The sequence below is a fragment of the Astatotilapia calliptera genome, chromosome 10 (genome assembly GCF_900246225.1).
Source record: "Astatotilapia calliptera chromosome 10, fAstCal1.2, whole genome shotgun sequence".
Taxonomy (NCBI): Eukaryota; Metazoa; Chordata; class Actinopteri; order Cichliformes; family Cichlidae; genus Astatotilapia; species Astatotilapia calliptera.
The window spans coordinates 18,989,252-19,268,210 of NC_039311.1; the positions used below are offsets into that span (position 1 = coordinate 18,989,252).

The following is a 278,959-nucleotide window of genomic DNA, read 5'->3' on the forward strand; positions in this document are numbered from 1 at the left end:
CTAGGAGACAAGTGTCGACTGACAAACTGACAGAACCATGTTTGGGTTTTAATGAGTGATTTTTGTAAACCTAATTTCTCGCTATAGCTTATTTATATTTTGTTTTCTTTTTAATACATTATATATATATGTATATACATATATGTGTGTATATTTGTGCGTATATTACTCATGTCAAAATTTAATTTTATTTAAACTGCCAGCTTCACTAGAAAGTAATGGTTCATGGTTCAGCAGTCTTGGTCTCTTATGTGTCCTTCACCTTGTTTTACCAGGTTAAAATGTGCATATATGAAGGTGTAGAGTCCCAGTTTTCCAGAATCAGATGAAGGACTAATTTCTGAAAACTGGACTATGAGTCTTCACAGTTTTCCTCCTCAGACTTGTCTGGACCCTGAATGCTCTCTCTGCTTTAATTTTTCAAGCCCAGAAAAGCCAACTATGTAGGTGTTTGTGTGTATGATAGAGCACATTTGTAAAAAAAATGCTACTAGCTACAATACCATTTCCTATGTTTTTCTTACCTAATAAGGTAGCTAATACGATAATGCCTTTACAGCGGACATGCGGAAGCGACTCTTCATGTGTAAGATTATATCCCTATGACACCTATAGCAGGGCTCAAAGACTTATCCTTATAATAATCCCTCTGAAGACTGGGCTATACTGCCACCCAGTGCTGTAATTTGAAATAAAAGCTTACTTCAGTTTAAATTCCACTATTTATAATTTAACTTATAATCAAATTATAAAGAACACAATTACAGCAGTGCAGCAGGAGAAGTTAACTGTTGACTAATAAAAACGTAAAATACCCTTATACCTGCTAAATTATAGTGTATTAACTATTAACTGTTTGAATATTTCTCCCATCCATCCATTCGCTTCCGTTTATCCTTTTCAGGGTTGTGGAGGGCGCTGGAGCCTATCCCAGCTGTCATAGAGCGAGAGGCGGGGTACACCCTGGACAGGTTGCAGGGCTAACACACAGAGACAGAAGGCCATTCGCACTCACACTCACTCCCGCATTCACGCCTATGGGCAATTTAGATTGACCAATTAACCTATCCCCACTGTGAGAGAAAGCTGGAGAGTACCCAGAGAGAACTCACGTAAACACGAGTAGAACATGCAAACTCCACACAGAGAGACTCCAGCTTGATGGTGGAATTGAACTCAGGACCTTCTTGCTGTGCGACAACAATGCTAACGACCGTGTTGCCCAAATATGCCCCAAATATGAATATGAAATATGGGGCTGGAGTCGGGTTACTGTTTTATAATTTATTTTTACACCCGGGTTAGTTTTGCTTCCATTTTGGGCATCTGTGAGGATATGGAGTGAGTCATCTACTACTCAAAAGGTTGTTGGATCGATTCTTGACTCCTCCATGCCAAAGAATCCTTAGGGAAGATACTAGACCTACAAGTTGCTTCTGATGCATCTACTGGAATGTCACAAAGTACCTATGCATACATAATATGAATGCACCATACACTGTATGAATGTGTGTGTGATTGGGTGAATGAGACGTAGTACTAGGAAGTGTTTTGAATGTTCAACTGAGAAGAAGGGTGCTATTTGAACACCAACCCATTTGCCAATTTTTTGCTGTTTCTACATCCAATAACTTAATCACTTTCACTAGAGTGATTAATGCCAGGTCATCATTGGAATAGATTGAGCTATTCACCTCAATTTTAAGATCCTTGTGTTTTCTGTGTTTGCATTTGACCTTTCTATTTTATCAGCATTTCTTTTGCCTACTTACAGTGGGGCAAAAAAGTATTTAGTCAGCCACCGATTGTGCAAGTTCCCACACTTAAAATGATGACAGAGGTCAGTAATTTGCACCAGAGGTACACTTCAACTGTGAGAGACAGAATGTGAAAAAAAAAATCCATGAATCCACATGGTAGGATTTGTAAAGAATTTATTCGTAAATCAGGGTGGAAAATAAGTATTTGGTCAATAACAAAAATACAACTCAATACTTTGTAACATAATCTTTGTTGGCAATAACAGAGGTCAAACGTTTACTATAGGTCTTTACCAGGTTTGCACACACAGTAGCTGGTATTTTGGCCCATTCCTCCATGCAGATCTTCTCGAGAGCAGTGATGTTTTGGGGCTGTCGCCGAGCAACACGGACTTTCAACTCCCGCCACAGATTTTCTATGGGGTTGAGGTCTGGAGACTGGCTAGGCCACTCCAGGACTTTCAAATGCTTCTTACGGAGCCACTCCTTTGTTGCCTGGGCGGTGTGTTTTGGATCATTGTCATGTTGGAAGACCCAGCCACCTTTCATCTTCAAAGTTCTCACTGATGGAAGGAGGTTTTGGCTCAAAATCTCACGATACATGGCCCCATTCATTCTGTCCTTAACACAGATCAGTCGTCCTGTCCCCTTGGCAGAAAAACAGCCCCATAGCATGATGTTTCCACCCCCATGCTTCACAGTAGGTATGGTGTTCTTGGGATGCAACTCAGTATTCTTCTTCTTCCAAACACGACGAGTTGAGTTTATACCAATCTGTTCTACTTTGGTTTCATCTGACCACATGACATTCTCCCAATCCTCTGCTGTATCATCAATGTGCTCTCTGGCAAACTTCAGACGGGCCTGGACATGCACTGGCTTCAGCAGCGGAACACGTCTGGCACTGCGGGATTTGATTCCCTGCCGTTGTAGTGTGTTACTGATGGTGACCTTTGTTACTTTGGTCCCAGCTCTCTGCAGGTCATTCACCAGGTCCCCCTGTGTGGTTCTGGGATCTTTGCTCACCGTTCTCATGATCATTTTGACCCCACGGGATGAGATCTTGCGTGGAGCCCCAGATCGAGGGAGATTATCAGTGGTCTTGTATGTCTTCCATTTTCTGATGATTGCTCCCACAGTTGATTTTTTCACACCAAGCTGCTTGCCTATTGTAGATTCACTCTTCCCAGTCTGGTGCAGGTCTACAATACTTTTCCTGGTGTCCTTCGAAAGCTCTTTGGTCTTGGCCATGGCGGAGTTTGGAGTCTGACTGTTTGAGGCTGTGGACAGGTGTCTTTTATACAGATGATGGGTTCAAACAGGTGCCATTCATACAGGTAACGAGTGGGGGACAGAAAAGCTTCTTACAGAAGACGTTACAGGTCTGTGAGAGCCAGAGATTTTCCTTGTTTGAGGTGACCAAATACTTATTTTCCACCCTAATTTACAAATAAATTCTTTACAAATCCTACCATGTGAATTCATGGATTTTTTTTTCACATTCTGTCTCTCACAGTTGATGTGTACCTCTGGTGCAAATTACTGACCTCTGTCATCATTTTAAGTGGGGGAACTTGCACAATCGGTGGCTGACTAAATACTTTTTTGCCCCACTGTATGTATGACCTAAGCCTGGAATAAAGATTTGGATGATGCACTTTCCCCCTACCTTTGTGTCCTTAAAGAATCTTCTAAGGAAACATGTAATGAATATAAAATAAATTATTACAGCTTAGTGGGAGACTTAACTAGGGCAGAGAACTCGCTAATGTTATTAGAGGCAGCCTAAGAAGTCAACTATAGAACAAAAAACATGACCACATAATTTTCGGCCATTAACAGGCACATTGCATGGATTTAATAAAGTGCGAATGATTACAAAATGTCCCTAAGCCTTTCAGAGTGACTCTCCAAACCTGCAGTACAGCTTGTGCAGTGAGAAAGCAGACAGCCACTTTATCGGCACGATGTCAGTGTTCATGAACCCAGAGGCAAGGCTACTAATTATAGGAAAAAAGCTGTGATCAACAGTGTTTAAATCAAAAGGCATCCATATGAAGCCATTAATCTTCTTTGCTTTTTTTGCCCTGTTTCTTCACACTTTCAGACTATAAGCTGCACCATCAATTTAACAAATTCACCTAATAACGTCTACGTGTAGGTTGGATCACGCACTCCTGCACAACTTAACTCTAACCTCCCAAAATCTACACACAATCACAAGGTTACATCGCTCTCATCTGGATCTTTTTCTAGTATAACTGCATCAGACGTTAGCTGAGACCTGTTGGAAGACAACGCCACCTCCCTGTCTTCATCACAGAGCAGTTTCTCCCTCCCCTGCTCCCATGTCCACCCTCCTGGGCACCCTGCTGTCATCAATATCCTCCCATTCGTCCTCCAGCCCTTCTCCATCCTGTGATCTGACTGGCTGGTGCATGCGGAGGAGGCGGTACCTAAGTGGCACCAGGAAGAGGGCGGGGTCAGGCATGGGGTGTGGCTGCTGTGGTGATGTCACTCTCTCCTGTGGGACGCAAGCCCTGACCCTCTCCTCTCTTACGCTGATGCGCATCCTCTGCCTTGCCTCTGATTGGCTGGGAGAGACAGGAGGAGGTGGAGACAGTAGCCAGTCTGAGCTCTCCCCTTCACCATCTTCATCATCTTCATCCTCCTCTTCTTCCTCTTCCTCCTCCTCCTGCTCCTTTCCTCTGGCCTCCTCCTCTCCCTCAGGAGCAGACCCACTGCTCTGCTGCTGCTGGAACAGTTTTAACCGCGCAGTGTGCAGCTCGTGACAGAGGGTCGTGGTCGTGACATTTTGCCGCTGAAGCTCACGACTCAGCAGTGTGATCTTGTGGCTTCGACGTTTCAGCTCCTCTAAGAAACGTCGCTCTTCTTCTCTGAGGCTCCTCCCGAGTGCCGATGCCCGTGCCCGGCTGGCCCGCAGTTCCCCCCGTGCAGCGACCATCATGCAGTGCTGGTCCTGTAGAAGTCGCTCTGCAGCATCACAACGTGCCGCCAGCTCTGCCTCCTCCTCTGTGAAGCATATATGAAAACACAAACACACAGAAATGCAGGTTCAGTGGATACTAAAGCTATGAGATACACTACAAATTATGAGGGGTTCACTGTTTACCTTCTAGTGCCAGACTTTGGTCTGTTTTTCTGTGATTAATATCTGTTGATTCATCTACTTAACCATTCATTCTTATCTTATTCTGCATGAATTTCACTTTTCACTGTGCTTTCTGTCTACTTTTGCTTATCAGTCAGTGAAACCTGGCCCAATAATTTTAAAAAAAAATCTATTATTTAGATCACATTTTGCATCAGAGCTTACGGTACAGGGTACAATCACAAAGTTCCAAAACCTTCAGTTTGGCAGATCTCCACCTGCATGCATTATTGTGCATTAGGGACCATTTCCAGCACTGTGTAGTAACTGTAACTCTTAGTTTCTCTTTGCCAACATAAAAAGGATTTGTTTGACAGCACTCAGCACCTCAGTTGAGTCCAAGGACTCGATTAAGATCGATCTAAGAAGGTGAATTACAGGTTTACACATGTCAGGAATGCCTCTTGGAGCCAGTTCTAAACATCTGCACATTCCAACATCAGTTCAACCAACTGTAAGTACAGCTTTTTCAGAGAACCCACACTGTCACCCTCAGATTAGTGGAAACTGGTTAGGTTGTTCAAGATTGGTAAATGGCCTGCATTTGTATAGCGCTTTTCTAGTCCCTAAGGACCCCAAAGCGCTTCACACTACATTCAGTCCATCCATCCATCCATCCATCCATCCATCCATCCATCCATCCATCCATCCATTTTCATCCGCTTTGTCCGGGGCCGGGTCGCGGGGGCAGCAGCCTAAGCAAAGAGGCCCAGACCTCCCTCTCCCCAGCCACCTCCTCCAGCTTATCCGGGGGAATACCAAGGCGTTCCCAGGCCAGCCGAGAGATATAATCTCTCCAGCGTGTCCTGGGTCTGCCCCGGGGCCTCCTCCCAGTGGGACATGCCTGGAACACCTCACCCAGGAGGCGCCCAGGGGGCATCCTTGTCAGATGCCCGAACCACCTCAGCTGGCTCCTTTCGATGTGGAGCAGCAGCTGCTCTACTCTGAGCCCCTCCCGGATGGCCGAACTTCTCACCCTATCTCTAAGGGAGAGGCCAGCCACCCTTCGGAGGAAGCTCATTTCTGCCGCTTGTATCCGCGATCTCGTTCTTTCGGTCACTACCCACAGCTCGTGGCCATAGGTGAGGGTAGGGACGTAGATCGACCGGTAAATTGAGAGCTTCGCTTTTACACTCAGCTCCCTCTTCACCACAACGGCAGCGTCCGCATTACTGCAGCTGCAGCCCCAATCCGTCTGTCGATCTCCAGCTCCCTTCTCCCATCACTCGCGAACAAGACCCCGAGATACTTGAACTCCTCCACTTGGGGCAGGAACTCATCCCCGACCCGGAGTGGGCACTCCACCCTTTTCCGGCTGAGAACCATGGCCTCAGATTTGAAGGTGCTGATCCTCATTCCCGCTGCTTCACACTCGGCTGCGAACCGTTCCAGTGCGAGCTGGAGGCCCTCACCCGATGAAGCCAACAGAACCACATCATCTGCAAAAATCAGAGATGAGATTCTGAGGCCACTACATTCAGTCATTCACCCATTCACACACATTCACACACTGGCGATGGCAAGCTACATTGTAGCCACAGCTGCCCTGGGGCGCACTGACAGAGGCGAGGCTGCCGGACACTGGCGCCACCGGGCCCTCTGACCACCACCAGTAGGCAAACATGGGGTTAGTATCTTGCCCAAGGATATTTGGCATGTAGTCAGGAGGCAGCCTGGGATCGAACCACCACCGAAGAATAATCAGGAACCAGCAAGGCTCAAGCCTCCCATGAACTGGAAACTGCTGGAATACCAGCATCACTGTCCACAGTGAAGTGAGTTTTATATCACCAAGGACTGGGAGGATTTCAACCAAGAAAGAAGCACACCTTCAAGGTCGAGGCCCACAGAGACGAGCCAAACGCCTTCTGGGGAAAATGTGATGGTCAGACGAGACAAAGATTGAGCTGTTTCGCCACAATGAATAGAGGTGTGTTCGCAGGAGTAAAAGTGAGGCTTTCAAACCTAAGAACAGTGTAGCAAATGTGAAGCATGGTGGTGGTAGCATCATGCTCTGGGGCTGTTTGCTGTGATACATTAGAATGGAATAATGAGTGATTGAGTGTTCCCACAGGATGATGATTACAAACTAGAGATGGACTGATCCGATATTACATATCGGTATCGGTCCGATACTGACCTAAATTACTGGATCGGATATCGGAGAAAAATAAAAAATGTAATCCGATCCATTAAATATCACGAAAGCACCTCACAAAACTTGCAACACACCGTAACTCACCTCAGAACGTTAGCACGTCGGAGCAGTATGCATCACGTGATAGAGCGGCTGTGGCATGCCGACCTGTCAGTGGTCTGGATAGCATTTGGAGCTTCGCTAGCAACCTGGCATTTCATCTCCGAGCAAGTGTGTAAGTCCATCTCTGAATGTTTGTAAAGCATTCCTGCGTTAAGCTTAACAAGCGATATATGGAGCGACTGCCTCTTCTTGCTGCTACTTCAATCATGAAACTGCTTAACGATCAGCTGATCGGCTTTTCTGTCAGGAGTCCGTGTCTCTAGTTTGCTTTTGGCCCACTTTGCACCAGAAAGAGGAAACCAGCGGATAAACAACAGCAGCACGTTTAAGCTTGATCAGCTGTTGTTAGAATTTATTTAATATTACTTTCTACTCGAGGATCTTTTTCTACGTAGCTGACGCTGGTAACTGTGCAGGGGCGGATCTAGCAAAGTTTAGCCAGGGGGGCCGATAGGGCATTAACAGGGAAAAGGGGGCACAAAGACATACTTTTCTTTCTTATTCTCATTTAAAATGTCTAGCTTTTAATAAATAATTATCTTACACCCAAAGTTTTAATTTGATGTAAAATGAATAGAAGTCAATTACTGTATATAGTAACTATTAAGTCTAATATATATACCCTAGTAAGCTATAGTACTTTTTCCTTTGGGAAGGTACCATCTGTGCAGTCTGCAATTTTGTTGAAGAAAGATGTTGAATCTATTTAATATTTCTTGAAAAATAATTGATTTCTGTGCATTTTTTTTCACACTGCATCAAATTAAGGTTGATTACGTCGATTAAGCATCATGAGGTGGAGCGTGAGGGGTGGTTCCCTATTTTTTATTTATTTATTTTTGTTGTTGCTGGGAGTTGGAACCCTATTAGTTAGGTTGCTTAATATTTATGCTAAGTACTCTTTAAAATACCAGAATAGGGAGGATGGTGTAGGTTTAAGTTTATTAGATTGATCAGTATTGCTGAACTATGAAATTTTTTTTTTGCATACAGGTATAACAGAATAGCTTTAGTGTAGTTGTTGTTTTAAACTTGAGTATGAACTTATACAAAATGCAGCAAGATATTTAAAAAACAGTTTTGTTTATTAAAAAACACTATATCGGATTCATATCGGTATCGGCAGATATCCAAATTTATGATATCGGTATCGGTATCGGACATAAAAAAGTGGTATCGTGCCATCTCTATTACAAACACATCAAATCTGAATTTGGATATCTGGAAAAGCAAGCTAACATTAAGCTTCTGAAGTCCCAGCCTCAACACTATTGAAAATTTGTGGGTCTGTGCCAGGAAACCAATTCTGCCAAGAAGCGTGGTCAAACATGCAGCCAGAATTATGAGGCTGAATGTCTTGACTATGATTTGAAAACCAAACTGGGGTTGTTAGTGGGAATGTCTACATTGTCAAAGGCGACACATCAGGTCAGAATCATGACTGGGGAACACCATGCATTATTAAAAACATGCTACATCAGCAGAACTACCACTTATCGCCCACCCCACTCACCAAGTTTGAAAACTTTCTACTTTGTCTCCCTCTCCCAAATGAAATTAAAGATTAAGGGTAGCTGTTTTGACCACATCAAGAATCAAATCAAGAGAGACATGAGTCTAATTTGTCAGTATTATACTACAGTACTATATAGTGGCAGACACACTGGAAGCAGAGTGCTACCTAAGAGGTATATCTACAAAGTAAGGGCTAAATTTCAGTGAGCTAGGATCTTTAATTATTTTTTAGAAGAGTCGCAAAACTTTATAATCTCACGTCATTTTGATAACTTTATTTGATATATTTTAAATATGCAACTCAAAATGCTAACAACAAACCAATATCATCATGTACTGCTACAAATAAGTCAACACTGGGATCTACAGACATAACTTTTTATTTCCCTAGGCTCATTTTTAACTATGACAGCAGCTAATCCAGCTGATAACTGAAAAACAAGATTTAAAATCACGGTATTTAAAATCTATTATCGACTTGTAGCTCTGCTTTGTGACAATTTACAATAAATATAGATTTTATAAATATTAGCAAGCTTGCCCTGTCAGTGTAACCCTGTTAATTCTCAGTTGTCCTCTGCCCATCTTTTCTTTTTTAGATCTCTACAGCTATGATATAAAGTTTCAGCGTCTCTCATATATCATTTTTCCCTTGCTCAGCAAGGGTTTGTAATTTCTCACCTGCTGTGTTTCTGTCGGGAAACCTGGAGTCCAGCTCACAGCTCAGCTCTGCAGGCAAGAAAGGAAGTAGTACAACAGGCTGGCAGACAGACAAATATAAGACAAGTAAGTACATAATGAGATGGCAAGAGCAGTTCACCTGTACACTGACCATGACAGCGCCTCTTCAGGTGTGTGATCTCCAGCTGCAGGCCAGTCAGCATGGCCAGGTGCTCCTGCTTCAGGAAGGTGATGCCTCTCTCCACACTGGCCACCTGCTGCTCGAGCCTCCCGGCATCCATGGCCGAACCCCTGCAGAACCTGTGCACAGATGTTGATGGCTGGTTTGTCTTTGGATTGGCTGCAAGATTTATTACCACAGCTGTTTATATTAGTGTCGCAGTTTCAATGCTGGCATTGAGTAATACTTGCAAGCGAACACTTAAAATAAGATTATATCACTCAATGATATCCATTAGTAATTATGCATTTTTCTTCATGCAATATAGCATAACTGGTGTTATATTACAATGCTTTTCTACATCATTTAAGGGTTTTTAATGCATTTCTATGCATCTGCTTCTTGGGTGATTTGACAGTAGCCTGCTCTTATTTAATATTATCAGTTTTATGAGCTTTCTCATTTCTGCACGTTTACTCAGTCTCTCATTTATCTCCATCACTGGCTGTGGCCTACCGTGATACTGAAGCGATATCCTCTCCAAAGCGTCTGTCATGGATCTCCGTATAGATTTGGCTCTTTATTTCCCGTCCTTGATGGAGCAGAAACGCAGAAAACAAAAGGCCCGTGCAAAGCGATCAGTCTGCAAAAGCGCTCGCTCGTTTTCTTCTCCGGGACGACACGAATGAATGAATCCTACTGCAGGCTGAGTCGAAACAACCTCCTCGTAACCTTCTGGTTATTGGCTATGTGCAGCGCGGTGATGTATTCACAACAAAAGCACCACGGAGTGTGAGGTTGTCGGTGCCACGGAGCAGCACCAGGAGGAGGAGGAGCTTCCTGAAATGTAACCCGCTCTAAATGCCTCAAAATTCACCAATAAGCCCACAACAGTTCATCTTTACTCCAACGTGAACAGAGTCAGAAGTGTATTTTGCTTATATGACAGCAACCCGTGCTTCATACAAGGATAGAAAAAACTGTTTCACAAAAAATTCCAATCAGCAGCATTTTCTGTATTAGATTATTTCTTCTATGTTCTGTTTTTATTGTCTTACATATCCAGTAAAATTTATTTATTTTACTCATTTAATCAATTTACCTTATTTAATTTACAATTTATGGTAAAAAGAAAGTATGCCCTTTTTATTCTTTGTTAGAAATAAATATGGTTCTTAGTATTTACCTTAAAATTAGATACATTAGGTAAATACACCATCATATGAACAGCAAAAAAGGTGCTGATTAACTGATCATCGGCAGGTGGGAGGACGTCTGTAAAAGCAGATGTCAACATTCCTCCAAAAATGATGTGAGAGACGGATGAAGTCATACAGGAAAAGATTACTTCAAGTTATTGCTGGTATGGAGCTTCTACAAGAGACTGAATGGGCTGGTGTACTTTTGTTTTTTGTAAGACCTTATTTTCAATGACAAGGAAATTAAAATTAAAATTTGTAATATGTTTTGTGAAGTGTTGGTAAAGAAAGAAACTAAAGAACCTAAAAAGTCCCTATTTTCTGATCTGTTCCTTTGATGTGGACAACATCCCGAACAGAATGAAAATAATTATATCTCTTTTAAAAGCTTGGACCAAAAAAAGATGGAAAATATATATTCTGTTTAAAATTACTGTAAAGTTTCTCATTCGTGCAGATTCAGAATACTTTCCTTTTGTGTAACTCTGAATCTTTCAAAAATGATCTAAAATACAAAACAAAAAACAGCATTTGCTTTGGCAGGTGATGTTTTGTCTGACAAAGAGAAGTAACCAGTAATTGTTGCTTTAGCTAAGTCAATGTTTGCCTCTGAAATTAAAAGGAGGTAGCAGTTATATGAATATTACATATACAAAAACTGAAATAAAATTTAAGTCCACAATCAGTCACACATTTAAAGAAGTTGTCCAAAGAAAGCATTTATTATGTGCGTTGTCATTTTCACAGACCAAGATGAACCACAATGATCTTCTTCTTTTGGCTGCTCAGTCTCTCCTCTTAACCAAGCTTCAACAACTCTTTCTTATATCTCAATGGTATACCTCATCATGTTTATCCAGCTTTAGGTCCTACGGTTCTGCATATAATCTTTGTAAAAACCACAAAGGTGTTAATTTTAATATCTTTTCTGACAAATAAAAACAAAAAAGCCTTGAACCAGTTCAGCTGTTTTGTTTAAAATGACTAAAATATGATTGATCAACACTTCTAATAAACATATAGTATATTTATAAATGAAAGTATGAACTTATTTTCTATTTAACATTAACAGTTTTTATTCTGTTATAATCATCTTAATCCCACACAATACAAATATCATCAGCTAAAAGTCTGATTAATGATAATACTTAGAACACGTTATTTTCCAGTAAGCCAAAAGCCTCTGTTAAGTTTAGGTAACTTTTTTTCTGTAGAGTTTTGCAACATAATGGTTATAGAAGACACTCTTGATATCTGTGCAGAATAACCTGGCCATAAATACATTTTTTGGGGCAGGTGCAGCAGGGGAATTGTTGTCATCTGTTTCCTGTGAAATGGTTGACAAGGCTCGAACTCTTCTGGCTGCATTTCTCGTCCATGCTGGGGAGGGAAACCGGCTTACTGTGCAGGGAGACCTCGTAGTAGGGACAGACTTTCAGGTGAGCAGATATAGGAGGGATGTCAGCCATATGCCACGAATCCACTGAGGAGAAGAGATGACTGAACTCCCACACCTGAAGAGAAACCAAAACAGAGTCAGGAGAAGACCAAAGGAGGAATAATTGCCATAGTATGTGATGAACTAGCTGGCTTTGTTTCTATATCTCACAAGCTTGGCTCTCCACTTGGTTCTCCCGTGTGAGTAGGTTTTCTTCTCCCAGCGGAAGGTGACCATCCCTCTCTCCTTCAGCAGAGTGGAGCACACCTGCCTCATGAGGCGGGACACCAGAGCCAGCTGGAAGAGGGACAGGCTGTCCAGGAAACTGGCCATGTGGCACAGCACCTCGTAGGGAAGAGAGCCCAAAGAGCCCCCTCTTCCTTCTGAGCTCGTGGGTGAATTGTCACCTACTAATCCTTCGAATGTTGGACGCAAGTTAAAACTCCTCAGCTCCTTACTGTACGGGAGGGAAAAAGGAGAGTGGGTGGAGTTAAAACTAAAATAAAGGAGGAGCATATGCAATAAAATCTTCCCTTTGGTGCACTCACTGTACTCAATGTTTAAGACATTAAGAGACTATTTTCATTAACAAATGAATACTTGTGGATTCATATGAGTTGTGCTCACTTGTATGTGACGGTAGCTTTATGTGTGGAAGGATGAAACCTCCTCTGACTATAGGTGCACCCCAGATACGCGAGTGGACACCGCTGCTCGAACCAACCGCTCAGACATGTGTGGATGTCACAGTGCACATTCCTGGAAAAAGAACATGGCAGTTTATACATTCATAGCACACAACCAGGGCCATTCATACACATTTTTTTTGTTTTTTGCAGGTTGTGTCTAAAAATAAAAAGACAAAAATGCGCTCATCCACAGTTGCTTCCAGTGAGAGCTTAACACTTATTACTTTAATGCTGAGGGCAGATTTTGCACAGACACCTGACATGTGTGGCGAACTCTCGTCGGTGGAAGGTGTGACCGCAGAGGAAGGTGAAGACACAGCTGGCTCTGTTGTGTCTGCTGTTCACACTCTCCGCTTGCAGCTGCAGGTGAAGCTTCAGCGGTCTGTCCACCATCACCTCAGCCAGGGTGGTCTTCCCTTTGAAAGGAGCTGAGCGAAACGAATATGTCTGCGTTCCCACGTCAATGTAGAGCCCGTCGTATGCTTTCGACTCGCTGATCTGCAGGGAGGGAAACCAGTCAGTTGCAATACCCGATCAACTATAAACCATATAAAGGTTTTCAGACTTTCCACTTTTTTTCCTGAACTGCTTGTGTGCTTGAGCATGTTATACCTTGTGACCCATGACCTCTTCCTCTGCATAGCCCAGCAGCGTGGCTGCTGCTTCATCAGTGAGCCACTCATCTTCGTTGACTCCGAGGTCCGATGTGTCCACACCGCGAGGTTCACTTTGAACCCGTGCGGCCGTGTCGTATAGATGAACACGTCGCCTGTAGTGATAGCTGTCAGGTACCTGTGAGGAAGACAAACATCAAGCGAGTACAGTGAACAGAGAACCTTTTGTGCTTTCTGATCCTGGTGGATATTTTAAAGCCAGAATGGTCAACAGCAGAGGCTGAATAACTGTTTTCTTTCTGTTTAAAAGGCTACTAAAAGTTCAAATGTCAGCTTTAATCTCATTGGTAGGATTGCACATATAGACACAGATCACTGCTTCAGCTGTGAGAGTCTCACTAGTTTGAAGTGGGTGGAACTCATTTCTACTGAACACCAATTATGAGCACTTGAATCAAATGCAGTATGCCACTTTAGTTTGGTGATGAAAAGTTCAGTTATTTTACTCACACTACAACTCATGGCTGTATCTCTGCTTACTATATATTATGTGACAATGCCTCTACAGTCCGTTTTATCTAAAAGTTAAAGCTTCCAGCAGGTTAAAGGACCATAATGGTGCATTTATAAGCTGCTCAGCGTATATACAGTGAGACAAAACGTGTGACGCCTCAGTACGAAGAAGAGGGAAACTTTGGGAAACTAAAAGATGGAACACACAGAGACATGTCAAATATCCAATATTCATTTTGTGCTTCTGTAAGTTAAAATAAAGCACTTTAGAAGTATGAAGTTTGTGCTATAACTGAACAACATCTGTAACATCTGTTTCTTCTGTACACCAGGATCTTTCACTGCTGTACAGAGAAAACCCTGTCATGCTGCTCAACCCTGGAGGGCTGGCACAGGATACAATACATCACAGAGGGCAGGTAATGCTATTAAGTCATTTTACAGGACACTGACATGATATTTTTTTTCTTACTTATGTGTTGTCCCATTAGCTTCCACCCCAGCAGTAGTGGGGATAATGTGATTTTGTCCATAAAAGTAATTTAAAGCAAAAAACGTAAAAAGTATCCCTCAAACGATTATCGAAGTTAATACTAGCATAAATATGATTATTGTAAGTATAATAAACCAGGAGATCGAAACTTTTTTTTTAAGCAAATTAAGTCATATCACTGGTCTACATGTATTTATAAAGCAGTTTGTCTTCACACCGAACGCGATAGAGGCGGCCAGAGCGTCAGGTTTACATGTAAAGTCAATGGAAAAGCGCGATGACAGCGTACCGCGTCTGGCGCGTTTGACTCGCGAAAAAAAAACACCAAGCGTGTCAGTTTTTGTGTTGCATTTTGTGCATACGCGCATATCGCGTCAACCGCTCGAGATGGAAAAATCTGAACTCCAGCGTCAAATCGTGCCGCGACAACCAATCAGGAGCCTGGTGACGTGGCTCTGACCTGGGTCAAAGGGGCAGATCCAGCCAAAGCCCTTCATTCTTCATTCAGTATGGAGGAAAAGCTCATCAGAGCCGTGGCTAATTATCCAGAGCTATATGATGCTAGCTACTACTTCTACCGAGACAGGAATAAAAAGGACCGAGCTTGGAGGCACATAAGTGAGGAGATCGGGCAACCTGGTAAGTTCATTCATTCTTCTTTTTAATTTTCAGACTGACCCGATGAAGCCGCGCAAAAGCTAGCAAGCCCGCGTACTGTCCCGCTATTTTCCCACTGATGTACAAATACCTTTCCGCTAACAAGATAATGTGTTTATTCAGAGGACATCTGCAGGAGAAAGTGGAATAGCCTCAGGGACACGTATAATAAGGAGAAGAGGAGTGGGTCTGCAGCAGGATCGGGGAGGAGATGGAAGTTCTTCGCGGTCATGGGGTTTCTGGACCCCTTCCTCACCCCGCGGGAGACAAGTGGGAATTTGGTGCGGACCGTGGAGAACTTCCCCCCCGAGGACCAGGGACAGCCCGGAGAGGCAGCAGGGGAGTGTCAGTCAGAAGGTATGTTTACAATGAGTTAATGTAGGCAGTTAATTTATGGGTGTTGTCATATAGGAATATATTTTGTTTATTAATAAACAGTATACAGTGGTCCCGCTGTTCATCCGTCACTGCCTCGCCTTTTCGCTGATTTTTTTTTTATTGCATCGTACAGCATTGCATCTGCAGCCTGATTGACAAATCTCCTCCGTGTCGTGTCTCCTGCGCTTGCCAAACGTATCATGTTTGGTTTCTATAACCATCACGTCCAATAGAAAAAACAGCACAAAAACACTCATAACTATGACCCTCATTCGGAAATACACACCTGCACCGCGAGGGAAAAAGGCGCACAAAAGTGGCGCCTTGGAAAAAGCGCGGCATAATACTTTTACGTTTTAAAATCGACAAAGGTTTGCACTTTGAGAATCAACTTGTGAGAACTGCGACTACTGTTCATGTGCTGCAATAAATGAGAGACCACTCTATATAATTTCTCTGACTATTGTCTTCAACCTGTTAACATTTAATATTGTCTTGATAGAGTCAACTGATTCTACAGCAGAGTCATCCCCTGTTGCTTCTCCTGGCTCCCCAGTCCCTGGTCCCTCCACTCCTGCTGCTGCACCCACAGGCATGTACTAAATATCTATAACCAATCTGTTTATATCCTGTTTTTTTTTTTTTGTTTGTTTGTTTTTTTTTTCTTCAATTTTGAAAATGAAAACCTAGTAGCAGCCTTCTCATTACTTTGTCTTTTTGTGCTGTGTTTTACAGGCCCACAGAGGAGGACAGCTCGAAGGCGGTTGAGGGACAGGTCCCAGGACGGTCCATCGGCGGTGGAGCTGGCCATCCTGGAGTCCCTAAAGAGGCCACGCCCGTCTCCAACAGAACATTTTCTCCTCAGCCTTGTTCCTGCTCTGGAGAGCATGCCGCCTCAGACACGAGAATTCGTGAAATTTCAAATATATAAATTAGTTTTTGAAAACAGCACAGCTGTGTTAAATTTGGAAACATTGGACCCTAATGATCAGTAGTTTTCTGATGAGGCAGCAGCTCTCCAGGGCAGAAACAATGTTGTTATTTTTCTCCTCCTTCTCCCTGAGGCTCTTCCACTCCAAGCTGGGTCCTTTTTATTCCTGTCTCTGTAAATAGTTAAATTTTATATTTATGTTTAATGTTTTTGTTAGTGAATCTATATATTTTTTCCAATAAACATTTGTAATGACTTATGTCTGTGTTCTACTACACAGCAAATGTTGACACACAACTTGACACAAGTAGAATTTATTTCATATTATACTAATGAAAAAATATACCAATACAGTGTGATGCAAAAGTTTGGGCAACCTTGTTAAAAGTAATTATTTTCCTGTACAAATTGTTGGTTGTCACAATAAAAATTGTTAGTTAAATATATCATATAGGAGACACACACAGTGATATTTGAGAAGTGAAATGAAGTTCACTGGGTTTACAGAAAGTGTGCAATAACTGTTTAAACTAAATCAAGCAGGTGCATAAATTGCCAACACAAAAAAAGAGAAATGAAATAAATATTTAGTATATATCAATGTGTGTGTCTCCTATATGATATATGCAAGTGACATTTTTTACTGTAACAGCAATTCATACAGGAAGGTTGCTCAAACTTTTGTACCAGACTGTATATAGGAACATAGTGAAGACAAGTTACTTAAGAGAGTAAAAAGAGGTTAGTTTATTTTGGAGTAGAACTCCATTTATTAAGAAAAATTGAAAAAGACAGGAACACTCTTTAGAGGTTTGTGGGTGGCTCTTAAAAGAGCCGTTGTGGGGAAGTCACTCGGACTTCAAACAGGCTACTCCTTTGGTTGCCAAGACACAGCTCCCTACGCTGAGAAGTGGGCCATGAATTTCTCCCTCACCAGGACAGCCTCTGGAGGAGTTGTTTGCTGCTACACGACCCAGGCCTTGCAACGGCTCCACCACAGCAGGTGCCACACCCCTCACAGCAGGTGCCCCACTCTCGTCCAAACAGTGCAGAAAATTGTGGAGAACACACGTTGCTTTCACACACTTCTCCGCAATTTCAGGACGGAGCTCCATTGAGCGCCGATACAACCTCTACTGTGAGGAGAGGACACTGAAGGCACCCTCCACTCTCATCCTGGCCCTGGAGTGGAGGTTCTTCTCTAGAGGGAGGAGGCGTCCAGGGAAAGGCCTCATGAGCTCACGCCACAGCAGGAACGCTTCATCAGCCACAAAGACATGGGGCTGGGCTCCACGGTGTTCTCCACCAGGTAGAGGCTGGTCAGGAGGCAGAGTCCCAGCCCGAAGAGCCTGACCAAAGGTGGAGTTGGCCAGAATACCACCGGGTCCTCCCGTACCCCCCAACATCAATAACGCGGAAGCGATACCTTGCATCCACAACAGCAAGGAGAACCATCCGGAGCTCCACAGCAGAGAGGGAAGTTCCAGCGCTGCTGGGATCCCTCTCTGCTGTGGACCGCCAGTCTCCAGGTGAAGGCACAGCCATGAAATCATCCACTAGACAGTCCCAGATGGCCGTCGCTACCTGGGGGATGATCTGGCTCACCGTGGAGACACCAACTCGAAAACTGAACGCGATGGTCCTGAAGGAGTCCCCGGTGGCAAGGAACCTGGACAAAATTGTTTAAAATTAGTGTTATGTGTACTGCAGTTACAAATACATTATTGAAATTCCAAAACACTTTTGTGATGTCAGATTTAAATTACAAAACATAAAATCTTACATAAAACATTTTGTAATTTTAATGATAATTACATAATGTATATTAGATATAATCTAAAACAGTCTGCGGGGATTATATAGAAATATTCAACTATCCCAGAATTAAACCTGGTCTAAATAAAAAAAAGGAGTGAGTATCACTACAAAGGTTAACTCACAGTGGTCCTCATACCAGTTTGCTATCAGCAAACACCGAGAGCATATATTGATATGACACCACAGCCGTGCTATCATTGTAAACACTGATAACAGCATAAATCGAATTAAATCGGGACTTGATGAGACCTTTCGAGTATCACTAGAAATATTATAAAGAGTCGTCTCTGTACCACAGTTTGCTTTCAGTAAACACCGATGCATTCACTGTTAGCATAGCACATCCATGTTAGCAGTGTATAAACGGATGGTTTAGCATATATTAGCACAGGTATCATTAAAGGACTAAGTATTAAACACTTTTACTAACCTCAAGCAGATGGACAGGCGCTCTGCAGGTAGGATTGAGCGCCTGTAGTTGGTGTCTAGGCGGAGATTCTGGGACCGATGCGGGACAGCAGGTCCTCAAACTGGCGAGTGAAAGACGTGGTATCGCTGGAATCGGCCGTCATCCAGGCGCAGCTCCTGGAGCAAATGGTGAAACTCACCAAACTGCTCACGCCTCTGGAGGACCTGATGGACCCAGGTACGGCGAGGACGTCTTTTACGCCGCTGCACTGCTCTCCACAGTACATAGAGAAGCGAGACTCTCTCTTCAAGCTCTAGCTCGACAGCTGCCATCTTGCAAAGATACCGTCTGGCACAACTTCCTCCCACATTTCCGGTTCACGCGCGTCAAAATATGCAATTTTGAGGCGCGATGGATTTTTCTTGGACACGTGTTGAGGTGCGAATGTGCACGAGTCAAATTAGAGGCGTTTGGGGCGTTTTCGCTCGCGTCTATTGCGTTTGGTGTGAACACACTGTTGATTTTAACAGTAGTTTTATGGGACCTTTTAGCTACAGCTACTTATCGATCAATTAATAGTGAGTCTCAAATCAAACAGACTCTGGACTCAGTTAACAATTATCAGTTTGTTAAACAGTAACTTATGTTGCTGCAGCCCAAGAGAAGGGTTTTATTTATCTCCCCAGTCTATGCTTAGCTTTGAAGCCACACCCACAAATATTATATAAAATCAATTAGCCAAGTTTTGAAAGATTCACTTTGTTAGTGGGGTTTTGGACACATGTAACCACTAACTATATTATATATTATATACCATTAATATTTGAACATGTGACAATTGTTCCAGTCAAAATGAAGACTGGTCTGCAACCATCTGGCAACCACTGGTGAATTACCAGCCAGTTGGCAAAGATTTGTAATTCCTTTGGTCGCTAATGTATTATTATGGTATTAGTTTGAATTGAAGTGATGGAGTTGTCTTCAAACACCGTCCAGCTACTCACTTTAAAAAGTATGACACAAATCAGAAATGGAGACTGTAATTTAAAGTTCTTTTGTTGATTTTGACCTCTTTTCTCAGAAGTTTAAGCGAGTAAGTTGAAATTTAGAAGTTTTAGAAATTTTGAATGCAGTTTTTTGTGGGACAAAGAAGCTTCCATAGCAATAAGAAACCTCAGTAAATACTATATATTTCTTTTTTACTGTAAACCTCAGCTTTGAGTGTTGGATACTTGGTAATAAGTCTGTTTGGGATTTTAACATTGTTGAGTGCAATTTGTCTTTGGTTGGAGCTTTTAGCAGCTGTTATTTGTGCTTCACTCTTAACGTTTTCATTTTCCACTTCCTGCTCTTAGTTAAAACCCAAAATCAGATGTAAAAGGAGCTCTTAAAGTCCAGTTTAGATTTTGGACTGTTTAGAACTGGTCTGAATGGTCATACACGGATGGAAATGACGTCCTAGTGGTGTCTATCCATCTATCCTCAAATGAAAAATGAGAGACGTAGTAGCATTTCTTTTCTTTTTTTTAAGTAAGGCAACAGTGGCACTTAAACATCCTGTTCTGTCCTATTTCTGTTTTACAATAAAAAAATAAATGTAGTTTCATCACCTTGAATGAGCGCAGTGTCTGGACTGGAATAGGCTCCAAGCTGCCGTACACAAAGTCTTTCTCCCTTGGAGTACAGGCCTCGATTTGTCCAAAGGCTAGCAGCATGCGACCATGATGCACCACGTACATGTTGTACTCCTGTGGTGTGAGTTCCTGCCCCAAACGGTCCAGCACTCCCTCCTGCCACGGGGCCATCCCGGTCTTACTGGTGTCCGCTGGGGGACAGTTTTTGGCAGCAGAGCTGTCATTCTCTGCGTCTGTCTGGTCCTGCCTCTCAGTCCCTTTTGGATTTCTGCCACTCTGAGTTTTTCCCTTGTCACCAACGTTTGGGTTTTGTTTGGGGTTATTCAGATTTTCCTGAGCGGCCTCACAGCCGCCTCTGTCCATGCTGAACATCATCTCGAACAGGTCATATTTATCTTTGTTGATGCCTGAACCTTGCACAGCACTGTTTGGTACAGTCTGTTCAGCACCACTATGCTCACAGGAGGTGTTTTTAGGAAGACCTGGAGAGAAAAAATAAATGAAATACACTTTTCAAAGAGAGAAACTGAACTTTACTGAGTTTCAAAAACATTCAAAAACAGTTGAAGATGTTTTAGTTTAATCCAGAAATATTCTGTGCTGATAGAAGTGTTAAGGATTTATTTATCACAAATCTATTTTTAGAGTACCTAAAACATGATTTTAATCTCACAAAAAATTCAATTTATTTTTAATCTCTCATGGGTTTTAGGTTTTCAGTAACTCTTAGGCAGATTTTGTTAGGGAAAGCATCTTTTGAAAAGCACCACTATTACCCACCATCACTGGTATCTTCGATTACGACACCATTGACTACTCCACCAGCTGCTGCTTCCTCTTTCATCTCATCATTTATTTCCTCCTCTTCCTCCTCTGTCAGCTCCGGATAGAGCGGCTTCATTTTTAGGCGGCTGTAAAGGTCTTTTTGATCGATTATGGCCATGGCAAGGTCCAGAGCCTCCTCCTGTCCCTCACTTTCTTTCACCAAGTTGTCCTGCAGGGCTTTGTGGCTGTGTGGGTTTGTGTCATCGGTCGGCCAACGGAGCCACTCCATGGTGCAGCACACCACGCTGGCCGGGCACACCTGGAGGTGGGATGCCCGTGAGGAGCGAGGCAGCTGAACAGGGCATCCGTACGCAGCATTGATGCAGGGCACCCTCACATTAGGGCAGAGCAGCAGGTGATCCTCTGCTTTGCACAGGTGGAAGAGGGCGCCACAGTGCAGACGGCAGGGGGTGACCGCACAGCACACAGAGGCCTCCACCCGAGCCCTGCAGCGGCGGCTGTAGCAGGAATCACAGTGGATGTGCTGCTGCATCCTGGAGGCCCGAGAACGCCGACTCTGATTTGGATAAGGAAAAAACCCAGAATGATTCAGTGATGACAAGATGTTTACAATATATGAAAATATGGCTCATTAAAGGTGCAATATGTGAAATTCCCTGGAATAAAGGGATGCTTCAGAACTCTATGTTGGTCTGGCATCATAGGCGTAACCTGTTTGCACTGCTTCTTGCTCTCATTTTAGCTCTCAATTTAGTCTTTAGATACAAACTGATAGCATGTGCTATTAGCATGCAAACTTTGGTGGATATCTCTACAACACAATACACATGATCTGTTGTTTCATAATCTGTTGTTAATTTAATAATATTTGAATCTTTTTTTAAATGAACCTTATTTTGAAGAGTACCACAAAAGGAGTAGGACATCACATGGATTAGGATACTTAGAGAAAGATATATGACAACCAACAAGACAAGACAGAGCAGGTAAAGAGAATAGGTGTGGTGTGAATGTGAGAGTGTGTGTTGAGTGTGAGGGTCCTCATTTCTCTTCAGTCCAAAATAAATGCACTTAGGATGGGTGAAAAAAGGGAATATAACAGTAATAATGATTGTAAAACTACTACAGAGACAGTCAGTCAGAGACTATACTCAGAGGACAGCTCTGGCACAAAAGGTCACTGAGGTCAAGAGTGATGGTTTGTAAGTGGAAATCTTTTCTATGGTGCGCATAATGCAGGAATTACAACTGTTACAAGTCCAGTTTCAGAGCTCTGGTTCACCCCCAGACCTGATCGGAGTCGGGGGACAGCCTCCTTACAGTATAAGTGGTTTGTTGATCATATTAAACTCAGAGGATCAGAGAATTTAACGATGAAAAGAGTGATGGGGGTTATCTCAGTTAGACTATATAGTTACTATATTCAAAAGGGGGTAGCTTGGAAAGGTGGGGAGTTCAAGTTACATGCATGCATGATTATTTCCATTATCTTTAAGATACAACAATGATAATCTCATAATAATACATAGATCTATTAGAGCTAGGCAATGGGGTTGTCTAGTCTTGATAGTACAATAGTAATAACACTGTCCTTAATACCACACATAAGTCATTATAATAATGAGTGGAGGACAGTGGGATATCAGAAAATAGCATTAGCAGTGAATTATCTACATTATTCTGTATCTGAATAGACATATGTATATATGAGATGGAAGCAGGTTTGTCCATTGGTTTAAATAATCTTTAAAACCAATAATCTTACATACTCCACCTTTAAAGCTCTATGAGCTTCAATCTTTAATTCAACAGCAGAAAAAGTCTGACTCACCATATTAACGGGACTTCAGCTGGTTTTCTAACTCTGTAAGAAGAAAATACAAAGCAAATGTATATGATTGACATTTCTGTCAAGCATGATATGACATGATATGACCTTTCTGTGACATCATCCCAACACTGAATAATATAGGCCACATTTAATCCACATGCAATCCATCATCACTGGTCACGTACAGTATATCAGATTGTTAAAGACAAGTAAACAAAGAAAAATGAACAAAACCGAAGCTCATATGTTGCCATAAACCATTAAAAATTTTTACTTAGTTCATCTCGCACTCATTCAAACCCACAAATATGTTTCTGTACATTTGTCTGCATAAAAGGGTGAAAAACTCCAAAGTCACACAACAGAATCCTTTGGAGAGTTCATGCTTCTCAGTCTGGTTGCTGCCAGGATGTGTCAGAGGTGTTCAAACAAAACATATTACTACCCTTTTGCACGACTTGAGAATCTAAATGTTTTCTAAACCTCTTGTCCGATCCCGAGCTGCAGAGGGGAAGTTGTAACTGGAATCTATCAAGAAATCGGTACAGACAGAGAAAGCAGAGCAACCTCTCGATTCAAACCTAGAACGACAGTCTGTGAAGCAACAGTCCTAACCACTGCACGCCATCCTGACCGGACATGGTTTTAAAAACTGAAGGAACATCTGCAAAAAAAATATTGTGAAAGTCAAAACAGTTTCCCACTGTTTTGCTTTCCTGTTCAGTAACAAGTAGACTCTGACAATAATGACCTAAAACAGGCAAAACAAGCAGGCAAATAAGTTCTGGGCAGCATTTCTACACTGATGCAGCAGCTTTTGCACTAAGCGTAAAACAAATGTCACTTGGCTCTAGTGCAGTTTTAAAGACACCCAGAACGAGCTGTGGCCTGTGTGGCTGTAAATCTCGACACGTACAAGTCAGACGAGCACTTAGATCAGCTGAAATATTTCACTTCTCCACTTTTATCACTTGTTCGAGCAGTTTCACTGGAATCCTTTCAAATTAGAGATGAAACCAGGTAATCTCAGAGAATTTCAGCACATTCACAATGGAGTCAAACCTTCTCGACGAATACCTTACCGGTTGGACAGCACGGACGAGTTGTTTTTTCTCTTTGGTTTTATAACGTTGCTTTCTGTCCCCGTGCTCTTTGAACTGGTAGGTTATAATTAGCCAAGCAGCACAAGCAGGTTCACAAGTAGAAATAACTCCGCGCTCAGCTTCTCAACATTGCTGCAGCGGGGAGCCACAGGTGCCAAACTTTATACAAGACTTCCTATCTCCGTATTCACAGCCTGAGTTTATGTGTCCGAGCACAAGTTTGTTAGTACAAGTACATTAGAACAAGTAGCTCAGCCTCTGCTGCAACAACTGCAAAATAAATTCACATTGACAGTGTTTTGACAACACTTAAATATCCACTAGAGGACTCCGTTTGGATATTAAGCAAGAATCTGCCTCGTTTTGCTGCGCGCAGAATGAAAGTAGGCAGATTTCTGATGCAAGTGTCTGAGACGACCAGTAACCCAAACCATGTCTCTGACCACCCGTATAAGATTTCTCAGTCAGTGCTGAGCTCTATTTATAACACACAAACACACATAACAGACACACATGGAAACACTTGGTCTTTAAAAGTACCAGAAGGAGTGCGAGGACTTTCTCTCCTTTCAAACCTCAAACCCTCTTCGAATCTTACGCCACAGGATTCTGCTGATATCCTCTGATTGTCCATTTACATGCACTGGGCTCAGTCTGATTAACAGTTTCCTTTCTGTTCGCAGGGCAGACCTGCAGCTTCAGAGACCTGGCACCAGAGGATCTGAAAAAATGGTATGATTTCATTTTTGCAGTCGTCAGATCCCCCCAAAAATTTCAAAACGCTGTTGGTTGTTTTTCCTTCAGCAGCTTTACATTTGTCACATGAGGTGTGTTATGTTTGTCATCTCTCCATTGAACACATATGTTGTTTGCCGAAATCCTTTTTAAACCTGTCTTGTTATACATCTATTGTTTCTACTTTTAAAAATTGACAAAAGAAGCTGGCTTAGTAAGACCTCCTGAAAAATCAGTCTGGTCTCTCTTAGTTTTTCCAAATCAGAGTGATCGTTCTTGGGCATCCAACATGCAAAAGCATGTCCAGTATGATTGTGCAACAGCACAGATTTTTCTATGATATCACTTCGTAGCTCAAGACGGGATAGTCAGTCAATGTAGCAGCCAACACGATGTGCAGAAAGAAAGTCAGGTTAGAAACAGAACGTGCGACATTGACTCCTTCTTCACCTAATTCTTCTACATATTTCAGCTTTAATGAGTTGTGTTTTAATGTCTTGTGTTGCTTTTTGAGTAAGTCATCATTCTTACACGGCTGGCTCCTCCTGTTTATTTTCTCATTCAAATCAGAGTCACCGTTCTCGGGCCTCCAAGGTGCGCCACCACATCCACTGTGATTCCTGCTACAGCCGCCGCTGCAGGGCTCGGGTAGAGGCCTCTGTGTGCTGTGCGGTCACCCCCTGCCGTCTGCTCTGTGGCGCTCTCTTCCACCTGTGCAAAGAAGAGGATCACCTGCTGCTCTGCCCTAATGTGAGGGTGCCCTGCATCAACGCTGAGTACGGCTGCCCAATCCAATTGCCTCGCTCTTCACGGGCAGCTCACCTCCAGGTGTGCCCGGCCAGCGTGGTGTGCTGCTCCATGGAGTGGAACCGCTGGCCAGCCAATGACGCCCACTCCTTCCCAAACATGGAGCTGCATGAAAACCTGCTCAGAGAAAGAGCGCAGGGAAGGTGTCTGGACCTGGCCTTGGCTCTGAAAGACCAGGACCGCCTCTTTCACTCCATGAAGATGAAGAAACTGTTCCCAGAGCTGATCCAGTGTGTGGAGGAGGAGGAGAGGAAGGAAAGGAGGATGGAGGAGGAGAGAAGGAAGGAAAAGGAGAGGAAGAAAAAGGCCATGTTGGAGAAGGAGGCAGCAGAAAGGGCAGCTGCAAAACAAGCCAGTGAGCTCGCCTGGGCCTCTTTTAACACGTACAATTTGAATGATAATACCCCTGATGACAAAGAAGAAGAAGAAGAAGAAGAAGATGAGGAGGAAGAGGTTCGGGTCGAATATGAGCAGGGGCTTACACAGGAAGAAAGAGAGGCTCTTGCAAGGGCATCAGGAATAGAGGCTGATCATCTTGAAAATTACAGCGCCTGGGAGCGAATGTTCAGCATGGAGATGGGTGGATGCAGGGAAACTGAGGGGACAGCTGTGGCAGGAAGGGGACGGGGACGGGGACTGGCTAAAGGGAGGGGGAAAGGCTTGAGCACCGTTACGGAAGAAGATAAAGCAGATACCTGTGGAGGTGCAACATCATCAAACACCTGCAAACTGCTGACCAGCACTCTGAACAAGAAGAAGTTTACATATGAGCGCCTGGAGCCAATGAAGATCATCATTGTGCGCACTTTCAAAGTCCCGACCAGCTTTTCTGCCAAGCAGAGCCGCATCCGCAACCCAGGTTTTTACAAAAGAGAGAGCAAAGCTGTGGATACCAGTGACCTGGGGGTGGCACTAGAGGCAATGCCAGTGTGGGAGGAAGTTCAGGTGAGGCAAAGAAATTGAACCTCCTTGTAGACTTTTTGTAAAATTGTCCTTTTAGACCTGCAAAGGCTTTAAAAAAGTCACTAAGGTACAGCAGAAACAAGCAGTGAACACAGCACTGATTCATTCAGATTCATTCATGCATTCAGACCTATCAGCAGACAGCTGCTTATTGTTTTAAAGGTGTGTCTTAATGTTTTGCTTGATTGCTTACTTGCTTTTAGCTTTATAGTTTTCAGTCTCTATTGACCCCAGAGGAATATATGTTGCATTCTGTTTCACGAGATAGTTGCTAATGCTGTGCATTTTGTAGTTTTGTTAGAGAGGTGACCCATGAATTCAGAATGGCTGAAAAGCTCTGTAGACAAGTCCAGTAAAGGATTTCCACAGACTCAATACCTCCTTTTGCATTACTCATAATGATTTTAAGACTTTCCATGTGCATTAGTTCTTCCTGCGCTCCCATCCACAGTCCTAAGACGTGTATGTCAAAGTAATTAAACATTATAAATGATTCAGCAACCTCATAGAGCTGAATCATTGTCCTGAATTGTAAGGTCACCTTACAACAAAATGCAACAATAATAATATTAAAAGAGATTTAAAAGCCAGGAATAATATGATTGTAAAACATATAAAGCATGATGGTTATAGCTGACACCCTGATGAAAACAGAGTTTAGCTGATGAAGGTGAATGGTAATAAGTTTGAAGCGAGAAGACAAAGTTACTGAAGTTCTTTCAGGTCATTTACAAAAATGTATGTCTATTTTCATTTTTACTTTCTTCGGTAGGTTTTAGTGCTGGGACACATGCAAAAATTATAAAATAAACCACTTAAGTTGGTTATCTAAGAGGAGAGTGTGGCTTTGCTGCAGGACAATATCAGAAAGAACTGTTGGGTTTTTTTTGTTGTTGTTGTTGTTTTTTAGGGCTTTTAATTTCTTTTTACATTTTATAAGCCGACAGTGTGAGTGAAAAAACTTCTTTCATGTTCTTGAGCAGGAATATATCTTTCTTGTACCTTCTTAGACTGTATTTTAAATCCTGGAGCATCACAAGCCAATGGAACAAAATGTGCAGAGAACAAATATTCATGTTTTCTCAAAGTACGGAGTAAACAAACAAGTGTTACTGTTTACTGATGACGTTTTCTGTCATATTTGTCATATGTTTAATAAATGAGAGTCGTTTTTGCTTTCGTTGTTGTTTAATGCTCACCAGCTACGAAGCTCCCCGATGAAATATTGCTCTGTTGTTTGATTGGCTGCTCAGGCCTCTCTGCTGTGCTCCCTGGAAAAGGAGCTGAGGGGTCACCTCATTGCAGAAAGCGTGTCCACAGACGGTCTGTTAACAGACGAAGGCACGCAGACCTACAGCTTTCTGTCGGCTCCTTTCCGGAGAAACACTTCGCTGGCCGACCTGACGGCTGTCAAACCGCTTGAGCTGCACCTTCAGCTGCAGGTGGAGAGCGTCACCAGCCGACATCACAAGGCCAGCTCTGCCTTCACCTTCCTCTGTGGACACACCTTCCAGCGCAGAGAATATGGCAAACATTACAAGTGAGTTGTTTTTTCTTAAATATTTAGGTTTTGCATCGTTTAAAGAGATTAAGACCTGAACAAGAAATACACAAAGCAGTCACTGACTCAGAATGATGCTCTAAACCCCATCTGATACTGTGAGAGCAAAGTGATCTATTTCTAATAAAAAATGTTCTGTCGTGTGCAGGAACGTCCACAGTGATATCCAGATGTGTGTAAACGGATGGTTCGAGCAGAGATGCCCGCTCGCTTACTTGGGATGCAGCTACAGCCAGAGGAGATTTCAGCCCTCCACACACGAAGCCACCATCAGCTACAAGTGAGAGAAATCACAGAGTTCATCGAAATGTAAACAAATTTAACTGTGAGCTGAAGCGTGTTAGAGGGGTACAGGGTACACATTCTAACTGCACTGTGTCCCAGTTACATTTCTAATTCACTTTCTGAGCTTTATAAACAATAAAAAAAAATCAATTCAGAGTTGTGTAGAAAATAAAAAAGCTCTTTATACAGTCATGTGATAAAGAAAGTTTACACAGGAGTGCATAGACTCCTGTGTAAACTTTAGTGCTGGGCAGAGAGTAACTGCAATAATCTGAAAAACATTTGCGAGCAACAGTGAAGTACATTTACTAATTACGTCCTTTGTACAGATGAGACCACAGTGGAGGTTTGGCAGAAACTAAGCAACATGTGAGCACAAACACCTCAAACTAACTTTAAAGCACGGTGGTGGAGGAGTGATGGTTTGCGCTTATTTTGTAGCCAAATGACCTGAGTGCACTGCAGCCACTGACTTGAACAAACAAAACCATATCAAAGTATTCAAGAGTCAAATGTGAGCCTGGGTCATGCAACAGGGCAATGATCTCAAGTACAGGGAAAGAAAGTACTTTTGCAATGACCCCGTCCAAAAACTGATTCAAATGCTGTGGTGGGAACTTAAGAGAGCCGTGCATAACCGTGCGCCCACAAACCTCCATGACACAACATTGTAAACAAGAGTGGGCAAAGATTCCTGCACAGTGATATCAAAGTCTCATAAAGTCTTGCAGAAAATGATTACTTCACGTTATTGCTGCTAAAGATGCTTCTGAATCTGAGCTGCTGAATCGTGGCGCGTGTAGATTTTTTTTTCCACACTTCTCTTTATGTCAAAGTGAATCGTGTAAATCTGCAACAACTATTTGTAACCACTTGAGGGCAGCAGAAACACACTATCAAACTGACTAGTTAAACATTTTGCACATAGTTATCTGTTCACATATCCTGCAGATGCAGAACACAGCTGTCATGTTTTGGCCTCCTTGAGTAATATTTTCTCCTTTTTGGATGTTTGTAGCTTCTACAAGCACACAAATACACTATCTGTAAGTTTAGCTCTTAATGCTTCACTCTTATATTTCATTGCTTGCAAGGTGTCCCTGATTTTGGTTTTGGGCTGTAAAATTGAAAGCATCAAACTGAACAACGCTTCAGAACTTCAGTTAATCTTTTATTTCATCACAAGTCACACTTTTAACATCACACTGTTGTGAAAATAACAAATATGATGCATAAATTAACCTTAAAGCTACTATAACTTTTATTTTAACAATCTATAACTCAGATCAGAGTCAAAGCATTTTAATCCTCTGCAAATAAAAATCCAATACTCTTTCAAAGACCACAGTTTCGTCTGTACTTTCAGCGATGATCTAGGCTGCTTCAGCCTGATTCCCACCACCTCTGTTTGCCTGGGTGACACTTCCCAGACATCCAGGAGCACGGATGCCTCCACCAGCTTTGCTTGGAGGAAGAGAGGCAGTCGAGCGGGAGGAGCGGACGACTCGCTGACCTCTCTTCCCTACGAAGTGCTGTGCCACGTGGCCAGTTTCCTGGACAGCTTTTCCCTGTCCCAGCTGGCTATGGTGTCCCACCTCATGAGGCAGGTGTGCTCCTCTCAGCTGCAGGAGAGAGGGATGGTCACCCTCCGCTGGGAGAGGAAGACCTACTCTCATGGAGGAGCCAAGTGGAGGGTGAAGCAGAGGGTAAGATTGGAGCCACGCTAACAGGACTCACAGTAGACATAATGCAAGATATTTCATGTTTATCAGAATCAGAAAGACTTTATTTATCCCCAAGGGGCAATTAAGATTAGAAGTAAATATTAGAAATAAAGGCAAGAATACAGCATAAAAGAAGGAAGATATGAGGGACGAGTGCAAGTTTGGCTTTGAGCTGGAGGCACAAGAAACCAGATGATTGTTGATCTTGTTGTCATCATGTAGCAGGGTTGCCTTGATAGTAATCAAGTGATGCTACATTTAGTTTAGAAAACACAACGCTGACGTTTCTTACCAGGCTGTTTAATTGTTGAAGGCCAAAGAAGTAATCACATGCAACATTTCACAGCAAAAAGTCAGTGAATGAATGCAATTTAACATCTTTGTAATCATGAGTCTTTTTTTCTGACTTCATGAATCACATAATTCATGCTGTGACCACTTGGAGCAGATTATATTAGAAATATTGACTTCACCCTAAAGAGCACCCTTATCTAAATATAATTGAAGCAACTTCAGAATAAATAAAAATGACAGATTGAATGGTTTCCCAGTTTGAAAAAGCAGAGGCCTGCAAATCACCTCATTTTTTAGACTACTGTAATAGTGACCATTCTGGACAATCAAAGCACTGAAAGATTTAATGTGAAATAAAATGTGAGATATCCCACTTTTGCAGTCAGGACCTTATATTTAGTTGCATCTCCATCGCTGTTCATCACTGCAGGTCTGGCAGTTCAGTACCTTGTTCTCTCCGGTGGATACGTGGTGCTTTCAGGATGTGCCGCCTATCTCAGAGCATCTAAAGGTGTGTCGTTATTATGAGAGGGAGTCCAGGACGGAGAAGATTTACCTGCCACGCATGCGAGAAGAAATCCAGCCCAACACAAGCTGCAAACCTCCCACTCTGGTTACCATGTTCCAGCAGAAGAGAATCATGATGTAGTTCACTGTAAACTGGTCTGGTTTGGGGTTTTATTGCATGTTAACTTCTTTTCCCCCTCCTTCTATTCCTATATCTCCTGCCACTGCAGTTCACTTTAAAATTACAGGAGAAAAATCACAATAAATATAAAATTAATGCTTACAGAGATAAGTTTTGGGGTCACATGTTGAACTGAATCTTAGAAACTACATATATTTAAAAATGATGTCAGAAGAGCACTGAAGTTCATTTTAATTATAAATAAATAAATCAAGCTACAGATATCTGCTGTTTTTATTCACACGTTTCTTTTTCACAGATGCTTTGCAAATGGTTATAAACTGAAATGAGAGGGATTTCATGACTAAATAGTATCACCAAACACTTTATCTTATGCATCCACATTTTATTTTATTTTATTTTGTGTTACGCCTGTAAACAAAACATATTTGCTTAGAAAATGAATTGCAAGTGCAGCGTTAACCACGTGATGAGGTAGAAAACGGATTCAAGTCACTTGTGCAGGAGTAACACAGCTCTGCTTCCCCCTAGTGGTTCTCAGTGGCATTGCGTATGTTTTTGAGGATATCCGCTTTAAACATTTTATAAAACATCGCCACGTTCACTCAGGCCGGCGGCCCCCATCATCAGGACATAACGAGGAATGTGTTCACTGTGACGGGCCAGCCAGCGGCTCATCCAGCCCAGCGTGCAGGCACGAAACACCAGAAACCTGCAGATGAAACAGAAGAAACAAGCTGACAGATACCAGTCTACACTAAAGTCACCATGCAAGGCCCAGATAGTGAAAGCTTGGGATTCAGTATCTTGCACAGTATCTGAGATATTGATGTGGGAGCAGCTGGGATAAAACTGGCACATCTGTGATTATTGGACAACAGTTTCAGGCAGATAAACACAAAACAGGCCTTTCAGGAAACAGATTAAAGAAGTAAAAGTAGAGCGCAGATGGTTTCCTGGAGGCCTCACAACTTTAAGCTCAACAATTCTGGTTACACAACCAATTATTAGGTTTTGGGGGAATTAGCTTTTTCCTCTCCTTAATAAATGAAACCATCATTAAAAAAAATTAACGAGGCTTTACTCAGGCTAAGTTTGCATAATATTAACATTTATTTGATGTAACATATTCAAAAATGCTTCAAAATGCTTTTAAAAAGGTGCTTTATGATCTTTTCCCACCTCGCATAAAAAGATCATTTCTTCCTGCTAAAAAGAATTCCTGAACCACCTACGTTCCCACGTTGAGCCAGCTGGTGATGCTGTAGGCGAGAGAGGGCTGAGGGGCGGTGAGTTCAGTGCCTGGCTTGTTCCTCCGTCCTGAGAGGATGAGGAGCTGTCTGAGATGAAGGAAAACAGAGTTGATCTCTACCAGCAGAGACACCGCTGCAAAACCCAGATAGAGGCGGGACGTCACAGCCAAACCGAAGCATGAGATCACCTGAGAGAAATGTTAAAACAGCACATGCAAAGAGACAGCAATACAACACTTTATTTACACGTTAATCATGCAAAAATCACAAGTTTTAATCATGGAAAATGTGAATTAGCTAATTTCAGACCACCCAGAAATGAATGTCAGTAAGTGATATATAGAAACCTGCTGGACCATGATTATTAAAGGCTTTATAGCCTTTAATAATTATGAATTTTTATGAATGAATTTTTACACACCATCATTAGTATTTGGAGGATGAATTTCAGGTTGTCAAGCTCCACACGTCCCCTGAGATCAGCTGATCTGTGCCAGCACACACCAGCTGATGGCTCTGCTGATTGATCTCATAATTATCAGTTTTATATTGGCTGTTATTGATGCGTGCTGAGAGGCGACGCTGCTGCCCTCCCACTATTGAAAATAATACCGCAGGAAATAACAGAATGACAACAGAAGAGAGTTTAAAATGTTAATAAATCGCTGTAAATAAAGTTTGGTAAAAGAGTTATGTAACTAAACATTCTGTGAGATTTTTTTTTTTGCATGAATTTAATGAATTAAGTATCTGGATAAATTAAAAACAAGCCAAACTTGATGAAGGAGAATATACTGTTGGGTAACCTCAGGAATGTGGTGACCCACTCTGAGAAAACTGGACGCAAACATATAAAACTTGAACCTTGAACTTTGATCAGAAAGGCTTGTGCAGGATTAACTGTTCGCCACGTAAAAATAAATAACTCGTTGTGTCTTTGGATAAAGTAGAACCTGCATAGAGATACTTAGCAGCACAGTCAGGAGCAAACGCACCATGACACAACATGTGCTGCCTGAAAGCAGGTCTGCTGTATGCGCTGACAGTAAAATCACAGCATAGAGCAGCACGACTGAGGTTTCGCTCACTGACCTCGTCGTTATCACCCGGATATGGGATGAGTGCTATCACCAGACTGACTCAACTTTGTGCTTGTGTTCTTAGATTACACACTCAGGAGATGAAACAGTACTCAGATCCCGTATTTTAAATGGATGACAGAAATTAAGCTTATGTGAAAGTTCAATAAGGAAGATCTGTAATCACTCATCTGCCTGCTTTCCTGGCTCTTCGGCTGCTAGTCTGTTCATTTCATTACTGCCACTTTCCCCTGCTGTCAATCTCAATACTGACATCGTTATATTCTTCATTACTACTTTCTTCTTGCCTGGCTTCTTTGAGGCGATCAGCCTCCACTCTGCGTTGTTTAAATCTGTGATCTCTTTTCAGACTCATCTCTCATCTTCACTTCACTGAACTCAGGTTTCATCTTCACCCCCACCAGCATCTCAACTCCGCAGGGTCTTGTCCAAAAAATCCTATCAAATCCTATCCTGTGAATAGCTGCATCACTCTACCTCCATATTCAAAAATGTAAAAAACAAAACAAAAAGCAGCTCATTATGATCTCTTATGAGGTCATAATTTTCACTTACATTTGTAAGGACAAGAGAGAAGTATCTTAAGTATCTTATTAACTGAGATAGATGGATTATTATTCCCTGTTTTTGTGTAAAATAAACTGATGTGTTCCCGTTACAAAAAGTGTATGTTGGTTCATGTTTTCACACTGTGTTAGCAAAAACACACCCAAGCATTAGACCCACAAAGGTCATTACCAAAGAGTGGTGGAGGAGTAGCTCCCAGGACTGTTTGAAGGGCTGGTTCAAGGCCATGTCTAGGAAGTCGTGGATAAAATACCCTGGAGGAGAGGTAGAAATATGCGTGCAGGCTAATGTATTTAAACAATGCTAAAGTATTAAACTGCTATCAAGTTATTTTTTGAAATTCAATGTATACACATTTGCATGTGTGTGTGTGTGCGTGTGTTTGTGTGGGCATCACCTGTGGATAAAGACTGTGGGAGTGCAGGGAGCAAAAGGAGATCAGGTCCTCCATCATCTGAGGGTGACGGTAAAAGCTGCAGGGCGAGAGAGCCCACAGGAAGAGTGAATATCGCACGAGTAGAAAACAAACGTCCACACTACCCTGACTGCTGCGCGCCTCTACGAACCATAAAACAGCCCCCGCTCCTGTCAGGCAGCTGTGAGCTAACGACGTGCTGACATTCCTCCATTTCCAGGCTTTCCTCTGTGCCGGCTGCGGTGTTGGCAGGACTCTGATGACTGCATTGAGCAGTTTGAAAGAGCCGGCAGAGCCTCCAGTGAGAAGAAGTGTTGATTTCAAATCCATAACAATAGTTGAGCGGAGTTCACCTCACGCATGTCCAGTGCATACCTCAGTGGAAACACGCTTCATGAAAAGAGAGCATGAGACGCTTGTGTCACTGTGAGGTCACTGTTATATATCATATATTGTTTCTAGTCTCTGCCCTCTAACGCACATCACGCACACCAAGTGATAAACTCATAGCTGATAGTAAAGGGCCGTGGACACATAATGGTACGATTGCCTCTCAAGGACAACAACCCTGGCTTTCATAACTCACTTTCGCTTCATCTTTATGACATCTTTTCAGCAGTACTGTTAGGTCTGCTGAACAGTTCAGCAGCTCTACTAGCCCCACACACATATGTACACACACGCCAAGTTTTCCAACAACTGTGATCTCAACAATGTTAAAAAAAGAAACGTTTTGTGAAAGCCGAGTTGATGGCAAACTTGATGTTTGCACCGGATGTTCTTAATGAAATTCCTTGTGGCACATATGGGCGAAAATCTGATAGACGTGCAGCCTCATGTGTGAATGTGACCACAGTGCCTGACTTCAGTGTTTCTGCTTTAGAGTGAATTATAACCACCTGTGGTTGAGTAAGTGTTGCTTTGTCGCCCCTCCATTCAGCGTTCAGCCTCGTCAGCCTTTCTCTGTGCTGCCGTTGTAAAAAAACAAAAGAGCAGGGTCTCCTTTCTCTGCGACAATACGGCGGCTGAACATGAGCCGCCACAGTGCCCAAACTCTCCGCTCACTGCCTCACCGAAGACACTTTCCAGGGTGATTAGAGCCAAATCATCTACTTTTCACTGGACCAACTGGGATGCAGGTTGGGGATGGACTGGTTCCCTTGGAAATGGACTCCCATTGTTCATCTGCTGAGAGGAAAGCAAAGTGACGCAGGACTCAAATTGTTTCCACCTGAGCGTCTGAATAACCTTTAATGTCCCTGGGGTTCGCCTTGGTGTCTGCGAGCTCTTACAGCTGAATCACAGAGATGTCGACCAAGCCGTGTGAGTAGCCTCAGCAGAGTGGTGTCTGAAAGTAAACTGATGATCATTCATTTGATGACTCATTTATTTATTTATAATGTGTTTGGGCAGCCCGCGGAGAGCTCACGGACTCTGATTCAGAGAACCCATCAGAGGAGCTGACAGAGGTGGTTTGTCTGGAGTCAGACCTGCAGGATGGACAGTAAGGAAGGGATGGGGAACCTGCAAACATATGCCTTTGTGTTTTAACCACATAAACAGTTATTGCTATAAATTTTAAACTGGTCTCAGTGTGACATCTAAAACACTTGAATGATTTATAGCAGGGATGTCAAACAAAAGGGACAGGGACCAGAAACGGCCCGGCAAAGAGTCCAATCTATTTCGTTTTTGTTGTTGTTTTTTGTCCTCACAAAAATGGTTAATTTCTGTGAATAAACCCTTTTTTCTATTATTACTGGTCAGTCTGAGAAATTAGACTTTTTTTTTTGTTATTTTCCACATTTATTTCTTACAATTTAAGCTCAAAGAGTCTTGCTCAGAGATTTCTTTCTTTGCTAAAGCAACATTTCTTGGCCTCTCTTTTTCTTAAATTAAGACATCTCATAACCTTCTTTTCTTTGACAGAAAGGGGAATTTTCCTTGGGGCTGAGCTGTATGTACCTCACAGTGTAAAACGCATTTGACCACAAAACCCCCTTTATTTAGATTATTTAGACACTCTGTGGGGTCTAAATGACAGTGGGGGTCCCAGTAGATGAAAGCTCCGGAGTGAATATATGTCTGTGCCATCTGGTCAAAACTGTAGATCAGACAGTGAATACCAGCCTCATAAACACGAGCCAGAGACACTGGGGCTATTGAACCTGTCTAAAACCCAACAATACTACGACAGTTTTAGTGAAAATACTACCAGGAGGCCTTGTCATTGATTGTACCCCGTCAAAAACTCCCCAAGGTTGCAGTTTTATCAAAAAATACAGCCTCTGCGGGAACAGGGGAGGGGTAAGGCATCAACAAAGTGAGTACAGTTTATAAGGAGGATAACACGACCACCTTGTCTCTGGCTGAACTGAAGCTCTGGTTTTCAGACTTTTTCTGGCACACCACACTTCAGAATCAGCAAAAGGTTGATGGCCCACAGACTACAGTTTTCATCGGGCACTTTTTTTTTAAAATAAAAAAGCCCAAAGTATTCAAAAAATATTTATGCCCAAAATGGTAACTTTATGTAATTTGATTACATGTAAATTTTTGTGCATAATTTTGTTGTATAAATTCAATCTAAAACATTACATTTAATCTAATCTGGTCAACTAACTTACTTGATAGGTGTGCATTCAGTTTATACCCATTAATGATGAATTATTTTAATACATAAACCTTTGATTTTATACATTTCAGGTGCATTTTACTTAAAAAAATATTTTTTTCAGTCCAGATAAAGCCATCCCTGCAGACACGACGCTTCCACGGCTGGAGGAAAAGACCAAGTTGAAGTGTTAAACAAGCTTAGATGTACAAACAATGAAATTTATCTTATTCTAAAAAATTAAAAACCTCTCTCTCTGTGTGTGTGTGTGTGTGTGTGTGTGTGTCTGTTATCTCAGGATGATGGAAGTTGAAGTCGGACATCACGGTGTGCTGCTGACGCGCAGTGGGGGTAAATACAGCGCCATTGGGAACCAGTGTACACACTACGGCGCTCCACTTAGCAAAGGTATGAAGACAGGAAGTCTGAAGAGGAATTTCTGTGACATAGATGTATTTCAGTCTTGAGTCAAGTCTGGGTGCTTGTGTGGGCAGAAAAGTGTCATTTAAGGAAATTTATCTTGTCTGTGCACACTGTAAGGTATCAGACTGGTCTGAGCTTCATATGTGTTTCTTATGTTTTAATAATTTGTCTTCATCTTGTATTTTTCTTGTGCGCATCTTTGTGTGTTCAGGTTTTATTTCGGGGAACAGAGTGCGCTGCCCGTGGCACGGCTCCTGTTTCAATGTCCACACAGGCGATCTCGAGGAATACCCCGGCATCGACTGTCTACCTTGCCACAAAGTATGAACCGGAGAGACAGATTGATACAAAGCTTATGAGCACATTTGCTGTTGTTTAAATGTTTTTATTTTCTCTTTTGAAGGTCCATATTCAAAACAGCAAAGTGTATGTGTCCATAAATAAAAAGGTAAGTAGGTTACCTTTTCTGTTTTAGTAATATGAGGCCATTTTAATCTCCTGGTATCGATCTCTTCAGCGAGGAAAGAAGGCCATAACACAACTAATTCTGAAAACCTTTGTCACTGAACACAGCTCCCCGCTGCATTCATGAACACTAGTTAAAACCCAGCTACAGGAAAGAGAGGCTGAAATTATTGCCAGGGAGTAACTGTTGGAGGGAGAACCTGGATTTTTATGGTGGAGGCGATAAACACCAGTTGATGACCTGACTTCAACATAGCAGACTCCTGGTACTTCTGCAACCCAAATCTGTGACCCACTGAAACAGTTAGCACATTACAAAACTTAACAAAAGAGGACCTTTGCAGTTGAAAACACAGATTAATCAAAAATGGGGAGCATATTGCTTTAAAAACTAAAACAGTTGGGCCCCAAACACTTATCATTTTGTTGTTTTTAAAAAAAATAGGATGCTACAGAGTGGAATTTCCCTGCTTTTCTCAAGTGTGACGTGTCAATAAATTCATACTGAGCACATTTTCCCCTTAAAAATCATTAAAATATCAAGTTTTATCTTTTTAGTTCATCACTGACACAAACTCTTATGCTTTATTTTGATTCACATTTTTGTAAACTGGTTTGTAGCTGAAAGTTGCAGTGAACAAATGCACTGAAGGGCTGTCTCATGTGACTGGCTGATTTGATTTGAACCTAAGAAAGCAACCGTGAGTGTATTTTTAGGCAACTGAAATAATTTTCTGTTTGTAAATATCACTGTTGGTACCTACTGATGACCTGAACACGTGTTTGATCCATGATTCAGACTCTCAGGCAGGAGAAAAGGATAAAGCGTATGGGCACTGCAGTCCCAGGAGTTACTCACACTGTTCTGCTGCTGGGAGGAGGTGAGTGTGGACCAATATGTGTGTGTGGTTGTGTGGCTTCAATAGGGCACTTAACTGGCATCTTCCACCATGTCCTCTCAACAAATAAGTAAATGTAACAATTTTGCCTTGGGATTTGAGTAAATGTGTCAGGAAAATGAGCCGCTTCTCTGATCCTGCAAAAAAAGTATATGTATGCTGTACATGGATACGTGCAGGTATTAGACTGCGTTGCCTCTGATTTGCTTCCTTTGCGTGTGTGTGTGTGTTGTTTTGTGTAAGTGTAGGAGCCGCTTCACTCAGTTGTGCTGAGACGCTGCGGCAGGAAAACTTTGGTGGCAGGATCATCATGGTGACCAGAGAAGACCTCCTACCTTACGACAAAACACGTCTGAGCAAGGTTCAGCACAGCGAATAACTCGACACAAACACATGAAAGTCTCTATGAATTTTCTTCACTTCACTGGAGTTTCGCTGATTTCACAGGTGATGAACGTGGAGAGCGACAGCATCCTGATGAGGAGGATGGAGTTTTTCCATCAGTATGACATAGAGGTGTGGCTCAGGAAAGAAGTGAGTACTTCCTGTATGACAACATCCTGCATGTGCTTGCATCTGTGTTTTATCTCATAGACATTGTGACCTTGAGGTAAATCTTCATCCGGACAGCAACACATGTGGGAATGACTTGCTATCTATGTGATTGAGTCATGCTTTGAAACTGGTTGCTGATGTGTTTGCAGGCGCTTTCCGTGGACACAGACAAGAAGACGGTCACATTTGATGATGGTTCAGTCCAGAGCTACGACCAACTCCTCATTTCAACTGGCTGCAGGTACAGACAACCTCACAAATATGTGTACAAACACATACTTGGCTCCAGCACAAACACCTTCTCTGGCCTCAGGCAGGCATCAATTATTCCCCAACTAAAATATTATTGTTAGTGTCCTCTCAGTTTTATTATATATTTTTAAGTCTGCACATTTGATGGAAAAGTTTAAATAAGAAAAATATTATAATTCACTTTTACGATAAAACTAAGGAGACTTTATTAAGCTGAGTCTCAGAGTAACACCACCTTTTCTGAAAAAGCTGGGTTGCTGCATAAAAGGTACCTAAAACAGCATGCAGAGGTCGGCAAATCTCATAAACCCACAGTAGAAGATAGAAAACGCATCAAAAGTTTAAAACGAGAAAATTTACCGCTTTGAGATATAATTAGTCGTTTCAAAAAATCTGTGAAAGGATCATGGAGCATCCACTTTACTTTACAACAGAGTGAGTTGCTTCTGATCCCTGTCCTTTAGAGCAAAGGGTCTGGATGTTCCTGGCATGAACTTGGGGAATATCAAGATGTTGGAGACGCCAGAGGACGCCCGGCAAATCCACGCAGCCTGTACGGGCTCCGATGTTGTCCTCGTGGGAACCTCATTTGTTGGTACTGATTACTATGGTTTAGAGCTGGGCGATAGAACGATAACTATATGTATTGCGAAATAACTTTTTCTCGATAGAAAAGTTAAACTATTGTGATAGGCCTCATCTCTCTTGTCCTCTTAAAAAAAAAAAGAGGAACAGCCAATCCAAATTAACTAGCGCAGAGCCGAACCAATCACAGCCGCAGCGTCACGTCACGTGACTTGTTACGTACAGCACAAGTGCCAAGCCGCACATGTGTATTTGTTTTGGAAAGCAGCCAGCTGCCGTGCCGCCCGGGTAATGGAGGAAATGAGTGTGCTGACTAGAGAAAAATCAACCGAGAGCGTGACCGAAGGTTACCGAAGAGAAAACAGATGATGGTTCCAATGCAGGTGTTCTGGGAATCCATCCTACCTGACAAACCATCCTACCTGTTGTTTCTACGCATGCGCACAACACGAAATTCAGTGGCGTCCTACCTTTGTGAATATAAGCTAGAAGCATAATTTTACAGCTAGAATTCAGTGGCAAATCATCTTACCTTTGTTAATAAGAGCTAGAAACATACTCTGACGGGTATAAATACGTGTCAAACCATGCTACCTTTCTGAATGTGACCTACAAGCATACTTTAATGGGTAAAATGAAGTGGCAAACCATCCTGGCTTTATGAATGTGAGCTACAAGCATACTCTGATAGGCAAAGTTAAGTGGCAAACTGTCATACCTACTTACATTTGTGCTGGAATTACTATGACAGCAGAAATGTGCATAAACTACTTACGGTAGGACGTTTTGCCAAAGTAGGACGTTTTGTCAGAACACCGGAGAGATTGTTGTACGGAAGAGCCATAGAAGTTCCGTAGTGTGACGGTATTTCGGCTATTTCAAGTCTGACAAAAAACAGAGTAGCGCGCACTGTAAATTGTGCCGAAAGCAAGTCTGGAAATACAATAAACCGGTGCATGCTCAATCTCTGACTGGAAGCTCTAATTCGTCATTCGGCTTTTGTCAGACTAAAGTAACTGTTAAAACTGTTTGAAAAGCTCAGCTATACAACAAGGAGAGATTGAGAATTTCCTTTTAGTTCTCAGTTTATTTGATATTGACAAAAGTTAGTCAGTTTTGTCTGCTCTTCTGTAAAACAAACTAAGATTTATTTTTAGAATTAATATTTTGTTTCTAAGTGGAATTGACAATTTAGTCTGTTTCGTTTGTTCTATTTTGAAACTTAAACGCTTTAGCGGCTGCCTTTTGTGTAGTTTGCAATATTTGCCTTTATTTATCTGAAAAAGTCTCATGTTCCTTAAGTACATCTACCCTGTTGAACTTACTATGGGAAATAAATATTTAAATCAAAACAAGCTGCTGATTATTTCACATTTTACTTGTGAGCAACGGCACATTTAAATCTTACAAATATAGTTATTTGGCTTATATCGTGATATATATCGTTATCGCCTGAAATGAAAAAAACATATCGTGATATGAAAAAATCTTATATCGCCCAGCTCTACTATAGTTACTATGTGCACATTTGTATTGCCTGGATTTGTGTAGAAAACAAAGCTAGTGGAATTATATGCTTTAACTGTGAAAACTTCCTTTTTTCCTTTCTTCCCTATTTTTATATAGACCCAAAAGCCTACAAAAGAGAGGAAAATAAAAAATTTAGTTTACAGCATCAACATCTTTTAGCTTTATTTTTCTCTTTTTTTCTTTGTCTTTTTGTTCGCATCATATGTCAAATATTAAGTAAAATATATTATTCACACTGATATTCGCTCCAGCACCTACAATTACATGTTGCTTTCAGGCATGGAGGTGGCATCTTACTTGACAGACAAAGCCTCCAGTATCACAGTGATAGGCAGCAGTGAAATGCCGTACCAAAATACATTAGGTCCTGAAATCGGCAAACTCACCATGACGGTAAGAAAGATGAAGAGATTGAGATGTACGTGTTATTCCCTGACAGTAGTTCATCTCCAGCTTACCTGTTTGTTGTTCACTCTTGTTTCTGTAGATGCTGATTGAGAGAAATGTGAAATTCTACATGAATGATAGCGTGACAGAGATCCGAGGTGTGAATGGCAAGGTAAAGTGAGGAGATAAACTTCATTCCAGTGTCACGATTTGCACTGGCAGAACATGTGGATGGAGAAAGAGGACCCAAATGCAGACACTTGGAACAAAACTATAATATAACAAAAGGCGAGCCGTTTATTTGAGGTTGGGAAAAGGTACAAAACAAAAGGCAGATGCACACTAAGGAAAAACTAGCAGGAACTAAACTGGGGAAAACTAAATGCTAAGCACAAAAGACAAAGGACAAAACCTTGAACATGACAAAAACCTGGAAACATGGAGGCATGACGAGAACTCAACAGATGACCTGACAAGGAATCAATGAAAACACACAAAATGCACACTGGAGGTGATCAGGGGAAGTGGAAACACATGGGTGACAGCTGATTAGAATAAACATATTGATGCCACAGGGGAAGTGAAACTAAACACCAAACCTCTTCAAAATAAAACGAGAAACATAATGAGATGCAGACATGAAACGCATGAAGAGCGACGGAAACTTAAACAGAGGCATGAAGACACAAGGGAAATCTAATAAACAATGAACTATAACAGGGCATCATAGGCAAAAAAGAAATGAACTTAGATAAGCTAATGAACTTAAACATAAACCATAAACATCAAAATATATTAAGACTCAAAAGGCTGGGTCAAATGGCCCAGGATTGTGACGCCTAGTTTTAGATAAGAATATCAGCAGTTTTATCTTCAGTAATGAAAAAAAAAATACTAACACTGAGTTCTTCCTGTCACATTCTGTTTTATTCCTCAAGGTGAAGGAGGTTGTGCTGAAAAGTGGAAAAGTTATCCCAGCTGAAGTTTTGATTGTAGGTATTGGTAAGTGGAAACATATCAGAGTCTTTTATGAGTCTTTTATTAAGCAACACAGAATTCTTGAAAGCTTTTATAATCAGAATCAGAATCAGAATCAGAATACTTTATTAATCCCGAAGGAATATATGTATATATTCACTTAAATTACTGTTGCCAGCATATTGTAAATATGTCTGATGTTAATGTTAAATGACTTGTTGAAATTGTATACAAATAACTGAGTGAAATGACCTGATTAACTGCTCCTATTTTTCCTCCATTAGGCACCATGCCGAACTCAGAGTACCTAAAGGACAGTAAAATACAGATGACCTCAAAAAACTTTGTAAAGGTCGACAAGGTCAGCGGTTCACCCGATTATCTACAGCACATAAGCCTGACTTGTACTTTTTCCCCAAACTTGTGCTTTGGAACATTGATCATCAGTTCTCTGTGTGTATCCCTCCTGCAGTACATGCACACCAATGTCCCCGATGTCTTCTGTGGTGGTGATCTGGCCATGTTCCCACTGGCCATTGCTAAAAACAGGATGATTAACATTGGACACTGGCAGATGGCACAAGCACAGGGTGAAGCAGGAAACATATAGACTTAACTGGAAAGTTTCACAAAGAGACTTTGATGCACAAAATCAATGTTTGACATTTACCATGGGAAGCACAAAAGCTGTTAAAATGTCATCTATGGGAAGCGGGACTAAATTCACGAGAATTCTGGGTCAATTTATATTACTTAAAGCTCCAAAACTGACATCAACACTGTCAACCTTACCTTTGCTCTCTCCTTCAGGCTGGAGTGTTTACTAAGCATTCTGATGAATACAAACAATAACAAATTAAATATCAATTTGCATATATACATTTTAATTTGTATAATTTTTGCTATTGCTTAAAAATTTATGGTGCTATTGATTCATGGTCTCAAAAACTCATGTATAAAATATGATACACTGGGTGTTACAGGGTAAAATCCCATATATGTCATTTACATGTTAAACTTTTTTGTGTGTGTGTTAAGGGAGAATAGTAGCTCTGAACATGCTAAACAAAACAACTGAACTGAACTCAGTCCCTTTCTACTGGACTGTCCTTGTGGGTAAGACCATCCGATACACAGGTGGGTATACACACACACGTAAATATTTACTGGCACACAAAAAATCAGGTGTCTTATTATCATTATTCATGTGAAGTTATTACATCTTTCTTTTCAGTCTTTGCCATCCAAACTGTTTATTTTACTGCCTGAAAACACTGTAGATAAACCCTCTGTGATAGATTTCATATGTTTCTGCATGCCATTGTTGAATGTTTGCTTTGGCTGTGTGCAGGCTATGGGGAGGGATACACTGAGCTCGTGATAAAAGGACAGTTTGAGGACAGGAAGTTCCTCGCATTGTACATTAAGTAAGTTGTTGTTAAAACTGTATTCAACTGTGATTGAAAAAATGTAACCATTAAATAAATACCCAGATGTGTATGTTTGGAATGTTTTTTTCCCTGTAGGGATGAGGAGGTCATAGCAGCAGCTGGCCTGAACTTTGATCCAGCAGTGTCGGCAGTAGCTGAGAGACTTGCAACAGGAAAAGTCATCACAAAAGACGAGGCCCAGTATGTAAAATCGTTCAGTTTGTTTTACACTTTGTTTCTATATTCCCATCTTCTGATTATTTTAGTCAAACTGAATCTGAACAATATGACTCCAGAGAGACAATGTAGAGAGATTTATTTTTGTGAAAAATGAGCCATGTTTCTTACCTAGAGGTTGGTGGAGTCCAAAAAAAGATCTAACAGAGTTTCATTGTTTAAGTTAGACACCACAGGTGGTCAGGAACATGACTTCAAAGCTGTTTTGAGACATGATGTCCAGACATTGTTCGGATAATCAAGCCATTGCCTTGTTTCAAGCTGGCCTTTATTACACGTAGCATTCAAAAGAGATTCAGACAAGTTCTAACTAAACAAATACTTTTGTCTCTGGTGATGCCTGGGATCTGGGTAGAACATGAATGCTTCTCACATGGGCTCAATCAAACTTTTCATAGGCTTTGTAAAAATCTCAGATCACTAAAATTTGAAAACAGTTTTTCATGGCATCATTAGAGACGTCCCTGCATAGGTCAGTGTCTTTTTTGCCCATGATATCATCTTGTTTTGAAACCAAACATGATGAATGAGGTGCATTTCTGACTAAGAAATATGGAACACACTTGTTAGCTAGGAGCATCTTAATTTCAAAATACAGCATATCCTGTTTAACACTCAGAAAAAATGTTTCCTGAGACCCTGCTACTTCTAGCAGCAGTCACATCATCAATAAACAGATGATCTGGCAGCCATACATGCCCATGCCCTAACGCTGTCACCATGTTTCAAGTTAATCTTGGTTTCATCTGTCCAAACATTATATTAGAGCTGCATCTTCTCTTTGCATGTTTTCTGGTAAAGTCTGATCTGACCTGCTTGTTGCAAACGCACTGTGTTTCCATTCTTGAAGGCATCTCTTGATTGTTGACCATAACAATGATACCTCCTGAAGAGTATTCTTGACTTTTAAATGCTGAATGTTGTGAAGTTGCTTTACATAGCCTCCATCATCCTGCACTTACAGTTTTAAGAATGAGCTAGAATGGTCATTCAGCCACTCCTAATTTTTTTTGGTTTTTCAATCTAATGATGACTCACTCGCTCACTTGCTTTGGTATCTCTCTGGACCTCATATTGGGACTTCCAGGAAGACGTTGTTTCTGCTTAATTTCTGAATGAATAGCAAGAGAACAGACCTTCAAGGTCATATAAGCACCTGACAGTCATCTGTCCAATTAACTTTCTGAAAAAAAGGGAGCTTTGTATAAAAAAGGTTTTAAAAATGGATGTATCTATTGCAATACTTTTGTTAAACATCTTGAATTAAAGCTGAAAGTCAGCACATCGCATGGTGATTGATTTAAAATTCACCGTGCTGGTGAATGGAGGCAGAATTACACAAGATAAGTGGAAATCTACATAAAAGCATTTTTTGAAATATTTTTTCTCTCTCTGACAGATCAGACGACCTGAGCTGGCTGCAGCTGTCCTGATATTCAGCTCCTTACACTCGTCTGTCCAATGTTCGTTCCTCCGTATGTCTCTTCTTCAGCACGGCTCACAAAAAGGACCAGGGGGAGTTTGGAAATGTGGATTGAAACTTTTCAGTCGGAAGAGACAAACTTCACTTGCGGAGGGAAGGAGCACCAAACACAGTGAAAGCTGCAGTAACAGCTCAGCATCTAATACGGGCTGTGTGGAAGTGCATACCATGCATTCAGTGCTCATGTGAGGGGGAGTCCAAATGTCAACAACAGATACCTCAAAAAGATGCAGCTTATAGGTCTTCTTTTTTAAATCTAATTTTTTTGTCATTAATTTAACAGATTTTTTATTTTATTTCATGGATTTATGTCTCCAGGAGTGTTTCAGTAACAGTCCAGAGACATCGCTGTTTAAGATGCCTCAGTATGTTCTCTGCTGTTAGTATTTAAAGCTCACTTTTACTTGGATGGGGCAGCTGGAAAAACATAAGTGACCTTAATGCCCACTACATCCGCGTTCGTGGTCCGGTCAGTGAGTTGGGGGGGGGGGATTAGGAAAACAGAGGCAGCAGTGTTCAGCTCTTTGAAACAGAGATGCTGAAACAGGCAATGGTAACAAAATACACCAACAGCAAACAATAGGCCTGCAGCAAACAACGAACAAAAGCACTGCACAACAGAAATGCTGCGTTTCTCTCTCTCCCCCCGCCTCAATCGCTCTGCTGCTATCTTTAATTCACACCTCAGCTTTTACTGTTCGCTCTCAGCAGGATGCCTCAGTTCACCCAGGACCTTTCAGGGCCAGATCCAGTTAGTAGTACCAGTAGTGATATTTTAGGTGGTAGTAGGTGGTAATGGCTTTTTTTTCTCTCTGTACTAATGTTGCCTGTCAAAGATTTAGTTTTTTTTTTCTTTGCAAAGGGCAGGCTAAACAGTTTTTTTATTAGCATTTGAATTGAAACTTGTTGCTTGCCATTTTAATAAAATTGAAGCTCTTATCTTATGTAAGAGAAATAAAAATTGGCTAATTGTGCAAACCTAAATACAATGAAAATCAAGCTCTGGTGATGCAGGGGGAAAATGGCTAATTTTACAGAGAATTATGGATAGAGCAGGTGTATTTCATTGCACAGGAGATGACTGACTCCTGTGATATTCAAGTTACCTCATTTCTGTATGTACAATGCATTTACAGTATAATGCTGTAAATTCACAGGAACCCAGTCACTCTGTAACAACGAGTAATCTATGATATCCTCGGTATAAGAACATTATTAGATTTGTTTTCTTGAGGTGACAAGAAGAAGACACATTGATGAGCATCATCAGCCCTCTTGTTAGTAACAGCGTTGTTATCATTTCAAAGTGATTCTTGATGCCAAGAGTAAGAATAAAAGTGAAGTACTTGTCATTTAAACATTTTTGTCTTGTTTTCAACTTTGAATTAAAAAAAAACTCAGGCATATCAGTTTGGTCTCTGTTGTATTTAGTGACTCATGAGAACATATGATTCACTCAGAGAGGGACTGTTCTGACATCTATTGTCCACCAGTGGTAGTGTTCCTACACAGAGTGGACAGAAACAGGAAGTAATCTGTCCCACTTCATAAATGTACACCTATAATTACACTTAATTCTTTATGCGATTTGAAGGACATTTAAGATGTTGTATGTTACTGCATTTGCTCATCAAACATCTTAGAGACAGTAAAAGATCTATAGCACAAAGAGCCTTAAGCTGCATCCACACATGAAGTGATTTCGAGTTATGTGGTGACCAGAAACCTTTGAAAGCCAATGAAACTTGGTAGCAATTGCAGGTTTTAAGAAACTTTGGCCCACTAGACAACTATAGAACTATAGAAATGTATGTTTTTTGTATGCTAAACGTCTTCACATTGACACAAAGGGGAGTGTCTGGCCCACTTATGGCCAAATTGGTTTGTATGTGATGCAACATGCAAAATCAGTTTGACATCCTTTCATTAGAGGATTGACATATGATAGGGTGGTAAATACATTATAGGGTTACCTAGGCAACCACAACCTGGAACGTCTACTAGTAGCCAAACATCTGTGTCAAAGTGATGCTTTACAGACAAACTGCTTCCTGTGTGGACGGGGAGACATCATACTATAATTAGTTTATGCATATGTATGGATGTATGTTTGCATGTTCCCTATTTCCTCCTGGGGGAGTGGAGCCATCTTGATGAAACTTTGCATAAACATTGCTTAGGGAACTGCGAGTGCCAGCATCTATGCATATACAAACATTTTCCAAAAATCACATATACTGTTAAGAAAAAATTTAATGAACACTTTATATTTAGACTACAGCATCAAGTCAAACTTCTAGAATATTGATCTGTTCAATTAAGTAATTGAAGGGGTTGTTAATATGTTTTAGCTGCTTTGACGAAATTAACAGCAGGTGGGACAACAATGAGACAAGCCCCAAAACAAGAATGATTTTACAGGTGGAAGCCACTAACATTTTTTTCCCTTCTCATCTTTTCTGATTTTTTTTCAGTAGTTTGGCATTCGCATAGCTCATATATGTATGTATATTTGTATGATCTTTATCTGCTGCATGTAGCGTGGTGATTTTCTTGTCTGCATAATTGTGGCTATAAAGTTCAAATGTGATAAACAGACACCCACTGCCATTTATCAGTAAGGGATTTAGTGTTACACAGTTAACAGTTTAGAGGAGCAACAAAGAGAAATAATGAGTTCAGGACTTTGCACATTAAATTGTTGCTCCATCGTGTCACCGACAAGCTTTTTACTGTGTTTACTGTATTGTGCTTAGACTGACAGCAGAGCAGCGCTTTGTTACAGTCACATTGCCACCCCCTCTCTGCTGGACATCTTTCTTTGTGGTTCTCATGCTGTAATGGATCAGCCCCCCTTCACTTCACTGACAGATGTGAGTTGGGTTCATGTTATGTGATCCCGACCGGGTTTTTGCCCTGAAAGATCAACTCAACTTCTTAAGGTGTGCTCAGCAGGAGGCGTTCTTGTCGTGAAAGCTGTGGCATTGTGGTTATGTACTTTGAACCTAAGCATTTCTGTTGGGGCGTTTTAAAGGGTGTTCAGCTGCTCAGTTTCTCTTTGGTCCAGTGTCTTAACAGCACCCTAGGATCTTTACTTTGTGTCTCACACTGCATAAATCTATTTTAAACTGTGAACAAATAAATCCCGAGGCCACTAACAGCATAAGGCTCTCTTTTGCTTCTTTAATTCAGTGTCTGCTCAGCTGCAGTAATGACGCAGCCTCCTGCTGGTCACATTTAGCTGGAACCTTTTTCTCTTTAGGAAAAGTCTGTCTTAAGGCGTCCTGGGTTTCTTTTAACAGAGCCTCTCTGTGTGCAATGTACCGCTGCCGCCTGTTGGCCCTGTACTGCTCCAGTCTCTTTGCCTCAGCCTGGGGATCCTGCAGCACTCCCTCCCACCTCAGGCTGAGAGTCTGAGCTGGGAGAGAGTGCTGCGGGACATTGAGCACTGTCACGTATCCCTGAGCAGTATCTCCGTTTCCATCGCTTTTATGGTTCTCTGTCAGCGTGGCTGGAGAGTCCTTGCGGTGATTTTTCCTCTTTCGTTCTCGTTTCTTCTTAGTGGAGGCTCTGATCTTGGGAACCTGGTCTTGGGACTGACCCGGACTCTGAGGAGGCACAAGGGCCAGCGGCAAGATGTCAGGAGGCAAAGATACAGCCAGAAGTTTCTCTGTAGGGAAGCATTATAAACATGTAGGGAAACTAGCAAACAAAACTGAGGCTTCCTATTACTAATGACTTCCTATGGAGATTAAGGACTTTTGGCTTGGGTTACAGTAGAGAGCTATGATAGGTTAATGAGGAGGCACGGGGTCGATTCTCTAACGACCTATTCAAGTGATTTGAGGGATGAAACATGAGGGTCAGATGTTTTTCCATGCCTTTTCTTTTTTTTTCTCTCTGTAGCATGACCAATAATAAATCAATGCTGTGCTGTGAGAGTTTCAAGAGCTTTTTATTAGGTCACAGTTTATCATTTCAGAATGGTTTCTGTACTAGCTGGTAGCATGGACTCCATCAGAAACATACATTTCATGGTCTGCTTCTAATATCCTTTCAATAACAAAAAATGTGGCACTGTAATTTAATTTCCTCTCCTCTAACGTGCCCTCGAGGCACAAATCTAATTTTCAGTGCTTTTCAGCACGAGGACTTCATTTTTCTAGATTTTGAGGTTGTCTTTGATTCAGAGATAGGCAGGTAGATCCATCACATATTCTTTTCATAAACTTTCAGTGTAGTGATTTTACTAGTTAAGGGAAAACACATAATATTATATATGAATCAGAACTTGAGTTCCACTGATAAAAAAAAAGAGAATAAAATACCTGCATTTTCACAGTTGGAAACAATGCTTTTGTTTCTTTTCTTCTTTGTCTGCATACTGGTGTCTCAGTGCCGATGAGTAGGTCTGCTCACGCCAAACCAACTGATGAACAGGATAAAATTCTTCTTAGATTATTCTTCTTACTCACTGCAGGCAAGAAACCTCGATGGAAACAAGTAGCCTGTCAGCAGCTGCCCTTCAATCTTATTTATTTAAAACAAATACGTTTTCTACAAACGGGGGGAGATGGGCTAAGTACTGCGAGCTGCAGAGCTACCTTTTGTGCCTCACAATCACGCTACACCGCCAAGTTGCCAAGTGACGCCTCTCCATGGCAACAGGACACACCTTCCCAGAGAAGAATGTCTTCGGGTCTCGTCGACACGTCAAACGAAGTAAGCCGAATTCGAGCTGCACTGTTCGTCTTTGCTCTGTGATCCTGACCGTGCTGCCAGCTGCCAGTGAATCAATCACTTTGACAATGAAGACATTTTAGAAACAGAAGGATGAACCTCATAGACTTTATTTGTTTAGCTGTTTTTATCTGACGCATTAAGTTTGCTGTTGATTTGGGAACCACGAGAAAGTTGATGGGAATCACGGGAAATCATGAGAAAGTTGAAATTGAAAACAAGTCTTATTTTTGTCTTCTGGGGAATACAGTGACTTGCATGAAGCGCGAATAGGAAACCAGTGACAGACAGGTATTCTGTATTTGAAATCGGTACGTTACACACATCATGAATAATGTGATTGTTGCCCAGGGTTAAAGCAGTTGACCCCGACGTGATTTGAACACGCAACCTTCTGATCTGGAGTCAGACGCGCTACCGTTGCGCCACGAGGTCTGTACTGTGCAACGAACAGGTTAAAAAAAATAAAACACTGAAAGAGCTACGAGCCTCTGGGCAGTGACATAATCTTTAAAAAATAGTTTCTATTTTCAAAATCAAAAGAAAAAAACTTTGTCATTGTGATTATTTAAGTTTATAAAAAGCTGGAAAGTAAAAAAAAAGTGTTTTAATCATGTTTAAGGGACTGAATGCCATCTGTAAAACTTTCGTCCTTCACACTCCTGCATGGGGATTTCAAAGCACTTCCACTGCATGCTGTGTGGTATTTTCTAGGGAGTTTCCATCCTTTTCCTGTTCCACAGAGTCGTGATCACCACTGGTTCCTTGTACTGCACACACATCTGCCTTTTCCCGTAATTATTAAGTGTTACATGCACTTTAACCTTCCTATTAATTTCCAAGTAGCTAATTTTGGCCCCCGGGCGCTATGCTTGGTCTGCTCTTAAACGCTAAACGCAGCAGTGCTAAAAATAGACTCAGTGCTGGATTTCAAGCGGGTCTGTCCTGGTTCTGCATTTCCCCCACATATCTGTGATCTTCCAACAAGAACTACAGGAGGAAAAGGGACAAACCATCTGCTGAGTCACAGAGGACACGTAGCATTTATGCATGCAGTGGTGACAAAGTTCAGAGTGAGACGCGATAGAAAGGTTTTTAAAGTCCTCTTTTTCCAAACGACACTGTTGGAACTGTCAAAAATAAAAACACTTTTAAAAAAACAGGATTGCATAAATGAGCAAGCAAAACTGATAAATCATGGGCAAAACAACAAAAGAGATCAAGTTTCCACAGCTAAACACATGAAACACGTGAACCACCTTTGACCCAGAATATTACATTTTCCACTTCTAGGTCATGTGACTGTGTTACATTTCATGCGTTTTGACCCATGCCTCTGTCACGTCTTGCGCTGGTGTGCTTACACTCTGGCTGCGGTGGAGGAAGATGTGACTCGCGTGCTTCTCCATCTGGTGCAGACATAATTACACAAACAGATTTTTACATGCAGTAAGTGCACTGGCATCTGCTTGTGAGGCCACTGTCAACAACAGCTCAAGTGCTTTTACAAACATGACAAGTTAGATTTTTTTTGAAGGTGCATTAAATAAATCACAATCCTGTAACAGTAGGTGTTTTACAGATGAGAGTTCATTACTGGTATTCCCCCAGGCACTCTAGACATGTATAGCAGTTTTCAGAGAGCACTTAGATCATTTTATATGCTGAACAGGGTTATTCTGTGTTAAATATATATCTGGGCTGGATTTCTACCTAAAATAATTATTTATGGCATACTCAACACTGGGAGTGGCACAGTAGATTGGCTTTTCTTTGTTTCCAATGCTGATAGCATTTCCCAAAAAATATCTGAGTGGTAGGTCACTATGGTCTTGTAGGAACTCATGAAGAATTTGGGAATTTACAGGGGTCAAAATCATCTTAATACACCTTACTCATATTCTGTGGGAAACGCTGTTCTAAAAATATTCATGAAAAAGGAAGAAGACATTTGAAAGTGGCCTTGTGAGGATTTGCTGCGTGTCCTCAGTGTGTCAGGTGACAGTGAGGAAGCAGCTTTTCAAACTGCACCAACCTTAAAGCTGCAGAGTGACAAGCCCAGGTTCACGGGAGAGAGACAGAAAGAAGCAAGGACTGAGAAGCAGTCACTGCTGCGTGAGCGTCTGTGTGCGTCAGCACTGAGAGGGTAACTAATTCATCTCGACCTGCTGATGTCTCCGGAGGCCTCTTGCAGACTCGTATTAATAGAACAACAGCACAACTTTTGTGCAAATAGTTGTCTGTCAAAAGTGGAATCCTGCTTAATCAGCACTAACACTGAATTGTTCACATTTCGACGGGTCATGATTCCTGTTCTTCCAGAGAGTTAAACTGAGGCAGAAGTGTAGCATAGCTTTTAAATCTTTTTTTTCTCCAATATGAGAATAGTTCCTGCACAACAAGGTTTGTGGATTTATTGGGGTAATCGGGCTTCTGGAAAGAGACGCTGCTTTTAAATGTATTTTTGTTGCATTGAGCAGAACAAGGCATGTGCTCTCCGGTTCCACTATATCCAAGAGAAGACACAAAAACTGGGAATCTCAAACCAACAAAATCTGGGATCAACAGTCCTGCCAGTCAGGGGGGAAGAAAGGTTTTTAGGTAAACTGTAGCTTTAAAACTTTAAACTTATGGTAAGTGCTTATCAAATTATGCTTTTTATAAAAATGTGATAGCATTTCATAACACAGCCCATTAGGAATTAAATGGAATTTCACTGTATTTTGTTCTGAAATTACAGAGCAATGATATTTAACAGTATATTTTACATTACAATAAAAGGGTAGCAATTCAAGTTTTTACAGGAAAGAAAAAAAATAGTTAAACTATAGGTAATTTTAAGTCGTGCACAAGTTCTAGGTAATTTGGTGGAAAACCCAAACAACGTTTCTCCATCTGTAAATTTTGCATTATGACGTATTACCCGCTGCCAAGTATTCATAGGTAATTAGTAATTATATTGTTATTTCTAAAAGGGAATTACACCGTTAGTCACAGACCAGAAAAAAACTGCCTGAAGTTTCAATAACTGTCGTGTCGAGTGCAAAAAGAAATGTGATGATTTTGAGCATCAAATGTGAGGACTTCGTCATTTACTGTCCTAATTGGGTCTTTTTGTTTGTAATTAAACACATTAAACAATTAATTCATCATTGCACTATTTCCAATAACCTATTAGCTGCACTGTCATATGGAATCCGCCCACTCAACAAACAGTAGTAAATGCATAAGTAATGATAATCTAATGGAAAGCGTGTCGTGTAATACAGCATGTGTGACAGCATCTATATAGTACTTATGTGCGTGTTTTCTACTTTAGGCAGGGAAATAAAACCTGACGTTTTAACGTGAGTTACTACAAACAGGTCAATCTGCTGTCTCACGGCATGCACTTGTCTTGCGTGTACACGTCAGATCCGTGCAGGTTTTGACGTCCGTTTCTCGTGCAGGCCCACGTCATCACGCTGCCAGCTGATCGGAGTGGGAAGCCGGGTGTGTGTCTCGCCTGGGTGTGTGTGAGAGTGAAAGAGAGAGAGAGAGAGGCAGAGAGACACAGAAAGAGAGAGAAGGTGGGGGGGGGCAGGAGTTGTGTAAAAGGGGCTGAAGTCCTGCGCTGTCTTCTCCGCTGCTGCTGCTGCTGTGTGCTCCACACACTTAAACGCTGTCAAACGTTTCCGTAGCGCGGACGCAAATTTTTTCCACAGACAGCGACACACCCAGGCGGACTCCGCCGAGCAGTGGGCGAGGCAGCCTGAACTCCGCCGGACCGTTCAAGACGTGCCGGAGCGGGCAGGAGCGACCCGGCTGCTGTTGGTGGTCAAGGTGGGGCGTATTACTCAGTGTGTGTGTTTCTGCTGGCTGAATGCTTGCTCTTGTCAGCCTGGTTTAGCCTTTGGCGGCTTGATGACCCAGTTTACGTGGAAATGGCAAATGGGGATGCGTCCTTCTCATACTTTATTCAAGTGTAATTCACCCCTGCTGCGGGTTTTCCGCGAATCGGCGTCGTCAGATTGAGGAGGGCATGGATTTGATGTTTTAGGAGTTCTGGTTGTGAAGGCCTGTGTGTGTGTGTGTGTGTGTGTGTGTGTGTGTGTGTGTGTGTGTGTGTGTGTGTGTGTGTGTGTGTGTGTGTGTGTGAGAGAGAGAGAGAGAGCGAGAGAGAGAGAGAGAGAGAGAGAGAGCAGGCCCTCTAACACAGGGGAGCTCATAGGATTTATGAGCACCTTAGAAATCTGACATTTCATTTAAAAAAAAAAAAAAAAGAAAAAAAAAAAAAAGAAATCTGACATTTGGCCATCCCACCATAAGAACTTAATTTCCATAGGTGGGCAAGAGCTTTCCATTTATTTTATTTATTTACAGCCAGCAGCTGTAATACTGCATAAATGTGCAAATATTATATTAGTCATCTTTAGTCCTACATTAATACAGAAGAGAGCAAAAAAAGCCTCTACAAGCACACAGACAGCCTTAGTGAAAATGTTCAGAGCTGTTGTTTTTTTTTTTTTTTAAATTAATATTGATGTTTAACACGTCTGCCATGAGTGTAAAACTAAAGCGCATCCATCCAAATCAAAAGCTGGATTTGGAGGCTACAGCAACATGTCTGCGTTAAAACTTCACATTAAAAAGTGTCAGCACTCAAAGCCTTTTTAAAATCTGCTGAGTTCATAGCAGGCCAAGGAAAAAGCCTGCGCTCAAGTAGGGGATAGGTGAAAACCAGGATAACCGAGGCCGAGTCATTTCTCAGAAATGCAGTGACACCCGCCGTCATCTGGCACAGATGGGAAGATTCTTCAAGTGGAAGATGAGTTTATAAACACGACTTTGTAACTCTGGATGTTTATAAGGAGCAGGATAACATTCTTTAAGCTGCTGACGCAACAAAGCGTATGTAGGCCTTGCTGCCCAGGCCCTCCAGTCTCCTCATCTCATATATATATATATATATATATATATATATGTATATGTATAGGGTTTCCCTTCAGCCTGCCTCATTTGTATAAAACATCTTAAAAGCAAAGTGCAAATATGCATGGGATAAATGGTTAGAGGGCAAAGCTTGCTGTAGTGTCTGTTACATCGATGGAGAATGTCTTACATAATTGTGCAGCCAGAGTTCAGTGTGCCGGTAGGAATGCGCAATAGACTGTCACGAGCTGCATTTGTGCCATTGCAACCCAGAGTGTGACATAAGCTGCCCTGTCAGTGAGAATCACATGGCAATGACAAGATGTCCGTTAAAAAGCAACTCATCTGTGTTGTTTCCTTTGCATCCAGGCAAAAAAGAAAAGAAAGAAAGGAAAAAAAGCAACCTCCCCCTGTGCTGTGTTGCTGCCTTCATTTGCAGAAGTGAAGCCATCTTGCTCAACTTGGGCTACACCCTTCATTCCTACTGCGTGCCTTGTAAAGGGAGGATGGGGCAAGAAGGGATGTGTTATGTAGGTTCACTAAAGAAAAAAGAAAGAAAAGATCCAGCGCTTTAAAACAAAATGGCACAGACTGCCTGAGGACAGGCTTACAGGCCTCATGCTGCACATTACCATTTCCAGGCAGTGTCATGAATTCAGAGTGGCATTCAGACACTCCTGTTAGCAAATAAAACAGCCTACACTCCTTATTCGTGGTGATCTCAGGGTTAAAGTCAGATAGCCTTTAAAGTCCGGCAAACGGAGATCAGCAGAGTGTAAGAACGGGCCCTCTGCTCTATGAAGAGCGCTGCCAAAGCCACCGCCCTTTCTCTGTCTTTGTCCCCATTCCCAGTCTGAAATGTTCACTCTGTATTACAGACTACAATCTGGGACAGTAAACACTCTCAAGCAGGGCCACACCCACAGCAAAGGAATGCACCTGAATTGATATATGCAACAGATGCATAACGTTTAATTATCCTCCGTTTTCAGTCACTGAGGTGTAGCAGCATTCAAACCCCCGTCGCTGTCTCTCCAAACGTGGAGATAACTGCAGCAAAGTCACAGTCATGATCGAAGTAATCTTATCTCGACCCTGAGCGTAGAGGTCAAAGAAGTAGGCTCAAAGCATGGTAAGAGGTCTCTGTCTGTCTCACCTAGTCTCAACTTTGCACTGTATGTTTTTGTGTTTTCTCTTCCTCACCTTCAGCAAAATGTCCCACCCACATATCATGTAACTTCTCTTCTCTTCTCTTCTCTTCTCTTCTCTTCTCTTCTCTTCTCTTCTCTTCTCTTTCTGTTTAGCATAATTGTGGGCTAAAGTCTGATAAGAAAACCTCCTAAAGAGTTAAAATGTCAGCAGTTCCTCGGTTTGTACATGGTTCATTTACACCGTCCTGTTTACAACCATCATTTCTATTTCACGTCCTGCCCATTCAACTCCACTGTGTTTTTCCTTTTTCTTATCCCATTTTGCTGTGGCAGAGAATGCACATCGACGGTCCCAGATAAACTCAATCCTTTTTGTATTAGGCTGTTTGTTATCTGTATATAAGCCTGTCTCAAGGCCTTCGACAAAACCCCCCGGTTCTGTCTGCCTCCCTTTCTTGGATGATGCAGCCAGAAATAAAGAGAAGGGGGTGGGGAGGGTCAAACCTGACAGTGAAGCCTCAGCCTGGACAGTCCAGATGTAGATGAGTAGAGAGACAGGCGATGGGTAAGGAACAGAGCGATGGAAAAAAAGGAGTGGAGGAGACTATGCGAGCCCACAGCAGCCAGATGGAATTTCTAACATACGCAGCAGGAATGTCAGGAATGCAGGACAGTCTGATCTGACCAAGGGAGAGGGTGGAGAGGACAGACGAGTCAGGAAAGACAAAAAAAAGAAGTGGAGATATAGGAAAGAGTGGCACAGCAAAAGAGCCGGGAGACTCAACACTGGCTGGCTTTGTTAACATAAAAATACAGAGTCACTTTTCGTGGAGGGAGTGGCACGCAATGGAACAAATAAGCAATTCAGTTTCAATTTTGACGCTGTGGCAGTCATAGTGAACAGTTAACACTGCGAGTACTCCTGAGGGTGGCCCGGGGACTCGTACTGCACGTCCTCTTCACTGACTTCATTCAGAAACTTTTTTCCTAACTGCTAGTGGCTTGTTTCCAGAGATGCCAGTGTCAGTTTGTCAGTCTGTCATTCTGTTGATCCCGCACTTCCGCAAAGCCTGCAGTACAACAGCTGGCATGAAACTTGATGCGTGCATGCTAAGACGATAAAGTAAGGTGGTGAAAATTACTTTGGCTAAACGTCAGCACATTTACATTGTCACTGAGTGCCTTTAAACATAATGGTTTTAGTTTTTACTCTTATGAAAGACCATGGACCCCGCACACATTAAGAGGAGTCAGACTAGAATGAAAGTTGCTCAGTTGCACCTATGGTCCAAACTCACTGACTAGCATAATTTGTGACTGAGTTATTGGCCAATTCCCACACAACTGGATAATCCTACTTCCTGTCTCTTAGATTAGAATGACTATACTGGCCATTCTAAGACCACATAGTACAAAATGGACTTCATTTTTCATTCAATGTGACGTGAAAGTAGTGATTAAGCCCATAAAGTCAAAAAGAAAGCGTTGCAAAGTTCAGAAGTGGACGGCTGTTTTCCCCATAGAGTTCAATTGAACTAGAAGTGTTTTTGAAACCAGAGAAGTCGCCCTCTATCGGCCATTAAAATAATGCAGGTTTGAGACACTATCGTGTTGGCTTCACTTTTGAGACCTGGAAGATTCACCCATCTTTTATGCTTTTATGTCATTAAAATCATCAGTTGAGCTGATGGAGAGCATGTGCACAGGACTCCTGCCAGCCTAGCTCACACGTTTCTTGTGGGTTTCCTAAACACAGAAATGGAATAAAAGAAAATAGATATATGCCTTCTAGTCTTTCCAAATGTTATTAACCCCAATTGATCAAATTCAGATAATATGCTGAAGTTACAGCGCAACCTAGCGCTGGTCCTAAGGCTTTCTGTTAAAGGAATTCCACAAAGTGAGTTGCAGCAACGTGGCAACCAGAGACCACAGAAAATCAGCTAGAAACCTAATTCAAGAGATGCGGGCAAAATTACTGCTCATGACACAAAGTGGTTGGGTTAAACTTTCTCCACTTTAAGCTCCTGAAAGTGAAGGACACCTTTGACTGAAATATGTCAGGCTAATAAATAGAGGGCTACCTAGTGAACTGAAGCCTGTTCAGTACCCCAGTGATGATGACCAGCAACAAATACTAATGAGGGAACTTTTCATCTAGTGCACTGTCTCCACAGTTCTTATGGCGAGTGAGTGAATTTGCCTGCGATTGTCATGATAGCTGCTACATTTTGCAAATGTTTCCAACTGGTTCCACCTCTGACCATGCATGCTAAATTCTCCTAATGCGATGACGTCACTTTAACACTGATAACCATCAAACAATAATGGTACAACGCATGTAACACCGACTCGTGTTTAGCTAAAATCACTGGTAGCATTTAACATTTAGCATTTAGCTAGCATTGGTGCTCAGGATGTATCCTCCTGCTGCTGATTCATTCTCAGTGAATACACTTGCGCACTTGGAGAACGTGGTTGGTTTTGTTTCCTGGAGGCCAACTACAGCACAGCACTAATTAAAAGTCCTCTGTACCCCTAAAGAAAAATCAACTCCCCCCAGCGGCTATTGTATCTGTAAAACTGATGATTGCACAATTTAAGTTGCACAAAACGTCTTTCATGACCTTTTCTGCAGTGGAATTTAGTATCTATAAAACAATTGAAGGGCTTAGGAAAGCCATTAAATGGTCATGAAAAATAAATGCGAAGTCCACAGGTGGGGACAAAATGGAAGCAAACCAGGAAGAAGGAAGGCTTTTCTTTGCAATCGTCGCACTGCGTCACACCAGTCACATTGAATGTTTCATTTTAAATAAACAAATCAGACTGTTTACAAAAAAAGATAAGCTCGGGGTGTGGAGGTCAGCAATAATGTCAAATACTGAATCCTGAGAGATGGGGGCTGGGGTAGGGGGCACAGAGAGCCTAACTCCTGAAAGAGAGCAAAGGTGAAAGTCCTTTCTTTAAGATTCAAATGAACTAAAACCATTTCTGAGTAAATAAAGTAATCAGATGCCGTCTTTTTAAATCAAATATCTGACGCAGAATTGGGAGGGTACTTAAAAAAAAAGATAATACACTTCATTCCTGATACTTTTACCAGTGCACGTCATCGACGAGTCAGAACAGGCAGGCTGCTGACTCACCCACTTCAGAAAAAAATCTGACGTTTGACATGAGCATATCTGTCCTAGTGGCTGGTTTTCTGTGCACACCCAGTAGATTTCATGTCAAAGCTCTGTGCATGCATAGAAATGACCCCTCAACTTGATGTTTGAGTAAAATCCAACTCAGTTTGAGGCAAAATGATTTCTACCCATGACCACGTCTCTGGCATTTTCATAAATCTTGCTGATTGAGACCCGCACAGCCCCACCGTGCACAGTCCACAGGGCCGTGAACCACCTGAGATTATTCTTGCCCTCCTTACAGCAGGAATGTGCAGCATGTGTTACTCATCGTCGACGGGAGAAGTGGAGCATGTCCTCAGTATCTTAAGATCAACACAAAATTGCATTCTTTGAAGGCTAGAAAAACACTGAGCTACTTTACTTCGCATGTGTTTGGCTGCAAGTGGTTAGTTTTCAAACTCTCTGCATGTGTATTTACTTCTTTGCATCAGCTCGAAACGCTTTCCAAGCCCTCGGGTCTGCATTGGAGTGAAATTCAGAAATAAGTTACAAACTGTCAAAATTAAAAAGGAGAAGAAATAAAAATGTGGGGTAAAGACTAGAGCCAGTGTATTTACTCGGTAGTGCTGCATAAAGTGAAGTCAAGGCGGATGCATGTTTTTGGTTATGGCAAACCATTGTTTGGCCATTCACCCAAAACTACAAAGTAGATCTACAAAGTTCAGTAGGATTCAACCATTCCTATAAAGAAAAAAAAAAAAAAGTATATTTAGAGAGTTTCTAACTACTGAAAATACTTCTTTTGTTTCTGGCAATAGCTGTCATCTGGTCAGAAGATGCGTACCCCGAATATCTGAGTCGATTGATTATGACATTTGTTTTCTCAAATGAGTGTCATCTGGGTAACGTGAAAACAGCGAAAAAATCTGGCACACACTATTTGATAGACTGTACATAAAAGATGGCTGTCACACAATTGTTAGTGAAGTCATGTGGGAAACCTTAAGCAGTGGGTTTTGCAGTCACAGTTGTGTTTTAACAGCAAACATGACATTAGAAGCCAAAGTACTGTGGGTTTAATCTCTTTTGGGTAAGGGGACTAAGACTTGAAAAAAGTTATTAAGGCTGTAAATTCATGAGAAAAAGTATTACTATCATCATAGAAAAGGAAGCAAAGAATTATTTTTCCACAGACTTTAACACTGTTGCACTTCTTTTTTCATAGCCAGTGGATCTGCCCCCTCTGGCCATTAGAAAAAATGCAGCTTTACTGGACGCTACATCCATCTTCTATATACAGTCAATCGCCTGGACCATGCTTCTAGCAAGGCTGGAAAATTCTGTTTAGTTACTTTAATTTAGATATGAATCTTATCTTTGTTAGTTAACCTGCTTAAACCACGTAGTCAGCTGTACAGTTACAACATACCACTAGGTTAGATGACAGCTCTAATTTAGATGAGTTATAGTACAGGTGTTCTCTGGAACACACCCAAACTTTTTTAAAACTTCAAAAACAAATATTTCTTTGGACTTCTGCAGGGTCTCTTCTCTCTTGTACGGGCTGTCTGCTCCTATTCAGCGCTTCTCGCTCATCCTTTGTAACCACGGTAACTGACAAAATTTCTTTTTTTTTCTCGTTCAGGAGGCTGCTCTCTGAATGCGAGCATCCTGTAACTAAAAGAATGTCTAAGAATTTCTCGCTGGCACTGTATATCGTGCAGAGGCAGCTGAGCCGCTGATCCGCTTGTCCATCCTGGTGATCTGACGCATGATCTTGTGTGCATCTCCCCGGGCACTTTTTTTCCTTTGCATATCAGCTCACTTCACCCACTTACTCACAGCTGATTGCACACACTGTGATTCGACTGCACCCACTTACTGTACGTGTGTGACTGGCTGTATGCCACCTCATGCCCACGCTACTAAAGCAGGGAGTTTGTAGGGGAAGTTAAACAATCTTTTCTTCTCTTTCTGCAGAAATACATGCACCTAAAGCCAGAGGAAGAAAGAGGAAGGAGTCACCATTTGCGCCTTAAAGCGGATTGTGCATCACTGCAGGCTCTCTCACGCTCGCCGGCTTCATACCAGCTGATGCACAGCAGTTCTTCACTGGCAAGCTTTATGTTTCTGTACACATGCTAAAGCTGCCAGCTGAAGAACTGCTCTGGCCAGCTCTGCTCCCGGAAGGCTCAAGAAGAGGAAGCAGATGACGGGTGATGGGAATTTGGCTGAAGAGGACTTTTATAACCTGTAAGATTGGACCAGAAACATTGTATAGATTATAGGCAGACATGTTATCCTTTTCCCACCAAAAACTGCTTGAATTGTGTTTTTTATGTCTTTTAATAAAGCACAAAATATTTTCTCAGATGTGTTGTTGCAGTCACGCTATAGACAATAAAGTGCATACCAGCACTGCATGTTCTCTCGTCCAAAAATAACAGCACACTCACAGAGAGGCACATGACTACGCAAAAATGTGTCACACCTAATGGCTTTTAAGTATCTGCTGATCCCATCAAAGGATCAGAGTAAATTAAGATGCTCTTTAAATGCTAAATTGTCAAAGCAAATTGGTTTCAGATCTGCAATAACTGCCCGGTCTTTGTTCTCATGTTAAGTCAACACGATGGCATTCAGTCAGGACTGTTTGTACCCAATTGGATTGCTGTTACATATAAACCAGAAAGAGAAGAGAAAAAAACTTCCCTAATGTCTGTTGTTCAGAGCCTAAAGGCATCACCAGCTGCTTTAAGGAATTCCTTCACAGTGTGTTCAAGGGTGAACTCACACGATTGTCAAACTGGGAGAGGCCCTGAAATTGAAAAAACTATGTATAGTAGAGCAAACTACTTATTTTTTTATGTAGAGGATAAAAATGTATAGTTGTTTCAGTTTTTCTTTCAGAGTTAGTAAGTTGATTAAAAACAAAAATCAGTCACATTATGCTGATGTAATTTTTCAGCAGTACTTCAAATATACATATGACTGGAAAGCACATTCAGCACATTTGGCAACTTTTTAAAGCTGAACGAGCTCCTGCGGTTTGTTGGGCTGAGAAATCCTGAGTATTTTGTTCCACGCTGACAAACAGGAATTTGAAAGACGAAAGTAGAAGTTGAGAGTTGTTAGCGCAAACAACTTGATGATCTTAGTGCAGTGTCATAAAATCACCACCAGATGTCAGGATGCTCTGCAAAAACTAACACGGCTGAGAGCGACGGGGAGCCTGATCTCACTGTAGGACAGATGTACACTGATGAGTCACCCATATAGTTTAAACAGTATTAATGAATTGCATCTTATTATGTTAGAAATTGCTAGAAGCAGATGATAGACGGAGAAGAGAGTAACTGTATGAGTCAGGAGTGGCATAGAAGGTATGTGAGGGTAGCATTTTTATTCCTCGTCCTCGTGTCCAAAATCTCGAGACAGAGTCTCACATTTTGATTGGTTCTCCAGGAGATCAGGTTAATCAGGTTTTTACCCAGCGCATGTGAAGGGGAGGCTTTTCGTTGTAGCTAGAAGAAGGTTATTCATAAGGAAAAGTTACAAGATAACGAAAGTGACGAGCTTTGCAGATTTCATCCACCATGACTGAAAATAGCGCACAGAAAATCAGGCGGCTCTATACTCCGAGAAACAGGAATTTTGTGTTTTTTAATTGCTATTTCTTTTAAGTTTTATTAGTTTTTATTTGTTATTTTTCAGATTTGCAAAGGGGGGTGGGGGTGCGCTGTGAAGTGTATGCGTCATAATTGGATAAAAATTGATTACATTGTCAAATGTGGCTCAAAAAAGTCTGCAAATCTATGGGTACGTCCAAACTGAAACCTAAAGCCTGCGGAAACCATGGTGAAATGAAATAAAAACAGGAGTATGTTAAGATTATCGCATGAGACCATGATAACAAATTTGAACTTCCTACTATCCTTATTGTATACTTAGCAAAGGCACTGGAAATATATTTAGCCTGTACATGCTAAATGACAAACCAGTAACACGCACAATATGTTAATCTAAGAAGCTTGGAAAGACTAGCTGTCAAAAAACACAGTATTAGCTACACATTTATTTCTTGGTCACCCTGGAGGTGGTGCAGGACATGTATGAGAACAGCGAGTCAGAGGTGAGGTAAGCAGTAGGAGTGACAGATGGGTTCAGGGTGGGGATAGAATTATATCAGACATCGGCTCTGAGTCTCTTTTTGTTTGCAGCGGTGATGGAAGTCTTTGTGGAAGAAAGGCCTGGAGACGTGGAGGTATGGTCTGGAGAAAGGATGAATAAAAGTTAGTAGAAGCAAGACACATGTGTGTGAATGAGAGGGAGACAGGTGGAAATCAGAGGGTTGGTGTGACAGAAGACGACCCGAGGGATTTATATCATATTTTTTGACACCATTGTTAGGTTATCTGCCATGAGCTGATCCAGTCAAATCTGTTTGCTCATTATACAGATTTATGTTTTTGCACAAGGTATGGAACTTTAAAACAGCATTAAGATATGATGTAAGGAAATCTCAGAAAGGTGTGAAAAAGTAAAGAAGTCATCAAACACTGACATATTTCTTTTTCATATTTCAACAACATTACAACTAGGGATGGGTATCGTTTAGGTTTTATCTGATACTGGTGCCAAATCGGTACTTTTGAAACGGTGCCGGTGCTTAAACGGTGCTCGAACCGGTGCTTAAAGAATGGAGAACACAAAATTTGTCCAAAAACCTCTCATGTTCAGCTGTTTGTTTGTTTTTTTTGTAAAAAGATAACAATGTTAGCCTTTTCTGCAGCTATGGGGCATATATGGTATCACTCTTGGCTGGAAGCAGTGCTTAAACAATGGAAAAAAACACAAACTTTGTCCAAAAACCTCTCATGTTCAGCTGTTTCCCACTTTTTCTTTGGTCATTTTAGCCTTTTTGTCCAGGGTGAAGGGAGTATCTGCCATCAAACAAGAGGACAGTCACATGTAGCTATGATGATGTTTGCTAGTTCACCTTACCTGCATTAATGTAATAACGTGGTTAGCCTACTCAACGTAAATTACACTCGAACAACATTAAGCGACTCACGCAGAGAAGAACGGCTGCTGCTGCATCATCATCCTCATCATTTCTGCTACACTGGCAGGGCTAGGGGCCAGGACTCTATTCTTTGGGTTTTTGGGGGATGTTGCTCCGGGTCCGATAACTGGCAACCCACCCGACGTGCACAGTGTGAGGTCTCGCAGCAAGCTATCAAATACGGCGCATTTCTGGGCTTTTTAAAAAAACGCTATGCATCGCCAGGTGTTTCATCGGATTCGAGGTGTTACAGTATCACAGTATCAGCTTAAAGCACTTGTTGCAGGCTGCTGAGTTTGCATATTTTGCTGTGAAGTACAGCCAGACTTTTGACCTCTTCGCCTTGGACATTTTTAATCTGTAGCTCTGCTCTAACTGAACTTACGTACCTGGCCCCGCCTACTATCCTCGGAAACGTAAAATGATTGGCTAGAAGTGTATCACAGCTCAGGAAAAAAAAGCACCGAAATAAAGCACCGAAATGTGCGCTGCTTTTCGGTCTGGTTACTACCGTTTATGTCAGAACCGGTGCCATCATGGCACCGGACACCGGTACCCATCCCTAATTACAACAGTGGATTATTAATGGAGATGCATCCATGTGCAAATACATGTTATTTTATAGGTGATCAACTTTTGGGTGATTAATCTAAGATAATGAAATTTTGATGACAATTTGTATCATATGAAGAGAAATGACTACATACTATAGTTAACTACACCTTCAAGGAACATTACTCTATTTTTACACTGTTTTCAGAGGGCTCTTTAGAATTTCTTTACAAGGTATATTCTATAAAACATGCAGTATGTCATGATTATTACATGATATTCTTACTGTTTGTACTGTGAAATGAATACAATCTGAATTCAAAAATAGTGTAATCATACATGCACATTCATAATATAATCTGTGTTAGACCCCTTAAATTAAGGTTAAAGTCAACACTTTGTGTTATGTTTGGACCCTACACCAATTTTCATTTATTGCACTGGCATACTTTTTATGACAAGTAACATTTTCAGTTTCAGTAATGAGTACATATACTCAAGTACCCTGATAAAAACACCTGTACATCATCTCCTGTCCAACCAGCCAATCATGTGGCACAGAATCCTGCAGCTATAGGTCAGAAGCTTAGCATGGGGACAGGATTATTAGCACCAATCTGATTTAAGTATTTCTCATTTGCCCATCAAGTCTGGATCAGGGGAATATCCAGACTTGATGGAGCTGACTGAAAAGCCACAATAACTCAGACATCTAATATTTACTACTGTGGTGAGCTGCCCAGAAACCATCTCTGGCTCACAGCATATATGTGTCTAGCAGCAAATGGGCTAACAGCAGGAAAGGTTCACATCAGGTTCCATTTCTGTGAACCAACAACCGAAATCTGAGGGTGCAGTGGGTCGACCGCACAGGTGAAGGCTGGCAAAACATTGCACTTCAGGATAAGCTCAGATTGCCAACAACATGAATCCATGAAGTCAACGTGCCTCATGTCAACAGTCCAGGCTTCTTTCCTGGCACACTCTGTGCCTCCGTAATAATTATGGCTTGAAATAAAAAGCCTATGAGTATTGCTGCAGACCATTTACATCCCTTAATGGAAGCTAAAGGGATACTTTCGGCATGATGCTGCACTGTTGAGTGAAACAAAAGTCATCTGCAGTGGTTTCGTCAACACGACAATGAGTTCAGTGTATTCTCCAATTACCAGCTGTGAGTCCAGTAGAAAACCTTTGGGACGTGATGCAGTGCAACAATAGACTCGAAGGAGCAATGTTCAGATGAAGAATCTGCATATTGTTATCATTTCTGATGAAGCACAATCACAAAAGCACATCTCCAACATCCTGTGGAATCCATGCCACCCAGATCCGAGGCTGTCTGGAGAGCAAATTGACGTCCTACCCATTAATAGCTTAGCATCCATAATAGGCAAGGCAAGGCAAGTTTATTTGTATAGCACAATTCAACAACAAGGTGATTCAAAGTGCTTTACAGAGACATTAGAAACAAGAACAAATAAAAAGCATGATTTAAAATTGATTAAAACAAGCAAATAAACTAACTAACTAATTAACAAACAAACAAACAAACAAACAAAACAGTATATAAAATCAAAACAGATAAAATCAGAACAGTAGATAAAATCAGTAGTTAAATGTAAGTTTTGAAATTTAAGCTTAAAGTGTGGATTTGGTGCTTTATTCAAATGCAGCTGAGAACAGGTGAGTCTTCAACCTGGATTTAAATAAACTGAGTGTTTCAGCTGATCTGAGGCTTTCTGGGAGTTTGTTCCAGATATAAGGAGCATAAAAGCTGAATGCAGCTTCTCCGTGTCTGGTTCTGACTCTGGGAACTGATAAAAGACCGGATCCAGATGACCTGAGGGATCTGGATGGTTCATACTGGGTCAGGAGGTCATTGATGTATTTTGGTCCTAATAAGTGAACTGCTTGTGCTTCTATGGCAATGACACACACACACACACACACACACACACACACACACACACACACACACACACACACACGCATATATTGCACATAGAACATTTCATTATATGCAAACTCAATGTGCTTAACACAGAACATAAAAAATAAAAGTATAAGATAAGACGTGAAAGCACTAGCACTTCGAGTATTGCTAATTTTATTTAAAAACACTTCAACTGATTCTTGACTGATCAGATGTTAAATTTGGGGAGCTCTTTGCAGGGATGCCGTTACAGGCTCTAATATGGCAGAATACAACCAGTGTCTGAGTCAGCAGGTGGTGTATGTGTTTAGAGGCTTGTGGTTCAATGTCCGCCCTGCTCTAGCTCCACTCATCTCTCTCCCCCACACACCCTCCATAGTGTTCGATATGCTGATCCAACTGCTGCCCCCATGCGCACATGGAAAGATGGAAAGCTTTTACGCACCGCGCGCGTTCACTTAAAACGGGTTTAGCTGTTGTTTCTGCATTGTCACACGCATCGCCTGGTGCATAAGTAGGCTTCGGCATTAGGGATGTGCTGTAGAAAAGTAGGGGATGCGGTAATACCTCACTACATAATACAGGGGGGTGGGGGTAAGAGACGAGACTTGCGTCCAGATGCTCACCGCCAACTAAACGTGAGAGAAGCTCAGACATCAATAACATCTCGCTCATCAATAAGAAATTTTGATGGAGTTGGACTGCTTAATTAAATAGGTTGCCTTTACGCTAGCTGAATTTGTAATATTTAATCTGATGACCCCCAATGGACAAGATCTGAAGGAAGAACTCTTCAGCGTCTCCATCCACAGGAAAGCGGCTCGGCCAGACAGAGAATCCGACTTGGAGATATTTCTTATCTTTCAGTGATGGCTATTAACACTGATGCTGCCTTTGGGAAAAGCGCCCTTGGCGAGAGGGAAGTTTCTATACCCACCGGCTTCCAGGACACGGAGAAGCTACTGAGCACAGCAACCACCGAGCCCACCGGGCAGAGCAACATCAAACCATCTGACTCTTTCTCCCTGAACATCAGAGGGAGTGTCCGCTCCCTGGATGCGGACCAGAACGGACACAGATCACCTCTTAAATCGGGCTCCGTTGGGCAACTGGCCCCACCCAGATCCTCGTCCCGGCTTTTCCTGGGACAGCTGCCCTCTCAGGTGCCACCGGGCACCGACCCCCCGAGTTACCTCTGGCTCGCCGTGCTGTCCTGTTTCTGTCCCGGCTGGCCGCTCAATATTTGTGCCTTGTGGTATGCAAATGTGGTGAGTGCCGCGCAGTTATTTAGCTTTTACTTTATCCATAGACATTTTTCTCCGTGCTTTAAATCACACTGTAAATCCAGGTGTTTTGCTACTGTTTTGCAACTGTGTTGCTCTTAAATTATTTATATTTTATCTCCTTCCATTTCCCGTTAGTCGAGGACTGTTCTCCAGACAGGGGATGCTGAGGGAGCGAGAAAGTATGGGCGTCTATCTATGTTACTCAGCGCCCTGGCAATGGTGCTGGGTGTGGCTGTGATCATCTTCGTAGCGGTTACAATAGGTATGCGAGGAAGAAATGGAACAAACACACAGAAATCTCAGTGTAACTCTGTGTATATCAACTTTTTCCTCTGTCTGTTTTGCTCTCAGAGATGCAGCAATGAAAAGTGGGATGAAAGGAGTCTTCTTTTACGTCATCTCAAATTTTCACACGAGGAAGGATGTCAATTTGACGATGAAAAAGCACAAACAAGACGAAGAGACTCTCAAGTACGACTTAATGTTTTGTTTTTGTTTGTTTTGTTTTCTGCTACGGACCTAAAAAAAAAAACAGAAAGAAAAAGAAAGAAGGGCAGGACATTTCCATTTTTCTGGCTACACTCATGCCCAATCACGTCAGAAACTCAGGATCTGAGGAAGAAAGATAAAAACTGCACTATTGTGTCAGGCTGTCAGTAACTATATTCTCATAGTCTAAACTAGTGGTGCACTCCTGCCTTGTGCAGACAGCTGGATAAAACTACAACTTGCAAATAAATTAAAAAAGAAAAAAACACATATGGGTTCACTAAACACAACAACAAATACACAAGATCAGAAAAAAAGGCATCAGTGCACTTCTAGTCCATGATGTCGTCACTGCCTGCCCTGTTTCTCAAAACTAAATATTAACAAAACATTAACTTTTTCTCCCATTTGAGAGTTTTGTGGCTGTAGGAAGACGTATAAGCTGTTTTCGTACATTGTTTACATGAATTTTAGGCACATGTCTATGTATCACAACAATGCCTTTCTGCAGTCATAGTGTGATATCTTGCTTTGCGTGCTGTCATAACTGAAATGACTCCTGTTTGGACTCTACTGAACCTCATTATGTTTACAATATACTGCAAGATATGAACGGGGCGGTTGCCCCCCTTGTATGCACCGATCTTGGCACTCTGATGTTCATGTTTATACATTTATACTGTATGACTGGTTTACTGTGCCATAGTTCTGCATGTCTGAAATAAAGCTGAATGAGCATGACCAAGCTGGAAGTGAGTTTGTCACTTTTATTTAACAAAATAAGTCAATACAATACACAATCCAAATGAAAGGTTATTATGTGAATTTATAAGGAGTTAAAATAACAACAGGATACAAGCAGCAATATACAAATCCCCAGAAAATAAATAAACTCTCCAATCTGAGAAATTACATTTTATTTTCAATATTTTATGTCAATTATATTTTTGTGCCATAGAGAGAATAAAAACCACATGGTATACACTTGGTTAGAGTTACAGTGCGTATATTTTGTCAGTTGATGGCGATTCATTGGAAAGTGTAGAGCAACAAGAGTATGGTGCAGACACCAATAACCACACCCAGAATTATAGAGTCCCGCCTCTTGCGCAAATTGATTTTCTGGATGAGACTGTTGATGGTGGGGAAGCGATCTGAGAGGTGGGGTAGCAGGGTGAAGGAAAATAATTAAGACCCAAGCTGGGTTTCCCTTCCTTGCAGTAAGTAAATAAGAGACAGAGAGTAGCAGGAAAAAACATCAGCAAGGCTCCGAAACAAAAATCCAATCCAGCGGTGTGGTTCAGTGGATCCAAACCATCTTATATTAACCCACAGGCCTGTCAGATGGACTCGAGACTTTAAAATTATGGTCATTTAAGACTTAATAGCAAAAAATGTATATTTTCTAAATATTTTTTCATTCAGTTCAATGGTCAGTGTTCATCTCAGGTCTGTTCATTTTTTTATTTATTAGTGCAATCTAGCTATGCATTTATTATTTTAACTATCTAAGTGCGTATGGCTCAGTCACACAAAGTAAAAATAAGACAGAAACATCCTCGTGACTAGGAAAGGAAAGTGGTTCCCTGGTAGCTATGGTGACCAAGTGTTCACCCAGATGTGGGGGGTGTTCCTTTGTTCACCTCTGGGCAACCTTTTTTGATTGGAAGACAGTTGCATGGGTCGTCTTTCTTCATTCACACCCAGACAGACTAGCAAACATTTAGTCGTGGCCAAAAGTTTTGAGAATGACACAAATATTGGTTTTCAGAAAGTTTGCTGCTTCACCTTTTATGAAGGCAGTTTGCATATACTCCAGAATTTTATGAAGAGTGATCAGATAAACTGCAAAGTCCTTCTTCTTGTTAACATAGGTGAGAATGTTGACAAGCACAAGGCTGGAGATCATTATGTTATGATGATTGAGTTAGAATAGCAGACTGGAATTGTTAAAATGATGGCGATGCTTGAAATCGTTGTTCTTCCTGTTAACCATGGTAACCTGCAAGAAAACATGTGCAGCCAGCATTGTGTGCGATCGTGGCTCAAAGAGTTGGCAATTCGTCTTGTAACCGGAAGGTTGCTGGTTCGAGAACCGGCTCGGACAGTCTCGGTCGTTGTGTGCTTGGGCAAGACACTTCACCTACCGCCTACTGGTGTTGGCCAGAGGGGCCAATGGCACGATATGGGAGCCTCGCTTCTGTCAGTCTGCCCCAGGGCAGCTGTGGCTACAACTGTAGCTGCCTCCACCAGTGTGTGAGAGTGAATGAATAGTGGAATTGTACAGCACTTTGCGGTTCTCGAAAAGCTCTATATAAATGCAATACATTCCTTATTATAATTATTATTGTGTTGCATAAAATGGGCTTCACAGGCAAGGATATTGTTGCTGCTAAGATTGCACTTGATGATCCGATAAACAGTTGACTGTTTATCGGATCATCAAGACAGTGCAATTCATTATTATAATAATTATAATAAGGAATGGATTGCATTTACATTTATGTCTTGATGATCCGATAAACAGTCAACTGTTTATCGGATCATCAAGAATTTCAAGGAAAGAGGTTCAAAGGTCCTCTAACGATGATTCAGAAACAACTGACAAAAAGATCTAAAAACACTGAAGCAGCAAACTTTATGAAAACCAATATTTGTGTCATTCTCAAAACCTTTTTCCATGACTGTACAGTGCTGTGAAAAAGTATTTGCCACCTCCTTGATCTCATAAATAACTTTTCCTTTAAATGACAATGTCATTTCACACTGGCCCTGTATGAAAAACAAAATGAAGGTTTTGAATTGGTCTAATCAAAGTCTGGGCTTAAATGTGATGGCAATGCTTTGGCATGACCTTAAACAGGCCGTTCATGCAATGTAATTCCTCCAGACAATTCCATACTTGTGGTTTTGACCTATTTATCACATTTACACATTTCGCCATATTATCACAGATTGCACGTAACTTCCAAGTTGACTCCATTCGATCGCAAACTCATAGCAGACTGACTCTGTCTTATCGCGCCTAACTTGCTTTGAAGACCGCAGCTGACTGAGAGTGGTTGCACAGGCGTTGCCTGTCTTCACAAGCAGTTTTCTATTTTCCTGTGCAACGAGTAGAACTGGCATTTTTATTTTAACACAGAAAAAAGGAAAGAAAGTCGAGTCTGGAGAAAAAGAAGAGAAGTGATATCAATGATAAAAGGATACTGGCCAAAGTTGTGACCCTGGTTTGAATGGACTTCAACATCCCACGCTGAAATGTGATGTTCTCTTTGGTAGCCATGGCGATACTGCAGGGAGACAAACCATTAGGGACTGGCGGCGGCACAAAAAGAAGCACACACAGTAGCTGTCTTCGCAGAATCACATTAAGCTTGTTTCAGCTAATGAGCTAAAAGTAGGGAGCTACAGTAGTCTGTTTTAATAGACTGAAATGTGCTGCATTTGCTTATGATGGGCACGTGTTGAGTGAGAACAAAGCAAGGGAGGAGGAAAGCAAATGAAGCATTAATAGAACTGACCTTATTGCGTTGTCAATATGACTGTCTGAGCTGTGAACATAGGACAAAAAACAAGAAAAAGGATAAAAGTAAGTCAACCATCTTCAGTAAAGTTAAAGAATAAAACTTCCTAAAATAACCTTATGAGATCATTTCAAATGTTCTCTATATGAAGTTATGGAATTATACAACAAGACTCAGAGGAAGCCTGTGCCATGAACCCACACAGCCCGATCGGTCTGTTATCATAAGAGAAGCACTTCATCTGATTCCTGCGAGGGAGGAGAAAGTGCTGTTAATGGGCGATTTTGGGGAAAGTCCATTAACGTGTATAAAATTTCAGCTCTGAACATATGGATATATAATGTTTGGTTCTGATCTCTGATTTTCTTGAGGCGTAAGGAAAACATACAGAGGGTCAACAGTGCACATACACACAGAGAAGGGCTTGCATTATCTGCTAAGATAAGTGATGGGCAGAAAAAGTCTGGGGCTGAGCGGAGCATATAAAGGCAGCTGCATGCATCCTGTCGGACTTCACTAGAGACCAAAAATCAATACTGTGCTTTATACTTCCTCCATCTATTCGTCCACCGCTCCCACCATCTATCTGCTGCCATCCTCTCCTTTTTCAGACGATCCTTTATTAGCCGACAGAGTCAGAGGCGAGGCAGCTTCATGTTTAGCAGACCCTACTTTTCTTTCTTTGCTTATTTTCCTATTCTTTACTTGTGATATAGCATAACATTATAACTTAAATTTAAATCTGCCTGTGTTCAATGTACATGAATATGAATACAGCTACAATATGCACACAGACATGGTTTCCAATGGTTTTCCATTTCTGCATATCTGACCACTAGTCACACTTATAAAGTTAGAACCACTGAGTCTTTTTTAAAAATTTGGTTTAGTTGGCATCTTTGTTGAAAACAGAGCAGAGGCAATAACGCGGATCGACTCCCCACCATTGGACATTTGCGTATTTAACAAACACAGCCAATAGATTCTTGTGAAAATGAAATGAGAGGAACCATTCAAACCTAAATGTGTCAACAAGCCAACCAGCAAATGAACCAGTTAACCAACCACATCCCTCATTCAGGTCCAGATCTGGGTCCAGCTGAGAAATGCAATTTGTCTAGCATGCCCGAATCCGCTCTAGGACTTCCTCCCGGTGGGACATGACCAAACCACCTCGTTGGCCCATTTGATGCAAGGAAGTAACGGCTCTACTTTGAGGCAACTTTGTCAATAATCACATCGATAGCACTCTGGGCCCCCTTTCTTCCTATTGTAAAACACATGTAAAAAACCTCGGTGTCTACCTTGATGGTTCTTTTAAATTGAATAAGCAGGTGAGGGCAATAGTCCAGTCCTGCTTCTTTCAGTTAAGACAGCTAGCCAAGGTAAAGCCATACCTTCCGGCTAATGTCTTTGAACATGTTATTGACCTTTTCCTTACTTGCAGATTGGACTACTGCAATTCATTGTATTTTAGTCTCAACCAGGCCTCCATTCATCATCTTCAGATGGTCCAAAATGCAGTTGCTCGCCTGCTAACTGGTACCAAACAGGGAGAGCATATAACCCCAGTTTTAGCTTCTCTACACTGGCTTCCTGTCTCCTGCAGGATCCAGTTTAAACTTTGACTTTTTGTTTAGCTTAACTAATATATGTCCTAATATGAGATGTGCATTAATATTGTATAATTTCTAAAACTGCAATCAACACCTCTTTAAATTTAAGTGAAGCTGCAAATTATTGAGTAAGTTATGAGTGCTTGAATAAAATCTAATAAAATAAGAAGAAGAAAAACACCAGCAGTCCAAAACATTTATAAACTGAGCAGCAGCAACGTGTTGTCTGTCGATCAGCTAATAGCTAAATCGAATCCTTTTAGCAGCCCTCAATACTGAGACGATGCCGCACATTTTAACCTCATTTCTTACATTCAGTATTGAACATTTGTTCATATAGTGCATTTACTCCACCGAATCCCAAACAAGAATCTCCTCATCAATCACTGACATGTTCACACCTTTGACAAGTCAAAGTGCAACAGTGGTTTCTCAGATCAGCCTCACAGAGCCTCAGATTTTATGTGCATTCTTCTTTCAAGCTCCATCTATCTAAATAACAGCACGCCCAATATCTCATAAAATTGACAATAAAAACAGTTCCTCAACTTGCAGAGACCGCTGCTGAGACTGTGTTTCACTGTTAAAGGTAAATTTAACTCCTCAATTTTCAATCTGAGAGTCTAAACTGTCTGAAGAGTATTAATAGTTTGTCTTTGCTGATGTCTGCTCCTCCTCCACAGGTGATACAGGAGGAAAATGTTTCTCTGGGTAAAATCAGCAACGCTTGTTTATCCGAAACAAACCAAGGATGCACTGGAGGAAGAAATAACCACACTGCGACAGCAGGTGGGCTATTTTTTCCTCATACGGTTGGGAAGGTGCTTAAAGTGGGTGGTTTATTTCTGAATCATGTTCAGTGATCACGGCAGCGCGCATCTCAGCACATTTCTGGCATTTCAACAAGTCCAGTACTGGCACTGTCAATAATGTTACTGTTGGCTCAGGGAAGTGTATTAGCATTAGCTGAAGTACTCATCAAATACAACGCAGTATTTAAAATGTTCATATAACACTTTATATAAAGGTATAGACTCTTTTCTTTTTAACTTGCTCTGACCTTTCTTAAAAAAACACTGCCTCTGTTAGGAACAAATAAAAAACAAAAAGATAATACAAATAAATACAAATCAGAATAAAGTCAAAACTGCTTTTTGCTTCATTAAAAAAAAAAAAAAAAGGCATAACATGTTCTCATCGTTAAGGCCAAAAAGTGTGATACCCAGTGTCACACGAGCCTAATGACTGGCCTCCTTGTGGCGGCCTTGTGAATAATTTGGTTGCTAGCGGACCGCTGTAGTCACCTGCAGTTTGCACACCCTCTAGCAGATCATTACATGAAGGAACCTTTTAAATACAAGCGCGCTCATGCTCACAGGTGTACACACAGATGCTCACACACACAAACTACACCCTTTTTGGCTCCTACCTCAAAGCACACTGTGCGCTGTAGATCCTACGTGCTGCACAATAATGTTTACTATTTACTGTTATATTCCCATAGATCATCGTGATGTTGTTTATTATGTTGCTCTTTTTTTTCCTGCTTGTTTTCTCTTTTTTCTTTCTCAACAGGTGATCCAGGTGATCGATATATGTATTTTTTGTCTGCTTATTTTGTTGTTTTTTGTTTTTTGCCCTTTATCCCCGTCCCTCTTTCTCGCTGTTTTTCTTTCCCTCTTTCTTTTCCCCAGTCAAATCTGTCCCGTATTTAGCAAGTGAAAATAAAATAAAATAAACAATAAAAGGTGAATCAAATAGACCATTACGGCAAGGCTGGGATGGTCCATTTGGTAAAGTAAATCCGTTGGGCATCTTTCTTCGCCTTTAGACAATAATTCTGATGGCAAAAAAGCCAAACGGGACAGGCAAAAAAAAAAAAAAGTGTTCAAGACTGTTATTTACAACAAAATACCTACGAAATCTTACGATAATTTAATCAGACTCAGATATTACATTAATCCAAACTGCCTGGAGAAACAAGTCTGACCACTTTCAGCCCTTTGAAATATCTGTGCAGTTATTTTACCTTTAATTGTTGCTGAAACAACCAGAAAACGGCATGTGTTCATCATCAAATATCAATATATTGATCTAAACTCACAGCTAGGATCAATATAGCCTTCTAGTTTATTTTTCTAATATATCTAAATGCAAACAATAATTGTTTAAGCTGTTGCACAAAACATAAAATATACAGGATCTATGAAAGTAAGGATTTGTAAATAGATCTCTGATAGGTGGGGCATTCCCTTGCACAAGAAACTGAATAATAAATGTGTGAGCTGTGCAGGCTCTCTGATTTAGTCACATTTACTTTAAAGATTAAATGACAAAACAAACAAACAAATGAAAGCCCTTTTTGGTGTTTCCAATTCATTCTGAACAACTAACTCTGCTGTTTTCTGCCACCACAATGCTGACTCACAAGTTTCGGTTCATTGTTGCAACAAAAAAGTTTCAGAGTGACGTGAGAATTCAGATTTGGGACGTATCGAGGGTTTGTGGTGTGACTTGGAGGTGTCTGACCCCCTAAAAAAGATTTTTAATAACAATTATATAGAGAGGCCAAAATGAGTGGATAAAAGAAATTACTGTTGACCACCTGACTCATCTGAGCACAGATGAATAATCATCAGACTGGACCTTCATTATAATCTCAACAACTCGCATGTTTCTACAGAAATTTTAATCATGAAGTTCAGCCATTTCGTATCCATCATTTACACCAGAGGTGTGGACTCGAGTCACATGACTTGGACTCGAGTCAGACTCGAGTCATTAATTTTATGACTTTAGACTTGACTTGAAAAAATGTTCTAAGACTTGTGACTTGACTTGGACTTTTACACCAATGACTTGGGACTTGAATTGGACTTGAACCGGTTTACTTGAAAAGACTTGATATTTTACCCCAAATATAAAATTTAACATGCATATTATATAGAGATTGAAAATGTGACGTCATTCACGGGTAGAACCGCAAAGGATTCTGGGAACTCGTGGCAATCGGTACTAGCGCACGCAGGCTTTCAATTGAAATCAGTCACACAGCGATAAAAAGAAACACAAAAATGTCAAGAAGCTGTTGTATTATTAACTGCAATAGCCGGTCGCATGACAGCCACGAGAAGCTGACGGGTAAAGAGATCGGTTGTTATCGGATTACGTCGTTGAAGAGAAATTGTTCGAGCCATGTTTCCGAAGTAACAAAGACGCGACGGGTGGCCTGGATCGCAGCCATTCAAAGACCAAATATAACGTCCCAGAACACTCCAGCTCACAGGTTAGTCTGCTCCAAGCATTTACACGAAGGTCAGTCTGCTGTTGTAGTTATTACGTATTTTATCATAACATAATTGGTGATATAGGTTACAAGCAAGTCTGGCGCTGAACAGAAATTGTCGCGCTATGCTCCTTTATTTATTGTGCATAAATAGTGAATTGTCCTGACACAATATTGCGTTTCGCTTCTGTTATTATGGTACATTGACAAAAACATATACTTTTATTCACAGGATAAAACAGGTTTTTTGTATCACTAATTGCCCAGTACGATTACAGCATACAATATTATTGTCACTGCTACATTTCTGTGATGCTACCAGAAATTATTTCCACTGCTAATTAATTACCGTTGAGCTCAAAGGTCCTATTAATAAACGGTTAATGAATGTGTATTTATGACGACAATTTGTGAGACTGGTAAACTTATGATACGTACGATGGTCTTTCGTTCTACACGGTGCATTTCAAGGTCCTGCACCCATCCGTCGGTAAACTGTACCCGGGCTTGTTGCAGTGACCTGAAGTTACTAAACTTCATGAGTGTATGCACTCACTCCAAGAACCGTATAATTATAAATATGCATATAAATATGCTAAGATGAGATAGCTGACTTCATCTAACTAGCAAATGTTGTCCAGGCTACGTTGGTGATACAGTTTTTTTTAATGTGTATGATATTTTTGTCATGCGATTTTAAAGCCGGTCCTACAACCGCATCCAAGAATAACATGCAGCTTATCTCAGAACTGTCGGTGAAAACTATTCTTGGAGCTAGGTTTAATTGAGCTGCATTTTAAAGAGGTGCAATTTCACAATTTGTGTATATTTTCTAAGTTCACTATTTTGTCATGTGTTGAGAAAAACACAGATTTTAAAATTACATGGTCTAATATTTACATTTAGCATATAACTGCAACATTATTTTTTCATTTTGTTTTTTTTAAAGACTCGAAAGGACTTGAAATTCAAAGTTTCAGACTTGTGACTTGACTCGGACTTTTACACCAGTGACTTGAGACTCGACTCTGACTTGCCTGACATTACTTGAGACTTGACTTGAGACTTGAGGATAAAGACTTGAGACTTACTTGAGACTTGCAAAACAATGACTTGGTCCCACCTCTGATTTACACCAGGTGATATGCAACCGCAGCACAGCTCTGTCCTAGAGTCAGACAATAATTACCTTTTTTATTTATTATTTTTTGTATTTCAAAAGGAGGAATTGGATCTCAGTCCAATGGCAACTCAGGGGAAGGAACAAACTGCGGATCCACTGCTTCAGGGAACAGCGGTGATGGGAGCGTGGGAGTTGTGTCTCTCGCTGCTAAAATAACCTAAACCATGTTTTCATTATCTGCAGTAATGCAGTCATTCCCATAAAGCCAATATACGATATAGAGTCTGGTCTATTCCCCCCCCAGTTCCAAAGTGGTCAAACCAAAACTGGAAGCCACTTTGTATTCACTGCCTCAGGAAGCACCGGCAGTGTTATTTTGTTCAGGAGACACTAAAGGTGGACTGTTTCGTGATTTCTGAATTCTTAGTCATTCTCTGTATTTTAAAAGGAGGAATGGGAGCCCAGTCAAATACTGGCAACTAATGTAAAACAGGGGGGTGGAAGCAACGCTGGATGCCCTGCCTGGGGGAATGCTAGCAGTGCGAGCGGTCTGTTTTCTCTGTCATTTTGCTGAAAAGTTATCAGGAGTGGGCAGACTTCAGAGTTTAGAATCTGTGCAGTAAAATTAGTAGGTTGTGTTATTATCTTTTTACTTCTGAAGGGGAAAACACAGCCAGCACTGGCAACACGAGTAACACGGCAGCTGGTGAAGAAGATACTGGAAGGAGAAAAAAACACCTGCAATCTAACGTACGTGAGTACTGTAAAGGCCTTTACACGCAGGATGGGTTTAAAATATTTTTCACACTCACCTGTTCTTAAAGCAGCCGCTCACACTCAACACATATTTTCGCTGGAAAAATTGCGGCATTAATTTTTTCAAACCAAGCACAATTTTTCTGATTTTGTGGATCCGAATAAACAGATCAAACCAATCAGGTCACTGCATTTGGCAACAAGTGCGCTCATGGCTCAAATCGTGCACCTGTACTGAATATACAATGTGGAAATCATTTTTTAAAAGACACAGACGGACAGTGCTCTGTGTCGATGGGCTCTTTCAAATGATTTGTCTACCTTCTCAGATGTGGTCCCAAGTCTAGAAACAAGCATTCAAGCTGGCCCACTGACATTCAAATTTATGAAAGACACGATACAGCTTCAACTCCTAGATCAAACCATAATCTACCTGTTCTCTTTTTCCCCTTTGGATAGCATTTCCACAACATGAAACCTGTTTGTCACCACAGCTCCGAACACGCCAGCACACACTGACACAAGCAAGACGAGCTTCTGAATAATAGCTGCATCGCTTCTTTTTTATAAATAGAACCCAACCGAGCTGAACAGAAAGCTATAACTACAAACAGGAAGTGTCTGAGTTGATGCAGTCATTTTTTATTACATCAGTGGAAATACCGCAGACACATCACAGAGAATTCAACTCTCACATAAAGGGGTTGTAAACAATCTTCTTGTGATAAGTGTGAAACTGGTTTTCTTAAAGATGTGTCTTACTTTCTTAGATGCTCGTGCTCCTTCAGGAAGAGCTCTGTCCTCCTGTTATTCACCCCTGAGCTGCTTTTGTAGGACCTGAGTAAGAAAATTAAAGAAGGGTAAACTCCAGCATCAGATTAGCACCAAAAACGTCATTACAGCTGGAACATGAGTGTGTGCAGATGCTTAGACAATATACTTAACATCAAAATATGTCAACCTCCCTGTGACAAGAGAAGGATATGATTCGTCATCAGTGCTGCAGGTATTTCCCTCCATCCTAAAAACACATGCCGGGATACTGATGTACTTCCTGCATTAAAGCTTCTAAGTGCTTAACCCAAAGCTCCGTCCTCCATCTCTTATTTACACCACCACCATCCCATTTCTATTTGGACTAATAATCTTTTTAATCCATCATCTATTTTCTGTTCTGTTGGCCCACTCCTTTCACTGTTCCTCCACACCTCTAATCTCAGTGGGAATAATTAAAATTCACTCTCATCATTTTTGTAATCAATCAAAGTCAAATCAGGAGAAAGTCTCATTCCCTCTGTCTGACTTTCTTGCTCTTCCTCGCCTCTAGTGAAAAAGCATTTCTCTGCATCAGGCAGGCCAGATGTAACCACTCTCCCTCAGCTCTGGCTCAATGAAAGCCTTGTGGTTTGATTTACTGTAGAAGGCACTTAGGAAAGAGATCCCCGGCGAAAGAGAGAGACATAGACAGATACAGAGAAGAGGAGGGAAGATGGCTAATAAGAGGTGTCTCTTATTAGAGGATGAAATATGATAGCGGGAATGCAGAGTATTAAAGGGTAGGGGAAACCAGACACTGAATAGACATCTCTGCCTCCTGCTGGTCAGGGATAACATCGGACGAGAGGAGGAGGGATGAGAAGAGAGCAGAAAAGTGGGACAAAAATAAGGAAAGCTGAAAATGTTAGATTTGGTGACAACAAAAAGTAGGCATGGAAGGAATTCAGGAGGAAAAGGAAAACTCTGCATACGTAAAGCAGGAGAGTAAGCAAGTGATTTAATAACACATTTTTGTAACATCTTGGGACATATGGGAGATAAAAGAAATGACACCTAAAAAGATAAGAGAACTTCTAATATTAAATATTAGAGTTATCATCAATATCAATGAGAAGCCTAAACTACATTTGCCACCAAATTTATTCACAAAGTAGCACAATAAATAATTTTACACAACACTTGTGCTGCACTTGGAGCTAAAAAGAAGAACCTACAATAATTAATTTCCATTAGCTTAAAAAATTTGACAGTATTCTTTGGCTCCACCTCCTCAAAGTTAAATATTAGCTGTTTTTTTTATTTTATTTTATTGTGAAGCACTTAAAATAAAAGTTGTGCCTTACTGCTGCAACCACTTCAAAAGGCACAACTTTGACTTTGAAGACAGGGTTGGCGAGCAAGTCGAATTTTTCTTACAAACTACAGCCAACCACAGCAGCACCATATATTTCTTTGTTGCCAGTTTCACCAAGTGAGTGCTGACAAACACTTGCCAACCTTTTGGGCAATACACAGTTTTATCTAGCAAGGTTACCAGGGCCTCGCTGACCAGCCTCGAGGCCTGCGTGACTGACGCTTCACTCACGGTTGTATTTTCTAACAACATGAAGTCTTTTATTGATCAGAGAGGGAAGGGAACTCACTCGATGTCTCTGTGAACTGAGCCCAGAAGGTCCTCTCGCTCTCGCAGGCTATAAAAGTTGCTTTTGATTTTGTGAAACTCATGAGTGTAGTCCTGCAAAATAAAACACGATAAACTACAGCCAGTGTGACATGATATCACTAGCAAACAACATGATTGGAAAACATTGGGGCAAAATACAGTACATATTTCATAAATGCATCTTCAAAGTGCGCAGAATGTTCCAATAAATAGCTGAAAGATTTTGTCCTTGACCGAGGGGAAAATACTAATCATATGATCACTCAAAGACATGAAAAAATTGTTTTTAGAATGTGGATTTGCCCAAAGTTCAACCGTAATTAATTATAACATTTAAAGTGTGGAGGGCTAAAAGTGATTATTGTGAAACAGTAATTATAATAATAATGTCCCTGAACTTTGAACTCAGGACCTTCTTGCTGTGAGGCGCCAGCACTAACCACCACACCACTGTGCCGTCCGGCAAAACTGCAAATGAAATTAAAGTTTTAATAATTGCACAGCCTACAACAAAGTGAAGGAAGTCTATGTACCTGTAAAATGTCTCTGTGCCTCTGTAAGGTGTGCATCAATCCTGCGTTGTGTGACGAAACTCCATGGGTGCTAGTGCATTCTGCCATTTTGTCATTGACTGCTGTAAGCTGCAAAAAAGGATTAAATTCTTATCACGTAGCCACAGAAGCACAGACGACCTTTTAAGAGATAATGTGATTTCAAAACAGCCCAGGATTATAATTTGAAATGTTCGACTACTCGAAAAAAATTATTTAACAAATAGGCTTCAGGCCTAACAGTCTGTTTGACTCTAAAAACATAGAATAACACAATTGTCTGCAACTAAAGGCATCCTATACGTGACCATACCGTGTGCCACATTTAACTCACATTGGCTAAGAGCTGGTCCAGCTCAGTCGTCATGGCCACAAGCGAGTTGTCATGAGATGAGCCCAGAGAGTCAGACCTGATTTCAGACGGAAATAGAAAGGATGCTCAGCAAAAATGTAAAAAAGAAAATTTAATTTAAATTCAATAAGTCAACAATTATACGTTCTAAAGCTTCTAAAAGCACAAAGATTTTTTAATATCCAACAAGATTTCTTTTGAGAGAGGGTACATGTTTAAAGTGAAGACGGGAAAGCGCTGCCAACCTGCTGTCTCTCATCCGCTGGTCTGGGCTGCTGCTGTAGCTGGTGCAAAGCTTACTGAAGGAGACTAGCTTGAGGTCAAGCTCATTCTCCAGCTGCCTGGCTTGTTTACGCAAATCTGACGGGGGGAGAAAATAAATGGAAAACAAATAAATTAGACAACCCTCAATATCATGCCAGATCTACAGGAGTCCAGTAAGGATAGAAAGACCCAGGCAGATCATTTTATGTAAACCCAGAGTGTCGGTGAAGGAGAAGCCCATCTCGGTCATGATCCATCATGATTTACAGGTTATTATAAAGTGTGAAGCACAGAAAGACGGTTGAGTGAACAACTGGATACTGTTCACAACACCAAGAGTGAGAATTTGGTGAAACTGGAAGTAGTGTGGAACAACATTATGCCGTGAAAATGTACAAGAGTCTGTAAAAGGACAAACGTTACCTTGGCCTTGAGCACAATTTTGTGGAAGACCCATTAGATGATCACTGCGTTCAAGTTTGGTTAAATTCTGGACAAATTCTTTCAATCTGCCGAAGGATTTTAAAGGGTCACCGACTACACGTGGTTAGTGAAAGCATTAAGCATAAAGCCTCGGAAACTCTGGTGTTTTAAGATACCAGAAGCATGTTAAATTAAACTATTTAGTTCACATTATTGTTGCAGGGTTAGTGTTACACTGTAAAGTGTATTTTAAATAGCACAATTTAATTATCATTTACCAATAACATCCTTTACACTGAATTATTATGGGTTGCTGCTGACAGTGTGCTGACCTTTATCCAATGAAAAGAAACTTTGATTCTCTTTTACTGTTTGAGATGGTATCAGAGATCCAAAGTTTGATCTTGGATTTAAAAGTTTGAGAACCACTGGTTTACAACAAACATCCACAAAAAGCTGATAAACCACAGACTACACAGTACAGGTAGAAACTATTTTTATGATTATAAAAATAGCTGTTTTTCATAATATTATGATCATCAAAACAGAAAATTGGGCTCACTTTTGATTTCAGCCAAATGTAAGGAGATAATAACTGGCAACCATAACATTACGAAAGCCTTCATCCGATTAACGAGGTAACTGATTTGGTGGTCAGCAATGAATGACCATATATGTGTAAACAACTATTAACTTCCTGTTTGTTTACACTTAACGATGCAAGACTTGTTTGGTTGAAATCTTCCTGTTACGTGCCTATAAACAGTAAACGGAGGATGAAACAGAAAGGTTTACAAACTCTGGTAGCACGTAAACTGGCTTAAAGGAGGAAGCTGAAGTCTGACTACTGACTTTTGAACTACGAAGGCTAACACGCTAACAGATTAGCTCGAAACCGGCTAAAAACACCTTCTAACCGCGGATAAAATAAAGTTTCTGAACTGCTGAGTTTGTATGACCTGGATAACAAAAGCCTTACATGGTGGCAGCTGTTTGTTTGTGTGTTTGTTTGGGGTTTTTTATTACACAAAGCACCATTATTTACCTTCCCAGTAGTTATTGCTGCCTGCCATGTTTGTTGTTGACATGTCATCATCAGCCGTCAAGAAGATACAGTTGTCGCACTTGTCTTTCTATCCCACAGCGGCCTCTAGTGGTTTCAAGATGTATGTCGCTTTCAGAGATTACTAATTTTGATATAGAGTAGGCATCAGTAACGGTAAAGCTAATTTTAAAAATGTAGAAAATCCTACATTCAGAATTTTAGATAAATAAAATTCTAAAATCTTCATGTTGAAGTATAAACCACTGGGTATACCGATTTATTGGTAGCAATATGTGCTTAAATTAGACTATTGAAGAGGTAATGTGGGGGTTTGCAGCTGCTGTGGGTGTTTAACTTTAACTCTGTCAAAACTTTTATTTAACCAGCTATAGAATAGATAAAAATGCCTACTTCTGTAGTATTAAACAGGTCATTAAAGACATGTTTATTTGAGCTTTACACACTTTGTTTTTGTATTGGAAATTGCTTCACTCCATTTCATACACATTCACCCAAAATTCAGCCTCTTATATTTAGCCTCATGTAAACTTTGGCAGCTCTATCTTTGGCTCGGGGAGTCACTCTATAAGATGATGCAGCTTTACAGGCTGGTTTAAAGTTAAAGTGTATCAGAAAAAAAACAAAAAGCACAAACAGATGTAACTGAGATATGTGTCAGCATTGTGATTCTCTGTCTTTTTGCTCATTCTCTTTATTCATCGTCTTGAACACAGGCAGTAATTATATCACAGTAACAGCGGCACTGGTGGTCTGGTTGATGTAGAAGACAGTGACGATGATGATGATGATGATGATGATGATGCCAGCAGTGGTGAAAAAGAGCAAAAAAGTCTGTGTTGTTTTTGCATTTCTGCAGCCTCGCCAGATGACACCTCTCTTTCACACTGATTCAGCTTTTTTCTCTCATTTCTGTCATTCCTATTGTCTGTCTTTCTTACATCTTTCTTTTCTTTTATGATGTTTCTTTTAAAAAAAAAGTGCTATGACACAACTGACGCCAGTAAGCACCTGAAGTCCAGTCCCAGATCCTGCTTTGACTAGCTGGAAGATGGAGGTTGCGGGACAGGAGGAGGAGGATAAGGAGGGATGGAAGCACAGGAAGGAGGGAGAGGGAGAAAGAGTGGAGCGATAAGGAGGTTTAAAGAAAGCGCTCTCCTCTTAGTGCTGGATCCTCCTGATGGACTGAATCTGAGGAGTCTGGGCGTGGGAGCCAAATTCACGGTAACACTTGTACTCTCCTCCGCGACAGTCGCACTCCATGATGTACTGGTGGCCACGGTAGCCAGGGTACTGGTAGCACACAAAGCTGCAGGAAAACACGCACACAGACACACGCTTGAATCAGGTAAGCAGTCAATGCTTTCTAGTGGCTGTGTGTTTTTCAGCTGTGTGAAGGTGATCTAAAGTGACCGTGAACTTACGCGCCACTCTGAATCTGCATGGATCCAACTTCGTTGTTAAACCAGCCCATGGCCTGCAGGGAGGGGTAATCATCACACATCTCGAACTGACGTCCCATCATGTTCTCCATCTCAAAGATGATCATGCGGGAGTCCTTGTGGTTCTGTGCAAAAGAGAGAAAAAAGAAGTCTCAGTAGAATTTGAGAATAAGCTAATGTCAGCTAATGGCCGTTATAGTGTGCTGTGTTAACCTACAGCACAGCAGATGGGCCTGAAGGAGATCATTCTCTCAATGCGGTAGGAGTTGCTGCCACTATAAGCCTCAAAGCGGGGGTAGTCTCCCTTCTCCAGGACGAACTGTTGGCCGCAGAAGCTGGAGTGCTCGTAGCCCACCCAGCTGGAAGCCAGAAACAAATGAAAAGAATAATGAGCGCACCTTCTATCTAAACCACCCAAAATCTGAAGGAAAGACACTCTGTTTTAGTTTCTTTAAACAGTTTAAGGGTTTCCAGAAGAGCAAGGAAGCTCATCGGATACGTACGCGCCACACTCCACCTTCAGGGAGCGGATGTTCTCCATCCCACACTCCATGATGTTCTGGCAGCTGGCAGTAAACTCCATACGCCTGCCCTGGAAGTACTCCTGATCGTACACAGTGATCTGCAAAAAGCAAAGAGGGTGAACAGCCTGAACCAGATATTACTGTACATAAACTAAAAACTTGTGCTGCTGCTTGCATCCCTGCAACATGATGTGTAAAGCATATGCTTACCTTCCAAGGGCCCATGGGCATGGGGTTTGTCAAAGCCATGTTGTCCTCTTTTTCAGCAGTACCTGCAGAGTAAAATTACATAAATAGTCGGGAAATGATGTGAGAAGGTCAAAATCACAAAACCTATGGCTCACTGTTTGCTGTGCCATAAATTTAAAGCCCAGGTTTGTCACACCACTTCAAGCCTCCTGCTCACTCTTCTTTGCTGTTTTCACTTGTTGTTTTAAAATAACTTCCTCATATTATAGTTAATGTAATAAAACAAGGTACACTGGCCTCCTTCTGTTCTCGTAAGACCACCTGTTGTTAGTTGGATTGTTGCATTAGAGGCCTAGGCTACATTACATTCATAGACTGGGAAACTGTGCTGTATTGGTAACTACTTTAACAACTTGGACCTACCCAAACTGGTGAGCTGTGTGTCGCAGGGTTCCACTGAACAGTGTGCGGAGGCAGTGTGGACGGGGGGTATATATACACCCACGGGTGTCAGGGGCCGGGGGGGGGGCAGGCATGCCTGGACTCATGTCAGCACTTTGCTTTGGACTCCATTGTTTAGCCACAGAGGGGTTAACACGCAGACACACGGTGATTCATGCAAACACAAAGAGGACCCACGGCTATACTGCGCTACATGCACCTCTGTGGTAAATCTATATGTTAGAGGAAAAAAGAGAGGGTGGCTTTCCACACGGGCATGTGGGTCTATTATGAGATAGGCCCACATAAAAATTCAGCTCAGCGGTGAAATACTTTATGTGGCTGTTTTCTTTGATTTTCAAAGTCATGGTACAAAGGTGGAGGATTAGCAACAGTCTTGTGCAAACCACTGAATCCACTGAAAAGCCAAGTGATGTTTTCTATGATTTCAAATAATATCAGGGCTACTGCCTCACAGCAAGAAGGTCCAAGAAGGCTTGAATCCACCGTCTTTCTGTGATGGTACGTTCACCCCGAGGTTCTCTACGGGTACTCCTGCTTTCCCCCAAAGACATGTGCTGGGGTTAATTTGTGATTACACTATGAAAAGTAAATAATGGTGTCTGGATGTACCCCGGCTCTCACCCTATAGCAGCTGGGATAGGCTCCTGCACCACATGACCCTCAATTGGATAAATGGAAGAAAATGGATGGATCGAGTGATATCTCACAGTTATTACTATTATTAGACTAATCAAACCAGTATAGCCCTGTAATAGACTAGCAACCTGTACAGGGTCTATCCAACCTCTTGCTTAACTAAACCACACTCACACCTAGCTCACACTACTGAAATTCATTATTATTAGGTTGTGCTCAAAACTATCTGAAAAGCTTCCAGTTGATCCAAAGTATTGCAACCAGAGTACTGACAGGAACTAGGAAGAGATAGCATGTTTCTCCCATATTGGTCTTGATGGTCGTCACAGTCGTCCAGGTAAGCAAATCCCTGATATTTGACTCTGTCCAACTGGTGGGAGTGGGTCTCCCACTAAAAATGCTAACTCCAGTTGAACAGAATGAACTTTCCAGGTTCTCCCATATTGGCTTCTGCTCAGCGGCTCCCTGTTAAATCCAGAATCAAATTTAAAATCCTATTTATTTATTACTACAGTATGACTCATAGGTGTGTGACTACATGTCCCCCCCCCCACACACACACACTGTTAACATTATTACAAGTGCAGTGTGTTAATCAGATGTGAGAATTTAGTTGGTCAAGACTCAGATCAGGAATCTAACTGACCTACTTTTGATGATGGACACAAACTGGATCAACGCTATGAATGCTGGATTAGAAACAGGAAGGTGCTGACATTGTTGGAAAGCTTGAAATCCCAGAAAAGCAAAGCTCTCCGCTTAACTGTTTCTATTTTTATTTTTTGCTATGAACGGCAGTAGCTATTTCTATTTTTAAAATATCTCTAAGACTGAATAAATCAACAATAAAGGTTAACCGGGGTCAGTGGCACCAGTTCAAAGGCCTGATTGGCAGGTCTGGTAGTGCTTTGGCATTGACTGGTGAGCTGCAACTGGCAGCTTCACTTTCAAATAGTTTGGTGCAGTTGGGTTTTATAACACAAGGGGAATTTTATACAAATTGATCAAGAGATGAAACAGACAGACTCTTATTTTAATAATTTTATTCTTCCCATTAAGCGAAGCATCTTATTGGTTTTTAGACTCTATTTACATTTATTCAAAGTGCCTGAATTATAAATAGTTTTGTTTACATTATTTGTTCCTCACTGTGTCATTAAAAAAGTGAACAACACAGAGCGAAAACAGAGTGAGCAGCTGCTACTGTCCCCCCCTTCTCTCTTCTCTTGCTGCTCTGAACAATAAACATTTAGAAATGGCTTACTGAGGTCAGCACATTGTCCAGACTCTCTGTCTATGTGTGCGTGTGTGTGTGCGCACACGCCCGTGTGTGTGTGTGTGTGTGTGTGTGTGTGTGTGTGTGTGTGTGTGTGTGTGTGTGCATTCATGTGGATGCCCATGTAATTTCCTGATTAAGCTTATAACAGAGCAAAAGCAAGATACGTGTGCACTTTTTACACATAATACCGCAGTAGGTCCATTTCTGTGAACTTATTTCTGATCAGAGTTGATTTGTTGAGGTCTGAATGTAAGATGGGACAGGGATATATGAACATGTGTGCGTGTGTTTCTGCTGATGATAGCAGCAGCAGCATCGGCGCAGACTTGACAAAGAGACGAGCAAACTCAGCAGGCTGATGTGAAGAGCCTGCCGTGTCCATATAGTCGACTCTGTGTCACGTGCACAGATATCAAAACCTCAGTAGAGCCTTCAGTAGACTCTGAAACCACCTGCTGTCAGCTGTCAAAGACCCACACTTAACAGTCCCACAAAAAGCCTGCATATTGAGTGCTAATTACAAAGAAGGAAGTAAACACCTACAAATTTCCTCTGATATTTCTTGAGTGAAAAGTTTTGCCTAGAACATATTTTTCCAAGCTGGGCTTTTTCCAAGCATGAAATCTGGATATTTTCGATTGGAAGTCATTTTATTCCACTCACCTGAATCTTAAAAAATAAAAACCTGTAACAGAAATTATCTCTGCAGTGAATCCTGACTTCCTCTAGGGTGCAACATTTCCATATAAACTCTGAGTTTAAAGGCCTTTTTAATATTAACTTAAAGAAGGGTCACAATATTAACAACCCATCACACTGCAGGTGCACAAACTGACTCAGGCTCTTCCTGGATCAGGAATCTTTTATACTCTAATCTCTCTGCTGGCATTTTTGCTGCTGTTGTTGTTATTGTGACTGCTCCTAAACTGCCGTTACGGTTGGTTTGGCATCGTTATCGTCACACACAGAGTCACTGCAGAGCTGTGATGGATAGTCATGTGTGACTGAGATCTCCAGTGAGTCATGCAGAGACTTTACATGAATCAGTAGAGAGTGAAAGGAAGACAGAAATAGGATTAAACCCACCCCAGAATGATTTCATTTTTGCCGTTCAAACATCTGAAAACATCTGTTGTTGTTTTTAACAGTAAAGTTCTGAGAAATTACAGCACATTAGAGCCACATTTTATGTTAAAATGTAGTACGCTTAATCAATGTGAGGAGAATTATTTAGGTCTAATTGCAAGACATGCAGAGCTGGAATAAGTAGATGCATCATTTCTTAAATAAAACCATAAAAAGCATGCTATTAAAATATTCTTGCAAAAGTTTTTTACCTACATAAGAGAACTAAAGTAGCAGAATCCCACAGTTGTGTTGAGATGAAAGCAGGCATTTATTATATACTGATATTTTCAGTTGTGAAAGAAATACTAAGTATCATCTTTGAATAGAAAGATCTATAGTTCCTCAGCATGTCATCATATGGGGGGTCAGGGGGTTTCTTTTGCAGCTAATGTTAACTACTTTTACTACTTGTACTTCTACTACAACGTAGCTTGACATCACCAGTGTGTGAATGTGTGTGTGAATGGGTGGATGACTGGACGTGTAAAGCGCTTTGGGGTCCTTAGGGATTAGTAAAAGCGCTATACAAATACAGACCATTTACCATTTACCATTTTACTTTTCATCAAAACGCTTTGTTGTGAAGAGTGAACTATCTTCTTAACTGCTTTGCACAATGGAAACAGATCATGGTCCTTCAAGATGCCCTATCTTTCACACAGTGCAGCAGCTCATTCTGTGTTTTCTTCGTCCAGACTGATGGTTTTTCGTCTGCTGCTTCTTTTCCCTTCAAATTTTTCCAGATGTAATATCACATTCCAGTCCTCCTGTTCTCATAGTGTGTCCAAAGAATCTTGCTTCTCTTGCTTGTCTCTGATGTTCTTACATAGTGATCTTTTGGTGTTTGCTTTTTTAAAGACTTCTTCGTTAATCAATTCAGGTCTATGATATTCACGTCTCTGCTGCATTGATAATCTCAATAGCTTTCTAGTTCATTGTCCATGCTTTGCTTCCATGTGTAGGCATCTTCGACTCTTTCTTGTGTTGAAGGAAATTTGTCAGTTAAATTAAATGTTTGCTAGCTTAGATTCACTTCAGTTTTATTTACAGGGAGTGCAGAATTATTAGGCAAATGAGTATTTTGTCCACATCATCCTCTTCATGCATGTTGTCTTACTCCAAGCTGTATAGGCTCGAAAGCCTACTACCAATTAAGCATATTAGGTGATGTGCATCTCTGTAATGAGAAGGGGTGTGGTCTAATGACATCAACACCCTATATCAGGTGTGCATAATTATTAGGCAACGTCCTTTCCTTTGGCAAAATGGGTCAAAAGAAGGACTTGACAGGCTCAGAAAAGTCAAAAATAGTGAGATATCTTGCAGAGGGATGCAGCAGTCTCAAAATTGCAAAGCTTCTGAAGCGTGATCATCGAACAATCAAGCGTTTCATTCAAAATAGTCAACAGGGTCGCAAGAAGCGTGTGGAAAAACCAAGGCACAAAATAACTGCCCATGAACTGAGAAAAGTCAAGCGTGCAGCTGCCAAGATGCCACTTGCCACCAGTTTGGCCATATTTCAGAGCTGCAACATCACTGGAGTGCCCAAAAGCACAAGGTGTGCAATACTCAGAGACATGGCCAAGGTAAGAAAGGCTGAAAGACGACCACCACTGAACAAGACACACAAGCTGAAACGTCAAGACTGGGCCAAGAAATATCTCAAGACTGATTTTTCTAAGGTTTTATGGACTGATGAAATGAGAGTGAGTCTTGATGGGCCAGATGGATGGGCCCGTGGCTGGATTGGTAAAGGGCAGAGAGCTCCAGTCCGACTCAGACGCCAGCAAGGTGGAGGTGGAGTACTGGTTTGGGCTGGTATCATCAAAGATGAGCTTGTGGGGCCTTTTCGGGTTGAGGATGGAGTCAAGCTCAACTCCCAGTCCTACTGCCAGTTTCTGGAAGACACCTTCTTCAAGCAGTGGTACAGGAAGAAGTCTGCATCCTTCAAGAAAAACATGATTTTCATGCAGGACAATGCTCCATCACACGCGTCCAAGTACTCCACAGCGTGGCTGGCAAGAAAGGGTATAAAAGAAGAAAAACTAATGACATGGCCACCTTGTTCACCTGATCTGAACCTCATTGAGAACCTGTGGTCCATCATCAAATGTGAGATTTACAAGGAGGGAAAACAGTACACCTCTCTGAACAGTGTCTGGGAGGCTGTGGTTGCTGCTGCACGCAATGTTGATGGTGAACAGATCAAAACACTGACAGAATCCATGGATGGCAGGCTTTTGAGTGTCCTTGCAAAGAAAGGTGGCTATATTGGTCGCTGATTTGTTTTTGTTTTGTTTTTGAATGTCAGAGATGTATATTTGTGAATGTGGAGATGTTATATTGGTTTCACTGGTAAAAATAAATAATTGAAATGGGTATATATTTGTTTTTTGTTAAGTTGCCTAATAATTATGGACAGTAATAGTCACCTGCACACGCAGATATCCCCCTAAAACAGCTAAAACTAAAAACAAACTAAAAACTACTTCCAAAAACATTCAGCTTTGATATTAATGAGTTTTTTGGGTTCATTGAGAACATGGTTGTTGTTCAATAATAAAATTATTCCTCAAAAATACAACTTGCCTAATAATTCTGCACTCCCTGTATATAGCACCAAATCACAACAGTATTCACTTTAAGGTGTTCTATATATTAAGGTAAATACTCTACAATTATACAGAGAAAACCCCAACAATAAGATGAGAAAGCAAAAAAAGTAAGCAAGCACTTGGCGACAGTGTGAAGGAAAAACTCCGTTTTACCAGGATGCTATTGCAACCTGATCTTGATTTCATGCAACGATCTTTCATCACTACTCACAGCAGTACCCAAATACTTGAATTTGTTGATGTAGGCTGGGATTCTTTGATTTCTTTCCTTTTTAAAGAAAAGTCAATCAAACTCCATCTTTAAAACTGCATTATTGTACCTACATTTTAATCAGCCCAGTCCTTCCTGGCCACTTAAAATATATTTATAGAACTATATTTGTTGCAGTTTCTGCTGCCTTCTTGTCCTGATCACTCTTTAAAAAAGAGATTTCTAGCAGGATAAAAAAAAATGATATATATGAAACCTACTTCGCCACAAAATGATTGCACCTTCTTCTTTGTAAGGGTAGTGTTGTTTGTGGGTCAAAATGACGCCATATCATTCATGAGAGATAAGTTTCACAGATTATATATTTGGCGGTTACTTCGGCTGTTGGTTTTAATTTATTTGGGAATCAAAAATCTGCATTGAAAAGTTAACAGCTAGCGTGTTTCTGCTGCAAATAATGGTTAAAAAAGTGTGAGAGCATAATATGGAAAGGTTTGTTCTTAATTGGCGTACTTTAATTACAAGCGGCATGAAAGCAAAAAATAAAAACAATAATGCATTGGACTCCAGAAATTGATAAAAAAAAAAAAATTGTTATTTTTGGTGAATATTGAGGCAAATTAGTTACTCTGGCAATTAGCCATTTCCTGCAAAGCAGCAGTCAAACACAGGCCTGCTGTTCGGTTAATATCTCCCCTGCGCCATCAACAAATAATCACCTCACTAGCTGCAAATATCGGAGACGTTTTATATCAATCAGCTGTTTGTCGCGCTGATTGCCGCGCGCAAAACTCGGTTGTAGCGCAGACTGTGCGCAGAAGCACCAGCCGGTCTCTGCGCCACTGAGACGCTCTCTCTCCCCTCCTCCTCCACCTCGTCAACGGCAACAGCCATCTGCCGCCTCTTTTAATTTCAAACCCAGCAGATTTTCCCACAAACGTCCAGCTTCACTTGACAGAACACAAACTGCGTTTGACGCTGTGGAGGACAGCTCGCTCTCCGCACGTATTGCGCTGGAGCAGGAAGACAGCCGGGGCACATTTCGCACACGACACTCCGTCTGCAGAGACAGGCTGTGGGAAAGACGAAGCGGATTTGAATTAAGCACCGGATAACAGGCAGCAACTCTGCATCTTTCGGTGAGGGAGGGAGAGGAGGGAGGCAACTGTTTTGTAGCTATCTTGGAAGCCCTGGGTTAGGAGAGGGGGGAGGAGGAGCGGAGAATGAGCTATTCTTGCACCAGCAGAGGCAACAGCCAGGACCCATCAAGCGCTAAGAAGCCCGCCGGTAGTAATCCAGCCAGAGACGCCGGAGGCACCGACAGCGGCACAGACAGCACCAGTAACGGCAGCCCCAAGCAGACGGCGGCGATGAAAGTGAAGAAAGGCTGCAACTCGACCGACGTGGGGGTCCCGGTGACCACCGAGGAGCAACTGCTCGCCAGCACTGTGATCACTCCGGAGGATGTTCTTGGCTTGCAGAAGATCACAGAGAGTAAGTTCAGTGCTGCTGCTGCTGCTGCTGCTTGTGTTGGTAGGTGAGTGGGAAAAGGGGGACAAAGGTGCTCTTGTATGAGTCATGCATCACGTCATTATCGTGTCCCCTTATTTATGTAATCCATACAGGCCCTATTGAATAAGCGTTATTGATAAAGCGTCACTGGAGTTCCACTCTCCACTGAGCTGCTGGTGTACGTTTTTTGACAATTTGTGCGCAGAGGAGCATTCAGCTCTCTCTGATGGCATCTCAGTCCTGCGACCTGTGGAGGTGCAAGCCCACCACTGTAATGTGGAGGTTAAGCAGTGGAGGTGGGTGAATGATGTGGTGCATGCAGACAGCGTGCAAGTGAAGATGTTGAACCGGGATCAAAAGAAAGACTGGACGACCCACTCTGCATTTTAATCTCTGTTAAATTAAGCAGGGCGTCTTAGCTGGAGACGTTTGGGTGACCCAGGGGTCATCATTCAAAGCAGTCTGTGTGGTTCCTCTGCTTCAGTAAACATGTAAATAAAACAGGAGGCAAAGAAAAAATATCCCATGCCAGTGTACAAGTTGCAAAATGTGAATATGCTATAACAAACAAGCTTAAAAAGAAGTATGAAAACTATATAAATACACTTGTTATAATAAGCTATCCCTATTGCTAGCACTGTAATGAGTGTGTGAAGGGAGTATTTTGCTGTTTAAGCTGAAGCCAGTTTATAAATGCAGGAAACATCATGATCGACTCTCTGTAGTCACATTCGCCTACTGTCTCTTTAGGTACTTTTAAACTCATGTGCTTGTTCCTTTTCATAACCTTCTGATGAGAAATCTGCTTATGACATTAGCCTATTACTTAATGCATCTGTTTTTTTTTAATTATGTCACACCTCTAAACATCCGAGAAGCAGGCAGGAAGCTCTTATGTTCACAAGAACTCCTACATTTATTATTAGTTAGCTAACAGGTGGCAGCGGGACGTTTGACTATTTGAAGGCCAGTGTAATACCTCACTTACACAACATACTTGCATTACATACTGAGTGTGATAACATGCAAATGCTCTGTGGGATGTTTTCACTGCTATTTTGAAACTTGCATGGGGATTTTTAGGCTCACCTCTGCATGTTCAGTTCTTCTCTATTTCTCTGAAAGCTTTCATTTCACATGCACCCGTGAGATGCCACAAGCAATACAGTGAGCGCTTGTCATTCCACTTCTCTCAAAAATATTCCTACAGCGGAGGAACCTCCACCTGTCTTCATTCCCTGCTTTACTTTTCCTTATTTTCTTGTTTCGCATGAGATTAACAGAGGACGATAAAGCTGTAATGATGAATGGGTCTTTGCTTGTCCAATCCAATATAATCACAGCTTACTGAGCTTTGGGAACATCCTTTGGCTCATCTTGCTCACAGCCATCGAAAACTCTAGTAGTTTCTCTAATTGTCCATTATGCAGTCTATTATTAGACACACACTAGGGTAATTTCAGCTTTGTTTTGACTTCATCGAGAACACGTGTGCGCATCTTTGTGTTTTTAATCGGCAAGTCTGTGATCCCATAAGTGAGTGTGTGATGTGTTGCTGCACAGGGACACGTAGGCGAGCACCATAATGATTCTGACTCCCACGCCGGACCCCGTTATGGTCTTGGAAACTCACTTTCCTATCTCGCAGCGTCATAGCTGGAGGCAAGAGGAGGCATGTGTGAATCACCACAGCAACGTGGATACACGCTTGAGTCACTACAGCAACGAGAAGCATCTCCCCTTGGTTACAGCCAGTGGAGCGTGCATCATCTCTGTTCTCCCACACACTTCCTCCTTGCTCTCCTCGCCCCCTCTCCCATGTTAAACAGTGTAGGTGATGGATTGTACGGACTGAATTGGATATGCGTACACTCACGCTTGCTTGGCCTCGTTTTTGGTGGTCAAACCAAGCAGGAGACATCCTGTGCTCTCCTGAGATGTCAGAGCCACCGAGGCCCTTCTGTTGTTTTGTGACTTGTCACTATTTTTTTCTGCTGCTGCAGATTGTTAGTGGCTGAAATTGAGTCCCTCTCTAAGTGGCAAGCCAGATTTAACAACAGTCTTGAGTTAAAGAGGTTTTTGTTGTTCTTGTTGTTATTGAGTGGTTTGAACCTGTTTGGAGCTCTGACATCCCACGAGGGGAAACTTCAGTTTGTAGCTTTTTTTTTTGCAGCGTAAAGATGTCACTAATCGTTTTGCCCTCCATTCATAATCAAAGCAAGCTGCTGAGACTGATTGGGATTTGCATAGACAGAACGGGCTTTCTACCCAGTTGACTGATTTGATCCTGATTTTGTTCTTAACCGAGTCCTAAACTTAATCCGTCGAGTCAGCATGGAGCCTCAGAGCGGTAAGAAAGGCCCCCCTGCTGACATTGTGATTGTGTTTTGTGTCTCATGGGGAAGCAGCTAACTGCTATTTCTGTTGTTTTGTTTAGCTCTGAAAACAATTGAAAAAACACATCATTTTGCAGCAAACATACTGAAAAACTGCCCAGTATTCTCTTTCCCAGCTTCTTATATGAGAGGATTTGCTGCATTTCTTTGTATATCATTGGGAATCAAAATGCTGTATTTCTTAATTATTATTTTTGCAGTGTAAAAAAAAGGGAGAGAGAATATACATTCCTTAAATTGTCAGTTATTAAGTGATGAAACTTCTTATTGGAACTTAATAAGAAGTTAATAAAATGTTGCAGCCACCAACATACATTTCTGGTCTCTGTATTTCAACACTTTAATGTTAACATTTAGCCTCCTTCTTAGTTTTTTAGAGGGAGGCTTTTCATGAGAGGGTGACATGCTAAATTACTGTGCAATGCCAGCAATCAAGATCCAGAAAGTTACTGGGTGTAATGCACAAAAAGACTTATTCAAATTAGAAATAAACTCACTGAAACTGAAGCACATGCATCTTAGATTGGCCACACTTCACACCAGGATATTGTAATGTAAAGATGTTTCTCTTAAAAGTGCAGCAACAGTTTTAACACACTTTATTTCATCTTGTTGGTACATGTTGGTGATACATGTAGATGTATCACCAATATGTAGTTGTTATGAATGGGGACAAATTGCTATAAATGTGAACACGTTATTGCTGTAGGTGGGGCAGTTTAACCTAGGTGTCTATGAGGACTGACTTGCTTTTAAGGCCTCAAGTGGCCATTGGAGAAACTGCAGTTTTTGGCACTTCTGTGACGACACTGCATACAAAAAAACAGTTTATCAAAGTAACCCAGAACCCAAAGTCACAAAGAAAGGCAGCGAGTTGTTATTACACAGAAGCAGCAACTGCATAATGTTACAGTTTATTAAATCTAGTACACACCCATGCCATGTCTGTGGTTGCCAGGCAACACAGATAGTGTCACACATAAAGAAAGTTAAATTAAAATTGTGCTTTTGTAATGTGTTATAGGTGCATTAATGCTACAAGTACAACCACATATTAACAGGCTAATGTTATTATGTGGTTGCTAGGCGATACAGTTATGTCAAATACGTCACGCGCATTGAAAGTTTTGTGTATATAAAGAAGTTGTTACTATTGTGAAATTAAAAAGACACTGGTGTTGAAGGTGCATAAACTTTGGTTGCTAGACAACCACCATATTTGATATAGATAAGAACCCTGAGAGGCCTGAGGTATATCTGCTGTATTTTTCCAACATAATTAAGTGTTTGTTGATACAATTATTGAAACTTCACACTAATTGTTTTGGCTGTTACAAAAGTATTAAACTTTGAGTTTTAAGTTTATGGACTGCTTCAGTTTGGTGAGTGCAAACAATGTAGTGGAAAAACTTCCTAAATAGCTGCAGAAATGTCTTCACTTATTTTAATTTCTTTTTGATTATTAGATGACATGGATGATACTAAACAACATAAACCAGTCATGCCGACTGGAGTGAGTATTTGCTTTGAGTTTAGCAGTGGCAGTGTGACCGTGCAGAGCATTAGTTCAGTGCGGATAAGCTTGTTTTAGCTGATTGGCATCAGCTGTTTCACATTTGGGCAGCTCAATAGCACAGGCATTAAAACACTGACACCATTGTTACTCCGATGATTATACTCCTGTAAACAGCATCCGTTACCTCAGCTCTCCACACCCAACCTCCTCTATATTTATTGATATTTTACAGAGTGGATTTAATGCTCATACACATGTTATTAAAGGGGGTTAGCAAATGCTCAGGTGCTGCTTGGAGTCTTTGTGAACTTCCTCAAAGGCTTTTCTGCCCCCCAGTTTTTTTGATAACAACCACAAGAATATATTTTTAATGACTCTACAGGACTAGAATCATAACTCTAGTAAGAAAACAGTCTATTGTGCTGCTTCTAACGTTCTGTTTCCAGCTTCTCAGATGGGATGATTTTGCTGCTTGACTTTATCATATTATGGTAAATTGAGCATTTGATGATTTTGGTCTGATGGACAAACAAAATAAGAAGCTTGTTCTGATCAAACAGCTAATTAAGAAAGTGATCTGCATAGGAAAGATTGGGTGATTTGGACAGCTTATAGTGCATCATTGTGGTTAATAACTACTCATCTATTTCCTAATAAATCATAAAAAGAATTTAAACGCCTGTGGCTGGATTTCAAGTCTTTGTGCATGTTGGGGCTTATGTACACATGAGTTCTTTTTAAGGGTGGCATAGTGGGGGGGTGGTTAGCAACATATCCTCACAACAAGCAGGTCCTGGGTTTGATTCCAGTGACTGGCTTGGGTGACGTTTGCATGCTCGCTACGTTCTGCTGGGGCTTCAGCTTCCTACCCCAGTCCAAAGGCGTGCATGTTAGGTTATCTGGGGGTTCTAAATTGACCAATAATGCAAATGGTTATCTGTCTCTCTGTGTTAGCCTGCAATAGTTTGGCAACCTGCCCAGGGTGTATCCTGAGTCTTGCCCAGTGACAGCTGGGGATAGGCTCAAGCCCAACTATGACCTTGAACTGAATGAGTAGAAGAAAATGACATGGATTTAATTTTTTTAACTGAAAGATTAAATAATACAATTTTATGAACTTTGTCTCTGCCAAAATTGAATATGACAGGAACTTTTTCACAGAAACCAGAGCGATAGTTCTGGAGCATTGGTCGCTGTCTCATCCTCTGGATGACCTTCAATTCTGCAGCCAGTAACGATCTGACGTTTTCTGCACTCCAAACTCAGTGAAGTGGAATTGCAGCATGTGAACCACTTCCCCACTTGCTGCAGGTTTTCGTTTGAGTGTCTCTCCAACACAAAATAAAGACTGCCAATGTCAAATGACTTGAGTTAGTCAAACTGTAGGATACAGTCCTTCCTAGAGGATGAGTGGATGATGGGTTGAATGTAGTGTTAGGGTTTCTACAGACAACTTGGAGCCATTGAGCCATTGGTCAGCTCTCTGCTGTGATGTTCATTCATACTCATCGATAGCACTAAAGTGGTTTAATAAGTATAACTTCCTGACTATCTTAAGAGGACTGACTGCACTGACATTTGACAGAAGCAGTCACAGAAATATGACCGTGTGAACCGACCTGTGACCTGTGAGGTGTGACCGAGGTATGATTTGATTAAACGTTTTTATAACCCACAAGCTCTGTTAAACAGTCAGAGCATAAACAACCCACCTTAGTCTTTTGGTTTGTACTATTTTAACAGTGCATCGGTGCAGGTGGGATGCAGTTAAATCTTCCGTACTATAAAGTTAAATGAACTTTTTACAGACTTTTAGCAAAATTAATCTCGTTTACATCTACCGTCCCTGGGAAGACCAGATTATGTTTAAATATCTTTAATCACACTGTTATCAAGGTTGTAAGATATGAACAACATGGCTCACTTATGTTTACTACAATGTAGTACAATGTTTTTGTAAATACTACATATATAAAATGCATTTTATTTAGTATAATAAAATGGGAAATAAGTGCCGAGGTTGTACAATTGAATATGACAGCTATGACCACCTTAATTCTTTAACACAGCCTGAACTCTTAGTGGGTTTTTCCTTTTATTTCATTAAGTAGTCTTCAGTAATAGTTCTCCAGGCCTCTTGAAGGACATTCAGAGCTCTTCTTTGCTTCTTCTCTGCTTCAATATTGCTGATATCTGGGCTCTGGGGAGACCAATCCATGACTGATAGTGTTCCACTGTGTGTTTGTCTATCCAGACATGCTTTTACTGCACCAGCAGTGTGTTTCTAGTCATTGTCGTGCTGAAAAATAAAGCTGTTGCCAGTCACGTGTTTTCCAGATGCCTGGTGGATGAAAATTTGATGGTATTTTTTCATTGATTTTGACAAGATCCCCAACACCACTGGCTAAACTGCAGTCCCAAACCATGGCGGAGCCTCCAGTGTGTTTTACAGTCTGGAGACACTCAATGTTGTAGCTCTCTCTTGATATCCTCCATACATACTAATGATGATAAATGTGCACATTATGTAAGGAATAAAAATTTCACATTTGGATTCATACCTCCATCAGACCTGTTTATACTGATTTTAGGTCCAGTTCTTGTGTAATGGCAAACCTCAGCCTTTTCTCCCTGTTTCCCTCCATTAAGAATGGCTTCTTGACAGACATCCTTCAGCTGAGACTATTTTCTGATGAGGGTGAACAGTAGAGGATCAGCTGAGGGGCCAGATGTATCTCTCAGGTCCTGTGTCAATTCTTTACTGGAGGTTTTCTTATTTTTTTAAAGTAAGTAACTTAGAGATACTGCTCATCTGCTCATCACACAGTACTGTAGACATACTTTACACATTTCCAATAACCTCTGTCCCTCAGACTGAGTAATGATGACATGTCACTTTAGCACATCTTCTTCCTCTAGCTTCACATCTTTTATCATCACATTGCAGGTTCTGGTCATTCAACATCTGCAGTCTCTTTAGCCACTCGTCTCTTCCTGCCTTTCTCTTCACTGTCCTTACAGCACACCTGCTTTGTCACCCCAATCTCTCTCTCTCACACACACACAGTTTCAGCCCTGCCCCCTCTCTCTAATGATTAGTTGGATTTGCCTTCATACGAGTAACTAAACCGGATTAGTCCATGTGAGCTGAGTTGGGCTTAAGTGCCTTCCTCATCCCACCTACGTAACCGGCAGATTGCTGCTCACTAGAATACAAAGAGGTTGCTGTCATTTTCTTTGGCATTCACATGTATTATTATGTACTCTAAGTGCAGGATGATGCCCGATATTTTTTATGGCAAAAGCTTTTTAAGAAAAAAATTTCTTTTATAAAATGTAAAACTTTAAAGACAAATAAAATGTAGCTTTTCGAATATTTATATCTAGCATGTCACCCAAAAAAGGAAGAAAGTAAGCAGTTAGTTTTTGACTATTTTGATCTAATAATCATTGCTGTGCAGATGCACTGTGCAGACAACGAATGCATCTCTGTTCATGCAGTATTTAAAGTTCAGGCTGGTTCTGGTTCAGAGTCTTACTTTTAGGTCAGGTCAGCCACAAGTTTAAAGGTTTTTCCTCTTCATGTTTTTTTATGTGGCCTCTGTGGTCTGTCAGTGAAACAAGCAGCAACACATGATGAGAAAGTCTTCCCCCCCTTCAGCTGTTGCACAATTTCTCAACACTCGTTCTCTGAGAGATGATATGACATTTGTCACATGACCAACAATGACACATTAAACAGGCCTGTTTGCATGCTCTTTGAGCTTCTTCTTCTTTTTCGTTTTGTTGATCAATCATTGAAATCATTATCTATTGCCTAAGTTTTTAAATTTGTCAGTTTTTTTGTTGTGACATTTTTTGCTGTCATTTACAGGAAAAGGTATTTCAGTTTAACGGTGCTGTTTAAGTGCTGTTTAATGAGCAAGGGTAAAGAAAAAACATAAACTGGAGCGATCCATCAGCATCTAAAGAGGGACACGCTGAACTAGATACCATTATTAGGTTCAGCTGTTGTGTTTATGAGCCTTTTTATGTGCCACTGATACTGGAAGGTTCCTTAAATTTGTTCTGTCCCAGTGTTAACTGGGTGAACAGCTAAAACAAGCTCAGAACTGTTTATTTTGGTGTAATTGGGCCACATGGCGCAGTATGTGTTGAACTGTGAACCTGACCCAGTCCGACTCGGAGCTGCTGATCTCTGCAGGGAATGTTCAGGAGGACAGATATCTGAAATCACCTTAAGTTAAATTTGGAGCACTTTTCTGGTTTACTGTAGAAGGCATCTTTTTCTGTGTGTGTGTGTGTGTGTGTGTGTGTGTGTGTGTGTGTGTGTGTGTGTGTGTGTGTGTGTGTGTGTGTGTGTGTGTGTGTGTAGCTTTAAAGGCTTTTATTAAGATATTTACCTCCTCTTTTGAAAGAGTAGCAGCGTCACAGACTCGGTTTATTTATTTTGTTTTTATGAAGATGCTGCTTTAAATTATTGCATTTTTCCTTTATCCATCATTAAACCTTTCTGGCACAACCGGGCCCACCTGTGAGGATATTTAATGGAAAACTCTCTGGGGGTGTGAGGTTTCCTCACTCCCTGAGGGCCAACTCTTTCTTGGATCTGTTGCTGCTCTCTGATGCAGTTGTTTCCACCCCCTGCTTGCTTTTTTCTCTCTCTGGTTTTGGTGTCTTTTCATGTTTACCTGTAGGGCAGGTGGCCTGGTAAATGTTAACCTTACCATGCCTTAACACAGGTTGAATTTTGGAGGGAGGGACATTAGAAGTATTTTGGCCAGTAAATTAAGAAAAAGAAAAAGATAAACTGTTTACAGTAATTTGATGTAACTCAAATAGTAGATAACATTTTGACACATGCATATTTTTGACAAATCATTCCAGTAAATTGTTTCAAATCCAGAGTGCCACTTCAGACTCCTCGGACCAAAGACTGAGTTAGCATTTCCTTTATGTTAGCTAACCCTGCAAGTGGGTGAAAATCACAGCTCAGCTCTTCCTCTACAGCCTTTTTTCTTTTTCTTGAGTCTGAGGCTTCAGACTGCTCTAAATGCTCTAATTTGTTCTCTTTAATATTGGAGAGCAAATATCCTTAATATGTGAACATGAAAGCCCCACCCACCTGCTGGTCAAACTTAATATTTGCAAGTATATTTGCAGCAATTTCCTAATGTTGTAAACCTGCTCAACATTTGGCAATAAACCCCATTCTGATTCTGATTCTGATTCTGAAGTGGTATCCAATCAGAGCAAAGTTGGCCTGAAGAGAGAAGAAAATTAGCTTAATGGCTTGGTATGGATTGGGTTGAACTGAAGGGCAGTATATGATCAATGAGCATTGTTCCATACAAAGTTTTTCTACAAGAGTCCAAGAATAAAAAGATAGATCTGAAAATGAAGTTGATAGATCCCCTTTAAACCCACGATTCCTAAAATGTGGGCTGGTGAACAAATGAAAGGAAATACTTCATCATCCAAACAGAGCCTGTTCACTGTGTGTATCTTTTCTAGTATTCATGTGTGCAGCGAAGCTGTAAAATAACATGAGGACATACTTTAATATCAGCACGAGGCATCATTCATGTGCACGAATAAGATGCACCTATAAGAAGTGGGAATAAGGCACTGAACGCTCTGATCAGCAAACTTTTGTTTTGTGAAGGACGTGAAGTGAGAAGCTACTTGAGGATTTTGTTAAAAGCAGCTGACATTTAAGTTTGAGAAGTGGTTTTCAGATGAGTTTCCTGTTCCCAGCAGCAGAGCGAGCACTCAATGGTTAAGGTTTTTGTCATCTTCAGCACGTACCATAATTCAGTGTTGACTGCGGTGACCACTTCACTTCACGCTTTGAATTCACTTAAATTTGATCAGTCGCACAAACGCACATACGCACAAACTCTAAAAGCTTGGGACATGCTCTGTCTGGAGGTGTTCACAGCCCAGAAGAAGAGCTGGCAGTGAAAAACTGAAGTCTGCTGGCAGCTTCGTTTCTTTCTGGGAGCAAGTTAACCTCAGATGGCTCTGTGTGTGTTGGTGTCTGTGTGTGTTTAAGGCAAAGTGAGATCGTACACTTGTGAAAGGACACTGAGCCACAGACAGTCTCACACAACAAATCCATTGTCTTGCTTTCAGCCTCATTGTCCTCATGGGACTTAATTAGGAGGCTCAAAGGTAACTATTAGCAGTAGGTTAGCAAAAGGACAAGGACAACACCAGCTGTGGCACAACAGACTACATTATACATGTGTGCAGCACACACACAGACACACAAATGCAGATCTGCTAATAAAAATCCCACACCTTGCAGGCACAAATATTGCATGTTATTAAATAAAATTATGTGGTTGCTGGGAATGTTTATGCTAGTGTGACTGTTTCATGTCTGTGTGTTGAGGCGGTTTGGATGGTCAGGTGTTGTGTGGTACTAAATGAAGCCGGGTATGCAGAGTTGATGTGTTTAGAAGAGCCGACCTCAGCATTCAGACTGACAGAGTAGCAAAGGCATCACAGTGTCACAGTGAATAACGTCAACTCTGTCAGGCGCGCTCACCGCATGCAGTAAATGCAGTTGACAACATGCTGCGACTTGGGGGTGAGGCTCTTCTTTGGGGGATGCTTCATACATAAACATGAGGAATAACACACGGGGGTGCATTGTGAATAATCCTCCATTTGGGATTAACGTTGAAATAAACAGACTCTCGGGCTCCTGCTCAGTAAAGTTCTCATCCTGACTGCTCCAGGCCAACACGTTAAACCAGGTACATTCACCATGAAGTCACACTGGTGAACTACTACTAAGCTACTAGTAAATATGTAGGTTATTTTTGGTTGATTATTTCCTACTCGATTCTTTTATGTGGGGCAACTTGTTAAACGTCAGTTCGAAATCTATTTTCTTTCACTCTTCATTTTTGTGTTTTTTTACACTACAGCTGGATAGGAAAATGGGAAATAGGTCCAACGATTTATTAAAACGTGCAAAGATACATTGAAAGACATTATATAAGGTAAGATTTTAATGCATTGGCAGCGTGTTTGGTATCACCTGTCACTGTCTCTGCTTCTGTTGTCCTCCACTTGTCCAGTTTCCTCATTTTTATGAGGACACACGGCCTCTGAAACATGCCAAGTTTTCATCTGATAACTACGTTTTATGTCGTCAAATTGTTATCTTTGGCTACAGAAATGGGAGCAAATAAAGGCATCAATTTGGCTGTGAGCTAAATTGCCCGTTTTGCAGACAGAACACTGCTTCATCCTTTGAGTTAGGTGCTTTTTTTATGCTTAAATGATTCATAGGTCGGTGTGAAGTGGCCTATAAAACAACACAAAACTGCATTCTTCTAGAAATGGTCAGGTGCAAGGACTGGACAAAAAATGATTGAGAAAGCAGCCAATGTCTAAAGAAAAACTTTGAAAGACCTTCAGACCTGAAAACAATGTCCAACAACTGTTTGTTTTTTTTGTAGGTTGTTGCTCATTCAGTGGGCGTGTCAGAAGCATTACCGAAGTTATGCTCGGAATTAGCATTATAAGACAATACACACAGTGACTCACCTACCACAGGTGTAACATCTGTGTAACATGAAGCAGCATTCAGTGCGCCATTGTTTCTGTTTAAAGAAATGCTTTTTGGTATGTTTGGTTTAAACATAGCTCTGGTTGTGTGGAAACCAGAGTTTAGGCACAACTCTGGTGTCCGCTGACAGTGAGCCGGCCCTGCTGCTCGGAGGCACCATGTTGGTGGGAAACAGGCGCACTGAGTCTATCTGCTGTTTGTGACTTAGAACTACTGTCCTACAGCCACCTCAAGCAAGGAGTTATTAGTCAAAAATACCACCTGATTTCTGCAGCTTACAGCAGGCTATGTAGCTGTGGTCCTGCTATTCTATTGTCCATGTCTTCCTCCTCTCACCCCAACCGGTCGCAGAAGATGGCCGCCCCTCCCTGAGCCTGGTTTTGCCAGAGGTTTCTTCCTGTTAAAAGGGAGTTTTTCCTTCCCGCTGTCGCCAAAGTGCTCGTTCATAAGGGGTCAGGATTGTTGGGTTTTTCTCTGAATGTATTATTGTAGGGTCTACATTACAATATAAGGCGCCTTGAGGCGACTGTTGTTGTGATTTGATGCTATTTAAATTGAATAGAATTTAATTGAATTCAACTCATACTGCCTAAACTTTGAGTGGAAGCACACTGACCTCAGATGTGTTATTTGGTGTTGGAGATATCCGGCATTTCTAGCTGTCAGTGTGTTATGAAGAACAGCTGGTGGGCTGATTGGTCAGTCAGAGCTGCCTCTTCAGCGATTAATCATCCCCGAGGCAGCAGCAGTGTCCCCAGTGTTTCACTGCAGATTTGAGCAGGCAGATGTGGTTGGCTTATCGTCAGCTGACACAGCAGATGAGTATGTGTGCATGTTTGTGTGTGTGTGTATGTGTGCGTGTGAAAATAGCATGCCCATCAAGAGAAACTGCAGAACATACAGCGACAAGTGCCGATCTGTTAAGATCAAACAAGGCAAACACTGTGACATCTTTTAAACTTGCTGTGTGACTCTGGGTAGGGCTGGGCCATATTATACCGTTCACGGTAATACCGGTATAATGTTAGGCAACGATAGGAAAATGAAATATCGCGATAGAATGGGAGTAAAACGCGCATACGCAGTGCCTTTGTTTTCATATGCACATGGCCGGTTGTTGAGTGAAACAGATGAACCAGAATTGGTTTGTAAAAATGGTGCAACTTCAGTGATGTGGAACTGGTTTGGTGTTTGTCCGTCAGATACACGACAAAGCACATTTTTTTGCAGAACATGCAAGCGGCCGTTGTTATTGTCGTATTTGTCGGACTAAGATGCTCTTAAATCTGGGAGTAATTTGGGTCCTAAACTCCGTATGCTTCAGGTCAAACAACACTGCAGCATCACTGAGAGTTAAAAACTGTCTCAATTCTTTCATCTTTAATAAAACAATCAGCATTGCTGCTTTACCAGGTGTAACTATAAAGTTTAACTTCCAGGCATCCATGAAAACAAAATGTATTACATTTAACGGAGTTAGAAGTTAGCAGGAAGCTAGCGGAAGTTAGCTCGCTAGTTTCACTAGTTACCTAAGCATGATATTGCATGTTCTGACTGAAAGATTTCTGAAAAAAATTCAAACGTACAGCTCTGCTATCACTTCCAACATAAATGAAGACAGGAAACTAAACAGCAGTGACGTTTGTAGGGTTACTGAAGTTGGGCTAGCTGGTATATAATGATGTGCTACGTGATCGCTAGCGACACAGCTATGTTAGCATAACATAAACAGTGAAGCTGGAGGACAAACACTAACACTTTTCCACTTATAAAAGTTAACGTTAAAGTTCCTGATAGTTAGAGACAAATGCAATCGCATGGCAGGATGCTGTAAACGGACCAAACTTCTGTCAGGAGAACAACTGAGATAATCCATCCACAATACGAGGTTAGTCATTAGTATACTGCAACAACATGGGAATAGAGCAGCTGCCAGAGAATTCAACATTAATGAATCAATGGTACAGAAGTGGAGGAAGCAAGAAGAATGAGTTTAATAAAGTTTGATTTATCTGACTGCTTTGTTTCGCTTAATGTGCCTTATAATCCCGTGCACCTTATGGTCCAAAAAATACGTACTGCACACTGCAGTTTAATGTTGCAAATAGAGATGGACCGATCCGATATTATGTATCGGTATCGGTCCGATACTGACCTAAATTACTGGATCGGATATCGGAGAAAAAAAAAAAATGTAATCCGATCCATTAAATATCACGAAAGCACCTCACAAAACTTGCAACACGCTGTAACTCACCTCAGAACGTTAGCACGTCGGAGCAGTGGCTGTGGCATGCGGGACCTGTCGTGGTCTGGATAGCATGTGGAGCTTCGCTAGCAACCTGGCATTTCATCTCCGACAAAGTTATCCCCGAGAGAAGTAAAGCAAGTGTGTAAGTCCATCTCTGAATGTTTGTAAAGCATTCCTGCGTTAAGCTTAACAAGCGACTGCCTCTTGCTCTCCGGCTGCTACTTCAATCGTGAAACTGATCAGCTGATCGGCTTTTCTGTCGCGAGTACGTCTCTCTTGTTTGTTTTTGGTCCACTTTGCACCAGAAAGAGCAAACCAGCGGCTGAACAACAGCAGAACGTTTAAGCTTGATAAGCTGTTGTTAGAATTTATTTAATATTACTTTCTACTCCAGGATCTTTTTCTACGTAGCTGACGGCTGGTAACTGTGCAGGGGCGGATCTTGCAAAGTTTAGCCAGGGGGGCCGATAGGGCATGAACAGGGAAAAGGGGGCACAAAGACATACTTTTCTTTCTTATTCTCATTTAAAATGTCGAGCTTTTAATAAATAATTATCTGACACCCAAAGTTTTAATTTGATGCAAAATGAATAGAAGTCAATTACTGTATATAGTGACTATTAAGTCTAATATATATACCCTAGTAAGCTATAGTACTTTTTCCTTTGGGAAGGTACCATCTGTGCAGTCTGCAATTTTGTTGAAGAAAGATGTTGAATCTATTTAATATTTCTTGAAAAATAATTGATTTCTGTGCATTTTTTTTTCACACTGCATCAAATTAAGGTTGATTACGTCGATTAAGCATCATGAGGTGGCGCGTGAGGGGTGGTTCCCTATTTTTTATTTATTTATTTTTGTTGCTGCTGGGAGTTGGAACCCTATTAGTTAGGTTGCTTAATATTTACGCTAAGTACTCTTTAAAATACCAGAATAGGGAGGATGGTGTAGGTCTAAGTTTATTAGATTGATCAGTATTGCTGAACTATGAAATATTTTTTTTGTATACAGGTATAACAGAATAGCTTTAGTGTAGTTGTTGTTTTAAACTTGAGTATGAACTTGTAGACTTGCAAAATGCAGCAAGATATTTTAAAAAACAGTTTTGTTGATTAAAAAACACTATATCGGATTCATATCGGTATCGGCAGATATCCAAATTTATGATATCGGTATCGGTATCGGACATAAAAAAGTGGTATCGTGCCATCTCTAGTTGCAAAGCACCTCTTTTTAACTTCAGTGGATATTATACATGGTTATGCTCAGGATATGTCAGCCCATTTCTACTGGAAATGCCTTTTGGTTAAACTTTCAGCAAGGAATTTGCATTTGCACTGTTACATTTTTATAAAGCTTTAATGTACATAAAAACCAGCTTCTTGTTTAAGTGAAAATAAATGGAAGGTTGTCTTTTTGCGCTATTAATGTTGTGGAGTTGTATTTTGTCTCGCATCAAATATATCGTCAGTTATATCGTTATCGCAAATTTTCAAATATATATCGTGATAAATATTTTTGGCCATATCGCCCTGCTCTAACTCTGGGTTTCTGTTTTGGCTCCTCGGGCCTTCAATGACCCATCCATTAAAAAAATTCCCCTCATCATACATGCAGCCGATAGGTAGATGTTACAGTTTCGCCTTCCCGTGGTATCAGATCAGCCAGGAAGCAGGAAGTGTCTGCTCTGCTGGGGAAGTCTAATAAGCACTGACACTGCCTGGTAAGGGCAGGAAGGATTAAGGGAATAAAAATAACTCACTTCTCTTTCTTACTGGGTGCTTGTGGGTGTTTGCCTGCAATTGCAATTGTGAGGAAGTGGCTCCTCTAACAGTTTTTCATCAGGATTTGTGCCAACAATGCAAGATAGTTTTTTAAGACATTAGTCAGTTGCTAATAAGTAGAAACCGAGCTCTTGTAAATGATCCCTTTCAGTTGTGTATTCATGGAGAAATGGCTCTAATAAAACACTTGAGATTACACCTGGCTGACTGTGGGAGTCCTAGTTATTATTAAAAGACTAAATGTTTAGTGTTTACAGTTATGCACCAATTCTCCAAAAGGCACATCACAAACAGTGGACGTGACGCCTAACAAACATTTACCAGCCACAGCCTCTTGTGTCAGTCAGCAGTCATGTTGCTTACTGCTTAACCTTAATTGGAAAGTTGAAAATGAGACGGAAGCGGTTTTGTACCAGGCAGCAAACACCCTTTTCTCTGTTCTAAAGTTCTCTGTGGTTTTAGAGACAAACTCAACTTGACCTGTGAAGACCAGCAGACTGCTTTTTTTGCACTTCTACACTGATTTTGTTTTACTGCCTTGGAGGTTTCAGGTTGATTAAAATAACCTTTTACTCCTAAATAAGATGAGGAAACACACAATCTGTCCTCCCCTTCCATTGCTACTTGTGAATTTTTAATACTCTCTGCTTGCTGAGTCTCAAAAGGTATTGATTTTCAATACCCAGACATACTTATTTCCTTAAGATGTATTTAGTAGGGAGTAAACTTCCTGCAAACTCTCATTTTTGTGTCTAATCTATAACTATTTTACCTCCCTTCTCCCCCCCTCTCAGATTATTTGTGTAGCCCAGAGGAGAACATTTACAACATCGACTTCACCAGGTTCAAGATCAGAGATATGGAGACCGGCACAGTGCTGTTCGAAATCACCAAACCCCCGTCTACAGGTCAGTCTTCTGTCAACTATTTATTAAAAAAAAGAGAAATTTCCATCATGAAATGCTGTAAAGCGTATGAGTTTCAAACACTACATAAATATTTAAGAAATTGTTTGGAATACACTATATTGTAGCTACAGCTCTATAATCCCTTTGAATATGACTGTTGTGAGCTAATTAATCAAATAGAAATCGATATTGTTTATTCACCAGCTTCCAATCAGCAGCTCACGGGAGACATTACGTTATAGTTGTTGTTAAATACAATAATATATATAATAAATATTCTTTACATTAGGAGATTTCAAAGTGAGAGCGTTGCAGGAGGGGTTGATAATGTGTTTTGTACTTTCTGTAGTTTGAGTAGTGATTTGGTCTATTTACCTCTAAAAACAGAGTCAACCACAGCCCATCCTTTTAGAGGAACTAAGCTACAAAAGTAGGGCTCAAATTGAAGGAAGACAACAAAAATTATAAGATGCGTTAGGAAAGCAAATCTGTCCTTTTTCTTCACCAAATAAATACATTTTTCCTACTTGGTGCCATCCAGCACAATATAAATCTGCCATTTCTATTAGGCTTCCATCTACGAAGGTTTATCTTGTACTTTAATCTGCTCCATGCAAACTGGTCTTCACTTCAGATAAAGGAAGTGAGAAGAGGGATATTGACCCAAATGCCGGCCGATTCGTCCGTTACCAGTTCACCCCTGCGTTTCTCCGACTGCGGCAAGTTGGAGCCACGTAAGTGAGAATGTGTGTGAATCTTTATTGACAAGGACACAGTTAACAAAGGAAAGAATGAACCTTATCTGTGTATGTTTTTCCTTCCAGTGTTGAGTTCACAGTCGGAGACAGACCGATAGAGAATTTCAGGATGATTGAGAGGCACTATTTCAGAGAGAAGTTGCTCAAGAGTTTTGACTTTGAGTTTGGCTTCTGCATGCCCAGCAGCAAGAACACCTGTGAACACATCTACGAGTTCCCACCTCTGTCTGAAGACATCAGTAAGTCTGTGCACCCACTAGAATATAGGTCTTGTGGAACAAACAGCATGCACACATGCTGTTTACCTTCTTTCTGAACCTCCCTGAGCCTGGGGTTACTGGAGGTTTCTTCCTGTTAAAAGGGAGTTTTTCCATCCCACTGTTGCCAAAGCATTTGCTCAAAGGGAGTCATATGATTGTTGGGGTTTTCTCTAGTTTCTTTCTATTATTCCAGCATCTTTACCTTACAATATAAATCACCTTGAGACAACTATTGTTGTCATTTGGCACTATATAAATTAAACTGAACTTTTAAGGCTTTATATATATATCATAGAAAATCATCTGGTCCTTAGCAGGTCTTAATCAAGTAAGAAGTTCCACGAGGATTAATAGGGCAAGGAGAAGCCAAGTGCTTTTAAAAAAATGCACTTGAATAACTGATGAACTGCAAGTATTAGCACTTCTATAAAAGCAGAGGTTTTGACAGTTTGCAGGTTTGGGGCAATCAGGTGTGTGTTTGCGCAATGCCAAGGAGGAAATCAGCAATAATATCTGAGAAAAAGTTGTTGCTACTCATCAGTCTGGGAAAGAGTTTTAAGGTCATTTCCAAGTCATCATCTGAAGTCCATCATTCAGAAGTGAGAAAGTATATTTACATGCGGAAAACATTCAAGGGACTTGCTAATCTTCCCAGGCGTGGACGTCCCAGCATATTTACCACAAGGTGCAATGCTTAGATAAACTACAGAGAACCCAAGAGCAGCATCTCAGACTCTTTCACGGTAGCACAAGGCTTTTACGAGGCACTGCTGTCTGAACATGGGCAAAAAAATCCATACTCCTCAACCAATTTGAGCCACAGACCCAATTTTGGGTTGGGTTTTTTTTATTTATTTATTTTTTTACAAAACAAGTCCATAAATCTTGTTCAATAAAGGGTTTGTACCAAAGTACTCTTAACTTAAATGTGAGGCCATCTGTCTGGTAGCTGAAGCTTGGCAAAAACTGGGTCATGCAACAGAACAACGATCCAGAGCACAGCAGAAACTTTACAATAGAGTGATGGAAAAAGTCCCAGTCAAAGTCCAGACATCAAAATCATAGAAATGCTGTGGTGGGACTTTAAGAGAGCTGTGAAAAAACAAATGACTTCAAACCTCAATGAACTAAAGAAGAGTGGGACAAAATGCTGTAATCTGCAATACCAGGCATTGGCCAGTGCGCTGGTCTGTCGGCCAGTGCCTGGTATGCCAGATTACCAGTCCAGCCCTGCTCAAAACTACAACTGGCAACCTCATGGTGGCAATAGAGAAGAAGCCACCAAAGCTTCCTGAGAATCAGGAAGTACCTGACAGCTTCGGTGCTCAGGAAGCTTTATCGAGTAGCTACTCAGATATTTAATTGTCAGCTTAAGTTGGGTGGGGAGAAAACATTCAAAAATACTTTAGCCTATCGTGTATTGTAATGACATATAAACTAAGTAAATGACACAGTTTTAATGTAAGCAACATAGTGAATTTACTACAGGGCATATTTGTCAGTCAAACAAGTGAATTAAGTGAACTCAGTGTGTCTTGAATACATATTTACCAGTTATTTATGTATTAAAGTCACATTATGTTTACTTCTTTCAATCATTTTAGAATGACAGCTATGCATCTCATTGGGTTTACACTTTTTTTCTCTTAAAACTACCTACTTTATAAAATTTTTAGCAATTCAGTTGCATAATAGGCCCAATGAAGGTGTTGCTTTTACTTTTTAAAATTATTTTCTGTTCTGATCTGACCAGAGTAGATTAGGAGCCGGTCTTCTAAAAGCTGCAATGTTTTCTGTCTGCTTGCAGTCAGAGAGATGATCCTGCACCCGTATGAGACACAGTCGGACAGCTTCTACTTTGTGGACAATAAGTTGGTGATGCACAACAAGGCAGACTACTCGTACAATGGCGGGACGTAGAGGTGGCACGCTAACAGGAGAGCAAGCGGAGTTATGGACTAAACCCGAGGGACGATCAAAATACACGTGTGGGGTTAACGTCCTGTTGATCCTGCAGTCCCTCTCCCTGTATCTCTTCCTCTCCCTCTTTGTTTTTCCTTCAGAGAGGATGCCGTCAAGAAAAGGCCCACACAGATGTGACACTTATAATCTGTGAGAGTGTGTGTGTGTGTGTGTAAGCACATCTGGGTTTATCAAAGCCTAACAGGAAACACACACACACACTGATGCACAGAGCTCAGTGTGGCGTCGCTGTAACAAAGTGTGTTTGTAACATGATAAACTTGCAAGTAAGCAACTTTTTAGGAATTATCAAATGGTTTTTGCTCTCTAGCCACGTCATGAAGTGAAAAAAGAAAAAAATCTTTAATTATTGGTAGAAATTATTTACATTTTAGGGTTTAGAAACGCGTCTGAAAACGTGTTTTTAGGACTTAAAAACAGTCTTTTGGAAATCTGTTCTCAGATTCAGTGAGTCTGTGTGTTTTGTATGCGTGTGTGTGTTTGTATGTGCGTGTGTCTACCCTTGCTTTTAGTGTCTTTTGTATGATCGTCTGTGTGTATAAGTTTGATGCATGATTGATTTAAATGTCAATAACATGAACATCTGGTTGGCAAAGTTCAAATAGATTTCCAAACCCGTTTAGTGCATATTCTACAAAGTAGGCAGTAAGTAGTTATTTTGTATTTATAATTCCCTCCCCCTGTCCCTTTATTCCTTTTAGTTTTAGTAGGACTTGTGTTTATTATATCTGCTCAAAGCACAACATTTTACAACAATCAGGAAACTTACAAAGACAAGCTGAGCTGATATGAAATGTACTTTGTCATCTGTGAAAATTCAACTGTACTTCCAGCCCCATGTTTCGTTGTTTAAGTGATAAAGAAAACTTTAGAGAGGTGCAAATTATGTGTTTCAGAAGTTTCAAAAGAGACGAAAAGGAAAACATGGGTTAGCAAATGTTCATGTTCACCCTGAAATGTTCTGCAAAAAAAGAAAGGATAAGGAATGTAGCAGCAGTTACTTAAAGAACAGGTCACCCTTAAATCTCTTCCATTCTGTTGTTTCTTCCTGCAGTCGTTCTCGTCATGTCTTGTGTGATGCGGATATTTTCTCTTTCTCAGTTTTTTTTCCCTGTAATATCTTATTTTCTGTCAAATTGTTTTCATTCAGAGACATTCCAGCGATTTGGACCCGAGTATGGTGATCCGAACACAGGATTGCTCCATACTGTAATATGCTCACTGTGCTTTTTGTCTGTTTGTGCTGAGACTCAAGAGCAACCACATAGTTTCCTGCATTTCTTTCCCTCATCACACACTCTAATTTGATGCACTAGAGATTGATATTAGTTTATGTGACTGATGATTTTAATGAGTCTAAATTTAAAATGCAGTTAATTTAGACAGATACTGCATCGTATTTGCAAACACTCACAAATCTATGAATAACAGGCCAGCTGAATCAAAGTTACTCAAATGTACCTGCTGGGTGTTCAGATTAACAGAGGAAATTGTGGACATGGATTGATTCAAACTGGCACTGCTTTGTTGATTTCATCCTGCACAACAGACAAAGTATGAAACATTTATAATAGTTGTGAAATGAACAGGAGGGGACTCAGATTTGACTTAATCAGAGATTAAGCCAATTAACATGAATGTTATTTTAAACAAAAATGTAATACAGATATGTAGAACAGATTTATATATGACTGTGACTCGTGCAAATTATTTTGAACTCGGGAAGTTTTTGACAATACAAATGTTGGTGTGACTGAAAAAAGTAAAAATAAAAGATTTTGAAATATCACTGTCTTGGCTGCTATTTGTGTGGGTGTGCCTGTCTATCTGTTGAGTAAATGAAGGTGACACTTTGTTGAAGTAGTGCTTTATTTCTACAGAATAGAAGTGGATCACAAATCTTGTTCAGTTTGGAAAGTACACATTTCTCTGCTGGGATGTTCTGCCTCAACATCTTCATTTTTTCACATTCTCTTGTATAAAACAAAAAACAAGGAGAGAACATGGACACTAACCTCTGCGACCGGTACATCCTGTTCGCAGCCTCTTATCTCTGTTACCCAACCAACCAACGTTTTCATCTGTAATGACTGGGCACAGTCACCTTCCTGCCATTTATTTGTGCGCTTTCTTGGAGTGAATCTTTCAAAGGGAAAGCTTTTAAAAATCCTATTTGCTTTAATTAATCCTTCTGTTTAGTGTTAAGGTGAATATAGGATACAGTTAGCTTAGAGATTAGAAACAGAGGGAAACAGAGCCTGGCTCCATTTAAAATGTAAGGATTAGCCTACCAGACCCTATAAAGCTCACTTATTAATATACTACAGCAGGGGTTGGCAACCCTGGGCACGCGTGCCACAGCTGGCACACGAAGGGTTAACTGATGGCATGACCATAGCGATTTTTCGTTTTTATGGCCCAATGGGGTTTTTTTGTAATGGTATAAACAATGAAAGTGGTAGATTGGTGGCTATGGCAGAGCTTCCACAGAGGCCAGCGGGTGGATGAGGGAGAGGGGAGGCAGGAGGAGAGGAGACCCGAGGCGGGGTCAGATATAAACCAAGTTTAGGTGAAGTTTATTTTCGTTGTACTAACTTTTTACAGTCAGTTTAAATAACTTGTACTGCGTATTAGCTAGCATGACGGGGTTTCTATACAGCTGGGTGGGTGCTATGATGTTACTGATAGTGAACTTTATTTTATTCATAAGGTTAGTTAGTAGAGTTGCCAACCGTCCCGTAAAAAAATGGAATAGTCCCGTATTCAGAGAAAATATTACACGTTTTGTGTTGAGGTGAAAAGGAACAGTTTGTCCCGTACTTCAGCTAGAATGAAAAAAGCTGGATTTATTCTGTGTCTTTACGCTGTCACCTGCCTCTTCTTCTCTCATTCTCTCGCCTCTCTCTCCTGTTGCGACTTCAATCATGAAACTGATCAATGATCAGCTGATCGGCTTTTCTGACGCAAGTTCTATTTCTCTTGTTTGTTTATCGCCCACTTTGCGCCAGAAAAAGGATGTCGCACTAAACAACAGCAGCACGTTTAAGCTTGATCAGCTGTTGTTAGAATTTATTTAATATTACTTCCTAGTATCAGCTGATGTTTGCTGGAGCCACAGCTGTAAAGCTGCTGGTTATGATGTCGGTTTGGATATGTGGTGAGAGGGAAACATGAAGATGAAACCAGGAGATGTCCTTACTGGATCATCAGAGCTGAACAGGTGATGGAGAAACAGGTTTACCTTTTAGGTGACATGAATGAGTTGAAGGGAAGCTATGAACTGTTTCTGAGAGACAAATAACACCAGGATCCTTTTTTATGTAGCTGACAGCTGGTAACTGTGCAGGGGTGGATCTAGCAAAGTTTTGCCAGGGGGCCAGGTAGGGCATTAACAGGGAGAGGGGGGCAGAAAGAAATACTTTTATTTCTTATTCTCATTTAAAATGTCTAGCTTATAATAAATAATTATCTGAATCTTAAAACCAAAGTTTTTATCTGATGTAAAATGTATAGAAATCATACATATACCAACAAGACAGTATACTTCACTGTCACAACAGCATTTGTTTTCATTCAAAGGCTTTATAGCTTTTCCTATAATACCTGGTGGGCCACTCTCTAGTCAAAATGCCCGGGCCGATTTTTTGTCCCAGTCCAGCCCTGGGCACGACACTCAGTGAATTAAAAATTAATGGCTGGGCCAGCAGTGCACATCACGAATTAGCTTGCATAGTTGTGCCGCTTCTTAATGACGGTATCTTAGATAACAACCCCAACTACCAGATTCAACTTGTAATTGGCTAAAAATAACTTAACCTAATGGTGAGAGGGACGTTGCTAGCTGGCAGTTTTTTCAAGTAATGTTGAATTTCCACATTCCAACACTTCAAATGCTTCAGGAGCTGTCAGTGCAGCATCAGCACCGCGGAAATACACGGATACATCCGTAGACTCGAGACAGAATGCGTTTTTGGGACTATGGACCAATGTTTTCTTTTCTAATCAAACCAAAAAGCTTTAATGAGCAGCTGGATTTGTCTCACATTAACTGGTTGGACACAGAGGGCATCGAAATGAACTGATTGAACTGAAAAGCTCGACTCTGTGGGGTTCAAAGTTTGCAGACTACGAACGCAGCTGGAATCTATAGCTGTGCGTGTTCATGGTGCTTGTATTTTCACCTGCTGGACATCACTGCCTGACAAGGTTAACTGTCTTTAAAACATTGCAGAGGCCTTATTGATAGTATTTGGCTCTACATATTTGTGTGAGCTGATTTTCTCTCACATGAAGAGTGTCCTCAGGTAGCCGTCTGAATGCTGGACACTTCTAGACCTGTGTCTCTGAGTGGGTGACCAGAGATCACATTAACATGTGTATCTCTGTATTAACAAAAATGCCATATTGGCCCAGTTTATTTTTCTTATCATTGTTGTGTGGAGACCATAAATAGCATTTGCATTTGCATTTTCTGTTGTACAGTTCATTTGCTGTTATGGAGTTCTTGTTATGGATAAAAAGTCTTTTTTTGTTTCAAAATAGCTGATAGCTATTCGCTGATAGCTGCCAACATCTGCGAAGAAATATAATTCTATAAAGTTGTTCTATATAGTTTGTAACTGTTCATATAGATCATTATTAAATTTATTGCTAATGCAATCATATGGCACATTGACTTCTGAGGAAATTTTAGATGGCACTCGTCATCAGAAATGTTGCTGACCCCTGCATTACAGTATATCTAGCTTCTCTGCTTTTTTTTTTAAGCATGAAAAGCAATGCATTTATTTCATTGGGTGTTTTAGCAGGGTAATAAAAATGGCTTCAGCTCACCAAAAATCTGTTTAACTTTCTACATTTCAGATCAGGGTTGGGTCATTTGTGTTTCCTAGGGAGCACATAAGAAACTGGGACTGTTGTAGAAGGCTGCATAAACAGCTGATATCAGTTCTCCTCACTATTACTTTAGATTTAGGTTATTGGTGTATCCTATCACAACAGTTCCAGTTTCTCATATGACCGCTTGAGAAAATTAAATGCCCAACCTCACTTTAGATAGCCAACACAAAGAAGATGTAACATGTAATAAGTAAGTTGCCGTAAGGTGGATTTTGACATTCTGCTTCTAAATAGGTTTTGCTAAGTTTCCGTTTTACTTTTTTGTCCATAACACATTTGGGGGCTCATCTGGGAGTCTGACCAAAATTTTAACCTGCAGTTTTCTTAGCAAGAAATTAGAGCACTTCCATTATTATTATTATATGAATTGTTATATAAAGTATTATAAATTAAAAAAAAGACTATCACAACCAGAAAAAGGTCACATTGGTATTTATAAATTATAAAATAAGTAAAATTCCTCCTTATGAAAAGATGTTGTGACAAAAACACATATAAAATTAAATATGACACCCAAAAAAAAAAAGTCCAACAAAATTACCACAGTAATAAGTTAACTGACACCATGAATTAGTTTTCATTTTTGCCTTTCAAAGGTAGCTATGCTGCAGATAATGCATGCATTATCAGTAAATGATACACAGACTGATAAGATAACAAATTCATTGAAAAGTATATGAGGAAATAACCTGGTTTAAACACTTTCTTTGGTTCTGTCACTGAAATGATGTAAGGAAGTCCTCAAAGAGGGTCTGTATATAATAGTCTGATAGAGCTTAAAGTTTGTTTCAGCTGCAAGTGAAAATCTTTGATTGCTCTTTCTATAACCAAATTTAAACTGTCATTTAATCTTTAACTTATTTGTCTTCAGTGAGAGTGGAAAAACTCTGCTATGACTTTTTTCTTCTTCTTTTTAAAGGGCCTGAAAACATTCTTATGTAGCAACACGTTCTCACTCCCAAAGCGTAACATTTTACGCTAGGTGACAAATCGTCAACATATTACGTTTTCGGCTACCTAAATGACGACCTCGGAAAAAAGAGGAAATATGAGAACCGTCTGGACTCCATCTACACATGTTCGCTCTTTTTCTTCAAATCACTTAGAAACATGCTATTTATAGTCCTGGTTAAGATCAGAAATAAGGTTATGGTTAGGGCTAGGGATAAGGTTAGGTTTAGGGCTGGAATACAGGGCTGGAACGTCTATTACCGCGGGAGCGTCATTGCACTGGATTCCAGCCATAACCCGCCGCGTACCATAAGAACGCCGAAGGTCTCCTTTCGCGTTCCTCAGGAACGCCGCGGGACGTGACAAAACGTCGACATGTTCCGCCTCGGGAGTGAGAACGGGCTGTATGTAGCTTTCCTGAGCAGGATAGCATGAGTAATGGTATCCTGCAACAACAACAAACTATTGTCTGCTAAAGGTAGAAAAGTTTTATCTCAGACAGTGGATTTCTGAGCTTTTTCCTCATTGGTTTGAAGCAGAAGTTGGAAAATGTGATACTTTGTTCAGTGTCTTCTTGTGTGACTGTAGAATTGGATTTGTTTTTTTACAGGCTGTAAACAAATTCAAGGTTTACTATTTGTAGTGTTGGCCCAATCTGGAAAAGTGTCCAAGTTAAACATGGCTCTTCCCCAGGTGTTGATGGCTAAATTAATGCACAGGATCCCGATGATGTTGAGCATGAAACCAGCTTTCACCTGAAGGAACAAAATGTAATAATCAGATGATGACACAGGATGGCTAAAACTTTAGAATTTTATTAAAAATTCAAAATTATGCTCTGTGAGTTTGCATATTTGTCTGTTGAATAACACAACTAACCAAGATCTTATCTGTATTACCCCACATGGCAAAATTGGTATGGCCCAGATCTGGCCCACACAATGTGCTTACACATGGCCCACATACCACAAAGAATGACGGCCCTTTGGTGGCCCAGATCAGATTTGCCAGAGGTGGCCCACTCATTGGCCAGAACAAGGCCAGTTGCAGGCACACTGGTGGCCCTGTGCTAGCCCATGTGTGGATTACCTCTGGCAAACCAGATCTGGGCCACCAAAGGGCCGTCATTCTTTGTGGTATGTGGGCCATGTATAAGTTGTGTGCAGCCACAGGCCAGTTGCAGACACACTGCTGGCCCTGTGCTGGCCCAGAACAGTTTCAGCTCTGGCACCAGATGTCAGCCTAATGTGTACCTTAATCAAGCCATGTAATAACAACATGTGCCGGAACATAATAGTGCAAAAGTAACTCTGTTCAGACAGTGAATGGACTCAATCTTTGATAGCGCTTTTCTACTCCACTTACTCAAAGTGCTCTACACAACATACCACATTCACCAAATCACACACACTTTCTCTAAACTGAGTGCTTCCTAACTACATTAATACACATTCAAACTTGACATACAGACTGGAGGAAAATAGGAAAATAGGAACATAAACAGTGCCATCATTACCAGACCTGGCCCACATCTGGTTGGCATACACCCTGCCATGACACCGGTCAGCCAGACGTGCCAGGTTGATGCCAGATCCGGGGGCTAGGCCTGTTTTTTTATGCTCCTGGGTCACATATACCAAACCACAATCAGGCCAGATATGGCATGGCATCACATAAACAGCGCCATCTACGCCAGGCCTGGCACACATCTGGATAACATACCACTTACTTATGGATGAGCTACAACACATGGAGGTTGATTTAGGTGTCATGATACAGCTCAATAGTCACTGATTTTAAAGAGCAAATTGATGATACTAGCAGCAGATAGCTCTCTTGTAACTTTGAGAAGTGACAAGAAGGACAATTGTATTGCTTTTCCCACTCCAACAAGGCCAATCAAAGACAGTCTTATTAGCTCAAATAAACTAAAATCGCGAAGGCAGCATATCTTTGTATGTCATATGTATGCCAATCTTACCATATCTAGGACTTTGAGGTTTCCAAAAGAAAAGGCAATGGCATTGGGTGGTGTGGCCACAGGTAGCATGAAGGCCAGAGAGGCAGCAATAGTGCAGGGCAGCATCACGTAGAGTGGGTGGAGCTTAATATTTTGGGCCTAAAGGAGCGCAAAACACAACACAGTTAGATTCATGGAGAACATACGTGCGCACACATCTGTCAACATATGAGCTCCATTTACCATTGACGCCAATATGGGCAGGAACAGGGTGGTGGTAGCTGTGTTACTGGAGCACTCGGTGAATGTGGCAATAAGTAGGGAAAGCACCAGTGAGATAGCAAAGGGGGGAATATTCTGAAGAGGTGACAGGTTTTCTCCCAACCACTTGGATAGATTTGATGCCTGTAAAGGTAGCAGGAAAAATACACAAACAAATGTTTAGTATTTGAGAAAAGCTACCACCATGGCTCAGAGGATGTCTGCTATCGGTCTACCAATTTGGCCTTGACTGAAATCTCTCGTCTACTAGATGGAATTGTCATTAATTTTTGTGCAAATGATAAGCATATTAACAAAACCTCCAAAATTCAATCACCAAAAACAAACAAGATACCAGTATTTATTTTCTGATTCAAGCATTTAAGTATCCAGTAATCACCAAGACTAGCATTTAACTGCCAAAATTCTTTTTAGATATTCTGTAAGGGAGAATGACATAATAAAAGGTGAAGACATGGAGTCCAAGGGTGTTTACCTCACTGCCAGCAGCAAGAGCAAAACCTCCTCCCAACAGCAGCACTATATTCCAGGGCATTCGTTCATGAACCACATTCCAGGTCAACAGAGCCGGTGGAGCCTTTATCCTCTTACCTGTGGGACACAGATGAAGTTTAAACATCAACAAGTAATTAGTTTGAAAGTGCAACATCAAGCCTGCCAAGCAATCTTCACCCAGTGCTCCAGTAAGCCCAAACTGAGGTCACATGAACATTTTTAGAAGCAGGTTAAAACACCAAGGTTAAAAATGAATACTTCACCTTCATTTGTGTATCCGTAATTGCTAAACGGCAGCTGAGAGGGGATGACGAAGAAGAGCGATGACATTAGGATGGCAACCGTTCCGTCTGTCACAAACCTGACAGACACGAGAGAACATGATTATATATGCTGCCTTTTAAAAATGATGAAGAGAAAAATGTGTAACATCATATTTACTGTCAACTGTGGGGCAAAACAATGTAACTGTATTTGACATACATTTATGTTGCCATTTTTTTCAGTCTGACCAATTTTTCTCTTTTATAAAAAACTAACAAAAAGAAAAAAGAAAGTTTAATAAAAAAAGAAAGAAAGAAAATGAGGACTTTAGCTACAACTTTGTTGCGCTTGTGAACATTTCCTGCAGAAATATTACTCCAGTTCAGAAGTGCTCAAATTGCGGATACTCAGACGGGCACTTCAGCTTTTCATGTAGACTTTACAGCAGAAATAAATAATGAATGCTTAAAATGTTTGTCTGGTACAAAAAGAACTGTACTGGTATTTGTTTTTCCTTCATAACGCACCTGTTTAAACTGAGGCTAACATGTGAGCATCTCACCTGCGTTTCTGTTGCTTTTGGATCATTTAATGTAAATCTAATAAAATATATGCCTGTTCATTCTGTGCTCCAGTTTTAGTGATTGACATTCCACCATCACAAATTATTTGTTAACTTTATGTGATGTAAGCATTTGTTTTATGAATACAAACTAGGGGATGTTGTATAAGAATGGGTCAGAGCCAATCACCCAGACCCTCTGAGCAGGATTAAAGCAGCATCCAGGTATTTATCTGTCAGCTCATGTTTGCTACCTTGGTTAACAATGCTGAATTGGCTCAATGTCCAATCACTTTATAGATCTTAATGCAGAGAGATCAGGTCACTTTTTATATTTTATAGCAAAAGTGTTAGCTGCAGAATCACAAACAAAGCTGTGATGTCAAAACATCACAGCTTGAAAATTATTGAAAATTATTTTGTTATTTTATTAATATTATTATTTTATTTTATTTGTGTCTCAGTAGACTTCAGTGCATTCAGCACAAAAGGTGCCAGAAGACTTTGTGTGACTTTGCTTGTAAAATATGTTGACTCATCCTGCCTCAGAGGCATTAATGCAGGACTTTATAAACCACTGGGTGATACCACAAGTGCTGCATACATTTTAATGCGCAGGAAAGCATGTGTTGAATTGATCATTTCATGGCCAGCTGTTTGGTCTTTTTGTTGGTAATATGTGGCGCTTCACTTCATTTATATCTAAAGGTCATGCTTAAAAAAGAACTCACGCAGCGTCCTTATTGAACAGCACTGTGGCCCAGCCAGGCATGAAGCCCGGCTCTCTGGTAAACCACAGAAGCACGAGCAAGATAAAGAGGACGAGTACCGCCACCTCTGCAAACTTGATACGTCCCAGCTTCTTGTACTCCACTTTCATCACTGTGTATGCCGCTCTGTCGCTTTCACTTTTCTCACCACAGCCAAATGACTTCTTCAAACTGAGGAGAGCAACAAAAAGATATAGCATATCTCTGCAGATGCTAAAAAAAAGTCAGTTTTACTTACAGCGTAGATTAATTTATTTTGTGCTGTTTGAGCAGCTTTTCTGAGGATAGTTTAAAATACCTGGGTTTGTTTCTGGCTGATTATACTTACTTGAAGCCCAGGAACATAAAATGAAGCCAGAACCAGGCGAGCACCAGCATGAGCACCATGCTGGGAAAACAAAAGCCAAACCAGCTGGCAAAGTTGATCACGTCAGTATTGTTAGGGAAGATCCTTCACAGAAAGAAAAACAAAGGGATGTGAAGAGAAGATACAAGTGGTTCAATGAGCAGTGACACACCTTGAAGATCATTTCTGTTTGTGTGTTGAATTGGGTTTTTTGCCTTACTCGTCCATTTGGCCCTTGAGGATGAGATTAGGCGTGGTCCCTGTGAGCGTGGCCGTGCCTCCAATGCTGGCAGAGTAACACACACTAAGACTCATCCCTTTGGTCAGAAGGTCATACTTCGCTTCTATGGATTTTTCTCTGAACTCTCGCTGTGTGTCATGTACATCTGGATCAAAACACAATAAGACAGAGATGTTATTGGAAGGGTTTCTTCTAGAAGTCCATATGTGTATGTAGCATTTTTACTTACACACAGGATCCTGTGTGTCTCTTTCGTGTATCGTCTCCAGCTTGGTTTGAACTTCCAGCTCAAATGCGTGGTTGTCCGCATCTTGGATCTGGAGATCACGCTCATTTGCCTGGGTCTCTGTATCTTTCAGCTGCTGTAGCACAGCGTGTGCGATGGGTAGCATCATGGCTGTGGTGGCTGTGTTGCTGATCCACATGGACAGGAATGCCGAGACACTCATGAAGCCAATCATTAACCTGCGTGAGAGGGAATGGTGATGATGATAACGAGGAGGCATGAGTGAAAAGTCCTCAACATCCTCACTAGTGCTCTGGGTGCATTGTTTTTTAAATGTTGCTGTACTGGGCAGCTCCTTGAACTCCTGGAGCAGTTTGCAATACCACCCTGTCAAAATTCAAGAACCATGCAAGACATAGCTACGTCTACAAACGATAGATGTTTCTGAATGAAAACAGAGAGCAGTTATTTGTTGCCATCTTTATTGATATTGATTGTTTATTAATTTTATTAAATTTAATCTTTTATTCCTTTTCCTTTAGAGGCGACCACACCTGGCTTAAATTAGATGGCATTAGTGTTTGTGCTTGTTTGTCATCCTTATTAAACTCACAGGTAAAGTTTCTCATTATGGGAAACATCAAATGAATATTTTTTTGCCATTTATTCAAACAAAACAATGGTGATGCAAAGAATCTATCCGGTCTGACGTCACTAGCCGTGTCTGGGCCTAAACTCCGCTGCAGGTCCATATATCAAACGAGCATTACTGAGAGTTGAAAAACTGTCTAAAGTCTTTCATCTTTAATGAAATGATCAGCGTTCTGCTCTACCAGGTGTAACAATTGAGTTTAACATCCAGGCATCCATGAAAACGGAATTTATGACATTTAACGGAGTTAGAAGTTAGCAGGAAGTTAGCTCGATAGCTTCTATCTAAATACAATATAGCATGTCCTGACTGCGGGGTTTTGGAAACAAATTAAAACGTACAGCTCTGCTATCACTTCCAACATAAATGAAGACAGAAAACTAAACAGCAGTGACGTTTGTAGGGTTACTGAAGTTTGGCTAGCTGGTATATAATGATGTGCTACGTGACCGCTAGCGACACAGCTATGTTAGCATAGCAAGCTAACTTTTTTCCCACTCGATAAAAGTTAACGTGAGTGTTCTGGGTGGTCAGGAACAAATGTAATCGCATGGCAGGATGCTGTAAAAGGACCAAACTTCAGCCAGGAGAACAACTGAGATAATCCATCCACAATACGAGGTTAGTCATTCATATACTGCTGCATGGGCTGGACTGTAGTTATATCCTAAGGTTTTAAAAACTGAGCTTAAATAAATGATTAGCAGTAATAAAAGCCGAGGGAGGTAAACAGTGATCACTGACTGTTTTAGGAGCTTTTTGAGATTAAATAGAAGAAAATACAAAACATTAAACATGTTAACAACACAAAAGCCATATTAAACGCAGACTACTTTAGGTCCGGAAGTAGGATCCGTCACGTCATCACTTAACAACCGGATTCTGAAAGACTTGTAGACTTGTATGTCAAGGCTCTCTTACAGCGATGGACGAACACCAACCAGCAGCAAAACCCGGAGAGCGATTCGTTTATGGAGGTTCCAGTGTTCGACCGCGATGGCCACCAGCAGACCTCCGATGAACAGCATGTTCGAGTCTTTCAGATACTCAATACTGACCTGAAACAGATCACACAGTCGCTAACATTAGCACATGGATCAAAGGTAACCTGTGGACCTACATGTATCATCAAATATGCTTTATGAGCAATAAATGCAAAAAAACGGGATCAGCAGTGTTACCATGCCAGTAGAAGTATGGTGTAAAAGAAGTGACTGGGGGTCACATCACACTTTCAATAACTGTTGTCCTTTTTAACTTCTATTTTCCACACTAAACTAACTGAAGAGTTTCTTCCCTTGACACTCCTATTTGCTTTCTCATGCGACACACAGTGTTGTATCAACACTTTTTAATTCAAGTTCCTCATAAATGGTCTTTCTGTTCTCAGTGCAATTAAAAAATATATATCCTAAATTATATTTAAAATCTCTGATTTTCATTTTATATTCATAAGCAGGAGCAAAATTTTCTTACGTGTGTCAATAACTCAGATTTTTATATAGAATCATTTTAAAAATAAAGACAGTTTTATGTATAAGATACAATATAATAAGATAATAAAATAAATAATAAAAGGTTATGTGGTCCTGAGCAGGTTCGAAAATGATTTAAATAGAAACTCAGAAAAACAACAACACACAACATTTTACACAGTGTCATTACTAATTAACCAAAACTAAAAACAGAAGCAGTGAGTGAAGTGAAGTACACAATGCCATGAATCAATTTTAACAGTAATAACTTGACGTAATCCTTTTCTGCACAGCTTTATTGGTTTCTCACATAGTTCTGGGGGATTTGGGCCCGGCTCTGTTCAGAAATGGCCTTTCCAAACACTGACGAGCAGCAACAATTGCTTCTCTAAAATCATTGCTCCTTGGCATTGTGTTAACAAACACATCAATGCGCCAGACCAACAAACTGGCAAATCTTCTACTTTTTTAGAGGTGCTGATAATCCGTTAATCAAGTTCATTTTATTAGCAGCACCTGGCTGCCACTTACGCTATTATTTCCTGTTGAAGCAGTGAACGTTTTACATTATTGCTGTGTTGTGTTATTAAAATATACTTATGAAGCACAGAAGTGGAAAAAAATAACCCTACATCTCCACCCTTCATGATGCCCATCATAGGAAAGAGGATGACTGGCAGTAAGGCAGTCACAGCCAGAGGCATGCACTCTGTGCACCAGTACAGAGCCATGAGGATGATCGCGTAGCCACATCTGGCTTCCTGTAAACACAGACACATAAATATAACATCACAATCACTAACATGTGATTTGATTACATTTTGTGCAGACGCACACAGAAGCAGAGACCAACCCACAGTTTGCAGCAAAGTGCATACATGGAATTTTCCTTTCGCTTATCTTTTCTTTTTAAAAGGCACTAAGTCTCTATACATGCAGATAGCAGCAACCCTTGATCATAAAACAAACAGTTTGTCGTGTTCACATCTCACAAGATAAGTTTTTATGATCCTCAATAAAAGTTGTAAAATCTCTTTAAGCTCCCGACACAAAACATTCCACTGCAGACAAGACACTGATAAAGCTTAAGTTTCAAAAAGATTTCCTAAAACATTATAATAAAACGTACAAAATAATATTTGTGTTATTATCTACTTTACAGTTATATTTTAGACAGCTACACCGTTCTCTTGCAGCTTTTGTGTAATGGAATGCATCGTATATTATAGAAATATTTTTTACTACAAGTCTGTGTATTTAAGCATTAAATCTCATGTCTACATATTAAATAGAGAGCTCAGGATAATTACAGGTAACACAGGCTCTAATTTATTAACAGTAATAGGGGTCATATTGGGTAGTGTAGTTTGAGCCCACCATCTTTATGTGTCTTTAATTGCACTGTAAAGCACAAAGGTTCAGCTGAGCACCACAAAGCCCGCTTTGTTTCTTATCCTTCATACATTAACAGACCACTTCAGCACTTTCAGCAAAAAATGAAGATGATAAAATCAATTTGGTGGTGAATTCAGTTGCAATATGTCAACACATAAGAGATTACATGGCTTGCAGGGATTTTGAGGTGACTGTGTTTAGTAATCATATTAAAAAACTGGCCCTGGATGTCTACGGTATCTTTCGATTAAATCAAGTCTTCCAAAGTGAGAGACGTGGTGACTGAGTTAAGTGCACTCAAAAAATAACCTGCAGACATGTAATGTCACAGCAGCTTATGTTTGTGTCATGATCTTGGGTCTTTTGACCCGGCGTTTTGAGTTTTAGCCTATTTTGATGTTTTTGATTTATGTTTAAGTCCTTTAGGTTTTCTAAGTTAATTTCTACAATGCCTAAGTTGCTGTTATAGTTCATTGTTTTTTATATTCCCCTTGTTTCTTCTACCCCTGTGTTTAAGTTTCCCTCGCCCTTTATGCGTTTCATGTCTGTGTGTCTTATGTTGTCACGTTCGTGTTTTCATGTCTGGGTTCCATACTTTTTTCTGTTTTACTGTGAGAGTCCCTGTCCTGTATGCAGAGTGTCTATTTTGGCTTCTCCCTTCCGCCTCATCAGGTCTGATTTGTCCACCAGTTCCCCATCCTCTCATTATCTTTTTGTGTACTTAAGTCCTTTGTCCTCCTTTGTTCAGGGTCAGGTCGTCTGTTGTCTTTTGCGCCATCTCTCAATGTTCCAGGTATCTTTGTATCCATGCCAAGTTTCATTTTTAGGGTTTTTTATGTTTATTTTTAGTTTCCCCAGTTTAGGTCATTGTTTATTCTCATCTTTGTTTGCCTTATGCATTACTTTAGATTTCTCCATCAGCCATGTTAAATGGTTCACTTTTTGTTAATTCAAGTTTTGTTCTCACATGGGGACATTAAATTTTGGCTTTTTTGCATCTTAAACTTCATTCTGTTCAACAAAGTGTTTCTTACTTTGCTATACAATGTGTTTATTGTGTTGTCCTATAGAAGAAAACTGGTACCACATGAGGCTGTTACAACATTGTAATAACTTCCTCTTCAACGATTTTAAGATTTATCAGGGCCCGAGGTCAGGGAGATTAAAAATGAACCCCAAATAAGAGCCTGGGTATCAGGAGGATAATTGACCAATGTTGTAGTGTGAGTATTTGTTTATTTTTTAGAAATAACCATCATTAGTCCACATGTTTTCAGCAGATTCAATAACTGCAACAAGAGAGACATGTTAATAAGTGTGAATAAAACACCTGACTTTAAAAGCTTTTTAGCCCTTGAATTCGAACAACATTCAAACACCATTTATGTTATCCACTACAGACAGACGGACAAGCCTAGCCTGTTTAACTGTGATTGACTGCACTTCAAGTAAATTCACTCAGGTGAGAGTGTATAGTTTTAAAGGTGGGCATCAGCGTAGGTCAGTGATCCAACACTTAAATCATAGATTTAAAAATAATTACAAGATCTGTTCTTTAAGAACAAGTGTCAGATTAACTGAACGGGTTATAGCCAAACTTCTCAAATTGCACGTGTACAGATTAGTCTGGTCAGTGAATATAAATCTTTAGCTGTTTTTTTTTTTAAACAAATACACTCACCGATGAAGGATAGACGAGAGGCAGAGGAAGGAATACAAGCGGCGTGACGATTATGATGATATAGTTCCTGTGGTGCCACAGAAGATGCAGCACTCTCTCCCAGTTATACATGATGCTCTCAAAAAATGAACTAACAACTGAAATAAACTCTTTCTAAGTGTTGCAGGTAGGTCAACGCTAACACAAACACTAGTCAGTATGAAGAAGAGGCACAGGGCAGCTGTGGAGCTGAAAACTGAGCTCAGGTGGGTTAACAGTAGAGGTCTGCTCCACAGAAAGTCACTGTGGAAAAGAGAATAAAGTCAGTGCAATTTTCTGTCTATATCTCTGGTAGCATATCAAACATTAACTCATAGAGATCAACATCCTTGACAGAGAAGCAGCTGACACTGTTGGGAAAGAGCAAAAAGTAGCTGTAAAAGCAGAATAAGGGGGAGGGACTGGAGACGGACAGCCAAACAATAGAGAGACTTTATCATGTGAAGGAGTGCAGTTCCAGTAACTTAACCAAAGGTCAATATCTGTGTAAGTTTCACCTGAGATGAATTTCTGAATGATTCAAATTTTTCAATAACTGATTCATTAAACAAAGAAGGGAGTTGATGTCAGTTGATGTCAAACAGCACAGCGAGAGATGAGGTGTTTTAACCTAAAATGCACCGATTTTGACAAAAAAACAATCATAGCCTCGCTACAGCCATAATTAGGTTATATGAACATTATTTTATCTCCTGTCTGACTGTTGTTACTGCGTCAGATGTTATTTCTCATTGCTGCATAGCTCATTGTAAGACTAGAAAAGTATTCTAAAGTATGATTTCATACAGTCAGCAGGTTGCATGTGTCAGAATAGGATAGGAGGAACCCATACTCCTGCATCTGCCCTGTAACAAAGAACAACTTGAAAAAAAAAACTCAACGTCTTAAAACAATGAAATCATTCAGTGGATTAAAAGCTTGTGACTGTTGCTGCTGACTTTGCAAAAGTTCTGGCAACCAGGATTTTCTCGTTCAATTGCGACATTGCGATGAGATGTCAACAGCTGTCTAGTTTCTTCCACTTTTTACACTTTTTTTAATAAAAATTTTTTTTTTTTAAAGGCAAAACGCTGGGAAGTGTGTTGTTTAAGAATAGCATTTAAATTGTAAACCATGTTATCTTAAAATGGCAACCACAACTTTGCCTTTAAACACAAACACTTCCATCTGGGACATTTAACAAACAGTGGCTGGTGATTTTCAAGGAATCCCAGTGAATCTTTGTAAAGACTTTATCACAAAAGTTCTTTGTCTTAAATGAAGATAAATACCTCCCATGACTCAAAAACACCATCAATATACACAGCAACTCAGATTAGAAGCTTATATTAGTCTAAAAACCAGTGATCATATCATGCGATTAATACTCATATATCACTCTTACACAGCACACTGGCATCACTGCAAACTCCCGGTTGTTTTATAAATTACTTATTACTGCAGTTCATATAGGAAGTTCATAAGAGATTGAGGCATAAAACGTCTGTTAAAGACGAACACTTCTATTGATCATAGATGATCATGTTGGTCTAATCTGACTAAATGTTACTGAGGAACGTTCTGGTATTAAACATGATGAAAAAAAAAAAAGGGCAAATGTAGTAATTAAAACAAGAAAAAGCAGCCAAAGCAAAAACACTGGGTGACCTTTCTATGTTCATGTACAGCTTAGGAGTTTTAATAATAAAGGCAGTTAATCATTAAAGCACTAGACATAATATAGCATCCACACAGATTAGTGTTTTTTATTTATTGGGTTTACTGAATGATTTATGAAGGGAGTTTGGTTAGAAAGCACACGTACAGATAATCATTGTTTGTGTTTTCCAAATCCTGTATGCAAGAATTTCAGGCTTCTTGAAATTAAAATAGTAATGAAAGGTTCTGCATCCAACTAAGTTTAATCTAACAAAATAACAATCCAAATGATAGAATTTTAGATTTCCATAATCATTATACATCCTCTGACACCTTTATCAGGTTTTCCGCCTTCAGAACTGCCTTAATTATTTATGACATGGATTCATGTTGGAAATATTCCTCAGATTTTTTGTTCAGACTGACATGATCACATGGTTTCTGCTGCTTTGTTTGCTGCACATCCATGAAATTACTATCTTGCTCCACCACATGTCAAAGGAGCTCTATTGGATTGAGATCTGGTAACTGTGGAACTATGTGAGTAGAGAGAACTCATTGGCAGGTAATAATAATAATAATAATAATGACAAGAAGAGAAGGGGAAATAAAGGGCGGTTGGGTTGCTGGGGGGTGCTAGGGTGGGATGAGTCAGAGTGATCTTCATTATGAATACTATGGTGTTTCAGTAAGGGAGGGGTAATTAATGCCCATCCACATGACCACACAACATGTTCTTGCATTTTCACCCAAAGAACTACTTCTTGCTGAATAGTTTCTCTCTCTCTCTCTGAGCCTAAGAGATGATTGTGTGAGGAAAATCCCAGGATATCATCAGGTTCTGAAATACTCATGCCAGTCCATTTAGCACCAACAACCATGAGATGTTGAAAGTTTCTTAAATCATCTTTTCTTCCCCTGTTCCGCTGCTCAGTTTGAACTTCTGCAGGGCATCATGACCCCATCTACACCCATCTACATGCCTAAATGCACTGAGTTGGTCCCATGTGATTAGCTAATAGATATTTGAGTTAATGAGTGAGTTGCTTTGCTGCTGTTTTTTTTTTTTTTTTTTTTTTTTACTGCCTGAAATTAAAGAACAAGACTGAGCTGAACATTGCGTCTGTACTGTTTTTATGACTGTTCTGTAATGAAAAGCTCAAAGGTTTTAAAGAGCCAACCTCTTTTTTCCAATAATGAACAGAAGAGCTGACTTGTACATGAACCGGATTAATATTTGACACCAAAAGAGACCAACTGATAAAAACTGTGTATGGATTTAGATGTTCTGTCACTCTCACAAAATCCTTATTTGTTGGTCACACTTTTTGATGAATCATTACTCATTAAAGGTGCAATTTGAGAGAAAACCCACTGTAAAGACCTCTAAACAATCAGCACCCAGCTTTATGGATGAAGTGCCTCCAATTGTAATAAGGCTGTTCTGCCAGTACAATTTAGTCATACTGATAAGATAACAACATGCATCCTGAAAACAGTGCAAATGTTGAATATAACTTACATAACAAACTAATATTTACTATTAGTGCTATAAAAATCACACTTTTATTCTATCAAGATTACCTTGGAAACGCCATTGCACTGCATTTTGATGTTATAGTGCCAGTACAATAATAATCAAGTCATGTAATGTTAATTTGTTTTTCTGCACAGACCAGAGAACATTTCTACACCTGCTCTCATTACAGTCATGGTTTAAACATCACTAAAAGAAGAATCTGGACCATTATTTTAAGAGGGCAGCATCCACTTACATTTAAGGAGGGCTATATAAATATGATCTGTTTTATGTTTGATCAGTGTAGAACTCACAATTCAATATTGTTGTGACTGAGTGCTTTTTAAGGGGACTTTGCATCCTGTATATAAACACCTTTCCCATCTTTTGGCATATTAGCAACAATAGGAGCGAACAGAGGTACCTTCCACTTTAAGCTCCCGTGAAACAACTCTGTGCATTTACTTGTTTAGTTATTTTTGAAACATTATCTTTTATATCAATGTCACAACTAAAGTTGTTACCTTGAGTTTCATTGTTTTATTTGTCCTGCTGTTAATTTCAGGGGTTCTGCCAGATGTGTGCATTTCAGTAGATTATACTTTTACAACAATCAGCCAGAAAATTCAGGATGATGCTTCTGAGTCTTTAACATACTGCATGCTGTCCTTACTTCTGTCTCTACTGGCACTTGACAAGTTTGAATAAATAATAAATAGTAAATGGTCATCGAGGCAGACAAAAGCATTTTTTATAGTGACAGCATGCAGGGTTTAGCAATAAGTCAAATTTGTCAAAAAGGAAGTTCTGTGTCTCCGCAGGAGCCCATTTTAGGTCCAATCTTCTTCTTCTTCATATAATTATTCTCCTTATAGTCTCTGTTATGTTTAAAATTTTATGCTGATCACACACAGATATATCGGCCTCGTAGATCATCTGACCCTCCGCGGTACACTGAGCTCTCTGAATGGCTGCCTTTGCAAAGTGTTTTTCATGCTTTTATTTCCTCACACCGAGATTACTGCAACAGGCTGTTTATTTGCCTGAGCCAAATAAATCTATTGAATGACTGCAGACTGCCAGGATTTTAACTAGACCAAAGAGATGGCATTGTATCACTCCTGTTTAGGCATGTTTACATGTTCTCCCAGAATGTTTTTTAATTGATTTTAAGAGTTCACCTCTTATTAGAATGTGCAGCACGTACCTTTAAATCCGCAGGCAGAGGTCTTTTATTTGTTCTAGGTGTCCAGCTAAAACCTAAAGAGGACAGAGCATTTGCAACAAGGTGCCTGAGGAAATCCGATCTGTTGCAGTCAGCCACTTCCTTTAAGTCGTGTCTTAAAGCGTCCTTTTTTTTAAAGGCTTTCAATGATTTTAAGTTTTACATTTACTTACAGTTACTTTTTTAGTCCCTACATTTGTTACTTTTGCTTTTTTTTATTTTTAAGTCTGCACTATGTGTCTTATTTTACCTTCATTCTAAATTCCTAAACCTAGATTTTTTTGTCATGATAAACTCCGGGAGGTTGTTTTCTGTCAGACTGGCTGCAGGCTTTTCAATCAGGCTCATGGAGTTGCACTACATCAGAGGAAGTAGAAAAGTCAGCAAGCAGTCCAACACTTTGCTGCTAGATCCCGAAATAGATCTTTGTGGATTAGGTTCGGCACACTTTCTGTGGTTTTTCGGATTTGCTTAGTGATCTTGTTAATTGGACTCAAGAGCAACATAAGAACTGCCAGTGATAAAAGCTGCACTGATAATCAAAGTCCACACATGGACTGTTTTTGCTGCACTGCATGAAGGATGAGTACATTCCTAAATGCCGTGGATTTCCTTATTGTTTGGGCAGTTTAAATATTGACCTAAATTACCAACTTTCTTCAGCTGCGACTTTGTTCGTTTTAAACCTTAAAGAAAAAACTATTTTTTAAAACTCCTTTCAAATCCTTTAATGTTTAACAAATACCCGGAAACTTCAAGGCTAGCGATAAGGACGCATTAATATTGCTCTAATCTGTCTGCAAGCTGACTGACTTGTTCCGTGGTGTTGAATTTAGTCATCAACTCCCATCTTTTGGTCATAATCCAAACTGGAAAGGAGGGAATCCACAGGTTTCACCTGCATTTTTTCTTCTTCCCAGGGCTTAATTGGGGAGAAAAAGTCATTGTCTGTGTTTAAGGATCAATAGAGAAAAAAGACAGGCCTAATGTTACAATGTTTGAGCTTAGATATTATCCTAAATTTGCCTGGAAATTAAAAATACAGTGCACACACTTACTTTATGACTCAAGAGACACCTTCAGTTTTTAGCTGAGTTTGTAATTCTGTGTTTTAACCATTTTCATATTGAGAAGCATCCAGATAAACCTATGATTAATAACATTTTCATAAAGTAAATTAAAGTTATTATAAAATTATACTGGGTGATAGGTTTACTAAATAACATCAAATTAAAGCCATAAAGTGTTCATGTTTCTGGTCTGTAGCATGTTTCTAGGACAGATGGGACAGAGATCAGCTTAATGATTATCAGAGTATTGACCAGTCAGGACAGCAGAAGCCTGGGGGGGTCAACAGCCTCTGAAAAATATCTATTGATCAGCTGCACACAGTACTAAACCCCAAAGTGGGGCACCCAGCTCAAACCCAGCTAGTGGTTTAGGTTAGTAAGCAGGATTTTAGAATAGTACACCTTCAGAGTTTTAGTTTGGGGGATTTTTGCTGTGAGCCGACATGAAGCCAGCGGTAGTTCTGCTGGGCCTCGTCCTGTTGTTGGACACCGCCTTTGCTGCAGAAGGTAAAACTTTAACATTTTTGATGTGCAGTTTGTATTATTGTTGATAGCAGTTGTAATTATTAGACATGATAGATCATATTTTTAAGTTTCGTATAATGTCTTGACTTTGATGTGTAGCTACTGATGTATGAAACAAAATGTACTATATTGTCAGAAACATTTGCTCATTGCCTTCACACATATATGAACTTGAGAGACATCCCATTCCTAATCCATGTGGTTTATTATGATGTCGCTCCACCCTCTGCAGCTATAATATCTTCAACTCTTCTGGGAAGGCTTTCCACAATGTTAGCAGTGTTTATGGGGATTTTTGAGCATTCTTCCACAAGCACATTTGTCAGGTTAGGCACTGATGTTGGATGACAGGCCAGTCGAGTTCTTCCACACCAAGCTCGCACATCCATGTCTTTATGGATCTTGCTTTGTGCACTGGCGCGCAGTCATGTTGGAACAGAAAGGGACCATCCTGAAGCATGAAAATGTCCAAAATGTCTTAGTGAGCTGAAGCCTTAAGAGTTACTTCGACTGGAACTAAGGAGCTGAGCACAACGCCTGAAAAACAACCGTCACACCATAATCCCCTCTCCACCAAACTTTACACTTGACACAATGCAGACACATACCGTTCTCCAGCAACCACCAAACCCAGACTCGTCCACCAGAATGAGAAGGATGATTCTTCACTTCGGAGAACACGTCTCCACTTCTCTAGATCGAGTGGGGGGCGTGGTTTAAACTATGTTTGGTGATGTAAGGCTTGGATGCAGCTGCCATGCAAGATGGGACATACTTTTGGCAGTATAGTGTATATTAGTAGTTTATCCTGGTGTTTTCTTAGAGGTTTGTTTTATTGTTTTTAATTTCTAATTAAATCTTTTTATTCTTGGACTCTACTGAAAATGCTTTGAATGACTCAGTTTTAAAATATCCTTCTTTATCTCAGACTTCCAGTTTATCCCCTCTCTGAAACATGCTCCTCTCCCTTTATTTAATTCATCTTTCTTCCAATTGGCTGCCTTATGCATACAGAATGTTTGAACGGGAGGTGAATCGAGCTTTTGTACTATAAGCCAGAGCTGTGTGACATAACACAGAGCCAAGAGTGAAAAAATGGTAGAAATAGAGCAGCCTGAGCTTGCAGGGACGATATATAGCATCCATTATTCCACACCATAATCAATGAAAGAATCCCTGTCATAGGCTGATAGGTGGGAACATGTTTTTAGTAACTGTAACTCGTGTTTTACACACTTTCCCCTTTAAATATCTAAATGAATTGATTTCAATGACTCTTTGAACCCAAAACACAATTTTGTTGCTTCCCTCTTATTCGTGTCCCAATTCTTCAAATTCAGTTCACCTTGGTAAATAACTGTAAATATTTAAAAAGTTGACAATGTGAAATATTTTATTTAGTGATGAATTAGGAAGAATCTAATCCTAACTTTATATCCTATCTTTCTGATAATGCATCTGGATTGTTTTACAGCTGGTGTGTTTAAACGAGTAAAGGGTCTGATTACTTCTGGTTTCACTGATTATTGAATGGTAAACTCAGACCAGGTCTACACGCTGCATGATATCTCACACTAAAACTACTTTCCCACAGAGTCCTGTGCAGGTCGCTGCGGCTCCTTCAGCCCACAGAGCAAATGTCAGTGTGACTCCATGTGTGTGTATTATGGAAGCTGCTGTGGGGACTTTTACACCATCTGCCCCAGAAAAGGTCAGTGCTGTGCTGTGTGACAGTTTCACTAAAGAGTCAGCTTGAATTTTCTTCTCCTTTGAAACGTCACCATCTGACAAAACCTCATGTTCTACCTTCAGTTTCTCGAGGCGATGTCTTTGAGGAACCACTGGAAGAGACGAGCCCGAGCACAGCAACTTTTATGCCAACCTCAGACACGGTTATACCGACTGTCACACCCAATGTTACACAGGCGCCCACACTACTACCGGTGGATCCTGATGCCATGCCCTGCAGTGGGCGGGCATTTGATGCTTTTCTGCAGCTGAAAAATGGATCAATCTACGCTTTTAGAGGTAATCCTGATCACATAACAGGACAGTTTACTTCTACTTCTACTTTTACTTTTGTTACTTTGTTGCCATTGTGTAATGTCTCTCTTTTTAATTTCCTTAATTATTCAGCAATGCTGTTTTTTCCAATACAGAGAGGAGAAAGTTATAATCAGAAGATGCAGAATTGATACAGTGCCTAAAAGTGTAAATTATGGTAAAAACTAATGTTAATAGCTTAAAAGATCCAAACATTAAAGAAAAGGAGGGAAAGCCTTTTCAATTTCATCCAAAATTAAAATAAAAATGATAACAATTGTTTGAGGAAAGTAAATGCTAAAGGAGCTTTTGCTCAATGAAAACAGAATGTGTTTCTTTAAAAAGTAAACGATAAATGGGTACATATTTGCAGTCATTTTGAACACAGACCCAAAATCAGACTTGAGTACCCATTCGTGGAAACTTTGTGGATTATCCTGCTGCAAGATTTGAAACTCTTTGAATGCTGATGTAAACACTGATCCAGAGCCTGCTCTTCCTCGTAGGTGTATATTTCTTTGAGCTGGATGATAAGTCCATCCTTCCTGGTTACCCCAAACTCATCGAGGACGTTTGGGGAATCAGTGGACCCATCAGTGCTGCATTCACACGCATCAACTGCCAGGGGAAATCCTACATCTTTAAGGTATAAGCTGCCATATTTCTTTGTGATGAGGTACACAAAAGGCTCCACCTCACATAAATGTGTGGGGGTTTTTTTGGTGGTGTGCATGTGTTTTCAGGTTTAATTGAGCTACATTTATTGTTTATTCTTTTAAGCCTCTGAAAATTCAAAATGAGTGCCTACAGTTGTAAAAGCCATTGTTTTAAACCGTTTCTCTGTAACTGCGAAATACTCAAACAGTGACTCTGTTGCGTGCAATAATTCAGATCAAATACACTATCCAACATTATGGCAGAAATAATGCTCTTCAGCCCCACACTGGCATGAGTGTTGCTAGAAAATGGTGTTGCTTCATTACTCATAATATTGATCTGTTTCCTTATTGATTCGGTTATTTGTACAGTGCATATGAAGAAGAATTGTGCATTTTTTTCTTGCTATACCCTGCCAGTGGTCTTCAGCTGGATAAAATGGAGTAACCTTACAAAAAAAAACATAAGAAACGTGGAGAGAAAGCGGTGTTCTTCTCAACTAACTAACAAAAGTTGTTAATTATGCAAAGTATTAGCAGTATTTTATATTAGGGATGAGCTCTGGGCCTCTTCTTGTTTGCAGGGGGATGCACACTGACAGATGAGGTCAGGCAGGCGTCTCTATGGACTCTATGCAGATGAGATTGTGATCTATAGTGAGAGTAGAGAGCAGGTGGCGGTATGAAGACGAATTAAAGTCAGTAGAAGCAAGATGAAATATGTGTGTGAATGAGAGGAGATTTAAGCGCCTGGGGTCAACAATCAAAAGTAAAAGACGGTGCACAATAGAGGTGAAGAAGAGACAGGGTGGAGTGGGTGGAGATGAGTGTCAGGGGTGATTTGTGACTGAAGTGTAGCAGCATGAGAAAGAGGGAATGTTTACAAGATGGACCTGCTGTGATATATGGTTTGGAGGCAATGGTGAAATAAGTATATCAGAGACAGTTGGAGAGGCAAGGCTGAGTTGGTTTGGACATGTGCGGCGGGGGGAAAGTGGAAGATGGTGAAGATGGAGCTTTAAGGCACCAAATTACTGGATGTAGTGATAGAGGACGTGCAGATGATTGGTGGGACAGAGGATTGACTGAGATGTTTGCAGCGACCCCTAAAAAGAAGAAGAAGATGATGATTAGGAATGTTTCAGACTTCAAACCTTCTTTAGGGAGAGTAGTCTGTTGCCCTCATTAACACTCCCTCGCAGCGGTATCCTCAAACTTCAATGCTCTGGGCTCCATTTTCTCTCAGGGGAACCAGTACTGGAGATTTGATGGTGACGTCCTGGATGAGGACTATCCACGGCTTATTTCAAACGGCTTTGATGGCATACCAGATGAGATCGATGCTGCGTTTGCCATACCAGCACCAAGTCACCGTGGCAAGGAGAAGGCCTACTTCTTCAAAGGTATTTGTACTAATGGGTGATAATGTTTTTTATCATATACAAGTACAGCAGGGGTTTCTAAGTGTTGCTCGTGATCTGATAAAACTAAGGAAGATGACTTTGCATGTGAATATATAATGGCTTTTACAAGAATAGGGAAGTAGCACCCTATCACACAAAACAAGCAAATTAATAAACAAAGTTGTTTTCATGTTTTTTGGGGGTTTTTTGCTTCATTTTGTTAATAATTAGTTAAGGAGCTGAATACGTACTTACTTATATTGTAAATATTTGACATTTTTAGGAAATGTTTAACCCACCACATTTATCTGAAAGTCAAGTTATTTTGTCTTTACTTGATAAAGTTACCCTTAACTTTACCCTTAAAGTGATGACTTCAAACAGAGCACTGCTATATTCGTTTATTATTTTAATGCAGTGTCTTCACTTGTAACATTTGGTGCTTTTCCTTCTATACTTCACCTCTAAAGCAAAATTTCCTTGCATCATCATTTCACGGCAAGTTGTAAAGATGAGCAAGTTATAAAGAGCAGTCTGATGACACCCAGTGGAGCACAGAGGTTAACGTTTTCAGAAAAAGCAGTTAGAGGCAAAGCAAAGAGTTACAGAATCTGATGGAAGCAAATGCAGATGGCAAGGTTTTATCTGCATTTGTATATCATTAAAAATGTATCGGCAACTCCACAGCCTCATTGTTTCTCTCTCATCGAGTAAAATCCTGAAATCTGATTTTTCTCTTTTCTTCAGGGGACCGGTATTATCAATATGAGTTCAAGCACCAGCCTTCCCACGAGGAGTGCATCCAGATGAGCAGGTCCTCCCCTTCTGTGCTGTTCACACAATACACAGACCTCTTCTGCGATAACGCATGGGAGGATCTCTTCACTGAGCTCTTTGGAGGATCCTGTAAGGACCTTGGTCTCTTTATGCTTGTCTGTTTCAGATTTTTTTTTTCTTATTCTCCATCTGCATGACTTTTGTATTTTAGCAGTTACCAGTTCCCAAACAGGCCCTTGGTTCATCAGCAGGGATTGGCGGGGTATTAGGCCCGTTATAGATGCTGCCATAGTGGGACGAGTCTACACCACTCCCAAACCAACTTCACCTCCGACCGCAAAGAAGTGGAAGAGTCGGAGGAAGAGGCCCAGTAAGAGGCGTGGACAGCGAAGAAGGCAGAGTCGCCACGATGACTTTTGGTTCTATGATTTGTTCGACCTCGGTGATTACAGTGACAGCTCTGAAGAGAGCATCATGCAGGAGTACCAAAGCACCCCCGTTCAAAATGTGTACTTCTTCAAGAAGGGTAAATCAGCCTGAAAAAAAATGAGTCAAAATCCTTCCAAAAACAGCTCTTTATTCTTCCTTAACACCTTTTGGTTTGTGTGTTTCCTTTTTGTTTTTAATATCAGATAAGTACTACAGAGTGGATCTGCAGACAAAACGCGTGGATGCCACTTACCCTCCCTATCCTCGATCTATCGCAAAGTACTGGCTGGGCTGCAAGCATGAAGCTGCTGCACCTGATGCATCAAGGGCAGAAAAAAGATAAATACTTGTCTTGACTATTACAATATGGGGCTAATGATGACAAAACCTTTGACCCTTGCATGTAGTTCAGGATAGACACCTCTCCAATGGCCTCTTAGGTGGATACACTGAAATTATTCAAAATTAATAAACTTTACATTTCAGTGCTTGAGTGCTTTGATATTTTTGACCACATGGCAGAGATTACACACACATCTAATGTGATCTGTAGCCATGCATCATGCCTACATGCCCAAACTCAACACCGAGCCTTTATCAGCGTTATCAGTGGGAGAAATGTTTCACCACTCATCCATCATAGCTTACAGCAGATTTGCTCAATCTTTTAAAGACTACAGTTTCATACTGACCTAAAATAACACCATATATATATATATATATATATATATATATATATATATATATTTTTTTTTTTTTTTTTTTTTTTTTTAAATAACTTCAAGTTTTAATAAAGTTATGCAAATAGCCACTCATTTACAGAGTTAGGGAATGGCTGCTATCACAGCATTAGAAGATGGTGAAAGATTTACTTAGTTCAGTTGCGGTTCCTTTTACACATAAATTAGGGCAGATGTAATGTTTATAAGCTTAGGGAAACCTGCAGACTGAAGAGGTCACTTTCCTCCCCCTGAAAATGCTGTATCTAGTGGGACTGAATCAAGCTTTTGGGGTAGCCTGACCTGGTTTTTACAAATGCAACATACAACTGAATATGCGCGCACACATACAGGCCTCTGTTCAGTGAATTCATGAGTATCCCTACAAGAGGCTGCCGTAATCCTGTGCTGACCTCTTCAGGTGGAAAAAAAAAAAAGAAAAAAAAAAAAAAAAAAAAGCAGCGCCCTCTGTTGGGCAATAGGCCGGTACAAGGGAAAATATATCAAAAATAAATACAATAAGAAGCTGTGTTACAACTTTGAAAAGGCATTAGGAAATTTGTATTAAGGTTTAATTTATAAACCACTACAGATGTTTTTAACATAACCTGATATTATCGAACTGTTGCATCAGTGGGAAAAAAAAAAAAAAAAAAAAAAAAAAAAAACAAAAAACCCAAATACACACTATTTTGAGGTTTTATAAAAATGAATAAAAATCTGATTTGCGTCAGTGTCGCAACATTTAATGTTACGGGAGTGTTTAAAAGTTTACTTTAATCAAAACAGAAAACAAAAAGGCACCGCTGGGATTCGAACCCAGGATCTCCTGTTTACTAGACAGGCGCTTTAACCAACTAAGCCACGGCGCCACGTGATTCCTGACCTCAAGAAGAGTTTATGAATGATAACACACAGCCTGAGAGACTTGTTCAGGACACATTTATTAGTAAAAAATACTATTAACAATGTTATGTACATAACGTAATATGCATTTTATTTACATTACAGATCTCCACGGCCTGCCATGAAAATCGTGAAATATACCCCCCCCCCAAAAAAAAAATAAAAATAAAAATAAAAAAATAAAAAAAAGGCGATCTGGTCATTCGTGTCCCATTTCCCCGTCACAGCAGTTGGCATACCTTGTAACATATCTGGTACCGAGTTTCAGTTGGAAACAAGTGCGTCTCATTTACTTTTTTTCCGGGACTCCGCTGAAGCCCACTCAGCAAGGACAGCTTTGAGTCAAGTGCTAAACGTTATCTTTGCAACCCCATCCAAAATATAAACAAACTATGTGCAAAAAGGACATGTGAAATCATCTGATGTGCATCATACTAGTGTTTCTTAAATAGATAACGAATAGCATAAGTCACAGTTACCACCTCCCCAAGGTAGACTCGGCACCTTTGTCCAAAAAAAAAAAAAAAAAAAAAAAAAAATTAGCGCAACACTTTGAAAGACCGCGACATCACCGAATGGGTGCACTAGTGGAGGCCACCACGGCAACTGGCGACACAGCGTAGACGTATGGGTGTGAGAACGGATACACTGATGTAGCAGACATCCTGCTGCAGGCTGGCTCGTAGCTGTTACACAAACGGACGTGTTGTTGGACGTGGACCCATTCATGTCGTAGTCTTCAATATGTTGCTCTCAGTTTTGTCAGTCATGCCAAAAGATAGTCAATCATTGAGCTGTCCAAGCTGGGCAGACTGGGGACCATCAGGTCCTGGAAGCACAGATCCGACAGGTCGGCCAGGGTCTCTATAGAGCTGGAGAGAGCCTGGAGGCCTTGCCGACTCTGGATGTCTTCCTTGTGGACAGGATGGCCACGTTCTGCTGGCTGTACCCCCCGTGCATTGAGAAAAGCTTCAAAGTCCTCTGGTAAATCCAACTCATCCAGCCCTTCGTATGGAAACACGTCTTGGCAGTAGCTGGTGAAGTCCTGGGATTGGTGGCAAAAGGTTTGGGGAACGTCTGGTGACTTGGTCTGGATGTCCAGGATTGACGAGAGCCTGGTGGACTGAGGTAGACTGGGCACCCGGTAGTCTGTTGGAGACGCAAGGCTGGGACTAGGAGGTGGAGGAGAAGCCACCTGAGGAGTGCACGGTGTCTTGTGCCTGACCTGTGAAGGTTTGGTGGCTCCTCGAGTTGATTTCTTAGTCTTGAAGAAGCGTGCGCGCCGATTTTGAAACCAAACCTGAAGAAAATTGAGAATTACATGAAACTCTTAGTCAACAAAACAAGTGTACGTTGTCTAAATTAGCCTTAGGTCGCACGTGTCCTACCTGAATTCTAGGCTCCGGTAGTCCAGTTAGAGTGGCCAGGGTTTTCCTCCCATTGATATCCGGGTAGGGTGTAGCAGAGAAGGCCCTCTCCAGCTGGCTCAGCTGCGCCTTGCTGAATATTGTGCGCTTTCGGCGGCACTTTGTCTTCGAGTTGATAGTGTATGGAACATGGTGCACTTTAGAGGGAGGGCAAAACGTTTTGTTAAAACTGACAATTACATTTTAAATGCAGAAATTAATTTGCAGAGTCAACAGCCCACAGATTTATACAGATGTTTGTCCTCAAACTATATCACATTTTAAATGTGCAAATATAAATACATGTCCACCTACCCGTGCTGGAGAGCTCTGCCGACCCGTTGTTGTTGCTGTCAGTCAGTGCATCAGGCCATAACTGCTCCGAGAAAAACGTGATGATCTCAGAAACATTACCGCTGGTAAAATCCATCCCGCACGCTGTGTCCGAAGCACGCAGCTAAAAGGGGAAATAAGTTTCCGTGAGTGAGTCCCAGACACTTCTCCAGTGAGCAGGCATGATGTCAGAGGGATTTTATACCCGAGTTCTGCAGACACAACACGACCCCCTGCGTGGCATCCTCTTGCACATCACAGACGCTATCGGGCTTTGCGAACGCGTGGCTTTGATGTGCTGCTCACCTGTTAATGGCTGTCTGGATAATAGGTGTCTGTTTGATCCCCTATGGCCCGTTAATGGGCCCCGTTTAGACCAGAGAGACAGCTTGTCTTCAGCTACGGACAACGAGATGCTCCAGAAACCTTAAAATGGAAAGATGAATCAAAGACATCCGCAGGTGAAGAAATAAACTTATCGTGGGCGCGTTTTCTTTCATTTTAAGATCATTTTCGAAGCAAGACACTCTGATTTTATGGCAACTGTTTTGGCCTGAAATTATAAACACATGTGTTACTAATCAACAGCGTGGAGGGGGGCAAATTAAAATGATTGGAAACACCTTGAAGCGCCAGAACGGCTGCTCTGATCCGGGTCTAGTTTTGTTTTTAATAGTGCCCGTAATAATGATATTCATGAACGTATACAGTGTAAGGCATCCGCACTACGAGGAGCGAAGCGACACCGGCACTGTTTTACTGATTTGAAGCTCCAGTCTGCGGCACATCCTCTACCGCGCGCAGCCTCCTGGTGCGCATGAAAGCGCGCAGTGGAAGCGTATTGGAGAAGTTGTGGGAGTGACGCTTCTGTCAGCTACAATGTGTGAAGGTGACAAATCAGGCAACTTCTTTTCCCACCCCTTTCTTCGTTGTCGGTTGTGTTTCCACCGAACGAGACATCAAAACACCGGATCACTCGTAGTCCTTTTCAGCCAGTTCCCAGGCGAGTGCCAGACTCGCAGCTCCTTCACAAACAGACAGAAACGGGCTGCATGTATTAAATTACAACACGTCCACTGATTTTGCTTATAAGCAGATTTTTTGAATGCTACAATATATTTTGTAGAGGCTGCATGAAATAAAAATTAGCCTACTTGAACTGAGACGGCGGCCTTGTTGAGTGGGTCAAATTAGCTGTGAAGTACTCTACGTTCACCCTCTCTCCAGAGAACAATGCGCCATTTAAAAAGATCATAAGCCAAGCTCACGTGATTTGATTAAATGCAATAACATAACAGATGCAGTCGAAGAGGTCCCAGCAAACTGTGGAGTGCAAAGAATGGCCTGTGTTTGTGTGGGACAAGTTTGTAATGCTGGCAAGTGGTCTGAAAAATGAAGGTGGTAGAAGAAACATTTTCAGTTCCACGAATGGGTAATATAAACGACCAAAGAACTTCTCCCCGAAAGAGTTGGTTTTAAGAGGTGCTTACAGACTTATAGCAGAAATAATTTCCTTAAGGAACCATTTTCGGGAAAGCTCAGACTGTTTGTTGTTGTTGTTTGTTTGTTTGTTTGTTTGTTTGTTTTTAGTAAAGGAAACTCTTGATGCATTTAAATCTGCCACGTCCAAGTGTAACCGCGACAGTGTCTTCTATAAAAATAAAACTGCACAGAAAGGATTAAAAGCTTCCTGCAAACACAAACTGCTGTTAGGAACACTTTGGTTTTAGATCATGGCCTAAAAATATGCAGCTACACAGTTTCAGCGTATGGAAGATAAATGCACTGTTTTATAAAAATGCAACTTTTTAAATGCTTTCTGTATGTAAATAATGACATAAAATTAAGTCGAGTGTTGTCTGTTCAAATTGTTATCAGTAATTGTTAATTAACTGATTAATTTGTATTTCAGATAATAACCTTTAGGTTTCACTGTAATGAAGATAGATTTGCATATCTCTTATTAAACAACGCTTCATATAAATATTCTCCCCAAAAATGAAAATACTATGAATAATGAGAGGAAGAAGAAACTATATGAAAACTGCCTTCCTGTGGCTTCTGTCACACATTAACTTGTATGGCGCCCACAGTGGCAGCTTTCCCAGCTCTCAGACTTAAGAAAAGTGCCCTGCAGTGTTGACTATTGAATGCTATAGCCATTCAAAATGTGGGACACAGTCTCTGTATGTGGAAAAGCAGGAAAATGCATTTAATATGAAAAGTGGGAGGCATGGTCCCACCAATCAGCAGGTTCTGCAGATGATTGAAACATGTGCTTACAACAAATGTGAGTGCACAGCTGAAAAGTTTGTGATGACTTTGTGGTACAAAAATATCCGTTTTACTTGCCCTACTTTATTGTAAAGCTTTTTCTAAAGCTACAGCTGCAGAGATGAAAGAATCCACTAGATGGCAGCATTTAATCGCTTTTATCTATCTATCTATCTATCTATCTATCTATCTATCTATCTATCTATCTATCTATCTATCTATCTATCTATCTATCTATCTATCTATCTATCTATCAATCAAATAGATGTTAAATTAATTTTCGAATAGAGTATAGAGTTTAATTGTGGGTTGCCAGAAACAACAGCTTATAAATCTGGGTCAATTGCACCGGACCAATCCAAACTGACTAAAGTATGACAGCAAGGTCAACTACACTGCTGGGTTAATAATACAACTTGAATGGATGCATGACAGTGCACAACAGCTCACAAATACAAACTAAAGGCAAAAGCTGCAAAAGATCGTGGTGGAATAAAGATGCAAAGTGGACTCCTAAAAAACGATATTTCTGGTCAGATGATGTTCAACCCTCCTGTAGAGTCCAGTTATCTAGTGAATGCTGTTTGAGACTTTGTGTGTGTTTTTTCTTATCATCTGTCCATCTACAAAGAACATTAATACATTAATGGAGATTTCTTCTCATTTCATTTGTACTTCAATTGTTACTAATCATAAACTGACAGGGCGATCTAGAATTCATCTTTTCTTCTAACTCAGTAGTCGCTCTCTTCACTTTTCCACTCTCCTGCCCACTCCTCTGCCCAGACTGTGTTCCCGACCTCACCGTGGAAAAAACACAATACACAAACTGTCTTTTTCTCTGTGTGTGAATGCCTCAGTTTATACCTCACAAACTCAGGTGTGCACACAGAGAAACGCTGCACTTCTGTGTCCACACTCCCCTCTAAGAAATCAGGATTGACACTCAGGCGTGAATGACGCTCTGACCTCCTCTCCGTCACCTCAGTCCTCGCTCCTTCCTTCACAATACACAAACGCCGCTCCTCAGTCCTCTATTTGATGTGGAAACTCATTCCACATTTCCTGTCAACCTGAGAGATTTTGGGGGCCCAATCTTGAATTCTGCATAGCAGAGGCGAGGGGGTTACTCCTCGCCTCTTGTCCCGTGCTTGTAAAGGCCCCTCTGGATCTGAGAAGTAGGAGCAAAGTGTGATTCCAGCTTGGCTATGGATAAAAGGACAACAGGCCAAGCAGCAAAAGCATCACACACGATTTAGTGCAGCTGGAGATACAAAATAAATGGGTATTACAGCTCAGATGGAAAGGAAGCTGAAATATTCTGTCAGTATTGCGATCCAACAGGTCGGTGTGACTTCAACTTGGCTTTGGATAAGTAAGCAAAGCATGAAGTCAGTGAAGGAGAAAACTGTGGCTGTAGATCACATGTTATTCAGTGAACTTCATAAACTGAATTAAATCCAACAAAGTAACACATAACATGCAACTATTATTCCTATTATTCATGTAGCTTAATGTTTTGGGTTTTGGGGCATTTTTGTGCACTTAGCTACTGAAACTACTGATGTTTTTTTCCCAGTGAAATTAAAGAAATTAATTTTAAAGAAATTAATTTCACCCCTCTTTCTGTCAAAATCCTGACCAAAGGCACAACCTGTACATGCAATCAGGTGGTGATTAATTATTGCTGCTGATTAACAGATGTTCAGATGTAACTAGTTTGCTCCTCTAACCTGGGCTACAGTTTCTCAAGCACAGGTGTCTGATGGACATTGTACACCGCACATTATCCATAATAGCTTCCTTTGTAATATGATGGCTGCTTTTTAGTTTAATGTAGTTTAAGATTTTATATTTTGCCACTGTATGGGTTAGTGCTTATCTTTTAACCCTGCGCTCTTCCACTGAATCACTGAGATCTGCTTAGCAAATGTCTGCCTGTCTCGAGCTCCTAATTAAACACAGGAGGTGAAATTGTGGAACAAACTGCGTCTTCACATCAGCATCTCCCATGTTTATTCTTTGGCTTTTAGATCAGACTGAATTCTGACTGTTATTTATCTGTTGTTTTACTCTTTTAAATCTGTTGTTTTATGTCACTGTTTTTATTTTTTGTTTTTTTAGATGTGCAGCACTTTGGTCCGCAGCTATTGCTTTATATGCACTGATAAATAAATTTGACATGACAGTACATTCAATGAAGGAATGAATGAATGAATGAATGAATGAAGCAGTCTTGCTTGACTCAGGCTATGTGTTGGATTGTCGCAGTGTTTTTTGGGGTCTGCAGAAGCCTGAATGGGAAACTGGATATCATGCATAGACAAGAATATTATTCCCCTATTTCCAGGAATCACAGGGTACTGAGATTTAAAGCAGATGTGTGACTGCTGGCATCTGATAAAAGATGGATTCAGCCTCAGCAGGGAATTGATTTGGATATGAATATATGCAATATTCACACTAGGTTTTAGTGCATTGTTACTAACAATAGCATAATTTGTTAGATGTTACCAGTACATAATTTTAAATCGTCAATATGCCAAGTCGGAAGCTAAAAAATGATATCCTAACTGCAGTAGGCAATTACTGGCCACTTTATTAGGTGCACAACCATCTCTAGGATTTATAGAGAATGATCTGAAAAAGAGAAAATATCCAGTGAGTGGAGAAAATGCTTTATTGATGTCAGATGTCAGAGGAGTATGGTCAGACTGCTTCAAACTGATAATAACGTAAAGGTAACTTAAAATAACCTCATGTTACAACCAAAACATGGTAAATGGAATTACTCTTATTTAGTGATTTTTCTACCTGAGCACACAAAGCTCTTTATTCAACATGTCTCGCTCACACATTTTATTCTGCATCCTAGTGCACACTCACACTCACTCAGCCGCCTGACCAGCAGGGTATGCAGAAGAGCATTAGTTCTTAAGTTCAAAATGTGCTGCCAAAAAACATGAAGGCATGGATCCATCCTCCCTTGTATGAGTGAGCACACTGGGGCTCATTTAAACACCAGAGTCTCCCAGAGTACTGTTGCTGTTTTCCATCCCCTTTTGACCTGCTTCTAGCAGGATAACACAGCATGATACAAACATCATCTCAAATGACTGTCTTGATCACAACTTAATATAAGTTCCCTGTACTCAAATGTCCTCCACAGTCCTCAGATGTCAAATAGAGCACATATCGGATGTGGTGGGAAGGATTCTCATTGTGGACATGCAGACGAAAAATCTGCAACTAGTGTGAGAATCTGACATGTCAACATGGACCAAAATGTCTGAGGGATGTTTCCAGCACCTTGTTGAACCTGTGCAAAAATAAGGACTTGATTATTTGTCATAAATGACTCCCAAAGGTAATATTTCCAGATCATCTTATTTACAGAATTTCTAAATCTCTGAAACATTAATATTTTATTAAAAGTAGAAAACCGTTATTTTCCACAGTGGAAAAAGTCCATTAAGATATTTCTGTATAAATACAGAGAGAAGGGGATTTGTTTCATGTGCATAAGGCACATTTGTAATTGGATCTGTTTATTTGTTTATTTTAGTTTTTCATTTATTTTTGCTTATTATGGCATTGTGTGCTCCTGGCTCAGTTTGAAAGTCGACTGCAGGTCCAGCGGTGCAGTACATCTCTGTGACACCTTTACTTAGTTTGAATTTGCAAACAAAATACAGAAACAGCATATCAACTAACATAACAAGTCAGATTTAACGTTTTGAAGTCTTTTTTATGACAAATAACCACGTCCATGTTGACATATTTCGGTGTGGACTATGAACTGTAGGTGTGGACCAGCAACACGCTGAGGCTGAAAGCTAAGCCCAGCGGAGGGAGTGTGGGGCCCTCCCCCCAGCGGGGGGTGGGATCTAACGGGGAAGGAGAGCTCTGTTTCTCCGCCAGTGTGACCCGTCCGGCTCCTCCGCAGCAGGTTATCTCACCATCGAGACGCTTCAGGATCTCCAGAATTTAACCGCCCCTGATATTATAAAGGTAGGACTGAACAAAACCAGATCACAGGTGTTTTCGCGTTTTAAGTTCCTGACCTAACAGACAGAGAGCGACCCGCGGGAGCGATTTGTGAAGAGACAAAAAAAAACAAATAAGATTAACAATAAAAACACGAAATTTAATCAGCCAGACGGACACATTAAGACGATAATGTATCCAATAAAGTTTGTGCAGAATAACCAACGTCAGCCGTGAAGCATTTAACGTGAAACAGGATACCGGATGTTGTATGTGTAGTTTCTAATTACTGTACCTTTAAGTGTGAGCCAGCCGCTGTAGCCTAGTGTTTGTGATGGTTTCCCTTTGCTGTCATTATCACAGCATACAAGCATAGAAAGCATCAGGCTCCCTCCCTAAAAAGCGATAATGGACAAATATTCCGCTTGATCCAAGTTATCAGGAGCATATAATAACGTATGCATATAATTAAAAGTACAGAGAGCCAACACAACAACAGAAAAACGTACTTATATAATACTTAATTGCTAATATGCAAAACGATGATGTATCTTATCACTTCTGTGATTTTTATAATATAGTGGGTTTGTCTCAATAAAAGAAAATGCAGTGCTGCTGTAGTCAATGAACGAAATCTCTCAGCACAACTATAAGAAACAAATTACAGCAAAACTTCTGCTCATTGCCCACACTGTCCTGTAATTAAGTAAAAGGTTTTTGTTATTACACTGAAAATGTCTTACTTTATTCATTCATTCATTCATTCATTCATTCATTCATTTGTTTTACTGTAAATGTAAATAAATAAAAAATATCTATAGTAGATAGTGAAAAAACCTTTTCTGTCATTTAACTGTTTATATATTACTTAACTACTTTGCAGTTTGAGTGGCTGTGGGGCAGGTCTATATCAGTGCATCAGTAACACAAACTGTAAAATATTTGAAATTACATTTGAAACGTTCCTAAATTTTCCAAAGATGTTCAGTGGGCTGGACTGGAGTCTTAAGCAGGCTGATTTTGGCTCCCGGGCCTTAACAATCACAATTAAATATAACAGAAAATACTAAACTATCCTAACCTTTATAGCTTAAGTTACTAAACTACCACCAAAACGTCAAATTACATTATATAATTTAACAGTTCTTACTTTATAGATGAGAGATCAATAAAACTAGGATAGTTATGGTTATAACAGATTTTTTTTAAAGTGTTTGATGCACTTGCTCGTGCTTGGACCGGTGAGAAGAGAGCTGCAGTAGGAGAGTTGTGTATTTTTAAAGTTATCCACCTTTTCTTGATTTCTGCTTTCTGCAGCTTTGAGGAAATCTTTTTCATTTGGTCTCAAAAGATGTCCCGGGAGCAGCAAGCGGTGGCTCGTGCCAGGAAAGCCTTTGAAACAGGCAGGTCCAAATCTGTAGAGTACCGAATCAACCAGCTCAAGAATCTGCAGCGGTTATTCAGCGAGAGACAGAAAGAGATTGCTGCTGCCATTAAGAAAGACCTCAATAAGGTGAGTAGTGAGTACAAAACACATAGACTCCTGTCTGTGTTTTTACAGACTGGCTTCCGATGTTTCCCATGTTATTTCTTAGGTAAGCACAAAAGCTCCCGGAAAGCACATCCACTGCCAAGGCCAAGGCACATTTCGTAATTCTAAACAAAGTCATCTGGACCCAATTAAATCCTGAATTTTTTTTGTCTGTGTCATTAATGTCTTGGTAGTTGTGCATACTTGTGCTGGCACACAAACAGTCTGACATAGAAAGAGCTGGATGGGATCCCTTCTTTCCTCTGGAAATCTGATTGCTATAAATAAATATATATGTATAGGACTGCCTTGTTAAGAAATATAAATAGAAGTTTTAAAGTGGTCAGATCATAAAACCTATGAAATGTTCATGAATCAAAAATAGCCAAAATAGTTTCCTTTCATGGAAGCATACAGAAGCTGAAGAGTATCCACCATAAGGAGATCCTACGTTCATCTTCTTCTTCCTCAGACCGAGGTTGGGGCACAGTTTTATGAGACTCTGGGTCTGGAGGGTGAGATCAGCCTCTTCATTAAGAATCTGAAGGAGTGGGCAGCCCCTCGGCATGTGAAGAAGAACCTGCTGACCATGTCTGACACCGTCTACATCCATCCAGAGCCGCTGGGGGTGGTGCTGGTCATCGGGGCCTGGAACTACCCCTGGGCTGTGACCATCCGGCCGCTCATTGGAGCCATTGCTGCCGGTACTGTACCATGCTGAGAGTGTTTGGGGTGGATGAAAGGGCAGAGTGTGATGTAATGTGCCTGAGTAGCGCTTACATCTGTAACATCTTTTATGATAAGAATACCACAGGCAATTTGTGTCCTTGTGGCCACTTACTCAAGTGCAGAATTGCATAAAATAGCATAAAAGTCAAATTATATAAAGCATTAGCATTTATATATAATAATAATTATTATTGTGTGCATATTAAATAATAACTGAAAACAAAGTTACCTATATAATTAAGTACTGGAGTAAACTTATATGTCACCAAATTCTCAATTTAAAATATACAATTTACTTACAGTTTGTAGTGCCTGGCCCTTTAAGCACACAGCCTTATTAACTCTGATATTGTAGCATTTTTTTCAGTTCAGAGTAAAATCAGAACCTATGTAAATGTCTTTGGATACGTTAGCAACAGACAGCAAAGACCACAACATTTCTGCCTAAGATTTGGAAATCAAGGCGTGTATTCAGTTCTTTTCTATTCGTCTGTTTTTCAGGCCAGTTCTTTTCTTTTGTCCCGTGATCACAACCGCTCAAGTTCCCCTTTCTATCCAGCCACTGCCAAGTGTTCTCTTTCAGCTTGTGATAAGTAGGTCAAAGGCCACTCTGTGAACTCTATACTGCAATAATGAGAGCAGAAGTTTTAGGAACGGCAAAAGATTCATTGTGTGTGTCCTTGTACGTTGGTATTTACTCATCAGATGCTGGGATCATGTTTTTTTCTATTTCTCATACATTATCTTCATAAAGTTCAGCCTGAGTGGTCAAACTGTGCGACTCAGCTTTAATCACGATGTCATGAAGAGGTTTCTTGTGACTACACAGCATGACACTGCAGTATTTGTGGTTGTCCAGTGATAGCTTTGCATATCAGTGCTTGCAAGTAGGCGGCTCATTTGTATTTCATTTGGATAAATCTAGTTTAGTGTCAAATACTGAAAAAGTGTAGCACTCGCCAGTGCAGTTGTGCAGCACTTTGTGCCACCATTTAATATTCTGTGATTGCTGGCACAACATGGACTTTGCTCTTTGCACCGGCAATATCAGATATTACACAGAAGCTCGTATCAGCCCAGTGGGTCAGAAGTCTTTTCTTCTGATTATTTTCAGGCCAAAGGCAACTGTCAGTTCAACAAAACTGTTGAAGAATTATGCATTTAAAATATAATGCACACTGATGTGCGTAATATTTTTTCATTGTGATTGGTTAATATTTACAGTCACAATTTCAGGTTAAAATAGTAAGTTAGCATTTTCTGTCTGGGCAGCCACAGCCTGAATGTGTGTGTTTGAATGGGTGAATGAGGCTAGTTGTATAAAAGTGCTTTGAGTGCTAGAAAAGAGTAGAAAAGCAGGATATAAGTGTCATTTATTTCCAGGGAGTGAAAATAATTCAATTAATCTCAGTAAAACAGACCGGTAAACAACGTATGTACTATATGTAATAGGCTGATAATTCATGATATATACCATCATGTAAAAACTCTGATATATATAATGATACTTGTTCAACTGAATCAATTAGATTTGCATTTCACGTGTCAGTGATCCTCAAGGTTATTGTAGTTAACTAAAAATAAAAATAAAAAGTAGACTTGGAGAAAGGTTAAAAACAACCAAAACAATTGTGGCTAATGTGAAAAATGAATTAAAGTAAAATAAAAATATAGATAATAAGTTAATATCCTTAGCTTTAGACATTGTTATCTGTTAAAATTTGCTATCATAACTTAGCTGTGGAGGTTTTGATGGACATGTTAATTTGAGACATGGATGTTTAAAAGAGTGAGAGTCAATAGCTTTAAAAAAGTTGTATTTTTGGGAATGCCTGTTCTAATTTTCCATAATCTTGCGTCTGTCGTGTGTCCTCCACACAATAAAAGACTAAAACTGACACTGAAACCAATAAAAACTAAAGTGAAACTACTGAAAATGTTTTCAAGCAGTAAATATTAAAGTGGAACAAGCAGCAGTACTATAGAAACTAACTGAAACTAAACAGAATTAAAAACAAAAAGTGAAATGAAAATAAAAACGAAATTATAAGAACTCTGTTGATCACCAATAAAAAAGCACAAAGGTGTAGCTGAGGCTGCCAGCACAGACAAAGGTGAACGTCTGGGGGTAGGCGTGTGATCTCAGCTGTCTTAGTGGAGATAATGATCAATAAATGTAAGATAATGATGCCAAATGCCTGCACACAAAGAGAACTGGATATTTTTTTGGACTTTAAGCCATGATCTGCATTCTGCTGAATGGCTATCCATCCACAGGCTGTGTTTTTAGATCACAAATCAATAACAACATTAGTACATTTCATATTAAATGTGTCAGGAAAAAATGGACAAACATCATCAAAGAAAATGATTGAAAATAATTGTTAGATAAAGACAATATTGAGCTGCTATTCTCTTCTACCTGTGCAGGTAATGCAGCTGTGGTGAAGCCCTCTGAGGTCTGTGTGCACACTTCCAAAGTCATGGAGGACCTTCTGCCGATTTACATTGACAAAGTAAGGACAGGTCACATGACAGCAGCCTATGTCCAGCCAAACAAGGCTCTGTTATAAGCTGCTTATTCTTTACAAACTGCCTCTGTGCTTACACTTATAGTTTTATCCTGTGTCATATAAAAACAAACTGTGAAATGTTTCCCATGAAAACACAAGATGTCAGGGAAACTGTGTTTACTATACACACGATGGGGGAAGTCGAGCAGAGAAAAGCTTTTGACTTGTGCTGTATTTGCTTTTTATAATCAGTTTTATTTATTTATTCATCTCTATTTATTCTGCAAATGATCTAAAGAAGAAAACTGCCTTGCATCTCAAGTTGTTTAAATTACAGAGACGTGTTGTTTCCGGAGCTTTTGTGATACCTCCGTGTATGTTTTCTTTTGTGTGTCAGGAGCTTTACCCTGTTGTAACTGGAGGAGTGCCGGAGACCCAGGAGCTGCTACGCCAGAAATTTGATCATATCTTCTACACCGGCAACAGCACGGTGGGAAAAGTGATCATGGAAGCTGCCGCCAAACACCTGACACCAGTCACCCTGGAGCTTGGCGGGAAGAGCCCCTGCTACATCGACAAGAACTGTGACATAAGCATAGCCTGCAGGTGAAAGCAGTGCTCAGTGTTATTTGTCTTCATGTTACAATTTTAATTTCTTTTTTCTTTCTTACATACAGTCACTCAGAATCTTAATATTTCCATTAAGGGTGTCTGAATATGCTGGGTAGCTTTGCATGATCACAGTTTAAGACAGCTTTTATTTTAGCCTTGTGGCCGTTGGTTCATCATCTGTCGTTATCAGTTTAAGCTTCTCTTCTTTCAACCACCCTGCCTTAAAGTCAGCTTTTTTGTGGTTGGCTACACCTCATAAACAAACAGCTGGTGGGAGGAGCTGTTGTGCTCAAATTCAGAACTGTGTACCCTAAATGAGCATAATAAATATATTTACTCTCTCTGATGTTAAGAGGAATCTAAAGCATGGGCTTTAGAATACTTGCAGCTTTAGGCCATATTTAATATGAGCATCCACCTTTGTTCTGAGTGTTGGTCCATCCAGCGAGTGCTGTCAAAGCATATGCAGCTGTGGACAGATGTTTATATACACTAGTCGTGGACATGAATGTCATAGTCATTTGGGGCTTTTAATGATTTGAATGATTTTTAATTTTCTCTAATCCACATAAGGTCAAAAGTATACTTACACACCATCAGTAATATTCAATTGATCGACACACTCTCAGTCCGAGTCAGTGTAAAACTGGCTCGACTGTGGACGCTGGTGTTATAACGCTTCCAGTTCATGGCAGGCCTGAGCCTTGGGGTTTTCTTTAACACCCTGATAACGTGATGGCACATCATTCCACCCTGAAGGACAAAGAATTCAAAGAAATTGAATTCTCAAATTGTCTTGATATTCATGCTCATGATGAGTGTATGTTTAACTTCAGACCACAACTGTATATGACATAAATCCAGTCACCGGTAACACTTCCTCTGCTCTGTAGGCGTGTCACGTGGGGGAAGTACAGTAACTGTGGTCAGACCTGCATCGCCCCAGACTACATCCTTTGTGAGCCCAGCATCCAGAACCGGGTCATTGAAGAGGTCAAGAAGTGTATTAAGGTACTGAAGATTGAAAAAAACATAACTTTGAGTTGAGAATTTTAAAACTAAGGAAAAAATATAGTCTTTAGCCTTTATTTCAATACAAACCTCAAAGAAATGTTTATGCCTAAAAGATTCATTATCAAGGTAGCAACACAGTGCACCAGAGGGGGGGGGGGGGGGGGGGTAATTTAATGTGTTTGTCCATTAATTTACTGGTTTTTAAAATAATTTCTGTAGGAGTTCTACACAGACAACCCAAAGACGTGCCCGGACTATGGTCGCATCATCAACCAGCGCCATTTCAAGAGGGTCATGGCCATGTTAGAAGACAGCAACATCGCTGTAGGCGGGGAAAATGATGAGTCAGACTGCTACATAGGTAACAATTAATTCATTTTTAAAATATTGTGTTTATTTTCTCAGGCCTTGACAGATGCACCTTCAGGGACCATATACAGAGTCAATACTCAATAGCAGGAGGATAAGGGGAAAATAACAATAGAAGTTACAATGAAGACAAATGTTGATAGCTTTTAAACTAAAATAATCAAACTGAAACTCAGACAGATAAACCAGAATATCTGAAAGGAGAACCTTCAGGAACAAGGCAAAGTCATGCAGTGTTTCTGTGATGTGCTTAGCTCCAACAGTTCTACGGGACGTGAAGCCAGAGGCAAAGGTAATGCAGGAGGAGATTTTTGGACCTCTACTTCCTATCTTACCAGTCAGCAGCCTGGACGAAGCCATCAAGCTGATCAATAAGGGAGAGAAACCTCTGGCTCTCTATGTGTTCTCACCAGATAACAAGGTATCTACCAGCAGCCAACACAGCAAAGCAGTTAACACGTGGAAACCAGTGTTTAGGTCGAGACTTATTGTCAGGGTTTTTTGTTTTCTCTTCTCTGTAAAGGTGATAGAGAGAATGAGAGATGAGACTTCGAGTGGAGGATTCCTGGCCAACGACTGCCTCGTGCACTATTCTGTCAGCGCGTTGCCATTTGGAGGAGTGGGTAAGTAGAGAAACTATGCAAATGGAGCCTTTTTTTTAACCCCTTAGTGACTTTACTGTCTGTATTACTGGTTTATTGTGTTGATTAAAAGTGGTCAAACCTGATGCCAACATCTGTGTATGTTCCATGTGCAGGAAACAGTGGAATAGGCTGCTACCACGGCAAGTTCAGCTTTGACCGACTGAGCCACCTGCGTGGTTGTCTGGTCAAAAAGCTGAAAATGGAGGGGGTGAACGACATGCGCTACCCGCCGCACACATTGAAGAAACTGGGCTGGGCGCGCTTCTTCATCCTCAATACCGTAGATGTGGGCTGGGTGGGACGGATGGCGCTCCTAGCTGCTCTGGTTATGGTGGCTGCTGTTGTGATTCAGGTGAGTTGAAAAGAAAGAAAGGAATAACTGACACGGGCAGTATCAGTGGACGAGCTTCCCAGCTAGCTGCAATGTTCTAAGAGGAGCAGAGAAACCTAAACCTTTCTGTAGTTGAACACATCCTTTGAGTGTCACACAGTGCACATGTGCATTACTGAGTGGGACAAAAAAGAGCGATCGCATTACTCCAGTGTTGGCAGACTTGCACCTGCTCTCTGCGCATCACAGAATCCAGCATGAAGTGCGCTATTGTATTTAAAGCTTTAAATGTCCTTGCACCTGCGTTTGCGGTAGAGACTTATGCTGTATCCATACTCTCTCTCAACATCATTAACCCTGTAAATCCTGAACTATGCAATGACTGCCGGACGATTGTCATTTTTTTGAAACTGTTTTTTTTTTTTTCACAGTTTCAAAAAAAGTTTTTGGAAAAAAAGTGTTTATTGAACCTTCTGACAATTAAAAAAAAAGCAAACATTAATTTCCATATATGAGTTTTAATTTGTAATATTTGTCTCGCAGTAGCACTCCATGTGTCTGATTGCATACATCAGATTTTTCAGCCTTACAGGGTTAAGGTCTACTTCCTAATCACTCTAGAGTCCAGACCATCGCAGAGTCAAAGCTAATTTGCTTGCACCAAGATGCTGGAATGATCATCCAAGTGACTTCACAAATGCGTCACCTACCTCTGTCTTTAACTCTTAGCTAAAGACATCATGCTTTTTGTAATTTTATGTAATTAATGTAAATGCGTGAATTTGTATCTTTTATTTTTGTTTCTTATTGTAAATCACTTTTCTAAACATGCTACAGTATAGAAATATAAAGCATTTCCAGTCATGCTGCACAATGGGAGCTGAACCATCCAAGTGCCACCAAGTCCCCCGTCCACAAGTATTTTTTTAAGCTCAACTTTGGTCTTTCCATCTACATTCAAAGGCCTAATGAAAAGCTCCTTCTGGGTGAAGACAGATTTAGGGTTAAGGGTTACATAACCACCAGCTGGCTTGTCATACTATAGGCATGCCCAGTTTTGTTTCAGTGCTTTCAAGCAGATTTAATTTATTCAGGTTTTGAGCTGTTTAGTGCTCGGTCCTGTGGAAGTGGTGGCGGTTCAGCCTTTTTTTCCTCCAAAAGTTCAAAGATTAATCAGTGATTCTGAGGCAGATTTGATGATAAATGGTTGTCTGCGATCGATTGGCAAGCTGTCCATACACAGGCAGCGAATCCACGACGCACATGAAAACAGAGTTGAATGATCCAAAACTACACATGCCAATAAACAGAACAACGCAACAATGACAAAACTTTCTTGTATCTGAAAAAAAAAACATTCCCAACTCACTCATTAACAGCTACACAGTTGTAAGTAAACAACCCGGGGCTCTTTGGTTCAGTAAACAATGCTATCCAGTGAATGTGGCAGATACAGCCTGGCACACACACAGATCTGGATGTGGAAAGGGTCAAATGGCAACAAAGATGCAGAATGTTTTTCTTTCTTCTTCTTCTTCTTTTTTTGGTTCACAATGCAAATACTTCACAGTATTTCTGTATTTTTTTTTATTCAGTATTCACATATATAAATGTTAAATGTGTGACATTTATTTTTTTTGCACTGTGGCATTTTTCTGTTCTGTTCTGTATACTCCTTTTTACGGTGGCCCTGAGAGGCCAAATGGACTGCAACTTAAGAAAACACCAGCAATAAGAAAAACGCTGCAAAAGCACACAAAACACAATGGAAATAGGAAAAACGACAACGGAAATAGGAGCAAACAAAACACAAATAGGAAAAAACTAATTTCCACAAGCACAAAGGAAGTGTTTGTGGGGAGACAATAACCCGACGGACCAGTTGCAGGAACCAAATTATGCTAAGAATTGCGCTGGGAGACACTTAAAATAAGTGGAGGATCTATCAGTTTTGTGAGGAAAGAAAAGATGAGAGGTAAGTGTGTTAGCCTAACTATTGGCCTAAAAATCCGTCATGAGTATTATATGAATCATGATAAAACACGCCTACCATGTTTTAGGTTCCTGCAACTGGTCCGTCAGGTTATTGTCTCCCCAGAAACACTTCCCTTGTGCTTTTGGAAATCTGTTTTTTCCTATTTCTGTTTCTGTTTTTCCTTCATTGTGTTTTGTGTGCTTTTGCAGCATTTTTCTTATTGCTAGTGTTTTCTTAAGTTGCAGTCCATTTGGCCTCTCAGGGCCACCGTACCTTTTGCCCTCCACAGTCTGCAGACTAGTTTTTACCCAACCTTCCTACTGAGTAACAACAAAGGATTCAAATAGAAATAGAAGCACTATTTCAAATAGAAATATTGTTAAAACACTTGCTTACAGCTGCGTCACAGCTTACCTCTGAGACACCCATCAGTCATTTTAAAAGCATTATGAATGCAGAGCAAATGTTTAGAAAAACCTCCAGCTGAGTCTTCTGTTTGTGTCTTTGGTTTTACAGAAGTACCTCCTCTGAAGCCATTCTGCTGTTTCCTTTATCGTCTGGGCCGCAGAAGAGGAACAAGGAGGATTCATTTGTTTATGCATGAACAAGATAGCAATGTTGTGTTGTTTCAGGATTGCCGTTTTCCATTTCACATTTCAGTGAAGTTTCATGGAGCTCACTGAGAGCCGTTTATTTTAATGAAGATAATTATTTATTCTCATCTATGCAAGAATCACTACGTTCCATTAATTCATCACCACATTTTTAATACTTTTTTTTAAAAAATATGAATGATTTAGTTGTTTTTTTTTAATGAAGTAATAGTGTAAGTGTAGAGGTATTGCATGATTCAAAGTATGTTGTCCATTTATTCTACCTTGCATTTAAAAAACAAAACATGTTTACATGAAGGGCCATAAGATGAAGTTCATGTTAATAATGAAAAATGATTTTTTTCATCATTATTATTATTATTATGTAGGAGCTACCTACAGGGTATTTTTAGCTTGTTGTTTCAGTAATGGATCCGCCATTAATCTGACAATCAGCCCGAATGCACTTGATTTCAGCCCAGAGTAGTTTCAGGCTGTGTTTGGCAGGCATGAAGACAATCTGTCCAGTGAGATTTCAGTGTTTGTTTTCAGCTCATCCGAATCACGCAGGTTCATGTGAAGGAAGTTTTTAATGATTTTTTTTATGACCAAATGTAAAACATTTAAGTGACCAAGTGTAGTTGTTTCTAAATATTTGCCTATATCGCACCATTTAAATTTATAAACAACAATTAAAGAAATATATATGCATTTCTATTTTAATATTCAACTAAATAAATTGCTACATGTATCAGTTTGAAATTTAAGTTATTTTTATTCTGTATTTTACAAGCGTATGTTGCATAATACAGAGTTGATATTCATCAGCTCTCCTCTGTGAGTTAGAAATAGATTCACAGTTCAGACTCATACGTTGTTAAATTAACTGTTAAAGGTCATGAAAAACATTTTTACATAAGTGGGTCAAGAACTTATGAAGAGTGTTGCTTAAAGTCAAATTTCAATGACTTTGGATTTTATCATCTGCAGTGATAAAATCTCCATGAATGGTAACATTTAAAAGATTCAGAAATTCAGAGTTCAGTTCTCGTGATCTTTGGGACCAGAAACCACACCCAACCTTCGCTGGTGCACAAAAGCTTGTTCTGACACAGAAAACTGGAAACCTCTTCTGATGTTAATGATGCTGCACTGCTAACTTCCATAGACACTAACACTAACCGGACACTTTATTAAGTACACTCTACTATGTGGAAGATGGAAGACAAGCACGCAATTTAGGAAAAATGCTGCCAATTTTAAATAAAATAAAATAGCAAAGCAAAAGCTCCAGGCTTAATTTTAAAGTTTTTTCAAATAAACACATCCACTTTATTATGTGCACTAATGTATTATAGAAAATGGAAATCAGATGTAAATAATGACATTTTGTCCGGTGAGTTAAAATACTTTCTTGTTCCTCCTGGTTTTTCTGCTGTATCAAGTCAAAAATAAAAAACAAGGAACAGCTGAAATCATTTTGTACATTTTGCCACCAGGTGTCTTCCTCTCTCGTTTTACACAACTTAAAATTAGGAACGTTTGCACCAAGACCCCCCCTCCTGTTTAGAATAACTTCCACACACACACACAAACACACAATAATCACCTCCCTCCCACCTTCAAAGGTGGCTGAGTTGGTGTGTGAAGACAGCTGAAATTTAGTCTATGAGGAGCTTCGCCTGACTTCATCATGGGTTTTTCTCTCTACCTCCTGACTCTGCATCTTCTCCTTTCCCGCTGCACAGGTAGGAGACTCACACATAATATACACAGTATAACTGCATTTAAGCTAAATGCAGGAACTATGATGGGCTTCAGTTTTCTGCGCCTATTTTTTTAGTTTGAACTTGTTCTTGTTTAAGTCAAAAGGGTGGATATGACGATAAAACATCTGCAGCCACACTTGATTAAACATGCTGTAATTTGTGGGAAGACAAGTGCCATGAGATTATTAAGAATCAAAGCAGCAACACAACTATCTACAACATATTTTGAATTTTCTTGCTACTTCTTCATGAATGTTTAAATATTAACTGGAAAGATCACGAGCTGAACTGCAAACAGCAATGATTTTTATTACTAATTAATAGGCTCATTAGTTTTTCTATATGATTAAATGACAAAGCCCTGCAAATCATAGTGGAAAAAAGTGGATTAGAGGCAACATCAGATGTCTTTTTCTGTTGAAACAAAGTCCAAGACTCAAAAACAGTTCATCTAGATCATGAAAGCAGTGGAAAAGCAACCAATTCTCCCATTTGGGGATGTGCAAATCTCACATCTGTGAGTTTTTCATTTTCCTAAAGTTTACGTAAAAAATTAATTGATTTTGAAAGTTTGCCGGGGAGCAGGTGTTTTGGCTTGCAGTTCACAAGAGTCACAAGAATGGAGCCATAAAAGTCAACAAACCAGTGTCTGCTTTGCAGCAATATCTTTCTCCAGTTTAAGAACACCTGCCACAAAAAACTCATCGCTACCAACCAGAACAAGTTGCAGAAGAGCCTCTAAGTGTCCTGAGCTACTATCCCATGAAAAGAACATTTCCACAGGTCCTAAGAACAACATTTTAATTTAAAGCAACCGTTTTCTTTATAATTTTATCAGTCTCTCACATCACTGTGGAGGAACTTTGGGCCGTTCTTATAGCTTGAACTGAACATAGCTTCAGGTTTGTGGTCCTGCTGCATCTTTTCAATCAGTTCCTGTCGACGAATTCACTACAAGGTGCCAAATTTCTGTGGCTCCAAATCAATCACTTATCATCACCACCTCGCCTGAAGCTGGTATTAGGTGTTTCTGTTTCTGCCAAACATGGCCAAATATCTCCACTGTGGTCTCCTCTGTCTAAAGGACATTGCTCCAGATGTCTTGTGGTTTCTGGTTACTGTAATGAACTTTAACATTTAGCCGAGGCCTGGAGTCTGAGATGTAGTGCTTGGATGTTTTTGCAGTTTCTGAGCGCTGCACAGTCTGGGACTTCCACTCCTGGAAAGATTGTGACATCGTGTTAACAAACACCCGAGTGCTCCAGATCAGCAAACTGCCAAAACATCTGCTTTTACACAGGTGCTCACTCTATATTAAGTGCAACTGATCAGCAGCACCTGCTGTTACTTACCTTCTTAATTTCTGTCAATGCAGTAAGAGTTTAATTATTTTCTCACAGGGATTCACGTTGTCATGTGTAAGCTCCAAGTTTAGGCTGCATGGAGCCACTCTGAAAGCTCAGATGGTGAACTGTAGAAGATATTGTCAGTGTAAGGAAAGTAAAACTGGGAATTTAGCGAGGTAATCACTGCACAGACTTCACTCTGACTTTTCCCCGCTGCTCAGTCTCACACAGGTGAATGAACCAGGTGGTGTAAAGCCAGCCTCCAGCTGTGTATTGTTCTCAGTTGGTGAGAACCACTGTCCCCTTTTCAAAGGACGGCATTGTGGGAGTCAGCAGGGCTAATCTGTGTTCCTATATTAGCTAAATGGTTCTCTATAGCGGCTTTCATTCCCACTGCAGAGTCAAACACCGGACTTTCATTCACATCAGAAACACAATACACAACCACGGCACAACTCTAATAACGTCATCAGCACCTGCTGAATGAACACGCTTAATGCAGCGGTGCAGAGGCAGTTAAGGAGTCGGATAAAGCCACTTTGCACTGAAAGCAATCAGTGTAATAACAACCAGCTGACCTGGGTGATTAAAATCCGCCTGCATCTCTTCCACTCACTGTCACACACAGACACATTTTCCAACATTTAAACTGAGTAAAACATGTTTGAAAACTAAATGTAAGCTGCTAATTTATTTTATTGTAAGACCTTCGGTCAATATATTTTTATACTACTCTCTTGTTCTGGCACAGCTTTTGTTGTTCTTGTAAACAAAGGAAGTAAGTGTGGGGGTCTGTGAATTTGACTGAACACATTTTTGGATGTCTTTTTCACTTTTTGCAGAGGTGGGTTTTGTGCAACTTTTTCAAAGTGCACTGAGCTCAGCAGTCAGACTAAATTTGCAGGGAGGCAGGGTGATTCATTGTAATAAATCAATAAATCGTAAGGATCAGTCATTTGTAATCACACATCATTCTGTCTGTGCTTTATCAGATAACATATTAATGGACACAGCATATTTTTAACACACTGAGCACATGTGTCATGTGAAGACTAATAATATGTCAGCTGCAAAGTTCAGGTGCAGAGGACAAACACATGAGCAGATCAGCTAGTTGCTGACTAAGAAAAAAATAAACGCTGTGTCTAATAGAGCGTGAACTTAATTAATATTCATTTATTAACTGCAGGGAGACCGTTGGCCTGGCACAGCGCAGCACCATCCCGAACATAAATATAAGCGCTGTGTACACTGCAGGTTATGTGTGTCTGTTTGTGTGTGTTCCTGGGTCTAATCTCAGTGTTTTACTTTTTCTCCAGCTAACTGGTGTTATCAAAACCAGAATGCCTGTGATGACCCATGCAGAGGTAAGACTAGAAAGAAAGGAACCTACAAAATTTTAGAGGAAAATCCAAAAAGTGTCAAAGATCCTGCAAGTCAAGGATGTAAACCACTGCAATATGAACAATTCTTTAACCATTTATTTTATTATTGGGCTTAACCACAGAGGTTCTCACTGGCCTCCAAAAATCTGTTTGGTTAAACGTCATCAGTTTCAGAATAAAGTTATTGCATTTAACTTAAACTAAAACTAGATGTGGAAAATATAAAAACTAAATGGACTGATTCATATAGAGCACTTTTCTACTCTCTCAGAGTACTCCAAGCGCTCTATACAACATGCCACATACACTTTCTCTAAACATAGTGCTGTCTAACCACATTCATATTCCGATGGATGCATCGGAGAGCAACTTGGAGTTAGTATCTTGCCCAAGGATATTTGGCATGGAGGAGCCAGGGATTGAACCACCAACCTTCTGATCAGTAGGTGATCTACCTGCTCTACCTCCTGAGCTACAGCCACCAGGTGAAACACTGGACTTTTGAAAAATGAAAAAGATTTTCTGAACTTGGAAAACAATAGTTAAATGAATCAAGAATGACTCAGAGATCAAACCTTCACCAATGCAGCTCACTTTCTGAGCAGTATTTACTTTTAAAGGAATAGTCATTTATTTTATATATAAACATTTTATTTTCTTTGTACTTTAAGACATTTGTATTGCAAAAACAGGTGGAGGTCCTGTTATTTGTCCTGTTGAAACCCATTTTAATATATTTGACATAATTCTGAGTATAGTTAATTTGTTTATTTATGTGGCTATAATACACATGTGGCATTCATTCAAGTTTTGAAACACAAATTTATGTTATCTTCCAAATAAAATATTACTTATTCAGAAACATTGCACATGTATTAAAATTGTTTTAACTGTAATAACCTGTTAGTGTACTATACACAAAATCACAAACTACACTCAAAGCGTATCCCATGCCAAAAAGTTATTGTCATAGTTTCTAAGTTAGAAAGTATTTTGTTAGTTTTCCACCAACAAATTATTGAAGGTTTTTATTATTAAGGGGGAAAAATCCAAACCTATGTGAAAAAGGTCATGGACAGATGGCCGGACATTCTCCTTCATGTTTTGATAGACAGCAGAATTCATTGTTCCATTTACCACACAAAGCCTTCCAGGTCCTGAGGCAGCTAAACAGCCCCAGACCATTAAACTACCATCATATTTTACTGTTGGTATGATGTTCCTTTTCTGAAATGCTGTGTTACTTCTACATCAAAAGTACTGGGATACACACGTTCCAAAAAGTTCAACTTTTGTCTCGTCAGTCCACATTTTCCCAAATGTCAAGGGGATCGAAAAAATGTTGTTTACCCAATGTGAGACGAGGTTTTGTGTTCTTCATGGTCAGCAGTGGTCTTCTCGAACTCTCCCGTGGATTCCATTTCTGCCCAGTCTCTTTCTTAGTGTTGAATCATGAACTCTGACCTTAACTGAGGCAGTGAAGCCTGCAGTCCTTTAAAGTTTTCTGGGCTCTTTTGTGCCCTCTTGGAGTAATTTTGGTCAGCTGGCCATTCGTGGGAAGGTTCACCATTGTTTCAAGTCTTCTCCTCTTGTGTATAATGACTCTTCATCAGAGTCCCAAAATCTTAGAAATGGCCTTTTAACCCTTGATAGATGTCAGTGACTTTGTTTCTCAGGTGTTTCTTTAGATCGTGACATGATGTGTTGCTTTTTAAGATCTTTTACATGTGGTTTATCACATTTAATTTGTGATTTAACAAGAGGGGCAATTACTTTTTCACACAGGACCAGGTAGGTTTAGGTTAGTTCACCCTTTCTCCCTCAATCAATAAAATCATAATCTAAAAAGTGCATTTTGTATTTACTCGCGTTATCTTTGTCTAATATTAAAATTTCTTTGATCATCTGAAACATGTAAGTATGACAAATATCCAAAACACTAGGAAATAATAAAGGGGGCAAACACTTTTTTAAAACACTTTTCCTTAAATATAATAACATTTTAAAAAAAGACTAAAACTAAAAACTGAAACTATTAACAAACTAAACTAAAACTAAACATCTTCAGACAAACTGAAACAAGGATACCCACATTGGAGACCAGCTAAAACTAAACTGCAAAATAAAAAGTAAAAAATTAAATAAAAATACAAAATTATAATAAAATTGCTACCAGTGTCCTGAAAGTGTCAAAAAAAATAATACACTATCAGATCACTATCAAAAACCAAATTAATATAGTAATATATTAAGTAATATAGTTGAAGACTAAAAACATGAAGGTGCCCATGAGAATCTTAATGCATCAGTTTGATGGTAATTCAGACAGTCAATTTCATCTTAAAGTTTCTTAATGTAACGAGAGATCTAAACCAAGATAATAAAAAAAACAAGATTCAGCTGTTAGTAAGTGCCACAGGACACAGGTGCAGTTTCTTGTGTTTGTGAGAAGCAAACCCAAAGTAGCAAAATGAAAGCAGAAGAAAGTGATGTTCATTCTCATTGAGATCTACAGCACCAGCAAATATTCGTCATTCATGAGGTGAATTGGCTGAGCACTATTCATTTTGTTGTTGCTTTATAAATTGAGTCTGACCTGCAGGCCTTTGCTGTGTGTCCTCTCCTGCCCCCTTCCTGTCTACTCTTGGCTGTTCAGCTGATGAACAAAGGCAAAAAAGCCCCAAAATAAGTCTTTAAAAAATACAATATGTAAGCGTTTACGTAAATAGGCAGGCATCCTGTCTTTTCAGCCAGCATGGGTGGGGGAGGCAATCTTCATGGACTCTCTGAGAGGCAGCACTCTGTATGGTCAGTGAAGCCTAAAATCTGATGATGCTGTTGCTTTTCCTGTTTGTGTCGCTTAGACCCCAACCACTGGGCTACTCAATTCCCAAAATGTGGAGGGTTACGCCAGTCACCGATTAACATCGTGACCAGCAAAGTCCACATCGACATCGCCCTGTCACCTTTCAACTTCATTGGCCACACCGACACAATCAACATGACAGTGGAAAACAAAGGGCACTCTGGTAATGAAGAGCCGATCTTATCCAGTCTGGCACACAGAGCGTGTTTTTTCCCTTAACGACCAAATACTTTCAACATGTTTACATAAAAATAACTGTTAAAGTAACATAATACCTTTGCTCAGTGACAATCTCTCGCCCCTGCAGCCCACTTTGCTTTGCCGGCGTCTGTTCGATTCATTGGGGGAGCTCTGCCAGGTCACTACAGAGCCGCCCAATTTCACCTCCACTGGGGAGGGAATGGGAGACCAGGATCAGAGCACACCATTGACGGAGAGAGATTCCCCATGGAGGTAAAGGAGTCATCATTAAAGTTATAAAAGATTTGAGTAGAGGTCAATAATTTTGTTGGCACATGGATTTGGTTTTCTGACATCAAAAATGTTCAAGCATGGCAGTTATGTTAGTGTGAAAAATTTCATGTTTTATTCCCTTATTATTCCCTTTTATTTACCTTAAATCTGCTCAGTAAGGCTAACAGATACACCACAATGACACAGGAGGGTCATTAATAACATTTTATTAATATTGTTATATCCATTGTTGAAAAAATTATGTGACTGATCTGATCTCTGAAAGCAGAAAGGGCCCTTGATGCAGTACAGTACTCTTTTCTTTATACAGATGCACATAGTCCACATTAAGGAGCCGTACAGCTCTCTGGCGGAGGCCGAACATGACACAGCAGGTATAGCTCTGCTCGCCTTCCTGTTTGAGGTAATACACTGTGATGTTTTCACCTTCTTCATAAAATGTTAAGACGTGACTTGCGGCATAGTATTGATGGTATCTTTCTAGGAAACAGCGGATGATCATCCTCATTTGGACACAGTAATAGATGCGCTGGGCCGCGTACAAAACAACGGTATGTATGCTGTTAATTTGCAGCTCTTTGGTTGGAAGAAACTGATTTTTGTGGATAGGTGTGCTTTATACATATAACCAGTTGAGGAGTATCTGCAATTAATCGATTGATTGTAATCTATCTTCCCATCTGTGATTTGCAGGAGATCAAATACTTAAATTCAATAAGTCAGTTTATTGCTTTCATGTAATAATTTTTTTCAGGATTTTTGGTGGATAATCTGTTTCTCTCCATTAAAATAAAGTGAGGAGTTGATCCAGATTGGGATCAAATAATTGTTTCCCACATCAGGGCACAATAAGCTTTATTCAGTCCTGACTTTGCTTCTTTCTTTGTCACATGAAGGCAGCACCACAGTGATCCCAAACTTTAGACTCGGTGACATTATCCCAGCTGCAAAGGACCTACAAGGTTACTACCGCTACGTGGGCTCCATGACAACGCCGGGATGTGAGCAGGCAGTTGCCTGGACAGTGTTTCACAGGAAGCTGGCCATCAGTAGTCGACAGGTAAGCAAGAATAAATAAGTGAAAGAGATAAAAGGCTCACAGTAGAGAAACTAGTGCTTTTGGTTGCATTTCATCCATAAACCTGTGAACCTCCAAACGGACATTTCTTTACTCTTTCACAATGTAAACAAAAACAGCATATTTGAAGAAGTTATGGAGATGTGATATTAAATTGCAAAATAAAACTAGTAAAACTACAAAAGTAGAAAACGCCTGGGGGAAGAAAAAAACTTTTCAGAAACACTTTGCATTTAAGAGGTCAAGACCTACAACAACTTTCCTTCTTTAAACAACTCTTCATCTCCTCAAACACATTTTTCCCTCTCCACTTCACAGCTGGATGCGATAGTTAAGCAGTGTCGCTTTTGGACAGGGCATCCCATGACTGACATTTTCCGACCTACGCAGCCGCTGGATGGCAGGATTGTGTACTCCTCAAAGTCGGGTACAGCTCAGACAACTGCGACACATTTTTGGTGTCTGTTTTTATCATTTGTGACTGTTACGCTGGGTCTGGCACACTGAATGCGCAGCAAGAAATGGGCATAGTCTTCAAGTCTGAACAGCGAAGCCAACGCACAAAGTCTTAAATCTGCATTTTTTCTTATGGCCAGCAGGGAGTGACTTCTCAAAGTCTGATTGTATATATACAGTTCTGTGAAAAAGTATTTGCCCTTTATAACCCCTTCCTTGGGTTATAACTTCAGTAAACATTTTCTTGATGAATCTTAGTCACATGATAAAGCATGATGTATCGTTAGTAAGTAATGGTCCCTTTTTGAGTTCAGCAGAAGTACATAGAGCTAGATACACACAGCTCAGCCTTCCTCTGCAGATCAGAGGGTATGCAAAAATTAGAGATGCAAAGAAATGTTTTTATTAAAAATGCCACTGCTACCCTTAAAAGGGGCAGTTGTTTTGCGTTAACTATTGGTAATGTATTCATACTTAATCATTTTTTAAGATGATCCATTTTTCCTGACAAATTACCATCAATTAAAGTTGATCACATCAGCAGCAATGCCCACATTTAGGTACATGACTGCCAGGCAGTGTCTCGTACAACCCTATTAGATAGTTTTCTCCTAGCACCACCATCAGCAGTGTCAAACTTATTTCCTTAGAGATTATTAAAGTGTTCTGATTCTGAAGATACTGGATTGTTTGTCCTTAAATCTGTACAGATTCACATATTGTACTGAGCAGAATGATAACAACAGCCTTTAGAGGAACTGGTCTCAGTCACCAAACTAATTCGGTAGTGGTGTGAAAATGATTCAGGCAAGTTTTGACTAAAATGTGAGTGCACTCGGCTCCTGTAGCCTGATGTCGCAGCTATGGTGGAGCATGCAAAGAATGGCAGCTTCCACAGTAATACTAGTTAAAACAGCTAACTGGGCGTGTTTCATAAATGCAAACATATATGTGCTATTTAAGAAGACCTTCTTCCTATATTTACTTTCTTCCTCCCCACCATAGACATATCTGAGCTACATGAACGTTTTCTGGTGATTTGAAGGGATGCATGATGATTCTTTGGGATTTTTCTCTTTGTGGAAAGAAGCTGAAAGAAAGAAAAACAAACTGATCAACTGATTCAGACCAGACCAATTTAAAACGTTGAAACCATAAAGCAGCACCATCTTCATTTCAAACAGAAATTTGTATGATGATCAAATTAGCACATGCCGACTTCAGCTGAAGCCGCTAACATGGCAGTAGATTTGAATTTGAAAGTATTACTGACTTCAATTATGTCAGTATTTCTGACCTAGGAAACTGAAAACCAACATAGTATGTGTGTGAGCTTTAGTACCCTGCAGCACTTGGGGCTTTAGGGGGGAGGTCAGTTTTTAATATTCATGTTTTACTGCTTTATATTAACGCTTATTTTCTCCTAGATGTTTTTGTGGACAAAAGTAATAAACCAATATATAGAATTAGAGGTTTAACATATTTTTCTTCCTTTTTCAAAACATGAGAGATTCTTTAAATAATAACCTTTATTCTACTATTTTTGTCGTTGCTTTTCATGTATATATTTGTATCTTTGTTGTTTAGAGAGTTTAACAAAGCATTTGGTAATTAAGGCATCTCATAAATGTACCTGTGCATGTTTTAATTAAGATCTAAACTCCAGTAATCCTCCAGCAATCCAATGAGCAGTAGGTAGAGTGGTCGCCCCATGATAGGAAGGTCGGGGGTTCGAATACACTGAACAGCTACCCTGAGGTACCACTTAGCGAGGCACTCTCCCTACACACTGATCCCCGGTGCGCCTGCCCTCTGCTTCCCTGAGTGAATGGGTCAAATGCAGAGACAGTAATTTCCCCACGGGGATCAATGAAGTATACATTAATATTAATCCTCTGCCAGAGTAATAACTTGTTCTTGACTTCTTATGATGTGCAAAATCCAAACCCAAAACTTCAATCAGTAAACTAACAGCTGACGTCAGTGGATTTATCTGAACCCTTACTGTGAGTGAGACTGATTTTATATTGAGTATTCACCAATTTGGATTTCTACAGATTCAATTAGATCAGTTTAAAATGAATGAAACTGACTGTTTTAAGCACCATGGAAATAAATCTGCCTTGCAGTTCATTCTGCCCCGGTCAGTTGTGTTTATCATAGCCAACTGTTGGTAACTTTGTTCATATACAACAGGAAACCATGCTTGCATTACATGACTTCACTGGTAAACGGCCACACTGGAGCATTTAAATAAACAGGCACCTCAGAGTTTCTCTCAATTGTCAGCGCAGGTGTGAATCCTGCATAAACCTGCCATAAAGTAATGTTGGATCCACTTATGTGACATAAATAAATACACGTTCTTGTCTGTGCAGTAAAATAGGCTGTGTGTGTCTTTAGGATGGCTAGAGAGTAAAGTAAATCACATCAGATGTTTTTGTGGTGGAAATCAGACTTATTAATCAACCTGCCATGGCACTATTTATTTTCTTTTCAGGTATTTAAAACTGGTCAGTTTCCAGTTTGTACACAATCAATGACAAACATCACATGTTTGCACAGGATGGAAATGGCACTCCATATTAAAGAGAGAAGAGTGAAATGTTTGGGAGGCAATGTGGTTCTCAAAGTATAAAGATTTCACTTCAACCTCGCTCTGCAAATCTGATTCTAAAGGTTACACCGAGTGACACCGAGAGGTCACTGTGCGTGTTTCTTCAGCCAGTTCCTCAGATGCTCCACCTGTGCAGCGACGCTACTCTTAGCTGTGCCTCCAGGGGCGCTGTACTGCTCCACACTGCTCCTGTAGTCCCACACTGAGGACACGTCACTTCCAAACAGAGGGCTGAAGGTACAGAGCAGACAAAGATAAGAAAGAGGAGTTTAAAATTATGGTATGAAAAACATGATAGAAATCAAAAGAAGAGAAAATGATTCATTTGGAAGGTTTTAGGCTTTTAGTTTAAAAGTCTGTGTGTGTGAGAAGAAGACAGCCACCTTATAGCAGTGAGATCTTCCACAGTGAGCTGATTCAGGGCAATGTTTTTGGATTCAGCTGTAAACACAGCTTTGCCAGAGAGACCATGGGCCTCTCTGAATGGTACCTGCAACACACAATAACACACAGCTACACTGTAACACACAACATGCAGAAATGCAGGAAAGTATTTTGCAGTGAAAAATTAATGTGAATAAACTCATATAAAAAAAAAGAAAAAGAATGACAAAACAGACCCTTGCTGACAGATTTATGTCTCCTTCCAGGATCAAACAGGGTAGCTTTCACTTGTTAGATAAACCACTACCCAGAGACACTAGTTTACCTAGGACTAGTTACTAGGACTAATAAACTTGTATCCTAATAAAGGCTATGAAGAGTGTTTGAATTCCTGTACAAACTGTAGACATCATTTGAAATCATTTCTTTGTAATTACTTCCTCGAATATTGTACACAACTAAACTACAAAACTGATACTCAGTAATTTGTTATGTTCTAAAAATATCTGCAAGACAAAATTGTAATTTCAAACAAAATAATATAGATTAATTTCATATCCTGAATATCTATAACATAATAGTTAACATCTACATAATATAATATTTTAAGGGTATATGATCTACTCACCCCCTTCCTCACAAGGTAGTAGGCCAGATCAGTAGCCAGCATGTCAGGACTGAGAGCAGCTTCCATCACAGTCTGATTGATCTAAAAAAATAAGCAAAAATTAAAGGACACCCTGAACCTTTGCAAGATTATTTGTACAGTGAAAAAAGACTGAAGAAAAACTGAAATTCCTCTTCTTGTTTGGAAAACTGTCTCAACTTCCAGCCTTGAGTTTATGGAGCCAGAACTTAAAACCCTACAAAATCTTTCTACGTTAATGTCGTTTGCTAGTCTCCACAGAGAATCAGCTCTGTCAAATCCTCAGCAGTGCTTGTAATAAAATGTTTAATGCTGCAAGATGACTGACAGTGATGCAATTCTCATAATCCACCTCTGCATACAAATACTGCAGCTAAAACTGCCACGATGTCACTGAAGTGTGGAAATGATTCAGCTTTAAATGAAGCATCTCATTAACCACACAGGAGTTACTGTTTCCATATTAACTTTTTAACATAGTCTTTATGGAAATCAATTACCATCTACAAACCAAGAAATGTATTCGGTTTATTTTTCAAAGGAAACAGCAGTGAACTGATTGTCTGACCTTCAGAGTTGACATGACTCCGGTGGTCACCTGCAGCACAGCCTGAACATTATCATAGCAGTCAAACATGGCCTCCTTATCCTCCTGAAGGGTGAGCACGGTGATAAAGAGAGCTGGATATTAGGAGAAATTTGACTTCCTTCCAAGTGAAACCACGTGAAGACAGACTTTCATACCTGTAGGTCCTTGTTGTATGTGCTCGGTAGGCTCTTCAGCGTCATCATGAAGCCCGCACACTGAAATACAAAAATCACAGGAAGAGTTTTGTGAGAAAACTGCAGCGAGTAAAGAATGAAAGCAGTAAAGACTATGAGAGCACAGCACGTCTGAATGCTCATGAAAGGTGATACTGTTGTAGCTGCAAGGCAGACAACTACAATAAAACTATTATCACCCTCCACACTGAAGAGCCTCTGCCTCCTGTTCCCAGGTTTCATCATACAGAGCTGTGTTGATGATGAATTATGAAGGATCTATTGTATCACTATAATAAAATATTAAATTATTAGAAAATAGACTATTTATTAACATGTGTTTTTCTCCAGTTTGGCACTGTACTTTCATACTGAAACCAGCCAACTGTGATTCTAGTGACGGAAAACTAGTGACTGCTTTAGGACACACGAGGGCGCTGGTACTGCAGAGGAAAAACAAGCTGTTCTCCAGAGAGGAAAATCTACAGTTAGTTCCACTTTTAAACATATTGACCCTTTTTTAAAAAGTTAAAATATGAAAGCAAAGAATCAACTATTTACAACAGGAAGAAACAGGATTTAGGGTCTACACTTGAACTAATGGAAGTGATCTCACACAGCACATTACAGCTATACCAAGATATTGAAAAGAGTTATTGTAGCATCATTGGTGTTTCTATATTATACTTCTTTTTTTTTTAAGTTATCTGGCAAAATAAAATTGCAAGTGTGAGCTACTGACATGCGTAGAAAGACAGCATTAAAGCCAACCCTTCAGGCTTACCCTGCCAAAGGCACGACCTGCTTTACTCCTGATCAGCTCCAAACTGTCAGCATTTTTTTTCTGGGGCATCAGACTGCTGCCGGTGCTACACACAGACACACAAATATACATGAAGGGCAATGAAAATGCAGCATAAAATAGAGTAGGTCATAGCAGAGAGATCAGTGCTAAATGGACACAACTACAGAGAAAATAATGATTCAAACATAACATTTCACTTTATTAACTTATAACACAGCTTCGTGACTGCAGCCTTTGCACTTTGGTTGCTGTAAATGTTGAATGATGAGATGTAGACTTTTAGGCTCCGTTTTATTATAGATTAAATACCAAGATTATGCTCACAGAAATCCAGTGAACTGTCAAACCTCTACAGCACAGGTGTCCTGGAGGTTTTATATGTGCCCTTGATCCAACACAGCTAATTCAAATGGCTAAATGACCTCCTCAACATGTCTTGAAGTTCCTTTTCCTTTGCTTGCTGCAGCATTACGATCTCTGTCTAACTGTGATTGGATGTATAGATTAGCATTATTGCAGTTTCTTTATTTGTTGTTGCTTTAGATTGTTTAATTGAATTATTAGTTTTACACTGATTATTGATTTAATTTGCCTTGAAACTACCTGTAAAATAGGTAATAAGAAACTTTCATGAAGTAAATAAACTGCTGAACAGCTCTCCTCTTATGTGCCAGTAATTTTTTTCCAATATGTAAATCACAGATCTTTACATACATTGATTTTATATGAAAGCGGTGTTTCATGTAATATTGAAGTTCATGCACAATGTCACAAATCTTGCTAAAGAACTGCAAAATAAAAGCATGAACCGACCTGTAGGCATCAGAGAGCGTGATGAAGGAGAACTCTTTTGTGCTGTACAGTATCAGGTCCTCGGCCATCTTACTGAGATGGGTCAAACACAACGAAGCCCAGAACAAGAACTCAGCTAAATAAACAGACAAGTGAACATGAAAGGACTCAGAGTAGAGTTCATGTTTTTCACTGCTTGGATCCATTTTAGTCTGAAAGCTTCCTGGTGTGTACAGTTTACAGTACATACCAACAAAGTCTCTTTGGCCTGTGGCATCCATGCTGTTTAGACTGATGCTATCAAACCCCAGCTCTGCAGATCCAGAGGACAGCAAATGTTGTAATTTCTGCTCATTTTTGAATTCATATTTTATAAAAAACAACAGTTAAATGACAAGAAGACATTGGTAACAAAAAGCCAATTGGCCTGACCTCTCTGCAGGAGCTCTCTGTCGATGTCGAATGGAGTCCCAGCGATGGCGCCACTGAAAACAACAGGATTCATTTTATCATATCTGTGAGACCAAAATGAAAGTCACACACGAGCACGTTCAGGGTGTACCTGCCGAGAGGTAAAACGTTAACTCTTTTCTTGAGCTCCTGAAGCCGCTCCACATCTCTGCTGAGGGCAACAGCGTGGCTGGAGACAGAGATGCACGAGACTGACGTGAACATCACACTGTCTTATATGAAAGGCGGGAAAAGTGCAAATATGTCAGTACAGGAAGATCACCTCAGAATCCAGTGGCTCCATCTGATTGGCTGTGCCCTCTGCATGTGGGTGTAACCAGGAAAAAGGACTTCAATTTCTCTGAGTTTCAGAAAAAGTGATGGAAAATATCATTTTTTAAAAACTGCAAGGTTACAGCAGAGCACATGTTTACGTATGCCAGCGTGTGTTTGTCTCACGCTGCCGCCCGCTCCACCATGGTAGTTATCAACTGAAGCGCGTTGTCCGTAAGGGTTGAGATTGCGCTTCGCAGCCACAACCTCATGTCAGTCACCACCTGATCAATCAAAACACACAGAGGGTAATATTTTAATCTTTTCTATTCTATAACAGTTAAATCATTACAGTTTTAATATCACAACCACAGACCTGGTCATTCCTGCTCCTGCCTGTGTGCAGCTTCCCTGCAGGTGCACCAATCAGCTCCTGAGAAAACATGTAGCCACACGACTATGACATCTGTCACCACAGCGATCACCAAGCCCTCAACGGAGGAGGAGATCAGTGTTTTATAGCCCAAAACTGAAACAATAAAACACTCAAATTACATTTTATCGTTGGCAGTTTTTTTCTACTATATCCTCCACACATCAGGGTAAGACCAAAGCGATTTTACAGAATCTTACGCTCATCAAATAGAAATCGCAACAGCCATCAGGAGCGATAAATAGTATCTGAAGCCAATATATGTGTATACTTTTTTTAAATTGTTTTCAGCAGTGGTAGCACACGCATTTAGTGTTCTACTAAAATCAACAGTAGAGTTTATAAATGTAATTTTCATTGTTTTCTGGAAAATACTGATGTGGAATAAGCTCTATCAAGCTTCTGCTGCACCATGCAGCACTTCTTGGTAGGATCAATTCAACAATTAGAACACTGTGCAAAACATAACCTGTATATTTTTAAAAATACTTCTCTGCTTCCACTATGCTCCATTTCCCTTTCTTCTTTCTCCTCTAACCCCAACCAGTCACCTCATATGGCTGTGCCTCCCTGAGTCTGGTCCTGTTGGAGGTCTCTGCCACTGTCACCAAGCACTACCTCATAAGTCGAACTCTGTTCACTGCACTTTTCTTTTTAATGTTGTAGGGTCTTTGCCTTATGATATAAAGCATATTGAACTGAGTGTTGCCATGAAAACGAAAGGAAAAAGAAATTCTACAAGCCATAACTCACCTTTAGTCTGCGCTCATTGGCGGTATGAATATCTTCATCTCCGGGTTTGATGACAAAAACACCTCTAGACCACTCATCAGAAATCTGCAGAAACAAATAGGGACTATTTTAAAATATAATCCGTAAATAAAATATATTAATACATAGGAAGTTTTCAGTAACTGTGCATGAGTATAGCAAATGTCAGTCCTGGTTACATATTGACAATCGCACCAATAAAGCAGAACCTCAGGACAGAGAGGGCACCCTAAAAAATGAGCTGCATGAAAGAAGAACTAAGGCTGTTTAGCAGCTGACAGATGTCACATGATGACACCATTGTGCAGCTCACACTCAGAGGAATCCTGCACCATGGCACATTTTCAGCTGTCATCTATTAACCAGCCAAAGGGAAGGCAGTGATTCACATAACCATGCAAGTGATTTTCTGCTACTGCCAGCCTGTGGTTGCCCTGAACTATCTTTCTTAGTTGTGGTTTATGTTGTGACTTCACCTGAGCCATTCCGTGTAAGATCTGCTCCATTTCGTCCGTGCTGACAAGCTTTGCCCTCTCCAGAGCTTTAACATAAGCCTTGCTCCCACGGATGTCTGCATCCCACATCCTCTGGTCATAAGCGATTGAGGCATTGAACTTCTCCATAATAGGATCGGTGTCTCCAACAAATCGACCTCCCCAGAGTTTACTTCCCTGAGAAGGAAAAGGGTAACATGAAAAAAGTAAAGAAAAATTCAAATAGGTCAAAACATGAACTTTACAAGGTAAAACTCCATGGCTTTGGTTGGTTTATTGTTAGCTAATGTGCCCTCAATGGAGAAGAGACCCCAGTTTGACAGCTTGCTTTTGTTGTTAAGTGTCCAGCTGGGTATTAAAACAACAAACGCGCCAATGGCCGTACGTCGTTTGCACGCTTACCTCTGTACTGGCCATGTTTAACTGACGGCAGGCGTCTGTAGCGATGTAATGTTGGTTTTGTAGTTTAGCTGAATTAACGCTGAAGCACTCAGACGTGCGGCGAGAACGAGGCTGCTGCCACTGAAGCGGTTGGTGTCGCTTTAAAAAACGTCAGAGGAGACGTCCCGGCGTCTTGCTACGTTTAGGGCTCCGTTGCAACGTAACAGGTGTGCAGTCAGCAGAGTTGACGTCGTTCCGTCAGGAAACGTCTTTTTTTATTATTATTATTAAAATGTTGTACTCTTGATTTCAAACATGGTATCTTGGAAATTGTCTGTAAGATATATTAATTAAATCCTAAATGTTGATGACATTTTTTTACTTTTTACAACACTTTTGCGAGGGAGTATATCTTATGTTTTTCATGGTTGAACATTTAACTCTTTGGAAAGACCTCCAAAGTTATATATTTTGCTAAACTAAACCAACAATTAACACAGAAATGTTTACAGTGATGATGGATTAATTATCATTCTATCAGCACTGAACAAAGATGCATGTTGGATTTGTAAGAAAATTAAAACCAAAAACTTTTTAATGAAGACGAATACTTCTTAAGGAGACAAGTACACATATTTTGAACATGTCTACTGGAAACTATTTAAGTTGCACTGACTGCTGATAGCAAACACAACCATATATTTAACATTTATCTGCATTGCTTTTGCGACTTTGATTCCTTTGTGTTGTTTTCAGATCTTTCATAGGGATTTTTTTTTTATCTGTGTGTTATTTTGTTTATTTAAATGTGTTTGTATTGTGTATTGTGCTGTGTACAATGACAACAAAGGGATTCCGTTCAGTTGTCCTGTCCTTCTGTTTGTTATGTGTTGGACACTCCAGTACACTAGATGGCATTCTGTGTTTTTCTTGCCTGTGGAACAGGAGACAGGCGAAAAGGCGCCAAGTTTCAACATGACTAGGCGTGTTTGTGACAGCAGAGAGCAGTTCAATTTAATACACCGGAGTGTACAGTTGGACGCCGCGCTTTAGAGGTAAGTTAAAAGTTAAACTCCCTTTTCTCGACAAAAGCTTTGGCTTCATAATAGGTGCTCGGGTCGCCGGGATTAGGTTTTTATAACTTTTGGGCATTTAGTGCCGATCTACCGCTGATATTGACTGGTGTGAAGCCAGCCCCCAATTCGAGACTTGCAGTCAAGCCAGCCTCTATGGGCTCAAAATGTGGTCATAAATATTCTGTACTTGTAAAAAAGATTTGTGTGTGCGTAAAAAAGATTTTGTGTGTGCGTAAAAAAGATTTGTGTGTGTAAAAAAGATTTGTATGTGTAAAAAAGATTTGTGTGTGGACTTAGAAAAAAAACCCCTGCAAGTTACAAGTATGGATTTTTGACCCTATTTTTCTTCCCTTCATCTGATTGGTCAATGTCATGTCAATCACAAATGTAACAATCCAATCAGAGAACAGATAGGTTTGGCTGTCGAGGGGAGCTTTTTTTGAACTGCAGGTCTTTGAAGGGAGTAAATGCCCTTTTACATGCCAACCCAGCGTTTTCCTTCATCACCACGAAGGAAAACAGTCTGTGGTCGTCCGAGTTTGGTGATTTTTGTGTCACAGGTCTACGTGTTTAATACAGGGACTTCCACAGCCTTTTCAACAGCGCTGCGGACCGCGGGGTGGGGGTGGGCAGTGTTTTGGAAATGACAGTCTTCATTACAAAGCTTTCTTCGTTATGAATTAGCATACATGGTTTTATTGAACATTTGAAGAACTAGCAAAAAAAACAAACTCTTCTAGAGGACATCAAGTCAGAGATAGAAAAGACAAGGAGCAGGTGCATCTAGTACAGGTAGAGCTGCTGCAAAAACCCACAGAGCCCAGCAGCCAGCGTAACAAATTCTGGATCCTTTGCTTTTAGTTAGCAGTTAGCATTAGCAGCGTATCCTGCATCCGATGTGAAAGGACTCTTATGCTGCGCACTGTGACTCACAGCAATGGTCCTGGGTCAGCCCTGACTTTGTGTTAAACTAATTCTAAAGTAATAATGGTATTTCTAGCCACTGATATACCACAACTTTATCCTTTCAACAGCTACTGAAAGTTAGGGGACCTAGCTGCTATCGGATATTTATATAGCGATCCTCCAGCTTCAAACGGTATCACCCTTCAAGGACCTGCAGTTCAAAACAGCGCCCCTCCGACAGCCAAACCCATCTGTTCTCTGATTGGATTGTTACATTTGTGATTGACATGACATTGACCAATCAGATGAAGGGAAGAAAAATAGGGTCAAAAATCCGTACTTGTAACTTGCAGGGTTTTTTTTCTAAGTCCACATACAAATCTTTTTTACGCACACACAAATCTTTTTTACGCACACACAAATCTTTTTTACGCACACACAAATCTTTTTTACAAGTACAAAATATTTATGACCACATTTTGAGCCCATAAGCCTCCAGTTTGTTTTATGTTCCCTGTGTATTCAAAGTATTACGGGAATGGATGTGGAAACCGGATTTCAAAATAAAAGCCAACTTCGAGTGAATTAACAGATATGTTAAGAAAATAATAACATATAATTTAGGCTTCTTTTTTTTTTTTTTTTTTTACAAACTCTAATGTTAGATCTATATGACACAGCCTTGTACCCTAATTGTGCCCTGTCACTATCAAGGCCATCTTATTTTGGATTTCAAAGTAAAAGCCCTGTGAATCTTCATTTTTGAACTACTCTTTCAATGACTTCATAATGCTCTTAAAAGCAAAAGTCGTATTTCCAAATACTATTTGGATTTTATATCAACACTTTCCAACCACAGTCTTTTTCACAGTAATACCATATCAATATCAAGTCAGTCTGCCTTTCATAGTAATGGCCCTTTGAAATTGCCGATATTTGACTTAATCTTCTAACGATTCAAAATGCTCTAAAATGAAAAATTCTTGTTTCCACAGGGTAATTCCACTTTAGATCAACAGTATACAGACCCACAGCGATACCATATCAATATCAAGTCATTCTGATTATGCCTTCCAAAATAAAATACTTTTCAAATTGTCCATAATTGACCTACCTTTCAGTGATTTCAAAATGCTCTAAAAAGTAAAATTCCTGTTTCCACAGGGTAATTCCACTTTAGATCAACAGTATACAGCCCCACAGTGATACCATATCAATAGCAAGACATTCTGATTTTGCTTTTCAAAATAAAAAAAGCCTTTTCAAATTGCCCATATATGACATACTCTTGTAGCGAATTCAAAATGCTCTAAAATGGAAAATTGCTGTTTCCACAGCATAATTCCACTTTAGATCAACAGTATACAACCTCACGATGTTACCATGTCAATTTCAAGTCATTCTGATTTTGCCTTCCAAAATAAAGGCCTGTTGAAAATGCCCATAACTTACCTAACTTTCAGTGATTTCACAATGCTCTAAAAATGAAAATTGCTCTTTCCACAGGATAATTTCACCTTAGATCAACAGTATACAACCTCACGATGTTACCATGTCAATTTCAAGTCATTCTGATTTTGCCTTCCAAAGTAAAGGCCTGTTGAAAATGCCCATAACTTACCTAACTTTCAGTGATTTCACAATGCTCTAAAAATGAAAATTGCTCTTTCCACAGGATAATTTCACCTTAGATCAACAGTATACAACCTCACGATGTTACCATGTCAATTTCAAGTCATTCTGATTTTGCTTTCCAAAATAAAAGCCTTTTCAAATTGCCCATATACGACCTACTCTTTGAACGATTTCAAAACGCTTTAAAAATGAAAATTGCTGTTTCCACAGGATGAATCCATGTTAGATCAAAAGTGTACAACCACACCATGGTACTATGTAAATTTCAAGTCATTCTGATGTTGCCTTCCAAAATAAAAGCCTTTTCAAATTGCCCATATACGACCTACTCTTTTAACGATTTCAAAACGCTTTAAAAATGAAAATTGCTGTTTCCACAGGATGAATCCATGTTAGATCAAAAGTGTAAAACCACACCATGGTACTATGTCAATTTCAAGTTATTCTGATTTTGCCTTCCAAAATAAAGGCCTTTTGAAAATGCCCATAACTTACCTAACTTTCAGTGATTTCACAATGCTCTAAAAAAGAAATTTTCTGTTTCCACAGAATAATTTCACTTTAGATCAACAGCATACAACCTCACGATGTTACCATGTCATGTATACTGTTGATCTAAAGTGAAATTATCCTGTGGAAAGAGCAATTTTCATTTTTAGAGCATTCTGAAATCTTTAAAGAGTAGGTCGTATATGGGCAATTTGAAAAGGCTTTTATTTTGGAAAGCAAAATCAGAATGACTTGAAATTGACATGGTAACATCGTGAGGTTGTATACTGTTGATCTAAGGTGAAATTATCCTGTGGAAAGAGCAATTTTCATTTTTAGAGCATTTTGAATTCGCTACAAGAGTATGTCATATATGGGCAATTTGAAAAGGCTTTTTTTTTTATTTTGAAAAGCAAAATCAGAATGTCTTGCTATTGATATGGTATCACTGTGGGGCTGTATACTGTTGATCTAAAGTGGAATTACCCTGTGGAAACAGGAATTTTACTTTTTAGAGCATTTTGAAATCACTGAAAGGTAGGTCAATTATGGACAATTTGAAAAGTATTTTATTTTGGAAGGCATAATCAGAATGACTTGATATTGATATGGTATTACTGTGAAAAAGACTGTGGTTGGAAAGTGTTGATATAAAATCCAAATAGTATTTGGAAATAAGACTTTTGCTTTTAAGAGCATTATGAAGTCATTGAAAGAGTAGTTCAAAAATGAAGATTCACAGGGCTTTTACTTTGAAATCCAAAATAAGATGGCCTTGATAGTGACAGGGCACAATTAGGGTACAAGGCTGTGTCATATAGATCTAACATTAGAGTTTGTAAAAAAAAAAAAAAAAAAAGAAGCCTAAATTATATGTTATTATTTTCTTAACATATCTGTTAATTCACTCGAAGTTGGCTTTTATTTTGAAATCCGGTTTCCACATCCATTCCCGTAATACTTTGAATACACAGGGAACGTAAAACAAACTGGAGGCTGGCTTGACTGCAAGTCTCGAATTGAAGGCTGGCTTGACACTAGGGCTGCCACGATTTGTCGACTAGTCACGATTACGTCGACTATCAAAATCGTCGACGACTGATTTAATAGTCGACGCGTCGTTTGAAGCTTTGTAAGATCACAAAAGACGCAGGAATAAGTGGCAGGATTTAAGAGTGTAATAACGGACTGAAACAGAAGATGGCAGCATTGCATGTACAAGGATGTCAGCTACCGTTAAACCCCGAAGAAGAAGAAGCAGCTGTGTCCCAGAATTCATAGCGCGGCCCAGCGCAGTTTCCAACAATGGCGGCAGCTGGTTAGTTTTAATGTTACTCTTATTATTCTTTCTGGGTCACAAAATAAACGTTTAACATATTTTCAGGCGAGAATGTAGCTGTGTAAACCTCAAATATCTGCTCAGTTTATCAGGACACCACATACTTTCAAAAGCGCTCCGACGTTTTCGGAGACATCTGTTACCCACTAGCTCGTTAGCGAGCCGGGGGCTAGGCTCACTAGCGCCGTGAGAACACCGGACTCCCCGCAAATCGTTTTCAAACCCACCGCCGTCTTTTGCTACTCAGGTTAAATATATATGAGTCACTTAGATAACTTAAAATGTTATTGTTTGGCTTTTTTTTTTTTTTAGTATTTTATTTGTTCCTGAGTAAATCAGTTTGTCTGAGATTAAAGTTATAGTTTTTACACAGCTGAATAAACGTCAAGCAGACAACTGATTATCAGAAGTGTGAGATGCTCCAGAATATACTCCAGTGTCCTGTTATATTTTAGATAGCAAGGAGTTTATTAAACTTCACCGAAACAATCTGCAAATTTCATTAAAATTTAATAAACTATCATCTTGTCTTTATTTTTAGTTAGCACAGACCTTAAACACTTAAAGCTGTAAGCTGATGATAGTTATATAAGAGCAGATGCTGCTGGTGCAATAAGCTGTAGTTTTGCGTCCAATGGATGATGATCTGATTAGTCGACTAATCGCAAAAATAATCGGTGACTAGTCGACTATCAAAATAATCGTTTGTGGCAGCCCTACTTGACACCAGTTGATATTGTTAGCGTGATCGTTTTCCACCTTGAGAAAGCATTAGCCTAAAAAACATTAATTTGGTGTGCAGTGGTTCCTCGCTATAACGCGGTTCACCTTTCGGGGCCACGCTGTTTCGCGGATTAATTTTTTTTGTGCAATTTTGTATATATTTTTCTGTTTGTTTTACAGCGCATTGTGTGCGCGTTCTGCGTCTTGATTGTCAATTGTGGGCTCTAAATGTGGTCATAAATATTTTGTACTTGTAAATCAGTCTTGTAGTTGTAAATCAGGATTTGTATGTGTAAAAAGAATTTGTGTGGGGGGGGGAGGCGGGGGGGGGGGGGATTTGTGTGTGTGTGTGTGTGTGTGTGGGGGGGGGGGGGGGGGGGGGGGGGGGGAGATTTGTGTGTGGACTGAGCCAAAAAAGACCCTGCAAGTTACAAGTACGAATTTTGACCCTATTTTTTCTTCCTTTCATCTGATTGGTCAATGTCATGTCAATCACAAATGTAACAATCCAATCAGAGAACAGATGGGTTTGGCTGTCGGAGGGGCGCTTTTTTTGAACTGCAGGTCTTTGAAGGGAATAAATGCCCTTTTACATGCCAACCCAGCATTTTCCTTCATCACCACGAAGGAAAACAGTCTGTGGTCGTCCGAGTTTGGAGATTTTTGTGTCACAGGTCTACGTGTTTAATACAGGGACTTCCACGGGGGCAGGGCAGTGTTTTGGAAGTGACAGTCTTCATTACAAAGCTTTCTTAGTTATGAATTAGCATACATGGTTTTTATTGAACATTTGAAGAACTAGCAAAAAAAAAAAAATTTTCTTGTAGAGGACATAAAGTCAGAGATAGAAATGACAAGGAGCAGGTGCATCTAGTACAGGTAGAGCTGCTGCAAAAACCCACAGAGCCCAGTAGCCAGCGCAACAAATTCTGGATCCTTTGCTTTTAGTTAGCAGTTAGCATTAGCAGCACATCCTGCGTCCGATGTGAAAGGACTCTTATGCTGCGCACTGTGACTCACAGCAATGGTCCCGGGTCAGCCATGACTTTGTGTTAAACTAATCCTAAAGTAATAATGGTATTTCTAACCACTGATATACCACAACTTTATCCTTTCAACAGCTACTGAAAGTTAGGGGACCTAGCTGCTATCGGATATTTATATAGAGATCCTCCAGCTTCAAACTGTATTATCCTTCAAGGACCTGCAGTTCAAAAAAGTGCCCCTCCGACAGCCAAACCCATCTGTTCTCTGATTGGATTGTTACATTTGTGATTGACATGACATTGACCAATCAGATGAAAGGAAGAAAAATAGGGTCAGAATTCGTACTTGTAACTTGCAGGGTCTTTTTTGGCTAAGTCCACACACAAATCTTTTTTTTACACATACAAATCTTTTTTGCGCACGCACAAATTTTACACATACAAAAATGATTTACAAGTACAAAATACTTATGACCACATTTTGAGCCCATAGTCAATCAGTCTTGTGCCGTGTCTCCTGTACAGTACACAATGCGTTCAGCTTGTCAAATTTGTGACTAATATCAGGCGCCCGTGATCGTGTATACAGCTGTCCCTACACATATACTGATATGTCAGCAGGTTTCTAATCAGTGTGAGCATCTAAGCATTAACTACCAGTGAAAAACTATAGATTCTACTAACCTCGAATAAAAATTGAGCACCCACCCTTTTCCTGATGGGTGCCCCAAGTGCCTTTTTCTTGAGGCTTTTTCTTCTTAAAGAACGGTGATCGCTGTCGGCCTCTCATTTTTGTTTGTTTTTTTTTTTAATATTGTTGCTGTTTTTCTTTTTTTTTTTTTTTTTTAAAGCACAATTCATCGGCAGCACGTTTTAAAGCAACTATAGCCCATCCCATGTAGCAGTATGTTAAACTGACTAAACTCGTTTTATGGATTGATGCTCTCCCATCTGCTCTCCTGACTATGGTTTGGTCCGTTTACAGCATCTTTTTCCTGCCATGCGATTGCAGCTCTGTTTCTAGCCACCACGTAGCACATTATTTACCAGCTTGTCCAACTTCATTAACCCTACAAACGTCACTGGTGTTTAGTTTTGTCTTCATTTATGTCGAAATTAACAGCAGTGCTTTACGTTTGTTCGATTTTCTGCTGCTTATCCTTGGCCGGCTCGTGCGTGTACACGCGTGCGTACGTACGTTGGTGTGCGTGATTTTCTGTTTGTTATTGCGATAATCGCCCTCATTGGGGCTACTGTGATTTTTGCCTGAGTGCGTTTTGGGTTTTGTTTGGGTTTGTTTTCTTTTCCTGTTTTAGGTACAATCCTTTATGCCAGATGGAGAGAAGGGTCCTGGAGAGAAGGGTCCTAGGCAGAGTGCCTCGTCTCCCATCGAGTGTGTTTGGTGTGCACTTGTTACTCCTACTTGTTGTTTTAACAATTTAGCTGCTAGCTTTTGGTGTTTCCTTGTTTTTTGCTTGGCAATCATGCAAGTCCACATTATTGTTTTAATTTGTTTTTAACTGTAATTAAAGGTCAGTACAGTATTCACTAAGAACTGTGTGCTCTATAACATAAGCACTGAAGTAGAAACAGGTGTGCATTTTAGTCGACGATCACGATGGTGAAACTTTCAAGATCACATTCCTCGACAAGTCCGATCCACCAGCAAGTCACCTTGGCAGTCTTGATGACGTTTATGTGCTGCAGAGTGAATCTCAGACTGGTGGGAGTGAGACGTTTTCACAACAGACTAACACAGTCGAAATGAGACCTGGGCCCTATTTCAGGAAGCCGGTTTAGTGCAAACTCTGAGTAAGTATACCCTGAGTTAACGAAAACTCTGGGTTTTCGTTTTCACAAAGCGAGTTTAGATTAATTCTGAGTGAGTTACTATGACGACACACTCCGTGAAGCTAACCTGCCCCCTAGCAGGTTTACTTCAACTAACCCTGACGTTCTCCGCCTCTGTGTCGGAAACCTGACTGTAGGAAGTGTCAGACATGGCGTGCCCCTTCCTTGAAGAGCCAGTAGATGTTGAAGCCCAAATTCTCCGCAGAGCTCTCCGCCGGGAGAGAGTGATCAGAGCGCGTTTGGACATTTTATCATTTCCTGATGATTTCCTGTGTGAACGTTACCGTTTGTCAGCACAATCTATAATTTATTTGAATAACATCCTCAGGCCTAATATTGCTCATGTGACACATCGCGGACATTCTCTCAGTTCTGTACATATTATTTGTATTGCACTTCGTTTTTTGCAAACGGGAGCTTTCTGTATAATATTGGTGACGCTGAGCACGTTTCCAAGGCTACCGTCTGTCGGGCAGTCAGGAATGTTACAGTTGCACTGAAACGTCTCCTGTACTCGTCTATGGTGTTCCCCGGTCATAGACCCACAAGATTCATCAAAGAGGGATTCCACAAAATTGCAGGTAGCAGGATGAACAAAACTTAATTCATGATGTGGTGATACTTGAACTACTACTTAAATTTTACATTTATTTTCAGGGTTCCCAGGCGTGATTGGCTGTACAGATGGCACTCACATTCCAATCATTGCTCCTTCAGTAAATGAAGGAGAATATGTGAACAGGAAGTCTTTCCACAGCATTAATGCACAGGTACATAGTTCCGTGTAGCATTTCAAACTAACAAATTATTTCATTATAGTAATGGATGCTAATTTGTGTTCTCTGCACTGTGAAGATCATATGTGATGCTGCCAACATGATCACAAATGTGGAAGCCAACTGCTCAGCCTCTGTGAGTGGTGGTGGTGGAGGACCCCCACCTGTTTTTCAGGCCTCCGCTTTTTTTCTGTTGGCTATAACGGGTCACATTTGAGCATACAGAGTAAGCAAATATGTACTTGTAATGTGCTCAGATAATTTCAATAAGTGCTTACAGAAAGAAAATTAATGTAGCCTCTAACTGCAATTGATTTACATAGGACAAACAGACCAAGCACTATGGCTCATAATACAATTACACCTTACCTGTTTGGACTATATTTTTATATTTCATTTTTACTTGCTGCCAGGCACGTTTGGGGCCTGTTGGGTTGCACCTGCGCTCACATCACATCACAAAATAAAATGTATAAAATAAAATATAATAAAATAACGTGTTAAATGGGTGGTAATCCCTAGATCAATGTTTAAATTAACACTCACGCATTGACTCTGTCGGCTATGTTTTGCCATGCATGCTCCCTTTCTTTTGCAGCTGAGGCTGTGTTACTTTTTTTTCTGCAAAATTTGCATGTTATCGGCATATGCTGCCATCAGAATTTCGGCCTCAAGCGCTGTAAGATACGTTGACCGCGCCTTCTTTCCCTCCGTCTCCATGGTGACTCGCTTAATCTGTGCTCCACTAATCAGGGCTTTATGTATCCTCGTGCGCGCGCTTAATTTGGGGTTAAAGCAACTCCGCGTTGATTGAACTAATTGTTATCAGCCTTTCTGAAACCGAATATTCCGAGTTGGACAGTTCGGGGTTACTCAACCCTGAGTATCGTTTTTCACTCTGAGTTTTCTAAACCGGCTTCCTGAAATAGGGCCCTGATCTCTGTGGAAATATGACTCTGGAAAACCAACAAGGTGATTTAGAAAAGCTGCCGGTTGGTTTGTTTGCACAGTTTAGCAATTTGGATAAAGACAAAGCTCAAATTCCTAAGGTTTCTGGTATCCAGAATCTTTCCCGTCTGGAGATTGGTATGGGCTCAAATTGTGGTCATAAATATTTTGTACTTGTAAATCAGTTTTGTACTTAAAAAAAAATCAGGATTTGTATGTGTAAAAAGAATTTGTGCATGTAAAAAAGACTTGTGTGTGGACTTAGCCAAAAAATACATGTAAAACTCTGCACTCAAGTTAAAAGTCCGAATTTTGACCCTATTTTTCTTCCTTTCATCTGATTGGTCAATGTCATGTCAATCACAAATTTAACCAATCAGAGAACAGATGGGTTTGGCTATCGGAGGGGCGCTTTTTTGAACTGCAGGGCCCTATTTCAGGAAGCCGGTTTAGAAAACTCAGAGTGAAAAACGATACTCAGGGTTGAGTAACCCCGAACTGTCCAACTCGGAATATTCGGTTTCAGAAAGGCTGATAACAATTAGTTCAATCAACGCGGAGTTGCTTTAACCCCAAGTTAAGCGCGCGCACGAGGATACATAAAGCCCTGATTAGTGGAGCACAGATTAAGCGAGTCACCATGGAGACGGAGGGAAAGAAGGCGCGGTCAACGTATCTTACAGCGCTTGAGGCCGAAATTCTGATGGCAGCATATGCCGATAACATGCAAATTTTGCAGAAAAAAAGTAACACAGCCTCAGCTGCAAAAGAAAGGGAGCATGCATGGCAAAACATAGCCGACAGAGTCAATGCGTGAGTGTTAATTTAAACATTGATCTAGGGATTTCCACCCATTTAACACGTTATTTTATTATATTTTATTTTTTATTTTATACATTTTATTTTGTGACATGATGTGAGCGCAGGTGCAACCCAACAGGCCCCAAACGTTCCTGGCAGCAAGTAAAAATGAAATATAAAAATATAGTCCAAACAGGTAAGGTGTAATTGTATTATGAGCCATAGTGCTTGGTCTGTTTGTCCTATGTAAATCAATTGCAGTTAGAGGCTACATTAATTTTCTTTCTGTAAGCACTTATTAAAATTATCTGAGCACATTACAAGTACATATTTGCTTACTCTGTATGCTCAAATGTGACCCGTTATAGCCAACAGAAAAAAAGCGGAGGCCCGAAAAACAGGTGGGGGTCCTCCACCACCACCACTCACAGAGGCTGAGCAGTTGGCTTCCACATTTGTGATAATGGGAACACCACAAACGAGTACAGGAGATGTTTCAGTGCAACTGTAACATTCCTGACTGCCCGACAGACGGTAGCCTTGGAAACGTGCTCAGCGTCACCAATATTATACAGAAAGCTCCCGTTTGCAAAAAAACAAAGTGCAATACAAATAATATGTACAGAACTGAGAGAATGTCCGCGATGTGTCACATGAGCAATATTAGGCCTGAGGATGTTATTCAAATAAATTATAGATTGTGCTGACAAACGGTGACGTTCACACAGAAAATCATCAGGAAATGATAAAATGTCCAAACGCGCTCTGATCACTCTCTCCCGGCGGAGAGCTCTGCGGAGAATTTGGGCTTCAACATCTACTGGCTCTTCAAGGAAGGGGCACGCCATGTCTGACACTTCCTACAGTCAGGTTTCCGACACAGAGGCGGAGAACGTCAGGGTTAGTTGAAGTAAACCTGCTAGGGGGCAGGTTAGCTTTACGGAGTGTGTCGTCATAGTAACTCACTCAGGATTAATCTAAACTCGCTTTGTGAAAACGAAAACCCAGAGTTTTCGTTAACTCAGGGTATACTTACTCAGAGTTTGCACTAAACCGGCTTCCTGAAATAGGGCCCAGGTCCTTGAAGGATAATACAGTTTGAAGCTGGAGGATCTCTATATAAATATCCGATAGCAGCTAGGTCCCCTAACTTTAAGTAGCTTTTGAAAGGGTAAAGTTGTGGTATATCAGTGGTTAGAAATACCATTATTACTTTAGCATTAGTTTAACACAAAGTCATGGCTGACCCGGGACCATTGCTGTGAGTCACAGTGCGCAGCATAAGAGTCCTTTCACATCGGACGCAGGATGTGCTGCTAATGCTAACTAAAAGCCAAGGATCCAGAATTTGTTGCGCTGGCTGCTGAGCTCTGCGGGTTTTTGCGGCAGCTCTACCTGTACTAGATGCACCTGCTCCTTGTCGTTTCTATCTTTATGTCCTCTACAAGAGTTTCTGGGTTTTTATCTTCAAATGTTCAATAAAAACATGTATTGCTAATTCATAACGAAGAAAGCTTTGTAACTATCCCCACTAGTGAAGACTGTCATTTCCACAACAATGCCACAGCATTGTTGAAAAGGCTCTGGAAGTCCCTGTATTAAGCACATAACCCTGTGACACAAAAATCACCAAACTCGGACCACCACACACTGTTTTCCTTCGTGGTGATGAAGGAAAACGCTGGGCTGGCATGTAAAAAGCCATTTATTCCCTCAGGACCTGAAGCTCCATAAAGCACCCTTCCAATAGCCAAACCCATCTGTTCTTGTTAAATTTGTGATTGAAATGACATTGACCAATTAGATGAAAGAAAGAAAAATAGGGTCAAAATTCGTACTTGTAACTTGAGTGCAGAGTTTCACACGTATTTTTTGGCTAAGTCCACACACAAATTCTTTTTACAAATACAAAACTGATTTACAAGTACAAAATATTTATGACCACATTTTGAGCCCATAGTCAGCAGCCAGCTCAACAAGTTCTGGATCCTTGGCTTTTAGTTAGCATTAGCAGCACATGCTGTGTCTGATGTGAAAGGACCTTTATGCTGCGCACTGTGACTCACAGCAATGGTCCCTGGACAGCCCTGACTTTGTGTTAAACTAATCCTAAAGTAATAATGGTATTTCTGTCCACTGGTATACCACAACTTTATCCTTTCAACAGCTACCGCAGGTTAAGGGACCTAGCTTGTATGACCCCTATGGGATATTTACATAGAGATCATCCAGCTTCAACCTATATTACCTTTCCAGGACCTTTAGTTCAGTAAAGCACCCCTCCAACAGCTGAGCGGAGGTGTAAGTGCCTGGCTTAAAACAGGACATATTAGCTGCATTTAACCTTCAGTTACTGTTTATATAGTTAGGAGTCAGACCATGTTTCTTTTTAGCTGAAAAACATTACACCAGGTAACCTGCAGTGTTGAAAACTTGTTTTCCGACAATGTTTGCTACCTTACAATCCGTCTTGCTCTGTAGTAAAATCAGTAAAATTGTTTTTTCAAAAAAAAAAAAAAAAGGAGCCACATTCAGGTAAAAGTGTAAAATCAAATGAGCCGTGAATCAGGAATAATGTTGGATCAGTGTTTCAATATTTATCTTTTATTAGATATGCATGTGGTTTGGTTATTTGCCTTTTGGTTGAAAGTACACTGAGAGAGGACTTTTTGTTAGTGATCTTAATAGTATTTTTTTTTTTTTATATTAATGTAATTTTTCATTTAATTGAATACAATCTATTTGTGTATGATTATCAGTCCAAAGAGGGAGAGAGGAAAGAGGGGAACGTGAGGAGAAAGTAAGAACCAGGTAAGAAAACAGACAGGGAACAGTGACAGGCAAAACAGAAACTGTTAAACTGACAAAGAGAAAAAACCTGATTTTACTCACACAATCAGGAAGTTGTGTTCTCCCTATATTAAAGCTGCTATACAGAATCTGCTAAACAAACTGGGTTGAAACATTTTTGACCCTCTTTAACAACATTCCAACATGACATTATCATTGATTGGGGAGATTAAAATTAATGATATTTTTATGTAGTTCAGCCACAACTCTTCTAAAACCTCAGCCAGTAATAGGTAGGGCAACTTTTGGACCGTCCAGTTGTCTGTATGACTGCCGCAGTACATACATCACATTTGCAGAAAGTGCCAAACAGAGCGCTGGGGCCCGTTCTTCGTACGTCGCTTACTACATCCAAGATCAAATGACACATCCAAGACCAAATCATCGCGCTAACCGTGAGCTCGCTAATCCGGTTCTCCGAACACACCTGCTGTTGACGATTAGTACAGCTGGATGAAGTAATGTGACATCACTGGGTGTCGTAAAAGGGGCTACGCATCAATAGTAGAAACATTGATCGGCAACCCTCTGATTGGTCGGCGAAAATGTCGAAGGAGCGCGCTCGGCTCGGTATTTTTCGGCAGCAGAGCAAGAACTCTTGAGTGAGGGATTTCAGGAGTTTCAGAGTTTAATTAAAACGCAAGGGAACACTGCAAAGGCTGCAAAAGCAAGGAGAGAGGGCTGGCAGAAAGTTGCTGACAAATTAAACTAGTAAGCAATTTAATAATAACAACAATAATGGAGTGGATTTATATAGCGCTTTTCAAGGCACCCAAAGCGCTTTACAATGCCACTATTCAGTCACTCTCACATTCACACACTGGTGGAGGCAGCTACGGTTGTAGCCACAGCTGCCCTGGGGCAGACTGACAGAAGCCAGGCTGCCATATCGCGCCATCGGCCCCTCTGGCCATCACCAGTAGGTGGTAGGGTAGATTTATTATATTACACTATATTATCCAGTATTATAGTACATTATATTATATTATAATATGTTATATTATATCCCCTTACACATTAGAGCCACAACAGGACCCACTAGAACATGGGAACAAGTAAAAGTGAAATATAAGAATATTCTACAGCACACTGTAAACCCGAATAAGTTACCAGAACTCAAAAAAATTGAGGCAATCGATTGCCTCAATTTTTTTGAGTTGATCAACTCAAAAGTCAAATTTTTCCAGAACATAAAAGTTTGGATTACATGGTACTTGTATCTTTTGAGAACGGTCAACTCAAAGTTTCAAGTTTACAAATTCAAAGAAATAAGTTCACAGAACTTATAAAAAATAAGTACACAACTACAACATTTTTATGTTAACAAAACTCAAATGTTTATTAGTTTGTGTTGTCATTATTTTAAGTACACGTTAGTCAAATATGTTGACTACTTGATACTTAAAAACATGTGACCCAAAACTTAAAATTTTTGAGGCAATTGATTGCCTCAATTACACTGAGTATCGGTAACTTAATATGCAAAAGTCATAAACATCTGCCATTGAACAGTATCTTGACTGCTCCCTTTTAGCACTATGTTGAAATTAAATACATTTTTAAAAAAAAATTTAAATAAATTAAAAATAATTAACAAAAACATTTATAAATTAAAATAAGTAGACCAAAAATTGTTTAGTCAGGAAAACTGTCAGGGTAATGAAACATAATGCCAAATAATAATATCAAAATGTGCTTTTGGCTCTCTGGCTAATATCTGAATAAGACAACAAGGCAGCAATTTGAGTGAATTACAATGCTATTTGTTTTACATTAACCAGTATCAAACAGTGAAATTTAGGTCATCTTGCGCAGCCCACAATGTTTTGGAAATAGTATTACGAAAAACATTAAAACATACAAAACATTAGTGTTGCTTTGCATTATGTTAATGAGAACAAAGGCACGTTGTATAGTTTGGACCTATTGGCTGAACACCTGTAGAGTAATGCAGGAATGTTTTGAGGCATTATTTAGATGAAAGGAGAGAACTTTGAACCAGTCTTTTATAATGCTTCACCCTGCATCCTTCTTTCAGATGAGTTCCTACATAACCAAGTCATTCTTGAGGGTCTGTAACCTGGGTGACAGTTTACCACTTTCTAGACCAAATAAAATCTTTTGAGTAAATTCTAAAGTGTTGGTCAGGCCTTTGGGGTAGCTGAGGTGAAGTGCATAGATCAGTCCAAACATTACCAGGAAGGCTTCACCAAATCTGGGGAGACTGAACACGGCATCACTTTCAATGACGACAGAGATTTTCACAGGTTGGTAGTGAACTGGACTTGTTGTGTCATGGTCACTGATGACAGTGAAGAGGGCCACTTCAACACCATCAAGCTCCAACTCATCAGATTCGTCCTGAATTAATGAAAAAGAGATACTAATCACAATCTAAACCAAGAAATACAACAGACGACATATAATTTCTCATTTTACCAACTCCCACTGAGATCCAATACCTCTTTTACAAGGGAGACCTGAGTCTCACTGTAAGAGGTGAAAAACAGAAGATCCATGTTCTGCACACATAAATCAGCTAATTCACCAGAGAATCAAGTGGTGTGAGATAGACTGAAACTAAGCTAAAGGAAATACACATGAAAATGTTTTACTAAACATCTTATCACTTTCAACAAAACACCAATTCAGTTCATTCGTAGTGAGGAGACAGAAAAGACCATACATGGAAACCATATGGGTAGACTAAACAAAGGTAAGTCCAAACAGTGCATCAAAATACATGTTTGTACTTTGATGCACTGTTTATATACACAGTAGTATCTGTTAGATACTTAAGGACACTCACAGTGCAGGTTCTGAAAAATCCAGAGACATCCTCACGCAGATAGACAGGAAGGGCGTGGAGAACGGTAGTGCGCTTGGTGTGGATATCATGGATTTCCTATTTCCAGATAAAAACAGAATTGTATATACTGGTGAGTTTACTGAACAACAACAAAAACAACAGTCAAATCAGAACATATGTCCACAAATAACCTGTTCACATCTTTAATACAGTCAGACAAATAGCAAACACAAAGTGGAGTAATAGCAAAATTCAAAAAGCTCATTTAAATCATTGAACCTGTCCAATGTTCCACTGGTTCAACCTATGAAAATGTGTAACAATCTATTATTACCTGTTCATTGTGAATTCTTAGAATTTCAGCCAGGGCATCTGCTGTCTGCTGTTAAAAATTTAGAGAGATTAAAATACTTTGTTTCATACTAGGCGACCGGGCGCCACCTCTAGAACAAGTAGTATCTAACTTTTTAAACAGCCTGCGACCCTCATTACAACAACTTAATGCTAGCTCTGCAAGCGCAAAGTTTCGGGGAGAGCAGCAAAGCACATAAAAAACACGGACCGACATTTCTGCTATTCTTTTCGACACGCACCCAAAATACAACTAAATATTCGTATTTTAACAATAAACTAATATCAACATTGAAAACTTACTGTAAGTCCAGTGATGCTAGTTGCTGCCGTTAGGTCCAACTTTCTCCAGTCGTCCGTGTTGCCTCTTTGGTGCTGTTCCCGCCCATATACCTTTACTTCTTCTGTGTTTCGTATTAATGCTCATTAGCGCCGCCTTCCGCTTCGGAGGGTGAATCAGAGATTAACTCGGAATAAAAATTGATTCCTGCAGCTGCTCAACACTTACGGAAAAAATTAAAAATATATATGTAGGACACATTGATAAAACAATGAATATTAAATGTCTGTGAAGGTTCTCAGTCATCCAGGTCATCGTAGTCAAAGGAACTTAAAGAAGTCCAGACGCTTTTCTTTGCAAGCTCCTTTGACAATGAATATTAAAATAAATACATTTTGTCTTTCACTAATGCATTTAAGACAATTTGATTTTACTTATTTGGTGAAACACTTTGAGATTTTATTGTATTTTAGCATGTGCTACATAAATTAAGTTTATTATTAAATCCTACTTGAAACAACAAAAATAACAGGACTTTACCATTCTTATATGTCCTAACTTAACTGTGTTACGTTGTGCTTAAGTTATGATTTTAAGTGATGCTTACTTAATATAGAAATAGTTAAATTCAATCAAATATTATTAGTTTCATTTACTCAAAAAGAAGAACATGTTATACGAACTTGACATATTTAAGTTAACAGAACTTTTTAAAGACTTTGAGTATACACTACTTAATCTGTTTAATTACTTTGAACATTCGGGTTTACAGTGCATGGTAATATTTATCACTTATATTGCTTTTAGTCTCTTGGAAAGAGACCCTGAAATAATCTGTTTGTTTGTTTATAACAGCAACCAAGAAAAGGGCAGAGCAAAAAAAGACAGGTGGTGGTCCTGCACCCCCTCATCAACAAGTTGGTTAAGTGAATAATACCCTCACGGGAAAATCGATATCTCTCTATGAGCACACTGTCGCGCTGAGCTAAAGGATCCTGTCTATCCCGCAATATACGCTGAATTCTGAGGACTCTCCTTATCAATCTTGCACCTTCCGCAATGGGTGGCTCGCGTATACGGACAGGACATGGCTGCGACAGGCTTCCCAAATCCACCTTCGCTTTTATAGCCGTGGTCTCTCATCTTGATTACACAAAGTAATTTGCAATTACTACTCTGAAATATGAATTACATCTGTAATAATCACATACATGTAATAGAATGTTAATAGTACATTTCCCTTTTTTAGGAAATGACCTGTATGTATCTGTGTGAAATCAATAAATGGATCAGGTGCTGCATTATCTTTAGTTACATTGATGTTTTTTATTTATGGTGAAACAGTGGTGGAATATCGCTGTTGCTTTCGTATAAATGAAGCGGACATACCTGAGAGGCCGCGATCTAATCCTGTTTACATAAAGTAAACCTGCTCGGGAGCAGGTTTACGCTTACGGCTCTGTTGCTATGGCAGCAAGTCCCGGATGAGCTTCGGGGAATCGAACGATCCAAGATCACGCGAAATCGTCAACAATCAAATCCAGCTAACTTACTTAGCGAGGTACGAAGAACGGGCCCCTGGTTCCCTGTTTTAAGCTTGTTTCAAAAGATTCTGTACTGCAGCTTTAAATGTTTTCCAAAAGCACACATACACTTATCAGAGTTTCTCAAACTTTTTACAGTGTGTACCACCTGATTAAAAAATGTTAAGCTCTCCTAAGTACCACTATGAAAGCATGAAACTCATAAATCTTACAACACAAAATTAGAATTATTAAATTAGTAAAATTAGTGTCTGCAGTAAAGATTTTTTCATACATTTTATACATTCTACCACAGGCAAAGCTTCCTCCATTTTTAGTTTAATTTTTTAATATTTTGTATTTTATTATAATTTTGTAATAATTTATTCTGTTTTGGGAGTGTTTTTTATGTATCTGTATTATATTATACATACACATTAAAAGTGAATCTCTGTCCAAAACATGCACTCAGTTTACTTTTTACTCACTATGAGCATCATTCATTATTCCTCCCCAGTAATTAAGGTTAGGATATGTATTTAAATTTTTTTTTATTCCAATCCATTCTTCTTTTGCAGCATTTAAATAAACTTTATCAGATTTGATGGTTTTGTTACAGACTTTTCAGTGTTTTGTTTTTCTTTCACAAATGTGGGGATTAAATTGTGTTAAAATGTGCAAAACAGTGATGTCATGTTTTGAGACGAGGCACAGAGAGACTTGATGAATTTAGGAATCTTATGATTTAATAAAGAAATTTGCAGACTTGCACAGAGATGGTAAAATTATGATGACTGATAACAGAGATGCCTGCATCCTTAAATGTCTGACAGAGACAGGGAAGAAGTCTCATCGTGATGTGTAAAGTTTCTTGCCTGACTGGGCAGCTCTCTGGGTGCTCAGCACCCCCAAAGCTCTAATCCTAGAATCGCCCCTGGCACAAACATACAATTTTCACATATTTTGGTTTACAAGGTTATAAACCTCAGTTCACTACTTCACATTTGATTTACAAGTACAAAATATTTATGACCACAATTTGAGCCCATACAAAAGTGGTTACAGTGGCCTCGAGGCAACAATATGTTTGTATGATGAAGCTGATGCATTTAAATGGTACAGTATTTACCCTTTGATCAGCTCATTTTCACGGTCTTGGCTCATGACACAGCTATGCCACAATCTTCTATTCTTCACCAAAAGGCATACGTTAATACTAATAGAAATCATAAAAAGCATTGGAAGTAACATCCATCCATCCATTCGCTTCCGCTTCTCCTTTTCAGGGTCGCAGGGGGCGCTGGAGCCTATCCCAGCTGTCATAGGGTGAAAGGCGGGGTACACCCTGGACAGGTCGCCAGTCTGTCACAGGGCTAACACATAGGGACAGACAACCATTCACACTCACATTCACTCGCACATTCACACCTAGTGGCAATTTGGATTATCCAATTAACCTATCCCCACAAGCTGCATGTCTTTGGACAGTGGGAGGAAGCCGGAGTACCCGGAGAGAACCCACGCAAACACGGGGAGAACATGCAAACTCCACACAGAAAGACCCCGGCCTGATGGTGGAATTGAACTCAGGACCTTCTTGCTGTGCGGCAACAGTGCTAGCCACCATGCTGCCCTGGAAGTAACATATACATCTAAATTACATAAACATCCAAAATGTCAGTTACCTTTCTCCACACGTGGTCGCATGGCTCTCTAGGAACTCTGGATTGAATTTTTAAAAAAAACAGGGCAAGGAACCTTCTGATGTCGATTAAACCATTTGATTATTAAGTTTCTCACATGCATGAAGTTAATGTATGCATTTCAAAAAGCAGTATAATATAAAAAAACTCAACCTCTCCAAGAGAAATTTCCATGTTAGACTGCACAGAGGGGACTGAAACGATCTGGATCTGTATGGCAAAAATATGAAGAGGAAAACTGACTCCACATGTTTGGCACTGTGCTTTTGGCATGGAGCGAAATTCAATAGCATTGAGGTGTCGAATTAAACTCACGTTGCTGGGGAAAAACATACTGTCACGGTTCTTGAGTTTCTTATGTTTTGGTTTGATTCTGTATTGTGGGTTATATTCTGATTCTCTTGTTTTGTTGTGTTGATTATTATTGTTTTGGTTTCTGTATTTTGAGCCCTCTCTGTTCTGTGTTTAGTCTGTGTGTCTGGCCTGGTTCCATGTCTCTGTTTTCCTGCTGTTCCCATGTCTGTGATGTCATAGTTTCTGTGCCTGTCGCGTGTTTCCTGTTTTACTTTAGGCACTGACATGAGACAGACTTTCATAGTTTTGCTTCCCTTGTTTCGTTAGGTCTAATGTTTCCCTCCTATGTCTCATGCCCTCAGTTTCCCTCAGTGTATTTAAGCCCTGTGTTTCTCTCTGTCAGTGTTTGTGACAAAGTGGCTAGGACAGAATTCATTTGTCACTTGCATATATTGTTATTTTGTGTTCTGTTATTTTACAGTCAGCCATAATGCTTTGATTTAGACATTGCTGGTGTAACTTCTCTTAACACACACTATCCCGGGTTTTGTTTGTGGTAGTAGTAGTTACATCCTTTACATCCATGCATGTGTTTTAAAGCAAACACTACTAAACATCAGGTCAATTTTCTTCTGTTTACAGGCACATGTCTGGTAAATTATGTTTCTTTGGTTATACTTACCATGGTGTCCATGTTGTGTATTCAGGTCCTATATGTGAGACAGGTGCATGGGACGGGCCGCCCACAACTTCCTGTTTATATAGGGTCATGAGGTCAATTATTGCATTACTGGGTGTAACCAAATGGGGGGGTTTTCATTTTGTATAGTATTGTTTGTTTTCTTTAAAGTAGCCTTTTGAGTTATTTTGTATGCAGTGTTTTACTTTACAAACCATTTAGTTGAGTAAATAAGTTTGTCAGTTTCATGCATGACTTTATTCCTGTTCTTTGTTTAGAATTGTATTGTTTGGTCTGACCTATTTGTTTCAATGGTAGGGACTAACGAGGTCAGGTGTGGGCAAAGTCCTGTATAAAGCAAAGTGGGATTTTTGCATGCCTGATTGATTGTTTTATGGTAAAATGGAGATGCCAGCAATAAAGTATGCTTAAAAGAACGGCAATCGTCTGCTAATGCTATTTACTTATCACCTTCCTTGCTCCTTAAGTTATGCTACATCACAGTGTTGCATTGTACCCTCACCAAGCTGTGTGTTCTGTCTGCTGTTGTGGACATTTTAAATAACCTGCAAACACCCCCGTGAGCAGCTTTTGAATTCGGTTTAATAAACACATTGCAATGTGGAGAGAAACATCCCAGCCAAACGCTAGGGTGATCTCTGAAATTTGGGTGGGGTTGCTCATCTTATATACTCACACAGACACTCTCAAACAAAGACCATTCGACAGCACATTATGTCCCTATACATTCTGTCCAGCTCATCCTTGACCCCCTCTCATGACCACCAGTCACCTCCCTTGAGCAGGGTGCCTGGATGTCTTCAACTTTACAATGGGCTCTCTGTGAAGGTGCAATTAACATGGGGCCCACTTGTGATAATATTCTACATGCATGTATACAACTGGTTACAGGAGGGATGTTGCTATAATAAAGTGATATGGTTAAAATATGTGATCAATACAAAGAATAAAGAAATGTGCCATTACAATTCCATCCTTTGATTCATCAATGAAGAATTAAGAATCACATAAAAACACGTGGAGATTTCTTTTCTAACTACTGAACATAACATCAACACAATTGCACACTCAAAGGATCTCACAATGTGTATCCTTCCTATGGTCAGAAGGAAAAAACTAATTCACACTTTATGTTCATATGTTTATGTTCATATGTTTATGTTTCACAACAGAAACTGTTAAACTGACAGAGAAAAAAAATGATTTTACTCATATAACATTATAATGGATTGGGGAGATGAAAATTAATTATATATTTTTATGTTGTTTAGCCACCAAAACCTCAGCCAGTAATAGGTAGGCCAACTTTTGGACCGTCCAGTTGTCTGTATGACTGCTGCAGTACATACATCACATTTGCACACTATCAGAAAGTGCAAAACAGCCCTGGTGGAGTGAGGAGCTGTAAAGAGAAGCAGAGTGCTGTTTATATTCTAAAAATGTTTTAAGTTTGTTTCAAAGATTCTGTACTGCAGCTTTAAATGTTTTCCAAAAGCACACATACACTTAACTCATCAGTGTTTCTCAAACTTTTTACAGTGTGGACCACCTGATAAAAATGTCAAGCTCTCCCAAGTACCACTATGAAAGCATGAAACTCATAAATCTTACAACACAAAATTAGTATCTGCAGTAAAGATTTTTTCATGCATTGTATACATTCTACCACAAGCAAAGTTGCCTCCATTTTTATATTCTTTTTTTTTTATATTATGTAATAATTTATTTGTAATAATTTATTCTGTTTTGGGAGTGTTTTTTATGTATCTGTATTATATTATACATACACATTAAAAGTGAATCTCTGTCCAAAACATGCACTCAGTTTACTTCTTACTCACTATGAGCATCATTCATTATTCTCCCCCAGTAATTAAGGTTAGGATATGTATTTTTTTTTCCCAATCCATTCTTCTTTAGCAGCATTTAAATAACCTTTATCAGATTTGATGGTTTTGTTACAGACTTTTCAAAAACATGTTTTGCTTTTCTTTCACAAATGTGGGATTAAATTGTTAAAATGTACAAAACAGTGATGTCATGTTTTGTGACGAGGACCCAGGCACAGAGAGACTTGATGAATTTAAGAATCTTATGATTTAATAAAGAAATTTGCAGACTTGCACAGAGATGGTAAAATTATCATGACTGATAACAGAGAAGAAGACAACAGATGATGAGGACAGGGAGGATGCAGGGACCGAAAGAGACAGGGAAGAAGTCTCATTGTGACGAGTAAAGTGTATCTTGCCTGGCTGGGCAGCTCTCTGGGTGCTCAGCACCCCCAAAGCTCTGATCCTAGAATCGCCCCTGATTCCATCCCCTCCAGGATTTTCATATCTTTCACAATTGGATCAAGTATCTTAGAGAAGCCATATGTTCGGGATGTTGAACTTGGCAACTGTGAACATAATAAAATTGCATTATACATTTGAAATAAACACCAGAACAAGGCAAAGAAAGTGAAATTAAATAAATTGAGCAAAATAAACCTAAACAGTTGGTATAGCAGCTATTATAACATCATCCCCAAAGCTTGACTGATTCACATTATGAAACACGCAGGAAATGTTGACGTTTTTTACTCACCGCATTCCAAAAATGATCTGTAGGTCAGCTGGCCCTCAAAACTGATGTACTTTTGTTGTTCTCTGCACTTCACACGCACAGCTTGCATCCTTCATGATATGAAAAGGATATTTTTAAATAATTAGTTTTACTACAAATACATACAAAATTGAACAAAACACAGGCACACACAAAACACATAGGGCTTAAGAAACATCTAAAACTGCACACTTGTGCAGACTGCAACCATGTATGCTTTTCATTGTTAGTTACACAAATCATAGAAAAAATGCAAAAACTTTTCGAGTAAATCTGGAATCCCTTTTTTTGTGTAAGCTGTATTTGTTGTACCATCCCTCCTTTTGACACAAGGTCCTCCCATGAGTCAATGCATCAGGTCTTCTCCTCTGGGGTAGCTTGGCTCTGAATAGCCTGTAAATCTGTGTTAAAAGATGAAATTAGTGTGGTTCTGTGGTGGTCTGGTTCCATATTCTGTTTAACTCCTGGCTTTGCCACTGCCTCTGCGCTGCCAGAAAAACAGAATCTTTGAGTTAATATAAACTTCACATTTGCAAACACCTCTAGTTTATGGGAGTAATAAGGCATTCAGCCATACCAGTTTGACATGTGCAATGGATTTTCCTGAATTAGTTAAATCCATCCATCCATCTCAACTCTGCAGTCAAAAGTTTTGCCGTTTCAATTTACTCATGTAATCACAGTGATTTTAGTAAAGCTTGTTCACTTTCCACCCCAGCTTCCAGCAGCTCACAAAGGGAAAGTTAATGATGTGTGATAGGTCCTAACATCTTGTCGTCGCACCATGTTACAAAAAAGAAAGAGAAATTTGGCGATCTTGGCCCATGAGAAGTCCATAACAAATAACTTGGGTATGGATGAATTTGTTAAGAGTTTTTTGAAAGGCAAACAGCAACTCATTTTTCTTTTTTCCTCATGAGAGACTGCCACCTTGACATGGTCAGGGGGTTGGGTGCCTCAGTGACCCTAAGAGCTAGATCAGCAGAAGCTTAGCCTTCAGGTGGGACACCCAAGTTGGCCAGGTCTTAGGGTAGAGGCCTTACAAAGTGCAATCCAAGTACATGACAAAAACAGGCATCCAGAGCACCTTTACACCGTGGGGTTAGTGCTTGTATCCACCTATCAAGAAGGGTATCAACTGTGGTGGAATTTTCTGTTAATAAAGTCTCCAACGCAATCAGCTGTGGCCAAGCTTTTAATTACTGCATGCAGGAGAGCTAACACACATCTTTGTGGGAGTTATTAATACAGCAAATATTCTCGTAAAGCACAGTTTCTCTTCTTTTCAAAACCATTCGCATTTTCTCTCTAGCGTAAATGATGACGGAGTTAAAGTCATTTAAAGAGCGCTTGTAAAATGGGCCTGGCGTCGGGCCCATGGTCAATAATTGGTTATTTTCAGGTATGCATAAGCAGATGCAACTTTTGTTCCTGAGAAAAGACAAAAGAAATGCAAATAAATGTGTAAATGTACACAGACCAACTCATTTATCAACAATGCCAAAATGTTTTGTAAACCAAGACGTCAACAATCTTGACGTCTTGGTTTACAAATAGTTTGGCTACAAAATGGAGCTTCTGCATTGCTTATTCTTTTAACATTTTGACAGTCAGTGAAGGTAATTAGAAATAAATGATTACTTTCTTGATCTTTTGCTGTATATTTGTTTTTTATCTATTGAGTGTAGTTGCACTTAATTTGTTCACCTTTTTCCTGTAGATATGATGGCACGCAAAGCTGGCGTCATAGCTGCTGGACTTAAGGTGCTGATTTCCTCCTATAATAACAAATTATAGGATATTAATAATGAATAAATCATTTCTATACCTTAACGACATTATCTTAATTTCTGAACTAGTTGTGCATAAATTTCACAGACCGGAAAAGAGGCACCGCGACAAGGCGTAGGGAGTGTGGTGCCGTCCGTAGTCCTTGAAATGAACGAAGGTGCATCTTGTGAAGAGAGTCTGCGAATTCCTAATGGTCGTGGAGAGTCCTCAAATCGTGGTAGGAAGAGTGAAATATTAAGCAGTTTATTTTCCATATAGTTTTTGTTTTCTGGAAAAAATAAGCTTTGTAGAAAACTCAGTTATTCTGAGACCTGCCTTAGATATAGATGCACCAAAATCACGTGTTTTCATGATTTAGGTGCGGTCAAAATAATCATATTGAATGTTCTTTTGATTTTAACAGACACAGTACACTGGGTACACTGGTTGTGTTAGTAATTGGAAATTATTGATTCATTGGTTCACCTTTCTCCTGCAGGTACATTGGCCCCCAAAACTGGCATCCAAGCCACTGGACTTAAGGTGCTGATTATCTTACTGGTGAGTGATAAATGAACTGAAAGAAATTAATAATTTAAAAACTGCTTTTTGCATTTATTTGACTATTATTTTTCTAATGTTAACATTTTTGATGATCTGAAACATGTTAGTGTCAATTAAACAAAACAAAGAACATGATACAATCTAGTAAGAGAGATCAGTTGCCTGGATCCAGCCACTCTTACTAGATTGTATCATGTCACCTCTACAAGAACAAATTAAGTTGCTGAATTTCATGCAGATGCTACATGATTTAATTATGTTCACCATAGAAACATGGAATTATTTAGTTCAAGTTACAAGTTTGGATCTTGTGCATGTAGCAACCACCCAATTTCATTTTTTTGAGTGTAGGAATAACTTAAATATAATTCTTTTTTTCTTGTTTATTTTTTGTTCCCAGGAGCTTTGGGATTGGTGCAGTCGACGTGCTATAATGCCTACCAGCAGCTGCAACTCTACTGAAGAGTGCTGTGTCACATATGCCAAGTGTGTCTCATGTGGCACATGTGACACAGAGACATTGGGCAGTTTTTTGGGCCATAATCGTAAATTGTTTATATATAATATATGGCCATATGAAATACATACCAATACATTCTTGCTTCTCAGTAAATCTGTTTGTCTAGTGAGAATAGGTGGGAAACCACGTGGAAGTGGTTTTCTCCTGTATGATAATTTTGTCCTTACAAACGCTCATGTTATTAAATCTGCTTATAATTTTAAGACTGATCAGCTTACTAATAACATCACTGTTACTTTTTCATATGAAATTCAAGAATCTATGTGTGATTGTGTAGCTGTAGAAGACGTTGTTTGCTATGGTTTTGATAATAAGCGTGACTGGGCTTTGTTAAAGGTCAATGACAGTTTGCCACTGCCCAATGGTCTTTTACCACACGTTAAGTCAGTTTCTGACACTGAATGTTCTAACATCTTCATTATTGGACATCCTAATGTGGAAGTAAAACAAGTAGATGTTTGTTCAGTTGTTTGTCCTGAGAACCGCAGACAGGCTGTGGAGGAGAATTGGAGGAAAAATCCAGGTTCCAATGATGATTACTTTAATCGTGTGGTAAAAGAAATTCCAGAACTCAATGACATACTGGCATACAAATCTAAATTTCGTCAGGGCTCTTCTGGTTCTCCTGTGTTTAACGAGGAAGGTAATCTTGTTGCAATGCATTCAAGAGGATACCTTTACCGTGATGCTAAGGGTCAGCCTCAGAGCCTCATGGATTTCGGTTATCTTTTGTCTAGCATCATCAAGGACATTGAATTGCAGATGGTGTAGAACAGCGGTCCCCAACCTTTCTTTGCGCCACAGACCGGTTTAATCTCAGACAATATTTTCACAGACTCGCCTTTAAGGTGTCACAGATGAATACAACAAAATAGAATAATACAACCAAGACAAAAACTGTGGTATTTTGTAAATATAATAATAAATACGAATTCACTGTGTAATTGTGTAACTTTATTAGCAGCGTCCTCCTGAAAATGCTTTGACAACATTGAGAGTAACATCGTCCTCTCTCTTAATGCTTTCTAGGCGCTATGGTAACATGTAAATATTTCTTTCAAATTGAGACACACAACTACGAAGACCCAGGGAAAGTGAGTTAACAATAAAATCCCTGAAAACCATAAATTTCACACCCAAGCCTCAACTCTCATGGCCCAGCACCAAACGACTCACGGACGGATACTGGTCCCTGGCCCGGAGTTTGGGGACCGCTGGTGGAGAAGAAAAGTTTTTCCGTGTTTTAGTGATGTGTCGGTTGCCAACGAAACGGCTCTTAGAGCCGACTCTTTGAAGTGAACGACGCGAGCCGGCTCCTTATTGGGAGCCATGGGTTTTTTTTTATCTTCCTCTCACCCTCTCTCTCGCACATTTTTTCCGCTTCACTCTGCATGCGAGTAGTGTGCTTTGTGCTAGGGAGAGGGGGGAGGGGCGGTAGTTACACTCGCAGTAGCACAGGAACAGAGCAGGAGGGAAAGAGAGAGAAAGAGAGCCAGGGACAACAACTTCACATTAGAAAGGTATAGTAATCATCCACAACTATTTTCAGTTGCGGATGATAAAGGATTCAGAAAGCTTATTCATGCAGGCCTATGTGACAGAGAATGTGCATCTTCTTTTTGTTTTCATATTTTAATTTATATTTAATTGTGTTGTGGTTTGCAGTGTTTTGTGTTGTTTCACTTGTTTCACAGCCGGTTCTCTAAAAAGAGATGGAAATCCCATCACTACCGTGTTGACTTCTTGACTCATGTAATTTGTGAATCAAAAACACATTTATCATTGAAACCAAACTGCGTTCTGAGCTTTATTGAACAAAGCCTTTCCTGAGAGATCACCACAGCATGAACAGTCTTCATACCAACAACGATACAGAAAATCATGTGTGTGCATAGTGCTATTTATTTTGCAGTTGTAGCAAATTTTCTCACAGTCATGGAGACAACTGTTTGATAACTAAGGCTCAAAGTTGAATCGTGACCCCAGCTTATTGACGATTTGGGGCCTTTTCTGTACTAGCAAAAATAAAGAGATATGAAAACAATGAAGAAACTCATGAAACTCAGTAACTCTGTTTGTCAAGTGAGAATAAACGGGAAACCACAAGGAGGTGGTTGTAATGACTGGGCTTTGTCAAAGCTCAATGCTGATCAGACATTGCCTGATGGTCTCTTAACACACAGTGGATTCGTTTGCCACAGTGGTGGAATTTGCATTATCGAATATCCGGATGACAGTCTGTTTGACTGTTTCACAGGCAACCATGGTCAAGTTGTGGAGAGGCGCAGGAGAGGTAATCAAGACTGTGTTCATCTTATTACTAACTGTTTAACAACGCAAACACTTTCTAACTTATAAGTATTGTTTACATTGTGGCAACTCCAGCTTTCCTGTCTTTAAAGAGTATGGCAATGCTGTTGCAATGCATACAGGAGGCGATTTATACAATGAAACAAGGGGTCGAAACCAAAGTGTTATAGAGTTTGGGCATCCTTTTTCTGATATAATTGAACAGCAAGACTTTTTGGTTGGTGTGAAGAAGATTGTCGAGGGCAGAAATCTCACAAAGTTTAAAAATATAGTAAAAAATTCAGTGGCTGTAGACGAGAGTTTAAAGACTTTCTTTGAATTCTTCCCTGGGAAAGAGGAGATTGAGCCCATGGATATTAACCGAGTTCACAGAAGGTTAACTGCAGAAAGAAGATAAAGTGAGAACAGTTCGACCAGTTGTGACTTTTTATAAGGTCAGGACACTTGTTCAAAAAAAGATGAAATTGTTATCGCCTTATACACACATTTTTCCTAAACAACTGCTGCATCATGTACTATAAATAATTGTAATAATAATAATAAATGTATCCTGATTCTGTGCTGTTAAAGTGCAACGTCCAGTTAAATTTGAAGAAACCAAGAGAATCTGCTCAGCTATTAAAGGGCTCAAATTGTATAGATGTGATAAATATCATGTTGAGGTTTCTCCTTTGTTTTGTGACATTTACAAAGTAAATGTTAAAACCCTCAAACAACCCTCAAATTTCAACAGGTTTAATTTTTTTACCTGTTCTACTTTTGTGTTTCAATTTAAATGCATTATTTCACATTTAAAATTAATTTAGGATGAGTATATATGGAGTGTTGATCAAAGGTTTCAAAATATGATACCTTGTCAATATTTTCAATATTATCATTTTATACTCAAAATATAGATTTTGAATGAATCTGGGTCACTTTCAGCATTTCTCAGATTTATTTTCAGTAAATATCTGACCTACACACAATGAACAGAATACTGACCCGATCAAAAGATGCAGATTTACTGTAGGCTTTGATTGTTTTATTTTTGAACTAGGGTTGTAGGATTGGCCTCCCAGACCCTGCATGTGTTGAACAAGAATTGATGGGTATTCACTGATACTGATGTTAAAAGAAAAATGAAAAAGGTCCTCTGGAACTGCAAGATAATTGACTCCTATTGACTCCTCACTCCTATTTCACCAACTCACTGAGGAGAATAAAGAGTTTTGTTGCTGAGAGGTTCCTCGTAGGCATTCAAACTCCCACAAGTCATTAACCCACAGGTATCAGTTGCTCATCAGGTCACACTGAAAGTAGTCATGTGTTTCATATTTCAGTGATGCTGATGGCTGATAATTTACACTGAAAACAACTTGGGAATTCAATTTGTATTTAGTCCCAACTTTCTGAATAAATAAAGGGTTGATACTGAAAGAACTTTTTTTTTTTCATCCTGTACTTTCACAGCCAGACCGTTTCAGTATTCATCATTCAGTCTCTCTGTTTTCATACTTAGTATCACATCCAAGCAATAACAGTATAAAATGGTGTGTCCTTATTTGAATTTTTTATGTTTTCATTTACAGAACATACAGCACATTGTGTACCGTGTTTTTTTTTTGTTTGTTTTTTTGTTTTTTTCATTTTGTCATACCATATTTGATCTATCTCAACCGTCCTTCTCACAGATGTTTTGAAAAAAGACGAGTGGGTGAGATTTCTTGACAAACTTGTTTCAGCTCACGCTAGAATACTCCTCCTCTGTTATTGAGGAAGCCGCAGTCGACTCTGCGAGGGTAATGAAAAATACCTGTTGAAATCATCTCTCACAGACAAATTACAGCAGCTCTCAAGAACACCATTTCCTCCTTCAAGAGATCAACATGATTCATCATGTTGGCCTGTTGTAGATATATTCTGGGTTAACTCTTAGCCATCACTGGCTTTTTAGGGATAATCATCATCTGTGTTCTCCCAATGTGGATTATCAGAGTTTTCATTGATGCCAACAACACCATTTCTTATGTGCTGTGGGAGGACTGCATGTTACAGAGAACTGGACACATGGAATGCAACACCTACAATTCTCTGCTGACCTTACCTCATGATCTGAAGGCTGCCAGAGTGTTCATCATCATTGCCATCACATTGAGTTGTTTGGGATTCTGCTTGGTGTGGTTGGGAGCAAGCGCACAAATTTTGTGCACATGAAAGGAAAAAGAGCAAAGTGAATTTTGTTTCTGGAATTCTCTTCATCATTGCAGCAGTTTTAGTGCTCATGCCACTAAGGTTGACAACCTACGCCATCTTCAGTCATTTCCATCGTCCTTTCCAAGCAAACTCTCAAACCTGATATCTTTCCTGGATGCATTTTGAGGAAACAAGAAACCCAAGTCAATCTAAGTGCATGTATGTCAATTTATGTTATAGCTTATATTTCATTTTTACAAAAGAATCATATTATTTTTTCTGGTAGATTATTACAAATTAGCCTATCTACATAAACTATAGACTCAGATGCTAAATAACAATGTTTTTTTAGCGATTTTAACACACACCATTTGCAGTTAATTTGGGAATTTAATTAACTTTAAGAACTTTGAGAACTTTGAGTACAGAGTTGGGTAGTTGAAAGAGTCCTTTACTTTTAGTCATGATTGTCATTTTCATATATAAAAATTCTTTATTTAACAGAGTCTCATCTGGTTACATTTACAAGCATGACCAATTGCTGGGACATAATTTGAAGCTGTTAGATGTGCCGTCACTTTGTTTTGGTTTCCTACCTTCACCAGGTACTTAATAAGTATAACAGCAACACAGCAATTGAAAAAAGGGGCCCTACAACCAAGTTCAGCATACCCAGGATAACTTTACATTTACATATAACTGAGGCCATTATGGTTCTCACTCATATTTCAAGTAGCATAGCCTGGGGACCCATACTGGATGTGTACTGTTGGGATTTATGTTTATCTGTAAGGCTCCGTATCAGTCCAAGGAAGGCTGATATGGATAACAAAAAGATCTTCTGGTCAAAATAACCACAATGTGTTAAATGATGGTTAAAGTGAAGAGGCAGAATCATTTAACACAAAGCCAGAGTGTTGAAGAACCTGAGACTGGACCAGTGGCTGCAGAGTCCATACCTATGTTTCCACTTCTACATCCCTTCTTATTTATGAACTCAACTCAACTAATGATAAAGAATGCAGAAACTACATTAAAGCGCCTCCAGGAGCTTTTTTATAGTTAAACAAAGGGAAACTGACCCATTGAGACAACTGTTGGAAGAAGAAGCAGCCCAAAGACTGGAGATGTGTCAAAAACAGGATCAACGAAATGAAAAAGAAATGGAAAAATTAACAGAAGAAATGCTGAAACATCAGGTGGCAGAGAAGAACACGGAGGCCGCCAACACAAAGGCAAGGCCTGGACAAATATTGCTAACACCCATGAATTTGAAGATAGAGATACAATAGCAGCAACAACAGCCATGCCCAGCAGCTACAGCAACGTGGGGAACGCCTCCAAACCAGGGCATTGTGCATCATCAGCAAATATTATGGCGAGGAATCGGAACGAGAAGAAGCTCAAGGGGCCCACCAGCCTCCAACAAGTGGACAGCTGCTACAAAGAGGACACTGGAAGAGGAACTGCAAAGTGGGAAAAGAGACATACTGTTCTGTATGCGACAGCCTAAAGCACAACCACAGCGGGAGGAAGCAGTTGTAAGGAAGGAGATCCCTTCAAAACCACCAAACAAGCCCAAATCAAGTTGCAGCTCTTGCCCCTCCTGATTATTCTGAATTATTTTAGTTGAATGTTTCTGAAAAAGGTGGTGTTGTAAATGCTGTCCTTTTTCAGAAACTGCTATACACTAAAAGACAGAGGCAAGACAAAAGCAAAAAGCAAGGCAGTTAATGCAAATTCAGTACCACTCCATCAACAGAGAAGAAAGATGCATGTTGAATTTTTAAAAACTGTTTAATGAAGATGAATGCTTCTGGGAGAGACAACGACACATTTCGAACACTTCTAACTCTTTAACGTTCTTCTCTTTCCTTGTTATTGCAGCTTTAATTCAATCAATCAATCAATCAATCAATTAAGCCTTTTATTTGTCACATTCAGATTTTTGTCTCTTCACCTTAAAACCGATCTTTTTAGTAATATTATTACTGTGTTTCTATGTAAGGAGAATTTGCCTTTGAATCTCATCCTGCAGCTTTGTCTGGACTGTCTTACACACTCCGGTACACTAGATGGCGATCTGCTGGTGCAGCAAACAGGAAACACGCAAGCATTAGACAGAAAAGGCGCGAAACTTGTCTGCGTTTGCGGCTACAGGCACTTGGTTTTCACGCTTTAGGTAAGTGTTCAAAGAAACAAAACAAAAAACACCTTAAATGGCTCATTTTCGTCAATTTATATGGACTCCTAAAGTGCGTGAACATGCACACGCTAGCAAATGGGTATGGGAAGCCTTCTCGGCACTTTTCTAAACCGTCTGGTTAAGAAATGGCGGAAAAAACGCCATTTAATAAGTGGGAGGTCCTGCTACACAAGAGACAGGAGTGATTGAGAGGACGTTTAAAAGGGGCAACTTTCCTGAAAAAACTTTTATTTACAACCAGAATCATCTTTATTGCTTCACCTCCACGTATTGTTCGTGATAGACTACCCAATTTGACAAGTACTGCTCACCTTTATGCTTTCCCATACGGTAAAAAAATACATTTTTCCTGGCCAAAATATATTTCAAATATATGGTAAATATATTTTGTATTTGTGATGCTCCAAAAAAATATATTTTTGAAATTGAAAATATATTTCTTTCAAACCAAAATACATTTCAAAACATATTTTAGGGTGAAGAAAATACATTTCCAACCTTACAGTAGAATGTATATCAAAGTATCCTTTATTTAAAATATATTTAGTGCAATAATGATGATAATGATAACAATACTAAAAGTAACATGTTTTATGCACATCTGCAAAAAACAGTTGGATTCAAACAAAACAGAGTCAAAGGTCTATCACGAATTAGGTTGTTTATTCATTTGCTTACAGTATTTCACATTACACAATATCTCACTATAATGTAGCGTTCATTGACTTTGAAATTATCTGTCAGTGATACAGTAAACAAGATACAACAACTGCTATGTACACTTTAGTTTTTGACAATATATACAATTTAGTACTTAAAGGAACACACTCCACTGTTTTGGAAATAGGCTCATTCTCCACCTCCCTCAGAGTTAAAAATGCAGCGTCTTCTTTCTAGATCCGTACGTTAATAGGGCTCTGGAGCGTGATCTTACGGGATGGGGCGTAGCCAGGATTTTTGGTCAAGGCGCCATATTAGCAGGCCAAACAAATGCTTGCTGTGTGGTCGGTTGTAATGTTAGATTGCACTACCGACAAAGGAATAAGCTTGAAAACAGGCTCTCTTTTCATTGTTTCCTCACCTGGAAACATCATGAGGGAGCTTATGTGTTGGATGTTACCAAAAGAAGGCGTCTAGCCTGGATAGCAGCTGCGAGACGAGCTGATATTCAGTTCTCTACCAGCCACAGATATCTGTTGGTGTGCTCCAGTATTTTCATTCAGGTAAGTTCTAAATAAGTTCATATTATTATTTATAGCCTGTTAATTTTATTTTCAATAGCACAAACTTAGAACAAACATGCAGAACTACCTTCTATTTATAGAGTTGCTAATTATTTGGCATTATTGCAACAAACCAGCCTATGAAATGAATGAAACAAATCCTGACTGGGTTCCAACACTACACATGGGGCACTACGAAATCCCTGCTTCAAACTACATGCTACATACCACCATGCCAATCAGATTACTTCTTCCATGTGAGGGTAAAAAGGTGACCCTCCTGGATAAGATGGCAAAGGTTTGCTGCGTTTTGGTGAACATGTGCCCCAGTGTGGTAGTAAAACCAGGGAAAAATGCTCTTGTTAAATACTTTTAAGTCTTGTGCTGTTTATGTAGTGATAAGTTTTCAAAAGAGACAGTAAATTACAGAATGCTAGTAGTGGGTGATATTATACAAATGCTGTCATGATTTTATGTGAACATTTTGTCATTTGTAAACTATACATAACATTTTTTCTACATTGTAACTGATGTGATGTTCGACAAAGTGCTTTTAATTAAAAATAGGCAAACATTTCTTTGTTTCTTTATTCAACTTTTGAACAGTGGTATTTAGTAAGTACATATTCAGTAAATGCAAAGTATTTACATGGCCCCCTAAATTAAAACATTATGGGTTATTCAGAACAGAACTATGCTTGGAAAAATATTGTCCCATCAGTTGATCCAACTCCTCCACAGTAGCAGGTGGAACCTTTCTTTTTTGAGGATGGCTTCTTTTACCTGTCACAACGAATGGTCTGTTTATGTTTTGATCAAGAACCTTTTTTTTGGGCAGCTGAAGAGGAGAAGTCTATCTTATGGCCAACCTCTGGCTGTATCTTGGTCATATTACCCAGCAAAACCCAGTATGCAGGTTCATCTGTAACAGTCCTTGTGCCACAGATCCTCACTGTTGCTTCTACATTAAACAGAAGAGCAGTGACATGGCTGCAAGTCTCCACGACTCTAGCCATACAGCTGCAGTGGGCGGCTTCAACCTTCCCTGTGATGCTCACAATGACCTGTGGCTGCAATGCTGCAATTCAGTCTTTAAGAGTGCAGGACCTAAAACACACACAGACAAAGTTCATTTAAAGACAAGAACTTTAATAAGCCAAGTCCGACACAAATGTGTTTTATTTACTTTCAAATCCATTTATCATAAATGTAACAAATAAAGTGTTTTTATGTATCCATCTATAGAACGCTGCATGTTATATTCTAAATCTGCATGTTTCTTTTTAGAAACCTATCAGCAAAAAATGAATCTAAAGTATGTAATGCAAGGATGTAATCACTTTCAAGAGGGAGAAAACATAAAGTTCGACTTTAAGTGACAACTATGGACACCTAATATGACAAGCAGATTCTGCAGGTCATTAATCAATGTATAAAACTAAAACAGAATGTATTTTTAGTGACACAGGACACAAACAAGGAAGCAAGATGTGTAATTAGGATTATTTATAATAAATATGAATTAATTAGGGCAATTTCTTTAACCATAAAGAATAACTAAATCCTTCAGGACAATGTCACATCAATGCACTGAACTCACTATGTTATCCCTCTAACAGAGCCTCTACATGTTCTCACTGTAATTTCCCCCTCACGAATGAATTTTTGCTAGCACTAATTTGAATGCTGGGGGGAATCAAACGCATTTTACTCGCAGTACTCAAGCTGACTTACCTTTGCTTGAATGACGGCGTACTCACAACGTGGAGGCTTAAAAATAGCCAAATCTTGTACCCAGTCCTTGGTGAATTGGATGTGCGCCTCCAGAGATTTATAATTGCGAAATTGGTGCGCCGTGTATGCTCTGACTCCACAGACAAGGTATGAGAGTAGATCATGCTAAGTCAATAGCGGTTTGGTCTTCAGGGTTTCTACTCCACGGCTATATTTCATACGGGTCCACATTTCAACAATCAAGTACCGTCTCTTTGCATCTGGACAGAATCTGTCTCTATACCGTCATTTTCTTTTGAGCTACGTTTCAGAATGGTTCGTAGCAATCTTGTTTTGATTCGTGACCTGCCAAGATGGTGCTGCGCTCCCACAATGCATTGCGACATTACGTCAACTCCAAAGCCCTTTGCGTGCAGGAGTGTATGCGCATGCGCACTTCCACGGTGGTTTAAAAAATAAAGATATAATGAAAAGTAATTAATAAAAATTAAATATTTAAACATTCCCACAAATGTGCAATGAACGTGCAAAAACTCTCTTTAGTAGTTGTTGCTGTTTCTTTCTTTCTTTCTTTCTTCTTTTTTTTTTTTTGAAAAATAACGACGTCTCTGAGGCGCGAAATCTGACAGCGAGAGGAACGGCCGGATACAGGAGACGGGAAGAAACAAGCCGATTATGTTCGCGTTAATTAAGTGGTTGGAAGATGTAAAATTCTCAATTCTGCCAACTGAACATATACGAGATTTTAATGAGGATGAATAATTAGCCGGCATGGAGGAAACGGACCTTTATTTCGTGGAGTGGCGACAAGAAGCCAAGGCGGGTGGCCAGTCTAAGAAGCCTCCATCATCAAGCTAGCAGGTGCCTTTTCCCATATAATATTACTTTATTCTCGTGTATTTGGAACGGAAGCGTAGAGCTGCCACCCAGGCAAAAGAGAAATATAAGTATATCACGTTATAACGTGAAAAGTTTATCGTTCTAACAATATACTATCATGTTTGAACAACATGTTTGAACAACATTGTACGAAAAATGTACATATTATCACGTCCGTACAATATTGTGCGAACGTGACAATTATGTATATTATAATAACGTGATATTATATTATACAAACATGAAAAGCATAATGTTAGAACAATAAACATTTCACGTCATAACGTGATACAGCTCTATTTTTCTTTTGCCTGGGTGGCAGCTCCACGCTTCCATAATTTGGTAATCAAAATATGTAACTTAATTAATTATATTGTGACGTACTTTTGCCTTTTCTTATTATTCTGCCTTCTCAATAACTATCAAAGCCTATTCACATTTAATTTGGCTTTCACAGAAATCCTACCTCTCCTTCTGGCTACAGAGTACTTACCAAGGTTAGAAACAAAGAACAGTTATGCTTTATTAATGTTCGCTAATTACAATGTTCCACATTTCCTTGCTTTTTAAGTCATTTTTAGGCTTTTTAGAGTTTTTGTTTTTTATTTTTTTAGCAGTAATGTTTCTGCCTATTTATTTCAGCCCATGAAATCGAATGCAGATCTTCCTAATGTGAGATTTACATAAATGTAAGTAATTTTGTTTGTCATTGTCATTAATGTTGTTGCTGTTGTTGTTTTTGTGCAGTTTGCAATCATATAAACCTAGCAAGCATCAGTCAGCACAGTGACTAACCTAAACAGATTCTTGCTTTATTCACATATATTATATGTAATTATATATACCTGCACATTGTACCTAGGGTTGCAGCCACTTGGCCCCACCCCATTGTTGTGACAGCCCTGATTGTACTTATACACTGCATCTGAACAGGGAACAGTCTGCCACATTAATGTATTTTTAAGTGACTTGTTTGTAATACATGAATTTGTTTTTTACAGATGTCAAAGTCTCAACCTCATGCTGCCCTCCCCCATCCTCCTAAAGTAAGTATTTGTTGTTGTAGTTTTTTATGCGGTGTCTGTGTCACATGCTAATCATAATTATTGAAATAACTGTTTTCTAACAGATTTTCCAAAACACTAGTTATGTTTGTTGTCATTCAGACCAATACTACTGCTTAGACATTGTTTAGTGGTCATGCATGTTTGACAAGCTCGTTATGATACCAAAACAGTAGGCCTATCACAATAATCGATATATCGACTTAACACACAATACATGTACATGACCTCAATAATTGTTGATGATGTAATTTATCCGCCATTATATTTACAAAAATAAAATATAATGATAACATAACAATAACATTAAATAACATTGTTTTCTATTTGTTAGAAAATTTACTATTTATTCAAGTTTTTAAGGTATCTAATATTTTGATTCCTAATTTCAATGCTCTAAATACTTTAAGAATTAGATGTTGGTTTGTCAATTGAAAGTGTGTAGATCTTGCATTATTATGGTGTTATATTATGATTATACATTCAAAGACATAAAATGGTCTTAAAATGACAATGACATAACTTGTCGCAATTGTTTATGGGGCAATATACCGACCAACAAAAAGTCGCTATCGTAACAGGCCTTCAAAACAGACGGTTTTATGATTGATAAATTCAAAAAATAAATACATTTAATTTCTCTGAGATTCTCTAATATTCAGTTACAGTTCACAACACAGTTACCCGTACATGCAGTATTATACTGTAAATATAAATCTCTGCATTTAGCATCCCACTAGAAGCGTCACAGTTACTGCCTCTTTTTTTTTTTTTTTTTTTTAAATACCTGTACTATCACTAACACATTTACTGTTTTACTTTTAGCCTGTGGATACAAATGCAGATTTCCTTAATGTAAGTTGTGCATTTTAATTACATCATGTTATTTTTATTATTATTTATTTATTTATTTTATTTTACATTCAAATATTTCAAGCTTCTTGGTTAAAGAAGCTTGATTGCTAGTAGGTAAAGAATAGTTCACCTATAATTCATATTCCCAATTAATTTCTCACCTCTGATTGAATGCCTTTGTTTGTTTTCCTTTTGACTATAACAAAACATTTTTGCTGGATATATATGGTGAATTTATATGCATAGATACAGTCGTAGTGCTTGACACATGCAAACAGCAGTAGATGTACTAAAAAGGAAATAATTACAATCATGATGTTGATTGCTGATGTCAGTATATATATTTTAGAGGAATGTTTTGTTTTTCACCCAAAATGAACTATATTGCTTCAGAAGAGATTTATTACCCTATATAAACAGTATCTATATATTGTTCTGTTTTTTGTTTGTTTTTGTTATTTTCAGGTTCAATGGTGCGTGTTCTTCTAATGGCCGCCTTCCCACTGGAGGTTTTGATCCACAGCAATTTAAAAGGTAATCAGCTTTGAAAGTCAGTTCAAATGGTTAGCTAATAGTACTTTAAAAAGCCTACTTCTCTGTCACCAGTTTCTTTACCAAAAAGCATAATATTGTAGTTCAAATGTTTAGATGAACAAAGATCAGATTTTTGGAAATTTAACTAGCCAGACACTCAAATGTTAATGCTTTTTATAGGAGGACACAGCAAAACAGACATCGGCGCAGAGCGAAGAACTGCCCTTGATAAAGAAACCATGACAGCCATATATAGTAAGTGAAGACTGTGTATCTAAAATTGCATACTGCACAAGTAACTCACTTTGCAACAATAAAAATTGCACAGATAGGTGATGAAGCATTGAAGTGGTTGGACTCAGACAAAGAAGGTCAACAGATTGAATGATGGAGAGTAAGGATAGATGACCAAAAGGGGTGTTAGTATTACTGTAATGTGAACTGGATAGACTTTCCATCGAGGGGGAAAAAAAAGGTAAAATTATGTGGAAAATATATCTGTATCTCTATAAACGGAAATATCTGTTTGCTAAATGAAGCTAGCTAATTTAAATCATGTTTTTATTTTAACTCTGATAAAAGTACTAGAACTGTGACTTTTGTTTGTTACAGTGGCGGTAAGGAAGAGGTTCCCCAATGTATCCAGAGGGGCTTTGGGGATTGCAGTCAATTCAAAGCTGGGGGAACTCAGACTGTTGGAAAAGAAAAAAAAAGTTACATTTTAAATATGTTTTATGTTCGTACACACCCACATATATATATATATATATATATATATATATATATATATATATATATATATATATATATATATATATGTATATATATATATATATATATATATGTATATATATATATATATATATATATATATATATATATATGTATATATATATATATATGTGTGTGTGTGTGTGTGTGTGTATTCCTCTGCTTGTTATTGATCAGTAAACATCTTTGAGTGATCACATTTTTATTGTGTTAATAGCAGTTCACATCAAATTCACAGTATCGTTACTTATAAGTGTTTGTTGCAGTTGCATTTTGTATAGTAAAATGTATGTATATATATATGTGTGTGTGTGTGTGTGTGTGTGTGTGTGTGTGTGTGTGTGTGTGTGTATATATATATATATATATATAATTTTTATTTTTTAAAAATTTTACAATTTTTAAGAATGTTATGAAAATAAAGTTGTATAATGTATGTTCCTAGCTTGATTTATATGCTGTGTTTGTTTTAGATATCAAATAAAGATTTTCAGTTGTTACATGTGAATGTGTTTTCTTCGACTGAAATATATGAAGGGTAAAATATATTTTTGAAAGATTTTTAATTAATTTTCAATTATATTTTGAAATATATTTCAAAATATACAAAAATTGGCCAAAAAATATATGCGCTAAAATACATTTCAAAATATATTTATATATTTTGAAATGTATTTCAAAAAATATATTTTGAAATATATTTCAAAATATACAAAAATTGGCCAAAAAATATATGCGCTAAAATACATTTCAAAATATATTTATATATTTTGAAATGTATTTTAGCGCATATATTTTTTGGCCAATTTTTGTATATTTTGAAATATATTTCAAAATATATTTCAAAATATATTTTTTTACCGTATGGGTTTCACAGCAAATTGCTGTCAACATTACAGCCAGATGTCGTACTGCTGTTGGTGTCACCCGAAATCGTGCAATATATCCTGCAGAGTGTGCATGACTATGTTCCTGCATGTTTTCGTTCATCCTCTAAAACAAAAGTTTTTTTTGTTGTTTTTTTTCCAGAATTGAATACTTATTGCAATACAAACACAGCATCCAATATCTAATATGCATGCCTTAGACATGAAAGTTTGAAGAAACATGCACCCGTCTCGTATTATCTGACAGATTTCACTAGTTTGACTGTAAGTGCCCTCAGCGGGGCTGTGACCTTGGCCTGAGTGTGTTTTTGCTCTTTTCTGGTTTAGGTACCGCCCTTGCTGCCAGTTGGACAGAGGAGACCCAGACAGGGCGCTCATCCTCCTTATAGTGTGTTTGGTGTGTGATTTATTACAAAAACAAAGAGCAGTAGTAATATAACTTATTACTAATAATATTTATTTTCTTAGGTGTCGCTTTAGCTCCACCATCTCTTTTTGTTTTGAAATGGACAATTTTCCCTGCTTGCCACCTTTTTTCCACTAAGACTTTTCTTAATTTAAATCTCCTGGACTTCCTGGAGTATATAACACTGGCAGATACTTGTTTCTGCATTGTCTCTGTTTATCTTGGCTTGTTTTTTTAGTAGCCCACAGTTGTATTAATTATTTTTAACTTTAATTACCTTTTTTGTTTTTAGGGTTGCATTTTAAGGAATTTTGTTTTGGATTATCTTCAGATGTTGTCACATTTAAGAATTATGTGTGATGTAATGCAGCCCAATTTTTAAAACTTCTGTAATCTACAATTGGCATATGTTATCTGCTTTTGTGTTTCTATGCACTTCCTTTGGCATTGAAGTTGATCTTAATAAATCACATTGACATTAATGCACACAGTAAAATGTGTTGTGTAATTGATTAAAAATCACTTTTCTTCAGGTAAGAAACTGCAGTACCTGTTTGTCACATTCAACAGGAAGAATGACGAGCAGAAATAACACTCCAAGAGACAATTTTAAGGTGCTGATTTTCTCATGTAATGAAGTTTATGAAGCAGTTAAAGTTGTTATGAATGAATTTATGTACAGGGATGTTTTGATTTGTAAGGTTATGGCGTACATACAATACACTGCTCAAACTTGATAATCAACAGTGTAATACAAAATGTGTTAAACTTAACCAGACAGGGAGCATAAGTCACTGAATCAGTTTAATTTGCTTTAGTGCAATAAGGGACACTGGAATGGCAACAAGACCACCCCCAGAAAAACTGTTTTACAGGTGTTGAGTACATACCATTGCTTATATAGATGCTCCATCCTGGAGGAGCTTGACTGCCTGTGTGTCCTAAATGTCACTACAGGTATTGTCTCATGGTGCAAGCAGTAACAAGGACCATAGCAAAAATCAGAACTAGATAAAGGTTAGTCTTGAGCAATGGTCTGTGGAAAGTATTCCATTTTTGACAGTTGTCTCGTTGCCTCTCCAGTGCTCTAGTCACTGCACACAAAAACAGGTGAAATGGACTCTCAATGCTTTGTAATTATATCAGTTTACCAATAGTACCTAACTCTTATAATGGACATTATTTTCTTTTAAAAACTGTATACTACATCTGCGTTAATGTTCCTCTCTGTTACTTCAAGGAATCAACACACTCCCAGGATAAGGAAAATATTCCACCTCCTCATCTAAATACTGCTGCAAAGGTAAAGGTTTATTCATTATTTCTTTTCTGTGTTGGCAATAAAAAGAAATGGATAAAATACCCACATATTTTCAGGCAGTTTAATTGAGTTATAGGTGTACCTGTTTTTTGTTAGCTAGGAATGTTTTAATAGTGCAAAGTGACTTAAGAACATGTTAGTAATTGAATAGAATAAGATTCCCCTGTAAGAGAGACCTGATTGTTTGTTCTTCCTAGGACGAAGAGCCTCATCTGACCCATTCTTTTGAGTGGAGTTACAGGAAGAACATCTATACCCATACCTGCAATCAAGCGCAAACTATTGAGGACTGCCTGAAGAAAAGTCCAAAATTCAAAGCAGCTGCAGAAAAGCAGAAGGACAAAGAGCTTGTTATTGTAAGAAGTGCGAAAGCAATCGCTTCACACTTTCCATGCAGAGTAATTAAAAATGAACGTCTGACTCTGAAGTTTGTGAAAGCTGTGGAGAAGCCAAAGAAACCAGTTAGCGTCTCTGGTTATCCCTGCAAAAAGAGACAATCTAACAAGCTTGTGATATTTCATGTCATAGCACGAGGAGGTAAAAATGTTGTCAGAATCCTGAAAAATCCTGACCTAAGAAAAGACATGCAGGAAATTACTGTTTACGCATACGAAGGGGAAAAAGTGAAGCAAGCTCTACGAAGAGATGGTCGTTTTCTCAATACCATGTTCAAAAAGAATTGCGTGCTCTTTAACATGCGCACTGAAGTGAACACAGAGATGTGCAATCTGGTTGACGACCTTGATAATGAAACTTTTAAGATCAAATTGCTCGACAAGTCTGATCCACCAGAAAGTCAGCCTGGCAGTCTTGATGACGCTTACGTGCTGCAGAGTGAATCTCTGGCAGGTCGTTCTGGTGGGTATGAGGAGCTTTCACAGCAGACTAACACAGTCAAATCAGAGACCGACAATGTAGCAGAAAAGAAACCAAATCTGTGTGGAAATATTTATTTAAAACAGATGCAAAATTGTTTGTCTTCAGAATTTAAAGACTCAATCAAAAGCAGCAAAAAACAAGCTCATGACCTTAATTTCGCCCAGAATCTTTTGCGTCTGGAGTTTGGGAGCAATGCTCAGTCGTGCCGAGAAGTAAAAACAATGAGGAAACTCATGGAACTCAGTCATTCTGTTTGTCAAGTAAGAATAAATGGAAAACCACAAGGAAGCGGTTTCCTCGTGTTCAGCAGATTTGTCCTCACAAATGCCCATGTTATTAAAGATTTCTGTAATGATAACGGCCGGCTTCATGAGCGGGTCACTGTCACTTTCTCTTATGAAAGTCTGGAGCAGAACGATGGCCTGATAGATGTGGAAGAGGTTTCTGGTTATGATTACTCACCTGATGTGTCAGGGACTGACTGGGCTTTGTTAAAGCTCAGTGATGTCCAGATATTGCCTGGTGGTCTCCTAACACACTGTGGATTCATTCGTCACAGTGGTGGAATTAGCATTGTTGGACATCCAGATGGTGGAACGAAAAAGATCGAATCTTGTTTGGTTGTTTGATCTGTGAACCGGAATCGGGTTGTGGAAAGGCATTACAGTAACAATAATGAGCCTGTCCAGTTCGTTACTCGCAGGTTCTTTGAAAAAGTGGCAGTTGATCTTAAACAGCGCAAACACCTTCTGACTTATGAGTCTTGTTTGTATTTTGGGTCGTCTGGCTCTCCTGTCTTTAATGAGGACGGCGATGTTGTTGCAATGCATTCAGGAGGGTATGCCTACCCTGGTGTGATGGGTCAAAACCAGAGTGTCATAGAGTTTGGGTATCCCTTTTCTGACATCATTGAGCACATCATTATAAAAATGGTGGAGAGAGAAAAGTTTGATGTGTTGAAAGAATACCTCAGTTGCAAATGCACTCGACAGCAAGACTTTTTGGTTGGTGTGAAAAAGCTTGTTGAGAGCAGAAATCTCACAAGGTTTAAAAATGTAGTGAACAGTTCAGTGGCTGTAGATGACAAGAGTTTGAAGGCTTTCTTTGAATTCTTCTCTCGGAGAGAGCAGCCAGAGCCCATGGATATTAACTGAGTGCACAGAAGGTTAACTGGAGACAGAAGATAAAGTGAGAACAGTTCGAGCAGTAAAAGCAGTCGTTATTTTTAATAAGTCAGGACACTTGTTCAAAAAAACTAATACTTTTTTTTCAATTTACTCTTTCACATAAGGTTTTGTTAAACAACTGATGCATCATGTACTATAAATAATATTATTATTAATAATAATGCATGTATGCTGGTTCTGTGCTTTTGAAATGCAAGTAATAACGACTTTACAATGTTGTGTCTGGTTAAATTTGAAGAAACTAAGAGAATGTGCTCCGATTTTTAAAGAGCTCAAATAATATGGATGTGATAAATATCATGTTGAGGTTTCTCATTTTGATGTGACATTTACACAGTACAGTCTCAAATAAGTCTGGTTTACATTTATACCCTTTGTACTGTTTTATATCTGTATTTTTTTCTCTGTTTTGTGCATGCTTTATTTCAAATTTAGAATCAACTGTGGCTGAATATATATGGAGTGTTGATCAAAGGCTTCAAAATATCATACCGTATCAATATTTTCAATATGACCAGTTTATATCAAATAAATATGGTTTGCTGTTTAGTTGCTTTTTATGTTGTTGTTTTTTAATCATACGAGAGCCTGAATCAGGGTCACTTTCAGATTTATTTTCAGTAAATATCTGCGCTACACACAATGAACAGAATACTGACCAGATCTAAAGATGCAGGTTTATTTTGCTGTGTAGGGTTTGATTTTTTATTTTTTTTTAACTAATTGTAGAGTTTCCCTGCCAGACCCTAGCCTTGGTTGTCAAAAAGGTGTCTCCATGACTGTGAGAAAATTTGCTACAACTGCAAAGTAAATAGAATTGTGCACACATAAATTTCTGTCTCAGTGTGGCTATAAATTGGTGATCCCTTAAGAAAGGCTTTGTTCAATAAAGCTCAGAAAGCAGTTTGGTTTCAACACTCAATTTATTTTTGATTTACAATATACATGAGTTAGGAAATCAACATGTAAAAGCTTTTCTTCTAAAGCATATGCAATTGAATTTGCTTTATGATGCTAGATAAAGGATAGCTAAAATCGATAAGACTAAGAGGCTGACCCTTAGCATCACAGTAAAAGTATCCTCCTGAATGCATTGCAACAAGACTACCTTCCTCATTAAACACAGGAGAACCAGAAGAGCCCTGATAAAAATTAGAGTTGTATGTCAGTCTGCCATTGAGTCCTGGAATTTCTTTTACCACACGATTAACGTAATCATCATCGGAACCTGGATTTTTCCTCCAATTCTCCTCCACAACCTGTCTGCGGTTCTCAGGACCAACAACTGAACAAAAATCTACTTGTTTTACTTCCGCATTAGGATGTCCAATAATGAAGATGTTAGAACATTCAGTGTCAGAAACTGACTTAACGTGTGGTAAAAGACCATTGGGCAGTGGCAAACTGTCATTGACCTTTAACAAAGCCCAGTCACTCTTATTACCGAAATTGTTGCAAAAGTCATAGCAATGAACACCTACTACATTTATAAGATCACATTCTGACTCTTGAATTTCATGTGAAAAAGTAACAGCGACATCATTTGTAAGCTGTCTAGTTTTAAAATCATAGTAAGGTTCAATAACATGAAAGTTTGTAAGGATAAAATTTTTAAACAGAAGAAAACCACTTCCAAATTTGTCCCTTGTTCTTACTTGACAAACAGATTTACTGAGCTCCAACAATTTATTGTTATGTATGCCATATTCCCATACATGAGGAGATATGAGCAATTTACAATTTAAAAAACTGCCCAAAATATGTAAAGGGTGTTTAATGTCAGTATTTAAAAAGACTTGAATATTTGTTACAAGTACAAGATTTTTCTCAAAACCATTTGACACAATATAATGAATCTGCAGTATGTAATCGGAACAAATAAATCATTAATTTCCAATTACTAACACTACCAGTGTACACAGTGTACTGTGTTTGTTAATCTCAAAAGAACATTCAATATGATTACTTTTACTGCACAAAAATCAGTGCAACTATTCTCAATAGATAAAAAAAAACAAATATATAAGAAAAGATCAAAGTAATCGTTCATTTCTAATTACATTCACTGAATTTCAAAAGGTTAAAACAATAAGATAAAGAATGCAGAACCTCCATTTTGTAGCCAAACTATTTGTAAGATGGTGTTATAAACACGGATGGTTATTCTAAAACATTTTGCCATTGTTGATGGTTTGTGTACATTTACACATTTATTTCTCCTTCTTTTGTTTTTTCTCAGGAACAAAAGTTACACCTGCCTACGCATACCCGAAACTAATCAACTCCCGAGTACGTTTCAAGAGTTATTTTGGAGATAATTCGGCAATAAAATGTTTCATATACTACACTGTTTCAAACACTACATTTAGAGGCCTTGTTTCTATAATCAGTAATCACTTTTTTGTGACAGTACAAATTGAAATGAATTTGATTGATTGAATAATATTCGTGGTGGTAAATAGCCTTCCGATGTAACCGATCAATTTTCAAATCTGTGTTCTATGATGACAGCTGGGATAGGCTCCAGCGCCCCCCGCGACCCTGAAAAGGATAAGCGGAAGCGAATGGATGGATGGATGGTGTTCTATGATCTACATTTTAGCAGTCTAAAGGAGAGTAACAGTTGGTAACCTGTTACATCCAAACCCCTTGACTCCGCAACCAGCCGCAACACACGCTGTCTGGGTATATGACCCGTGATCTCACGCAGTCTGGGCTGATGTAACTTAAAATTTGGGCTTTCTGCGGCCTAACGTATCGCAAATAAAAGTTTTCTTTCATCAAATAATCAATATCACGTCTACATTTTTTATGTAATTTAAAATAACAAGCGAAATTGTGGCGCTTAGAGGCATTTTTTGTCTGGTTTAAACTAAACATACGTTAAACTAAACATACGTGCACTGTTAACCTTTGCTGTATTTCTCACAGTAAAATACCACAAAATGCCCAGTAACTTACCTGAAAACATTTCTACAGTTAATTACTGTAATTTGCTTTGCATTATGGGTATATTAAGGTTATTTACATTTACTTACTGTATTTTTTAAAATTGCGGTAGTAGTTATACCTACCGTTAACACATTAGCAGTAGTGCTACTGTATTATGTGATTTGAATGGTTCATCATACTGTTTGTGCATTTTTACTCTTTCAGTGGTTGGTTGCAATAGTGCATTACATTTTAACTCTTTCACTGCCAACCATTTCCAGATTTTCCTCCAACCTATGCCATTTGTCAGTATGATACCAGTGAAAGTATTATGGTTTTGACTTTTTAGGGGACTTGCCTGTGTGTAAGGTTCAAGAATTCTGATCATCTAATCTGCTGCATGCAGTTGTATGCACATGCACAGCTGCTGCAAATGTGTGCTTGCCACTGCGTTGCCAAAGGCGAACTTCAGTCAGTGGAGAATATTGTAATAATTTGGCGGAGGCTTCTCAGTCGAGCAGTAACTGAATTGCTCATTTACTGAACGTGCAACATGTACAGAACTCTTCTGGGAACTAGTCAACCCAACTTAGTGAAACACACACTGAATGCATGCTGGCCCCGCCCACCCACCTACCTCTACCAACCACCACTCCATATCCTGACTGACATGACCTGTGATCCAGTGATTGACAGGAGAGGAAAGACAGTCCAACTTTGTTAACTCTTCATTACGATATGCTCGAGAGGACAAAAGATTTTGCACCTCGTTATTGTTGGGCCTCTGTGTGGAAACTGCAAACGGGACGTCATAAGGTAATGCAAAGGACTCTCCTACCTAACATACTCGTTTATTAATTCTTAAGAGCATATATATTTTTTGTGTGTGGGGGGAGGGGGCTTAAAATCGGTGTTAGCTTGGTCGAAATAGCACATTAGCTGAATTATTCTGGAAAAAATAGGTTGTGTGTGTTTTTTTTCTTTTCTTATTTAAATATATATTTAGATATATATTTTCCACGGGGAGGGGCGAGGAACACAGGCGCAACGACAGTCTTTGTCTTTTTCCCGCCGAGTGTGGTGCATTGTTCTCCTGCGCTTCTGTTCTATGACTATTGAGAAGCTGGCCATGCTAACAGTGGGACATTTAGCTTCAGCTAAAGCAGCAGGTAAAAATACACATTTAATGAGAATAAAGAAAGACAACTTTTTTTTGGAAATTTAGAGACTGCTAAAACAATCTTATCCAGTTTTGAGCTTGCTCATGTAGGTTAGCCTGCTTTATTTAATTTTGTGTGAGCTGCAGTACACAACATTAAAAAGTTAATATAACATTAGGTTGGTGGCGTGAGGAACTCCAACCTAAGTTTAATATTTATTTATTTTTTTAAGTGGGAAGGGGAGCATGTTTTTTTCCCTTTAATACAACGTCTTCCAGGGTCTTTTTCATAGGAAAACCATGTAACGTCTGTGTTAGGTTGGTCAAAAGAGCAATTAGTTGAATTATTCTGGAAAAGATGGGTTGTGTGTTTTTTTTCTTTTATTTACTTATGTAAATATATTTTTCAAGGGTTAAATAAATGCAACATTAAATTAACAATTGTCTCTCTGTCTTTTCCCGCCCAGTGTGGTGCATTGCTGTTCTCCTGCCCTTGCTGGCTGCGCTGACAGTGTGATGTAGCCTCAGTGTTTGTGTTTTAAAGGCTTTTTCCACCAAGATGTCTGTTGAGAGAGAGATGACCTTACCCATCACACCAAGGGTAATAGCGCTTGGTAAGTAAATACTTTCAATCCTCTTGTAATATTTTTGTAAAAAATCTATGTAATTATTGTGGTATTTGTACCCACAACAACTTACTTAACAGGGGTTTGTCTGTTTTATATTGTATAAAAATAGAATACACACAGTTTGCTGCTGTTTCTCTTATTTATTATACACAATGACCAACAGGAAAAAACAGCCTAACATTTCAGCACAGGCCAAAATGCCAAAACATTAGGCAGTTTTTTCCTGTAATTGATCATAATTTTCATTACATAATAAATAATAAGAGAAATAGCAGCAAACTGTGTGGATTCTATTTTTGTACAGTGTGAGGCCTGCTATCCACCATTCTTGTGGAAACCTTATTTGTAACGGTGAGCACATTGTCTTATTGGACTCTTGTCTGTTTTTAGGGAATAATTTCATGTCTGCAAGCCGCTGGATGATCAGTTTGGAGGGCAAGGTATTTTATGAGCCTGAGCAGATGCATGACTTTGCCAGCACCCTTGCTGTCTTCTTTGCGTCATACTACGTTTTCAACCTTGAGTATCAGGAGTCAGCGTCCATCACACAGGAGATGATACAGAGGTAAATACTTTACACCATTAAAGCTTACACCATTTAAGAATGAAATATATGTGATAGCTTGACTACAGTTGCAGAAACATATAGGTGATTGCTGTAATGTATGTTTTAATTTTGAAATTAAAGCAGCCTTTTTTCCGTTAAAAGGTTCTTTGTGAGGATCAATCCAGACATGGGAACAAAATGCCCTGCAAAACTTGGTACAAGCTGCAAGACAGATCGTGTCGTAAAGAGGAAGGTTACAAGCATCAGCTCTCGGATCACCACCTTCCTCCAGCGGCTCTCTGAGTTTGAATGGAGGACTTCCAACTAGGTAAGAATACAGAGATGATAATATCTTTTACATAGCTGATAATTATATACATACTATACACTCATCCATACAACAGTATGAATGATCTCAGACAGATGTGAACAAGTGAATAACCTGAGCAAACATGAATATTGATGATGTGTCTTTGACAGGTGGTGATAAAGACTACGCTGAACCCGACCATCCTGGTAACGGAAATCTAAATCCCATGTCACATTCTATTTCCTGGGACCCACTGATAATTATTACATTTTGTAAATGATTTTTGTTTTACAATTGTAATAGTTTATTTAATGTTCATGCTGGTGGGTTTGACCTGTTTTTAGTGGAATGAAAAACTGTTTTCCTTAAAAAAATCAGACACAGAAAGGTGAAGGACTGTGTAGTTTTCATGTACGCTTCTATTTATTTTGGTTATTGACATTGTTTTTATTCAGTTGAAAAATGTTTTTCTTGTTAAAAAAAATATCAACAATAAATGTTGGTTTAATTCACTATTCTGAGACTACTTTATTGAATTATATTGTTTTTGTAAATGTTCTTATATTGAATATGAATGTTAACATTATTTTTATTTGCTGTAAAACACAATTACAGTCTAAACAAATTATACTGTACACAATTACAGTGTTATACCATAAACCACATTTGCAGTACAGTGATACTATAAAACTTAATCACGGTAAGTCTTTCTAACTGTAAACCACGTTTACAGTAAAGCTGTTATACTGTAATATATGTTTACAGTAAAGTGGTTGAACTGTAAAACATCACAACAGTAAAGATACTGTAGATCAGTAATTACAGTAACTTACTGGCAACACTATTGCCAGTAAGTTGCTGTAAAAATACAATAAAATGTCTAACAGTGTGTTAATCATTTAATCGTAGTTCAGTTTCATTTCAGTTTCATTTAATCCATAAATTAGTTAGTTAACTAAAGTTGGACCTATAGCCGCCACAACCTCTGGGTACTTATCTCACAGCTTAAAAATGCGCAGGTGTTCCTATCATCTTAGCATAACGTCATTGTTCTTCACCTTAAGGTAAGTCCCATCTGTCTTTAACTTTACCGGAAGCTTCAGCTTCTATGAAACTTCTATTAACTTCACGAAGGACGAAGGACGAAGGAGAAAGGACAGTGGAGCGCTTTAGTTGCAAACAGAGAGTAACGTCAAGGTAAGTCGGACCTATAGTTAACTCATTTATGGATTAAATGAAACTGAAATGAAACTGAACTACAATTAAAGGATTAACACGTATGTTTAGTTTAACGTATGTTTAGTTTAAACCAGACAAAAAATGCCTCTAAGCGCCACAATTTCGCTTGTTATTTTAAATTACATAAAAAATGTAGACGTGATATTGATTATTTGATGAAAGAAAACTTTTATTTGCGATACGTTAGGCCGCAGAAAGCCCAAATTTTAAGTTACATCAGCCCAGACTGCGTGAGATCACGGGTCATACCCAGACAGCGTGTGTTGCGGCTGGTTGCGGAGTCAAGGGGTTTGGATGTAACAGGTTACCAACTGTTACTCTCCTTTAGACTGCTAAAATGTAGATCATAGAACACCATCCAGCCATCCATTCGCTTCCGCTTATCCTTTTCAGGGTCGCGGGGGGCGCTGGAGCCTATCCCAGCTGTCATCATAGAACACAGATTTGAAAATTGATCGGTTACATCCGAAGGCTATTTACCACCACGAATATTATTCAATCAATCAAATTCATTTCAATTTGTACTGTCACAAAAAAGTGATTACTGATTATAGAAACAAGGCCACTAAATGTAGTGTTTGAAACAGTGTAGTACATGAAACATTTTATTGCCGAATTATCTCCAAAATAACTCTTGAAACGTACTCGGGAGTTGATTAGTTTCGGGTATGCGTAGGCAGGTGTAACTTTTGTTCCTGAGAAAAAACAAAAGAAGGAGAAATAAATGTGTAAATGTACACAAACCATCAACAATGGCAAAATGTTTTAGAATAACCATCCGTGTTTATAACACCATCTTGGCTTACAAATAGTTTGGCTACAAAATGGAGGTTCTGCATTCTTTAACTTATTGTTTTAACCTTTTGAAATTCAGTGAATGTAATTAGAAATGAACGATTACTTTGATCTTTTCTTATATATTTGTTTTTTTATCTACTGAGAATAGTTGCACTGATTTTTGTGCAGTAAAAGTAATCATATTGAATGTTCTTTTGAGATTAACAAACACAGTACACTGTGTACACTGGTAGTGTTAGTAACTGGAAATTAATGATTCATTTGTTCACCTTTCTCCTTCAGGTGAAATCAGAATCAGAATCAGAATACTTTATTGATCCCTGGGGGAAATTATTATGGCATTCATAACTGGCATCCCAGCCACTGGACTTGAGGTATTGATTTCCTCCTGTAATAAAATAGTAGCATATTAATAATTAATAAGTCATTTATATACATTTACCACATTATGCTAGTTTCTGAACTAGTTGTGCATTAATTTTACAGACCGGAAAGGAGCCACCGCGACAAGGTGTGGGGGGTTCGGTGCCATCGGTAGTCCTTGAAATGCATGAAGGTGAAGAGAGTCTACATATTCCTAATGGCCGTGGAGAGCCCTCAAATCATGGTAGGAAGAGTGAAATATTAAGCAGTTTATTTTCCACTTAATTTTACTTTTCTGGGAAAAACAAGCTTTGTAGAAAACACAGTTATTCTGAGACCTGCATTAGATATAGATGAACCAAAATCATGGGGTTTTTTTTATGATTTTTGTGCAGTAAAAGTAATCATATTGAATGTTCTTTTGAGATTAACAAACACAGTACACTGTGTACACTGGTAGTGTTAGTAATTGGAAATTAATGATTCATTTGCTCACCTTTCTCCTTCAGGTAAAATGGCATTCATAACTGGCATCCCAGCCACTGGACTTGAGGTATTGATTTCCTCCTGTAATAAAATAGTAGGATATTAATAATTAATAAGTCATTTATATACATTTACCACATTATGCTAGTTTCTGAACTAGTTGTGCATTAATTTTACAGACCGGAAAGGAGCCACCGCGACAAGGTGTGGGGGGTTCGGTGCCATCGGTAGTCCTTGAAATGCATGAAGGTGAAGAGAGTCTACATATTCCTAATGGCCGTGGAGAGCCCTCAAATCATGGTAGGAAGAGTGAAATATTAAGCAGTTTATTTTCCACTTAATTTTACTTTTCTGGGAAAAACAAGCTTTGTAGAAAACACAGTTATTCTGAGACCTGCATTAGATATAGATGAACCAAAATCATGGTTTTTTTTATGATTTTTGTGCAGTAAAAGTAATCATATTGAATGTTCTTTTGAGATTAACAAACACAGTACACTGGGTACACTGGTAGTGTTAGTAATTGGAAATTAATGATTTATTTGTTCACCTGGTTCCGCAGCTGTCTCGTGTGGTCCTGCAGTTACTACACCACCGTTTGGTCCAGCTTGGCCTGTACCACCTAATTGCTGTGGAGAGTTCTCAAATCCTAACTCTACTAAAGAGTCCTGGATCACATACTCCCGCTATGACTTGTTTTTGCGTCTAGGGCAGCTCTGCAATCAAAGCAAGATAATGGTTAACAGACATTGCATCTTAACTCCAGAGTACTGTCTCACAGGCAAGTCACAGAAACGATTTATTTGTTATGATTACATACTGCAGCTTCATTACACTGTGTCAAATTGTTTTGAGAAATATGGCATACATAACAATAAATTGTTGGAGCTCAGTAAATCTGTTTGTCAAGTCAGAACAAGGGACAAATTTGGAAGTGGTTTTCTTCTGTTTAAAAATTTTATCCTTACAAACTTTCATGTTATTGAGCCTTACTATAATTTTAAAACTAGACAGCTTACAAATGATGTCGCTGTTACTTTTTCACATGAAATTCAAGAGTCTGAGTGTGATCTTATAAATGTAGTAGGTGTTCATTGCTATGACTTTTGCAGCAATTTCGGTAATAAGAGTGACTGGGTTTTGTTAGAGATCAATGACAATATGCCATTGCCCAATATATATAATATATGGCCATATGAAATACATACCAATACATTCTTGCTTCTCAGTAAATCTGTTTGTCTAGTGATAATAGGTGGGAAACCACGTGGAAGTGGTTTTCTCCTGTATGATAATTTTGTCCTTACAAACGCTCATGTTATTAAATCTGCTTATAATTTTAAGACTGATCAGCTTACTAATAACATCACTGTTACTTTTTCATATGAAATTCAAGAATCTATGTGTGATTGTGTAGCTGTAGAAGACGTTGTTTGCTATGATTTTGATAATAAGAGTGACTGGGCTTTGTTAAAGGTCAATGACAGTTTGCCACTGCCCAATGGTCTTTTACCACACGTTAAGTCAGTTTCTGACACTGAATGTTCTAACATCTTCATTATTGGACATCCTAATGCGGAAGTAAAACAAGTAGATTTTTGTTCAGTTGTTGGTCCTGAGAACCGCAGACAGGTTGTGGAGGAGAATTGGAGGAAAAATCCAGGTTCCAATGATGATTACGTTAATCGTGTGGTAAAAGAAATTCCAGGACTCAATGGCAGACTGACATACAACTCTAATTTTTATCAGGGCTCTTCTGGTTCTCCTGTGTTTAATAAGAAAGGTAGTCTTGTTGCAATGCATTCAGGAGGATACTTTTACTGTGATGCTAAGGGTCAGCCTCAGAGCCTCATGGATTTCGGTTATTTTTTGTCTAGCATCATAAAGCAAATTCAATTGCATATGGTTTAGAAGAAAAGCTTTTACATGTTGATTTCCTAACTCATGTATATTGTAAATCAAAAATAAATTGAGTGTTGAAACCAAACTGCTTTCTGAGCTTTATTGAACAAAGCCTTTCTTAAGGGATCACCAATTTATAGCCACACTGAGACAGAAATTTATGTGTGCACAATTCTATTTACTTTGCAGTTGTAGCAAATTTTCTCACAGTCATTGAGATACCTTTTTGACAACCAAGGCTCAAAGGTGAATCATGACCTTGTATCCAGCTTATTGACAGTTTTGGGCCTTTTCTGTACTCCTTGTACAAGAAATCTGCTGTCAGAAACCAATAAGTACATAATGGTTTTACAGTTCAAGCAAACAATGAAGAAACTCATGGAACTCAGTAACTATGTCAAGTGAGATTAAACGGGAAACCACAAGGACCTGGATGTACTGACTGGGCTTTGTTAAAGCTCAGTGCTGATCAGACATTGCCTGATGGTCTCTTAACACACAGTGGATTCGTTTGCCACAGTGGTGGAATTTGCATTATCGAATATCCGGATGACAGTCTGTTTGACTGTTTCACAGGCAACCATGGTCAAGTTGTGGAGAGGTGCAGGAGAGGTAATCAAGACTGTGTTCATCTTATTACTAACTGTTTAACAACGCAAACACTTTCTAACTTATAAGTCTTGTTTACATTGTGGCAACTCCAGCTTTCCTGTCTTTAAAGAGTATGGCAATGCTGTTGCAATGCATACAGGAGGCTATTTATACAATGAAACAAGGGGTCGAAACCAAAGTGTTATAGAGTTTGGGCATCCTTTTTCTGATATAATTGAACGCATCATTATTCAGAGGTTTGAGAGGGAAAAGTTTGGTCTCTTGAAGGAATACTCGCCTGCAAATGCACTCAACAGAAAGACTTTTTGGTTGGTGTGAAAAAGCTCACTGAGAGCAGAAATCTCATAAGGTTTAAAAATGTAGTGAACAGTTCAGTGGCTGTAGATGACGAGAGTTTGAAGGCTTTCTTTGAATTCTTCTCTCGGAGAGAGCAGCCAGAGCCCATGGATATTAACTGAGTGCACAGAAGGTTAACTGCAGACAGAAGATAAAGTGAGAACAGTTCGAGCAGTAAAAGCAGTCGTTATTTTTAATAAGTCAGGACACTTGTTCAAAAAAACTAATACTTTTTTTTTTTCAATTTACTCTTTCACATAAGGTTTTGTTAAACAACTGATGCATCATGTACTATAAATAATATTAATAATAATAATGCATGTATGATGGTTCTGTGCTTTTGAAATGCAAGTAATAACGACTTTCCAATGTTGTGTCCGGTTAAATTTGAAGAAACTAAGAGAATGTGCTCCGATGTTAAAGAGCTCAAATAATATGGATGTGATAAATATCATGTTGAGGTTTCTCATTTTGATGTGACATTTACACAGTACAGTCTCAAATAAGTCTGGTTTACATTTATACCCTTTGTACTGTTTTATATCTGTATTTTTTTTTCTCTGTTTTGTGCATGCTTTATTTCAAGTTTAGAAATTTTGAATCAACTATGGCTGAATATATATGGAGTGTTGATCAAAGGCTTCAAAATATCATACCTTATCAATATTTTCAATATGACCAGTTTATATCAAATAAATATGGTTTGCTGTTTAGTTGCTTTTTATGTTGTTGTTTTTTAATCATATGAGAGCCTGAATCAGGGTCACTTTCAGATTTATTTTCAGTAAATATCTGCGCTACACACAATGAACAGAATACTGACCAGATCTAAAGATGCAGGTTTATTTTGCTGTACAGGGTTTGATTTATTTATTTATTTTTTAACTATTTGTAGGGTTTCCCTGAATTCTTGGTCGTTCACTGATACTCAGGTTAAAAAAAGTGCAAGACAATTTATCACTCCTATATATTCAAACTTCTGCAAGTCATTAATCCAAGACTATCAGGTCACTCTGAAAGTTATGTGTTCTGGCTGGGAACTATATGTTAGCAAGTGCTGCGAATAAATCTCACACATTGCAGCGATGCTGATAATTTAAACTGAAACAACTTATGTAGGGACTCAAATTGTATTTAATCCCAAAATTCTGAATAAATAGAGTTATTTCACAATGACTGCTTTCACAGCTGGACTATTTCAGTAGTTATCACTCAGTCTCTGTTTTCACACTTAATTTTTTACACCCTATAAAACAGTATGTTTTTATTTGAATTGTTTATTCAAAATGCATTCATTTTGTCAAGTCTTTGTTTCTGTACTCAGCTCTACATTTCATGGGTGGTTTAGTGATATTTCTTCACAAACCTGTTTTAGCTCATGCTAGAAAACTCCTCCTCTGTCATGGAGAGGAGGAGAATGTGCAACAAAAACAACTACCTGCTGAAATCGTCTTTGACAGACAAATTACTGCAACTCTCAGGAGCACCCTCCTTTCCTCCTTGAAGAGATCGACACAGCTTCCTCATGTCGGCCTGTTGTAGACATGTTCTGGGTTTGCTCTTATCCATCATTGGCTTTTTAGGGACGATCTTCATCTGCGCACTGCCGTTGTGGAAAGTCTCAGCCTTCGTTGGTTCAAGCATCACCACTTCTCAGATCCACTTTGTGGGTCTGTGGGTGACGTGTGTGATGAGGAGTACAGGCAAGATGCAGTGCAAATCCTACAATTCTATACAGGACTTACCTAAAGACCTGCAGGGTGCCAGAGTGCTCATCGTTTTTGCTATCATCATCCAGTTCTGTGGGATTCTGCTTAGCGTGGTTGGGAGCAAATGCATCAACTTTGTGCCAAACAAATGGCAAAAGACCAAAGTGGTTATAGCTTCCGGAGTCTTGTTTTTTATTGCCGGTATCTTGGTGGCCCTACCAGTCAGCTCATGTTGGATCAACCTCACCAATAGTATGAATTCCAACAGCCTTTTCCTGGACAACTTTGAAACAGTGGAGCCAGGAGCCGTGCTCTACATCGGCTGGGCCACTGCAGGACTGCTGTGTCTGGGAGGAGGCCTTCTCTGCTGCTCCTTTTCCTCCAGGAATGAGACTGAATATGAGGTTGGATACTCCAGGGCTGAGTCTGTGGAAGCAAGATAAAGGTTTCACTTTCTCTTTGCCATTGAATTAGTCTGTTATTAAGTTAAGTAAAAAATTATGACTGCTTAACTGACTGTAAATTTTTTGGCTTCAAAACAAACTGTAGGAACAAACACCCAGGATTTTGAATGTGTGAAGGCATACTAGTAATGCACAAAACAAGTAATTGATTTAAATTTGTTGTTTGAACTTACTTTTCCTTTTATTTGATATTGATCAATGTTTTTTTTTCTGTGTACAATTATATGCCAATATAATTTAAGACTGGCATTTATGAGTATATAACATCATTATGTTAGCAAGAATAATTACAATAATGTCAAACGATAAAGAAATTCTAACACTAAATCTGGTTTTGGGAGTGTTTGTGAAAGAATCTTTACAGGTTTTGTGGTAGATCCTTGCTGCCAAACAGGCTAAAAATGTATTTTTTTTTTATTTCGTTTGGTAGATTTTTGCATTAAAGAATGAGAGTGTAAGGAAAAACCCCATATTCCTAACAAATATTTACACAACATTTGTTAAAGAACGTCACATACTAAGTTAAAGTTATTATCAGCTCACAGACTTGTCTCAATTTTTTCAAGACACCAGTTGTGTTAAGCAAACAAAACAAAGGTGAGTTATTTTGATCAAAGTTATGTCAAAATGCATTTTCATGGATCAACCTTATCATTAAAAATGAACGCAACGCTTATATTTGATGAAACAAGACAGCGCAAGTAAATATGAGTACATTTATAATATGTGACAGTTTATATTTCAGCTTTACAAAAGAATCCGATTAAAACAGATTGGCAGATTGTTACATGTTAGCCTATTTACATAAATATCGCTCAGATAATATATAACAATGGGGTTTTTTAACTATTTTAACTCGCAACATTTTCAGCTAATTTAGTAGCTTTGTGACTTAGTACAGAGTTGGGTAGTTACTTTTAGTCATCACTGTCATTTTTATATATATATAAATTCACTATTTAACAGAGTCCCTCCTGTTTACATTTTTTTTTTTTTTTTTTTTTTTTTTTTTTTTTTGGCCTGTCCCGTTTGGCTCTTTTGCCATCAGAATTGTTGTCTAAAGGCAAAGAAAGATGCCCAACGGATTTACTTTACCAAACTGACCATCCCAGCCTTGCCGTAATGGTCCATTTGATTCACCTTTTATTGTTTATTTTATTTTCACTTACTGAATACGGGACAGACTTGACTGGGGGAAAGAAGGGGAGAAAGAAAGAGGGAAAGAGAAACAGCTGAGAAGAGGGACGGGGGAGAAGGGCAAAAGACAAAAACCAACAGAACGGGCAGAGAAAAAAAATGCATATATCAATCACCTGGATCACCTGCTGAGAAAGAAAAAAGAAAGCAAGCAGAAGAGAACAAGAGTAATAGAATAAACAACATCACAATGATATATGGGAATATGACAGTAAATACTAAATGTTAAACATTATTGTGCAGCACATAAGATCAACAGAACACAGTGTGCTTTGAGGTAGGAGCCAAAAAGGGTGTAGTTTGTGGGTGTGATCACCCGTGTGTACACCTGTGAGCATGGACGCGCTTGTTTTTTGTTTTTTAAAAGGTTCCTTCATGTAATAATCTGCTAGAGGGTGTGGGGGGGCCACAGCCCCGTCCTCCAGGGCGTGAAGCAGGTGTGGAGGAGATCAAAACTCCAGACATCCAGAGGCCCCCAGAACACAAGAGACCAAGGAAGACCAACAGAGGGGCAGCTGCGCCACTGTCCCAGAAAGAGCTGAGGAGAGTCCCAGATGAGGGCTCACTCAGCAGCCGCGGAGCAGAAGCCAGGGGGAGTTGCAGTGACGCGCCCGTGAGCTCCGCCGGCAGCCAGCTGCGCCAGAGTGACCGAGCCCCAGGCCGAGAGGCCGGGGGCACCCCACCTCCGAAGTGGCCCGAGCGAGCCCCAGGCTCCAGGCCCCGATAAGCGGCCGCCAAGGAGTGAGCCGGTGTGTACCTGGACGCCCATCCCCGGACACAAAGAACCACCAACGCACCGATGTCTGAGGGGGTCCGCCACTGGCAGGGGAAGTGGTGGTAGGGGGAGATAGGCCTCCAAACCTTGGAGGGCCTGAGATGTCCCCAGAGAGGTGGCGCCTGACACCCAACCTGACATATAGACACAGACATACAGGCACACACAGACACAAACATCCATTCCCACCCTCATGCTCTCATATGCACTTACTCCACACTCAACCAACGTGGAGACAGACATAAAGAGACGCTGTACACACGATCACACTCCCCAAGCGTACTCTACAAACCGGGTCTAGGTGCCCCCGCCCCTGGAGGGGGGAACTGCACCCAGATCCAGGTGGTGTTTCCCTTTTCCCTGCGGTGGGGGGAGGCAGACCGCCCCGACTCCGCAGCAGCAGGAAGGCTCCACACTCCAGACCGCAGTCGGACGGCCAACTCCTCCTAGTCCTAGCCCCCCCCCGCTCCAGCAGGTCGCAGAGAACGGGGGTGAGAGAAGACTCCAAACCTCCCTCCACCCGCTCATTGTAGTGTTGATGCATGTGTGTTCTAAGGTGCATTTAAAACCCAGGAGGGCATGGAGCTACCTGCCAGAGAGCAGCAGGTAAGCGCATGGTCCCTCCTGCTAGCCCTCAATGTCTACGTGTATTTAAAATTGAGAGGTGGGCAACGATGCCAGGGGTGGGGTGTACACCCTGATGGTACTTTGGACTCCGTGTATCATGCCCACCCCCAAGATCCTATATGTATGTGTAATGAGAGTGTGAGTAATGTGAATGTCTAAGTTGTGGGATAAAATTGAGGCAGAGGCAGCCAGAAGGGGACAGAGGGGGGGGGGGGGGGGGGTAGCCTCCTCTGCACCCTGGTGACATACCCCTACTCCAAGGCCCTGCATGTGTGGGTGGTTGTGGTGGAGCGGGAAGAGGGAGGCAGCTGGAGATGGGGAGGGAAGGAAGGGAGGGGCAAGTGACCCCTCCCTGGGGCCAGCTCCCCCGCTGACCCCAGTAGGCACCCCCATACTCCGCGACCCGCCAGGGAAAGGGGGCCCAGGCCCATCCAGACCGGGGCCCAGTGCAGCAGCGCCGCCCGGCCCCACAGAGCCCGGGACAGTCCACCCAACCCCACCACAGAGAAAACTGCACCCACCCCACCATCCACTCATCTTCCAGACTACATAAGACAATAAACACCCAGGCTGAGATCTTCCTCCACCTCTCCTGTATCTCCCCCTCCTGCAGAGGGAGCTCCTGAGGAGAGGAAAGCTCCTGCAAGATGTGACAATCTCCCCCACCAGTTGAAGAGCCCCCCAGGTGGCTCGATGCACCGGCGGCACCCTGCTCCAGGGCTGGGCCCCCATGCACTTTGGGGGCCCAGCCCCCAAAGTGCATGGGGGGGCTGACATTGTTTGAAAAATGTCAGAAAAACCATTTCTGACATTGTTTTTGAATGTCAGAAATGTATATTTGTGAATGTGGAGATGTTATATTGGTGTCACTGGTAAAAATAAATAATTGAAATGGGTATATATTTGTTTTTTGTTAAGTTGCCTAATAATTATGCACAGTAATAGTCACCTGCACACACAGATATCCCCCTAAAATAGCTAAAACTAAAAACAAACTAAAAACTACTTCCACAAACATTCAGCTTTGATATTAATGAGTTTTTTGGGTTCATTGAGAACATGGTTGTTGTTCAATAATAACATTATTCCTCAAAAATACAACTTGCCTAATAATTCTGCACTCCCTGTATATAACAATGGGGTTTTTAAACAATTTTAACTCGCAACATTTTCAGCTAATTTAGTAGCTTTGTGACTTAGTACAGAGTTGGGTAGTTACTTGGGTAGTTACTTTTAGTCATCACTGTCATTTTTATATATATAAATTCACTATTTAACAGAGTCCCTCCTGTTTACATTTAAGGTAAGCTAAGCTAATGTAGCCTACCTTGGTGACCCCTACTGGATGTGTGCCTTGTATGCCTCCACCAGTATTTGAACCCCGATTGTTCATAATTACCATTTTGCATGTCTGCATTTTTCTGATTTTGTGATATCGACCTTTGTATTCACGTGTGAAACTCAACTGTCCGTATCACAGGTGCTTTGAAACAAGCTGGTTGGGTGAGATTTCTTTACAAACCTGTTTCTTCTCATGCTAGAAAACTCCTCCTCTGTCACTTCCTTTAGCACTCTCTAATCAGTAGGAAAGAAAACCAGAGTCGACTTCTCCTCTGTGTGGACAATAAAAACTAATACCTGCTGAAATTTTCTCTTACAAAACTCTCTTACTACTTTTTCTCTTTGAAGAGATCAACAGAGCTTCATCATGGCAGTTAGCTGCAGACAGATTCTGGGTTTGGTCTCAGCCATCATTGGTGTTCTAGGGACAATAGTTATCTGTTTCCTCCCATTGTGGAAAGTCTCAGACTTCATTAGTGCTGACATTGCCACTACTTATGTGATCTTTGAGGGTTTGTGGGTGAACTGCATTCTGCTGACTAAACATGAGATGGAGTGCAAAGAGTATGATTCTACGCTCACCTTACCTCAAGACCTGCAGGATGCCAGAGTGCTCATCGTTTTTGCTATCATCATCCAGTTCTTTGGGATTGTGCTTGGTGTAGTTGGGGCCAAGTGCACCAACTTTATACCAGACGCAAGGCGAAAGACCAAAGCGGATATAGCTTCTGGAGTGTTGTTTCTCATTGCAGCTAGCTTGGTGGCCCTGCCTGTCCACTGGACCACACGCACCATTGTTAATGATATGTTCAACCCTGACCTGGCCAGCGATCAAAGGAGGGATCTGGGAGCTTCACTCTTCATCGGCTTGGTGTCCGCAGGACTGCTATACCTGGGAGGAGCCCTTCTCTGCTGCTCCTATTTCTGCAGGATTGAGACAGAATGTGACGTTAAATCTGCACATACTAACACTAAACAACAACGTTCATCTAGACAGCGTTCTACTAGAAACAAGAAAAAGGTTTCATGATGGTTTCACTCTCTGTTTGACTGAGTCCACTGTTAACATCAGGTAATAAAGTCTGAAATATGAGTAAAAATTTGTAGGAATCTTTGCATTTTGTCTGTATTCAAAACATATGGTAGGAATATGTGCAGCATTCTGAATGCTTGTGAGCACAGAGTCAAAAAAAATTGGTTTTTTTAGTTTCTTTTTTTTAAATGTTTACAGGGTAAATAACAGAGCCAGTACAAACACCATACCCTCTGACATGCATGGGTTTTTACAGGATATGGGAACTGAGTTGAGCAAGTTTATGTTCTAATAGATTTTACTGAATTCCTTCCGTCTTATATCCCCTTACTTATTCCTCAGTGATAGATTTTCAGGGCGTAAGTTATAGTTGGACAGTGGGGTTTTTTTTTTCAGCATTAGCAGTGTTACATGCTCCAGCTTGCTACTTTAGCAGCTAATGCTAACTGGAGCAGAAGGACTAATGCTATGTTCTTCCAGCTTTTTACCCAAATTAGCAGATAATTCTACCCATACTACTAACTATTATACTTTGTGTCACGCTGGAATTTTTGGGACACAGATTCTACATTCAGAGCCAAATCCACAACAAATATATTTTGCAGCACAGATTTTTCTGTTCCTGTTGTCAAGCATACAATGCATGTTGAACTGCTGTTCACTGCCAGAGAGAAGCCACTCCTCTTCCTGGAATGAAGGGAAACTTGCATTTTTTTCAGACAGCTCTGAACAAGGTAGAACAAAGAAAAAGTGATGAGTGCTATTCGTTGCAGATCTAAACACAGGAAACACAGGCTTAAGCTGATCAAAGCTCAGATTTGATCTACTGTAAGGAAATGAAAATGTCTGAATGAGGGTTCAGCTGGACCAGAAGAAGTTGTGCTTTTTAATCTGTCTGGATTTACTCAAGTATCCAACAAGTCTTATCTGTGGGCACAACTACTGAATAAGCTGTATCAAGAACTACTGGGAAGAGGAGGAGATTAAGAAGAGTTTCCAGCTGTTATCAGTGCAGAAAGGGTTTCATACCAAAGCTAGTTCTGCAAACACCTAATTAGCAGAAGAAGACTAGCACTCTAAACTGCTCCTCATCCACAACACTATATTGGACTTAAAGATGTGGCCTGTGGTGTGTGCACTGGGAGAGCCCTGAAAGTCTCCAATTCCTGTCTGCGGTGTGTGGCCTCTTACTGTGAGAGCCACCTCCAGGTTCGGTATGAAATTAGGACTTTTCAGAACCAGCGATCAGCAGTATATCAGTTAACCTCTGTGGTATGGAGGAACACAGAGGCCACGACACAGTGTCAGCTGTAGCAGAAAGGACTGAGAGGCAGAGAGAGCTCAGGCCAACATGACTCAACATCCAACAGTGAAACCAGGACACACAGCAAGATATAGAAATGCTTCAGCAGCACGGGAAGGCCATCAGTGTCTATATTGATAAAGCAGTGAGGGAAGCCTAGACAATCTTCAGCCGGCTGGTCCAACTCGTGTAGAAGAAAAACTTCAGAAGAAGCCACAGCAGGATATTACTGAGTTTAACTTACAATTTTATCGTAAACATTTTTTAGTTGAATAAATAAAATACTCCAGGAATACACTTTGTTAGTCAAACCCAGAGTATAATTAACTTTGGTTATCCTTTTCCAAATACCACTGAAGGCAACATTATCCAGATAGTGAAGAGTTCAGAGTTTGTTGCTGAAGAAATACCTTGTTTGCAATTGCATTTGACAGCAAGACATTTTGGTCAGTGTGTGAAGAAACTTGTTGAGAGGAGAAATCTCAACATTTAATATTGCACTCAACAATTCAGTGGCCATAAGTGATCTTTGTTGACCGTGTTGCCTGATGGTGTTTTTCACTAGAAAGTCCACAATAACTAAAATTTCTAATAGTTTCTGCAGCTGAAAGTAGCAGTTTAAACAATTTAAATCTTAATTTAATTCAATGTGTGAACGTGTGTGTGAATGGGTGGATGACTGAATGTAGTGTAAAGCGCTTTTGGGTCCATCGGCACTAAGTAAAAGCGCTATATAAATACAGGCCATTCATTTTTGTCTGTTGTTAATGCTATGGAAGAATGGTTGTCCAAGTAAGGCCAATTGGTCGATATATATCGGGTGTTTTGGACTTGGAGAGGGGATTTAACCGCATCTCTTGGGGTTGTTTTGTAGTTAGAGAGAAGGAAGAGAGGATAAAGACATGCTGTGGAAGAGAGACAGAGATTAATAACAGATATGATTCGATGCAGAGAGGTCTGTTAATAGATAGTGAGTGAGAAAGGTGACTGGAAAGGAAAAACTCAATGCATCATGGGAATCCCCGGCAGCCTACGTCTATTGCAGCATAACTAAGGGAGGATTCAGGGTCACCTGGTCCAGCCCTAACTATATGCTTTAGCAAAGAGGAAAGTTTTAAGCCTAATCTTAAAAGTAGAGATAGTGTCTGTCTCCCGAATCCAAACTGGAAGCTGGTTCGATAGAAGAGGGGCCTGAAAACTGAAGGCTCTCCCTCCCATTCTACTTTTAAATACTCTAGGAACAACAAGTAGGCCTGCAGAGCGAGAGTGAAGTGCTCTAATAGGGTGATATGGTACTACAAGGTCATTAAGATAAGATGGGGCCTGATTATTTAAGACCTTGTATGTGAGGAGCAGGATTTTGAATTCAATTCTGGATTTAACAGGAAGCCAATGAAGGGAAGCCAAAACAGGAGAAATCTGCTCTCTCTTTCTAGTCCCTATCATTAGTTTTTCAGCGTCACTCTGAGACAGGATATTTCTAATTTTAGAGATGTTGCGCAAATGGAAGAACGCAGTCTTACATATTTGTTTTGTGGATATTGGATTGTGTTCATAGTTTTTGAACTGAACTTCTGTGTACGTACAGTGGTGTGAAAATGTGTTTCAAATCATTAAACAAATTAAAATATTAGACAAAGAAAACACAAGTGAAAAAGCTTGGATCTTGGAAAGAAGCGGCACAACATAGAAGAGCCACCTACATGGGATAAGACTCAGAAGCTTGGCTTCCAGGTTGGGAAAATTGAACAAGACATTTAAATACAGCTGCTGATGAGTTCTAAAAAAAACAAGAAACAGTTTGTTAAAAACACTTGCAGGTGAATCACCACTGATTTATCAGTGACATCCATTTACTCAAGAATTGCTGATAAGTGGATGACTGGAATATATAGATTATAATTTCAACTGTGTACTGTATAAAATAGAAGTATATATGCCAGATGTGGTGTGATGCTTGTGTGATTTTTAACAGGAACCTACTAAATTTTACAGTACTCATGCTGCTTTACCAAACATTTGATGACTAGGTGTGCGGTTCCTGCAGTAAATTGATTCACTCTTAAGATTCAGAAATCTAAGTGATAAGAGGACAGAAATGTCTGCACTCACTTATTAACGTAAATCAATAGTTTCTAAATCCATGCTCAATCATCCAGGTAAGTTGGTTCTGTACCTGAGGCCTTGGAAACTGCCAAGCAAAGACTCACAGCCTTGGCCAGCCACTCGAAGAGGTACACCAGAGAGATTGAAGGCACGAGAAGAAACTAGCTGTTCTCTACAGAACGAGCCAAGGTGTACTCTCAGTGGCCAGGGAACCCTGACATGGTGATGGCTAACCAACTGAACATAGTGGTGGTAGACAAACAGAAGAAGACAGTCGTAGTGATAGATGTAGCGGTTTCGATTGACAGCAACATCAGGAAGAAGGAACACGAGAAGCTCGAGAAATACCAACGGCTCAGAGAAGAGCTCAAGAAAATGTGGAGGGTGAAGGTAACAGTGGTCCCAGTGGCTTCAGCAGATCCCAGAAACAACATTGGAGATCTCTGTCCAGAAGAGCGCAGTCTTAGGAACAGCGAGAAGATACTGCGCAGGACCCTCAAGCCCCTGGGCCTCTGGTAGAGGACCCAAGCTTGAAAGGACAGACCGCCCACAGGGGCGAGATGGGAATTTTTTTTTTTTTATATTGCTGTGACTGTTTTGTAGTAGTGATTGTCAAATTAAGCTTTCTGAAGCATTGAAGCTTGTTTAAAAGGGTTTATTATTCGAGGCTTTTCAATACAGTCCACTCCTCAGAACTTAAGATCTGCGGACTCAGTGATCACTTTTAAAAAACAACTAAAAACACATCTTTGTAGAATTGCATTTTGTTAACTTTTGTCTGTTTTTGTTTTATACTTTGTGAAGCACTTTGTGATCTTTTTATCTAGAAATGTGTTATATAAATAAAATTTTACTTACTCTGGTGACATCTGGTGGCCAAAAATATAACAAGCAGCTTGAATCTACAAAATAAAACGAACTGCTTCATTATGACTGCCGACTCCACAGAGTGGAGTTCACAATTCAGGCTGATATTAGGCCACCATTGTGTTGCTTTGAACATGTATTTTTGGGGGGTTGAAAAAAGAAGTTATGTTTATTCGTTAAATGAATAGTTTTGATCAATAAACTTTCCTTGTTTAAACATGCGCCATGGTGGTATTTGCTGGTGACATCTTGATGTTGGTAAATACAAAAGATGAAAAATAATTGTAATAATGTGCAACACATTATGGAGTATGTTTGTGCTGTGAGTTCCTCTCTCCATGTACTTGTGCAATTAATCACTGGACAGCTGGACAGGTATGTTTATAAATAATATGATATTAGGCCAATTATCGTATACTTATTTATGACCTGTGGGGGAGGGGGGGTAGAATTGATTGTGAACAGGAAAAGGAAAATGCTTATGAACTTGTAAAGCAAAAACGTGATGCCTTTAATGTAGCATTTTTTCATTATTATTTAACAAGAGAATTTGTTTCACTGTGTGATGACCGAGTCTGTTTCTTTTTTGTCTTGCCCAAAAGAAATTCCTCTCACATGGAACAGAAGAGGCTGGAGTGCACAGAAACTGCAATGCATGTTGGTTAGATTCAGTCTTCCTGGGTCCCACAGACTATCACCTGAAGAATAAACAAATTAAATTGCAGCACATTTTGTAGAATAACATTTTAAGATTAGTTTATTAGTTTATTTTAAATTTAAAGAGTCAAATGGAAGTCTTTCTAAAGTTATTTAACGATATTTATATTATGAAAAGCAGATTTTTGTTTTGTTAACATTTGAACAGAAAACATAAGCGAAAAACAAGAACAGAAAGCTGACAAAGCCACCCGATTGACCAAAATCAATTCAAAATACTCCCACACGACAGAACCTCTCTTCCTCGCTGGCTCGATATCTCTTAATAAAACGATCAGTGGTTTGCTATCTCACAACCAAAACACTCCACAAATCTCGCGAATCGTATCAGTTACGAAGCTTCGGACGCCACTGATCACGTGACTCTGACCAAACGAATCAAGCGTCGAGAACCAGCGTGTTGTGGACTCACCGGAGCTTCAGCTTCAAGCGAGCCATCGCTAGTGAGCAGAAATGGACAAAAAAGGGCGTATTTTGAACGGCAAGTTCAATTTTAAAGCAATGCCAGATGGATCTCTTGACAAGACCAAAGTAGTTTGTATTTACTGTCGATGTGAACTGCGCTATCACCGTAGCACGTCCAGTCTCAAATACCATTTGCTAGCCAAGCACACAGCTGAAGCAGAGAATCTCCCTCGCCAGATGCAGACCATGCTGGATAGCTTTCAAAGGAGACGTATGGACAATTCTACAACCAACAAACTTTCAACAGCCATAGCAAAATGGGTGGCTACAGCTTGGAGGCCGATTGACATTGTGGAGGATGAGGGGCTACTTGAAATAATTCGCATAGCGTCCAACGACTGCACGTATGAATTGCCTTCGAGAGCCACCACTGTAGCCAAGATCCACAACTTATATGAAGATGAGAAAGCCAAAGTCGAGGAGACTTTGGGGCAGACCAATACGGTTGCGCTCACCGGAGACTATTGGACTTTTCGAAGTAATCACAGTTACCTTGGAATAACAGCACATTATTTTTCACCACAGTGGGAACTGAAGTCGCATGTTCTGACTGTTATGGAGACAGAGGAGCAGCACTTCGCCGACACGTGCGCCGAGCAGTTTCTGCAGGTAGCTAGACAGTGGGGGATTGAACATAAAGTCAGCACGCTGACCACTCACGGTGCATGCAACATGGTTGCAGCGGCCAGTCAGCTACCTGTAGAGCATATGCCTTGCATCGCACACAGCCTCCATCGAGCCATCACAGTTTCTCTACAGAACAGTCCATTTAACAGCGCATTGGCAAAATGCAGAAAGGTCATAGGCCATTTCAACCATAGCCCACCGAACGCACTGGAGCTCGAACAACAGCAAATTGCACATTTTCATAAAAAGGAGTCACTTACACAGGACGTATCAACAAAATGGAACAGTACCCTGGAGATGATCAAGCATGTTCTGAGAAATCAAGAACCACTGAGAGATGCACTGGCACTACATCCAACTAATGTCACAATGCCAACAACAGCTGAAGTGGAGAAACTGAAGAAGCTGGAGACGGTCCTTGAACACTGCAGGTAATTTATTAATACTTACTCTTACCACTTCTGACATAGAGAGTGTGTGTATAATGTATTTTGACCTTTTGTGATTGAATGTAACAAATTCGTAATGACGTATGTTTCTCTATTACTGCAGGTATATAACTGAACTTTTGGGAGGGGAGAAGTTTGTTTCCTGCTCAGTGGTGTTGCCAGCTTTGTGTCACCTGTCGCGAGTGATGGAGGTCTCTGAGTATGACCCAGCTTACATGGTTAACTTCAAGGAGACCTTTAAAGGAGAAATGGAGAAGCACAAGGAAAAAACTAACATCATGTGGCTCAGGGTTGCAACAGCACTGGATCCTAGGTTTAAGGGTCTTAAGTGTCTAAGCAGAGCTGACAGGGCTGAGGTGTGGCGCTTGATCAGTGCATTGCTCAGGGAGAGGCAGAGGCCTGCACAGCCTGAACAACCAGCAACATATGAGCCATCTAAGAAAAGATCAGCTCTCATGTTTGCCTCAGAGTCTTCATCTGATGAAGAGGAGGACTATATTGAGAAATGTGTGGAGCGATACAGGGCAGAGCCAACTATTGACATAGAGGACTGTCCCCAGAAATGGTGGTCCAAGCATGAAGGGGCACACAGTGAGATGGCCTACCTTGCACGCATGTACTTGGCAACACCTGCCACATCCATACCATGTGAGAGGTTATTTTCACTTTCTGGGCATGTTTTTCAGAACAAGCGAGCTGCCCTGTCATCTCAAAATGTTAAGATGCATGTCTGTTTGAGCAATTGGGTTAGTGCAAAGTAATAGTGACAACCCATGTACTGTATGTTCTAGGGTTTTTTTTTATTTTTATTCTTTGTTTCTCCTATGTGCTGTTTCCATGTTCATGTTTTATTAGGAAAAAAGGAGGAAGAAGCTTGGGTTGCTCAGCCTCTGCTTAAAAAAAACTGGAGAGCAAAAAGAAGTATAGCCAAATTGTTTTATTCATACCTAACTGCATTCCTTGTTTTGATCCCACTCTAATGGTAAATTAAACAGTTACGTTGTGTGGGAGTATATGATTCTTTTCGGCATAATTTTGAGTATTCAGTACCTTTTGAGGCTTTGTTGAACAGTATTCTGGATTTCTCATTGTATTTTTCATTGTTTTGAATTGTTGCGATTAACAATAAACACATATTTGCATAAAGCAAGTATAGTAGTTTGTCCACTCCCATACTGTTTAAGGTATTAGAAACATGAAGAGTATCCTAAAGTTCCTTTAGAACAGATTTTAAAAAAAAGATTAATTTGCGATTTATCATGAGTATTTAGTCACGATAATTTAAGCGACTGACACAATAGATAGAGATATATATGAGAGAGATCTGTACATTTGCCACTACACAGGTGTAGATATTGTAGGTGCTGTGAATGCTTAAATTGTACCGATGTCCATCATACATCCAACTTTTGAGTATTTACTTTCAATTTACTTCATTTACTTGCATTAATAAACACAGACATCATGTAAATAATAAAACTAAACATTGTTCTTGATCATCATTTATGTCCAGTTGAGAATGAATGTGTGCACCCGCATATTAAATCAAATGAGCTCAAATCAGTAGTTTCATCTCCAGTCTTAGCAGAGGGTAATCATATAAGGAACGAGAGAACTGACAGTTACTATTTTAATCACCTTGTCTCAGTTGTTTTAACTCTCAGTATCATAAAGTAATGTGCTAACATCTGGACTGATGTGTTCACTGTCAGCATTTTAATCACGAGTTAAAGGCTGTAGGTTGCAGCCTTTGCTCTAACACTGTAGAAATGTAACAGGCCTCAGTCCTGATTCTAATAGTCTGAGCTGCTTCAAGCTTTATTTGTGAAGAGCACAGCAGCTTACAAAAACATAGCTAATTTGTGCTGTTGGGAAATATAGCTTTGATTGTTGAATCCATTTACATATTTCACTTTTTTTAAATTGTTTTTATAAACGATTTTTAAGACCTGTTTTTAAAATTTGGAATTTGAAAATGTTTGTGGAAATCAGGCTTTTTTTGAAAATTAAATTTTTTTGTGAAATTCATTTTTGATCAGAAGTATATTTTGATGGATATTTTTATTTAAAAATTGTGTTTTTATTTTAAATTAAATTATTACATTATAATGTAATAATTTACTGATGTTTGGATAAATACAATGATTTTACAAATGCATAATTTTTTGTACAATTCATTATTTAAGCACAGAATTCTTTATTTCGACGCATGTGGCTCTTGTGGTCCCCCATAGAGTAGGAGTGATGCCTTGCAGAATAATCTCTGTCCGTGCAGAAAGGTGTCTGGAGTTACATTGTCATATGCATTAGCCCCTCCTCCTAGACTTTCAGAAAGATCGTGCTGAGACAGATGGCCATATCTCTACAGTTTTTAATCTGGATGTTAATAAGTTTTTGTAAGACTGCTGCTTCACATGTTCACATTAGGAATAAACAGCCTTTATAAAATCATAAATAGTCTGAACAGCAGAGGGCAGCATAAAGCAAAACAGTGACGGAATGGGAGATTTCAACAATTAAAGAAAAAAAGATACAGATGAAAGTTTTTTTATTTTTCATACAGTAACCTGATACCCCAGGTACTAATTTCCTTTACCAGGTTGGCCTCTGCCCTCCAACTTCCATCGAGGTTACCTAGCGGCGGAACGTTTAAGGCGGACTAGCATTCCCACACGGACACATTTGTAACGGAGCGACGTGCCAGGCGAAATGGAAGTGTAAGACCGTTTTTGAGTTAAAATGGATTTCATTTTTATATCTGCATAATTTTAACTGATATTTTTATAACGTTTTGTTTCACCTGAGGATAAACGCTGTGGTTAAAAGTGCAGAATCTGCCTCGCTGTCTTTTAGTTTCCGGTTCAGTTATTGGGACCCGTGTGAGGGCTGTAGTCACATTTTCCAGTTAATCTGAAATAAACAATAAACAAATAAATTAAGTAAACGCAGCAGAACGTTAATGAGAACATAATAACAAGTGCATTTGTCAGCACTTTACTGATCCAGATTTTTGTGCTTTGATCGAAATTGTTTTTTATTTTTTATTTATTTATAAATTACACGTGAAAACAGATGCCAGGTTCTCTCACGCGAGATGTTTTCTTTTTGTTTGATGCATTATTTACTACTACTGCTACTACTACTACTACTACTACTAATAATAATAATAATAATAATGATAAAGCTGAGATTTTGACACTTAGCACTAAACTGGCTCGTTTGAACAAATAATCTTAGTATATTAATAGTTGCAATCCCATTGCTATGGTAGCCCATATTTTATATTGTTTACAAATGTGCTACACAAATACTCTGTGGCCACTTTATCAATTCAAATATCTAAAATCGGTAAATCAGATGGTTACAACCCAGTATATTTAGGAAACCAAGACATGCAGAAGAGCATCGCGAGTTGAACTTTGAAGTAGACGAGTCACAGCAGCAGCAGCAGAAGACCACACTGGGTGCCACTCCTGTCAACTAAGAACAGAAAACTAATGCTACTGTTCATATAGAATAACCAAAATTAGACACCTGAAGACTGGAGTAATTTTGCTTGGTCTGATGAGTCTCAATTTCTGCTGTAATGTTTAGATGGTAGGGTCAGAATTTGGCATAAAAAAACATGAAAGCCTGGATCTGTTCTACCTTGTATAAACATCTTTTAAACACCACAGCCTCCACTGAGATAACCCTCAAAAACAAATGCTTACTTTTTTTTTTTTTTTATTCTCAGGAAAAATGCTAATGCTGCAATGCTCAGCAACTATGAGGTAAGGTCATATTTTCTCACTTTCTTCTTTATTTTCTGTGGTCAGTTCAAAGAATAACTCATCAGGCCGATGACACTTTTGTTTACCTGTGTGTTCCTCAGGTGTTCAAACTCCTCACAGACCTGAAGGAGCAGAGAAAGGACAGCGGGAAGCACAAACACAGCGCCGGGCAGCAGAACCTCAACACCATCATGTATGAGGTCAGAAAACATCCTCTGCGTTTCTCGTGCCTGTCATGTTTACCCGTTTTCAAAAGCACAGCCACAGTTTGGTTTGTACTTCCACCAGACGCTGAAGTACCTATCGAAGACGCCCTGCAGCAGACAGAGCCCTGAGATTGTCAAGGAGTTTCTCACCACCATGGTGCCGCACAAACTCACAAAGTCAGTAAGATCAGGCCATCACACTAACTTCCAGCCTTGATGCTTTCAATAGAACTTTACAGTCAGCATAAGATGCACAGCTCTTTTTAGATGAGAACTGTTTTTCCTCCCAAACAGGGCAGAAAAACTACAGCTACTGAACCACCGGCCTCTGACTGCAGTGGAAATCCAGCTTGTGAGTGTTTTTAAATTAAATTGCATCTTCATATCTACAGTGTTTTTATTACATTATTATTTATTACATTGTTCTCATTTAATTAGAAATGACTCTGTACTCTCAGAGTGACTTAAAGAATAGGTGTGCTGGTATTCTGCTTTATACGTCCGAGCTGTAAAAGGATCTTGCTGGGCAGGCAGGCGGCATGGACACCTACGTTTGTGAAGGCAACAACAAGCAAAGCAAATGCACCTTCAAATTGTTTGAATAATACAAATGAACTGTGTGATGGCTCACTTAAGTAGGAACAGATGAGCCTGGCTTCCACAGACGGGACAGAAACACTGTTTTTGTTTTGTTTTGTGTTGTTTTTACATAGGACTACTAACCTAACCTCTGCTAATGGCCACTTTTTTAAGGCTTTATTATTGAAGAAAAAACAAAAATGATGTCAAACATGCAGATTTGTGGGTCATTTCAACTCAGAATCTGTCCGTGGAGCTGTAAATCACAGATGAAAATAACACCACCAAAAAATATCCACCTTGCACATTAAAGTTAGTAGATTGGAGTGTCCCTGCAGCAGTCTGGGCTCATTCAGACTGTGTAAAAATGTAGTTTGAGTTGTTCTTTGCCGACGCTAAATGTGCTGAAGAATCCACTGATAAAGTGACGCTGTTGAGTCTGGTGCTTTTAATCTCATATCACATGGTTTTCATCAGCTTGTAGAATTCAACAGTTTTCAGTAATATGTAGATATTTTACAGATCTCTTCCCAGTTTTATCTGAGCACTTCAGGGACTAGTTGCCCCTTTTGGACATTCAAGCATCGACACTTCCATGAAAGCTGGCAAACTGTATCTACTGATGGAAATCATGTGATATGATCAAAAGCTTCAGAACAAAGACATAAAGCAAAAACAAACTGAAAACAGAAGATGAAATCACATCAGGAGGCTTTAGTGTTGCACTGTCTGAAGTTTCTTTCTGTGTTCAGATGGTAGAAGAGAGTGAAGAGCGACTATCAGAGGAGCAGATTGAGGAGCTTATCCAGACAGTCACAGATGTCCTACCGGGAGACCCAGAGCAAGAAAACGCAGCTCCAGCAGACACAGAGATGGATGATGGTGGCGAACAGTCATGACACCATGATGGGCCAGAACTGGAGATAACTGCAGAACTGGATGGACTGTGATTATTTGCACGACTAATTGAACTGTGCATGATGGGACACATGCTGCCTGACAGCTTGATAATTCACATCAAGTTGACCTGTTACATAAGCAGAAGAAGATATACTGATTGTTTCTCTATGTGCATTCATACTACATAGCTGCGTTAAATCAAACAGGGTAGTGTGTCACAATAGGAATTATTGGACTCTGATTTCCAAAGCTGCAATGTTAGACAGTTGTGCGATTAAACTTAAGCTGGTGCAGCATAAATGTAAGATCAAACAGTATGATTAGATTGGCTGTGTAATAACAAAGAACAATATAAGCCAAGAGGTTGTCACTCAACTCTTATTCAGTTTGCGAAGCAATGATTTTTAAAACATGCTGACACTTTTTTTCCCTTTGCATTACAAAGAGATGTAACAGCTGAAATATGCAGCGATTGTTTGTAATTTTGGATCACACAGAAAAGTTGCAGCCACTATGTCTGCTTTCAGGTATGGCTGCAGGGCTGTAGTTGTCAGTACTGCAGGACATGTTTCACAGAGATGTGTTTCTGTAACCATGCAGAGGTCACACGGGATATAAACTACAGGTTTGCAGCACAAACTCTTTAACCACAGGCCCTGGATCAACTCCAGTTTTTTTTTCTCAACTTTCTGTTGTAGTAGAGGAAGGATGTGCTGGTTAGAGTCATGTACATTTCTGCTTTTGGGCTTCCTGTTGACATATCACATCAGTTTCCTGTGCTTGCCAAGTACCTTGCCGAGGCGGGACGCCTAAGTGAAGTGAACACTGATTTTTTGGACAGCACATCTGAGTGCGCCAAGCCCCCCAACCCAGCCAAATCGGTCATGCTTGTAAATGTAAACAGGAGGAACACTTTATTAATTTCTATATGACAATGACAATTATCGCTGTTACTTTCATTCTTACGATAACGAACTACCAAATCCGACAGTTTTACTGTACTATATTAATTTTGTTCTGCAGTCAAGACTGGTAAGAACACAGTAAAAGTGGAAGTAGGCAACATATCTTTGGCATCATTGGGGGAAAAGATTGACATATTATTGTAATTAAAGTTTTCCATTAGAGGACTACGCTTGTGTGAGGGAATTTTTTTTTCAGATTTAAATAGGGGAGAAGTAAAAAGGGGAAAAAGTCTACATATGAAATAGGATGTGGTGTTAAAATGAGTCACAGTGCATTTACAAAAACAGGGATGTGCTTTAGACTCAGTATTTACTTGGCAATGTGATTTTAATTCTTCACGGCATCCCTCTGAGATGCCATGTCCACATTGACATGACAGCATCACACAGTTGCTGCAGATTTTTCAGATGCACATCCATGATGAGACTCTGCTCCACCAGACCCCAAAGGTGCTCTACTGGATTGAGATCTGGTGAGTCTGGAGGCCAATTGAGTGCAGTGATCTCAGTGTTGTGTTCATGAAACCAAGTGTAATTCCAATTTCCTGTTGCTTAGTTTTAATGAGCCTCAGTTTCCTGTTCTAAGATGACAGTGAGTGGCACCCAGTGTGGTCTTCTGCTACTGTAGGCCACCTGCTTCAAGATTTGGTTGCGCTTTCAGAGATGCTCTTCTGCAAACCTTTGTTCTTATGTGTCCTCAAAGCAGTCAGGCCATTCTCTTCAGACATTAACGAGGCATTTTTGCACAGAGAACTGCTGCTCGCTGGATATTTCCTCTTTTTCGGACCATTCTCTGTAAACCCTAAAGATGCTTGTGTGGGAAAATCCTAGCAGGTCATTAGACCAGCACCAACAATAATCACCATAATTGCTGTAATGAAATGGTTCTTTCCTTTTGAGGCTCCCTTTGAACTCTAGCAGGTTATCTTGACTATATCTACATGCCTAAATTGTTTGACTTGATGTCCACTTACTGGCTTTCTAATGAAGTGGCCAGAGAGTGTCAGCGTATAAAGCAAAAGCATATAATTCTTTTCCTTTATTTATTTTTTCATCACCTCACTAGTTATTTCATTTATTATTCATGTCTCTCATGACTTATCCATGGACTGAGTCGATATTGAATATTTTATTTATTGCATGTTGGCAGCTTTACTTGTAATTTGGTCACACATGGTCGTCCACAGAGGCCGCAATCTATCATAAAGGCGATGTTAAGGGTAGCCAAAAACCTGCTCCTAATGAAACGATGGGTAAATTAAATGAGGCGGCTTTAACCTCCTTTAAATCGCGCGCTGTGATTAAATTTCCCCGGTGGGCTTTTACTGAGAGCATACAAATCAATAAGGTAAAGTAATTCTTGCCTCCGGTGCAACTGCTTTGCTTCGCTCGGCTTCTCTTATGTCGACGAAATTGCCCTTTAACGCCTCCACCAATCAGAATCGTCCAAGCAGATGCGTTTTAGAATTGAGAGCTGTGCTCGTCCAATCAGCGCCCAGCTTTCTCTGCCAGCCTGCGCTCGTATCGTCTGCTCCCCTATCTCTCTCTCTCGCTCTCTGTGTGAATGTTAGATACAGCTCGACTTCTCACGAAGTTAGGAAATGGTGTAGACACCACGGCGGTGACCTTCGCCCATAGATGAGAGTAAACACCGATGTGTGTGTGTTGAGAAGGTGGGGGGAGACAGAGCAGCTGTCTGCCTCTGGCTTAAGGTCCATGTGTGTGTTTCTTCTTCGTATTTCGGCTGGTGAGTGAACACCATTTTTTCTTCTTTTTCACGGTTAAGACATTTCCAGCTAGGATAGCTATCTAAATGGAACCGAATTAGCCCATCCATACCAGGTGCAGGCGGTGAAAACGCGCCGTGACAGTCTGGCTGTCGTTTATGGAGAGCCGTAGGTGTCCCCGGTGTGTGTGTGTGTGTGTGTGTGTGTGAACGCCAGCGGGGCACTGACTCACTCACCTGGCGGGTTTTTTGCCTTCCTGCTTCGGGGTGCAGGGAGACCAGATGTTTGTGGCTGCTGGGCCTGCGCTCTGCTGCCGTGCAGTAATCCTATTTATACAAGCACGCGCACTGCAGTGACAGCGGTGACCTGTTTCAAATACACCCACCAGCAGCCAGCTGGGCCAACATATTTTTGTGCAACTCGGCAAAAATAAATAAATAACGAGAGAGAGCCTCAATTCAGGATGAAGCAGCTGCAACTCAGCATAAGCCTTTGAGACCGTCATTTCACATTTGTTGACACCGAGAGGAAACAATGCAGCACAGAGTAGGAGGGCACATCCTTACAAACTAAATGTGGAGCAAAGGGTATGTTTTTGTGTGACAGTAAGGACTATTTCCTTACTAAAGCTAGGGTTAACGTGGCATTTTATATGGCAGGATAAATGTCTTCCAGATATAGGACGGATATACAGTGATTTAGTAGACTTTGTACACTTCTTCCTTGTTTAATGACAGTAAAACTGTTGTTTCAGCTGCTTTTCTGTCAGCTAATCATTTTGGGTTTCAGAAGGGATGTACCCATAGATCCGCTCATTAGTTTTAGAGCTACATGTTTCCTGTGAGAGACACTCATTGGACACTTTATTGGGTACATCTTTCTAGTATTGGGTTGGATCCCTGTTTGGTTTAAAACTGTCTTGATTTTTCATAGCACAGATTCCATGAAACATTCCTCAGAGATTTTGGTCATTATTGACATGATTTTTGGCTGCACGTCCATGATGCAAATCTCCTGTTCCCTTGCAAAGGTGCTCTACTGCACTGAGATCTGGTGACTGTGGAGCACATACGGGTACAGTGAAATTATTGTCATGTCAGGAAACCAGAAAGTGTTGCTTTCTGTTGGAAATAGCCATCAAAAGCAAAGAGCGCAGTGCAGTCATAAAGAGATAGGCATGGTCAGCAGTAATACTCAAGGTAGGCTGTGGTGCTTAAATGATGGTTAGTTGGTAACAAAATATCTCCGACATTATTACACCAGCATCAGCCTGAACTGTCAATACAAGGCACGATGGGTGCTTTCATGAACATGCTTTTATATTGCTTACAACAGATTCTGACCCTACCGTCACAGCAAGCAAGTGACAGTTGTCCAGTTTTCGTGAGCCTGTGTGCACTTTAGCCTCAGTTTCCTGTTCTTAGTCTACAGGAGTTGCACCCAGTATGGTCTTCTGCTGCTGTAACCCATCTGCTTCCCAGTTCACGTGTTTTGCTTTCAAAGATTCTCTATTGCATACTGGTTATTCTCTCATCTGACCTCTGGCATCCACAAGGCGTTTTCTCACAGAGAACTGTCCCTCACTGGGTATTTGCTCTTTTATTTTTATTTTTGGACCCTTCACTGTAAACACTGGAGATGACTGTGTGCAAAAACAGCCCCGTAGATCAGCAGTTTCTGAAATACTCAGATCAGCCTGTCTGGGAACAACATCCAACTGAGTCACTGCCATGTGTTTGGATGATTAGATATTCGTGTTAACAAGCAGTTGAACAGGTGTGCCTAACAAAGTGTGTGGTGAGAGTGTGTTCACTGTTGTAAACCAGAAGCATTGTGTGTGTAAGAACAGGTGAGCGGGGCTAAAAATTCAAACACCGTTAATAAATGAGGAATAAAACAAATATAGAGACCTGAGGTGAGCATTCACTTCACTGAGGAAAGCCTGTCATTACGGTAAATCGTATAAATAAAGTAAACATAAAAACGAATGAACATGGATATTCAGTGGTGAGAACTGCAAACTGAAACTTTAAAACATAACTGTCAAGATTTTTATCTTTGGCAGGAAGTCAGTTTATATATTTGTTTGGAGGTTTCGTGACAGTCTTCTGCTCAAAGGTTTCAAAGGTGTTGCTTTCTTGCAACCCACCTGAACTGCAGATTCTGCAGATGGACTGTGATCACGGTTCATTCCTCTTATTATTTTAGGTGTGTTTGTGAAAAGACAGTTTTCAGATATGTTGTGTTTGCAGAAACCAATTTAGCCATTCTTTCTAAACACATGCTTACCCATGCAGAAAGGTTTGCCTGAGTTTTCAGATATTTGTTATTACTTCCACTGAAGTGCAGTAAAGGAGAACTGACTTTTGTTTGTGGTTTACTAAGCATTAAAAAATATACAAATTAAGTGTTCCTAGTGTTTTGCTCCCTCTAAAAATAAAATATCCAGTAGATTTTCAGCACTTCAGGTGCCATCAAATAATCAGAAACTAATGTTTCTCATTCGAGAGGATTTCCTTCCCTTCTCTGTTTCAACTGAATCTGTATGTAAAACAAAAACTATCCATACATGTCTGTTTAACTGGCAATGGGAGGACTAAAACACTGGAGTGTTTAAATTGGAAAATATGCTTCTTTTTCTGTAACATGTCTGATCCAGGCTTTTAAATCTGTTGAGGAAAAAGGGGCGAAAAAAAGCATCAAGACTCAGTACTTTGCCCTAATTCTCTGCAGGCTCCAAGTGGCTTAATCTCTGCATCAAATTAAATTAGAATTACATGTAAAAATCGTTCGGGTGCTACTAGACTTAGGATAGTTTAAGACAGCACCAAACCATCACAGCCCAACCCCAATGTCCTCGTTTACAGCTGTTTTTACTTTTAGTTTTGCCAGAGAGAACATTTTTTCAGGCGGTTTCATCCAACCCACAGAGGGTACTGCTCCCCCACATGCCATCCAGATGTTCGGGATCCCTCCACACCCAGACAGAACAAGCAAGATGCCAAAATGCCCCTGAGAAATGGAGGAATATTTCAGATACACTTTTGCAAGATGCTGCAGTTTCAGTTGCATTAATTCAAGCATTTACTTAAGTAAGTAGTGGCTCGGTGCTTTATACATGCTTTGCTGTTTTAGAGTGCCAGTAAGAGGAATTAAACACCGACTTGTGAAACTCCTCGTATGCACATTGCAGAAGATAAATGGGGAAGTTGCAGGATGTCTGAATTGGTCAATAGTAATGTGAGCTTTAACAAATTGATTTGCGTTTCAGCGTGGCAGAAACTGTCAGTGAGAATAAAAGCATGAGGGAGCTGTAATTAGTGGCTTCAGAAACATTGCCTGAGAGTGTGTCTGCGTTGCGTGCCGCAGTGAACTTTGATATGGCTTTAGCAGTCGGCGGCTCCCCGGAGGAGTGATGCAAAATAGATGCTTTGAGGAGAAAAACTGGATGCATTTCAGCTCCTCTGAAAGCCCGTGTGTGTGTGTGTGTGTGTGTGTGTGTGTGTGTGTGTGTGTGTGTGTGTGTGTGTGTGTGTGTGTGTGTGTGTGCGTGCGTGCTCGCGCGCGCAAGTGTTCTTGGCAAAAACGACGGCCACCATTCGCACACTGCTAGCAGATGATAACTCACTCTGGGCTAATGTTGAGAGTTATTTATTGGAAATTTGTAACATGATAATCATGCTTTTTAATACTCAGAAGCTGGAAAATGAGGCTGGGAAAGTACTCTAATAGTGAAGTGCTTTACCGTCATTGAGAAACACAGTGTCTTTGGTCATAAGCTGATTCTTATGCAGCTTTTTCTGAGTTTTATGACATGTTCCTCTCTTGTCTTAGGTAGGAAGCATGGATAAAACGCACAGCTGGTTGTGGAGTGCGACACACCTGGATCCTGCTCACCGATAACGGGTCCAAAGAACTGCAAAAAAGTGAGGAGCCTTCCCAGACACCATCCTCCAGGATTCCTTCAGGATCACTTCCAGCATTCATCCTAAAAGCTGACTGTCAAACTGGCTAAGTTAAACTGAAGTGAGTCCCTCCAGTCTCCTCAGCTGACCCTGAATTAATTTTATGTCCTCCTAACTCCCAAACACACACCTCCCCAACAATGAGGAGCACCAGATCGAACCTGCTGCTGGGCTGCGTGCTCCTCTGCTCCGTCTCCCTTCTCTACCTGGGGATGAGCGGGGTAGACTGCCCTCCGAAAAGCCATCGGCGCCGCTGGATGGAGCTCACTCTGGGCTCAGGCAATCAGAGCTTATCCCTGACTGATCACTTCCCAGAAGACACACCCATTATCTTCATTGGGGGCTTCCCCAGGAGCGGCACGACACTGATGCGCGTCATGCTGGACGCCCACAATGCCGTGCGGTGTGGAGAAGAGACCCGAGTGATTCCCCGCCTCTTGACCATGAGGGCCACTTGGAGCCGCTCAGTGAAGGAGAGAATACGACTGGATGAGGCCGGCGTCACTGACCACGTGTTGGACTCAGCTGTGCGAGCGTTCCTGTTGGAGGTGGGTTTCTCAGGCTGCTTTTGCGATACTGAAACACATCTTCATGTTTTTTAATGGTGAGGAGTGTGTGAGAGAGACAGGGTCACATGTTTGTATTCACATGTATAGCCCAATAAATCCCCAGAGAAATGCCAATATTGGAAGACAAATTTCCATATTTTTGAATCTGTAGTTCATCTTTTAGTTCTTCAGCATTGAAAATCTTTAGCTTGCCCAGATTAACCTGCAGGATATTGTAAAACGTTCCTTTTTTTTGCTTTAATTAGCTATATAGGACCACTTTACAGCAACAGCAGTCTGAACCTGCTTTATGTTGTGAGTTAGGTTTTCGCTCTCTTTCTCTCCCTAACAGTCAGATATAAGTTCTGAGCAGAACCAGGCTCAGGGAGGAGCACACATCTGTCACAGCTGGTATAGGGTTAGATGAAATAGAAAAGAGGAGCTTAGAGACCCCATGAACAATAAACAATACAAACTCCAGGAAGGAGACAGGAAGAAGTTCCCAATGAGCAGAAATGGTGTATGGAAAAAAAAAAGTGGGAAGTTAATTCAGTTGTGTTGGTTTTTACCTTCATTTTAACGATACACCAGTAAAAAAGCTCAGACCTTTGTTGCAGCAGTTTAATAAGAAATATGAAATAATATGAAACTTCCTGGAATAAATGTTTACAGTTTTAACTTCTTCCCCTATAAAAGCGCTGATGTGGAAATTTTGTCTAAGTGGCAGCACCTTATTGTTTAGTACAATAATACAGCGGTGAGTTGCCATTAAGCGCGATTTACACTTCTGCTGGGAATCTTTGTAGAGCTGCGACGCGATCTAAAGAAGTGGTTGACGTTGTTGCCAGCATTTATGTTTGAGCTAGTGCATTACGTATTAATTACCTCGTGGCTGAGTTTCATATGTGGCGCCAGGTGATAGAAACAAATAAAATGTCCTGGGTCCGCACTCTTTGTTGTGGTCAATTTCAAACATGTTTGTTGTTCAAATTTTTCCAACTTCAAGTTTTTTGATTGATGACATTCATTCCAATAGTTTCAGTGATCTGCCTGCAGGGGTTTGCTGACATTTGTGAGTCCTTATATTGATGCAGTTATTATTTCTGTATATTGAGATGATGATAATTGACTTTATTCGGGGTGTGTGTGTGTGTTCCAGGTGATAGTTGGTCACGGGGAGCCTGCGCCTCGCCTTTGCAACAAGGACCCGTTTGCACTGAAGTCTCTGTCTTATTTGGCTCACATCTTCCCGAAAGCAAAGTTTGTGCTCATGCTACGAGATGGACGGGCAACTGTGCACTCAATGATATCACGCAAGGTGCGTTTGTCTGTTTTCTCCTTCATGCTACAGCGTCCTCTCAGGTTGGCTGTTCGAGCAGCCACAAGAGATGCAAAAAAACCCATGCCATCTCGCTGAGTTTTCCCTGTCGGGATTCCTGTGGTGACCTTCACACTGTGCCTCATTTCATAGGTGACCATCTCCGGTTTTGACCTGACCAGCTACAGGGACTGCCTAACAAAGTGGAGCAGTGCGGTGGAGACCATGTTCAGCCAGTGCCAGGCGGTCGGATACGCTAGGTGTCAGCCCATCCGTTATGAGCAGCTTGTCCTCCACCCAGAGGAGGAAATGAGAAAGTTGCTGCACTTTCTGGATTTGCAGTGGGACCCATCGGTGCTGCACCACGAAGAGCTGATTGGAAAGGCTGGTGGTGTGTCTCTATCAAAGTGAGTATATGAAATATGTGCTAGCTTTAGTGATACTTGTTTGTTTAATGTTATAAAGTTTTCAGATGGGCCGTCCTTTATATATCTGCCTTTGATTCAAATGTCTTTTCAAATGAAAGCTTCTGTTGTGGCAAACGTTTTAGAAGCGGGTATCTCAAAACCTCAGCATAATAAACAGCACACTACACTGAAACTCTCCACATGATAAGATACCGGTACCCACAGTGGTTTATTTTTAACCTTTAAAAGTAGCAGCAGTCCTAATGTATTTGCATGCAATGTGTGCATGCACTGAAGAAGTTTAGATTACATTACATTTCAACCATGACATGGTTTTAATGCACATGCATACTTTGCATTTTCACCTTCAGTTCTGTTTAGAAATGATTTTATTTCTGTTAAGTGTAAAAAATAGTTTAACAGAAGTTTCTGTTTGTTGTTTACACTTTTAAATGAGGGGGGAAAAAGAGCACAGAGAGATAGGGCTAGTTATGTAATGATCTGCTGGATCAGCCTTGTAGTCTGGTTGCATCAAGTAGCATGTAAGAGGGTATCTTCTGTTGGGCTGTACGCTAATGTTAAACACACACCCTAGCTGGAAGGCTTATCTCCTGACATCGCTCTCTCTCACAGCAGAGGTCATCACTTAATTGCCGCCTTCCAGGTAGCTCTGAACTGAGATGTCATCTGAGCACATTCCAGTAGTAAAGGCAGGACAGTGAGTGAAAACGGGATTTGCTTTGCTTCTTAGTGAGGTTGAACGATTCATGCATCACTAGCAAGAGAGCACAATACTTGTTTTCACACTTAAAAATACCGCTGCAAACACGTACATGAACAGAGCCTGATCAGTGATCAAAAACGCACAACATAGGCAGTGCAGATTCAAGTTTTATTACCGGTTGTGTCTACTGCTAGCTTTCTTCCAGCTTTCCAAGTTGGAAATCCAGAAGGGGTGTAGGAGGCGTTTTAGATGAAAATTTAGACTGAGAACTCGATTGTGCAGTGGTTAGCATTTTTGCCTTGCAGCAAGAAGGCCCTATGTTCAAATGTTATCCCCGTGTCTGCAGGGGTGTCTCCAAGTACTCCGGCTTCCTCCTCACAGTCCAAGGATATGCAGTCAGTGGGGTTAGCTTGACTGGTAATTCTAAAATTGCACATAGGTGTGAACATGAGTGTGAATGGTTTTGTGACAGACTGCTTGCCCATTCTCACCTTATGGTAGGTAGGATAAACACCAGCCCCCTAGCCTACACATAAAAACCTGAATTGAAGCCGAAGAAAATGGATGAAACTGTGTGTGATGTGACGCACTGTAAGTTCATACTGTTGTTGAGAAGTTGTAACGTTCTTTGCTGGATTTAGTGCCTTTGGACAGAGCATTGTCTTGCCCCCTCTACTCTGTTCAGAGCAGAGAGCTGCAGCACCCAGACAGACAAAGAGAGACGTTGTCCCTTGTGAGAGGAGTATGCTGAATACTCAGTTTATTCAGCCATTTGCAGCTGCGTTTAAATGTGACTGAGTTTTCACCTTTCTTTTGTTTTGCTTCTTGTTTGTCTTCTGTTTTTCTCTATTTTCCTGTTGCATTTTATACCGCTTTGGTTCACAGCATTTTGTTCAACCCTTGTTGTTTTTAAAAGTGCCCTAATTCACTCGACTTATTCAAAACTGAACTAACTGAGGTTTCCCCATTTTACTAGTTTTGCAAAATTTGATGTTTCACAACTTGAGAAACCAAAAGTGTTTCAGTTGTTTCAAAAGTGAAAATCAGACCGTCAAATTTGACTCAGGAGTAATCCTGCAAATTTTCATGCAGTCTCTGCTGGAGGATGGTAAAAATTCTCCAATGCGCATGAAGTGAATGGTCAACACACATCCGGCCATATCCAGTCTAGAGGAGGTCTAGGGAAGTTTTTTAATTGGTTTGCATGAAAGAAACAGATTTGCTGAATATGCAGTTAGCTTGCAGTTAATAGGCTGTGTTCCTGTTATTATTGTTAGGCCATATACGCTGTGCACATGCATGATGCTGAATTTAAACGGTTTACTCATCCTGTGAATTCACGCCCCGCTGGCTTTGAGGGGCAGCTATATTTCACGATAGAAAGTGTTGTTTTTTTCAGGTTTCTGAAAGCCAGCTGAGATTCCCACTTCTCACACGTCTCGCTCACACACTCCATGTGCTGACCACATTTTTGCTTACTCATCTTTGATATTTATTCAGTAACTGTATATGAACATATAAAAGTTTCATTGTAATAAAATACAGAGCAAATCATTAGTAAAAGTAAATGTTCTTACACTGCAACATGCTTTATTGAATGATAAGGCCTTCTCAGATTAAGAAAGGCACCAGTTGGACTGTTTACTCTGCAGTGGTGCCAACACGTATGTCTGTCCTCATTAACAACAGTGCAATTAAAATAAAGTCTTCCATAATGTAATGAATAAGTTATTTTATATGGCCGCATTTTTCTTCATCCATTTCTATATGATAGTACTCCATCTGCATTAGTGAGAAATAAAGTGAAACTGTTGCACCTGGAAAAAATTTGATTTTTACTCATTCTGTCTGCACCGAGGGTTTAAAGTGCGGAGTGATCTCAGCTAATTCACTGGGATCCTCCTCAGTCCTGCAGGTTTTTTTATGTTTTGTATTCCAACAGATTTTCTGTTTCTTAAGATGACAGTGTCAGATATAGCAGGGTGCACAACGGTGTGAAAATATGTGTGAAGAATGATATGTGTGAGGTGTTCACTCAAAACAAGTCTTAAACCACAGGAAGTCACATGACTGTGAGACCTTCGTGTCTTCTAAAGTTGAAACTCATGTGTTTTGTCATGTAATGTGACATTTAGCAAAAAAAATCACTTTAAGTTCAAGTGTATGTTTTTGTGTTTGTTTTCATTATTGATTAATACATTTATATTATTATAAAAAAAACTGCTGCAGAATTTTTCCCCTAACAGTTTCAGGTTTAGTCTTAAGGGAATTTCACCAAATGCGATTGACCCTGTGGGTTTTACCTCAGATGTTTTGTTCTCATGCAAATCAGGACTGTAAGCAGTAAGCACAAGTCTAAAAATGCAACTCAAAACAGGCAAACCCACCATGAGAAAAAAAAAATACTAATCACGTCGTGCAGGATGCCGAAAATCTTCATTTTAAATCAGCCAAACCTTTCAGGGTTAAGTAAAGCTTACAGGACTCCCACAGAAAGACTTTTTAATTTGTGTTGCTCCACTTGTTTGTTGTGCCTCAAGTAGAGCATTTCTCTGCAGGCTAGAAGCTCGGGGGATTTGGTGGGAGTTTGGCTGCTAAACTGAAACTTGGCGCGCATTTGAAGGAATTAGGCCACATTCTGGGAGAATTAGCACCCTCACTTTGAGAAGTTATGCAACGGCCGGTGCAGTGTTAGTCACCCAAATGCTTAAAGTAGGAAATGTGGAACAGGGTGCACACATTAATTAAATCAGAGGGAGTTATATGGAAGATTTAAAATGACTAGTTTCCTCCGAGTTACTCTCTGTTCTCATCTGCAATTCTTTGTGACGCTCTTTATTATTTTCTGTCGATACACAAAATAAAAGCAAATTAATAATACGCTAAAGAACTAAACTGTTTTATTCTTGCCAATCATGATTATGACACAAATGCACACAGAAAAAATGCATTTATTTTATTCTTTAATATTTTATTTTTGTATTTAACCCTTTTATTTATCTTTCTTTGGTGGCCAGTAACTTATGAATTATTATTTCCCATTGAGGCTGCTGTGAAGGGGCACGCCTTGGTTGTAAAGAGATCAAATGAATGAGCAGAACTAATTTCTCTTTGTATAAAACTTGCGCACTCGCATACATGACGTGGGTGTTTGGCTCTCTGCAGGGTGGAGCGTTCGACAGACCAGGTGATGAAGCCAGTGAATACGGAGGCACTGTCCAAGTGGGTGGGGCAAATTCCCCCTGACGTGGTCAACGACATGGCTGAAATCGCTCCCATGCTGGCTCGCCTGGGCTACAACCCCCATGCCAACCCTCCCGACTACACAAAAACGGAGCCCCTGGCACCTGAGTTCAACTACTCACACGTGAGTTTAAAAGCGTTAAAAGTGTTTTTGCCACTTAGACATCCAAACCCTAACATGATGAATTTACCATATGAAACAGTGGAAGGAGATTTTATTGTACCACCAAAAGGACATGCAGATGAACAATAACTACCTAAATTAGAAAAGTTGGCTCTGCTTTTTTAAATTCAAGAATGGGTGAAACTAACGAGCCAGCTTTTCCTCTCAAGAGAAACCTTAAAAAAAACAAAGATTTGCCCTTGAGTAGAAGGATTCAAGGGAGTCCTGCAGTTTGTTTGTATATGTTTCTGTTAACAGGAAAACATCAGCTTCTTCCTGCTTGTTTTCACTAAAGTGAATGATTGTATTTCCCATGATCAGGAGAGATGTATCCTTTTTCATTATATAGTCTTTTTACACCTTGCTGTGTGCTAGCTTGCCTAATTTTACATGTGGTGTTGCATGTAGGCGTGCTCTGTTTGGCTGTTTCACAAATGCCCCACAGCCCAGAGATCTGTACTGCAAAGTAGGATTTGGCCTTATCAACCTAACTTCAGACTTAACCTTGGGTTTTCAGTATTACAAGGAAGGTTCACATGTTAACATTTTCTAAAAACCTGTTCCGTAGCAGGTTAGGCTCAAGATTAGAGACCAACGGCTATGAAATCAGTGACAAGTCAAATGTCAATCAGCTGTATTCTTCACTCTCACTTGTAGTCGCTTCAGTCGCTCAGGTGGAAGTTGAGAAAAGTTTATCTTGTCCTGCTCACTTCCTGTCACCTGTGGTTATTTCACCTGTAGCTGCTTGTGGTTTGTGTGTGTACGCAGCTTTAAACACCACTGAGTCTACAGCTGAGAGAGTAAAAAACACTCTTGTAGTTGTAATCCATCAGAATCAAGTAGACTTGTTCATGTCTCTGATAACCGCTTATCCTGATTGCCCACATTAGGGTAAGTGAAACCAGTCAACAGTACTTGGCGTAGCAAAATCCAAGAACACAAATGTTGCTTCAACCTCCTCAGTTCAGAGTCAGATTGCAGCCATATGATACTATAGCAGCTAATTACATTACAAAAGCTGGCAATAATTCATTCCTTGTTATGCACACTGATGAGCCAGCGAGCAGGAAGTGTGTAACAAACAGTCCTCTACTTCCTTAACAGGTCTTTGACCTTAATCTTCAGTGCCATGATAAACAGTCTGAAGGAGCCGCAGTTCTTGTTTCTCGACAGCTGCTGCAGCCCAGATGTTGGTGCACATCCACTGCTGCACCTGCATGTTAACATGCAGCACTCTAATCAGATATTATGTTTCACCAAGTGACATCCAGCGGTGCAGAGAACTTCACGTAGCTGCCAGAGTGAATCAGTTTGCAACCATAAATCAGCCTCGATAATTTCTCCTGTTATTCTGTGACCTGTGAATGACTCTGTCTTTTCTTTCCATAGAAAGAAAAATCAGCAGATGTTCCTCACCCCAGCTAAGCATGGCTGTGATGTTCAGCGATATGGATGCGCCGCAACGACAAATTTCAAGTTCTGGAGGAGCTACACCTGGCGGGAAAGATTTAAGTGTTCCATGTGTGTTTCTGAGTCGTTCGTAAGACTCGTGTGCGGTGTCCGTGTCTGTACACTGGCGGAGTGTTTAAGATGCAGGTCTGGAGTGGACTACCTGCTCAGGGAAGTTCTGCTTCTTCGCCACTCATCGTTCCACCCCTCCAGGTCGAATCTGTGTTTCAGCTCGACCATCATGTCAGCTGTTATGACCTCATCATCACAATGTGAATCTGTCTTCAGACCAATCCCTCACTCGCTGGGAGCTCGGTGTTCGTGAAGCATAACGACTGTATATTTTTTGAAGACGTATGTTTATTTTCTTAATAAATTATTTTGCTGTTGCCCATTCAGGAATTTCAGAACTGGAACAATTTCTAATTGTGGTAAATTGTTGAGCATTATTAAAAAGAAAATAAATGTCACCTCTTGCTGTGGTCCACCTATTTGTTTACTAGTTTAATGTTCTCCATAGCGCCACCCGGTGGCGCCGAATTGACATAGCACCATTTAAAGGAACGACGGAGAACTGACTCGTTAATTATAAATACAGAGCATGTTTATAAAGCAGGACAGTCGTTATCTTCTGTGCTTCACACTGAGCCACTAGCACCACGCTGGACCTGCTGCCCTCTGGACGTGAACTGGGGCGTTACTGTATTTTGTTCCCGTGTTGGCGTGCTGGGAGCGTGATGCCACATCTCCCTGCTGCTGGGCTGTGAGAGGTTTTCTGGGGTGGGCGGAGCTTGTGAGCTGCACCCGATCATGTGCAGGAGACACCTGGAGAACTGAGAGGGAAAGAGAGGTAGAAGGAAAATCCATGCATGCCTGATATTAACCACATGATAATCTTTAGGGGAAAAAAGAACTTCAGACCATCTACACACGCTATGAGGGGGATTTTAGACTTTCAGAAAACATTTGGACAATAAGTCCAAATGGGAACAGGAATTTTGTCTAATTATTTGTCCAGTATGGGGGCTTTATTGTATGAGGGTTTTATTTTAGTTCAACTACTGTGGATTTGTTGTGCTTAATTCAATTTTATATAAATTTTTACTAGTTTCACTGTTAGTTTCGGTACTTCTAATTATTATCACCTGGAGGACATCTTCTCAGGGGTTCCACATTTTTATTTTAGTTGCAAGTTTCAGTTAGTTTTCATTTTATTTTCAGTTAACTTAAATGTTTTCACACCTGCTTTTAGTTTGTATACTAACCTTGAAGGCAGAACAATGCATTTAGGCATGTAGACATGATCAAGACAACTTGGTGAAGTTCAAACCGAGGATCAGAATGAAGAAAAAAAGTGACTAGCCAGATAGGCTAGTCTGAGTATTTCAGAAACTGCTGATCTGCTGGGATTTTCCTGCCCAACCATCTGCACGGTTTACAGTGAATGGGCCAAAAACAGGAGGTCCCTGAGCTTCACTCCTCTGGGTGAAAATGCCTTGTTGATGTCAGAGGTCAGAGAAGAAAGATTGGAAGCAGTCTAAAGGTGCAGCAATTTGAATCGTTTCATCAATTGAATGTAGAAGTGCATCTCGTCAAACCTTGAAGCAGATGAGCTACTGAGTGTCACTACTGTCATCTAAGAACAGGAAACCGAAGCAACAGTTCACATGCACTCACTAAAATTGAAGAACAGAAAACTGGAAATAAGAAATTTGATGTAAACATGAAAGCATGAATCCAGCCTGCCTTGTATCAACATTTCAGGCCGGTTAGTGTTGGTGTAATGATGTGGGGGATATTTTCTCAGCACGCTTTGGGCCCCTTAGTATCAACTGGGCACTGTTTAAATGATACAGCCTCCCTGAATATTGCTGCTGACCATGTCCATCACTTTATGATTGGAGGTGTTTGCATTTTAAAATGTTTTCCAATGAATATTTTTATTTTTGTTTTTAATGAAAATGATTTCAAATAGTCAGGTATCGGAGTTGCTGCTGATGAAAGTTGGTGTCATTTTAATCTGGAGGAGTTTTTCCTGTTTTCTTACCTGGCTGTTCAGCACCACGTAAATAAAGGGGTTGATGACGGTGCTGGTTTTTGCCAACAGTGAGGGGATTAAACTGGCGGCAGGCGGCACTAAGCCCAGCCTTCCAAATGAAGCCAGCATCGCCACAACTCCGTATGGCATCCAGCACAATAGGTAGCCTGTCACCATGGTGACCACCATCAGAAGGACACGGCCTTCTCTCCAGTCAGGGTAGGTTGAGTTAATCCCTGTGACCTGCAGACACCCACACTTCTTTTAAACACACCGGCAGATGCACAGAGGTGAGAGCCAGATTTCAAACATTACGCAGAGGTCAAAGGTGAAGCTACGAGCTTACCTGCCTCGCCACTGCTCGTACAGCGAGGAGGATCTTCCCGTAGCAGAAGAACATGAGCACCAGCGGCAGGAGGAGGCAGAAGACGAACAGACAGCTGACATAAGAGCGAGCCGTGGCTGAGCGCTGGTGCCACTGGACCGAGCAGGTGGTGCCAGGACCCTCCAGCCCATAGCTGCACCGCAACACAGGATGAACAGTAAGTTACTGTCTTCCTTCATCAAACAAAACAGAAACAAGCAGCTCTCAAATAGACAAAAGGGTTGCACAGAGCAGGAAAATATCTTGTTTTTTAAAATATGTACACATTTTAAATACTTCTGTTGTGAAAAACAAGAAAAATGCCAGTTTTAATGAGGTTGATTTAATGTTTTCATTTTTTTAAAGATGTCCTTTTTTGGCTTTCCTGACATATCTGTACTGTTAGAGTGTTGGATGCATATAAAACACGGCCAAGTTTCCAAATAATGAGGTCAGCATATGTGCAAATACTCTCTGTGAGCCAAAACGAGCCGATATCCTTAATGTTGTCATCTCAGGCACACAGCCCTGACCGTAAAGTCCCACCAGCTCAGTGTTTAAACCTGTTTTTAATAAATGACAGTCAATCAGAAATAAACTGGCTTAAAGGGAAGTGAAGGCACTGCACTAAAGTCCAGCATGACATACATAAATCCACTCAGTCAAAGAATGAAAACATGGAGCTGCTTTTGTGTGAAATAAAATCACACGGATATGGATTGAAAGCAAAACTCAGAATTTGTGGCTACTGAGGTAGCTGCCTGGACCGAGAACTTAAGTTGCAGTTTATATCCATGCCAGACCACAGCTGACCTTTAATATAAAAAACCTAAAAATACATTTTTAAAAAATTTAAAAATGAAAGATGAAAAATCAGCTTCCTGTTACCCAAATGTTCAATTCAATGCAAATATTCTCAGTTATACACGTCACTTGCTTAACCAGAGAGAAACATATATTAGAGACACACAGCTGCAACAAAAAAGTGTGCTCAAGTCATGAGATAGCTTGTGTCTTTAATCATCTTTAGGCATTTAAACAGTGAACTACAATGAGCCAGAGCTCTCTAATGACCTAACATTTCTCAGCCTTTGATCTCATTGTTAAAGCAGTGAACAGACTGGTTCTTATTTAGTGTTTTTCAGCTCTACTTGAGCACTCAAAGCCCTTTAATATAATATTCACTCTGATGACATCGGGAAACAGGGTTCAGTATCTTGAAGGATACATTGGCACACAGACTAGAGCAGCCAGAAATTGAACCACCAACCTTCTGATTATCACTCTGCCTCTATTTCTGCCAGCTGTAGTGGTTCATTATTTTGTAAATCACAGACTTTTCTCTGAGGTCTGGAATATTTCAGGTTGGCTGACCTGCTCCAGCCCAGCAGTGGCGGCACTGTCCACACCAGCGAATAGAGCCAGGAGGCTGCGACGGCGAGCCAGGCCCTGCGGTACTGACAGGAGTCCGACTGCTGCTTGCAGAGCAGCACAGAGTAGCGTTCAAAGGACAGGAGAGCCAGAGACACTAGAGACACGATCCCTGCCATAGAGAGACGTCAGGTGAAAGAGCAGCAGTGATCAAACAGGATGCTGATGCATTCTTATTTTTCATAACCAGAGTAGCAGAAACATTTCAAGATAAAATAAAAACATTTTACAAACTATACCCAACAGGATCCAAAGAAGCCTCGTTGTGGGTTTTTTCTTATTTGGATCTTCGTTAGTTTTTTAATGGAATAGTGAAGAATAAAAAATATAAACTACAATAGTGTTCAAAAACTGCCTTTTATGCTACGCTCTCCTTTCCCAGAGTAAAACTGGGCTTCATTAACCTCACTCACCAAAGAGAGCATTGGAGAAGCCATACCACTTGCACCCGTAGGAACCTGTCAGCCACCTGCCACGTACGCTGGCGGAAAAACTGAGGGATGTGCCAAAGATGCAAACGAGCATGTCGCTGATGCTGATGTTGACGAGAAGCAGGTTGGCCGGAGTCCTCAGCCCAGAAAAACGTGAGAACACCAGGAGCACCAGAAAGTTGCCGAAGAACCCCAGAACCAGGACGAACCCAAGAAAGACGGCTGCCGCGGTGTGACCTGCTTGGCTCAGGGCACCGGGGATGTGCTCTGTGCTGAGGTTGTTGTGCTGTGGGTGGGTCACCATGGCAATGAGTAGAAAGACAAAGCAAAGGCGTATGGAGGTATCCTCTTAGAGAAGTAGTTAAACTGAATTCATTGGAGGCATTAGTAGGAAATACATCTACAAGATGTCTGCAAAAGCTTAAATACTCAAGGGGAGTGGGCAGAATGGGGGAGTTGGGGGGGAGATTTGTCTTTTTCTCATACATTATGGATATGAGTTGTATGAGTTGCTGCCAGTTTATTATTTCTTCAAATGAAAACACTGAATACTGTCAAAGAAGAACTTAAACTAAACAAGAAAATACTAAGATGGGCCCGTTTTCCTATTCTTTTTTTTTTTTGGTAGATTAAAAAGTGAAGAGCACTTCTATGAAAGGCAACGAATCAATCAAAAGAAGAGATGTCTTTATTTTGTTCTGTTAGAGGCTAATACTTTGTTAAGAACCAGATTGGGGACCTAAATATCTCTGCCAGCTTATCAATAATATAAGCTTTGGCTCACTCAGATGCTGAGCCAGGAACACACTCGGGTCCAAAAAATTCAAGTGAAGCCTGTCAGTGGGAGAACTCTTGGAGGAGAATCCAAGGAAAATGCAAAAACTGGGGAGGTTTGAAGAGGCTGTGCAGAAGGCGGCCAGGCGGTGGAAAAAACTGGTGAACAGGGGAGAAGATGAGGGCAGGCAGGTGACTGGCAGCAGAAGAAAGGTTACTCCCGAAGGAACTGGAACTAAAGGCTAAGCATGCAGAAATGATTCTGGAGCAAAGTATGGAGACAAGCTGGGCTAACACTAAGACCTGGATGCTGGGTTACAAGCTTCTGTGATGCTCTGCAGCAGGATGTGGAGCAGGGCTGCTGTGGAAAAGAAGTGGCGCTAGGAAGTGATGAAGGGTGAGGGTTGAGAGTGGGCATCATTCTGGACGGAAGAATGAAGAAATGACAGGAGATCTGCGGGCGGGAGATCAGCTGACAGATTTAAACATTATTTTTCTCCTGTAAATATAAAAAAAATCATACAGGATGCTGTGTACTTTAATTAAATAATATTTACATCATTTTTAAACTAATTTAGAGCTGACATTATTAGTTATGGAATAATTCAAGCCAACAGCTCTCACTCAAAAGTCGAACTTAGGCCTATAAGATCACTTTGATGCAGTACTACACTTTAACCACTGGAGGGAGCATTTTCTAATGGATGAAAGTTCCGTTAAAACGTCATCTTCGGGTCTTCAGACTATAGATAAAACAAACCTTAACTCTACAGAAATTGTTATTTGAATCAGGCTAATTTAATTAACTATTACATTTTTATATTTGTTTATAAAATGATATAATCAGTGTTGGGAAGGTTACTTTTAAAATGTATTCCATTACAGAATACAGAATACATGCCCCAAAATGTATTCTGTAACGTATTCTGTTACGTTACTCAATGACAGTAACGTATTCTGAATACTTTGGATTACTTAATATATTATCGTGCTTTTTACAACAACGTGAATGTACTATTGCTGTGTGATTTATTACTATTACTGAAGGTCCGCGACTCCGAACTGTAGTAAAGGGACCTCTGACTAATACGGCGGGGTCCCTGTCGGCTCGTAGCCGAAAAATAGCTTTACTTTGTTGTGTGGGTCAATTTTTCTTGCGAAAGACAGAGGCAGGCGTTGAAAGGCTGCTCCAACGGAACTTATTGTTTTCGGAGGAAAACACGAACACGGTGTACAGTCGAGTCTTAATAGCTTACTTACAACTGGGCTCGTAAGGCTCTCTTCTTGGCTGAAGTGGTTATTATTATATTTACATGCTTCCAGCTCCCGTTTTTCCTCGATGACAACTCGTACCTTTCCACTCGCCTTTTTCTCCCTCCTCGCGCTCACAGACCCATAACGGGTATGGCAGTCCATTCTCCCTGCAACACGGACTACACTGCCCATGATGCTACATTCTTTAGAGCTATGCTTGTAGCATTCTGCCTGTTAGCTTAGCACAACAACAACAACAACGAAAAGGCGCTCTCTCACCCAGGAAACACACAGTCGCAGAGAGAGAGCTCGTCGCCCTGTAACCATGGCAACCGTAACGCTGCCGCCTGGAACAACAGAACGTAGCTGTCAAACAAAACCCAAACAGTCCTGACCCACGACAAAATGAAACGGGAAAGTACCGCAGTGTAATCCATTTATTTCAACAAAGTAACTGTATTCTGAATACCACCTTTTTAAACGGTAACTGTAACGGAATACAGTTACTCATATTTTGTATTTTAAATACGTAACGGCGGTACATGTATTCCGTTACTCCCCAACACTGGATATAATTTGCAGTGATGACGGGAAGAGCCTATCCTTGTCTTTCCTGGTGGTGGTATTCTCTGTGTCAGTTAAACACAGTGTTGTTGGACGTGTAGTTTTACTTGTAGTTATAGTGTGTCTTCTGCAGTCCTTTCCACTCAGACTTGTATTTTGTAACTCACTGGAGCTGTTTACAGATTTGTAAAGGATATTGTGATTTTGGTCCAGTGCTCCCAGTTTAAAGTGTTTCTTTTTCTCCATGTAGATTCTGTTCATGCTCTTTAGTGTATTACCTGATATATGGGATGTGGAAAACATCACTTTTGTCTATTTCTAATTATGCTTATTTGAATTTATGTTGTTCTACACAAGCACCCAGGTACACGCTTTATTCATCCCAACGCAGGGGAAATTGTTATTACAGCTTTTAGAATGAAGTTAAAAACAACAAACATAAAACAAAAAGTATAAAAGAGAAAAGGTGTTTTTTTTAATTGAATAAATTAATACTCACAATATGACAAAACAGATACCTTTATAAGATAAAAAAAATTAACACTACAAAGAAAAAAATAGCATAAATAAAAGAAAATACAAATGTTAGATAATCATACACTTTCTAATATGACCAAAGACTGTGAAATGGATATGTGTATAGTTCTTGTAATTCTGGTGTGTATTGTGCATGCATTTTTTCTAATTTTTATATTTTAGTTATTTATTTATTTTCATTTTAACTGTATGCACTGCTCACAGAGATACTCCAAATTTCACTGAACACAGGTAAAATGACAAATAATAGCATTCTATTCTATTCTATTCTATTCTATAACAAGGTAAACTAAAAATATGTAAAATTCAGAAAAGTAAAAACTGAATTTATATTAAAGTGACCACAATAACAGTATATTCATCTATTTTCTTATTTTGTTTAACAGTATATATGAAATACAAAGTGGTAAAACTTTACATCTATATAGTTATAGATAGTATATAATATATGTGTTATTATACATATAGTTCTCTTACTTATAAAGGTATAATTCATAAGACATTAAATAACTGAATATTTTTGTGTTTTTTCATCAAAAAGGAATACACAATTTTGAATAAATTACTTACTAATAAAAAAAATACTTGACTCGTTTTTTCTTATATAAAAATGCCGTTTAACATATGAAAATACGAATAAATGAGAAATACATTATTTATACCATCAGCTAAACCCGAATTATCCCGCACAGGCC

At 40.0% G+C, this 278,959-nt stretch overlaps 24 protein-coding genes, 2 long non-coding RNA genes, 2 other non-coding genes and 2 pseudogenes across 36 annotated transcripts in view; 18 read left to right on the top strand and 12 right to left on the bottom strand.

Annotated features, from left to right (window-relative positions):
- Nucleotides 1–3,582: 3,582 nt before the first annotated feature.
- Nucleotides 3,583–10,401, bottom strand: ccdc92bb (coiled-coil domain containing 92Bb). Its single transcript, XM_026181990.1, has 4 exons — nt 10,065–10,401; nt 9,528–9,688; nt 9,389–9,436; nt 3,583–4,793 (listed from the first exon to the last, which is right to left on the bottom strand). Exons 2-4 carry the CDS (start codon nt 9,667–9,669, stop codon nt 4,078–4,080), a joined length of 906 nt encoding a protein of 301 aa, XP_026037775.1. The 5' UTR covers nt 9,670–9,688; nt 10,065–10,401; the 3' UTR covers nt 3,583–4,077.
- A 1,045-nt stretch (nt 10,402–11,446) lies between these two features.
- Nucleotides 11,447–24,381, bottom strand: LOC113030733 (F-box only protein 40-like). The gene is made up of 9 exons (XM_026182418.1): nt 24,021–24,381; nt 22,939–22,971; nt 21,102–21,663; nt 20,298–20,803; nt 13,487–13,666; nt 13,131–13,372; nt 12,813–12,944; nt 12,357–12,642; nt 11,447–12,261 (listed from the first exon to the last, which is right to left on the bottom strand). The coding sequence occupies exons 2-9, from the start codon at nt 22,939–22,941 to the stop codon at nt 12,064–12,066; spliced, it is 2,109 nt and encodes a 702-aa protein (XP_026038203.1). The 5' UTR covers nt 22,942–22,971; nt 24,021–24,381; the 3' UTR covers nt 11,447–12,063.
- Nucleotides 14,973–16,608, top strand: LOC113030734 (uncharacterized). Its single transcript, XM_026182419.1, has 4 exons — nt 14,973–15,133; nt 15,275–15,508; nt 16,032–16,121; nt 16,265–16,608. The coding sequence occupies exons 1-4, from the start codon at nt 15,004–15,006 to the stop codon at nt 16,522–16,524; spliced, it is 714 nt and encodes a 237-aa protein (XP_026038204.1). The 5' UTR covers nt 14,973–15,003; the 3' UTR covers nt 16,525–16,608.
- A 159-nt stretch (nt 24,382–24,540) lies between the features above and the next one.
- Nucleotides 24,541–31,288, top strand: LOC113030732 (F-box only protein 40-like). Its single transcript, XM_026182417.1, has 6 exons — nt 24,541–24,773; nt 25,347–26,528; nt 27,800–28,086; nt 28,256–28,387; nt 29,759–30,098; nt 30,841–31,288. The coding sequence occupies exons 1-6, from the start codon at nt 24,771–24,773 to the stop codon at nt 31,057–31,059; spliced, it is 2,163 nt and encodes a 720-aa protein (XP_026038202.1). The 5' UTR covers nt 24,541–24,770; the 3' UTR covers nt 31,060–31,288.
- Nucleotides 31,289–31,440: 152 nt separating this feature from the next.
- On the bottom strand, nt 31,441–34,724 carry LOC113030754 (TLC domain-containing protein 2-like). Its single transcript, XM_026182444.1, has 5 exons — nt 34,546–34,724; nt 34,391–34,452; nt 34,151–34,263; nt 32,295–32,500; nt 31,441–31,771 (listed from the first exon to the last, which is right to left on the bottom strand). The coding sequence occupies exons 1-5, from the start codon at nt 34,722–34,724 to the stop codon at nt 31,642–31,644; spliced, it is 690 nt and encodes a 229-aa protein (XP_026038229.1). The 3' UTR covers nt 31,441–31,641.
- Nucleotides 34,725–35,429: 705 nt separating this feature from the next.
- aifm5 (apoptosis inducing factor mitochondria associated 5) lies at nt 35,430–47,055 on the top strand. 2 transcript variants are annotated; one of them, XM_026183296.1, is made up of 19 exons: nt 35,430–35,717; nt 35,808–35,898; nt 37,307–37,416; nt 37,643–37,752; nt 37,835–37,879; nt 38,696–38,777; nt 39,044–39,156; nt 39,243–39,329; nt 39,500–39,591; nt 40,067–40,197; nt 41,995–42,110; nt 42,205–42,276; nt 43,043–43,106; nt 43,367–43,443; nt 43,555–43,672; nt 44,121–44,219; nt 44,434–44,509; nt 44,609–44,713; nt 46,149–47,055. In XM_026183296.1, exons 1-19 carry the CDS (start codon nt 35,702–35,704, stop codon nt 46,180–46,182), a joined length of 1,638 nt encoding a protein of 545 aa, XP_026039081.1. In that variant the 5' UTR covers nt 35,430–35,701; the 3' UTR covers nt 46,183–47,055. The 2 variants fall into 2 exon arrangements, with proteins under 2 accessions (XP_026039081.1, XP_026039083.1); XM_026183298.1 differs by having other exon boundaries at nt 40,067–40,155.
- A 4,280-nt stretch (nt 47,056–51,335) lies between these two features.
- On the bottom strand, nt 51,336–51,407 carry trnaw-cca (transfer RNA tryptophan (anticodon CCA)). The gene has a single exon. It is a non-coding gene; the product is annotated as a tRNA-Trp (tRNA).
- Nucleotides 51,408–54,304: 2,897 nt separating this feature from the next.
- LOC113030991 (uncharacterized) lies at nt 54,305–62,539 on the top strand. The gene is made up of 2 exons (XR_003273671.1): nt 54,305–54,794; nt 62,149–62,539. It is a non-coding gene; the product is annotated as an uncharacterized LOC113030991 (long non-coding RNA).
- Nucleotides 62,540–68,156: 5,617 nt separating this feature from the next.
- On the top strand, nt 68,157–70,245 carry trarg1b (trafficking regulator of GLUT4 (SLC2A4) 1b). The gene is made up of 3 exons (XM_026182443.1): nt 68,157–68,989; nt 69,143–69,269; nt 69,359–70,245. The coding sequence occupies exons 1-3, from the start codon at nt 68,591–68,593 to the stop codon at nt 69,370–69,372; spliced, it is 540 nt and encodes a 179-aa protein (XP_026038228.1). The 5' UTR covers nt 68,157–68,590; the 3' UTR covers nt 69,373–70,245.
- LOC113030749 (Golgi SNAP receptor complex member 1-like) lies at nt 70,244–84,960 on the bottom strand. 2 transcript variants are annotated; one of them, XM_026182442.1, is made up of 10 exons: nt 84,880–84,933; nt 83,835–83,920; nt 83,393–83,507; nt 83,130–83,205; nt 82,778–82,885; nt 82,225–82,316; nt 80,567–80,641; nt 73,021–73,050; nt 72,707–72,789; nt 70,244–70,650 (listed from the first exon to the last, which is right to left on the bottom strand). In XM_026182442.1, exons 2-10 carry the CDS (start codon nt 83,866–83,868, stop codon nt 70,526–70,528), a joined length of 738 nt encoding a protein of 245 aa, XP_026038227.1. In that variant the 5' UTR covers nt 83,869–83,920; nt 84,880–84,933; the 3' UTR covers nt 70,244–70,525. The 2 variants fall into 2 exon arrangements, with proteins under 2 accessions (XP_026038227.1, XP_026038226.1); XM_026182441.1 differs by lacking the exon at nt 83,835–83,920 and having other exon boundaries at nt 84,880–84,960.
- Nucleotides 84,961–85,831: 871 nt separating this feature from the next.
- cryba1b (crystallin, beta A1b) lies at nt 85,832–87,517 on the bottom strand. The gene is made up of 6 exons (XM_026183265.1): nt 87,476–87,517; nt 87,074–87,135; nt 86,843–86,961; nt 86,557–86,698; nt 86,322–86,464; nt 85,832–86,206 (listed from the first exon to the last, which is right to left on the bottom strand). The coding sequence occupies exons 2-6, from the start codon at nt 87,110–87,112 to the stop codon at nt 86,059–86,061; spliced, it is 591 nt and encodes a 196-aa protein (XP_026039050.1). The 5' UTR covers nt 87,113–87,135; nt 87,476–87,517; the 3' UTR covers nt 85,832–86,058.
- Nucleotides 87,518–93,543: 6,026 nt separating this feature from the next.
- On the top strand, nt 93,544–116,126 carry unc119a2 (unc-119 lipid binding chaperone a2). Its single transcript, XM_026182452.1, has 5 exons — nt 93,544–94,880; nt 111,225–111,338; nt 111,973–112,072; nt 112,163–112,335; nt 114,164–116,126. The coding sequence occupies exons 1-5, from the start codon at nt 94,610–94,612 to the stop codon at nt 114,274–114,276; spliced, it is 771 nt and encodes a 256-aa protein (XP_026038237.1). The 5' UTR covers nt 93,544–94,609; the 3' UTR covers nt 114,277–116,126.
- Nucleotides 116,127–120,543: 4,417 nt separating this feature from the next.
- slc13a2 (solute carrier family 13 member 2) lies at nt 120,544–130,989 on the bottom strand. Its single transcript, XM_026182939.1, has 12 exons — nt 130,539–130,989; nt 128,095–128,223; nt 126,909–127,045; nt 125,339–125,574; nt 125,089–125,254; nt 124,851–124,973; nt 124,484–124,693; nt 123,190–123,287; nt 122,907–123,022; nt 122,393–122,554; nt 122,171–122,308; nt 120,544–120,944 (listed from the first exon to the last, which is right to left on the bottom strand). Exons 1-12 carry the CDS (start codon nt 130,647–130,649, stop codon nt 120,813–120,815), a joined length of 1,758 nt encoding a protein of 585 aa, XP_026038724.1. The 5' UTR covers nt 130,650–130,989; the 3' UTR covers nt 120,544–120,812.
- Nucleotides 130,990–136,343: 5,354 nt separating this feature from the next.
- On the top strand, nt 136,344–142,352 carry vtnb (vitronectin b). 2 transcript variants are annotated; one of them, XM_026183079.1, is made up of 8 exons: nt 136,344–136,536; nt 138,149–138,265; nt 138,367–138,582; nt 139,104–139,243; nt 140,500–140,656; nt 141,404–141,562; nt 141,648–141,959; nt 142,066–142,352. In XM_026183079.1, exons 1-8 carry the CDS (start codon nt 136,473–136,475, stop codon nt 142,203–142,205), a joined length of 1,305 nt encoding a protein of 434 aa, XP_026038864.1. In that variant the 5' UTR covers nt 136,344–136,472; the 3' UTR covers nt 142,206–142,352. The 2 variants fall into 2 exon arrangements, with proteins under 2 accessions (XP_026038864.1, XP_026038863.1); XM_026183078.1 differs by having other exon boundaries at nt 136,345–136,536; nt 141,645–141,959.
- A 1,027-nt stretch (nt 142,353–143,379) lies between these two features.
- trnat-agu (transfer RNA threonine (anticodon AGU)) lies at nt 143,380–143,453 on the bottom strand. The gene has a single exon. It is a non-coding gene; the product is annotated as a tRNA-Thr (tRNA).
- A 54-nt stretch (nt 143,454–143,507) lies between these two features.
- Nucleotides 143,508–146,456, bottom strand: LOC113030635 (homeobox protein SEBOX-like). Of its 3 annotated transcripts, XM_026182249.1 has the most exons (6): nt 146,381–146,456; nt 146,145–146,251; nt 145,533–145,652; nt 145,209–145,350; nt 144,876–145,051; nt 143,508–144,787 (listed from the first exon to the last, which is right to left on the bottom strand). In XM_026182249.1, exons 4-6 carry the CDS (start codon nt 145,321–145,323, stop codon nt 144,254–144,256), a joined length of 825 nt encoding a protein of 274 aa, XP_026038034.1. In that variant the 5' UTR covers nt 145,324–145,350; nt 145,533–145,652; nt 146,145–146,251; nt 146,381–146,456; the 3' UTR covers nt 143,508–144,253. The 3 variants fall into 3 exon arrangements, with proteins under 3 accessions (XP_026038034.1, XP_026038033.1, XP_026038032.1); XM_026182248.1 differs by lacking the exons at nt 146,145–146,251; nt 146,381–146,456 and having other exon boundaries at nt 145,533–145,802; XM_026182247.1 differs by lacking the exons at nt 145,533–145,652; nt 146,145–146,251; nt 146,381–146,456 and adding an exon at nt 145,432–145,526.
- Nucleotides 146,457–151,370: 4,914 nt separating this feature from the next.
- Nucleotides 151,371–162,549, top strand: aldh3a2b (aldehyde dehydrogenase 3 family, member A2b). Of its 2 annotated transcripts, none has more exons than XM_026181632.1 (11): nt 151,371–151,511; nt 152,805–153,000; nt 153,491–153,722; nt 156,178–156,263; nt 156,658–156,866; nt 157,766–157,883; nt 158,106–158,247; nt 158,510–158,676; nt 158,779–158,878; nt 159,013–159,251; nt 161,722–162,549. In XM_026181632.1, the coding sequence occupies exons 2-11, from the start codon at nt 152,839–152,841 to the stop codon at nt 161,734–161,736; spliced, it is 1,470 nt and encodes a 489-aa protein (XP_026037417.1). In that variant the 5' UTR covers nt 151,371–151,511; nt 152,805–152,838; the 3' UTR covers nt 161,737–162,549. The 2 variants fall into 2 exon arrangements, with proteins under 2 accessions (XP_026037417.1, XP_026037418.1); XM_026181633.1 differs by having other exon boundaries at nt 152,839–153,000.
- A 77-nt stretch (nt 162,550–162,626) lies between these two features.
- ca4c (carbonic anhydrase IV c) lies at nt 162,627–173,359 on the top strand. The gene is made up of 8 exons (XM_026181637.1): nt 162,627–163,546; nt 166,233–166,280; nt 169,163–169,327; nt 169,472–169,617; nt 169,949–170,041; nt 170,123–170,189; nt 170,535–170,698; nt 171,035–173,359. Exons 1-8 carry the CDS (start codon nt 163,492–163,494, stop codon nt 171,221–171,223), a joined length of 927 nt encoding a protein of 308 aa, XP_026037422.1. The 5' UTR covers nt 162,627–163,491; the 3' UTR covers nt 171,224–173,359.
- Nucleotides 173,360–173,637: 278 nt separating this feature from the next.
- On the bottom strand, nt 173,638–202,108 carry asl (argininosuccinate lyase). 2 transcript variants are annotated; one of them, XM_026181636.1, is made up of 16 exons: nt 202,003–202,108; nt 179,582–179,776; nt 179,088–179,171; nt 178,278–178,334; nt 178,088–178,185; nt 177,912–177,989; nt 177,741–177,818; nt 177,611–177,663; nt 177,429–177,491; nt 177,200–177,314; nt 176,366–176,450; nt 175,564–175,623; nt 175,388–175,471; nt 174,802–174,882; nt 174,173–174,279; nt 173,638–174,020 (listed from the first exon to the last, which is right to left on the bottom strand). In XM_026181636.1, the coding sequence occupies exons 1-16, from the start codon at nt 202,012–202,014 to the stop codon at nt 173,876–173,878; spliced, it is 1,395 nt and encodes a 464-aa protein (XP_026037421.1). In that variant the 5' UTR covers nt 202,015–202,108; the 3' UTR covers nt 173,638–173,875. The 2 variants fall into 2 exon arrangements, with proteins under 2 accessions (XP_026037421.1, XP_026037420.1); XM_026181635.1 differs by lacking the exon at nt 202,003–202,108 and adding an exon at nt 180,002–180,197.
- On the bottom strand, nt 195,946–198,122 carry LOC113030303 (uncharacterized). Its single transcript, XR_003273569.1, has 3 exons — nt 197,824–198,122; nt 197,170–197,265; nt 195,946–196,721 (listed from the first exon to the last, which is right to left on the bottom strand). It is a non-coding gene; the product is annotated as an uncharacterized LOC113030303 (long non-coding RNA).
- Nucleotides 202,109–209,524: 7,416 nt separating the features above from the next.
- LOC113030962 (uncharacterized) lies at nt 209,525–210,188 on the top strand. Its single transcript, XM_026182774.1, is given in 2 exon segments — nt 209,525–209,805; nt 209,807–210,188. Coding segments are annotated over 2 exon segments (663 nt in total).
- Nucleotides 210,189–214,068: 3,880 nt separating this feature from the next.
- Nucleotides 214,069–226,461, top strand: LOC113031128 (protein FAM111A-like; annotated as a pseudogene).
- A 5,997-nt stretch (nt 226,462–232,458) lies between these two features.
- Nucleotides 232,459–237,449, top strand: LOC113030963 (uncharacterized; annotated as a pseudogene).
- A 1,158-nt stretch (nt 237,450–238,607) lies between these two features.
- Nucleotides 238,608–239,533, top strand: LOC113031269 (claudin-4-like). The gene has a single exon (XM_026183306.1). It carries the CDS (start codon nt 238,750–238,752, stop codon nt 239,374–239,376), a length of 627 nt encoding a protein of 208 aa, XP_026039091.1. The 5' UTR covers nt 238,608–238,749; the 3' UTR covers nt 239,377–239,533.
- Nucleotides 239,534–243,143: 3,610 nt separating this feature from the next.
- On the top strand, nt 243,144–244,386 carry LOC113030723 (claudin-4-like). Its single transcript, XM_026182404.1, has one exon. It carries the CDS (start codon nt 243,705–243,707, stop codon nt 244,365–244,367), a length of 663 nt encoding a protein of 220 aa, XP_026038189.1. The 5' UTR covers nt 243,144–243,704; the 3' UTR covers nt 244,368–244,386.
- A 5,289-nt stretch (nt 244,387–249,675) lies between these two features.
- LOC113030457 (zinc finger BED domain-containing protein 1-like) lies at nt 249,676–252,050 on the top strand. Its single transcript, XM_026181940.1, has 2 exons — nt 249,676–250,886; nt 251,008–252,050. The coding sequence occupies exons 1-2, from the start codon at nt 249,817–249,819 to the stop codon at nt 251,663–251,665; spliced, it is 1,728 nt and encodes a 575-aa protein (XP_026037725.1). The 5' UTR covers nt 249,676–249,816; the 3' UTR covers nt 251,666–252,050.
- A 1,466-nt stretch (nt 252,051–253,516) lies between these two features.
- crcp (calcitonin gene-related peptide-receptor component protein) lies at nt 253,517–257,495 on the top strand. The gene is made up of 6 exons (XM_026181484.1): nt 253,517–253,621; nt 254,641–254,677; nt 254,779–254,877; nt 254,966–255,060; nt 255,178–255,235; nt 256,215–257,495. The coding sequence occupies exons 1-6, from the start codon at nt 253,614–253,616 to the stop codon at nt 256,359–256,361; spliced, it is 444 nt and encodes a 147-aa protein (XP_026037269.1). The 5' UTR covers nt 253,517–253,613; the 3' UTR covers nt 256,362–257,495.
- Nucleotides 257,496–258,808: 1,313 nt separating this feature from the next.
- On the top strand, nt 258,809–271,341 carry tpst1l (tyrosylprotein sulfotransferase 1, like). 2 transcript variants are annotated; one of them, XM_026181482.1, is made up of 6 exons: nt 258,809–259,074; nt 262,889–263,567; nt 264,727–264,885; nt 265,039–265,292; nt 269,182–269,383; nt 270,812–271,341. In XM_026181482.1, exons 2-6 carry the CDS (start codon nt 263,160–263,162, stop codon nt 270,845–270,847), a joined length of 1,059 nt encoding a protein of 352 aa, XP_026037267.1. In that variant the 5' UTR covers nt 258,809–259,074; nt 262,889–263,159; the 3' UTR covers nt 270,848–271,341. The 2 variants fall into 2 exon arrangements, with proteins under 2 accessions (XP_026037267.1, XP_026037268.1); XM_026181483.1 differs by lacking the exon at nt 258,809–259,074 and adding an exon at nt 261,622–262,146.
- A 76-nt stretch (nt 271,342–271,417) lies between these two features.
- On the bottom strand, nt 271,418–276,435 carry LOC113030242 (pinopsin-like). Its single transcript, XM_026181481.1, has 5 exons — nt 275,118–276,435; nt 274,648–274,816; nt 273,256–273,427; nt 272,919–273,152; nt 271,418–271,704 (listed from the first exon to the last, which is right to left on the bottom strand). Exons 1-5 carry the CDS (start codon nt 275,437–275,439, stop codon nt 271,510–271,512), a joined length of 1,092 nt encoding a protein of 363 aa, XP_026037266.1. The 5' UTR covers nt 275,440–276,435; the 3' UTR covers nt 271,418–271,509.
- The window catches only part of LOC113030241 (clathrin interactor 1-like), a 15,600-nt gene continuing 10,022 nt past the window's right edge, over nt 273,382–278,959 (top strand). The window contains exon 1 of the mRNA XM_026181480.1: nt 273,382–273,451. The gene's annotated coding sequence lies outside the window, so the exon portion shown is untranslated. The remainder of the gene's footprint in view (nt 273,452–278,959) is intronic.

What these genes read in the sequence shown, in the direction of transcription:
- ccdc92bb (XM_026181990.1), bottom strand. Translation starts at nt 9,669, where the DNA reads ATGGATGCCGGGAGGCTCGAGCAGCAGGTGGCCAGTGTGGAGAGAGGC. An exon ending in CTGTCATGGTCAGTGTACAG is followed by an intron (nt 9,437 to 9,527) that starts GTGAACTGCTCT and finishes TCTTGCCTGCAG; the next exon opens with AGCTGAGCTGTGAGCTGGAC. An exon ending in TCCCGACAGAAACACAGCAG is followed by an intron (nt 4,794 to 9,388) that starts GTGAGAAATTAC and finishes TATGCTTCACAG; the next exon opens with AGGAGGAGGCAGAGCTGGCG.
- LOC113030734 (XM_026182419.1), top strand. Translation starts at nt 15,004, where the DNA reads ATGGAGGAAAAGCTCATCAGAGCCGTGGCTAATTATCCAGAGCTATAT. An exon ending in TGAGGAGATCGGGCAACCTG is followed by an intron (nt 15,134 to 15,274) that starts GTAAGTTCATTC and finishes GTGTTTATTCAG; the next exon opens with AGGACATCTGCAGGAGAAAG. An exon ending in AGGGGAGTGTCAGTCAGAAG is followed by an intron (nt 15,509 to 16,031) that starts GTATGTTTACAA and finishes TTGTCTTGATAG; the next exon opens with AGTCAACTGATTCTACAGCA.
- LOC113030733 (XM_026182418.1), bottom strand. An exon ending in AGACACTGCGCTCATTCAAG is followed by an intron (nt 13,667 to 20,297) that starts GTGATGAAACTA and finishes TCTTCCTCACAG; the next exon opens with GTACCTGACAGCTATCACTA. An exon ending in CCAAGTGGAGAGCCAAGCTT is followed by an intron (nt 12,262 to 12,356) that starts GTGAGATATAGA and finishes GTTTCTCTTCAG; the next exon opens with GTGTGGGAGTTCAGTCATCT.
- LOC113030732 (XM_026182417.1), top strand. An exon ending in GAATATGGCAAACATTACAA is followed by an intron (nt 28,087 to 28,255) that starts GTGAGTTGTTTT and finishes TGTCGTGTGCAG; the next exon opens with GAACGTCCACAGTGATATCC. An exon ending in GAAGCCACCATCAGCTACAA is followed by an intron (nt 28,388 to 29,758) that starts GTGAGAGAAATC and finishes CTGTACTTTCAG; the next exon opens with CGATGATCTAGGCTGCTTCA.
- LOC113030754 (XM_026182444.1), bottom strand. Translation starts at nt 34,724, where the DNA reads ATGGATTTGAAATCAACACTTCTTCTCACTGGAGGCTCTGCCGGCTCT. An exon ending in GGAGCGGGGGCTGTTTTATG is followed by an intron (nt 34,453 to 34,545) that starts GTTCGTAGAGGC and finishes CTCGCCCTGCAG; the next exon opens with CTTTTACCGTCACCCTCAGA. An exon ending in TACTCCTCCACCACTCTTTG is followed by an intron (nt 32,501 to 34,150) that starts GTAATGACCTTT and finishes CATTTCTCTCAG; the next exon opens with GTGATCTCATGCTTCGGTTT.
- aifm5 (XM_026183296.1), top strand. An exon ending in AGTTTTGATTGTAGGTATTG is followed by an intron (nt 43,107 to 43,366) that starts GTAAGTGGAAAC and finishes TTCCTCCATTAG; the next exon opens with GCACCATGCCGAACTCAGAG. An exon ending in ACTTTGTAAAGGTCGACAAG is followed by an intron (nt 43,444 to 43,554) that starts GTCAGCGGTTCA and finishes TCCCTCCTGCAG; the next exon opens with TACATGCACACCAATGTCCC.
- trarg1b (XM_026182443.1), top strand. Translation starts at nt 68,591, where the DNA reads ATGGCTATTAACACTGATGCTGCCTTTGGGAAAAGCGCCCTTGGCGAG. An exon ending in CCTTGTGGTATGCAAATGTG is followed by an intron (nt 68,990 to 69,142) that starts GTGAGTGCCGCG and finishes ATTTCCCGTTAG; the next exon opens with TCGAGGACTGTTCTCCAGAC.
- LOC113030749 (XM_026182441.1), bottom strand. Translation starts at nt 84,922, where the DNA reads ATGTCAACAACAAACATGGCAGGCAGCAATAACTACTGGGAAG. An exon ending in CAGCGGATGAGAGACAGCAG is followed by an intron (nt 83,206 to 83,392) that starts GTTGGCAGCGCT and finishes GTCTGAAATCAG; the next exon opens with GTCTGACTCTCTGGGCTCAT. An exon ending in GGCACAGAGACATTTTACAG is followed by an intron (nt 82,317 to 82,777) that starts GTACATAGACTT and finishes TTTATTTTGCAG; the next exon opens with GACTACACTCATGAGTTTCA.
- cryba1b (XM_026183265.1), bottom strand. Translation starts at nt 87,112, where the DNA reads ATGGCTTTGACAAACCCCATGCCCATGGGCCCTTGGAAG. An exon ending in CTGAAGGTGGAGTGTGGCGC is followed by an intron (nt 86,699 to 86,842) that starts GTACGTATCCGA and finishes TCTGGCTTCCAG; the next exon opens with CTGGGTGGGCTACGAGCACT. An exon ending in TCAGGCCCATCTGCTGTGCT is followed by an intron (nt 86,465 to 86,556) that starts GTAGGTTAACAC and finishes TCTTTTGCACAG; the next exon opens with AACCACAAGGACTCCCGCAT.
- unc119a2 (XM_026182452.1), top strand. Translation starts at nt 94,610, where the DNA reads ATGAGCTATTCTTGCACCAGCAGAGGCAACAGCCAGGACCCATCAAGC. An exon ending in CTTGCAGAAGATCACAGAGA is followed by an intron (nt 94,881 to 111,224) that starts GTAAGTTCAGTG and finishes CCCCCCTCTCAG; the next exon opens with ATTATTTGTGTAGCCCAGAG. An exon ending in ACCTCTGTCTGAAGACATCA is followed by an intron (nt 112,336 to 114,163) that starts GTAAGTCTGTGC and finishes GTCTGCTTGCAG; the next exon opens with TCAGAGAGATGATCCTGCAC.
- slc13a2 (XM_026182939.1), bottom strand. Translation starts at nt 130,649, where the DNA reads ATGTATAACTGGGAGAGAGTGCTGCATCTTCTGTGGCACCACAGGAAC. An exon ending in CTGTTCAATAAGGACGCTGC is followed by an intron (nt 123,288 to 124,483) that starts GTGAGTTCTTTT and finishes CGTGTCTGTCAG; the next exon opens with GTTTGTGACAGACGGAACGG. An exon ending in CTCTTGCTGCTGGCAGTGAG is followed by an intron (nt 122,555 to 122,906) that starts GTAAACACCCTT and finishes CTACCTTTACAG; the next exon opens with GCATCAAATCTATCCAAGTG.
- vtnb (XM_026183078.1), top strand. Translation starts at nt 136,473, where the DNA reads ATGAAGCCAGCGGTAGTTCTGCTGGGCCTCGTCCTGTTGTTGGACACC. An exon ending in CACCGCCTTTGCTGCAGAAG is followed by an intron (nt 136,537 to 138,148) that starts GTAAAACTTTAA and finishes ACTTTCCCACAG; the next exon opens with AGTCCTGTGCAGGTCGCTGC. An exon ending in TGTGTACTTCTTCAAGAAGG is followed by an intron (nt 141,960 to 142,065) that starts GTAAATCAGCCT and finishes TTTTAATATCAG; the next exon opens with ATAAGTACTACAGAGTGGAT.
- LOC113030635 (XM_026182247.1), bottom strand. Translation starts at nt 145,482, where the DNA reads ATGTGCAAGAGGATGCCACGCAGGGGGTCGTGTTGTGTCTGCAGAACT. An exon ending in GTTGTGTCTGCAGAACTCGG is followed by an intron (nt 145,351 to 145,431) that starts GTATAAAATCCC and finishes TTCCCCTTTTAG; the next exon opens with CTGCGTGCTTCGGACACAGC. An exon ending in TACCGGAGCCTAGAATTCAG is followed by an intron (nt 144,788 to 144,875) that starts GTAGGACACGTG and finishes AATTTTCTTCAG; the next exon opens with GTTTGGTTTCAAAATCGGCG.
- aldh3a2b (XM_026181632.1), top strand. Translation starts at nt 152,839, where the DNA reads ATGTCCCGGGAGCAGCAAGCGGTGGCTCGTGCCAGGAAAGCCTTTGAA. An exon ending in TTAAGAAAGACCTCAATAAG is followed by an intron (nt 153,001 to 153,490) that starts GTGAGTAGTGAG and finishes CTTCTTCCTCAG; the next exon opens with ACCGAGGTTGGGGCACAGTT. An exon ending in GACATAAGCATAGCCTGCAG is followed by an intron (nt 156,867 to 157,765) that starts GTGAAAGCAGTG and finishes TCTGCTCTGTAG; the next exon opens with GCGTGTCACGTGGGGGAAGT.
- ca4c (XM_026181637.1), top strand. Translation starts at nt 163,492, where the DNA reads ATGGGTTTTTCTCTCTACCTCCTGACTCTGCATCTTCTCCTTTCCCGC. An exon ending in CTGTGATGACCCATGCAGAG is followed by an intron (nt 166,281 to 169,162) that starts GTAAGACTAGAA and finishes TGTGTCGCTTAG; the next exon opens with ACCCCAACCACTGGGCTACT. An exon ending in TGCTCGCCTTCCTGTTTGAG is followed by an intron (nt 170,042 to 170,122) that starts GTAATACACTGT and finishes GTATCTTTCTAG; the next exon opens with GAAACAGCGGATGATCATCC.
- asl (XM_026181635.1), bottom strand. An exon ending in ACGCTCTCTGATGCCTACAG is followed by an intron (nt 176,451 to 177,199) that starts GTCGGTTCATGC and finishes GTCTGTGTGTAG; the next exon opens with CACCGGCAGCAGTCTGATGC. An exon ending in ACTACCTTGTGAGGAAGGGG is followed by an intron (nt 174,280 to 174,801) that starts GTGAGTAGATCA and finishes TGTGTGTTGCAG; the next exon opens with GTACCATTCAGAGAGGCCCA.
- LOC113031269 (XM_026183306.1), top strand. Translation starts at nt 238,750, where the DNA reads ATGTCGGCCTGTTGTAGACATGTTCTGGGTTTGCTCTTATCCATCATT.
- LOC113030723 (XM_026182404.1), top strand. Translation starts at nt 243,705, where the DNA reads ATGGCAGTTAGCTGCAGACAGATTCTGGGTTTGGTCTCAGCCATCATT.
- LOC113030457 (XM_026181940.1), top strand. Translation starts at nt 249,817, where the DNA reads ATGGACAAAAAAGGGCGTATTTTGAACGGCAAGTTCAATTTTAAAGCA. An exon ending in ACGGTCCTTGAACACTGCAG is followed by an intron (nt 250,887 to 251,007) that starts GTAATTTATTAA and finishes CTATTACTGCAG; the next exon opens with GTATATAACTGAACTTTTGG.
- crcp (XM_026181484.1), top strand. An exon ending in GTGCCGCACAAACTCACAAA is followed by an intron (nt 255,061 to 255,177) that starts GTCAGTAAGATC and finishes CCTCCCAAACAG; the next exon opens with GGCAGAAAAACTACAGCTAC. An exon ending in CTGCAGTGGAAATCCAGCTT is followed by an intron (nt 255,236 to 256,214) that starts GTGAGTGTTTTT and finishes TTCTGTGTTCAG; the next exon opens with ATGGTAGAAGAGAGTGAAGA.
- tpst1l (XM_026181482.1), top strand. Translation starts at nt 263,160, where the DNA reads ATGAGGAGCACCAGATCGAACCTGCTGCTGGGCTGCGTGCTCCTCTGC. An exon ending in ACTCAATGATATCACGCAAG is followed by an intron (nt 264,886 to 265,038) that starts GTGCGTTTGTCT and finishes CTCATTTCATAG; the next exon opens with GTGACCATCTCCGGTTTTGA. An exon ending in GGTGGTGTGTCTCTATCAAA is followed by an intron (nt 265,293 to 269,181) that starts GTGAGTATATGA and finishes GGCTCTCTGCAG; the next exon opens with GGTGGAGCGTTCGACAGACC.
- LOC113030242 (XM_026181481.1), bottom strand. Translation starts at nt 275,439, where the DNA reads ATGGTGACCCACCCACAGCACAACAACCTCAGCACAGAGCACATCCCC. An exon ending in CTTCTCCAATGCTCTCTTTG is followed by an intron (nt 274,817 to 275,117) that starts GTGAGTGAGGTT and finishes TCTCTATGGCAG; the next exon opens with GGATCGTGTCTCTAGTGTCT. An exon ending in TACGAGCAGTGGCGAGGCAG is followed by an intron (nt 273,153 to 273,255) that starts GTAAGCTCGTAG and finishes GGGTGTCTGCAG; the next exon opens with GTCACAGGGATTAACTCAAC.